A 279,637-nucleotide genomic window follows, 5' to 3' on the forward strand; every position below is an offset into this window, starting at 1 on the left:
TTAACCAAAAAGCAAATAAAAAAAAAAAAAAAACCTCACGAATGGAGACCTTGTGCTGCCCACAACTGCTGTTCGTTCTGCTTAAGACTCAGTACTCAGTTTTGTCTTCTAAGGGTTACATTTTCATGTATGCTGAAGGCTGTCTTGTTCTATCTTTACATATTACTTTGAAAAAAAAAATGGTCATTGTTCCTGAAATGCTTCCATTTTACAAGGGCCGGTCGTACCTGCTGTATTTTTCTTCCAGTTGACTCCCTGGACCCTGAGAAGCTATTACAGTGCCCCTATGATAAAAACCACCAGATCAGGGCCTGCAGATTCCCTTACCACCTTATCAAGTGCAGAAAGGTAAGTGTTGTCTTCATAAACTTGCCCTCTAGTGCCCTTCTGACTACATTTCAAAAGCCACATTTTATAAATATCAAATGATTTCAGCATAAACATTTTCATAGAATGTCAGAATTGTTTTGGGAATCTACTTCTGTGTTACATACCAAAATTTGTAGAAAAGAGTTTGTTTATTCCTTGAGGTACATTTTTTTGTTGTTTTGGTTTTCTTTCTCCTGGCTAGCGACATCCTTTTAAACACATCTCTGGCATCTTCTCAGCCTTTATAAAGCAGAGGAAACAGAAATTATTGTTAGCAGTGGGAGATCCTTCTTATCTTATAAAATTGATGTGTTCATTACCGCAGTAAGGATTGAATTCTGCAGTACAGTTGTTTCTGATTTGTTTGTTGTTGCTGTTGAGACATTTTAGAGAAGTTGAACAGGTAAGGAATAGCTCAAGAAAGAGTATTCCTCAAAAGATTAAATTCTCAGGGTTTAAATAATAAGCATCTTTTTAAAACAAAGATCTGTTTTTCTTTATGGTCACTCTATTATGATCCTGGCTGGTACAAATTAATGTTTCATTAACTGAGGCACTTTGAAGGCTTGTCAGGATGTCTTCGTCAGGTACAGAGGCCAAAATTCTACCAGGATTCACACTTTTAAAAAGTTTTGGTGTTTAATCCAAGCTATATAAAGTTAGATTTCTAACAGCCTTTGAAAAGCATTTCTCTTTCAATCCTGGAAATAGAATATACTTTTGCTATTTTTCTAGCTCTTTAATCTCTAGAATAAGAATCTTTGAAGGATCTCTGGACAGTGTAGATAATCAGATGCCACTATCACTTCCTCCTCTAAGCCCTCAAACATTTTCCAAGGACAGTAATTGGGAAAGGGAGCCAAGTGATTAAAAAAAAAAAAGAAGAAGAAGCCTTTATAGCCCTCTCTTGTAATAGTCTTAAACTGTGACCACGAAATTCTTTGCACCAAATACCTGATACCCCTCATGAAAATGCTGTGGATTTATGCCCAACAAGTTTCTCAGCCCTATAGTTTTTCGCTTTCTCCTCACTTCATATGATTTTTTGAGTTTCGTTTGTGACATCTTTTTCTTTTCCTAACAAACAAATGTCTTAATTGTAATATATTTATCATGGTATGTAGGTGATATTAAGCCCTTTGTTTTAAAATAAGGAACTTGGGTCAACAAAGTAGCCGCTCTCATTTGAGCTTTTTCTGAATGAAAAAGCTGAAATGAGAGTGTTTGAAGCCTCATTTCTAGCATCATTGCTTTGAATGTCCTGTGTTAATTGGACAGATCATTGATTCACCTCTTCTGCAGCTCCTTTCCTTTAGCTATTTTCCATCCCTGTTGTATCACAGTTGCAGGAGCACTACTGCAATGCAGACTCCAATTGTGTTTTAGCGTTACTGTTCACCCTATCAGCTTTCAGGGTTGTCCAAAGAGCTCCACCTTTACAGGCTAGCTCTCCTAAATTGTATGACCTTGAGAAATAGAGAAGGTGTGGTTTAAATACCCAATGCATTGTTTACCTCTTTATAAGCCATTTAAGACTCCAGGATCCATTGTCAGTCTGTATTAATAACAAAAAGGCTTACGTTTTTGAAGTAATGTCTGATGGTCTAAATGAATGATAAGTAATTCAGTTTTAATTTCCTACTATGAGTTTTCCGACCATAGCTAAGCCATAAATTTACTGCAGCATTGCCGGGGAGCCATTTATGGAATAAGACTGAGTCATTCCCATTAGGCTTTAAGAGATCCAAAGAACTGACAGATTTCTTCATTTTGGTTCTACAGAATCATCCTGATGTTGCAAATAAATTGGCTACTTGTCCCTTCAATGCTCGCCACCAGGTCCCTCGGGCTGAAATCAGTCATCATATCTCAAGCTGTGATGATAAGAGTTGTATTGAGCAGGATGTTGGTAAGATTGACTAGCTAAAATATTTCAATTCTAGAGGGCAGGCCTTTCAAATTTGTATTATGCTGCATTATCAGCATGAATTTTGGCTTTCATTTCAGAACAGTGCTTTTCTGCCCTTGAAATTTTTATCTCATAGCAGCAATAAGGTGTCAGTTAATATGTGTGTCAGAATGCTTTCTCATCTGAACATCCTGATTCCCTTTGCTTGATAAATCATCTAAAAATAAAATCCTTTTATTACCATCAGTATGGTAAACATTGTTTCTTTCTCTTCTGTCAGCAAAGATATAAGATCCCTGTGTTTAACTTTTGTATTACTTGTTTCTGTTTTTGTTTATAACAGAGCCCCATTCAGCTACCCTGCAGTCTTTTAAGTTACTAATCCCTTACTTCAAGGGATTGCAATAATTTGGGAATATTCCCTTTCATGTCAAACTCTTGTCTTGCAGTCAACCAAACCAGGAACCTTGGACAGGAGACTCTGACCGAGAACACATGGCAGTGCCCTCCTTGTGATGAAGATTGGGATAAAGGTGAAGGGCCTTCACAGCCTTTTCTTGTCTAAATCTTATCTCCTTAAGACAGAAGGAAGAGTTTCCTTTTTTATGAGCATACCATGTTGTTTGGAAGCATCTTATTATTTTTATTGGGCCCCAAAATGAACACATTTGTGTCTCTGTGCAGACTCATGGAACAGTCTATCCCCCTTGATTGGAAAAAGCACTTCCTTACATCTGTTATGTTCTATAAATTGTGTTGGACCATCTGTGTGTGATTGTTACTGGGCACGTTTATTATTATTTATGTCGCTTGTGTTTATATCCTTCAATTCAATTCCTGCTACTGTGTCATTTAGGCAGGGTATTTGATTAATTTTTACTTGCTTCTCCAAAGTTAACTGTGTCATTTTCCATCTTATAAATTCAACTAGCATGAGCTCGTGTCTTATCTTACTTTCTAGTAGTATCACAAACTATATTTTGTTTCCTTTGGCAGATTTGTGGGAACAAACCAGCACCCCATTTGTCTGGGGAACAGCCAACTTCTGTGGCAACAACAGGTAATTAATCTCATTCCCAGTCCTGCCTCCCAAACTAGAGTGCTCTGTTACCATAAAAAGCCACCAAAGCGTGACTTAACCTTGGCCTTTATGATGTTCCCTAGTGATAACTTAAATATTATGTTGGTACCTTTTTTCCTTATTTATTCCTTGATTTATTGAAAAGTCACATGGCTTTGTGCTAATCAATGAAGATACAGAAATGTTACAACGTAGTTTTAACACAAGAAACAGTAGTGCCAGACATTCTTTTGTTTTAATTGGATGTTTTGCTAAGTTTACATTAATAGTTTGAAAGAGTTTATTCAGGTGTACCACTTGGATCACTTTCACTGTAAGAAACTAGTATCCAAGAAGAAATCCAGAGTGTTTGTTGGGTAGAAAAAGCATGTTTTCTTCCCACCAATTTTGTGCCTAACTTAAAACTTAAAAAAAAAAAAAAATCAGGATTTATTTGTTTGAAAGGCAGAATTACAAAGAGGCGAGACAGAGAGAGAGAGGGCCTCCATGTACTCATTCCCCAAATGGCCACAATGGCCAGAGCCAGACTGATATGAAGCTAGGAGCCTCTTCCAGGTTTCCCATGTGGGTACAGGGACCCAAACACTTGGGCCCTCCTCCACTACCTTCCCAGGCCACTAGCAGAAAGCTGGATCAGAAGTGGAAGAGCCAGGACTCAAATGGGCTACCATAAGGATGCTGACACCACAGCATACGGAGGCTCAGCCCACCACACCATGGCACCAGCCTCATAAAATTTCTCATTACCACTAATATTCAAACATTAGAAAATGAAGTTTCAAACTGAAATATTTTTGGATTTTGGGCTAAGTGAAATATTTATCAATTTATTAAGTACTGACATCAGTTCTTTTAACTATGCTATATTATAAACACTAAAGGTTACAATTTTAATTTTACCTCAAATTTATGATATTTTCTGCCTTTGATTTGGTTGCCTTAGCATTTTATTTTTTTATATATTAACGTTTATCGAGTGACTTGATGAGACTGTCATACAACGAACAGTAGATGGCATTGCTGTTTATCTCAATTCCTGGAAAAAAGAAAATGGCTAGACCCGACTTAATGGCAGGAAAGAACAGGGAGTTTTCCAGAGACGTGGTAATCATTCTAATTGCAGGAGTATCTTGATGGAAATGTGTTTACATTTCAGATGAATGTAGGTTGTTGTTTTCCCCAAAATTACCAAAAAAAAACAAAAAGTGCACACTTTTGTTTCATGCCTGCCTGCCTGACAGGCTAACAGAGTCAAATTCATCTTTGTTTTTACAGCCCTGCAAGCAACATAGTTATGGAACACAAGAGTAACCTGGCTTCAGGCATGCGAGTTCCCAAGTCTCTGCCTTATGTTCTGCCATGGAAAAACAGTGAGTAAACCAGGGGCAAAGTGCTTCTCCTCTTATCCTGTGCCAGACACATGTGGTCTTGATTATTCAGACATCTTTAGTCCGAATACCTTGCATTTGCACAGTGCTGAAAGTGAGTGCCTCTTCAGATTTTGTCCTGAGCGCCTCACCGACTTCACCTCAGTTCCAGCCCTAGTTTGGAATAGGAAAGTATAAACATGAAAGTGTAAGATGTCAGACAGGAGACTGTCTCCAAGGTGGGTGACCACTAACAGCAAACACCATGACCACATTTGGGGATCGATAAGGAACTATCAATTTCAGCTAGAAAGAAATTATCCCTGATTTTTAGGACTATCACTAGGCAATTGGAGTTAAAAATTGGATTGCCAACTTCATGCAAAATACAAGATCATAGATGCATAAATGTATTTATCTAGAGGAACTGTATAATGGAGGCTAGCATACCAAGAAGTGAAGACACAATGCAGTATGCATCTCTACTCCTGAATAAAGGACGGACTGTCAATGAAATTGTAGGATGCTGGACTTTCTGTTGTCTATACCTACAGTGTCATGATAGACTTAAATAGCAGAATGATGGACTCGTGACGGTTGTTGAAGAATTATACTGTTGTAATAATATAGGGGAAAACAGTGCAGAGAGGGGAATGGAAGGGTGGAAGGGGAAATCTCTAAGCCTATAGTACTGTGTGATGAAAAATAAACAAATAAGGCACTAATCCCAACAACCTAAAAAAAAAAAATTGGATTGCCAGAGCTTTCTAGAGAGAAGCAGCTAGAGAGAGAAAAGGAAGGCAAGATGTCCTCAGAACTGCATGAAGAGTGGTGTGTGCAGATGTCTTCTGTACCCGTTAGAGGTCCTACTGAGGAAACAGGCATCAGATTCACATGGTGCCACCCTAATAAGGAAATTCCCACATGTGGAACACCCAAGATTTTTTTCTTTCTAAATACAAACTGCCTTCTCTAACATTGCTTCCACATTCACATTCCCCTGATTTCAGTCTTTGCTGCCTTGTACCAGAGCCTATGTGTGGGTGGCCAGATGATTCCCTTCAAAACATTTCTCTTTGGTAACTTGGAATTGCCAAAACAACAAGATCACCAAATTACATACCAAAAAGCGTAATAGGCAAAGGACCCTTGCCCTTGGTCTTGAATGAAATCCAGTCACTAATTTTAAATTCTTCTAACTCAAGAATAGGAACAAGCCATTTGTGTTCAATAAGACTAGGAGATGGGATGGATTTCATTTGACATGGTGTATTTATTTTGAAATATTTCTACTCATAGATGGAAATGCACAGTAACTGAATATCCGTCTCACCAAGTAAGTGAGTTTCATTTCACTGTCTTTTAGATGGTAGCAAGATTTAACTGGACATAAAGCAATTTGAGTCCAATTTTCTTTCAGATTATGGTACCAAATTAAAGTTTTGTGTGTGAGTGTGTTTTTTAAGTATATAGCCTCAGTTATGGCTTTACACACTAATGAGTAGGCATTTACTCGTTAAATTAGAATTCTGTGACTATGCCAAGTGTTTTCCCAACATCAGTACACATTGCCTTTTCTGTTTTGTTTTATCAGAGTTGCCTTTCTACATCTATTGTGTTTCCTTTAATGGCCTGAGATTAATCAAGCAGCTGTGCTTCACTGCGCTGCAATTCTTTCCTGTGCAGCATAGTTTAACACTCATCAAAAAATTCATACTCTTTTTAATGGGCACTTAAAAGTTTTGAGTCTTTGAGAGTTTTGCACAGTTGAGCTTGCCTGGGCATTTGGGTTAGTAGTACTTCACAAAATCCAGAAATGGTTTTTGTGAAGAAACCAAAATGAAGAAACCAAAAACTCCTTTCCACAGATGAGGCCTTTCTTTGGTTACCCCAGGTACCTGTGGCAGAGCCAGGTTTGGCACTTTAACTGCAGTATTGGTCAAGCTTGCCCAGCCACATTTGTCTTGGGCTAGGGAATATTATAAAGGCCAGGGATGGGAATACATCCCAGCTCTCTAGTCACTGAAAGAATAAATAATGGGCCTGTTGCCTTCTAGGTCAGTCACTCTCCCTGGACAGTGAAGCTGATTAATCTGTATGAATGTTACTTTTGTACCAAAAATATTGTTTGCTCTAGTGAGTAGCAGAAAGAAGATCCTGAGGTAGCCAGCAGTGTGGCACCACAGGTTAAACTACCACTACTGCACTGGCATCCGATTATGGGTGCCAGTTCAAGTTCCGGCTGCTCCAAATCCAGCCAGTTCCCTGCCAGTGGACCTGGGAAAAGGGCAGAGGATGGCCCAAGTTCTTGTGCTGCTGCACCCATGTGGAAACTCCTAGCTTCAATCTGGCCAAACCCCGGGCGTTGTCAGCATTTGGGAATGAACTAGATGGTGTTTCTTTCTCTCTCTCCACCTCTTCTTTTTCCTCTGCCTCTCCCCCTGTCGCTGTAACTCTTCCTTTCAGATAAATAAGTAAATAAATCTTAAAAAAAAAAAAAGATGCTGAAAGTAAACACCCCTTAGCTACTGATAATAGTATTTATTGCTTCTTGCCACCAACCATTTCTCCCAATAGATTTGGTGTCAGATTATCTGGCAGCTAGAAAGCTTGACTTAACCCAGAAGGGGAAGAGACACAACAGCACTGGAGTGTGTCAGGAAGACATACCATGGACCCTACCTGCATGAACAGCGCACTTTGCGTTCCCGCTTGTGTACTGCACAAGGTGTCTGATGAGCACACAGCGTGGGCAGCTGTCTAGTAAAACTGGCCACTCTTGAGATGGAAACCTGGGGGAGCTTCCTCGTGTGTAACTTGAGACCAAATGTGTGTCTCTTGGACCGTAACTCTCTGCTGTTAAGCATACACACTGAAAATTTATTTTTCTGTGTAACCCCTGAGGAACAAAAGAAAACTATCCTGGGTTAGGTAGAAATCCTTGGGAAGCCACAAACCTCCTTATTCTCTTAGTGAGATGAAGTTTCTTCTTTTGGTTGGTTGGTTGGGGTTTTTGTTTTTGTTTTCTGTTGTATGCCTGTTATTACAGAATTTTTCTAGCTGCTTTGGAAGGACTCAATTAAAAGATGTGAATTATTCCTATAGGGAACTTCAGTTGGGAGAGATTTTGTTGTGGTGGTAGTGGTGGTGATTGTAGTTTTATTTTTTCATTTGAAAGGACAGAGTTAAGAGACAGTGGATGAGATAGAGGGAACTTCCCATCTGCTGATTTTCTCCCCAAATGGCAGCAACCCAGCTGAAGCTGGGCAGCAGGCGTTTCATCTGGGTGTCAGCTGTGGCTGCAGGGACCCAAGTGCTTCTGCTACTTTCCTGGATGTGTTAGCTGGGTTGAAAGTGGAACAGCTGGAATTCAAACCAGTGCCCATATGGGACGGTGGCACTGCAGGTTGCTGTAGAAGTTTTTGAATGTGATACATGAGCAAGGTTTGTTGACTAAGTATTTAAGGTATACTTCATCCCATTTGTGGTTTGTGGTTGCATTTTGTTTGAAAAATTGCTTGAAAGACAGAGTGATAGATCTCATACCTACGGGTTCAATACCCAAATGACTATATATAGCCAGACTGAAGCCAGGGGCCAGGAACTGCCCAGGTCTCCTGCTACTTTCCCAGGCGTGTTAGCTAAGAGCTGGATCATAAATGGAGCATGGAGCTTAAGTGGGACTAAACCAGCAATCCAGTGTGGGTGGGATTCTGGTGCTGCAAGCAGTGGGTTAACCAGCTGCACCAGAACACCAGCCCCTTGTTTGTGTTTTACCAGCTCCACTTGTTACTAGAGAAGTGACTCAAAAGCTGGTAACACTAAACTAATTTTGTGCCCAAATATACATTGTAACAGCTTACAGCTTACTGTATTGTTTAATGAATGGAAAAGTGATGCATGTGAGAAGGAAACGGTCAGCCACTGACGTTAATACTGAACTGTCTGAAGGAGTTAGTTGCCTAAAGAGTCAGTGTTTTTATTTTGATAACAAGTTTGTGTGCTTAGTGGCACTCTAGACCTGAGTAATGGTCGGAAGGCACTTGGTGTTGCGCCATCAGCGGTAGCAGAGTCCTTCAGCAGACGTAGAGGGTTTAGCTGAGCTACAGTTGTGCAGCCTGTTGTCGAGTGTAGTTGGTGCTTTTGTGCTTGAAGGGAACTAACAACTCTCCTTCTGTTGTTGTTTCCTTGCAGATGCCAGACACTAGAAGACTCATTATTCCTGCTACCCATGAGTTCTTCATTTTTTTTCTTCCTAATCTGATTATACAATGATAAATGGTGACTTTCAAACTGACAAGTACCTTTTATTTCAGCCTCCTTTCACTAAAACCTCACTCACACCAGGTGAAAACACCCACACTCAGAAGAACCTCTGTGTGCACCATCCATATAGATAGTTTGATAGTTTGGTTAAGTACCTATAGCGGCCAGGGCAACAATCACATGCCATTCTTCATGAATGAAACTGAAAGTCCTCTTAAAGTAAGCGAGAAACCTGGGTTGATAATGGTCATTGTGTATAAGTGTTTGCCAGCTCACTTGGGCCAAATTCTTGGAAGGATGGATGGGATGGGCTTTTTTCTGATTCGTGCATCTGTTTACCCAGGCATCTCCATTGCAGAACTCGCCATTCTTTGTTCAGAATCCTTAGGACATCTTACTGCCCACATATTTTCCACTCAGGAGAGGTGGAAAATATTATCTCTCCACAATTCCAGCTAGAAACTGTACCAGCTGTCAGACTAGATGTGGATTCTGTAAGAACGGAATGTGGAATGGCAGGGAGAATCCAGTGTACCTATGGAGAAAAGACATGCTTTCCACATGTGGGTGCAATTTGCTGAAGCATCAGAGCTGACACGTGTGAGAGACTGGTGTGTGCCTGGGATGTGCATGTAACAGACTTTGGAAACCCTCGAGGCCGTGGCTGCCTAGCGTCTTGTGGACCCAGTCTTCCCCAGGGCAGCTTTGTTTGTTCAGCTGTTTACAGGTTTGGTTTAGATTGGTTTTAAACTGTCTAGCCTGGAGAGGAACTTGGGACCTGGTATAGATAGGCACTTGAGTGAAGCTAAGAGACAAATATTTCTAAAATGTTCTCTCCAGCATTGTTTGCAGATGACAGATAAGGGGTGGGCACCTGTGGAATGCCTCCTTCCAAGAATTTTACACAAAATAGGATTGTCCTAATGAAGTAGGGCTCCATTTATTTACTTCCAAGTTCTAAAAACAATCTCAGTGCAGTGCTATTTCTTTTCCTAGCTATGTGCTCTGAAGTAGTTAACCAGGCTGTTTCTTCAGGAGAGGAAGAAGGGAGAGACCCCCTGACGCCCCCAGTCCTGGTCCCTGTGTGTGTGCATCAGGCAGCACCTCCCAGCCTGACTTTAAAGTAGCCCTGGGACTGGAACAGACCAAGCCCTTTGGATTTGTTTGCTTTGGTGTTGACAGATCGAAACTGTATATTACACTGGTATCAGGGAACTGCTAGTTTAGGAAAAGCAAGTAGAGAAAGAGTGGTAGCAAATCATTAACTACTAAAATACAGCTCAGCCAGAAAGTTATGTAGAAAGCAGTTGCTTTGCTTTTTTTTTTAAGATTTTATTATTATTAGAAAGCTGGATATACAGAGAGGAGGAGAGACAGAGAGGAAGATCTTCCGTCCGATGTTTCACTCCCCAAGTGAGCCACAACAGGCCGGTGCATGCCGATCCGATGCCGGGAACCAGGAACCTCTTCCAGGTCTTCCACGCGGGTGCAGGGTCCCAAAGCTTTGGGCCGTCCTCAACTGCTTTCCCAGGCCACAAGCAGAGAGCTAGATGGGAAGTGGAGCTGCCGGGATTAGAACCAGCGCCCATATGGGATCCCGGGGCTTTCAAGGCGAGGACTTTAGCCGCTAGGCCACACCGCAGGGCCCAGTTGCTTTGTTTTTAAAGTGACAAGATGAGCTAGCAGCTCTCATTCATGAAAAGCTCCAGTAGCTTCAGAAGGACACGTGTCTGCTTAAGACCTCTGATCATCCGAGAACATCGGACCTTTTGGAGGGTGAACAGACCACTGTGTAAGAATGTCTGCCCGCGTGCATTTTGTTAGCTCACACAAGGCAACCAATCCTGTTTTTTTCCTTAGTAAATGAACTATTGCAGTCGCCGATTTGTCTGGTTCATAAGTTTTAAGAGACTGCTTGGTGCTTTTATTGGACCTAGGACTGGCTAATCTGGACTTTGTGTGCTGGAAATGTGGGGAGGATTCCCAAACACTGGTATACAGAAGTGCTCTTTATCTCAGCCACTTCTGTCACCAACTTGGGAGGTAGCAAGCTTATCTTTGAACCCCGCCTTTTCAGAGGATTCCCTTCCGTGGAAATGTGAGTAGTGGAAGGTAAACAGTAGAATATTCTGCTGCAGTTTCAGCTAAAGATTAAAAGCAGAAGGTACTTCAGAGCCTTAGCCGAGAGAGGTAGGCTTTGAGTCCTGCATTTTAGTCTTATCCAGGGCTTCCATACTCCACCCTAAGGAGAGGATTGGCTGGCTGGAAGATTGCTTTTCTCTGTCGGGGTTCTGGAAGTGCCATTGTGATTTGCAAATGTTCTCTCCAGGAGTCAACAAATGTGGATGATAAGTGATGCTTAGCTCTCCAGGTAGCTGTACCTGAACTAAACAGAAAAGGGTTTGGAGTGAATTCCACATGCTGCTCTGCAGCACTGTACCCTTTCAGTTGGTGAGGCAGAAGAGTAGCTACTATGTTAGTCTTTAAGACAAAATATCTTTAGAATATGTTGGCATTCTTGGAGTGCCTTAGCTGTGTTTTGCAGAGTTCATTAGTCAACTTTAAAATAAGCAAAAACTGAGGAAATAGCATCCTTATTTCTCCTGTTTGTGAAAGGGCAGGTGATGGAACATGGGCGTGACTTGTTTACTGTAGACTGTATTACACATGAGCGCAGTTGCATCGGCCCTAGGAGGAAGAGACCTGTGAGAGTCACACTTCCCTGTGCCGGTACGATGTGTAAAGTAGAAAGACTAAGTTCCATGAGAAAACCCTGCAGCGAGTGACTGCTGTTGGATCACTGTCTTCCAGAGGCTCTTAAGCTTCTAAACTCCCTGCCTTACAGCCTTGGCCTCCTTAGAGTCCACTGCCTTCCGCCATTGTCAGCCAGTCCTAGCCGCCAGTGGCCTCCGCTGCTAAGCTGGCTGAGCGCGGTTCTGGGATGAACCAGGCTCACACAGCATTTACCACTCTGTCCTCTTAGAAACTTGGTATCTGGTGAGAAGTAGGAAATCAGATTGCTAGTTAAAACAGCATCCTAGACCAGACAGCAACCCTACGGAAGGATTTGGCCAATGGATTTGCATTTGTAGTTGCCTCACCAAAAGACTGGTTTATATGAAACTAAAATAGTGTAAGAGATTTCGAGAAAACATGAAGACAGGTGTAGTTTTTGTATTAGCTATAAAATAAATCCCAAGTTGTATGAAAAACTGCCTATCACCCTAACCATGTCTCTTAATTCTTATTAAAATGCTTGTCACAGAAATAAAGTCTGCTTTCCAAGATCATCTGGTTTCGGTTCAATTTCCTTGGGTTTGGGCTTGAGATTTTCAGTGGACGTCCGAAGCTGCCCTTTGCTCAGCTCTTTGTGTTGGTTTTCACTAGAGCTTTAGAGCAGAGGTGCAGATTGAAGTGATGGAAGGCTTGATGTTGAGATTAGAAGCGCTGTTGAGATACCCTTTTGTTGAATTGGAGATTTCCACAAAAGGTTGTTTTAGCTTTATCCTTGAAAAATAAGCACCAGCATGGTTCATCTTATATTTGAAAAAGCAGGCCCCAAACAAAAGTGAAGCAACATTTTTTAGAAGGAATGAGAATGATAAACACAAAGTTGAACTCTATTTAGAGAAGAGGCCAGGGTGTCCAGACCAGAAGTTTGCTTGCAAAGCAGGATGGTATGTTTCTTGATGTTTACGGTTTAATATGTATGTATCAAGTGCTATGTCATTTTTTAAGTGCTTAAGAATAATTGTTGGGGCCCAACATTATCTGCTTAAGCTATTTGAAATGTCCAGCATCCCATATGAGTGCTGGCTAGTTTCAGGCCCAGCTGTTCTGCTTCCAGCGTAGCTTCCTGCTAATGTGCCTGGGATGGCAGTAGATGACCCAAATGCCTGGGCTTCCACGTAGGAGACCTGGAGTTCCATCCTGTTCCTGGCCTAGTCCCAGCTCTTCCAGCCATTTAGGGGATTCAACCACTGCATGTGAGATTCTCTCTTAACTCTGCTTTTAAATCTTGTTTTTTTTTTTAATTGGACTCAGCATGGTAGCCTAGCGACTGAAGTCCTAGTCTTGCATGAGCCAGGATCCCTTATGGATGCCAGTTCTAATCCCAGCAGCCCCACTTCCCATCCAGCTCCCTGCTTGTGGCCTGGGAAAGCAGTCAAGGACGGCCCAAAGCCTTGGGACCCTGCACCAGTGTGGGAGACCCAGAAGAGGCTCCTAGCTTCGGATTGGCTCAGCTCCAGCCGCTGCAGCTACTTGGGAAATGGATCAACAGATGGAAGATCTTCCACTCTTTCTCTCCTCTCTGTATATCTGACTTTCCAATAAAAATAAATCTAGCAGATGAGGAGAGACAGAAAGATCTTCCATCCGATGATTCACCCCCCAAGTGACCGCAACAGCCAGTACTGCAGCAATCCGAAGCTGGGAGCCAGGAGCTCTTCCAGGTCTCCCACGCTGGTGCAGGGTTCCAAGATCTTGGGCTGTCCCCGACTGCTTTCCCAGGCCACAAGCAGGGAGCTGGATGGGAATTGGGGCTGCTGGGATTAGAACTGGCGCCCATATGGGATCCCGGCGTGTGCAAGGCGAGGACTTAAACCACTACGCTATCACGCCGGGCCCAAAAAATCTTAAAAGAAATCACTAAAATACAAGACTGGCATGGTAGCCCAGTGGCTAAAGTCCTCACCTTGAACACACCGGGATCCCATATGGGCGCCAGTTCTAATCCCAGCAGCCCCAATTCCCATCCAGCTCCCTGCCTGTGGCCTGGGAAAGCAGTCGAGGATGGCCCAAAGCTTTAGGACTCAGTACCTGCATGAGGCACCAGGAAGAAGCTCCTGGCTTAGGATGGGCTCTGCTTTGACCATTGCAGCCACTTGGGGAGTGAACCAGCAGATGGAAGATCCATCTCCTTCACTCTGAAAATCAGCCTTTCAAAAAAAAAAAAAAAAGGCTAAGGCTGCAGTTTTCTGAAGGCCTGACTGGGGCAGGAGGCCCTGCTTCTAAGCTGGCTCACTTCTATAACAGCAAGTCAGTACCAACAGTTGGCAGACGCCTCCACTCCTCGTGTGGGACTTCCCATAGCCTTCACATCCTCACACGTCAGCCAAGAGTAGGCAATTTAACATCAAAGTTGACACCAACACAGTGACATAACAAGCTAATCCTCCACCTGCAAGCACCAACATCCCATATGGGCACCAGTTCATATCCCCATTAACAGGGGGCTGCTGCACTTCCAATCCAGCCCCCTGTTAATGACCAGGGAAAGCATCAGAGGATGGCTCAATTCTTAGACCCATGCATGCACATGGGAGACCCAGAAAAATCCCATTGCTCCTGGCTTCAGATCAGCTCAGCTCTGGCCACTCCAACCTTTTAGAGAGTGAACCAGCAGATGGAACACCTCTCTCCTTTTCTCTCTGTTTAAAAACAAAAAAACAAAAACGCAAAGTAGAAGCTCTAAGTTATGTTATGACTTAATCATACAAGATTATTTCCCCAATGTGCTTCTGGCAACATTGGGGACTTCAGAGGAACATGAACACCAAGAGGTAAGAATCATTAGGGACCATATTAAAGGCAGGCTGCCACAGCACTCCTCTGCCAGTATTCCCTCAGTTCCCTTAACCTCAACTCTCAGCACTAACAAGCTAGTTACAGTGATGCTTTGTAAAATGAAAATTCATTCCATTCTCCCACATTGGTCACAGCTTGGTTGCAAAGAAGAGTGTCCATTCTAGCTAATCTCAGCAGTGGGAGACTTCTTAATGAGGCACTAAATGGATTACAGAATTGGTAGGAAAACTGAAAGGGAAAAAAATATCCTGGACTGGCACCCCTGAAGACTTGAGATGTCTGCTGTCATTGCAAGTGACAGTGCTGGAAGCACACCACAGGAACAGCGCTGTGGCATAACAAGTTAATCTTCTACCCGTGGTATTGGCATCCCATGTGGGTTTGAGTCCTGACTACTCCACTTCCATTCCCTCTCCCTGCTAACGCACCTGATAAAGCAATGGAAGATGACCCAAATGCTTGAGCCCCTGACAGTCATGTAGGAGACCCAGAAGAACTTACAGGCTCCTGGCTTGAGACCAGACCAACCCTGGCCATTGTGGCCATTTGGGGAGTGAACCAGCAGTTGGAAGATCTAACACACAGCATACCTTGTCTTCTGAAATGCCCTTGTTTCCTACCTACCCAGCACAATGCTACTTAGCATATTCCTATTGCACTTGCAGGCTCCAAATCAAATCTCACCTTTTTGGATAGGACAGCCTTTCCAAGCTCCTAGTCTATGCTCTTACTCCTCTGTTTATACTTATTTCAAAAGTCGTTATTGAGTTCCATTGTAATTATCTCCTCAAATGCCTGTTTCCATGAGAGTTTAAAGGAAACAGAAACCATTCTTGATGTTTTAAACAGAAAGGAAATTGAATGCAGAGAATTAGGTGCCTACAAAATCATTTGAATAGCTCGAGTAGCCGGCCGCAGGCAGGGAGCCTCTCGCACTGCCTAACTGGGGTCCCTCGGCTACTGGCGGTCTCTGGGACACAAAGCAAGACGACAGCCCCTTAGCCACAACTTGGGGATGCGGGAGCTGCACACAGACCCGCAGCATACATAGCATCGGACTTTTGACAGCTGAGCTTCAGAGGGCACAGTCAGTCAGCAGGAGACAAAAGGGAAACTGGATAATCAGTACCTGGGGCGCTGCGAGTTTGTTCTAGGGTGTGTTAGGATTTCCAGTGTTTGCTTTCATAACATTGAGGTCAGTGTGTGTGTGTGTGTGTGTGTGTGTGTACTAAAATGAGTTCAAAGTTCAAAGGCATAGGTACTTTATGCCAACTTTTCCACATACAGCCCCTTGAGGATGAAAAGCTGGGGCTGGGATTGTGGAGCAGTGAATTAAGCCACCACCTGCAATGCTGGCGCCCAATAGGGGCACTGGTTCCTACCCCAGCTCCCTAATTAAGGCCTAGGGAAGCAGCAGAGGATGGCCCAAGTCCTTGGATGTCCCCCTCCACACACACACACACCCCCATATGATAGATCTAGAAGAAGCTCCTGGCTCCTGGCTTCAGACCATCTCATTCCAGTTGTTTTGGCCAAGTTTGGGGGAAGATAACCAGCAGATGGAAAAGTCTCTTTGTCTTCTGTCTCTCCCTCTCTCAACTGAATAAGTCTTTAAAAATAAAGTCAGGAGCTGGCACGTGGCGTAATAGGCTAATTCTCTACCTTACGGGTACTGGTATCCCATATGGACACCAGTTCTAGTCCCACCTGCTGTACTTCTTATCCAGCTCCCTGCTTATAGCCTGGGAAGGCAGCAGAGAATGGCTCAAGTCCTTGGGCACCCATGTGAGAGACCCATAAGACACTTTTTTTTTTGAAAGATTTATTTATCTTTATCACAAAGTCAGATATACAGAGAGGAGAGACAGAGAGGAAGATCTTCCGTCCAATGATTCACTCCCCAAGTGAGCCGCAACAGCCGGCGCTACGCCGAACCGATGCCGGGAACCAGGAACCTCCTCCGGGCCTCCCACGCAGGTGTAGGGTTCCAAAGCATTGGGGCATCCTCGACTGCTTTCCCAGGCCACAAACAGGGAGCTGGATGGGAAGTGGAGCCGCCAGGACCAGAACCGGCGCCCATATGGGATCCCGGGGCGCTCAATGCGAGGACCCCAGCTGCTAGGCCACACCGCCGGCCCCATAAGACACTCTTGGCTCCTGGCTTTGGATCGGCTCAGCTTCAACCATTGTGGCCATTTGGGGAGTGAACCAGCAGTTGAACTAGCAGATGGGGAATGCCTCTCTCCCTGTCACATTCTCTCTGTAAATCTGCCTTTCAAATAAAAAAATAAATAAATGAGGGCCCGGCGGCGTGGCATAGCGGCTAAAGTCCTCGCCTTGAAAGCCCCGGGATCCCATATGGGCGCCAGTTCTAATCCCGGCAGCTCCACTTCCCATCCAGCTCCCTGCTTGTGGCCTGGGAAAGCAGTTGAGGACAGCCCAATGCATTGGGACCCTGCACCCGTGTGGGAGACCTGGAAGAGGTTCCAGGTTCCTGGCTTCGGATCGGCGCACATCGGCCCGTTGCGGCTCACTTGGGGAGTGAATCATCGGACAGAAGATCTTCCTCTCTGTCTCTCCTCCTCTCTGTATATCTGGCTGTAATAAAATAAATAAATCTTTTAAAAATAAATAAGTAGGGCTCGGCAGCGTGGCCTAGTGGCTAAGGTCCTCGCCTTGATCCCATATGGCCGCTGGTTCTAATCCCGGCAGCTCCACTTCCTCTCTATCTCTCCTCCTCTCAGTATATCTGACTTTGTAATAAAAATAAAATAAATCTTAAAAAAAAAAATTTAAAAAATAAATAAGTAAATAAATAAATGAGTCTTTAAAAAAAGAGAGAGAGAATCAAAAGCTTTGTTTCTGCCATACTTGAATGCTACACACACAGGCAAAAGTTCCCAGAGAAAGCAGTTACGAAAGTAACAGTGACCCAGGGTCAGCACAGGCCTATCATGAGTAGAAGAATAGGTTTGTGACCTTGAAAATGGCACTGAAACTTCTCTAAGGGGAAAGGATTAAACCAGATCACTTCAGGGTTCATTCCAACCTGAAACTTTAGCATTGCTGCTGCTGCTGCTGTTGTTGCTGCTCTTTTTCCGTTGGAAAAGAGAGGAGGAAGATAATGCAGCTATTTCCAGGGCTGGCTTCACTTGTGGTCATCCTGGATAATTTTCCTTTCCACCTGAAAACACTCCCAGAACAGGTGAGAGAAGCAGCAGGGGGGAGCGGTTTTTTGTTTTGAGTCTCCCCAGCCTTTTTTTAAACACACAGGCAAGCAGCCTTTTTTTAAACACACAGAACGCTGATTTCCCATTTCGGGGATTTGGTTAATCTATCCCCAGGAGTTAAGAGGAAAAAAAATCCTTGAAAGACCCATCACTGATTGCTGGAGCTGGCAGGCCTTATCACAATCTCGAAAACCTTGTCAGAAAAAAGGACAGTGAGGCCTCCTCCAGCCTGTGTGAGGCGAGAGCACACAGAGCTGGCCGCTCCGGCTGTGCAAGCCGCGGGCTGTGGCTTTTGGCCTAATTTCATTTTTTCTTTGCCTTCAATTCTTGTGGGTTGTTGCCTAGCCTCTCTGATATAAACTGCTTTTGCAAACGAACCCCATTTACACAGTCCTGCTGAGGGTCTGTCTTGCCAGTGCCGGGTTTTGTCATCATTGTTGCTGTGGCGGTTTCCTTGCAACGAGTGATGCTGTCCTCAGAGAATGCAGCCCCCAGCGTGAGCAACTCACTGGCCCTTCCTTTCCCACTGCTAATGTACTTTCTCATTTTACCTCCAAGCTTTTTTGCCATCTCCCTGGCCTCCTCTCATCACCCTACCCCTGCATGGTGTGTTTCAAAAGGCAGAGACGAACAGCCAGGGCCGTGTCACGTGTGGGTCACATGGCAAACCTTCACCAGACCTCTGCACACAGGCGCTCCAGCTTCATCAAAAATGAAGAGACGATGGATAGAACATGGCCCCTTTTCTGATGGTTTCCAACAGACAGGTGAAGGGCTGTTTCACTTCACCACAGGAATCAGATGAGAGGGGCCAACACTGTGCCCTGAAGCCATCACTTACCACACCGGCATCTCATAGCAGAGCGCTGGTTTGAGTCCCAGAGTGCTGGTTTGATTGGAAGCTCTACTTCCAATCCAGCTCCCTGCTAGTGCACCTAGGGAAAACAACAGAGGATGGCCAAAGTGCTTGGACCCCTTCTTGTACATGTAGGAGACCCAGAGAGAATTCCAGACTTCTGGCTTTGCCCTGGCCCAGTCCTAGCCTCCTCTTGGGGGAGTGAACGAACAGATCTATCTCTCTTTCTCTCTTTCTCTCTCTCTCTCTCTACCTTTCAAATACATACACAAATAAAAAAAAAAGCAAAACAAAAAAAGGAAAAATTAATGAGAGGAAAGAGCAGGGTTACGAACCCCAGTGTTTAGGTCTTATTGCCACTTGAAGCCAAGTTACAAAGAACCAAAACAAGGTTTGTTTTAGTTACAGACCTACCTTCAGGCCCTGTATAGCCAGAGGCACTGTTCCTCAGAATTCAACTATCGCATACATCACAGTCCACTTGCATGCTTACTGTGAAACTCAGCTTCCTTAGATTGCCTTGTACCTAGGTAATTACGCACTCAGGAAGAAAACCAGCTGGTATTTTGGGCTGGTTAATCCCAAGTGTGTGTTAACTATGCTAGTGTGCCAGTATAGTTGCCTTTTTTTGTTGTTGTTGTTAAGATTAGTGAGGAAGGCAGGGAATGGGAACTCCAGGCCAGGACACGCCACCCCAGCCCCCAGATTGGGAGGAGGGTTGCAGATGGCATGGAGTAGGGGTTTGGGGGACATATTGGAGTGGGAGTAGAACATGTTCAACAGGGAAGGAGTGACTTCTAGGTATTCCATACACCAGACCACTGCACTTGCAGGAAAGCAAAGGAGCTGAGATGGAGTGGTTTAGGGAGGGGAAATCAGAGGGCATGTCCGAGTCAGGTCAAGGCTCCTGCCCACATGGGAGACTTGGGCTGGCCTAAATATCCTCACCCATCACTCACTAGAGCATGAAAAGCTGGGCTGGGAGTCATGCCGGGCTGGATAGGCCATAATGCCCGCCCACAGGTGTCAGAGCAGGGGTAGGTTATGTCAGGCTGGGCCTTAGCACCCACCAGAATCCAATAAAACTGGATCTGGGAGCAGATTCTGTAGGCAAATTGTGGGTTTACCTTTGTAGGACCACAGCACCTGCTGGTTTATGCAGAGTACTGGGGCTAGTGATGGTTCGAGCCAGGCTGGGCCACAGAATTCACCTGACAGCACCTGACAGGCACAGGGGCCAGAGCTAAGAGAAGGCCGAGTGGGGCCAGGCTGCAGCACCAGCCAGAACAGGCAAAAGCCAGGACTGGGACGGATCATGCCGCACAGGGTTGTGACAACCATCAGCACACATGAGATGTGGAGCTAGAAACAGGCCTGGTATGGAAACTTATGGAACTCCCTTGCTGTGCTGCAGCTCCCACTGGGGAACACAAAAACAAGAGCTGCGGGCAGGCTGGGTTGGGCCAGGCCACAGCACTGCTGGCATGCACAAGAACCAGGACAGGGTGTGGGCTGCGCCCAGCTGAGCTAGGCTGCAACACCCACCAGCGAGAGCTGAGACTGTGGGTGGGCCATTCCAGGCTGGTTGAAGCATCCACCAACGTGTGCAAGACCCAGCACCAAGAACAGGCCTTGTAGGGGAACAGAGAACTCTGGAACCTTCCCTGCTGGGCTGTAAGTCCCACTAAGATAGACTCTTGTCAACCAGTAGACCTTGGAAACCAACAACTTCTCAAAACTATCAAAACCATTCAAGCAACTCCTTCCAAACACTCTTCCCAATATTGGAGTCTCTAAGGTGGCATCAACGACTGTCCCAGGCCTGGCATAATAGCTCAATGGCTAAATCCTCACTTTGCAAGCACCAGGATCCTATAGGGGTGCCAGATCACATTCTAGCTGTTCCATTTCCCATCCAGTTCCTTGCTTGTGGCCTGAGAAAGCAGTCAAGGGTGGCCCAAAGTCTTGGGATCCTGCAACCATGTAGGAGACCTGGAAGAGGCTCCTGGCTCCTGGTTTCAGGTCGGTCCAGCTCTGGCTATTGAAGCCATTTGGGGAGTGAACCTGTGGATGAAAGATCTTTCTCTGTGTAAATATTATCTGCCTTTCCACTAGAAATAAATAATTTTTAAAAGAAATGTATTTTATTTATAATGATGTTTATATACGTGAGAAAAATGCATGCCCACAGGGGCCACTGATCAGGGTTGGAAGGGTCAAAGAATGGGGGAAAGTGGATGAGGCAATTGTTTCCAATTTTGATTTCCTTCTGCATCTAGAGAAAGGGGGAGAGAATGGGAAAGGGCCACTCTTAATAGCCCAACTGCATCAGTACCTGGCGACGGGGGACAGCCACTCGATGTCATCCTAGGGTCCCCAATATGGAGCATGTTCCAAGAGTATTGTTTAACTGGTTTTGATAGTTCTGAGATGCTGCCAATTTTGTTGCTCTAAAGTCGAGGAAATCCTTCCAAGGTCCATTGGCTGACATGGTCCACCTTAGAGTCTCCATTTGCCCAGATACTGTCAAAGTTTGGCCAGGACAGTTGTCCAATTCGCCCTGTCTTCCATCCTCTGCCATAGTACTAGACATCCTCTGCATGCCTCAATGCACTGTCATGTCCCCCATGTGCATCTGTGCATGCCACCTATGGCACAGGCTTCAGCAAGTGAGGAGAACCATTCTGACACATGCATTCCATGGTCAGACCACAGAGCCTAGGATTTTCTTCATAGCTGGAATTTTGAGTCCAGTGGTCAGTTGATGGGGCCCCTAAAGAAACCTCACCTGAGGTGACATAACACCTATGTGTACCAGCCAGTGCAGGATCTGGTTCAGTCCATCGCCTACATCAGCCTACACACACTGGCAATTACACTTGCCCAGTCAGTTCTGGCCCCAACCCCATCTCATATACAAACCAACACAGCCGACCAGTCTAAGCCTGCCTACCACACACTTGGCCCTTACACTCACACACCAGTGGGAGTTGCAGCCCCAGTTCCTGCACATTCCAGTATGTGCAGCAGACTGGTCCAGTCCATCCCACCAACATCCATTAATCACCAGTGGGTGCTGCAACCTAGTTCAGCCCGACCAACCCCACTATATCCAGCTCATACTGTCCAGCCAGTCCCACCCCAAGCCCTAGTTCTCATGCTCACCAGGGGCAGCTGTAGCCCATCAGAGGGATGCCCATAGTTTCCCTTTAGGCCCACTCCCAGCCCCGGATCTTGTACTTTCCAGGTGGTACTGTGGTCTAGCCTGACAAAACTTGTTCCCTGTCCTGGCACTTGCCAGCTGATGCTGCAGAAAAGCCCAACCCTTATACTTACTCTGACTCATGCGTGCACTGCGGATGTGGCCGATTAGAACAGCCTGTCTCTCCCCAAACCCAGTTCACAAGCAGGCTGATGGGTTTTGTAGTCCTGCCCACCTTGGTCCACACCACCACACCAAGACCCAGTTCTCATGCTCACCAGCAGGAGATCCATCACAGCCCCCCTACTGGGCTCACCACCCCACCACCACCCAGGGTCTTGCATGTACTGGCAAGTGCTATGGCCCAGTCTGGCATGGCCCGGCTCACCTTGGCTTTTGTCAGCAAGTACTGCAACCTGGCTCTGTATGGCCTGTCCCCATTTCTAGCTCATGCTGGCAGGTGCTGGAGCCTACCATAGCCATCCCCCAGTCCCAGCCCTAATGTGAACTGGCTGATGTTGTGACCTAACCTGGCCTGTCCCACATGCTGTCCTGGTTCTCATATCTGCCAGTGGATGCTATGGACCGGCTCAGCCCAGGCTGCCCCCTGACCTGATCCACATGTATGCCAGCAGGTACCATAACCTGGCCTGGTCTGGGATGTTCCAGCCTTGGTTCTTGCGCTCACTATCAGGGACTGCCTCCTGACAGAATTCCCCAAGCTCCTCTATTGGACCATCTCCCAAGCACAGATCTCTTGTACACTGATGGGTTATTGGCCTAGCATGACTTGGCCCGCCTCCTGTCCCGGCATTAACCAAAGGTACAGCAGTCTTACCTGACTAGCCCACACTCATTCCGGCTCTTACTATTGAATGCTATAGCCCAGCCCTGCCCAGCTCACCCCACACCCAGCTCTCATGTGGTTCAGAGGGTGCCAAGACCCAGCCCAACCTGTCCTTCACACACTCTGGCTCTTATGAGCACCAGCAGGTGCTGGAGCATAGCCCAGTGTGATGCACCGAGATCCAGTCCACACCCATGCCGAGGGATGCTGCAGCCATGTCCAGCCCAGTTCGTTGCCCCCATTCTGGCTTTTGCACTCACCAGTGGGAACTGCAACTCAGCAGGTGTTCCCCTTAGCTCCCAGCCACAGATCTTGTGCATGCCAGTGGTTGCTTCGACCCAGTTCAGTATCTCTCATCTCAGCTTTTGCCATCGGATACTGCAATCTGTCTTGGCCTGGCCAGTCCCAAGTCCCAACTCTCACTGGTGAGTGCTTGCAACCTAGCCCTGCCCAGCCTGCCCCCATCGCTGATTTTCATGCAAACTGGTAGGTATAATAGCCTAGCCTGGCATGACCTGCACCCCAACCTGGCTCCTGTGCTTGCCAGTATGCTAAGGTTTGGCCCAGTCCTGCCCGATTCACTGCCAATCCATACAACCTGCCAACAAGTGGAGCAGCCTTGCCTGGCCTGACCAATGTGCTCACCAGTAGGAACAACAGCCTACCAAGGGAGTTTCCCAAGTTCCCCTACCAGGCCCACTCCCAGACTCAGATCTCACAAGTGTCAGTGAGTGCTAGAGCCTTATGCAACATAGTCCACCTCGCAGCCTCAGCCCTTGTGTGTTTATGGATATTGTGGCCTGGCCCATCCTACCCCAATTCTTGGGTGCACCTGTGGATGCTGCAGCATGGACCAGCCCAGCCTGTTCCCAACTTCAATTCCCACAAGTATTGATGAGTTCTGTGGTCGTGCCTAATTTGGCCCATCACCAGCCCCAGCTCTTGAGCAAACAAAGGGTATTGCAGCCCTGCAGAAGTGAGCTTACATATGCCCTACAGAATCTGCCCACCGACCCAGTTCTCTCACGAGCTTGTTAGTGCCATGGCCCAGCTTAACATGACCCATCCCCTTCCAACACTCACTGGTGGGTACTGTGGTTGAGCCTTGCCAGGCAGGACCCACAGCCCTAGATTTGTGTGCACTGGTGACCAGTGGCCAACACTTACTTACCCAGCTCAGGTCTCCATGTGGCCGAAAGGTCCTCCAGTTTGCCTCCTCCAATCCACCCAGTCCCAGCCCCCTTGTTTACCTCAAGCGCAGTAGCCTGCTTGGTGGAAGTACTCTAGAAGTCATTTCTCACCTGTGCCATTCTCCCTCTGCGGTCCTCCCTCCTACATTTCCCAATACCCCCTTTCCTGAGCAGCCCACAGTCCCCTCACCCACAAGTGCGCAGGTCGCCAAGCCCGGTCCTCCAGCACTGTGGTGTACCAGCCTGGAGCCCTATCTGCTATCGGCTGCTTTTCTCTCTGTAGCACAGCTTGCCTAGATACAAGGCAACCTAGGTCTTTGCCTACTACTGGGGATTAAATACATCTTTTTTAAAAAAGAAAAAGGGGCCCGGCAGCGTGGCATAGCGGCTGAAGTCCTCGCCTTCAACGCCCCGGGATCCCATATGGGTGCCGGTTCTAATCCTGGCAGCTCCACTTCCCATCCAGCTCCCTGCTTGTGGCCTGGGAAAGCAGTCGAGGATGGCCCAATGCTTTGGGACCCTGCACCCGCGTGGGAGACCCGGAAGAGGCTCCTGGTTCCCGGCTTCAGATTGGTGCGCACCGGCCCGTTGCGGCTCACTTGGGGAGTGAATCATTGGATGGAAGATCTTCCTCTCTGTCTCTCCTCCTCTGTGTATATCTGGCTGTAATAAAATGAGTAAATCTTTTAAAAATAAATAAGTAAAAAATTTTTAAAAAGTAAAAGAAAATGGGGCCTGGTGCGGTAGCCTAGTGGCAAGAGTCCTCACCTTGCATGCACCAGGATCCCAAATGGGTGCCGATTCAAATCCTGGCTGTTCCACTTCCCTTCCAGCTTCCTGCTCGTGGCCTGGGAAAGCAGTAGAGGATGGCCAAAAGCCTTGGGACCCTGCACCTGTGTGGGAGACCCGGAAGAAGCTCCTGGCTTTAGGTCAGCTCAGCTCTGGCCATTGTGGCGACTTGGGGAGTGAACCAGTGGATGAAAGATCTTTCTGTCTTTCCTTCACTCTGTCAACCTGCCCCCATCCAGGGTGCTAATGTAGTTTGATAGCAAGGAAAAGATTCCTCCCCCTTATCCCCTACGGACACAAGAGAAAAAAAATCCTGAAACATATGCCCCACCCACCTTCCTCCATACCTGACCCTCCCCACCCTAATCAGAGGCCCACATGGGTGTGTGTCCCTCTCAATATTAAAAAGAAAATTAAAAACTTCAAAAGTGGAAAATTAATAAATATTTTTAATATAGAAAGGACAAGAAAGAAATTCAGCTTCCTGAGCCGCAGTCCAACTTTCCTGCAGAATAATAACACACATAAGAATTTATTTTTCATAACATGCCTCATTTGAATATGTATGTGCGTGACAAAGCCTCTGAAATCACGCATGCCTTAAGCAAAGGCTTTTACGAAATTTATAAGAAAGAAAATTACAGTATTTGAGTTTTTGAGATCCAAGAGCTCAAAAAGAAAAAAATCCACACGTTAATTCAAAACTGAGGCATCCGCTGCAGTAGTGGTTAGGGACCAAAAGATAATACAGAGATGCGCCTGGGTCAGAAGATGGTTTAAAAGCGTAAATGAAGGAAACGCACTACAGCTTTAAGTGCGTCAACAGCGAACATTCAGTGACACTGTAGCTGTGATTCTTACACGGAAGACACAGACATGACATCCAGCGCCTACAGCCCAAGGCTGACCCCAGTGTGACCCTCTGGTTTTTGAATTTATACCAAGGAAGCCAAGTTTTAAGAGCCCGATTATACTTCCCACCTCCCCTCCTGACCCCTCCCTTCTCCTTCGTTTCTTGCTTTCAATTTTAGCAATGACTTCCATTCAATTTATTTCCCAAAAGGATCTAAAGTTCTTCTCTTAAAAATGTTTCCTGATTCATTCTGATGAACCAGGACTGGATCAGGCTGAAGCCAGGAGCCAGGAATTCAATTTGGATCTCCCACGTGGAAATCCTGCTGCCTCCCAAAGCACACGTTAGCAGGAAGCAGCGGCCACACTCACACCCACACACTCCAGTGTGGGACACACGCATCCACTCAGGCAGATTCAACTGCTAGGCCAAGGGGGCCAGCGCAGCGGCATAGCAAGCTTATCCTCCTGGTGTAGCACGGCTATTTCCTATGAGCGACAGTTCCAGTCCCAGCGGCTCTACTGCCCATCCAGCTCTCTATTAGTGGCCTGGGAAAGCATCAGAGGATGGACCAAAGCCTTGGGACCCTACACTCATGTGGGAGATCCAGGGGAGGCTCCTGGCTCCCAGTTTTGGACCAGCCCAGCTCCAGCCATTGTGGACATTTGGGGAGTGAATCAGCAGTTGGAAGAGCTCTGTCTCTCGCTCCTTCTTTCTCTCTCTAACTCTGACTTTCAAGTAAAAATAAACAAATCCTAAGGGGAAAGAAGAAGGAGAAGAAGGAGGAGAAGAGGAAACAAAAAAATAACACTAGGCCAAATGCCCACTTCAGAAAACAGACTTCTGGACATGGTATAAATCATGTTCTGGCCCTGTTATCTCCATGGATTGTCCAACCTGATCAATGTGCAGAAGTGTATGTTGATGTTGTCCCCTTTTACCAGTAAAGATCTCATTGGAGAGCTGTGACTACTTGCAAATGACCTCACTTCGGAAGACACATTTCCCCAGTCACCTGCAGGAACCAGGTGACTGCTCACGGCTTCCAGCAGGACTGTCTTTGCTAATGGTCATGGGACCAGGTGACCATTAGTAGAGGTGGATAGCAAAGGACACTCGCAGGCTCCCGCCTCCCAGGGAAGCAGGGGTCAGAGAGCCAGGGCGAGGTAATTCTTGCCTTGGCATTCCTTGTCCCTGTCCTAAGGCAAACAGGGATGCTGTTATCTTACTCCTACACTTCCTTGCTGCGTGCCGTTGGTGGGCACAGAAAGGCAGGAGAGTTTAACCACCCCACATCTAGAGCAACTGAAGCAAGGAAATGAAGATCTTCGTCCACCATCTGAGTTTTTGTGGGATTTTTTTTTTTTTTTTTTTTGGAGGGGAGGGAGTTGACAGGGAAAGGACACCCAGACCTTTCTAGCACGCACCATCCCTGAGAAGGCAGCCAAATCTGCTCAGTGGGGCTTCGTTAGACACGAGAAGGAAGGACTCAGCCCCCGGATGGACTTAACACACAGTCTCTGATGGTTACCAAGTGGGGACGAGACTGTGGATCCCCGTAGCGTCCAGCAGGTGGAGTTCTGCCCCCAAGGCTGCCTGCCACTGCAGTGGAAATGACTGGGCAGCTAGCGGGTAGCCTCCGCCACCAGAGCCCCCCAGAGACTGTGCCAACTGGAGCAGGGGGTGCACCTTCCAGCCCTTTCTCCCAGCCCACACGCTGCCTCTGGCTCTCCTCTTCCCTTTCTTGGAAACCTCGGCTGAGGCTGGGTGCATACCATGGTGAGCTGTCTGCCTCTGGCGTCAGGCGAGGGACAGATGACTCGAGGCACGCTCAGTCTGGTAATAGAGAACAGTGAGCAAGAGAGGTGTCACAGAGGAGGCGGCGGATGTTTTCTGAAGTCCGGCTCCTGTGCTAGCAGATCCTAGGCTGGCAATCCTCTTTCCTGCCAATTTGCAAACACCAGCCTCTCAAACCCACGTGGGTACTGCCCTCCTGGAGCTCCCATACATACACACACCTAAGAGTGACACACACCAGGGGTAGTATACCAGGCTGGGCATGGGCTAGGTAGCCAGTTAGTGGCCTGGCAATAGAGGCATCATGTGATTGCCTGGGCAGAGGCATCTTGTTGCCATCTGGCCACAGGTCACGTCCGCCATCGGGCCACCTGCAGCCTGCCAAGGTGTAAGACCCCCTGTGGCAGTGTGCCTGCCAGCTTTCCTGCCACAAACAGCAGAGCCCGGAACTTCCCCAGGCATGGCAAAGTAGAAAGCTCCCCCCCTTGCAAGCAGTGAAAGGGAAAGAAAGGGGATGGAAACAGCAGCAAGGGCTCATCTGCCTGACCCTGCAAAAGAAAGATCTGGAAACAGAGACCTTTCTCAACCCATAACCAGAAGCTGACACTCAGTAGGACTGGGGAAGATGGAGAACAGCTTCCTTTTCCTATATCTGTTCCATCTTGTGACTTTTCATTTTGAAGATAGAATCAAAGTTCCTATTTAGCTGTGGGCATCCCAGGACTGCCCCAGACACCACCCCTGCCATTCACTTGTCTTTCTCTTGTTGAGGGTGAACAGTCTGGCACCCACAGAAACCCAAGCATGGGCACATCTGGGTGGAAGAGCAATGTGCCAGAGGACTAGGGGAAATGCAAGCTCCGAGTGGCTGTCTTCCCACCCCTTGGCAGGTACCCTGGGGACATGCAGACTGGAGGCTGGAATAAGCCTTGTAACTTACAGACTTGTAGCTTACAGAGGGACCAGCATGGTGGTGCACAGGTAAACTGCTTGCAACACCACATCCCATATGGAAGCAGCTGTTTGAGGCTTCCTATCCACCTCCCTGTTTATACCCCTGGGAAGGCAGCAGAAGACAGTCCAAGTGCTTGGGCCCTGCCACCCAAGTAAGAAATGAGGATGGAGTTCCAGCCTCCTGGCCATGGTGGCCATTTAGGAAATGAACCAATCTATACAATACCTTTCTTTTCCTTTCACTCTACCTGTCATGGAAATTTTTAAAAAGTAGATCTTAGGGCCCAGCATATTAGCCTAGTGGCTAAGGTCCTTGCCTTGAACGCACCAGGATGCCATATGTGCACCAGTTCATGTCCTGGCTGTTCCGCTTCCCATCCAACTTCCTGCTTGTGGCCTGAGAAAGTAGTCAGACAGCCCAAACCCTTGGGACCCTACACCCACGTGGGAGACCCAGAAGAAGCTCCTGGCTTCGAATAAGCTCAGCTGCAACCATTGCAGCCACCTGGGGCGTGAACCAGCAAATGGAAGATCATTGTGTCTCTCCTTCTCTCTGTATGTCTGCCTTTCAAATAAAAATAAATAAATCTCTTTTTTTTAATAGATCTTAAAACTCCCAGGTGAATGCACACACACATACACACACACAGGGTTGGTGTTGTGACCTAGCAGATTGAGCCTCTGTTGAGATGTCTACATCCCACAACAGAGCAGAGCTTTGAGTCCTGGATGCGCCCTGCTCAGGCACCTAGGAAAGCAGCAACAGATGGCCCAGGCACATGGGTCCCTGCCACCCACATGAGAGAGCTTGATAGAGTTCTTTCCTGGTTTCAGCCTGGCCCTAGCTGCTGCAGTCATCTGGGGAGTGAACAAACAGATATGATACTTCTCTCTCACTCTCTCTCTCTCTCTCTGACATTCTGCCTTTCCAATAAATAAAATTTTAAAGAGAGAGAGAGGAGCTGGTGCAATGGCTCAGCTGACTAATCCTTAACCTGCAAGCACCAGCATCCCATATGGGCACCGGTTCATATCCCAGTTGCTCCACTTCCCATCCAGGTCCCTGTTAATGGCCTGGGAAAGCAGTAAAGAATGCCCCAAGCCTTGGGATTCTGCACCCATGTGGGAGACCCAGAAGAAGCTCCTGGCTCCTGGTTTTAGATCAGCTCAGTTCTGGCTGTTACAGATATTTGGAGAGTGAACCAGTAGATAGAAGATCTGTCTCTCTGTCTCTTTTTCTCTCTGTGTATCTGCCTTTCCATTAAAAATAAATAAATCTTCAAAGAGAGAGAAAGAAAAGAATGGAAGGAAAATAGGAAGGGAGGTAATGAAGAAGGTCATCTGGGTAAGACCAGCTAATTTAACACAAACTGCATTTGGACCAAGCAAGTCTGTCCACCTCAGCTCCAAGACTCCCACCCCTCCTGCAACTGTACTTCCTGCCTTTCACAGTCAGGTGGGCTGCCTCTGGCGGTCCTGACTGCCTGCATGGTGCTCAGCTGGCCCTGGGGCTGCACCTCTTCCTAAATGCACAGAGAATGACAGAGGCAGGCCCTTACACTCCACAGGCAGGCGGGGTTTCCCATCCTTGGCTGGGGGTGGGGGGCAGTGCTTCCACAGGGAATCAGAAATTTCTCACCTCCAGGAACTTCCCCAGTCACCCAGACTCGTAAACTTCTCCCACTTAATTATTGAGAGCAGAGCTTTTGAGAGACTCCAGTGTGACAAGTCATAATACTCCTCTGCCTCTTGAGCACCCCTTGTCGTCACCACCCTGGGAACTCTCAAGTGCCTTAGGGAAGAAAGAATGTTCAGCCTGATTAATACCTTTCTCTTATCCAACTGCTTCCTGCTGAATATCAAAGGACTGTCACTTCACCTTTCATGTGCCACTGGGTATTTTAACACATGCTGATCTCCCAATCTGAAGGTGTAAGGTACGCAGGTAGTAAGAACTTGAAGGAAAATAAATCTAGGCCACAAGCCCCACTTTCAAGGAATTGGTAGTCTATATTGTTGGCTGATGCACAATAAGTTAGCCCAAAAATGTGCCTACGAGACTGGATGGCTTTAGGATGCGTACATCTCATCTCAGAGTTCTGGCTCTGTTACCAACTCCAGCTTCCTGCTCATGCATACACAGTGGCTGGCAATAGGGGTGGCTCAACTACCCCTGCTTCCCTGTCACCTCTGTGGGAGACCCGGGCTGGGTTCCAGAGGCTTGGCTTAAGTTTTATCTAGCCCAGGTGGGAGAGTGAGCCAATCAGTAAATGAAAAAAATGTTCTCTGTGTGTCCTTCTGCGTTCAAATAAAATTAACACAAATTAATTTTTAAACATTGACTTTATTTTTATTCAAAAGGCAGCGTTAAAGAGAGATGAGAGACAAAGATCTTCCATCCCCTGGTTCACTCTTCAGATGGCCACACCGGTCAGAACTGCATGAAGCCAGGAGCTTCCCCAGGTCTCCCACACAGTTGCAGACACCCAAACCCTTAGGCCATTCTCTGCTGCTTCCCCAGGTGGTAAGCAAATGAGCTGGATCAGAAGTGGACTACCCACTTGTAAGTGGAGGATTAGCTTGCTATGCCACCATGCCAAGTCCCTCCCGCAAGTTAGTTTTTTTTAAATGTGATTGTTTAGGGTCAGCCCTGTAGTATAATGGATAAAGATGCCACCTGCAGTGCCAGTTCCCATATGGGCATCAATTCAAGTCCTAGCTGTTTCACTTCCAAAGCAGCTTTCTGCTAATGTGTCTGGGAAAAACAGTGGAAGATAGTCCAAATACGTGGGCCTCTACCTCTAGGAAGCAGAGACCGATGGCGTTCCTGGTTCCTGGCTTCGTCTCAGCTCAGCCACAGCTGTTGTAGCTATTTGGGGAGTGAACCAGTGGATGAAAAATATCTCTCTCCCATTCTCTCTCTCTCTGTAAATGCCTTTCAGATAAATAAATCTTTATGGGAACTTAAAAGAGAGAGAGAACAAGGTGGAGTGTTTAAGTCCTTTAATGATTTAGTCATGCCACTTTCACAGTTTGGTTTGGTCACACAAGCCCACAGCGTCCAGTCTAGGCAGGAACCCAGACAGTGCGTGATTCCACGAGATGAGGGTCCCTAGGGTCACCTTGGAGGCTGAGAGACTACACAACCCACTGGGATTTCCAAGTTTACACAGATGCTAAGTAAGGCTGACCAGAGGGCTAGCAGCTTTATAACCCTGCAGGCCCTTTGTATAGGCTCGTAATAAAACCAATGTCTGCTTTTCACAGAATACCGTGAACTCCACTAGACAGCAGCAGGCTCCGTATCCACTGAAGCACAATCTTGAATTCCTGGAAAACACGGAGCAGGCAGGGGATGTTCCAGGCATCACGTGATGATCTTAATCTATATCCAACGAACATGGGCCATGCCACTGTGACAGATACCCACCGGGGCAGCGGGCTTTGCCCTTTAGCTAGAGTGTAGCACACGAGGTATGAGGCAGAGCTCTGAGTAGTGCAGAAAGTTTTCATCTCTGCAGCCCAGGTGGCTGCCTGGTGGTCCCCGTGTCACGACGAGCACAAGCAAAAGAGGAAGCAAGTGTTACAGCCTTTCCTGTTAAAGGACGTGACCCAGAAACTTCCACTCATTGCTTTACTCAAGTTCCCACTGACCAGGGCTTGGTTTCTGAGCCACCAACTGCTGCAGGACAGGCCACACGCAGGGTGGCAGCCAGCTGGCAGCCATGACCACTGGATGCTGGAGACAAGGCAGAGCGGTCATATTACTAAAAGGAGGACAAGAAGACAGGGTGCTGGCAGACCCAGCAGTCTACAGCGCTTGTAAAGCATGCTTTTGTGGGAGCCAGGGTGACCGGGGTTAACCAGTGATTGCATCATATCTCTGGATCCATATCAAGAACTGAACTCACGTTACAAGCATGACAGTGGGGCTGGCATCATGGCCCAGCGGGTCAGGCTGTCCCCTAGGACACTCATAAACCACACAGGGGCTCTTTCAAGTCCCATATGCTTTGTTTCTGACCAGCTCCCTGCTAAGGTTCCTGGGAAAGCAGCAGCAGATCACCCAAGTGCTTGAACGCTGCCACTCACCTAGCAGAGACCCGGATGAAATGCTAAGCTCCTGGCATCAGCATAGTCCAGCCCCAGTCACTGCAGCCATTTTGGAGAATGAACCAGCGAATGAAAGATCTCTATCCCTCTTTCTCTTTCATTCACATTTCTTTCTCTCTCATCACTTTGTCTTTCAAATCAATAAAAACAAATCTCTAAAAACAAAAGTGGGTACAGCATTGTAGTACAGTATCGTAATACCAGCATGCCCTATAGGTGCTTACTTAGGTCCTGGCTGTTTCACTCCCAATCCAGCTCTCTGCTAATGAGTCTGGGAAAGCAGCAGAAGATGATGGCCCAAGTACTTGGCACCCTTGTAGGAGACCCGGATGAAGCTCCTGCTTTCTGCCGTCAGCCCAGCCCAAACATGGCTATTACAGCCATTTGGGGAGTGAACCAGCACATGAAGATTTCTGCCTCTCTTTTTCTCTCTGTAACTCCTGCAACTCTGCCTTTCAAAATCTAAATAAATCTTAAGAAGGAAAAAAGAAAATAAAAGGCATGCTACTGAGAAACTCTCTTGCTAGAAGATTGCATTATTAAAAAAATTCTGTGGGCCTGGCACGATAGCCTAACAGCTAAAGTCCTCACCTTGAGTGTGCGGGGATCCCATATGGGCGCCGGTTCTAATCCTGGCAGCCCTGCTTCCCATCCAGCTCCCTGCTTGTGGCCTGGGAAAGCAGTCAAGGACGGCCCAAAGTCTTGGGAACCTGCACTCGCATGGGCAACCCGGAAGAAGCTTGTGGCTTCGGATCAACTCAGCTCTGGCCGTTGCGGCCACTTGGGAAGTGAATCATCAGACAGAAGATCTTCCTCTCTGTCTCTCCTCCTCTCTGTATATCTGACTTTGCAATAAAAAGATACACTAAAAAGAAAAAACTGATATATGTGTGCTTCAAACAATTTGTAATGTCACTCTATGACGCTTACCATTGTTTTTCGCTTTTTGTTTTTTTATTAAAGGTCAGTTTATTAAAATAATATTTACAGATTCAGGCAATATGTTAGGCAATGGACAAACAGAAGTAAACAAAATCCTCACTTCCCTAGGCTGAGTCTGGTAGGAGGGACAAGCATGAGGGTAAGTGTTAGGACCAGTGGAATCATGGATCATGAATGGAGAATCAAGGAAGACTTCCTGGAGGAGGGAGGTCTGTACTGGGAACCACAAAATAAACTATGTTCCATTCATGGGACACATTAGCTTTGAAGGCACTTCACATCCATCAGCTGGATCACAGGAGGCCTTAACATCAACAGGCAACCACAGCCATCGTACACACAGTACGTCGGTCTAATTCCCCACAGTTCTATAAGCAAAGGTGTCCTCCCACATTATAGATGTGACTACTGAGGCCTGGGGAGATAAGGTAACTTGCCAAGGTCACTTATCCATCAAATGGGGAAGGCAGCATCCAACCCAACTCTTCCCTCCTACGCAAAACTAAAGCACATAAACAAAAAACAAGTGCTCACGGCAGGGCCGGCATTGTGGCCCACAGGCTAAGCTGCCACCTCTAATACAGGCACCCCGTATCCAAGCATCAGCTTGAATGCCAGCTGCTCTGCTTCTGATCCAGCTCCCTGCTAATGCTGCTAACACATTTGGCAAGTTGCAGAAGATGGCCCAAGTACTTGGGTTCCTATCCCTCCCCCAGTTGGTGCTTTGGCTCAGCTGGCTAATCCTCCACCTCCAAGCACAGGCATCCTATATGATCACTAGTTTGTGTCTTGGCTGCTCCACTTCCCATTCAGATCCCTCCTTGTGCCCTGGGAAAGCAGTAGAGAGTGGCCCAAAGCCTCAGAACCCTGCATTTATGTGGGAGACCCAGAAGAAACCCCTGGCCCCTAGTTTCACATTGGCTTAGCTCTAGCCATTGCAGCCATTTGGGGAATGAACCAGCAGCTAGAAGATCTTTCTGTAAATCTGTCTTTCCAATAAAAATTAATAAATATTTTTTAAAATAAAATATTTTTTTTTGCTGTATATCCAGACATATTCATTATTTGCCTTGCGCAGGGGGCTTCATTGGCACTCCGGTTCAACCACCGATCTGTGTGGTTCTGCCTAAGAGCAGGACTTCCTGGAAGGTGACGATGCCGAGAGAACGAGCTGGGCAAAGCTTCCACAGGCCTGGATGAATGACACAGAGCACACAACATCCCAGATCTGGAATCACAGGTGCAGGACTGCAGTCAGACCCCGAGACCCCGAGACCTAAATGCCTGGGTGTAGGGACTATTGGAGACCAGCTTTCCAGCTGTCCCAGCTACACAGCAGGCAGAAGGGAGAGAGACCGAGGCCTCAGAGTCGGTTTGCCCCCATTCAGGTGATTCTGACTTTTCTAAGAAAAAGAAATGTGTGTGTATATATTTATATGTATATATATAGAATATATATAATACATACATATATAGTATACATTATATATTCTAGCATTTCCAAGGTCTCCACCTCTTCAGTATAATCATATTCCTACTTTATATATCAGAAGCATATGGGCCCGGCGGCGTGGCCTAGTGGCTAAAGTCCTCACCTTGAATGCACCAGGATCGCATATGGGCGCCGGTTCTAATCCCATCTGCTCCACTTCCCATCCAGCTCCCTGCTTATGGCCTGGGAAAGCAGTCAAGGACAGCCCAAAGTCTTGGGACCCTGCACCCATGTGGGAGACCTGGAAGAGGCTCCTGGCTCCTGGCTCCAGATCGGCACAGCACCGGCCGTTGCGCTCACTTGGGAAGTGAATCATCGGATGGAAGATCTTCCTCTCTGTCTCTCCTCCTCTCTGTATATCTGACTTTGTAATAAAAATAAATAAATCTTTTTTTAAAAAAAGAAGCATATATTAGGGGGCTGGTATTTAGTGTAGCAGTGTAAGTCACTGCTTACCATATCTACATCTGTGTTCAAGTACCTGGTTGGAGTCTTGGCTGCCCTACTTCGGCTCCAGCTCCTTGGGAATGCATAGCCTGGGCCGCAGCAGAAGAAGGCTCAGGTACTTAGGTCCCTGCCTCCCAGTGGGAGAACTACATGGAGTTTCAGACACTTAGCTTTAGCCTGGCCTAGCTCTGGATGTCATGGGCATTTGCAGAGTGAACCAGTAAACAGAAGCACTCTCTCAGGTTCGCTCATTCTCTCTGCTCTTCAAATAAAAATGAACACACGTTTTCACAATATTTATTTATTTGTATTGGAAAGGCATTTATAGAACCATCTACTGACTCACTCCCCAAATGGCCACAATGACCAGAACTGAGCCGATCCAGGCCAGGAGCCAAGGGTCCTTCCTGTTCAAGCCCTTACCTAGATTCCAAGTCCAGCTTCCTGCTACTGCAGCCCTTAGGAGGCAGTAGGTCATGAGTCACGCACTTGGAGCCCTGCCACTCCCATGGGAGACCTGCACTGAGCTCCTGGTTCTTCCTGATGTAGGCCTGGCTCAGACATTAGGGGGATAAGCAAGCAAATGGAAGATCTCTCTGATTTGTGCTCTCTCTCTCTCTCTCACAAATGACCAAATTCAACAAATATTTTTTTTAATTTATTTATTTTTATTGGAATGGGAGATGTATAGAGAGGAAGATCTTCCATCCACTGATTCACTCCCCAAGTGGCCACAATGGCTGGAGCTGAGCCAATCCGAAGCCAGGAGCCAGAAGCTTCTTCCAAGTCTCCCACGTGGGTGCAGGGTGCCAAAGCTTTGGGCCAATCTCTGATGCTTTCCCAGGCCATGAGCAGGGAACTGAATGGGAAGTGAAGCCGCTGGGACATGAACCAGCATACATATGGGATCCCTGCACATGCAAGGCGAGGATGCTAGACACTAGGCTACAGTTCCAGGCCCTCAATAAATCTTTTAGGGCCCGGCGCCGTGGCCTGGCGGCCAGGATCCCATGTGGGTGCTGGTTCTGGTCCTGGAGGTCCTGCTTCCTATCCAACTCCCTGCTTGTGGCCTGGGAAAGCAGTCAAGGACAGCCCAAAGCTCTGGGAACCTGCACCCATGTGGGAGACCAGGAAGAAGTTCCTGGTTCTTCACTTCGGCTCGGTTCAGCACCAGCCGTTGCAGTCACTTGGGGAGTGAGTCATCGGGCAGAAGATCTTCCTCTCTCTCTCTTCTCCTCTCTGTGTATCTGCCTTTCCAATAAAAATAAATAAATCTTTAAAAAAAATAGAGTTGGGATGGTGATGGGCTGAGCTAAGTGTGACCAAGGAACCTGCCATCACTCACGGGTAAAGGAATCAACAATAATCTGGGCAGGTCAAGGCAGCAGCACCCAAGTGTGCATCCTAAAACAGGGTTAGCAGCGGGTCAGGCCGCAACATCCTCCAACTCATACAAAGGCCAAGATGGAAGGGTAGACTATGCCGGGCACAGGCCTAACACCCACTGACATGTATGAGATCTGGGTCTGGGAATAGGCAAGTGGGGGAACTTGGGAAACTCCCCTAGTGGGTCATAACTCTCGCTGATGATCACATGGTCCAGGCCTGGGGGTTGGGCAAGCTGGGCAAAGTAGCTCCAATGTCTGGCTAATGTGTGGGTTAGTTATGGAAGGGGGTGTACCAGGCACATCTTGCTCACCAGCAAGAACATAGATCAGGCTGGAGCACAGGTCATGCCAAGCTAGACTCTTACACTTATTGGTCTGCATGAGCCAGGGATGCTAGGCCCAACATCTAAGGCCAAGGCCAAGACAAGTGAGGGGCTATACCAAGCTGGGTCAGAGCAACCACTGGCACATGTGCAGTCTATGGCTGGGAACAGGCCTGGTTCGGGAGCTAAGAGAACACCCTGGCTGGGTTGGGGTTCCCAACTGAGGAGTGCGGGGGCCAGAGCGGGGTCTGCGTTCTGGTCTGGATATGGCTGCGGTGTCCCTTGGCACAAGTGTGGCCTGGGGCTGGGCGCACAGAGCCAGGCTAGACTCCAGCACCATCTGATGCTCTGGAGGACCAGGGTAGATGTAGGACGGACTAGGCTAAGTCTCTCCCTACTGAGCCATGAGTGAGCTGTGTCTAGGTATGGACAAGCCTTGGCTGGGATGAAACATCCAACAGTAAGAACCAGAATGAGTTGAAGGCCAGTCAGGAAAGGCTACTGTTCCTGCCAGGTCAGGAGGTGGACTAAGTAGGGCTGGTCCATGGACCCACAGGTATGTACAAGATCTGGCATTGGGAGAGGTTCTGATGGAGGAGTTTGGGAAACTCCTCTGGCAGGACACAGTCCCTGCAGGTCAGTGCAAGAACCACAATAGGAAGCAGCCCAGACCAGGATATCCAGAGAAGGATACCCACCGGCATACATTTGGCATAGGTCAGGGGCAGACCAGGCTGAACCATTTCACATCACCCACTGGCGAATCTGAGCACCAGAACAAAGTGTAGGTTGGACCAGGTTCAGTCGCAACACATACCAGTACACATGAGGGCTGGGACTGGTGGTTGGCTGGGCTAGGCTAGGCTCTAACCCCCACCAGCGTCAGCTGGAATTGGGGTGAACTGGGCAGGGCCAGGCTACAGCACCTACTGGCAAATGCCAAGGCAAGGAGGGCCATGACAGACTGGGCCACAGCACCCAACCAGCACACATGAAAAAACAGGTTGGGGAAGAGACAAAGCTGGTAGGGGAAATGTGGAGGACTCCCCTGCTGGACAGCCACTCCCACTGGAGAGTGTAAGTTGGGATGGGGGCAGACCAGACCAAGCAGGGCTACAACACCTGTGGGTCTCATGTGAGCCAGATCAGGGAAGAGTCAGGCTTGGTTGACTGTTCCTACTGGTACATGCATAAATCAGAGTGAGTAAGGGTTGGTTGAACTTTGCTGCAGCATCAGCTGGCAAATGCTGACACCAGGGGCTAATTCTGTCAAGTTAAACTGCAGAACCACCTGGAGAGTGCATGATCTGGGAGTGAGAGTGGCCCAATAGGGAAATAGTGGATACATCCCTCTTGGGTTATCACTCCCGCTGGAGAACATGAAAACCAGGACTGGGGCAGGGGTGGCTAGACAGAACAGCACCCACCAGCATGTGAGTAGGCTGGATAGTGGGGCTGATTAGGTTGAACTAGGCTTCAATGCCCATTGACATGTATGAGAGCCGAATGTGATGTGGGACAGACTGAACAAGTCTGTGGTACATACTGGCAAGTATGGGAACCAGGGCAGGGGGCAGGCCTGGTGTGGGTTATTGTGGGTCGCTCTGATTAGGCTGCAGCTACCACTGGTTTGTGTGAGGGCCGAGTGTGTGGTGGACAGAATCAGGCTGGACTGCAACACCCATTTATGCTTGTGGAAGACAGGGCTGGAAAGAGAACTGACCCAACAATTGCAACCACCAACATATACATAAGCTGATTGGGGCGACAGACTGTGCCAGAACCTATCCTGGCATGCACACACAAGGACCAGGTCTAGGATCACCTCAGATGAAGTTTTTTGGGGATCCCTCCAGCTGAACTGCCAGACTCAGAACCCCAACCATGAAGAGAAGTGCAGGTTCCATGGTCTGACCGTGGAGTGCATGTGTCAAAGCTGGGCCTCCTCAGAGGCTCAGACAGAGCAGTGGACAGCATATCCAGGTGCCCACAGAGGATATGGCAGTCCATCGGAACCTGCAGATGACACCTGGTACCACAACAGAGGATGGAGGACAGAACAGATCAATCAACTCCCCCCGCCATGTGCTGGCAGTAAAAATCTGGGCAAACAGAGCCTCTATGGTGAACTATGTCAGCCAGTGGACTCTGGAGAGATTTCATCGTGCTTGGAATGGTGAGACTGGCAGCAATTCACAACTGTTGAACTATCAAAACCACTTGAGAAAGACCCTCGGAGCATGCTCCACATCAGGAACCCTGGGATGGGTGGGAGGCTGGTGGGGCTTCTCCCTTTATCTCCCCCCTTACTCCAAATACAGGAAAAAAGTTAATAATAATACTGTGGAAACAATGGTCTTACCCATTTGCCTGTAGCCCTTGACCCTTTGTGCCCTAATCAACTATGTAAAGATGATCAAAATAAAATAATTACAAAAAAAATTTTTAAAGAGCAAGTTGGCAGGCTTTTTCTTCTTCTTCTTCTTCTTTTTTTTTTTTTTAATTGCAAAGTCAGATATACAGAGAGGAGAAGAGACAGAGAGCAAGATCTTCCATCCGATGATTCACTCCCCAAGTGACCACAACTGCTGGTGCTGTGCCAATCCAAAGCTAGGAACCAGGAACTTCCTCTGGGTCTCCCACGCGGGTGCAGGGTCCCAAGGCTTTGGGCTGTCCTTAACTGTTTTCCCAGGCCACGAGCAGGGCGCTGGATGGGAAGTAGAGCAGATGGGATTAGAACCGGCGCCCACATGGGATCCTGACACGTTCAAGGCGAGGACTTTAGCTGCTAGGCCATCGCACCAGACCCAGCAGGTCTCTATTGATGGGTTTGAAGCAAGCAACTTTTAAATAATACATACTAATGGGCTGTGGGGTAGTGAGCAAGTCTTATCTGACACCAGAGGCCTCCCTCCTGAGGAGTGCTCTGCCTACATGACCTGTCAGGTGTCACGTAGACTGTCAGTCCTGAAGTTCACACAGCCTCCCAGCCAAGCAAGCAAGACAGAACCCACAAAAGCAGAAAACACTGAGGTTCCTCACAAGCACTTGAGCCATTGTCCGCTGCTTTCCTTGGTGCGTGAACAGGCAGCTGGATTGGAAGCAACGCAGTAGGACTTTAACCCAAGCCCAAGACTAGCATCGCAGGCTGCAGCTTGAGCCACTTGGCCACAGCATCAGCCCTTGATTGAGGCTGCTGACGCCCTCAAACCCCAGTGGCCAACCCAGAGCAGCCCTCCAAATGAACCCTGGCTTTCCCTCCACTGAAATGAGGGGGAAGTTGGTCAAAGGGAGAGCTAGCAGGCACTGTTACGGTCAGACCAGACCCAGTAGCCTGGACGCAGGCCAGCGGAAGAGGCCATTGTCTGGGCTGCTCCCTGGACTTCCTGCTCTCCAACACCTGCCCCGCCCAACCGGCACGTTCAGTAGAGGACAATAGACCACAGAACGTCTGGAAGGGCAAAAGGGGTAACACAACACAGGCTTTGCTCACTAAGATAGGGTGCCTCGGGGTCCTGATGAAGACCCAGAAGCTTCTTTCTCTCCAAATGCCACTCAGTCCTTCCAACGCTCTGCTCCCACAGAAGCTCAGGGTCTTTGGCAGAAGTGAGCCCTAGGTTGGCCTGGGGTGAAGTGTCTCAGTGTGTGTGCCAGTAGGTGTCTCAGCTGCAGGCACGGCCCTGCAGCTCTCTGTGGTAGCCAGCCTCAGACCGGGTGTGGCTGTGGGCGTTGCAGCCGAGTTGAGTAATCCTTAGCCGCCTTTTGGGGACATCTCTGGGCTCCCTGCCCCAAAGCCCATTCAGTGACCCTGCAGAGCCCCGATTCCCACTCGATTCCCACCCGCAGCTGCCTCCCATTCCCATTCTCCCGGCTTCCAGCTCTCGGGCCCCACCCCGTCCGCACCCCGGCTCCGCTGGCAGAGGAGCTGGGCTCTTGGCTGGGAACTAAACTCCGAAGCGGAAATGGGCAGCAGGGGAAACGTGATTTATATCTCTGACCTCAGCCCAGGCTGGAGCCCAAACACCAGTACTCCCCCCACCCCCCAAAGTGCCCTTTTGGCAAAATTCCCTCCTGTCTTTCCCCCTCAAGCCCCGCACCCTGGAGGTCCCCTCTCAAGCCTCAGGATCAGAGAACCCCATGCTCACTGCCAAGGCCACATTACACCTGCACTTTCTGTCCATTACAAGGGGATGGGGCGAGGGGGAGGGGAGAATGACTCCACTTTGCAGTCACCCCGGAGACCCGCCCCCCGCAGTAGGCCAGCGGTTCCTGTAACCCTCAAACATGGGAAGTCCCCCTATTTTTCTCATTTGCGGCTCTCCTGCTGTTGGGTCAGCAATTGGCAGACAGGAAGCAGACCACAGAGCCCTGGCATCTCCAAACTTCAGTTGACTCCCCAGCCCTAAGGCTGATTTTCAGAAAGATCTCCAGGGGTGCCATCTCACCCCCACCCTAAACAGACCTCTATCTCCCCTTCACTGACAGGGAGAAAGCAGGCCCCCTCCCCGCCCCAAGCCCAGGATGGCAGAGACCCCTGACCCCTTCAATCCCCCTCCCCACTGTATAGGCAAGTCCTACTGGAAATCTCTCTTCATCTTCTCAAGGATTCCCTATCTGCCAAAACATGTTGGTAACTTCAGAGGGTCATGGGGGTGTGGAAAGCAACTTCAAAACCATAAAATGCTGCCTCTCAGGATTACTTTGAGGGGTTGCAGAGTGTGAGAGAGATGGACCCAAATGTAGGATGGTAGGAGGAGTCTATACTGTCCAAGCTTGGTGAGCTACACTCCAGAAGCTACTGCCCGAGCTGCCAAAGTCAGGAATTTTTAAGCTCTCATCCTCCAATCAGATTGAAAGCCTCGCAGTACAAACCAAGCTTGAGGCAGGGAGTTTACCAGAGCCCAAAATTGTCCTGTAGTTACCCTACTCTAGTACACTAGGAGGCAGGAGGGTCCAGGTGCACAGAGCCTTGGGAGTAATTTGCACAGTGTCAGTTGTTCTTACTGTGGAAGGATTGGGGGAGGGCTTGCTGTTGCTGGTGGGGGGAGTGGGGAGGTGATTTTCGCACCTTGAATTAACCTGAATGGCACAAGGGGAACTAGAAAGGGTGGGATGCGGAAACTCTGTTTCTGTGCCCTGTCCACTGTCAATTAACTTGACAAGCAGGTGTGTGTTGTCAATAACCGTGCCCCATTACAGTCACATACTGGCATTTGGTAATTGTCAGCTGATTACCTAAAAAAATCTCAGTGGTGGTAGTGGCTGCAGCAGATTATGTTGCCTGCAACACCAACACCTCAAATTCCGGCCGCTCCTCTTCTGATCCAACCCCCTGCTAATGCACTTGGAAGAACAGCAAGCCAAAGTTAGTTCCAGTGCCTGGGCCCCTGCCATTCACACGGGAGACCCTGATGGAACTCCTGGCTCCTGACAGGCCATCACGACCATTTGGAGAGCGAACCAACAGACACAAGACCTCTGTCTCTGACTCACTCTGTTAACTCTGCCTTTCAAGAAAATAAAATCTTTTTTTAAATCATGGGAGGATCTCTCTCCACAGCCTCCTCGGGCAGGACACTCAGCTACCTGAGGGGTTAGTTTCCAGGGCACAGGGTTGGAGGAGTTGAGTGAGCCAAGGAGGCCACCTCTGTCCCTTCTCTGGAGTCTGGTCTGGCCTGGCTTCCTTCCCACCACCCCCAGCTGAGCTTTCCCCCAAAGCCCTGAGATCATCCTGGTTACCACTTATTTGTTTATTCCTCCCTGCCCCTCCCCCCACGGGCTCCAACCCCTCATCTGTGTTCCCCAGAGTTCCTATATTAGAATCGGAGTAAAATGGGACCTCCAGGCCATCTGGAAAGGCAAAATTGAGAGCCAAAGAAGGGCTAGGAACTTCCAAGTACCTGGATCCCTCCCAGAGGACCCTTGTCTGTGTCGAAGGCTCGAGAATTCTCACTCCTCCCTTTTCTCTCAGTGGTAGAATAAATCACTATTTTAACTGTCGGAGTTGTCAGCACAGGCTGGGAAAGGGCTGCTGGAAGTCTGCACACACAAACCTGGGTTTCTCCTAGGTTTCCCTGACCTTTCTCGCCTCCTCTCACCCTTTCAGACGCCCTTCTGTGGCTTCCATGCCAACCTGCATATCCTGTACCTGTCACTCAACAATGCCTTTGTTTTTGTTTTATTGGAAAGGCAGATACACAGAGAAGGAAAGACAGCTCTTCCATCTGCTGATTCATTTCCCAAATGTCCGCAATGGCTGGAGCTGAGCTGATCTGAAGCCAGGAGCCTGGAGTCTTTTCTGGGTCTCCCACATGGGTACAGGTTCCCAAGGATTTGGGCCGTCCTTGACTGCTTTCCCAGGCCACAAGCAGGGAGCTGGATGGGAAGTAGAGCAGACGGGATGCAAACCGGTGACCATATGGGATCCCGGCAGATGTAAGACGAGGATTTACTCACTAGGCATTGCACCAGGCCCTGTCATTGGTTTTGTAAAGACTTTTTAAATCGAGGAACAGACTTTTGCAGTCATGGAGATACTGCTTGGGATGTTCGCATTCCGAAATGGAGTCTCCAGGTTCGAGTCCTGGCTCTGTTTCTAGTTCCAACCTGCTGCTAACACACACCCCGGGGCCCAGCGAGGACGGCTCAGGTAGCTGCAGCCCCACCACCCACAAGGATTGAGCACCAGGCTCCTGGCTTCGGCCAGGGCCAGCTTTGACTGTGGACTGCTGCAGGTGTATGGAGGTGGGGGGAGTGTCTGTCATTTTCTCCCTTTCTCCCTCTCTTCTTCCTCCCTCCCCCATATCCCACTCTATCCTACCCCCCTCCCCAGCCATTCAAATATAATGAAAATAAATACATACAATTTAAAAAATAAAACAAAATGAGTCAATGGTTCTCTTTGAGTGTTTAGTCTACACCCACAGCTTCAGAGTGGGGCACACTTGACCGACTTGTGCGGACATTCCCACCCCACAGCCCCAGAAGGACACTCCTTATGCCTCCCGTGGAGGGGCTGGCATTCCAACTGCAGGGAGTGGGACAGTCTCTCAAGGGAAGCCAGTTGTTTCCCTTACCTTCTGCAAGTTATTTAACCCCTGTGCTCCTCAATTTCCTTATCTTATAGTTGCTCCCTCCCAGAGGGGCGTGCCTGCTAAGAAAATTAAGATATGCCAAACCCTTAGCACACACACCACCAGGCCGTTAAGTGGGAGCCACTGTGCCTCCACTCCACCCCCACAGGGTACCTGGGCCATGTGGCCCTATTTCCCTATCTTCCTGGGATCTCATTAATTACCCTTCTCCAAACCTGTCCATCTGGCCTCCCCACACCTCTCCCCTCCCCCTGGGGCCCAAGCCTGGGTGTGCGGGAGAGCAAGGAAGAAAGGGAGGGAAAAATGTGGCCATTTTAGGGCAGAGGAGCTGGTGGAGGGGAGAGGAGGTGGGGGCAGCAGGGAGTGGACCCAGAGTGGGGAAGCTCCTTATTGGGAAAGGCCCCTGTCTGATTCTAGGAGACAGAGGCCAGGCCTGGGCACTCAGCCAAGTCCAAAGAGCGGGCCCCAGGCCCTAGCGCTGGCCCCAAAGCCAGCACCGGTGAGGGGAAGAGATGCTCTGTGGCGCTAGACCCTTCTGCAGGCAGCTGCAGTGCGCCAGCCCAGGCTCCAAACCCACCCCTGCAGGCAGACTCAGAAAGCACTAAAACAGGAGAGCAGAGGAGCAAGAGGGGGGCATTCTATCACTGTTCCAAACGTGGCTGCCCCTGGGACACTGCCCACCCCACTCCACCCCCATCCACGTCCAACGGCAGGCCTGGCTCCTCTTCCAGGAATTCAGCCAGTTCTGGGGAGACTGCCGGTGGAGGAGGGTGGGGAGGCCCAAGGGTGAGTAACGGTTCCCGTGGGGATCGGGGTGCCCATGACTAATCAATGAGAGAGTGAGAGAGGAAACTTGCATTCCTGGACTTGTAGGGCAGTGGATGGAGGTGGGAGGTGGGGGGGGGCAGACTGAAACAAGACAGCCAAGTAGGGACACAGAGAGAAGGAAGTGAGGTTGGGGTAGGGGTGAGGTGGGGTGGTCTTCCCAGCCTGGGTCATATCCCCAGGCTGAAGGAGAGGGAGGGCCCAGGTAACCACACACCTGGGGTCCCCGCCTCACGTTCTCTGGCCCCTGTTGTTGACAGGCTGAGGGAAGTGCCCTAAGAGCATCTCACATGCATTTTGTAAGCCAGCACTCCCCCACACTGTCCCTCCCCCATGCATGCTCATGGAGGGGTCCCCAGGCCCAGAAGGCCCAGCTTGGACCAACTCCATCTTGCAAGGCTCAGAGCTGTGCTAAGGGCCCCCCGGGAGGAAATGAGCTGGGCGCCGAGGTGCAGAGGGGAGGAAGGAAACCCAGTCCGCAGCCACAAAAGAGTCAGGAAAGAGAGGGAGCAAACAGCCCAGGGCTTCCTGCACGCCCCACACTGGCCTCCCCCACCACCTCCTCCAGTGTGTCCACACATCTCAGGGCCTGGGCACAGGGAGCATGTGGGTGCAGAGGCCTACACTGGACCCGCCTATAAAGCTTCCAGCTCCACAGCCTTCAGGGAGCCCAGGGCTAGATGACCACTGCACCTCAGCCAGTCCCCGAAGCCCTCTGCCTCCACCTCCTCTTTCCGCTCCAGAGCTGCCTTCCTCTGCAGCTCCAACTCCTGGGGGCGGGGGGAGCAGAAAAAGAAAAGTCAGGAGTTAGTAGGGGGAAAGGGGGGCTGGGAGGCACAGGTAAAGCAGCCCTCATCTCCACACTTAGCTGACATCCCAATGTGTTACGAAGACAGCGGGGGTGGTCATAACCTCCCTCCCACATCCACATACCTCTGAATTCTGCCCTAACGGCCATTCAGGGTGCAGGTTCCCCTACATCCCCAAGCCACACACATTCACATCAGCATGCTCAGGTGTGCAACACACACACACACACAGGTCTTCATGCACTTCCATCCCACAAGAGCTTTGCCCAGCCCAGCCAGTACAAAGGGTGATAGTCCAAGCCTGGTCTGACTCCAGCCCTTCTCCAAGCTGGCTCCTCCTTCCAAGCCCCTGCCCTGGGCAGAAGACAGCAGAAGGTAGCGAGGATGCACCTTAGGGTGCTTCAGCCCATAGTCTGCAGCAGTGAGACACAGCTGGCTGAGTCTGGGTTTCTAGAAGCCAGCCCCTCCCGGAGGTGAGTGCATGGAAAGCATCCAGCTGTGGTTGCTGGATGAGCTCAGCCCGGCTGAGTGGGGCTGGGGGTCTGGGCTCAGCAGCGTCAGACTTTCCACCTCGGACCTGGATCCTCCTCCCACCCCCAAGCACCACCCCAGGGATTCAAAGCAGGAAAGAGGCCAAAGGGGACTTGGGATGCAGACAGCTCAGCCCTCCACTGGCTCGCAGTGGGAAGGGGATATATCGCGTGGGGTGCAACTTTGTCCACAGAAGCCTAGGGTATGGTAGTTGGAGGAGTGGGAAGGGCAGATAACCTGAAGACCTCAAAATGACCCTAAAGATACAGAGAGCTGGCCCTCAAGTGGGAACCGTGTGTGTGTGTGTGTGTGTGTGTGTGTGTGTGTGTAGGAGCAAGCCAGGTGTCCCGTTTCCTACTGGACCCAAGCTGCTGCTCCTTGGGCAGTGGGACAGAGTTCCTGACCCAAGAGCAGGCGGGAGGAAAGGATTAGTCCTCCTCTCCACAGCTCTGCCCTCCCACTCTCTTCCACCCACTTGCTCTGCCCCGCCGCCCCACCCGCCCTTTCTTTCCCTTTCCCCTTTCTCTCAGCCAGGGCCACTATCCTCCCAGGCCCCTGCATCTCCCCTCTCACCCAGCATCCCTCCTGGCCCTTCTCATGAGGCCTCTACATCTGCCCTCTCAACCCACTGCTTTGCCAGGTTCCCCCGCTTCTCCCTCCTGTTCCCCACCCCTCACCCCCGGCATTGCCTGCAGAGCTCGGTGGGCAGTAAACACTCAAGAATGTATGGTGAATTAGATCTCAAGGGCACTTTCTGTGTCCCTCGAGTAGTTCCAGGCACTTTAAGTTGACTGATGAGATCTTTATTAGTTGGAAGAGCCATGGGGGCAAGCATTTAACCTATCAGCTAAGATGCCCATGAAGGAGCAGCCTGAGGACAGCATTGCAGTGTAGTGGGGGAAAGCTATCTCCTGCAATGCTGACATTCCATTCAGGTGCTGGTTAATGTCCCACCGGCTTCACTTCTGATCCCGCTCCCTGCTAATACACCTGAGAAAGCAGTGCAGGATGGCCCCAGCCTCGCTTCGGCCTCAATTAGCCCTGGCCATTACTGTTATTTGGGGACTGAATCAACAGATGGAAGATTTCCCAATCTCCGTCTCACTTTCACGCTTTCAAATAAATAATTTTATAAAGGGGTGGTGGAGACACAGGGATTGTGTCATGGTTAGGACATAACACCTGTGTCCCATATCAGAGTGCCTGATATCCAATCCCAGCGCAGCTTTCACTTCCAGCTTCCTCCCAGTGCGCACCTTGGGAGGCAATGGCAACTGGCTCCCAGCTTCAGCCTGGCCTAATCCCAGGTGCTGCAGGTATGTGAGAAATGAAGCTGTGAATGGGAACTATCTCTGTCTCTCTGCCTTTCATGTATGTAATGAAAATTACAAATGAAATACAAAGGTAGAACCCCAGCCAGTTCTGGGTCGGGACGCACATCTTCAGAGTCTTGGTCTAGGCAAATGAATTTGCCGGCAGTGAGTGGGGGGCATTGCAGGGGACACGAGACCCTCTCTACCTCCATCCATTCTATTCAGCTGTTTCCATCTTGCCACCTTCCTCCCCTTTGTCACAGACTTTCCCACCTGACCATAACTTACTCGCCCTTCCAGAAATTGCCCGTACTTCCTTCTCTTTTCCTTCCCTGCACCGCCCTCTTCTGCTCTTCCTCCTCCCCACAGCCCCATTTCCTACAACATCTGTAAGCAATCGGCTTTGGGGGGAGTGGAGGTTGAGATCTTCCAGCCAGCTGTGGGGGTGTGGCCAGCCAGGCAGGCTGGATGGAAGGGCGTGGCCTAGAGGGAGGGTGAAAGTCTCCCACTCTATCCCACCTTTCCCTTCCCCTGCCACCTACTCTCTACCCAAACCCCAAACTTCCCCCTTTCCTTTGAGGTCACACCCTTGCTCTGTCTTTGAGACCTGGAGGCCATGGCCTTACCACACCAGCACCACAATTCTATCATCTGGAATCTTCTGGCCCAATGTGGTGCCCAGCCTGAGAGGCTCAAGAAAGCTGCGGAAAAGGTTCCGAAGAGCTGGTGTTGTGGTACAGCGAATGAAGCCATCACCTGCAACGCCACTGACATCACATACGAATGCTTGTTCCAGTCCCAGCTGCCTAGCTTCCAATATGACAACGTGTCTGGGAAAGCAGCGAAAGATGGCCCAAGTACTTGGGTCCCCGCCACCCATGTGGGAAACCCAGATGGAGTTCTTGGCTCCTGTCTTCAGCTTGGCCCAGCCCTGGTTACTGAGGAATGAACCAGTAAATAGAAGATTTCTCTCTCTCTCTCCACTTTTCAAATTAATCAATAAAAAACTCAAATAGAATTGAAAAAAGGATCCAGGTTCCAGGGTCAGGGAGGAGCCTCTTGGCTTAATTCCCCCGAGCCCTTGAAGTCCAATCCAGAGGCCACTGGCAAGGAGGGTGGGTGCTGCACATAACCTGTTCAACCTTCCCTGCAGGTAAGACAAGAAGTCCAGTTTGTTTCTGTGCATTAGACCTGGAAATAAATTGTTTATAAGTTTGTAAATTGTTTACAACCCTACTTTTCTATGGGGATATTTCAAGTTTGTGGAACATGGAATTAAAAGCTAACTTTATTTTGGTGCGAAAACATGTGGGATCCATGCCTATGAGGAATCTTCAAAAAGTTTACAAAAATGCATCTTTTGAAAAAAAAGTATGCATGGATTTCAAGATCTTTTTTAGCACCCAAATAAACTTGTTTTTTTAATTCCATTTTAAATGAACTTTTACGTTCATTATCTTGACTTCGTGAGCCACTCCCTTGGGGCCCAAGGTTGTCTTCTTTTTCTTTCTTTCTTTTTTTTTAAGATTTGTCTTATTTTTATTGGAAAGGCAGATTTACAGAAAGAGAAACAGAGGGAAAGATCTTCCACTCACTCCCCAAATGGCTGCAATAGCCAGAGCTCAGCCAATCTGAAGCCTGGAGCCTCTTCCAGGTCTCCCACAGGGGTACAGGGTCCCAAGGCATGGGCTATCCTCCACTGCGTTCCTAGGCAAAGAGCTGGATGGGCCCTTCACCATCTTTCCTCTTTCAGGGGAGCCACTGTCTTGAAAGTTGAACTCTGTAGTTTCAGTGGGTACAAGATCTACCTCGGACACAGGAGGTACTACACCAGGATCGACGGGAAGGTTTTCCAGTTTCTTAACACAAAATGCAAGTCTGCATTTCCTTCCAAGAGGAATCCTCGACAGATAAACTGGACTGTCCTCTCTACTGAAGGAAACACAAAAAGGGGCAGTCGGAAGAAATTCAAAAGAAAAGAATTCGTTATGCAGTCAAATTCCAGAGGGTCATCACTGCTGTATCTCTTGATGATATAATGGCCAAGAGACATCAGAAACTTGAAGTTAGGGAGGCTCAATGAAAACAAGTTATCAGGGCTGCCAAGTTGCCAAAAAGGCTAAGCAGACGTCTAAAAAGACAGGAATGGCTGCTGCTAAGGTTCCTACAAACACAGCACCAAAGCAAAAGATTGTAAAGCCTGTGAAGGTTTCAGCTCCCTGAGTTGGTGGAAAATGCTAAACTGGCACATCAGATTTTTAACTAAAGATTGGAATATATATATATGTGTGTGTGTGTGTGTGTATATATATATATATGTATATATGTATATAAAAAGAACTGGATGAAAGTGGAGCAGCTGGGACACAAACTGGTGCCCATAAGGATGCTGGTGCTGCAAGGTAGAGGATTAGCTAGTTGGGTCATCCTGTTGGCACTGCAGGGTGTTTTCAGAATCTTCTAGGATCCTACTATATGATCCAGTAATCCCACTCACTACTGGGTATCTACCCAAGGAAATGAAATCAGTTTGCCATAGAAATTTTATGCTCTTTCTCTTAAGAGTCTTTGTTTTTTTTTTTTTTTTTTTTTTTTTTTGAAAGATAGATATACAGAGAGAAGGAGACATAAAGAAAAATCTTCCATCCGCTGGTTCACTCCCCAAGTGGCCACAATGGCCAGAGATGAGCTGAGCTGAAGCCAGGAGCTTCTTCCAGGTTTCCCATGCAGTTGCAGAGTCCCAAAGCTGTGGGCCATCTTCTACTGCTTTCGCAGGCTACAGGCAGGGAGCTACATGGGAAGTCAAGCAGCCAGGATCCCAGCAGATGTAAGGCAAGGATTTAGCCACTAAGCTATCAAGCTGGACCTAAGATTTTATTTTATTTTTTTGTTTGTTTTTCCTTGTTTGTTTTGTTTTATTACTTTTTTGTTATTGAGATTTTAATACTCTTATGTTTATCAAAGCACTATTCCCATGAGCTTAGATAGGGACCAAGCCCAAATGTCCATAGATGTATGTAGTCTACATCTACAACAGAATACCATATGGTCATAATAAAGAATGAAAACTGTCATTCACAGCAACATGGACAAACCCGGAGGATACTGGACCAAGTAAAAGAAGCATTAAGAGATAAATATTATATGATCACATTTCTATGTGGAATAATAATAATAATAAAAGTTGGTTTCAGGACCCGGCATGGTAGCCTTGTGGCTTGAGTCCTTTGCCTTGCACGCGCCGGGATCCCGTGTGGACACCAGTTCATGTCCAAGTGGCCCCACTTCCCTTCCAGTTCCCTGCTTGTAGCCTGGGAAAGCAGTCGAAGATGGCCTAAACCCTTGGCACCCTGCACTCACCTGGGAGACCCAGAAGAAGCTCCTGGCTCCTGGCTTTGGATCAGCTCAGCTCTGGAGCTGGAGCCACTTGGAGAGTGAATCAGTTGTAGCCACTTGGAGAGTGAATCAGTAGACAGAAGATCTTCTTTTCTGTCTCTCCTCCTCTCTGGAAATCTGCCTTTACAATAAAAATAAGTAAATCTTTAAAATAAAATAGAAGACAGTAGGGGTGGTGGTCCCCAAAGGCCAGGAGGGCTAAGGGACACTGTGAGAGAGAAATTGGTCAAAAGACACACAACAATGCGATAGGAAGAATAAATGTGCAGAGGATTATGATAGAGCAAAATGACCACGTCAGTCATCGCCATGTGATGTGTTAAAGAGCGCATGCTCTTGGGCCCGGCAGCGTGGCCTAGCAGCTAAAGTCCTCGCCTTGAATGCCCCGGGATCCCATATGGGCGCCAGTTCTAAACCCGGTGGCTCCACTTCCCATCCAGCTCCCTGCTTGTGGTCTGGGAAGGCAGTCAAGGATGGCCCAAGGACTTGGGATCCTGCACCTGTGTGGGAGACCTGGAAGAGGTTCCTGGTTCCCAGCTTCGGATCAGCGCGCACCAGCCATTGCAGCTCACTTGAGGAGTGAATCATTGGACGGAAGATCTTCCTCTCTGTCTCTCCTCCTCTCTGTATATCTGACTGTAATAAAGTTAATAAATCTTTTAAAAAAAAAAGAGTGCATGCTCTTGGCACAAGGATAGCCCCTGTGGGAGCTGCTGCACCTATTACCCAGCACAGGCAAACACCCCACAACACACACATGCTTCGACATGTGTGGGCTGTGAAAGAAAGGCACAGTGCTGTCAGTTCACTAATGTTAATCAAAAGCAAAAAGAATCTTGTAAAGTGTAGGTTTGGGTCAAGCCACAACTCTGGAAGACAGGGTGGGTGCTCTGCTCCCCAGGGCTGCTGCATGCCAATGGGCTCAGGGACCTCAACCTGAAACCCTCTCACCCTATGGCAGCTGCGAACACCTGGAACCCAGGATTGCTATAACCCCTTGTTCAACTTCCCCCTACTTCAGCACCCCTATAAGGTAGATCCCCCTGGAGGGAATGGCAAGGAGATGATTCTATTCTTTCCTTATTGATATTTTTATTTATTTGAAAGAAAAACAAGGATAGAGAAAAAAAGAGAAAGACAGAAACAGAAGAGCTTATTCCTATGTGCTAATTGGATTCCCAAATGCCTGCAGGAAGCAAGGGACTTAATCCTGGCCTCCCACGCCAATGACAGGGATACAACCACAGGAGCCACCACTGGGCCTTGAACCCATGCATGCTGATGTGAGATGCAGGTTTTGTTTTTTTTGTTTGTTTTGTTTTTTTTGTTTTTTTTTTTTTTAAAGATTTATTCATTTTATTACAGCCAGATATACAAAGACGAGGAGAGACAGAGAGGAAGATCTTCCGTCCGATGACTCACTCCCCAAGTGAGCCGCAACGGGCCGATGCGCGCCGATCCGAAGCCGGGAACCAGGAACCTCCTCCGAGTCTCCCACGTGGGTGCAGTGTCCCAAGGCATTGGGCCGTCCTCGACTGCTTTCCCAGGCCACAAGCAGGGAGCTGGATGGGAAGTGGAGCTGCCGGGATTAGAACCGGCGCCCATATGGGATCCCGGGGCTTTCAAGGCGAGGACTTTAGCCTCTAGGCCACGCCGCCGGGCCCGAGATGCAGGTTTTGCAAGCAGCATCCCAGCACTGGCCCTGAGTGCCCACGCTGAATGGATCTGCTCTCAGGCCTGTACAATGCAATGCTTTGCCAAACGCTCACGCATCTGCTGTGATATGATGATGGACAATGCAGGGTGTGCAACTAGCAAGAAAGGCATGAGCTTGTCTGTTTGGGGGTGGAGAGGTGAGCAGTGCCAGAGATCCAGAGAAGTCACCAGCAGGACTTGGAAAAAAGCAAGGAGGAGGACTTGCTTGGCTCCAACTCCAACTTCACACCATGCTAGTGTTAAGAAACTAGCACGAGAGCCTTGCATGCACTAGGATCCCATATGGGTGGCCAGTTTGTATCCTGGCTGCTCCACTTCCCTTCCAGCTCCCTGCTTGTGGCCTGGAAAGGCAGTGGAGGATGGCCCACAGCCTTGGGACCCTGAAACCTGCATGGGAGACGCAGAGCAAGCTCCTGGCTCCTGGCTTCAGCTCAGATCTGACCATTGTGGCCACTTGGGTAGTGAAGCAGCAGATGGAAGATCTTTCTCTCTGTCTTTCCTTCTTTTTGCTTATCTGCCTTTCCAATAAAACTAAATAAGTATTTAAAAAAAAAAAAAAAAAAAACAGGGCCTGTCACAATGGCCTAGCAGCTAAAATCCTCATTTTGAACACACTGGATTCCATATGGGCTCTGGTTCTAATCCCAACAGCCCTGCTTCCCATCCAGCTCCCTGCTTGTGGTCTGGGAAGGCAGTCCAGGACGGCCCAAAGCCTTGGAATCGGGCACCCATGTGGGAGACCTGGAAGAAGTTTCTGATTCCTGGCTTCGGATCGGCGCAGCATCGGCTGTTGCGGTCACTTGGGGAGTGAATCATCAGACGGAAGATCTTCCTCTCTGTATATCTGATTTTGCAATAAAATGAATAAATCTTTTAAAAAAAAAAAAGCATCCGATGTTCTACACATACATACCCTCATTCCTACCTGATCAGCGATGCTGTGAGCGCCACAAAGCCACAGAGTTGAAGCCAGTGAAATGGACATCACAATGTAGGTGCCATCCTGGTCTCTTTCAGTGCCCTGACTTCCTGTCTAGGATGGATAATGCTTCCCAAGCAAGGACTAAAAACAGCCGGCCGACTTGCGGGGGTGGGAGCGAGCGCCTGGCTCATCCTCGCCCCTTGCAGCCCTGTCAGATGTGCGCTGGGAGCCCAAGTGCGCAGCCAGGTCTCTTCCTGATGGTCTCCAGATGTGCTTACATCTGGGAAGGCCATCCCAGGAAGCTGACGCTCCTGCCCACAGCTCTCACCCTGATGGACAGGGCTCTTCTCCAGCTCCAGGTCCTTGGAGCTTCGGGCAGCCCTTTTGGGGCCAGAGGTAGGTGCAAAGCAGCGAGAAACAATGGGAGTCGGTGGGGAGGGAGCCCAGAAAATGAGGTCAGTGTTGAGGACGCCCCAGAGGATCTTTTAGTTGCTCTTTAACTTCCTATCCAGGGCTGTTAGAGTTTGATGTAGAATTCCGGCGCCTCCAAAACTGCCAAAAAGAAAAATGAAAAGGAACAGGACAGAATGTCTGCGAGAGAAGACGTGAGCTGGGTGAGGGACAGGCGGCCTCTGGGATGCGGACCCCTCTCTCCCCTCCCTCCTCCACCCCCGTGTCCTTTTGCCCTTCCGCTAGCCCCTGTTCCTCTGCCCCTGTCCAGTGAAATGCAGTCCAGGGAAAACTCCCAGTCTGGTCCCCATACATGTACACTGTCAGTGTCTCCATCACCAGGCACAGAATTCCACGGAACCGAAACCCATCCCAGAACTGCTCTTGTCTCTGTCACCCCACACTCGGAACAAAGTCAGGGAGGAAAGGGGAAAGGAAGTCTGCTTACAGAGAGGCAGCCGCTGCCAGGTCAGACAGGGGGTGGGAGTGGTGGGTGGTGACTCACAGATGATAGAGCCATCAGTTGTCCCAGGCTGAGACCTGAGTCAGAGCTGGAGTTACAGAGCCCCCGGCTCAGCCGGGGCTGCTCCTACAGTTTCGGTTGCCAGGACAGCTCCCCAACTTCAGCAGACTCTAGACCTAGACTTGCACAATCACCTACCTCCTGTTCTGCTCCTGGCAATCCATCCCAGGCCCCTGCAGTTCCTAAGCTTCCTTCCCTAGCTGAGGCCCAACGCCTACTCATGGCCTCACTGCAGCAACATGCCAGCAAGCTCTTCTGGGACTTGGTTCTTCCGGGACCATGACCCACACAGAACATTATCTGGGAAATCTCCCAGAGTAAGCAGGAGGCAGCCACTTAGGGTCTATGGCCATCCCCAATGTCCCCAGAGGAGGGATGGTATCTGTCTCAGCACTGGGTCTGGTATGATGGCTCAAATGATTAATCCTGCCCTTGCAAGCACCAAGATCCCATATGGTTGGTGGGTTGTGTTCTGACTGCTCCACCTCCCATCCTGTTCCCTGCTTGTGGCATGGGAAAGCAGTAAAGGATGGCTCAAAACCTTGGGACTCTGCTTCTACATGGGAGACCCAGAATGAAGCTCCTGGCTCCTCGTTTCTGATCGGTTCAGCACCAGCCAATGAGACCATTTGAGGAGTTAACCAGTGGTTAGAGGATCTTTCTTTCTCTCGTCCTCTCAGTAAATCTGCTCTTCCAATAAGAAAGACAAGAAAAAAAAAGAACCTGTCTCAACACACATATAACTCACCAGTGTCTGTCTCAAGTGGTAGTGTTGCTGGGTGCGAGCAAGATCACGCCAGAAAAGTCTAAGATTTATTAAGGAGTCTTTATGAACCAAGCTTGGTAATAACAGGGCCCACTAGAAATAGCAAAACACAAGTCCATAGGGCAATCCAGTCAATCGAAACCCCAAGAGGAACAAATAGTCATTACCCTGAAGTCCATCCACTAAGCTGAAAACCTACATCCCAGCTTCCCCAGCAATATAAGCTATCCAAAGAGACATACAGTGAACAACCTGGGCACACTTACAAAGCTACAGACATTTGCCTTTTCTTGGCTTCACTGCTCACATTCCATTACTACCAGGCCTCACCTCTCCGGGAACTCCTGATAGCACACAAATTAGAAATACAAGGCATGTTAACATTAACATCTTTATTGTCCTGCCCAAGCAAGAGAGTGAGGAATACAGACGTACAGGGGCCATGCTCAGGGGATACCTGTCTTCAGTCTGTCCTTGGGAAGCCAGAGAGCAAGTAGGTGCTGGGGAGGCCAACAGTCAGGAGTGGAGAGCCATGGAGGCACGAGACCCTCATGAGCCTTTATGGGGGCTTGTGAGGGGAGTGGTTACACAACAATGCAATACCGCCCCCTCTGAGGTTCTAGCTGATGACAAGTGAGCGTCACAGGTGGGCAGGAGGGGACAACTAGGTGGTGGGCAGGGAGTGACTTCCAAGCTTGTGACCCTGAACTAACTGCATACCTCACTACAGCAGGAGCCTAGATAGAGGTCTGGCCTCCTGGCTTCGGTCTGGGCCAGCACCATGCATTGCAGCCATTTGGGAATTGAACCAGCAGATTAGCTCTCTCTTCTTTAACTATTTTGCTGTCAGAATTCCTACACTTTTGAGAATCTAACAGCCACTGAGTCTCAGGGCTAAGAAATTGCCTGCAGGCATGCAAACACTCCCTCCCAGTCTCAAAGGATTAGTGAAGCTACAGAACAATGGGCACAGATGAAGATCTCTGCCCTAGAGTCTCCCTCCTTGTAGAAACCCAGATATGTGAGCAAACCACGCAACAGGAAAAGCAAAGATTTGGGAATCCTCTGTGGCAAGGTTTCCACTCCACCTGGACCCCCATTCTTTCTGTTCATCTTGGTTCAGTCACTTGCCCACCTGTAAGCCTTAGTTTCCTGGAGACATACAATGAAAATCACTGATACTTTCAGAGCCAGATAGCTGGGAAGATTAAATGGGAAGGCAGGTTAAAGGTCAATCTCAGAGCCAAGCCTAAAGCGTGTGCTAAATAAGTCATTGATAGCACTCCCCACCCAAAACTGTAGAAGCACCTGTATCTTGACTTCCTCTAAAGAACTTCACTCTTCTGGTTCTGAAACTCCAGGCCTGAGGGAGAGCAGGCAAGACAGCAGGAACTCACTGAGTGTCCTGGCCTTGCCCTTCACCCCCCGCTTCCCTGGGCAGATCACTTTAATAACAGTCAATCATCTCAGCAAATAATTTCTGCTGAGTGATGAAGGGACCCAGGGTGGTAGACAGGTCAGAGCTGAGAAAGAAAGCAGAGGTATCCAGGCTAGGACAGAGACAAGTGGAGACATTCAACAAGACAGAAGAGGCTGAGACAGACTGTCATGGGGTGTAAGCTGAAAGAAGAGGGCATTGGGCTTGGAATGAACACTAAGGTACAGGGCTCACCACTGACAGGGTAACCATAGGTCCTTAGCTGAATCCGTTCCTCTCTCTACACACATTCCTCTACTAAACAAGACTGGGTGGGTACCTGTTTGGCACCCTGGTCTAGCTGACCTTTCTTTCTTTTTAAAGATGTACTTATTTGAAAGGAAGAGTGACAGAGGCAGTGATAGAGAGACCAAAAAAGATCTTCTATCTGCCAGGTTACTCCCCAAACGGTCACAACATCCAGGGCTTGGCCCAAGCTGAGTTAGATGAAAATCAGGAGCCAGGAACTCCATCTGGGTTTCCCACACAGGCTTCAGGGCCCCAAGCACTTGGACCATCATCCACTGTCTTCCCGGGGCACACTAGCAGAGAGCTGGATGGGAAGCTGAGTAGCCAGGACTCAAGCAGCCCCTTGATATGGAATGTCAGTGTCCCAAGTAGTGGCTTAACTCACTAGACCACAATGCCAGGCCCCTTGCTGGTCCCAGGCCTGGAGGGTTGTACTGAAGGGAGCACCCCAAGATCAGGTCCAGCCCAAAGCAAAGGAAGGGAGTGCCAGAGCAAGGCAAACACGGTGAATGGGAAGGCAGGAGGTGTTGGGGCCACTGGGCGAGGACTTATAAGGGCAGAGAGAGCCAAGAGAGGAGTGTTATTGGGGAGAATAAGAAAGCTAGCCAGGGAATGACTAAGGGGCTCCCGGTATAAACAGAAGCAGGGGATGGACAGGGAGGGCATCTGTTTGAGTTGGCCAAACTGGGGGGTGGCGGGGGTGGAGAAGGGCAGGAGAACTGTGGCAGGACACTATGTCTCCGCTCCCCCTCCAAGGCTCTTGGGAGGAGCTGAGTCACACCTCCCTCCCTGCCCCCACCCGGAGTTTGCAAATCCTGGGAAAATCTCAAGAGCGTGCCTGGATTGGGAAAAGGGAGAAAGAGTTTGATTCACACAACAATGAGACCTCCTCCCAAAAGGGGGTTCCCAGCCTAGAGCTTTGAGCAAGTCACCTCTTGGAAGCTCTCCTTGGAGGATTCTTTGGGTTCCTCATCTAAGAAAGGGTCTGGGGCCAGCATCACCCTTCCACCGAGCAGCCCATCTCTCCCTAGGGAGACAGATCGAGGTGGCTAAGGACTTTTAATCAAACCACTGGCTGACTGGGACAGGAAGTAGAGTAGCAGAGTGAGAGGAAGGGGCGTGGCGCACGTTTATTCTCAGCCCTCCCCACCTCAGAGCGGGACACAAAATAACATTTAGGCCTGGCCTCTGGGACTGGAGGCTTGGTGGAGGAAAAAAGTAGGAAGGGGTCTGGGGGGAAGAAGAGGAGGTGAGCTGAGACTCTGGGCCCTTGGTCCCCCTCCCCCAAGACCGCGATAAAGAGTAGAATCCTGAAAGGTGATCTCATCCTGCCTAGCCACATCTGAGGGAAGGGGTGGGCAGGGGGTCGTTGCTTCTCCTGGCCGGAGTCCCTTCCTCCACCTCCCCCTTCCACCAGCATACTCCTTTTTCCATCCCGTGTCCCACAGGCTCCCCGAGCTCGTGCCCTTGGATGCTGAAGGCTCGTCCCCCCCATATCCCCCTGCACCCCAGCACTCCCCAGGGCTCTGCAAGGAAACAGACCCTGAGGTTGAGGAACATACTGAAGAGGCTACCACTCCTAGGCTCTCTCCGTCAGCTGCCAGATGCGAGGCAGTTTCCACACCCCACTAAGGAGGAGCCCGAGAGCTGGGGCAGAATTGTCCAAACCGCGGGGGTTTCGGTCCTGGTGTGTTCTCTGGGTGTTGAAGGGCAGATGCGGCGGGGGCGGGGAGGGGTAAACAGCCGGAACCGAGGATCCCGTGCAAGTTCCCCCTGATCGGGGCTGGCTGGGAGTGCGCCTCAACTCCTAAGTCCCCAATCCAACTGGCCTGCACCCAGGCCCCCCGGTGGTGGCCCCGGAAGGCCAGGGGAATCCCAGCTGGCCGGCCGCCAGCCGCTGTCTCCCGGCTCCCTGGATCCTGAGCGAGCGCGGAAGACCCCCATACACCATCCCCAGGCTCCCGCCCTCTGGAGGTGATTTCTTTCCTCATTAGGAAATTCTCCGCTCCCTTTTTCCGACTCCTTTTCCGAGCGTTTACGTTGTACATCTGGAAAGGAGGGCGGGGGAGGGGGAGCCGAGGAGGGGAAGGGCCCGAGCCCGCCCAGCCGGACCCAGTGGGGACGCCCGGCGTCCAGCTCTGGACCTGGGCGAGGGCTGGCTGGAGGTTGCTAGTGACCCTCGCAGCCCCTTGGGGGCCGCGAGCAGGGACGGGGTGCAGGGAGCGGGTTCGGCGTCCCCGGGAACCCAGAAATGCCCCCCCGCCAGCCCCCTCTGCAGGCGGGGGGAGGGCCCAGCCGGGAGTTTGGCAAACTCCTCCCCGCGTTGAGTCATTCGCCTCTGGGAGGTTTAGGAAGCGGCTCCGGGTCGGTGGCCCCAGGACAGGGAAGAGCGGGCGCTATGGGGAGCCGGGCGCCAGGGTCCCGTCTCCACGCCGCGCCGCTGCGCTGGGGCCCCCGGCGCCGGCCCCCGCTGCCGCCGCCGCCGTCGCTGCTGCTGCTGCTGCTGCTGCTGCCGCCGCCCCGGGTCGGGGGCTTCAACTTAGACGCGGAGGCCCCGGCGGTGCTCTCTGGGCCCCTGGGCTCCTTCTTCGGCTTCTCGGTGGAGTTTTACCGGCCGGGGACGGAGGGGTGAGTGAGGAGGGGGTCGTGGCGGGGAAGAGTGAGGTGGGGGCGGCTCGGAGAGTTGGGGGGCGCGGCTGGGGTCTGCAGGGGGGGGGATCGGAGTTGGAGGGCGGAGCTTGGAGAGGACCGGGCTGGAGCTGGGGGCCCGCGCTCGTGGACCGAGGCGGTGGCGGGGGGAGCCGTGGCCGGCGTGGAGGGGCTGGCGAGGGATCGGAAGGCAGAGCTGGCTGTGTCTGGAGGCGTCGCAAAGCTGGGAGCTGGGGAAGTCTCAATCGGGGGTCCTAGGGCCAAGGGAGGGGAGAGCGCGGGGACCAGGAGATGAGGGTCTTCGGTTGGGGGTGCAGAGGCCTTGGAAGAGTTCGGGGGGGGGGCACTAGAAGATCTCAAGACCCATGGGGCCATTGTGCGGAGAGGGAGGGGAGTTGGAGCTTTAGGGGACGGGTAAAGTGGGAGGGGATTCAGAGACCGAGGGGGTCAGAAGGTTAAGTGGGGGCCAGCCTTGGTCTCCCCTCCCCCCTCAACTCAGACTGGGCAAGACCCGTGAAGGGGACGGCGACTGCCTCTCCTTTCTCTTAGGTTGCCCCCCAGGCCTTTTCCCCTTCATCCTCCACCCCCTGCGCCCCGATGCGGGGATCTGAGAACTTGGAGGGAGAGCCAGGGGACCCTGGCCATGGGGGCTGCTGGGGCTGGGGGCGGGCTCGGCCCTGGGCGGGTGCGCGGCCGTGTCGGGAGGGGCGTGTGAGCGCGTGGAGCGGGTGGGCGGGTTCCCTCTTCCTCCAGCTCTTGGGAGGAAGAGAAAAGCTGATTTCCTGTAGCTTGTCGGCCGGCCGGAGCTGAACTGAGTCCGGGAGAGCTAGCGCTTCAGTTAGAAACTTGGAAACCCGCGACTCTTCCCAGGTCTCTGGCCAGGCGTCAGAACCAGGGATCCAGGACCTCCAAAAGCCTCCAAGGAGAATCCGGTTCCCTACTCAGCCAGCTGATGAACAGACTCGGACCCTGGGTGCCAGGAAAACGGGTGCCCACAGGCTTGGGTGCAAGTAGGAGTTAGAGGCAACTTTAGAACAAGGCGGGAGATTGGGAAGTCTGCAGGGAAGGGGTCAGGGACCCCAGATGGCATTGTCCTGATGGTGCCCCCTTCTCTGGAGTAATGCCCCACCCCCCAGGGTCTCCGCGTGGACACAGCCCCTGTTTGCACATGTGATCCACTCAACTGCTGGACCTCCAGTCCTTGTCCTTCATTCTGGAGGGCTTCATCTAACTAATTGGGGGGGGGGGGGTAGTGGAGGCAGGTTGCACCTTTGTATGTAGGATTTAGGGTTGGAGGGGGGAAGAAAGAAGGGTGTTTAGTCCCCAGCTGTTGGTGCTGGGCTTTTCAACGTCCCCACCCCACCCCCCTGGCCTTCTGCCCAAACCCCATTGCGTCACCCTATCCTGGAGCCCCTGTCAGGCCTGGCCACCCCCAGGTCCGCTCAGACTCCTTACCACAACTCTAATGGAGGAGGGGGGAGGGCAGGCAGGGCCTGGAGATGAGGGTGCCTAGTGTGTGGCTTTTCACCTTCCCCTCTGCCCTCCACCACTCCACCAAGGAGTGGCCCTCTTTCAAACACTCTTCTGAGACATCTGCACTTTGTCAAGCTCCTGGCTCCCTAGGTGTCTGTCTGGCTCTTGGCCCGATGCTGCAGTCCCTAAACCCTCTTCTTAAAAAAGATCCCTCCCCACACCCCAGGGATCCCAGGAGTCCAGCCTGCACTAGTTCTTGGCAACGCTGCCTTCCAGTGTGGCCCAGAACCTTCCACCTCCCCAGGGACCTCCCTCCCACCACTGCTGGACCTGTCTCCACAGGAGGCTGACAGAGCCCCTTGGCCAGGGCCATTGCCAGAGAGGGAGGACCTTTGCCCTTGGCCTCTCCCGCATCACCTGTCACACCTGACACTACAGCAACAGGACAGGACAGACCAGGACAGGACAGGGCAAGCATTATAGAGGCCCCCCTGGCCAGACCTCAGGCAGTGCTATGAGCACTGACCCATTCTTTCATAGCTTTATTTTGTATTTATTCGAAAGGCAGAGTTACAGAGAGAGAGGGATAGACAGAGGGAGATGTCTTTCATCTGATGGTGGACTCCCCAAGTGGCCACAATGGCTGGGAAAGCCAGGAGCTAGGAACTTCTTCCAGGTCTCCTTCATGGGTGGAAGGGGCCCAGGGACTTGGGCCATCCACCCTGCTGGATTAGAAGTAGAATGGCTGGACGGACTCATACCACCACCCATATGGGGTGCAGGTGTCACCAACTGTGGCTTTATCCATCTCACCACTGACTCCTTGCTGTGACCAGAGCCAAGTTACTTGAATTCCTGGATCCTGATTTCCTCTTGAAAATCAGACACCTGACTTAGAGCGGCTGTTCTGCTGACCGAATGGGACACTATGTGGACCCTCCCTGGTCCACACAGGGGCATCAGGTCTGGCAGAGTTTTCATGGGGTGGCTGCCTTCTGGTTTCTGGTTTTCTTCTCCCTGGCTACCACCTAGTTCTTTGTTTAGGTTCTCCCTCCGCCCCTTCACCCGATCCTACTGGCTTTAGTACTTGCTTATGACAGTGATGATAGAACCATCCTTCACATTCTCCTAGCACTTTCCCATCGATGGCTGCATTGCTTGTTACAGAAATCCCGTGTTAACCAGCCCAAGTTGAACTACTCATCAGCCATCTGCAAAAATCTGAGCCTTCAAGTCAAAGAAACTGAGAACTAGAACTCATTGACATGGAATTCCTCCAGCGGCTGTTTCAGGACACCCCATCGTTTTATGAATGGAGAACTCAGGGCTTGAAGGAAGAAGAGGTGGGCTGCGTAGCCAGAGGCAGGCCTGGCACATCCTTGTCTGTGAATGCATGCAGGATCTGGTACCAGTGCTCTTCTTTGAGCCTGGCCAGTGCTGCTGTCAGTCCCACAAGAGCGGGACCCATGGCCATCCCCTGCCCCCCAACCTTGTCAGGCCAACCAAGTCAAACAGTAACCGAGTATTGAACAGGGGTTTGGTTAATCAGCAGCCTGGCTGGAGAGATACAGGAGAGAAGGCAATAGATTGGCAATGGCCGGCCTAGGAACCAGAATTCCTGGCTGGCGGTGGGTGGTGGGTATTGTGAGTGATGCTGGGCAGTGCATTAACTTCCCTGGAATTTTCCCTGTTTGTAAAATGAGGGCTGATGAATTCCTTTTATCATTTCCTATGAACCGAAACACATCCATCGCCAGAGTTTGTACTCAGCACGATGGCCAGTGTCTCTGTGTGAGTCTCTGTCTGATGCCAGCCAAAAAGCAGATACACTTGACATTTTAATTAGCCCAGGCCACTTGACCCAAGCAGATACACGATTTCCATCGGGCTTTCTGAAATGAGGAGAAAGAGCACCAAGACTCTGCTTTGTCACCTTCCTGGGCCTCTAAGAGGGGTGACCTGCTGGGTTACAGGGGCCAAAAATGGACATGTATGAGGATGAGCCAGCTTCCAAGGCATCCTGCTTGGGTGGAAGGACCGTGGACTGTACACACTGGAGTTGTGGGGATGAGAGACTGTGATGTCCAGGCATAGTCATAACCCAAGAGCAGGTGAAGTCAAAGCTTGAGAGAAGAAGAGGGGCCCTTGGCCTCAGCCCTGGACTGTAGGACACCTGGTTGGAATCCAGAAGGAAGTGGAAAGGGTGCTGCCACCAATACTCTGAGTTGGGGTGGAGCCAGAACCCCAGATCCCCCACTCCCACCCCCAGACCATGTCCTGCCTCCTGGAACACAACTGCTGTGGCCCCACTTCAGGTCAGCAGCCTTCTCCGCCAGGTTCTGTGGGTTGGTTTCCCCAGCTCTGGACAAAGCAGCCTCACCCTCTGGATTTGGTCATTGTGCCTCTGGCACGGCCTGCTCCCCCCTCCCGCCCCAAGCTAAAGCATGAGGGAGAGGGGTGGGGCTCAGTGGGTGGGAGACAAACGGAGAAGTGAGAGGTTGGCAACAGACAGGAAGCCACAGGCTGTAAACATTTCCTGTCCCCAGGATAACAGAGGCTGGCACCTCCCCTCCCCACCCCCTATAACTTCAGGAACTCTCTCCCCCTGCCTTTCCCCATCCTGTTCCCCTGCACCTGGCTTCTCTTCTCCCCCAGTTCCATAGGCTTCTCTGCTCACACCCCTTGCATTTGCTCTCTCAGCTGTTTCCATCCCCTAAGCCCCTCTTGGTGTACCTGCTCCTCTTGGAAGAGCCCCTCCCATCCCTGCCAGCTTTTGTAGGGTCTTTCATAGTCCCTATATGGGAACTGTTGGAGCCACCCCCACATCAGGGACCATGGGTATTGGGGTTCTGAAAGCTGAGAGGGGACAGAAAAAGCCACAGGGATGGTTCTGACAGCAAGAGGGAAGTTAGGGACCCCTAAACCAAAGCCAAGGGAGCGAGCAGTTATAGTAGCTCAGGGCAGTGGCACTCATGGAGTTGAGCCAAGACCTTGGCTGCCCGCAGAGACACCCATCAGCTCAGCAGCCAGGTTGAGTGACCCAGCCTACCAGATGCAATGGTCACCGCCGCTGGAGAGCCTGGGGGAGCCGGCCCCAAGCGCCAAGAGCTGTGTGTAGGTCATGGAGGCAGACGACCTGGGCAAGGGGGTGGGGGCAGAGAAAAGATTCTCAGTACCTTTGCTGTAACCACCCGGAGACCTGGGAAGCCCCCTTGGAAGCAAACACGTGCTGGTCTGGGGAGAATGGTGGTGCCATGCCCCTACCCTGCCATGGAGCACATCCTGAATGCAATCTCAGGGGTTGAGACAGAGCCCCACACGGGGCCCTGGGACGAGGGTAGGCCTGGACCCTGGGGAGCAGTCCGCTTTGTCCGAGCTCCAGCTTCTCTCTCCATGCCTGCCGCTGCCTGATTTCCAAGACTCACATTTTCCTGCCACACGCCCCAAGGCTGGGCAGCTCTAGCAGCAGGACGCCTGGGGCTTGGCTCAGGGAAGGGTGTGGGCTTGGGACAAAAGGGTCCAGGCTGAGTGAGAGGAGGAGAGCCCTGCACATCTCATCTTGGGGGGGGTGAGGGACCGTGGCTGGGAGTGGGGGTGACAGGCAAAGGTGGGAGAGGACAGACTGTGGTGGGAGGAGGAGGGGGAGGTTGTGTTAGTGACAGCGGCACATGGGGACCGCCTGGCTCCAGCCTGTGTCTCTGGCATCCGTGGCATCTTCTGAGTTATAAATACAACCCAAGGGGCATCTCTTTCCCCCAGCACCCCCCAGCCAGCCCAGGGCCCAGAGAGGGCTGAGGTCCTGCCCTGATCCAACCTGCTCCTATTCCCGCACAGGGTGAGTGTGCTGGTGGGAGCGCCCAAAGCCAACACCAGCCAGCCGGGAGTGCTGCAGGGTGGTGCTGTCTACATGTGTCCCTGGGCTGCCAGCCCCACGCCGCCGTGCACACCCATCGAATTTGACAGCAAAGGTAGGCGGGGCGAGCCCGGGGAGGGCCTGGGGGCGGGGTTGACGCGGGAGGGGCGGGACCCGAGTGGGGCCCGCCCAGGTACCCCCACCCCACCCCCGCCGCCGCCACGTGCTCGCTCTCCCAGCACCAGCTCCCGCAAGCTCCGGCTCATTGCAATGCCTTTTCTTTTTTTTTTTTTTTCCCCTCGTGGCACTTACTCCACGTTCCCAGTCCGGCCCAGCCCCAAGAGGGCGGGCATGATTCAGAAACATGTGGCTCTCATTTCCCCTGAATCACCCACAGCCAGGGGAGGCCAGAGCGGGAACACAAAGAACGGGGTAGACTTCAGCTAGCAACCCTGCAGGCCCGGGGGCCGGGGCAGCCGGAATGACTCAGCCACTGCCCTCGAGGAACTCGGTCTGCACGGGCAGCCACGGGCTGGCAGGCAAAGGGAAACTGACACTATCAGCTAGCACTTGAAGGGCCCTTGCATCAGTTAGGCGTGCTTGGGGAGCTCTTTGCATCCATGAACTCACTTAATCCTTTCAACAGCTGTTTTATGTGTAAGGAAGCAAGGTCACCCAGCTACCAGCAGTGGGGCCAGAAGGTGAACTGGAGTAGGCCGAGATAGAGCCCAGAGTCAGGGGACAGCAAAAATAAATAGATAAGTGAAAAGCCAGGGAGTGTAGATGAAGGAGGTGAGGAACGAAAATCCAGAAAATTATCTTTCAAAGGCTTAGGGGGAGGGGCCAGTGCAATGGCATTGCACACCAAGCTTCTGCCTGCAGTGCTGTCACATTTTTAAAGGTTTATTTTTGTATGTTTATTAGAAAGCCATATATACAGAGAAGAGGAGAGATAGAAGATAGAAAGGAAGATCTTCCATCCAATGATTCACTCCCCAAGAGACCGCAACAGCTGGAGCTGAGCTGAGCCGATCCAAAGCCAGGAGCCTGGAACTTCTTCCAGGTCTCCCACGCGGGTGCAGGGTCCCAAAGCTTTGGCCCGTCCTCAACTGCTTTCCCAGGCCACGAGCAGGGAGCTGGTTGGGAAGCAGGGCTGCCGGGATACGAACTGGCACCCATATGGGATTCCAGCGTGTACAAGGGGAGGACTTTAGCTGCTAGGCTACTGCACTAGGCCCAGTGCTGGCATTTCTTATGGACAATGATTTCAGTCCCAGCTGCTCCACTTCCCATCCAGCTTGGGCGCCTGTACCCACACAGGAAATCCAGAGGAGGTTCCTGGCTCCTGACTTAGGACCAGCCCACCTCAGGCCGTGTGCCTGTTGGGCAGTGAACCAATGAAGATCTCTCTCCTTCTCTTTGTTCTGTAGCTCTGCCTTTTCAATAAAAATGAGTGGATCTTTATTTTAAAAAGAAAAAAAACCTTCCCACCCCCCACCTCTCCTCTTGTTGTAGCAATGTGGGCTAAGCCTCTGTTTGCCATGCCAGCATTCCAAGCAGAGTCACCAGTTCAATTCCCGGCTTCTCCACTTCCCAACCAGCTCCCTGCTAATGTGCCTGGGGAGGCATCAAAGAACAGCCCGGTTGTGGGGCCCCTGCACCCACTCATGTGGGAGACTTAGATGGGGTTCCTGGTTCTTAGCTTCCACCTAGCCCAGTTCTCGACCATTGGAGACAGAATTGGATGAGTGTCACAGGAATGAGAAAGGCTGATCTAGTGAGGGATTATAATAGAATGGCCTTGAAGAGAGGAAAAAAAATCAAGAAGAGGCAGGTGGTGGCATTGCGGTGCAGGGCACCTGCACACAGTTTCAGGGCGTGTACTCAGGAAGTCCCAGCTGCAGGACGCATCCCCCACTACACGCCCTGGCTTCAGTCGCTGTGTCCCTGCCACCTACAGGGGAGAGCAGGGTGGTGCTCTAGCCACCTGACCTCAGCCTGGCCTGGCTCTGGCTGTGGTGGGGAGTGAGCCAGTGGATGGATAATCTCTCTGTTCTCTCTCTTTCTCTGACTTTCAAATACAACGAAAGTAAATGATGTTTTAAAAAGAGATGGAAAACGTTCCTGCCGGTGTAGCCAATCAGGGAACCGTGGCAGTGAGAGCAAGCATTCGTGCGCATTGCATACTTCCCTGGGCGACCATGCAGTGTGGGTGTGGGCTCATCAGCTGTAACCAATGTGGTGTGGTAACTGGAGCCTTAATGACAGGGGACACTGGGTGTGTGTGCGAAGGGGAGAGCCTGTGGGAATCCTCTGAACTTGCCCACCCCTCCTCCATTCTGCTGTAAACCAAAAACTGCACTTTAAATAAAAAGTCCCATTAAATATATATATATTTTAGCAGTTGGGTGTGCACTTAGCCCAGTACTGAAGATGCTGGTTAGGAACCGTGCATCCTGCATCGCATTACGTGAGCCGGAGACCCGGCTGTAGCTCCTGTCTCCAGATTCAGGCTAACACACACCCTGGGAGACAGGCATGAGGGATGGAGGAGCAGGGTCCCCACACATCCATACCTTCGCTACTCATCAAGCACATACACACACACGCACACATGCACACACGAGATCTAGATTGAGCTGACACCCATGTGCAGCTTCAGCCTACCCAGTTCCAGCAACAAAGGCATTTGAAAGAGACCTGGCACATGGGAGCCCCTGCTCTCCCTCTCTATCTCTCAACGCTTGAGAAGTACAGCAGAGGGGCTACTCTTGGGCATCAGCCATTGCCCCCCACCAAGGGGACAGCTGGATGAGGAGGCAGAGGGAGCAGGGGGAGACGGCTCCTGAAGCCCAGGATGGGGATGCCCTGGTGCACAGCAGCCTGCAGCTCTGTGCCCATGCCCCTGCCCAGTGAGTGATGAGGGCTCTGCTCAGTCCCCTTCTCACTTTCCCAAGGCCCCCGCCTCCTGGATCCCTCCGTCTCTGGAGCTGAGAAAGAGGAAGCTGTAGAGTACAAGTCCTGGCAGTGGTTCGGAGCGACGGTTCGAGCCCATGGCTCCTCCATCTTGGTAAGAGGGCCGGCTGGCTGGGGAGGATGTGTGTGATGGGGGTGTTGGGGTGTTGGGGTGTTGGAAGGAGGGAGAAGGGACCTTCCCTGACCGGCCCTGAAGCGCTCCCTGCTGGGCTCTCCCAGGCTTGCGCTCCAATGTACAGCTGGCGCACAGAGAAGGAGCCGCACAGCGACCCCGTGGGCACCTGCTACCTCTCCACAGAGAACTTCACCCGGATCCTGGAGTATGCACCTTGCCGCTCAGGTAGGCGTGTCTGCTTTCTCTGGGAGCCGCATCTCCTTGTGCCCTGGCAGATGCTCTTCCCCCCAAACTCCCCAGGCAGTGTGAGCCCTCTGTCCACTGTCCGCTGCCCCTTTTCTGCCAGCTCCCTGCCCACGGCCTCTTTTCTCACCACCATCTTCCTCACAGATTTCAGCTGGGCGGCAGGACAGGGGTACTGCCAGGGGGGTTTCAGTGCCGAGTTCACCAAGGTAAGGGGGTGAGCTGAGAGGGAAGGGGGTTGTGGATGATGGGGGGATCCCTGGGGAGGTCAGGGACCCAGCTCCTTTCTACCCGCAGACCGGCCGTGTTGTCATAGGAGGACCTGGGAGCTACTTCTGGCAAGGTAAATTATTCCCTGCCATCCTGGAGTGCCTGGCATGGGGCCTCCTCGCCACATTGCAGTGGGAGTCACTTTTCCTCCCCGTCCTGGTCCCCCTCTGCCTCTCCTCAGCCTCACACGTCCATCCTGCCACTCTGCACACTCCTGTTGAACCAGACTGCTCATCTCCTGCGCAGCTGGGGCCCCCTGCACCCCGCATCCCTGCCACCTGCCACCTGCCCTTCCAGCCACACCCTCCCCATCCCTTCCCCAGGCCAGATCCTGTCTGCCACTCAGGAACAGATTGCAGAGTCCTACTACCCCGAGTACCTCATCAACTTGGTGCAGGGCCAGCTGCAGACGCGCCAGGCCGACTCCATGTATGACGACAGCTACCTGGGTGAGCCAGCGCGGAGGGGAGGGCTCAGGTGCTATGCCCACTCCCCTTCTCCCACTCTGCCAGCCTTTGAGCCCTCCATGCCACCTGTTGGGTGACTGTCAAGGGTTTGAGGAAGGGAGTCTGAGCTGGGCCACAGCAGAAGTGCTAACATCCCCTGCCCTGTCCCCCTAGGATACTCCGTGGCCGTGGGTGAATTCAGCAGGGATGACACCGAAGGTGAGTGTGTCGCCAGGCTGGGCTAAGGGAGGTGGCAAGGGGAGGAAGACGCGGGCACGGAGACAGTCACCCACCGCCTCTCTTCTCTCTGCAGACTTTGCTGCTGGCGTGCCGAAAGGGAACTTCACCTATGGCTACGTAAGTTCCGACCTCCCACCGGCCCCTGACCTGGGACTGGGACCACACAGCGGGTTGTGAGAGGTTCGGGCTGACCCGGGTTCGAGTTCTGGCACTTGCTATGGAGGGGACATTCTGTTCTTTCTTTGTAGCCTGCTTCCTGTTTCGCCTCTGGGAGCCTTGTCTTCTCTGTAGAATGGGGTAATAATAGTTCTGAGCTCACACAGCCTCATGGGGATGGAATGAGATAAGCACCAGGGTGAAGGGCTCAGCCGCGCGCAGCTGGTCTTGTTATTATTAGAACCTGACAAGCGCTTTAAAAAGCATACAGATAAGAGTGCCCTAAGAGTGTGTCACATTTGCAACCTTACGAAGGCCAGGTGAGAGATAAGGAGACCAGGACCTCACACACCGTGTCATGAGGCACCGCTAGCACAGATGCACCTGATCCTAATTGAAGGAGGAGTCCCCTCCAGTGCAACGGGCACTGTCCTTTATGGCTTCTACGATCTGCCTTTTTTTTTTTCTTAAAGATTTATTGATTGTTATTGTAAAGTCAGACTTATAAAGAGGAGACACAGAGAGAAAGATCTTCCATCTGCTGGTTCACTCTCCAAGTGGCCACAATGGCTGAGCGTGGCCATGCTGAAGCCAGGAGCCAGGAGCTTCTTGCGGGTCTCCCACGTGGGTGCAGGGTCCCAAGGTTTTGGGCCATGCTCGACTATTTTCCCAGGCCACAAGCAGGGAGCTGGAAGGGAAGTGGAGCAGCCAGGATACGAACCAGCACCCATATGGGATCCTGGCAGGCACGCAAAACAAGGATTCTAGCCACTAGGCTACTGTGTCGGCCTTTTTTTTTTTTTTTTAAGATTTATTTATTTTATTACAAAGTCAGATATACAGAGAGGAGGAGAGACAGAGAGGAAGATCTTCCATCCGATGATTCACTCCCCAAGTGAGCCGCAACGGGCCGGTGCGCGCCAATCCGAAGCCAGGAACCAGAAACCTCTTCCGGGTCTCCCACGCAGGCTCAGGGTCCCAAAGCCTTGGGCTGTTCTCCACTGCTTTCCCAGGCCACAAGCAGGGAGCTGGATGGGAAGTGGAGCTGCCGGGATTAGAACCAGCGCCCATATGGGATCCCGGGGCGTTGAAGGCGAGGACTTTAGCCGCTAGGCCACGCCACCAGGCCCCCTTTTTTCTTTTTTTAAGATTTATTTCTTTTCATTTGAAAGACAGTTACAAAGAGAGACAGAGTGGTATCCCAGGCTCAAGCACTCGGGCCATCCTCCACAGCTTTCCCAAGTACAGAAGTAGGGAGCTGGAGGGGAGGTGGAGCAGCCAGAGCTCATAAGGAGATACCAACACCACTGGCTGCAGCTTAACACACTGCACCATAAACACTGACCCCATGGGTAAATATTTAGAACTAGGTCTGTCTTGTTCCAAAATCAGTATTCTTTCTGCTCTGATAATTTCTGGAATAATTGTGACTGTGAAACAGCAGAGTCAGGAAAGGAAAATTTCCTTTCTAAAGAGGGGCTAGGTGGGAGAAGGTTCTGTGACGGGTGGGCAGAGATGAAGCCAATCTTGGACCAAGCTTGCAGGCTCCTGGGGGGACCAGGGCTAAGAGCAAAAGACTGAGCAGAGACCAAAAGGGCAGGGCTAGCCTGGGCGGAGTCTGAGGCTCCGAGCAGTGGGCTCCAGGCCAGACACAGCTGTCCTCAGTCCATGGAGGGCAGTCTGGCCACGGGGTGGGCAAAGGGACGCAGACGAAAGCGAAAGCTGTCCCATGTCCTGGGAGAGACCTCCCAGCAGTCACCGCAGGAACTAGGACTGCTGGGGCTAAGGGGGGAGGGTAATGGGTGCTTTGTGTTTTGTTGATTTGGTTTGGGGAATTTTAATTTATTTATTTGAAAAGCAAACTTAGAGAGAAGGAAGGAGAAACAGATCTAGAGAGATCTGTCCACCTGCTCGCTTGTTCGCTCCCCTCGATGGCTGCAATAGCCAGGGCTGGACCAGATCAAAGCCAGGGAACACAAGCTTCTTCCTGGTTCCCCACATGGGTGGTGGGCACCCAAGCCCCTGGGTCATCCTCCACTGTTCCCCCAGGCACATTAGCAAGGAGCTGGATGGGAAGTGGAGTACTTGGGGTTTCAGCTGATGCCCATATGGAATGTTGGCAATGTAGGCAGCAGCTTTACCTGTCACACAATGCTGGCCCCAAAGATTTATTTATTTTTATTGGAAAGGCAGATCAGATTTACAGGGAAAAGAAACAGAAAGATCTTTACTCCCCAAATGGCCACAGCGGGCGAAGCTGAGCCAATCCAAAGTCAGGAGTTTCTTCCAGGTCTCCCACATGGGTACAGTGTCCCAAGGTTTTGGGCCGTCCTCCACTGCTTTCCCAGGCCATAAGCAAAGAAGCTGGATGGGAAGCAGAGCAGCCAGGACATGAACTGTGTCCATATTGGACATTGGCACTGCAGGCAGCAGCTTCACCTGTTATGCCACAATGCTGGCTCCAAAGATTCATTTTTTATTTGAAAGAGAGTAACAGAGACCTCCCATGTGCTGGTTCAATCCGTGCTGCACCAGGTACCGGTAATGGCAAGAGCTTGTTCTGGGTTTTGTATGTGGGTGCAGGAACCAAACAGCTGGGCCATCTTTTGTTTTCCCAGACACATTAGCAGGGAGCTAGATCAGAAGTGGAGCAGCCAGGAACCAACACTCATATGAGATTCCAGCGTTGCAGGCAGGGGCACTATCCGCTGTGCCACAGGTTGTATGTGAGGCCCCAGTGTGCCTCTGGGTGCTGCTACTGGTGTCTTACTGCTCCCAGAGCACTCCTTGAGGTGCCAGGGAGAGAGCAAAGATTATTTGTTAATCTTCTATTCTTGTGGCTGGAGATGGGCAGGAGAGAGAAAAATCTGCTGGTAGCAGGTGAGAGATGGACAGGAGGCCCAGAAGGCAGACATGGGATGGACCCACCCGGCCCGGAGATTGGAACCGGGGACCCACCCCAGAGGTCCCAGGGAGATGGGAACCCTGGGACTGTCCCACAACCCAAGACCAATGTGCCTGTCCCCTCGGTCCCTAGGTCACCATCCTTAACGGCTCGGACATCCAGTCCCTCTACAACTTTTCAGGGGAACAGGTGAGGATACTCCCCCCAACACTCCCAGCTTCCCAGCCTGGCCCTCGGAAAGCTGAACCTCAGCCCTGACCCGACACTGCCACCCTGTCCTCCCCCCAGATGGCCTCCTACTTTGGCTACGCAGTGGCTGCCACAGACATCAATGGAGATGGGTGAGGAGATGGAAGAGGCAGGAGGGGACTGGGATGAGGGGCCAGGAGGGTTTTCCTCCCAGGATTTTGCTCTGTGGCCTTGCTGGTTCTCTCAGTCCGCTTGCTGGGGACTCAGGACCACAGACCTCTCCGCTCCTGGGACTTGGGTGGGAAGGAGCAGAGACCTGGGATGCACTTCCGGCACTAGGGTTGGGAGCAACTGTGAATGCCCAGGTCTGCCTCCTCTCCCTGCCCCAGGCTAGATGATCTGTTGGTGGGCGCACCCCTGCTCATGGAGCGGACAGCGGACGGGCGGTCTCAAGAGGTGGGCAGGGTCTACCTCTACCTGCAGAACCCAGCTGGCATGGAGACCACGCCCACCCTGACTCTCACCGGCCACCATGAGTTTGGCCGCTTTGGCAGCTGCTTGAGCCCCCTGGGGGACCTGGACCAGGATGGCTACAATGGTGAGCACTGGGGAAGTGCAGGAGCCTGAAGCAGAAGTGGGAGGGGCAGGCAAGCTAGGCAGGTAGGCACTTGAATATACCAATGCTTGGGTCTTGATGATAGGGGGACTGACGAGCAGTGCGGTGGGCAGGGGCAGTTCTGTGGTCTGGTGGGAGAGGTTGGGACCCCTGACCTCCTGGTGTGCTGACTGGTTTGCCTTGTGTGTCTTCCAGATGTGGCCATTGGGGCTCCCTTTGGTGGGGAGGCCCGGCAGGGAATAGTTTATGTCTTCCCTGGGGGCCCAGAGGGGCTGGGCACTAAGCCTTCTCAGGTTCTGCAGCCCCTGTGGGCAGCTGGCCACACGCCGGACTTCTTTGGCTCTGCCCTTCGAGGAGGCCGGGACCTGGATGGCAACGGCTACCCTGGTGAGCAGCCCCTCCCTGATGGTGGACAACCTTATATGCCTGTGTTCCTGGGTGCAGTTCTAGGACAACGCCACAAGAGGGTGCTGTCCCCCTGACCTCAGTTTCATTAAGACAAGAAACCAGAATGGGGTTAGAAAGAAAGGCTCCTGATTTGGGGGTCTCTTGGCTTCCTGCAGATCTGATTGTGGGGTCCTTTGGCGTGGACAAGGCCGTGGTATACAGGTATGAGTTGGGGGGTTGTGGGGAGGTATGGAGCAGCCACCTTCTGGCGCTGAGGCCTCAGATCCTGTCCACCCCACACCTGCTGTTGCCTGGCAGGGGCCGCCCCATCGTGTCTGCCAGCGCTTCCCTCACGATCTTCCCCGCCATGTTCAACCCCGAGGAGCGCAGCTGCAGCTTGGAGGGGAACCCAGTGTCTTGGTGAGTGCAGGAGCTGGGTGGGAGGGACGACCGAGGTTGCCCTGGGTCGTGGACAGCCAAGTCTGCCGGAAGGCAGAGGGGTGGATATGGAAGCGGGACACCTGCCCCAGCTGGAGTCTTCATGTTTCCCCTCGATGTTCCTGCAGCATCAACCTCAGCTTCTGCCTCAACGCTTCTGGAAAGCACGTCCCCAACACCATCGGTGAGGGAGACCTCGGGTGCAGGAGGGGAGGAGGGGCTGGGGACCTGGTGCCGCCGCTGTGTCGGGGGAGACACCCCCTCCAGGGCCAAGTGGAATCCCCTTGCGTGTCCCCCCGGCTACAGGCTTCGCAGTGGAGCTCCAGTTGGACTGGCAGAAGCAGAAGGGAGGAATCCGGCGAGCACTGTTCCTGGCCTCCAAGCAGGTCACCCTGACCCAGACCCTGCTCATCCAGAATGGGGCTCGGGAGGAGTGCCGGGAGATGAAGATCTACCTCAGGGTACGGCTCCAATGGCACCTGCCGCGCTGGGTGGGAACCTCTCCCAAAGCCACCAGGGAGGTGGGGTTATTTTCTTTATTTGAAACAGGATGACAGAGAGAGAGAGAACTTCCCAAAGGCCTCGATGGCCAAGGCTAGTCCAGGCCAAAGCCAGGAGCCTGGAGTTCCATACGGGTCTTCCACATGGGTGCGGGGGGTCCAAGCACTTGAGCCATATTCTGTTGCTTCCCTAGATGCTTTAGCAGGGAGCTGAGTTGGAGTGGAGCAGCCAGGACCCAAACCTGTGCTCTGATGTGGGATGCTGGTGTGACAAGCTGCAGTTTAACATGCTGAGCCCCAGTGTCAGCCCTTGGGAGACTACTCGAAGGGCCAGGGTCTCCTCTGGCTGAGGAAGGGGGCCCATTTTGAGTATGAGCAGAACTGTGCCCCAACAGGAACCAAGCAGGTGTACGTGAGAGGGAGACAGAGCAGCCAGGGTCCCAGGCCTGCAGAGCCCGCTGACCCTGGGAACTTTTTCCACTGGCCCCAGAACGAGTCGGAGTTCCGAGACAAACTCTCCCCAATTCACATCGCGCTCAACTTCTCCCTGGACCCTCAAGCCCCCGCGGACAGCCATGGCCTCCAGCCGGTCCTCCATTACCAAAGCAAGAGCCGGATAGAGGACAAGGTGAGGCTGGTGGGAAGAGGGCAGGGCTCTGGGCTGAGGGGGTGCCCACGGCCCAGCAACCATGGGGGACCCTCAGGATCTGAAAAATGCCCTACCCACCCCGGCCACCCCCACCAGGTTCAGATCTTGCTGGACTGTGGAGAGGACAACGTGTGTGTGCCTGACCTGCAGCTGGAGGTGTTTGGGTGAGCTGGGAGACCCCCGCAGGGCTAGGACTGCAAGTTGGCCAGCATTTGCTGAACCCTCCAAGTCCCGAGCATGGGCGGTCGGCAGCAGCCGCCATCAGCTGCAGAGCTGAACTCGGCTAAAACAGCCACTCCCTGGCCCCAATTTGGGGACTCACCCCCTGATGTCCCTGCCCCATGTGCCCCTCCAGCGAGCAGAAACACGTGTACCTGGGCGACAAGAACGCGCTCAACCTGACTTTCCACGCCCAGAACGTGGGTGAAGGCGGTGCCTATGAGGCAGAGCTCTGGGTCACCGCCCCTCCGGAGGCGGAGTACTCAGGACTGGTCAGACACCCAGGGGTGAGAGAGGATTCCTGGGCAGGGAGAGGATGGGGTATGATATCCCTTGTCGAGAGTGGATATGGTGGAGACCACCGAGCCTGACCCACACCCATGCCTCCTGCAGAACTTCTCCAGCCTGAGCTGTGACTACTTCGCAGTGAACCAGAGCCGCCGGCTGGTGTGTGACTTGGGCAACCCCATGAAGGCAGGAGCCAACGTAAGCAGGAGGACAGGAGGGCAGGGGCTGGTGGGACAGGGGACCCTGGGCTGGGGCTGGGAATGGGGTTCAATGCCCACCCTGTCCTGCAGCTCTGGGGCGGCCTGCGGTTCACGGTCCCTCATCTCCGGGACACGAAGAAAACCATCCAGTTTGACTTCCAGATCCTCAGGTAGTGAGCGGGGGGCAGGGCCTAGGCAGGTGGATTTCTCCCCATCTACGATCCCTGCCTTCTCAATCTACCCCTCCCACAGCAAGAACCTCAACAACTCCCAGAGCGACATGGTCTCCTTCCGGCTGTCTGTGGAGGCTCAGGCACAGGTCTCCCTCAACGGGTCAGTTCTCCCAACCACAGGGCATTTTTGGGGAGAGGGAGTGGGAAAGGAGGGTACACTGGGGTCACCTATGCCCTCATCTAAACCACCTCCTTCCTTAGTGTCTCCAAGCCTGAGGCGGTTCTGTTTCCAGTAAGCGACTGGCACCCCCGAGACCAACCCCAGGAGGAAGGGGACGTGGGCCCGGCTGTGCACCATGTCTATGAGGTGAGGAGGAGGTGGGGCCGGCATGAGTGACAGCCGGCTTCAGTGATAAGCCAAAGCTTGCCAGGGTGGGAAGAATGTACTGCCTAGAGGGGATCTGGCCCTGCTGCAGGGTACTGGGGTGGGCGGGCTGCGAGCCCTTCCTTCTCACACCACTCTTCCCCACTCCTGCCCCACAGCTCATCAACCTGGGCCCCAGCTCCATTAGCCGGGCCATGCTGGAGCTGAGCTGTCCCCAGGCTCTGGAAGGTCAGCCACTCCTCTACATGACCAAAGTGATCGGCCTCAGCAACTGCACCAGCAACTACCCCCTCAACACACAGGGCCTGCAGGTGAGGGGCCCGGGTGATGGTGTGGAGATGGATGGGGGCCCAGGCCAGGACCAGCGGAGGTAGTGCCCACAAGCAGGGAACACCCACAGGCACCTTGGAGTCCAGGGGAGGGCAGGCACCTCTGCTGTCCGCACCTCCACCTCCTCCTTAAACGCCTTCCTCATTCCCACCCCTCACTCGGTTCTCTGCAACATGTTCTTCAGGCCCAGCCCAGTGTCCACTCCTCCACGAAGCCTACCTTAGACCTCTCCCCTGAGGCCCCAGGGCGGGTTTTATCATCTCTGCTCATTCACAACATTGCAATCCAGGTGCACCACACAGCACTGACCACATGGGCATGGGCATGATCACCTGCCTTGTGTGCCAGCGCAGGGTGGCAGATGGAAAAAATCAAGGAAGGAGAGCGCTTGACAAATGGGAAAGTGACCTGCATGCCAAGCTCCTACACTGTGGGAAGTGAGAGACCCAACTTCAGCTGGCCTGTTGGGAAAAATCTCTCAGAAACCAGGGCCCAGCTGGGTGTCCTAGCTGTGAAGACCCTCGGCAAAGCCGTGCAAAGATCGGGGGTGAGGGGGCAACAGCAGGGCCCTCAACATTCATTTACACACCTGCTCCCATGGAAGTGCCAAGACCCAGCTCAGCCTTGCACGTGAGAGGTGTCAGTCAAATAGTAGGAAGCCTGGGAGCAGGCTGGCCTAACCGGGGCGCTTGCCTCTTCCAGCTGAACTCCGAGGATGCCCCCCACCACCTGAAAAGACGGGAAGCTCCCACAAAGAGCCACGCCTCCTTGGGGCCTCAGATCTTGGTGAGTTCCCCCCTGGGGAGGAGGCCTGGGCCCGTGCCCTGGGTTCCTGGGTGAGCTCTTGGAGCTGCGGGAGGGCAGAATGGCAGGCTCTAGCCTCTTCTTTCCAGAAATGCCCAGATACCGAGTGCTTCCGGCTGCGCTGCGAACTGGGGACCCTGCACCGTCAGGAGAGCCAGAGCCTGCAGCTGCATTTCCGAGTCTGGGCCAAGACCTTCCTGCAGGTGAGGGAACCTTTCCTCTCCCCTTCCTCCTCCCCCACAGTCTTCACCCCTCTGCTTTGGAGAGAGGGGCACCCAGGCCTGCGCTGTCTCCCGCTGTCTCCCTCGCTAGGGTTTAGACCAGCCTGCGTGTCGTCTGGTGCCACCTAGCGGCTGCATTGGGAGCCACCGCTTCCCTTTCCCAGCCCATTCTAACGGGGAACCTGCCAGATGTGGGGAGTGATGAGGGTGCATCCGCCGTGCACAGGCAAGCAGACATAAGTGTTGTAAAGGCCAGTCAGTTGCCAAGCCCACACGATAGGCCAGTGGTTGTCCTGGCTGTCAACCCACATTCATGATTCAGAAGCAGGGTTGTTTTTGTTTTGTTTTGTTTTGTTGGTGGAACATACAGCCATCTGATTATACATAGCTTAGTTACAATTATTCAAGTCCACACTTACTTTCCCGAAGAACCTTAAGACACATTCAGGAAAGGAGTCCAACCTGAGCCACACTGCAGGGAGCTGCTACCCCCCCCAGATCACAATGGGGGATCCCTGACCCCCTACTCTCCCTTCCCCCTGTTCCCCCCGACCAGAAGAAGCACCAGCCGTTCAGCCTGCAGTGTGAAGCGGTGTACCAAGCCCTGAGGATGCCCTACCGGATCCTGCCTCAGCAGCTGCCCCGGAAGGAGCTTCAGGTGGGTCTGGGGTCAGAGCTGCAGACTCACAGCCCTGCCCCTACACCTGGGGCGGGCCTTGTCACCACTACGTGTCGAGCATCCGCTCTGTGGCCAGGGATGTGGTGGTGAGCAGGGTCTGCAGGCAGGCTGTGGCAGGATAGCACTGTCCGCAAAAACCCGTCCTGAGGGCGCCTGGACCCAGTCTTGCAGGATCTGGAGGACTTCCTGGAAGAAGTAACATTCAAGCCAAGACCTGAAGGAACCAGTGAGGCTAACCATTCAGTGACAGAATATTCTGGGGAAGAGGTAGTGGTGTGAAGGGCCAGAAGAGACAATATAGCATATTTTGGGAACGTGCTTGTTTTGTTGTTTTGTTGTTGTTGTTTTTCTGTTTCAAGGTTTATTTATTTTTATTCAAAAGGCAGATATACAGAGAGGAGGAGAGACAGAGAGGAAGATCTTCCGTCCACTGGTTCGTCCCAAGCGGCCAAAACGGCTGGAAGCTGAGCCAGTCCAAAGCCAGGAGCCAGGAACTTCTTACGGGTCTCCCACACGGGTGCAGGGTCCCAAGGCTTTGGGCCATTCTCAACTGTTTTCCCAGGCCACAAGCAGGATGGGAAGTGGAGCCACCAGGATTAGACCCGGCACCCATATGGGATCTGGGTGTGTTCAAGGCGAGGACTTTAATCACTACGCTATCGCATCGGGCCCGGAACTTGCTTGTTTTTAAAGACATTGTTATTTGAAGAACAGAGGGATATTCCATCCATAATGGCTGCAGGGGCCAGGACTGGATCAGCCCTAAGTCAGGAACCAAGAGCTGCTTCTGCTCTCCCACAGGGGTGGCAGACACCCGAGCACTGCTGCTTTTATAAGCATGTTAGCAGGGAGCCAGATCAAAACCAAAGCAGTCAGAACTCAAACCAGCAGCACCCATAGAGGATGCCCACTGTGCCACCATGCCAACCCCTTATTATAAAAGACTTCACTGATTTCAAAGCAGAGTGAGAGATAGAGATCTTCCATCCACTGGTTCCCTCTCCTAACGGTCTCAATAATGGGAGAGCTGGGCCAGACTGAAGTCAGGAGCCTGGAAGTCCATCTAGGTCTCCTACATGGGTGGTACCAGGGATCTAAACCCTTGGGCCACCATCCACTGCTTTTCCAGGTACACAATTTTTCAGCTCAGAATGCTGTTACATCTGCTCCACATGAAAGGTGGGCGGTGGGTCTAGATCCAACGGCGAGTGTAGAGAAGCAAGAATTGCTGAGTTCTCGGTGACCTACCCCACCCCCTCCAGGTGGCCACCGCCGTGCAGTGGACCAAGGCGGAAGGCAACCAGGGCGTCCCCCTGTGGATCATCATCCTCGCCATCCTCTTCGGCCTCCTCCTGCTGGGTCTGCTCATCTATGTCCTCTACAAGGTCAGCCTCCCCTGGTCCTCAGTGCCCCGGGTGCCTGGGCTGCTTGCACCCATCCTCACCCCTCTGAGCCACAGTCCCCACTTTAGAGAGTTCCCTGGATCCAGAGTGGTGCCTGGCCTCTGTATGCAAAGAAACCATAACCAGCCCTGGCTAGCGCAGGGCACTCGTGGCTGTCACTTCGCTTGCAGTCCCCAAGTCTTCAAAACGCAGGGCCACGGCTGCTGTGTTGGGCGCTCAGACCCCACCCTGGAGCGTGACCCCGCCTCCCAGTCCCAGCTCAGCTAGGGCCTTTTTTTTTTTTTAAGATTATTTATTTTTATTTGAAAGGCAGATACCAAGATAGAAAGAAAGAATGAGGTCTTCAATCCTACGGTTCACTCCTTAAGTGGCCATAACAGCCAGAGCTGGTCCAGACTGAAGCTGGGAGCCAGGAGCTTCTTCCTGGTCTCCCATGTGGGTGCAGGGGTGCAAGGATCTGTGTGCCATATTCCACTGCTTTCCCAGGAACATTAAGAGAGGGAGCTGGATAGGAAGTGGAGCAGCTAGGATTCAAATAGATATCTGTGTGGGCTTCTGGAGTTGTAGGCTTATCTTGCTACACCACAACAGCACTTCAACAAGATGGGGAGACTGGGGCACTAGGATCCTCGGCAGACCCTCTTGGTGTGAGGGCCGGGTCCCGGGGTCTCTGAAGGCTCTTCCTTCTCCTTCAGCTTGGATTCTTCAAGCGCTCGCTCCCATACGGCACCGCCATGGAGAAAGCTCAGCTCAAGCCTCCAGCCACCTCTGACGCCTGAGACCGCCTGATCCCAGACTCCAACCCTGAAGACCCGGTCCCCCACCTGCAGGCCACTGCCAGGAAGGGAGCTGGGCACTCCTGAAGGTGCTGAGGGCCAGGGAGAAGCTCATCTCCCGCGCCCAGAGACATACTTGAAGGGCCGGAGCCGGGGCAGGGGGTACACAGCGGGGACCCTGCCCCCTGCACTGTGAAGGACCCGCGTTTACACGCGCCCTCCCTGTGGACCCACGCCCCGGCCTCCTTGCCACCTTTATGTCCTGGAGAGAGTCCAGAAAACGGCTCAGAACCATGGCTGGGGATCTGATCGGAATCCGTGGGCCAGAGTGGTCCCCCCAGGACTTCCCATCCAGTCTGGCCTGCACACAGCTGTCCCAGGGCCTTGCCAGAGACCCAAAAGGAGACCCCCCCCCCCCGCAGCCAGGACCCTTGGGGCTGGGGGATAACAGTCGGCAGCTCTGGACTTCCCCACCCTGGTGGGTTGCCAAGGAACACTAACGGTTGGATGGTGCCCCAGGACCAGCCCAGGACAGATGAGGAGCAATGCCATCCCGCAAGCCAACTAGGCAGCGGGAGGAAACAGGGGAACCAGAACTCAAGCGGGTCTGGTGTATTCAGCCCCTTCCTGGAGTCCGGGGTTGATCTGGTCCTTGATAGCCTATGCCAGGCAGACCCAGGACTACATGGGAGCCGGCTGCAGGCATGGGCCCCGGGGCCCAGCTCTCTATCCTGGACTCTGCAAAGGGCTGTGATGGCAACCCCCATCTGGAACCTCAGCCGGGCCCGCCACAGGCCCTCCCGGTTCCCCCACCAAGAAAGGGGGGCTGTGGGCCTGCAGGGTGTGGGTTCTGCCCGCCAGCTGCACTGACGCTGCCCTTCCTTACCCTACCCTCCTCCCACACCCTCCATCCCTCACCCCTGGACTTATTTAAACTCTGTTGCAAGTGCAATAAACCCTTTCCCATGCCCCACTGACCGAAGAAACCAGAATGCTAGCCTCCTTGCAAACAGCCCTGCACCTGCTGTCTCGGTGGGGAGACCAAACATGGCTGTCTCTCCTGCCACCTTAGCATCAGGAGCTGCAGGGAACCCTGAACGTCTTAACCCTCACTGTGTCCATCCACCCCAACCCTGTTCCCCAGCACCCCATGGGAGGAGAGCTGAGATTAGGGAAACAGGCAGGGGCTCCAAGTTGAGGGTGAGAGAGATGCCTCAGGGGACCCCCTGAGCATCCCTAATTCAGAGTAGCAAGATGGGGAAAAAAAAAAAAACATGATTCTGAGCTGGAAGGAAAAGCCAGTTTGGACTTTGTTGCTTAATTGTTGATTAATTTTCATCTGCTTGAGAACAACACAGATCTGCCATCCTGGTCCACTTCCCAAATTCTCATGACAGCCAGGACTGGACTAGACCAAAGCCAGGACTCCTACTTGGATAGCAGGAGCCCCAAGCACTTGGGCTATCATCTTTTGCTTCCTGGCAGGAGGTTAGATCAGAAGGAGAGGCGTCAGGACTCAATATTCCATTTGGCATATAGGCAGCTTAACCCACTCTTCACCCTCCCCCCGCCTGGTGTTTTCTTTTGAAAGCTCTTGTACTGGGCAAGGAACATATCACATAGCTTACACACCCACTGGTTCACTCCCCAGATGCGTACAACAGCCCAGCTGAAGCCAGGAGCTGGAACCTTGGGCTGGATCTCCCACCTGGGTGGCTGGCATGGAATCAAAGTACCTATGCCATCACCTGCTGTCACCCAGGGTGTGCGTCGGCCAGAAGCTCGTGTCAGATCCAGACACTGAAGGGGAATGAGGGCATCCCAGCAGCAGCTCAGCTGCTGCAGCAAAGGCCTTCCCCCAAACCGGTACCACGAATTCTGTACACAAGGACACCCAGAGAGGTTATGTAACTTGCCCGGGAGCACACAGCAACTGGATCCTGTGAAAGCGCTCCTTCTCAATGAGAATACCCCAGGGTTTGGGTCTTTGAAAAGCAATCAGGCAAAATCAGCAAGTCCTCTAGGGTTCTCTTGCCTCCCAAAAGACTGCAGCAAAGGAAAGGGGGGGGGGGGGGGGAGGAGGTAAGACACCCAGGGCCGGCTGGGCTGGAATTTAGCCACCAGAGGGCAGCATAGGCACAAGTTAGTGGGAATTTGGGAAAGGGAAGATGTGAGGTCTTCTATGCATCATCCTGGCTGTTGACTGACTCGGGGCCTAGCGGTGCCTGCATCACCTCAATATAGCTCTCCTGTGAGACCAAGCTTGGACAGGACTCCAGGATGTGACTTCTTCACATTTCATACCTCTGGACTGACCTTCCAGAATCCATAAAAGAGGGCCAGCGGGAGAGGGAGGGACCTGATGAGGCCAAGAAGCACTGGGTATTTCCAAGGGTGGCGTGGCCGCAGCGTTACCTAGGGAAGCTCGAGAGGTCGAGAGTTCCCCAGCCAGAATGAGGCTGGCAGCCAGCAGAGGCCAAGGGTCAGATGTGAACCCCCTCGCCCTGGCTGGGGGGAGAAAATGAGGAAGGGAAGAGAGCCGTGAAGATGGGGCTCAGCCAGGCGCGTGTCTGCATCCGTCAGTCATCTTTGAGAGAGGAGAGGAGGGCTGGGCCACGAGTGCACAGAACAAGGAAGGAATTCCTTGAGCTCAGAAACGCCTGGAGTGATTGAATGCCCTGAGCTGCGATCCTTAGCTATGTGTGTCTCTAAGTTCTTATTTGCACGTTTCCCAAGCTACCAGAACACAGAACAAGGGTGGGTCCCACCGTGAGACCAGAACGATGGAGAGGAACATGGTGGGGAAGGAGTGTGTGGCAGGGGCAAGTGACCAGTAGTCCTGAGGCCTATCATGGGCTGTGTTGGTGGACGCGGCCAGGAGGAGGAAAGGAGGAAGTTCATAGAGCAGCTGGGGTGGAGGGAGGTTGCAGGGAGGGGGAGGGGTGTGGGGAGAGGCAGCTGGCAGGCGGCTAGCTGATCTGGGGGTCTCAAGTTTCTTGACATCAATTAGAGCAGCCGGTTTAGGCTCATTAGTAGCCCGGGGTGCAGGACTCATCAATAATGAAGCTGCCTCCCCCTCACCCCCCAGCTGCCTCCAAGGTCACCCCGCCCTCCAGCCAGCTGCCTCCCCTTCTTGGCAAGCTAAGGAACCCCTCTTCTTTGGCCACATCCCTAATGGGCAGTGCCCAGCAGCAGTGTAAGAAAGCGGGCAGAGGTCTCTCTCTCTTGGCACCCAGGTCCGACCCTGAGAAAGGGGAAGAGGCAGAGGCCCCGTCCCCCACCCCGAGGCCAGGCCGGGCAGCAAGGGTGGTCTTCTGAGAGCTCTGGGCCTTGGGATCAAGGCCTTGGTACACCAGTGTTCTCTAGCCCTTGAGCTGGAGTGTCCCAGCAGGTGCAGGGACAGATGTTTTGTGCAAACCACATCAAGGGGTTAGGGCAAGAGACAGTGAGGGCCTGGAAGTCAGAACTCCAAGGACTCCCCACTGCCCTATAAAACCAGGCGAGGCCAGGCTCCCCTCCACGTTGTTCCATGACTCCAGGCCCACCACTCTCCCGCTCTCCTATTCCTCCTCTCGGCTGCCACCCTCCCTCCACCCCGCCGTGACTGGCTCCAAGTCACACACCTCCTTTCCCTCTGGCTGGAGTTGGCCTGACGCTGGCTGCTTGGCATTGTGGGAGAGCCGCCTGCCACCAGCCCTGCCTGCCTTTCTCCCTCCCTCCCGCTGAGGCAGGTACAGACAGGTTCGGGCTGTAGCAGCTGCGCCTTCTCCAGATGCAGCCGCAGACTGCCAGACTCCAGCCTGTGCTGGGGGCCCTAAGAATTCATCCGAGTGTCCTGGAGTCCCCTTTGCTCAGACATTGTCCCCATGTCCTCCCCCCCTCACCTTGGTAGGGAAAGCCTTGGATTTAAGGCCCTGGGTGGGACGGTTGCTCTCCCCTCCCACCCCAGCTCCGGTGCAAGTCATCTACCCGGTTGTGCCTCTCTCAGATCTGGATCTTCCAGTTGCCCTGATGGTGTCTGTTGCAAGCGTCTCTTTCCACTGCCACGAGTCCTGGAAGGCAGCCTGCTCGCTCAGACCTTCCCTAAGGACCTGGCCAGAGGTCAACCTGGGACCCAGCTTCAATGCTGCGGCTCCCCTCAGAGACCAGCGCCCCACCCCCACCCCCTTGGGGAGGGGGACATCCTTCTCTGAAGTCCAAACAAGACAAACTAGAACCCAAGACAGTCTCACGGTCCCGACCTTCCGTGACCTCTCCTTGCGCGGCCCATACCAGCCTAGTACGTGGGTTCCCGCCCTCACATCCAGCCCTTCCTTCCCGGGAACCCAGGCGTCAGCCTCCAGCTGCTGCCCTGCTCGCCTCCCTCCGGCCTCGCAGACGCCCCGTGGCAGTGCCGGCCGCAGGGACGCCGCGTACCCCGGAGGCGAGGGGCAGCCCGCGGGGAGCCGGGTGCCCTCCTCCCCGCTTCACCTGCTGCGGGCCCCGCCCCCGCTCCGCCTCGGCCGGCCTCCCTGCTCCTCCCCGGCTCCGCCCCCCGTACCCCCAGCCCAGCCAGAGCGGCCCCCGGGACAGAGCGACGCGGAACCCCGGGCGCCCGGGTCCCCAGCATGATCCTCGGTGAGTGCGCGCTGCGGCTCCGGGCTCCTGGCTCCCGGACCCCCTCGCCATGGGTCACCCCCGCCCCCCCAACCTCCGGGCACCGCGGTGACTGCAGCCGCCCGCCCGTCAGCGGCTGGGCCCCCTCCCCCTTCAGCTGGCTCCACATCTGGGGTCCCCTCTTGGCCTCCTTTTTCCGAGCTGCTGTTTCTGCCTGCAGCCCAGCGAGCGAACGGCCGAGGGGGAGGCAGGGCCGAGCGAGACCCCCGCCCCATAATGAGGACATTGCGTATTCATGAGGCTCATGAATATTACAGGACCCGTCTACAAGCGATGGGGGAGGGGGCGCTCCCCGCCTGCTGTAGTTGGGGGTAGGCGCCCAGCGGGCCCCCCAACCCTCCCCAGCTCCTGCCTTCAGCCTTTGCTTAGCCCGAAACACTCGGACATCCTCCTGGGCCCAGAATAAGAGGGGAAGGAGGAAGTGGGGGACGGGGGAGGGAGGGCGGTGGGGGGCGAGCTTCGAGGTGAGTGCGGTGGGAGGTGGGAACCTGAGGGCTGGCGAGGGCTGGAGAGGAGGGGGCAGGCAGGTGTCCATCCCGCAGGCGCCCCTGCGGCCCAGATCCGTGTCTCCGCAGCCATCCTGCCCCAACACGCCGGGACCTGCCCCGGTCTCCCTCTCACTGCCTGGGCCCTTCGTTCTTGCCTTTCCTCTTCTTCCCCCTGCTTCCGTACCCTGGGCTGGGGGCGCCAGGAGAGGGAGGGGCTCCTGGAGCGGGGAGGCTGGGGGAGGGGAACTCCCACTGGGCTCTGACAGCCGCCAGCCACAGCCACCCCATCCTCATGACCTACATCGGGAAGGGAGCCCCGGGGATGGGGGAGGAGAGGGCCTAGCTGGGCTCCATCCTCCTCCGCATCAGCCCTGGCTCCAGCCCCCTGCCCTCCCTGGCCTCCACAATGGTCCCCAGCAACCCCGCGGAGCTCTGACCTCTGCCCCCAGCCCTGGCGGGGCAGCCTCCTGGGCCATGCTGCTCCTGGGAGCCCCCTTAGCAGACCCAGACACCTGTGGTCTCCCTGCCCCTCACCGGGGACACCTGGCTCCATGCTGATGCCCCAGGGCTTGGCCGCCTCTCTCCCCCACCCCTCCCGGAGCTGTCTTTTCTGACTTCCCACTGCCTGTCTTCTTGCCCTTCTGTCATCACCTCCTCATCCTCTCTCAGCACCTAGGACCCTGTTCCCTCCACCTAGCCCTGCATCCAGTCGATGAATGGAAGCAGGCATGAAGAACTGCTCACCTGTACTCTTCCCAAGGAGGAGTTCCAGCAAGGGCAGAGATCCTGCCCACACCCCTCCATTGCCCCCACCCCATCTCCACTCCCTGGCCCCCACCAGCACCAGTTCCCCAGAACACAGGCTGCACATTGCTCCCACTTGCACGAGGGCCTGCCCTCTGGCTCCAGCCTGGGCCCTGGGCCCAGAAGCAGCCTCATGCTTGCCCACAAGGGGATGGGGTAAGGGGAAGGTGGTTGAGTCAGACCGGCCCTGCTTGGGAGAAGCTGAACTAGATGTCCTGAACATCCTTGAAGGAAGAAATCCAGGCTGGGTCCAAAGACCCTGAGATTGGTTACCAATCTCCCTCCCACCTGGGGAGTTGGGACGACTATTGGGGGAAGGTGTCAGGATCAGTACTCAGGCTGAGGTCCCCTGAGTCCGCGTGCGGGGTGGCCTACCTGTGGGCTCAAACCTACAGTCTAGGCCTACCTTAAGGTGGCAGCTCGCGGCTCACCTGCCCTTCCCAAAGTGCCCCACTCAGAGAGGGCTGGGGCTGTCCAAGGAGGAAGCCCTTTCAGGTTGGGAAAGATTTCCCAGAGGTCTCCCTGCTTCCTCCCTTCCCTGGGCCCCTCCTCCCTTTGTGCCCGGCCCTTCCCCTCCCCCCACCTCCCCCTGGGGTTATTAGGGAAGATGTTTTGAGTAGTTCATAATCAGCCCCTTGTCTCTTTCATCTGTGACTTCAAAGGCTGCAGACCTGAGCCTGCCTCCGCTGGGATGGAGGAATTGAGGCACAAGGGGACTGATCTCCAAGGGTTGGAGGCCTTCCCTGAGCTACCCAGACATTTTGGGGGAAGGAGAAGTGAGGAAACCCAAAGGTAAAAACATGCACAGGAAGGCCAGGAGATCAGATCTTAAGTCCCACCCTAGCTTCAGAGCCTAATTCCCATTTTTAGACTGAGTGGGGAACCTGGACTTTCTGCCACCTTGGACCCCTTGCTATCTGCACACCTTCGCCATCTGATCCAGTCCCATCCTGGCTCTGTCTCTACCACATAGCCTTTCCCTGACACTCTGCCTGGCTCCCATTGCTCCCTCAGAGCGACCGCTCCCTGGGCCAGCTCACCAGACACTCCCATCCCATCTCACCAAGGGTTGGACGCCCCAGCCCTGCCTTGAGACAGCCAAGAGGTCTGGGTCTCCTCCAGACCAGCCAGACTTTCTGGGGCAAGAGAGAAAGAGAAAAGAGCAGAAGCCAGTTCCACGGAGGGAAGGTGCCGCGTGTGGCTCAGTCTGGGCAGGGTCAGTAGCACACGGAAGCGGACAGACATCCAGCCAAGGGTCTGCCGGCCCAGCCCCTCCGCAGCGTGTTGGGAGCTGCCTTGGGTAAAGCAAGTAGCAATTCCCTCATGGAGCTGGGTGCGGCCCTAGCTGCTACAGGTAATTACTCTAATGAGCTTTCCTCTGGAATGGCCTGGCCCAGCCATGCCCCAGAGCCGCCATACCCTGCCCAACCTAGGAGCCACACCCACACACATACACACCGCAACTTGCCATCTATCTCTTACTACTACCATGCCAGACACACTAGCCCACCCAGATGTCAGAAGCCCTGCGTTTCCTATTTGAGTGCCTGCTTCCCTAGTCCTTGCTGTAGCCTCATCTTTTTCTCTCCCTCCCGTCTAACTGGAAAGGTATAGCGTTTGAAAGCCGTGTCTCTGCAGCCAGACACACAGGTTGAGACCCCTCAGCAGCTTGTGCGGCCTTGTGGCCAGGTGACTCCCCATCTCAGACACAGCGTGCCTAATCGGGAGGGTGAGGGCCCATTGGCTCTGCAGCCTTTCATCGAGCTCTCTCCTATCCTCTCACCAGCTCTTATATGGCAGGTGCGTTTGCTAGCTGACCGACTGAGAGAGTCCCAGGAACTCACAGCTCACCTAGCTGCTGCAAGCTGGTGTACCGCCACACATGCCTAACATATAGTTAGCCCTCAAATCATCGCAATAGTTGCGACCCCCAGGAGAAGAGGGGAGGAGCCTGGGGCCTGTCCAGCTCTGTCCCTCCGCCCCCTCCCGGCTCTCAGGAGCCAGTGAGGATCCAGTTAATGGCCCTCCTTTGCTTCCCTCCCTCCCTCCGCCTTCTTGTCACCTCTGTCTCCTGCTTCTGCTACCCACTCTTCCCCTCCCTGCCACACACACACACACACCATGACACTCAGTGGAAAAGGTGAGTTGCTGGCCATGGGAAACTCAGCGGCTCCGAGCTGGGGAGGACAGTGTATGAGGATGTCAAGGCCAGAAAGTGCATGGAACAGGCTCCCCTACTTCCTCCCTTGAGCTTGAGTTAAATTCGAGCCCTTTGGGAGCAGTGTAGCAGAGAAAGCATTTGCCATGGAGTGCAACGGGTCCTGATTGGAATCTCAGCCCAGTGCTTAGAAACTGTGTGACAGCAGCCAAGTTCATTCACCTCTCTCAGTCTCTATTTCCTTGGTGCTGATGGTGGAAGAAGGGGAAGAAAAAAAAATCCTACAAGCCACTTCCCAGGATCATGGCCACCTCCCCACTGAGCTACTGCCAGGTTAGAGGTAACCGGATGTGGAGTTCACAAGGTGCCACGGGGAGGCACCTCTGGGTGTTCTTGGCAACCCAGCTCTCCCCTTTAGGCCGGGTGTGAGGGGTGGGCACCTGGAATTAGCCCGCAGCTGAGAAAGGGACCAGAAAGCCCAGCTGCAGCTCCGGACAGGGCAAGTGCCAGCCCAGAGCCAGCTGCTGGGGGTGGGTGCTGGGTGCTGGGGACGCTGGGAGCGCTCAGGTTTCTCTCACCATTCCTGATGCCGCCTGGGGCTCGTTAAGGCTGCCCTGGCCCTGTGTGCCAGGCAGGCCCGGGTGGGAGGTGGGGCTCAGAGGGGAACAGCCGTGGGGAGACATTGCAGGGAGCGAAATGACCCTCCATCAGCCCTCCTCTCCTCTCCTCCACTCCCTGTGCCGCTGTCCTGGCCCATCCTAGCTCCAGGCTCAGCTTGCCAGAAGGGGCACAGCTCACCGTGCTGCCCCACCTGTCCCCTCTCTAGGTCTTTCTTTACTCAGTGACCCTTTCTGCCTCGGCTCTGCCACCTTCTTTCTTGCTCACTTTGCCATGTGCCCTGTGTGTGCGTGTATGTTGTCTCATTTTCCTCACACCTCATTCCAACCCTGAAGGTCACACATGAGAGGGAAGGTCACACACAGGCTCCCAGACACCCCCCTCCCCAAGTGCTCCAAGGCCAAAGTCAAGCATCCTACCCTGACCTGAAGCTCCTGCTCCCTGCAGCCCTGGGACCCCTCTCTGCCTCAGGCATCCCAGCCATCCCAGCCTTGGCATTGGGTGGCACACACAGACCCCTGCAGACCGTTCTGGACCAGCTCCCTGCCCCCAGCTGTGCCTGGGCCCTCCCCACCCCCTCCCTCTCGCCTCAGATTCCCCTAATCCCTGATCCCCCGCCCTCCCCTCTGCCCCACTTTTCCAGGACTCTGATTGGTTGATTCTACTGACTGGGCTGGGGGGGGCTGGCAAGGGAGGGGGCAGAGGGCAGAACCGCGGGAAGGGGACACTGTCAGGCCCAGGCCCCTGGGGGGCCAGGGCCAGGCCACTGCCTGGGGGCAGCAGGCTCCAGAAACCAAAGGTAGGAAAAAAGGATAAGAAAAGGAGAGGACAAGAAAAGAACTCTGGGAGCATAGGGGGGTTAGAGACCTGGGCTCTAGTGAGGTCAGGGGAGGTTGGGGCTGGGCATGCAACCTCCTGGGATCGCCTTTGTTCCTGGGCACCCCGGTTGCTGGCAAGGGCTTGCTGGAGCAGCCCAGGGCAGCCTGTGCTTCCCAACTGCCGGACAGCAGGCCAGGGCCAGTGGCAGGCCAGAAGGGTCCCAAGCACCTTTGGTGGGCTGCCCCTCTCAGAGGCTAGTGGAGATTCTCCCAGAAGCCTGCAGCAGAGGCGAAGTGGGGGGCAGGGAGGAGAAATAGGTTCGGAGGAGACTGGCCCTGATTCTCATTTCCCCTTGGGGTCAGAGCCAGGCATTCCCCTCCCAGAGCCTGACTGATGCTTCCTCCTGCAGAGCCGGAGCTGAGCACTGTGGGTGAGACCCAGGGCCGTGGGGAGGTGGAGGAAGCTGGCAAGGGGCTCTTGGGAACAGCCCAGGGTGTGGGGGGCACAGAGGGGAACCTGCCAAAGTCACTGTCATCTACTGATGGGGACAAGATCCTAACCACAAGCAGTGGCACTGGCGGGGTGTCAGCAGCCCCCTTCCTGGTAGGCAGCGGCCTGGAACACTCACCCACTGGACTGTGCTTCTCCCCCAGGGGATAGCTAACCAGCACAGAGGAGAGGCCACAGGCTCAGGTCTGGGCTTGCTGGCCCAGCGGGCAGTCCACAGAGGTCTCAGCCCTTCCTGGGTGTGTAAAGCGCCTGAAGGTGGAGGGGGAGGGAGGCACGAGGAGGGGGAAGTGAAAACCAGCTAGAAGGAAGGCCAGTGCTGCACCCTGCGCCCTCCCAGAGCCAGCCACGGACATGTACATGTACGTGTGCGTGTGTGTGTGTGTGTGCACGAGTGCCCATGCACGCACAGGGGGGCCACACTTCTGAGTGGGGAGACTCCATCTAGCGAGTGGGATGAACGGGCTTGGTGTGGTGGGGGTGGGTCGCCATGCTGCAATCTCCCCACCCTACAGAAGGTTTTCTTTGCCCTCCAGGTAGCCTGAGCCGGGCAGGACCCCTCCCTCTGCTCCGGCAGCCCCCCATCATGCAGCCCCCGCTGGACCTCAAGCAGATCCTACCCTTCCCGTTGGAGCCCGCCCCTGCCTTGGGCCTGTTCAGCAACTACAGCACCGTGAGTAGCACAGCAACCCTCCTTCCTGGGAGCATACCCTACACCCACTCCTCCTGATCCCAATTCCTCACCCCCTCTTTCAACCTCATCTTCCTCACTTCCGGTAGTGGTATATAGCTACCTGCTATATACCGTGACCAGTGAGAGCAGTGCTTACTGTGGGTGCTGAGTATCTTATGTGAGTTATTTCTGCTAGTCCTCCAGCAGATCGCCCCGCCAGCTAGAGAGGCAATGACAGGGCAGTGGATGGCTGGGGGCTGTAGGGAGATGGCAGAGGGGCGGGAAGGAGCAAGCAATTCGGCCTGATGGTAAATTTCAACTCCACCACGCCCACTCTGGAGTGAGCAGGCTAACTACCTGGGCTAGATTTAACATGGTTAGAAATAGGGAGCGTCTGCCTGTTCTTGAGCAAGAGAGGGACTGGGTAAGAACGGTGATCAGGTGTGGAGCTTGGCCCGGCTGAGGCCAGCAGAGGGTGGCCAGCTGGGAGAGTGTTGCCACCCTGTGAAGGCGCAGGGCAAGCTGGGCTGGTGTGAGGCTGAGAGGAACACAGCGCAGGATTGGGAAGGCATCTCAGGGACACGTGAGGACAGGCCGTAGTGACCAGCTGGCGTTGCGGGGTGAGACAGAAAGGAGAGGATGTGGCAAGGATGACTCGGAGAAGGCTCAGGCCTCTGGGACTAGGAAGAAGTCACCACTGACAGAGGCAGAGGTTGGAGGAGGTTGGTCTGGGTGGAGGTGCTGAGGTTACTTAGAGCATGTGTGTTGGTATACCAGTAAGCCAAGGAGCCCAACCTGTCCTGCAGACTGATGGCCCGGGAGGTCTGGGAAGTACACTGCCATTAAAGGGGTGTGTGTGGCGGGGGATGGGAAGAGCCCCTTATTCAAATAAGTCCCCACCAGATCATTGCCACCCCCAGCACGTACTGAGACACATCTCTGTGCAGCTGCCAGTCCAGCGAGACAGACAGGTGCAGTGTTGCTGGACCAAAGCAGGACGGTGGCTCCGAGGACGGTGGTCCTCCACGTCCCTTGACTGAGCAGGTGCCTGAGGTGCATAAGGACCCACGCAAAGACCCTAGACTGTGTTGTGTTGACAACACAGCTGCTCCCCCAGTAAGCCAAGCCTACATTTGCATCAGCCTCAGAAGCCTCCAAGGTGTTTTACATATCTTTTATGGCAAGCCTGGGGGGGTTGTCATTATTACCCTCATTTCACAGAGAAGGAAAGTGAGCCCCTCCAGTAAGCAAGGCACCATTCTAGTTACCAGGAGCCACAGTTTAAACATGAGACCATCCTATCCTGAAGGACCTGAAGTTCAATAGAGAAGGATGGATGTGTGGACAGCAAAATGGAGGCCAGTAACAGTATCGTGGAAGAGACACGAAGATTCAGTTTAACCAAATGTATATAATTTTTTTTTTTTTGAGCATCAACTTTTTGCTGGGCAGTGGGCCTGGCGTCAGTGCTCTGAGAGAGCTCACGGTTGGTGGGAAAGATAACGAGTTAGCAGTTAGCCTATAAAGTGAGATGAGCTGTGTCACCACAGGCAGCTGGCAAGAGAGCCCACAGGGAGCATCAGGAAAGAGTTGCGAGATGTGGCAGTGCCAGCAAGAACCACCAGAAGAAAGAGAACAGAGAAAGAAGGCAGCTGTGACATAGGAGTTGGGTTTCAAGGAATTTTTTGTGCAGGCAGGTATTAGGGCACAGCGGGTTAAGCCTCCACTTGGGATGCCCGCTTCCTGTGCATGAGTGTCGAGATTGAATCCCACCTCAGCTCCCTACTAATGCACCTGGCAGGCAGCCGATGTTGGCTCCAAGCTCTTCATTTCCTGCCACCCAGGGTAGCAGACCCCAATGGCTGTGGTCTGGCCCCACTCTGGATATTGCAGCCATCTGTAGGAGTAAATCAGAGAATGGAGGCTCTCTCTCTTCCCCCTGCCTCCCATCACTCTGGCTGTCAAACAAATAAATGAGGACCCAACGCCGTGGCCTAGCAGCTAAAGTCCTCATCTTTTTTTTTTTTTTTTTTTTTTAAGATTTATTTATTTTTATTACAAAGTCAGATATACAGAGAGGAGAAGTGACAGAGAGGAAGATCTTCCGTCCGATGATTCACTCCCCAAGTGAGCCACAACGGCCGGTGCTGCGTCGATCCGAAGCCGGGAACCAGGATCCTCTTCCAGGTCTCCCACGTGGGTGCAGGGTCCCAAAGCTTTAGGCCATCCTCGACTGCTTTCCCAGGCCACAAGCAGGGAGCTGGATGGGAAGTAGAGCTGCCGGGATTAGAACTGGCGCCCATATGGGATCCTGGAGCATTCAAGGCGAGCACTTTAGCCACTAGGCCATGCCTCCAGGCCCTAAAGTCCTCATCTTGATTGTGTCCCGGGATCCCATATGGGCACCAGTTCTAATCCTGGCTGCTCCACTTCCCATCCAACTCCCTGCCTGTGGCCTGGGAAAGCAGTTGAGGACAGCCCAAAGCCTTGGGACCCTACACCCACATGGGAGACCTGAAGGAAATTCCTGGATCCCGGCTTCAGATCAGTGCAGCACCCGCCGTTGCGGTCACTTGGGGAGTGAATCATTGGATGGAAGATCTTCCTCTCTGTCTCTTCTCCTCTCTGTATATCTGACTTTGCAATAAAAATAAATTTTAAAATAAATGAATAAATTATTTTTATTTATTTAAAAGATTTATTTATTTTTATTGGAAAGGTAGATTTACAGAAAAAAGGGGAGACAGAAAGATCTTCCATCGCTGATTCTTTTACCAAGCGGCCACAACAGCCAGAGCTGAGCCAATCTAAAGCCGGGAGCCAGGAACTTCTTCCGGGTCTCTCACGCAGGTGCAGGGTCCCAAGGCTTTGAGCCGTCCTTGACTGCTTTCCCAGGCCACAGGCAGGGAGTTGGATGGGAAGTGGAGCAACTGGGTCATAAACCAGTGCCCATATGGGATCCTGGCACGTTTAAGGTGAGGATTTAGCCATTGAGCCATTGCACAGGACCCAGTAGAATTCTTTAAAATATATTTATTTGGGGCTGTTATGGTGACGCAATGAGTTCAACCATGCCGTAATTCCAGCAGTATCCCATCAGAGCGCTGTTTCTAGTCCCAGCTTCTTCCACCTGGCCCAATCCTGATCTTGCAGGCATTTAGGAAGCGAACCAACACATGGAAGTTCTCTCTCTCTCCCTCTCTCTCTAACTCTGCCTTTCAAGTAATCTTTAAAAGAAAAAAAGTTTATTTGATGGGACCGGTGTGGTGACACGGGTGATTAATCTGCCACTGGCAATGTTGACACCCAGAGTCACAGTACCAGTTCAAGTCCCATGTGCTCCACTTTTTAAAAAATTAATTGACTTGAAAGGCAGAGTTACAGAAAGTGAGGGAGAAAGAAATTGATCTTTCATCTGCTGGTTCATTCACCAAATGATCACAGTAGTCAGGGCTGGGCCAGGCAAAAGCCAGAAGCCAGGAGTCTCATCTGGGTCTCCGATATGGGTGCAGGGCCCACTCAGGCAACCTGCTGTCTTCTCAGACACATTGGCAGGGAGCTTTGCTTCTGTTGGTTCCGCTCCCTGCTAACATGCCTAGCAAGACGGCAGAAATCGGCCCACACTCACGGGCCCCTGCTACTCACAGAGACCCAGCTGGAGTTCTAGGCTCCTGCCTTCCTCTGGCTCAGCCCCAACTGTGTGGCCATCTGGGGAGTGAACCAGTAACTGAAAGATCTCTCCTTCTCTCTCTCCCTGACACTTTGCTTTTCAAATTATTAAAAATAATAATAATAGGGCCCGGCAGCGTGGCCTAGAAGCTAAAGTCCTCGCCTTGAATGCACCAGGATCCCATATGAGCACCAGTTCTAATCCTGGCAGCCCCAATTCCCATCCAGCTCCCTGCTTGTGGCCTGGGAAAGCAGTCAAGAATAGCCCAAATCCTTGGGTTTCTGCACCCACATGGGAGACCTGGAAGAAGTTCCTGGCTCCTGGCTTCAGATCGGCACAGCACCGGCCGTTGTGGCCACTTGGGGAGTAAACCATCAGACGGAAGATCTTCCTCTCTGTCTCTCCTCCTCTCTGTATATCTGACTTTGCGACAAAAATAAATAAATCTTTAAATAATAATAATAATAAAGATTTATTTTGGGCACAGTGCCCTAGTGGCTAAATCCTTGCCTTGCAACCGCTGGATCCCATATGGGCACTGGTTCGTGTCCCAGCTGCTCCTCTTCCCATTCAGTTCCCTGTTTGTGGCCTGGGAAAGCAGCAGAGGCCCAAGTCCTTGAGACTCTGTACCTGCATGGGAGACCCGGAAGAAGCTCCTGGCTTCAGATCCACTCAGCTCTGGCCGTTGTGACCAGTTGGGGAGTGGGCCAGCAGATGAAAGATCTTTCTCTTTCTGTCTCCTTTTTAAAGTAGATCTGCCTTTTCCAATAAAAATAAATCTTTAAAAATATATGTTTATTTTATTTTTCTTGGAAAGGCAGATTTACAGAGAGAAGGAAATACAAAGAGAAATATCTTCCGGCTGCTGATTCACTCCCCAAATGGCCGCAAGGGCCAGAACTGAACTGATCTGAAGCCAGGAGCCTGGAGCCTCTTCTGGGTCTCTCACGCATGTGAAGGAGCCCAAGGCTTTGGGCCATCCTTAATTGCTTTCCCAGGCCACAAGCAGGGAGCTGGAAGGGAAATAGAGCAGCCAGGACACAAACAGACACCCATATGGGATCCCGGTGAATGCAAGGTGAGGATGTAGCCACTGAGCCATAGCACCGGGCCCAATTATTTTTTAAACATTTTAAGTTTTTTTGAGAGACACACAGAGCTGTTAGTCACTGTTTCATTCCTCATAATGCCTACAGTGACCAATACTGGGTGGGGACTCAAGCCAGGAGCTGAGAATTCAATCTAGGTCTCCCTGTGGGTGGCAGGGAGCTACTTACTTGAGTCATAATAATCACCGCGCCCCCCGCCCCAGGGTTCGCATTAGCAGGAAGCTGGGATCAGGAACAGGAGGCAAGCATCAAACCCAAGAACTTAATGTGGGTTTATACTTAACCAGCACTTTAATCACTAGGCTAAATACCCAGCCCTGGTGGGATTGTGAAAGAGGTCTTAGAGAACATACCAGACCGAAGCAAATAGTGTGAATACGGGCTAGAAAGGAGCCTTTGAGAGTGTGCAATTGATTGGGGGTGCCTGGAATAGAAAAAGCAGGGAGAACCTGCAGCCATCCACTTCAACACCTGACTTAGGTTTCGCCTAGTTCTCAGCTGTTCCATCACTATGCATCAATTGTTCCATGCATTTTGTGGATGTGGAAGCAGATCCAGAGGTTAAGGGACATGCCCGCGGTCACAACTGCATAGCTGGTGCAAGTGAACAACCCGGGGCTTCTGATGGCGGAAGGTCTCAATGGCTGCACCGCCTCTAGCAGAGCTATTTATAAAGCCCTGAGCCTGGATCAGCATCAGCGGGTGCAGCACCAGCCCGGGCTTTGAGAGTCCGAAGTACTGGCTGTGTGACCTTAGATAGGCCCTACAGTGCTGCCCCTGGACTTCACTAGATGTAAAGTGGGTTAGCCAGGAACAGAAACCCACGCGCAAGATGGAGGGGACCGCAGGATATCACGGCCAAGTCCAGCAGAAAGCAAACACTCGGTGTTTGCTCGGATGATTATACCACGGCCGCAATGTAAGGAAAGATCAGAGTGAGAAAGGTGGCATGGCGCAGACCTTGGGCTTGGAGAGGAAGCAGGACCCAGCACTGGGAATAGGAGAGGGCTCCGATGACAGCGGAAATGGAGGAGCCCCTGGAGGGAGCGGGGAGCCGGCTGCCGCGGGCTCCTGTGGGGTTGGAGCGCGTGTGGCAGGCTGCGTGGAGTGTCAGATTCTGCAGGGGAGTCAGCACTGCAGGGGAGCTGCAGGCAGGACCCGGGAAGAAGCGTGCAAGTCACTAAGCACATGGCTTTGGAGCAGAGTTGCCCGGGGTTTAAAATCAAATCCCTCACTTACTGGCTTATGACCTTGGGCAAATGATTTAACCCTTCTAAACCTCGGGTCCCTCCTCGATGAAATAACGATCATAATGGCACTTACTTGAGGCAGCGGTTTGATGATTAAATTAGATAATCCGTGCCAAGGGCTCAGGACGGAAGCTGGCACGTTCCAAGGGCTCCATCAGTACCAGGCGGCTGATGGCAGTCCCAGCATGTGGCTGTCCCTACCTGCGGTTGGGGGGGTGGGCGGACAGGGAAGGGACATGCACCGGTGCCTACAGCAGGCTCTCCTCCTGGGGCAGCTGCTACCCTCTTGGACTCTGCGCCACCTTTCTGGCTCCCCTCGCTCTCCTGTCACCCCACTACTTTATCCTCCGACGCCCCCAATCCAACCACTCTCTAGACCCCAGGCCTCGGGATGCAAGTGAAGAAGGGATGAGGTGAAGGGAGAAGAGTGAGGGTCGTTCGTCCCCCATGCCTCTCCCCCAGGCGACCGCCAGAGGGCAGCAAGTGCACGGAGCCGGGGCTCTTCGGGACCTCGGCTCTCCGGCAGGTGGCGGGCGAGGGAGGCAGGTGGGAGGGGGCTAGGGACGACGACTCCCGGCTAAGGTCGTTTTTTTGGTTTTATTTATTTATTTATTTATTTATTTTTGGCTGGCGACACCTCCTCCCCGCCCGGCTCCACCTTTCGGGGAGGTGGCTGAGAAAGCACTTTGGGAACCAATCGCAGGGCCAGAGGTGACTTGTAAGGGACGGTGCACGGGGAGCTGCTGGGGAAGGGTCTCCCGGGCAGGACTCGGTGACTTGGCCGTCAGCGCACGAGCGAGCGGAAGGGGTGAAAGCAAACAGAAATACCCAAGCGGGGACAAGCAGGGTGGTCCGTGGAGGACATCGGGACCCAGGGTAGGGGCGGCCCAGGTCATCCGCTCACTGGCCCTGCCGCTGAGCCGAGCGGCCCCTTGGCCAGGATAAAGTCTTTCTGGAAGGGCCGTCTGGACGTCGGCGCCTCTCTTTTCTCTTTTTCTCGCCGGGGCCCCCTGCATGCCTCTCCGGCCTCCTGTCCCCGCCCCTGCCCGCGGCCCCGCCTCCGGGGCGGGCTCCGGACCCGGCCGGCGCCGCCTCCCCTTCTCCCGGCCGGCCGGGCCGCACAGCCCCGAGCCGCCCGGGCCACCAGCGCCGCGTCCCCGGCCGCCCGGCCCAGCCCGGCCTGGCACCCCGCAGCCCGGGCCGGCCGCCCCGGGCCATGGAGCCGCGGCCCCCAGGGTCCCGCAGGGTAAGCCCCCCGCCCCGGCCCCGGCTGCCGCAGCGCCCCCCGCCCCCACACACCCCCCATCGCCGGCCGCCCCGGCGGGGCCACTGCCTCCCCCTCAGCCCATCCCCCAGGCAGCGCAGCTCGAACCAAAAATCTCCCGAACCCCAGCGGGCGCCCCCTTCCTCAGGCTGCTGCCGGGGTGCTGGGTACCCCGGCCTCTGCTTTCCAGGTCCTTGGAGTGCCCCCTCCAACCCCAAACCTTCAGACTTCCCATCAGGTCCTACACCTGCCCTCACACCCCCACGCTGCTCCAGCCCAGGCCCCTGCTCAGCATCCCTCCCCTGCCAGCTTCCACCTGCTCCTCGGTCACCCCTCTCTTCCTCTGGTCCTTCCCACCCTTGAGATCCTCGCCTGTATTTGGGGGGTTGGGGACGCAGGGAGGCAGCCGGTTCTATCAGATAAAGGGCAGTGGAAGGAAACACAGTCATGGCCAGCGCCCCCTCCTGCTCCTGATCTGGTTTCCCCCCTCCTCCCCTCCTTGCCCTTCCTGATTCCTTTTGCCCCAGCTCTAGGAAGCAATTCCCCTTCAGGTCTGCCGTTGGGGGGTGTCAGGTGGGAGGGCGCTGCAGGCCAACCTTTCCTGGCAGTGTCTAGGCCAGCGTCCCAGGGCAGGGAGCTCTGGAGTGAGGGGGGCTCTGGGAGACGCTGGCCTCCACCCCTCCCCAGGGAGCCCTCATCTAGGTCACCAGGGCCTCCTGACCTTGGCCTGGAGCTACACTTGCGTGGCTCACATTCCACCTGCGCAGGGATTGGGCCCAGGAGCCTCTTCACCCGGTCAGCTCCATTCTGGAGGTGGTGGTCAGGAGCCACCTGCGGTGGCCACCGCGACTTCCTCTAGGAGGGTCTGTGAACTTCAGTCTAGGCTTCAGGTTGTGCAAGAGGTCTTCAGCGTCCAGGTGGGGCTGGGACCCCTTCTCAAGGGGAGGGATGCTGGGTGGCCAGTCCACTGATCATCTTGGGGGGATCCCCAGGTCCCCTCTTGGAGCAGCCTGGGGCACAGACAGCACCAGGGGGAGTCTGATCTCCCCCCTTTCCATTTCTGCTCCTGTCTCCCTATTCTTCATCGGCTTAGGTTTCCTGGCTGCGATTGGGTTTCTGTTTGGGTTGAATTCCTATTCCGCACCTAGCTTTGGAGGAAACTCAAGGGTGAGGAGAACCCAGGGCTGGGAGTGGGAGGGGGCACAGGCTTGCAGAGGAGGGGTCTCTAAACCAGGAAGACTGAGGCCCGGAGACTGGGCCTCAAGAACAGCTGTTCGTCTCCCCTTTCTGATGGAAGCCTGTGTCTAGTGTGGTCTGTCTTTCCTTCTGCCAGCAACAGCAGATATTCACACATAAACACACAGCTGAAGATTCTGGCAGCCTGGCCTGACCCCTGGGGGTGGCGGCAAAGCCCCCAGTGCCGAAATGTGGATGCACAAATGCTGTACACACCATGACACTCATTCACACTCCGCCCAGGCATGGAATGAGCACAGCCTGCCTGTCCCCCCCACACACACACTCTTCTCTCCTGTTTGACTCTTCCTGGTGTGTGACTGGAGCTTCTAGAAAGCTGGCAAGGAGGGAAACAGGAGTAGCTTCCAGCCCAGGATGGGTGGGAGTCGGGAGATGGACATGTGTCCATCACACCCCCACATCCCAACTGAGGCACAAAAGAGGAAGCTGGGTCAGTGCCCGGGTTTCCCAGAGAAACCAATGCTTTTTTCACAACATGAACCCCTACCAGCCAGAGAGAGTCTTGGAGGACAGTCAAGGTGTGCAGGCTTCCCACGCTCTACCACCTTTCCCTGCTTGGTGTTCCAGCTCCCACCACACTCTCCTTGGAACTGCTGGGAGGGGGGAACCCAGCAGCAGTAGCCTCCTGCTTGGACCCCTCCACCTGGAAACTGGGGTTCCAGCCTTGAGTCAGTCCTACTCTGGGGAGAGGTCTCTGCTGTCACCCTGGCCTCCTCCCTGGCCTCAGCCGCATTCTGGGCTGGCCCCTCCTCGGCCTGCCCAGGACCCTGAAGGGAGGAGGCCGGGAAGCTGCTCTCCAGGCCCTGGCTGTCTACCCGATAGCAAGCAGCCTCGGAGACACTCCCGTCCCCTTCCCGCCTCATGTGAACTCTTGGCAGGAGGCTGCCAGGACATCTGCTGACTGACCCGGGGTGGGGGCAGAGGCGGCTCTCAGTCCCGCCCAGCCCCACAGCCTTGCCTTCCCCAGTGCCGCTGATCCACGAACAGAGTACAGAAGATCCCTGGACCCCCAGGATTAGCTGGTGGGGCCCCCCACTCTGTGCCCAAGGCCTGCTTCCTCCCTCCCTCCCTCCTTCCTGGGTCCAGCAAATGTGTAGGGGTGACTTGGCGCTGAGATGGGAAGTTGGGAATGTTTATCTGCTGGCACCAGAGGGTGGGCGAGGCTGGAGTCTTATCTCAAAATGGGGGAGGTGGGGAGAAGGGTCCGCAGGCTTGAGCTGAGGGCCCTAGGATGTGGGGTACTTTGGCGGATCCACCTAGCCATGGAAGAGCGGTCAAAGTGATCATGGTAGATCCTCGTGGTGTGCTGCACCAAGGCAAGAGTCCAGGTTAAGGTCTTTTTTTTTTTTTTTTTAAGATTTATTTATTTTGGGGCCTGGCATGGTAGCCTAGTGTCTAAAGTCCTCGCCTTGCATGTGCCAGGATCTTATATGGGCGCTGGTTCGTATCCTGGATGCTCCATTTCCCATCCAGCTCCCTGCTTATGGCCTGGGAAAGCAGTCAAGGATGGCTCAAAGCCTTGGAACCCTACAGCTGCGTAGGAGACCTGGAAGAGGCTCCTGACTCCTGGCTTTAGATCAGCTCAGCTCTGGCTATTGTGGCTATCTGGGGAGTGAACCAGCGGACGGAAGATCTTTCTGTTTGTATCTCCTCCTCTCTGTAAATCTGACTTTCCAATAAAAATAAATAAATCATTCCAGGTCTCCCATGTGGGTTCAGGATCCCAAAGCTTTGGGCTGTCCTCTGCTGCTTTCCCAGGCCACAAGCAGGGAGCTGGATGGAAAGTGGAGCATCCAGGACATGAACCAGTGTCCATAAGAGATCCTAGCACCTGCAAGACAAGGATGTAGCCCCTGAGCCATGGTGGCAGGCCCATGAGAGGAGGTTCTAAGACATTTGGTGTAACAGCACCTGCCAGGGCAGGGGGCGGAGGGAGGCAGTGAAAGACATGAGCTCTTGTCAGGGCTTCCAGCTCACCCCAGTTTCCCTCCACAGATGGACCCTGTGCAGAAGGCTGTGCTGTCCCACACTTTTGGGGGACCCTTGCTCAAGACTAAGCGGCCCGTCATCTCCTGTAACGTCTGTCAAATTCGCTTCAACTCCCAGGTAAGAAGCCCAGCTATTGGGCGGGGCCCTTGTAGCAAAGGGGCAGAGGCTGGGAGCTGTGGAGGGGGGAAGCAGGCCACGGGGAGACCACTAGAAAGGGAGAAGCGGTCACTGTAGGTTGTAACACAAGGAAAGGCCTCCCCCTCCTTCATCCGGGGCTGGGGCATCCCTCCAGCCCACCGGTCCTCCCATGGGGTGTAAGGCTGGGTTAGGTCTTTGACTCAGCTCCTCCCCAAGCCCCCCACTTCCCTCTATATCCCTGAATTTCTCCCCTGGTCATGAGAGCTCTACACTGCGCCCCACACCTGCAGATCACACACAAGTTCTGACCCCCATACCATCGCCAGGGGCAGAAACTGCCCAGAGCCCAGGTCAGCCAGCCTCCCAGATCGCCTCCCTCCGAGGCTTTAATGGGACTTCCGTGTGGGTCTAGAAGGGATCTTGTGGGATGCAGGCTGTGAAAGATTTTGGACAAAAACAGCAGAACCTCATTCTGCTGAGTTGAGCAAACTGGAAGCATGTTCTGTTTCTCTACTCAGCATGAGCCACACACACACATACACACACGCAAAAGACACACACCACGTAGCTGCACTCTGCATACCACTGCTTAGCCCTGGGCTCTCGGTCTTCCTGCCTGTATGGGTGACCTTGGGCCTCTGCTAGGATGTACATTCTTGGCAGGGGGTGCCCATAGGAGGGGAGTAGGCCTTCGTTTTCTCTATAAGCTCCCACCACAGGCATCCTCTCGCCCAGCCCTGGGTCCACTTCCTGGGGCACAGTGAGCCAATAGCAGACACCTCTCTCTCTTTTCTCCTCCCTCTCCCTCCCCCAGGGAGTTGCTCTGTTTTGACAGCTGTCTGTGCGGCTGTCTCTGTCTCCAGAGCTGGGCTTGGGTCCAGGGTCCTCCAGGCAAAATGAGACCCAGCAGGGGAGTCGCCAGGGTAGAGGCCAGGCGTCAGAGCTCCTGGGACTGGATCCTAGGGCGGGGAGAAGGCCTCGGGTCTCAGAGGGCACCGGCTGCCTGGCTCCCTGGGGCTGGGCTTCTCCCACAGGCAGTGGAGGACTTTTACCATGGGTTGGGAGTCCCCTGGGACAGGCCTGGGTGGGGGATCTGTGTTCCCCAAGCTTGTGATACTGCTGTGAGCATCGCTACCCACCTCTGGAGCAAGCAGGGCTGCACATCTCCCTGGGGGAAGGAGAACACCCAGAACCCCAGGAGAGCCCTCAGATCAAAGGGCATCTCTGCCACCATGTTTCCTCCATCCCGGTTAAGAGCCAGGCTGAGGCGCACTACAAGGGTAATCGCCATGCCCGTCGAGTCAAAGGCATCGAGGCAGCCAAGACCAGAGGGAGGGAGCCCAGTGCCCGGGAACCTGGAGACCCGGCCCCACCAGGCAGCAGCCCTCCCAATGGGGACGGCACAGCAGCCCCCCGTCCAGGTATGGCTAACTCCCTCCCCAACCTGATCCCAGCCTGCCTCTTCCCCATCCCAGAATGCTCCTCTGCTCCCACCTCTGTCTCAGTCCCTAGCGCCGCCCCCCGCCCCAGGTAAGGCCTGAGCCAAGCACAGTGATTACACATTTTCCATTGTGTCACCCAGTCCCCAGTTCCTCTCAACAGAGTCCCCACTGTCTGTCCTCCCCACCGCCCCGTGACTCAGACCAGGGCGAGGCTGAGGCCACCTGGCAAACCTTCCCAAGGAAGAAAAAAAAAACCACTCCATCCACGGCATGCCCTTCACCTTCCAAGCAAGGGAGGGAATTGGGAGGTGTGAGGGCCAGAGAACACCCAGGCCGCTGCTTGGAAGTGGAGGGAGGGTGAGGGGCTCAGGTCTTGGAGGTTTCCACCAGGCTTCCAGATTCTCTGTCCCTCAAGGCCAATGGAGCTCTTCAGCCAAACTTCCAGGCTAGAGGTGGGGAAGACAGCGAGTCCCCAGAGAGGACTTAGCCGTCATTCTGGGATTAGCACATCACATATCAGTCACAGCCAAGTCCAGAGAGGCGTGCCTCTCTGTCTTCCTCCTAATCCTTGGGTATCCTTCCTGTCCCACCCTAACGAGCAAGCATGTTCAGTGCCAGCCTGGGAGCCAGGTCTTGCTCTCTCTCTCTCTCACACACACACATGCAATCACTCTCTCAGGGATGTACACAGAGAGCCAGCGGGTACATGAGCTAAGTTCCAGTTGTGCCTTGGCTGCTTTTTGGCCTGGCCACTTTGCGTTAGGAGAGGATGGTGACAATGAGAGCTGACTTCTCTCCAACAGCACTGCTCTACCTTCTTTGGGGCCTGCAGCCTGTGCCTCTCTCTCTTCTCTGAGGACACAAGGCTGGCTAACGGTGCCTCCCTTGCTTTCAGAGACCATGAAATCCCATCCAGACTGGGGTGTGGGCGTGTACACTGAGATGCAGCTGGATGATGCCAGAGTAGTTAGAGCAAGAAAGAGGAGGGTTTTAGGATGGACCACCAAAGGGACACCTGCAGGGCCAGGCGCTCCCCTCCCACCAGCTCCCTGCCTGCCCCACGGCCTCCCTCTGACCCGGAAACTGGATCGGCTGCTGGAGCGAGAATGGGATCACTAGTGTTTCCCCTGCTCAGAGGCCCGAGCCAGCACCGAGGCCTGGGGCCTGTGCATCTTTAATCAAGCCATGAATTATAGAGCAGCCCCTTCCCTGTTCCCCCTCTGCTTCTGCTGTCTCCGTTTCCCCTTCGCCAGGTCTGCCCGTGTATCTCCTGCCTCTCCTTCCTCCTGCCCTGCCTTGGCTGTGCCTCCCTGGTCCCTGAGCAGGACTCTGGCTTGCTCTCCCACTGGCCGGGCAGTTGCCAGTTTCATCCCAGGTGGGGCTGGACCCCTTGGCCATTCCCAGCTTATGAAGGGTGAGCCAGGCCTTGCAGTCTCACACCCAGCCTGCAGCAGCTGGATCACATCTGGCTCGGGCCCAGGGCATGAGAACATGCATGTTCTCACAGGGTGGGGACCCCGAGCTCTTGCCCTCAAGGAAATCAGGATGAATTTCCTGTATGTGAAAAATTTAAGCCCGGAGAGGCATCTGGGGTGACACCATGTTTCTCCCCACCCCCCATCCTCACTCTAGCAGCAGTTTCCATGGAGAATGGACTGGGTCCAGCCCCAGGATCCCCAGAGAAGCAGCCCGGTTCCCCATCCCCTCCTAGCGTCCCGGAGAGCAGCCGGGGTGTAGCCAAGGGTGAAGGGGGCACTCCGGCCGCAGCTTCGGTGCCCGGGGGTAGCAAAGAGGAGGAGGAGAAAGCCAAGCGGCTGCTCTACTGTGCTCTGTGCAAGGTGGCTGTCAACTCCCTGTCTCAGCTTGAGGCGCATAACAAAGGTATGGAGTCACCTGCTTCACCCAGCCCACCACCCCAGATCCCTGAGTCCCCTAAGACCACCCCCCAATTTCCTTCTCTCATTACCACCCCTCCCTGCCATGGCTCCCCCCTCCATCTTGCTCCTTGCAACCTCTGACTCTGTCCTGACTCACTTGTGTTTGGAGCGGGTCCCAGGGGCCTGGAACTGGGCATGGGGGGGGTCACTGAGACTTTGTCCTCCACCCCCTGCCTCCTGCCCTCTGTGGACCGCAGGTACTAAACACAAGACCATTCTGGAAGCCCGGAGCGGGCTGGGGCCCATCAAGGCTTACCCTCGCCTGGGGCCTCCTACCCCCGGGGAGCCGGAAGCCCCTACCCAGGACAGAACCTTCCACTGTGAGATCTGCAATGTCAAGGTCAATTCCGAGGTCCAACTGAAGCAGGTGGGTGAAGGCTAGGGAGGGAGCCCCAGGAGGGGGCAGGACCTGCGCTCACCTTCTTGCCACCCCCTGCAGCACATCTCCAGCCGGCGGCACCGAGACGGCGTGGCCGGGAAGCCCAACCCACTACTGAGCCGGCACAAGAAGCCTCGAGGCGCCGGGGAGCTGGCGGTGAGGCCTTGGGGAGGGGAGGGCGCGGGCTGGGAGGCGCGCAGAGGGCGGCGGCCGGCCCCGGGATGACTTCTCAGGCTCTCCCCGCCTCTCCCCTCGCCTCAGGGTACGCTGACTTTCTCCAAGGAGCTGCCCAAGTCCCTGGCCGGCGGCCTGCTGCCCAGCCCCCTGGCGGTAGCCGCCGTCATGGCCGCGGCTGCGGGCTCCCCGCTGTCCTTGCGCCCGGCTCCCGCCGCTCCTCTTCTGCAGGGACCGCCCATCACCCACCCCCTGCTGCACCCCGCCCCCGGCCCCATCCGGACCGCGCACGGCCCCATCCTCTTCTCCCCGTACTGACCTCAACCCCAAACCCCTTCCACTCACCCCCCCACCTCCAGCCGGGACCCAGGCCTCCCCCCGGCACTCCCTGAACAGTCTCTCCTTCCCTCCTCCCACACCCCGAGGTACGGGGTTCCAGGAAAGGGAAGGGGTCGCGGGGGAGGGGGGCTTCAGAAGGGGGGGAACACCCCAGATCTCAGGGAACCCCGCCCCCTGCCCTTCCCTCTCCCCTAGAACAGGAGGGGGCCGTCTCATCCCCCCGAGTCCCCTTGGAGACACCCCCTCTCCCAAAAGCCATGTCCATCCAGCCCTTCCCCCCCAAACCTTAGCACAAAACGGGGTTCACAAGCCATGGTCAGGGTCCAGGGGGCAGAAGTGGATTTTCTTGGCAATAAGCGGACTCTGGGACTCCGGCCTCCTACCCCAAACTGAAGCGCTTCCGTGAACACCCCCGTCCTCCGCAGGGGGAGGGGGCAGGCGGACCCCGGGTCCCTCAGAAGAAGCACTTTGCTTTTACCGCCTGCGACCTCACTGTGCCCGCCCCGCACCACGCCCCAGCCCCAGGTCCGGCGGGACCCGACGCCGGGGGCAGCACTCAGGGGCATCTCCGGCACTTGGGTGGGACCAAGGAGATGCCCCCCACGGACCCTTCCCCGCCCCCCGCGCCTCTTCCTCCCCAGTCTGGGTTCCATTCTTTTCACCAGCACCCATCGCCCAAGGGGTTACCGAGGGGGGCCGGGGGGGTCCAGTCCAAGCCCACCCCCGCCCCCCTCCGCCTCGCCTTCCGCAAAACTGTGAGCAAAAAGCAATAGAAGCCTCGCCCCCGCCCCGCCCCGGACCGCAGAATTCGCACCCCCACCCACCCCGTCCTAGTCCTTAGACCTCGTGGCCGGCCCTGCTCCCACACACCTCCACTGCACAAGTCAGGCGGGGGCGTGACACAGCCCACCCCCCACCCTCCGTGGTTCCGTCTCGTCCGCTCAGCCGGGAGCGGGGCTTGGCCGCCGGGCCGACCCCCTCCCCATCAACACTTTCTGCTTGACAATGTAGCAACCCCGCCCGGCCCCTCAGCCTCTAGCCCTTTGCCTCTCGCCCATAATAAAGTCTGGATTCGTTCTGTCCTTCGCCCCCTCCCCAGACTCAGACTCTGTCGTTGCTGGCTGTGGGGGGTGGGGGGCAGGTGGGTCCGTAGATGGATGGTGACGAGTCCCGGCGCGCATGAAAGGGGACGGGGAAGAAACGGGGTCGTTGGGGGAGGATGGGGTCGGAAGCAAGCAGCAGGGCTTGTGCGAAGTGAGCACAGCCTCTCCTTCCTCCCGGCTGGGGTAAACCTGGCCGGAACAACGAGAGGTGTTGAGGGAAGGAGATCTTTTCGAGAAGGGTTGGGAGACCGGCTGCGGCAGTTGAAGATTCGTTGGAAGTCCACCAGGCGGCGCCAAATACACGGAAAACTAACGTTTCGGCGCCAGGCGCTCCTGCAGCATGATTTCGATCCGGATTTCAAGCAGGGCGGGGGAGATGTCTAGACCGCGACCCAATAAAGCAAAAACTCCAGGCTTCTGCGCCACAGATACGGGAAGTCGCGAGGGCCGGAACTCGTGGTGGGTACGAGGGGGAGTCTGACGTTTAGGATCAACCGCACAGAAATGGAGTCAGTTCTTGCCCTCCCTGAAACTCAAGGGTCCCCACCTGCAAAATGAATGCATTTAAGTCTAAGATTTACTTGTTTAAAAGTACAGAAGCTATTCTATCCACCAATTAACCCCCTGAATGGCTGCAACCACCAGGGCTGCAGCTAGACCACACTGAATGCAGGAGCCAGGAACTGCATCCAGTTTTCCCGTGTGGGTGGCAGGGAGGGGTCCAAGGGCTTGGACCTTCCTCTGTTGCTTTTTCCCAGGTACATCAGTAGGGAACTGTATCTGAAGCAGAGCAGCCAGGATTCAAACTAGGACGTGGATGTGGGATGCCACGAAGCCAGCCGCAAGGCTGAGCCTTAGACATAGTATTTCCAAGAGGGAATAACTGGGCCTGGGCTGCAGGAAGTTTTTGTTTTTTGCCTTTTTAAGAATTATTTATTTTCACTGCAAAGGCAGATATACAGAGAGAAGGAGATAAGAAAGATCTTCCGTCCACTGGTTCACTCCCCAGGTGGCCGCAACTGCCAGAACTGAGCCTACCCGAAGCCAGGAGCCTCTTCCAGGTCTCCCACGTGGGTGCAGGGGCCCAAGGTCCTCACCTGCTTTGCAGGGAGTCTCTTGTGAAGCTGACATCCCCTGGAGGGGGGGTTCTGGTTCCAGTTCCTGCTGCCCTACTGCCTGCCCATCCTCCCTCTGATACACCTGGGAAGCCCGCAGGCGACAGCCCAGGTGCCTGATTCAACCCCGCCACCCATGTGCGAGACTCAAACCGAGTTCTGGGCTCTTCGCTTAGGCCTGGTGGGTGGTAGCGGCAACTGGCTGTTGGGGCTGTCTGCAGAGTAAACAACAGATGCAAGATCACTCCCTCTGTCATTCAAACACACATTTTTTTTTTTTTAATAAAAGGAACTAGGGTTGTGCTGTTTATAAATACAATTAAAATACTTGTGCCTTCTGATCCGAGTCCCCACAGGTCTGTGGGACTGGGGGGGCCCCCCTCTGCCTTCCCCTATGAGGTGTGGGGAAAGAGGCTGTCCGCACACCTTATCCCCCAGTATTCTGTTCAACTGTGTATCACCACCCCAGGAACAGAGGATGGCCCTTGCCCTGTAGCCCTACTGGGTGGCAAGAAGGTAAAGTCGAAAATCCCGAGGCGCCCAGCCTGTGTGTGGTCCTCCTGCCTTCATTTTTACTTCTGTCCACTTGCCAGTCTCGCAGACAGGAGGAACCGTGGGACGGTCCCTGCTAAAGGGGAAGATGATGTGAAGAGGGGCCCCCAAGGCTGAGCTGTGAAGTTGGTGGAGCGAGCGTCACCCACCGTCACCGTGGCTCCGAAGTGAAAGCCTAGTGGCTTTAGGGGTGTTGGTGCTTTTCCAGGTCAACTTGGAAAGAACAAAGACAGAAGAAAAGTGCAGATGCGGGAGGCTGAGGGCTGGGCAGAAGAGTGGGTGGAGGAAAGCCGGGGTCAGGTCTGGTGGGCAGAGGGTAGGGGAAGGGGCTGGTGACGCCGGTGCTAGCACACACCACATGGCTCCGACCTGCCGTTCAGGATGCACTGTGGGACACGAGCCTGCTGCCCCCTCACCTTCCGAGCCTCAATGACGAGGAGGGCCCCCATCCGTCTGCCAAATGGAGCTCCATCCTTGTTCCTCTCTGCTCCTCACCCTTCTTCCAGTGAGTCCCCTAACAGTCCTATTTGACCTCTAAACAACCTATGGGTCCTGCTCCTTGTTCTCCATTCCCACAACCCACCATCTTAACCAGGGCGAGCTACACAGTTGGTGGGGCCCAGGGCAGAATGAGAAAGAAAAAAAAAAAAAAGCAGGGCTCTTGCTGGGGCGAGAGTGAAGTGCTAAGAATCTGGGGCCAATGTTGCGGCACTGGGGGTTACACTGCCACTTGGTTGTCAATATCCCATGTCAGAGCTCAAGGTCTGGGTACTCTACTGCTGAACCAGCTTCCTGCTAATGCACCGAGAGGTAGCAAATGACAGGTCAAGTACTTGCTGCCACGCCTGGAGACCTGGATGCAACGCCTGGCTCCTGGCCCAACTCTGCCTGTTGTAGGCATTCGGGGGTGAGCTAGTAAATGGAAAACTCTTGTTTGTTTCTGTGCATCTCCTTCTCTGTCACATGGCTTTTCAATAATAAATAAGTATTCTTATTTAAAAAAAATAAAATTTTTAGGGCCTGGTGAGATAGCCTAGTGGCTAAAGTCCTTGCCTTGCACACGCTAGGATCCCATATGGGTGCCAGTTCTTGTCCTGGCAGCCCTGTTTCCCATCCAGCTCCCTGCTTGTGGCCTGGGAAGCAGTCGAGGATGGCCCAAAGCTTTGGGACCCTGCACCTGCGTGGGAGACCCGGAAGAGACTCCTGGCTCCTGTCTTCAGATTGGCTCAGCACCAGCCATTGCGGTCACTTGGGGAGTGAATCATCAGACAGAAGATCTTCCTCTCTGTCTCTCCTCCTCTCTGTATATCTGACTTTCCAATAAAAATAAATAGATACTAAAAAAAAATAGGATTGTGGAGTCAGCCTTGTGACACAGCAGGTGAAGCCGCCACTTGCAACTTGGCATCCCAAATCAAAGCATTGGTTGCGGTCCTGGCTGTTCTGCTTCCATCCCAGCTTCCTGCCAGTGTGCCTGGGAACGCAGATGACCCCTGTCTCACTTAGAAGACCCAGGCAGAGTTCCTGATTCCTGATCTTGGCCTGGCCCAACCCCAGCCATGGTGGGTCTGTGAGGTATAGCCAGCAGATGGACGAGCTCTGTCTCTCCCTCTTTCTCTCATTGCTTTGTCTTTCAAATAAGGAAAAAATTTAAAAGATTTACTTATTTTTATTAAAAAGGCAGATTTACAGAGAGGAGGAGAGACAGAGAAGAAGATCTTCAATCCATTGGTTCACTCCCCAAGTTGCTGGCAATGGTCAAAGCTGAGCCTATCTGAAGCCAAGAGCCTGGAGCCTCTTCTGGGTCTCCCACATGAGTGCAGGGTCCCAAAGCTTTGGACTATACTCCATTGCTTACCCAGGCCACAAGCAGGGAGCTGAATGTGAAGTGGAGCAGCTAAGACATAAACCAATGCCCAAATGGGATCCCAGCATGTCCAAGGCAAGGAAGAAATTAACCACTGTGCTAGGCCCCAAATGAAGAAATCTTAAAAGGAAGTAAGACTGTCCAGGCAGCGACTGAAGAGCATGAGAGCAAGCAGCAGGTCCTGTGCGTCTGGGGCCCTGCATGGCAGGCACGTGGCCTGGACGTCCCCCGCAGGCCCAAGCCATGGCCCCTTCTCCTAGGCTCTCCCTCTGGCTCGCAGCCCGTGCTGCTCACTCACAGCTGTCTCCATACAAATCTGCATGCAGCCCAGCTCCTAGCGCCCTCATGGGTCCTGCCCATGGCCCTGCTATGTCCTGCAGCTCTCTCCTGCACACCCTCATTGACTTCTGCCAGAACCCCGAGGACACTGTTGGCTGTCTGGAGTACCCTTCGACCAATCTCCCTCCAAAACTACTGTGCACCATTTTTTGTTTGTTTGTTTTGTTTTGTTTAAGTTTTGTTTTTTTTTTTGTTTGTTTGTTTGTTTTTTTTTCAAAGTCAGAGAGGAGGAGAGACAGAGAGCAAGATCTTTCGTCTGATGGTTCACTCCCCAAGTGACTGCAATGGCCAGTGCTATGCCGATCTGAAGCCAGGAGCCAGGAATTTCCTCCGGGTCTCCCGGCGTGCTCAAAGCGAGGACTTTAGCCGCTATGCTATCACGCTGAGTCCCTGTGCACCATTTAAAGTATGTCCATCTGCTTCTCCATGAACTCCTTCCTCCTTGGCAGCTCATGCCCCTGCTGGACATGACAGACTTCAGTGAAACTTTTCTTAACAGGCTTAGTAGTAGGAAAATTTTTCAGCTGAGCTGTCCCAGAGGCAAAGGTGAGGATTTTAGGTAGATCCTATGTGGCCATTTACAATTGAACCTTTTGGGGACAGGCGCTGTGGCACAGCAGGTTAAGCTGCTGCCACTTGGGACACCTGTATCCCATATCACAGTGGCAGCTTGTCCATTTCCCCATCTGGCTTTCTCCTCAAGCATCTCAGCAGCTGGTAGATGATGGCTGCAGTACTTAGGCCCCTGACACCCACAGGGAAGACCTGGAGTTCCCAGCTCCTGACGTTAGCCTGGCCCAGTTGTAGGCATTTGGGGAGTGAACAAGTAGATGATGGAAAACCTTTCTCCACCTCTCTCCCGCCCCTTCTCTTTGTCTTTCAAATAAATAAAAACAGGGCCTGGTGGGATGGCCTAGCCGCTAAAATCCTCACCTTGAACATGCTGGGATCTCAAATGGGCACCGGTTCTAATCCCGGCAGCCTCACTTCCCATCCTGCTCCCTGCCTGTGACCTAGGAAAGCAGTCGAAGACCGCCCAAAGCCTTGGGACTCAGTACCCATGTGGGAGACCCGCAAGAAGCTCCTGGCTTTGGATTGGCTCAGCTCCAGCTGTTATGGTGGGGAATGAATCATCAGATGGAAGATCTTCCTCTCTGTCTCTCCTCCTCTCTGTATATCAGACTTTCGAATAAACATAAATAAATCTTTAAAAAAATATAAATAGAAGGCAGGGGCTGGCATTTAGCACAGCAGTAGCCCAGATGAGCATCGGTTTGAGTTCCAGCTGCTCCACTTCCAACTCAGCTCCCTGCTAATGCACCTAGAGAAACAGCTGAAGATGGCCTAAATGTTTGGCTGGAGTTTAGGCTCCTGGCTTCAGCCTGGCCCAGTACTAGCCGTTGTAGCCATTTAAGGAGTGAACCAGCAGATGAAAGATCTCTTTCTCTCCATCTCTCTCTCGCGCGCTCTGTCACTCTACCTTTCAAATAAGCAAAATAAAAGCTTTTTAAAAAACAGAAACCAGGGGCTGACCTTGTGGCACAGCACATTAAGCCTCTGCCATGTGCAGCACTGGCATCCCATATGGTGCCAATTTGTGTCCAGCTGCTCTGCTTTTGTTCCAACTCCTCTTCAATGGCCTGGAAAATGCAGTTAAAGATGGCCCAAGTGATTGGACCCCTGAACTCATGTGGGACACCTGGAAGAAGCTCCTGGCTCCTGGCTTTGGGTCAGCTCAGCTCCAGCCATTGCAGCTATTTGAGCCTGTGGATGGAAGATCTTTCTGTCTTTTCTTCTCTCTGTAATTCTGATCTTCAGATAAATAAACAAATACAGAAATGTTTACTTACTTTTGTTTATTTTTATTGCAAAGTTAGATATACAGAGAGGAGGAGAGACAGAGAAGATCTTTTCCACCTACTGATTCATACGCCAAAAAGCAGCAACTGCTGGAGCTGAGCCAATCTGAAGCCAGGAGCCAGGAGCCAGAGACTTGCTCCAGAGGCCCGGCGGCGTGGCCTAGTGGCTAAAATCCTCGCCTTGAATGCACCGGGATCTAATCCCGGCAGCTCCACTTCCCATCCAGCTCCCTGATTTTGGCCTGGGAAAGCAGTCGAGGACGGCCCAACGCTTTGGGACCCTGCACCCACGTGGGAGACCCGGAGGAAGTTCCTGGATCCTGGCACCGACCATTGCGGTCACTTGGGGAGTGAATCATCGGACGGAAGATCTTCCTCTCTGTTTCTCCTCCTCTGTGTATATCTCATTTTGTCATGAAAATAAATAAATCTTTAGAAAGAAAGAAAGAAATCAATTTCCTCCAGGTCTCCCAAGTGGGTACAGGGCCTCAAGACTTTGGGCCATCCTCAACTGCTTTCCCAGGCCACAAGCAGGGAGCTGGATGGAAAACAGGGCTGCCAGGATTAGAACCGACACCCATATGGGATCCCAGCGCATTCAAGGTGAGGACTTTAACTGCCAGGTCATCATGCTGGGCCCATAAATAAATATTAAAAAAAATTAAAACTAGAGGACAAGCTACATTTGACCATAGGTCAAAGTTTACCAACTGCTGGTTTTAAGAGCCAGTTAAACTTTTATAGACTTGTATATCTATGTCTCCTACCAAATGATACCCAAAACCATGCATCAGAGTTTCTTGTGTCCCTAGTCAGTCAGGTGCAAAGTGGACACTCAATACAAATGTGCAGTGACTGGACAAGTAGATGGATGGATGACTGGATGGATAGATGGAACAGGCCTGAACCTCTGTGCACCATAAAGCCAAATTCCAGGATGATGCTTCTTCCCCCCACCATCTTCATCTGATTCCTTTTCTCAGATGTGCTGGACTCTCTCAAGGGCCACTCTGACTTAAACCACCTCCAAGTCCCAGACAGAAGAAAGGCCAGTGCTGGGCCCAGTGTGATGATCAATGATTAAATCTTCACCTTGCAGGTACCAGGAACCCATATGTGTGGGTGCCACAGTTCAAGTCCTGGATGCTCCACTTCCCATCCAGTTTTCTGCTTATGCCCTGGGAAAGCAGTGGAGGGCAGCCCAAAGCCTTAGGACCCTGCACCCATGTGGGAGACCTGGAAGAAGCTCCTGGCTCCTGGCTTTGGATCAGCTCAGCTCTGGCCATTGCTCCCATCTGGGCAGTGAACCATCGGATGAAAGGTCTTCCTCTCTGTCTCTCCTTCTCTCTGTAAATCTGCCTTTCCAATAAAAGTAAGTATAAATACAGGAAGAAAGAAGGAAAGAGAGAAAGGAAGATGTTCCACCCCCAAAAGCAGCCTGTTCTTGGGGCCCTGTCTGATCTCCCGTCTCTTTGAGAAGGGACCCCGGAAGGTCTGGTGCTGTGTTCATGCCCAGGAAATCCTCAGCGATGACTTTGTAGGTTTCTTGACATGCCAAGTGGGGAAAGAAAGAGAGAGAGAGAGAGAGAGAGAATGAAAGAGAGTTTGGATGTGAGGAACAGAACTCTGGGGTAAGTCGTGGGGAATTTCACCAGAGAAGTGAGACAAGTGGGACCGGAGGTAGCAAGGGAAGTGGCTGAGGTTGGGTAACTGGGGAGTTTCTTGCTGTTTCAGTCTAGTGCTGTGAGGAGACAGGAGAGCAGGGAGCCCCAGCAGCCAAGCCTGACCGCTCGCTGGAAAGGACCACTCCTGGTGTGACTCTGATTCCTTCCCTGCAGAGAGAACCAGAGGCTGGGATACTCGAGTGAGTACTTGCTCATGGGTGTATTTTTCCTTGGTCTTTTCTGTTAGTTTTCTAGTGGCAACTAACAGAAAAACGGACACCTGAGTGTGTGTGTGTGTGTGTGTGTGTGTGTGTGTGTAGCAGAGTGAACTGCAGTAGCATCTTGAATAGAGAGAAGGGATCTCCTGGGGTTAGCATGGTTGCTGGCCAAGCTGTCATTTGCAATGCCAGTCAGCATCCTGTACTGGAGGATCGATTCAAGTCCAGGCTACTCCATTTCTGACACAACTGCCTGCTAATGTACCTGGAAAAGCAGCAGAAGAAGGTTCAAATAATTGGGTCCCTGCCACCCATGTGGGAGGTCTGGATGGAGTTTTTGGTTCCTGGCTTTGGCCTGGGCCCAGCCCCAACCTTTGGAGTCATTTGGGGAGTGAGTGAACCGGCAGATGTAAAATGTGTCTCTCTCTGCCCCTCCCTTTCCCTCTACTCATATCACTATGCCTTTAAAATAACTAAAATAATTCTTTTTAAGATTTTTTTTATTTGGGCCCAGCAGCTAAAGTCCTCGCCTTGAATGCCAGGATCCCATATAGGTGCGGGTTTGTGTCCCGGAGGCTCCGCTTCCCATCCAGCTCCCTGCTTGTGGCCTGGGAAAGCAGCAGAGGATGGTCCAAACCTTTGGGACCCTGCACCCGCGTGGGAGAACCAGAGGAGGCTCCGGGCTCTTGGCTTCGGATCGGCAAAGCTCCCCATTGCGGCTGCTTGGGGAGTGAATCAATGGTTGGAAGATCTTCCTCTCTGTCTCACAGTGGGGTGCTATCTCCTCATCGCACACCCCTTTACACATATTTATTTTTATTTGAAAGAGAGAGAGACAGAGAGAGGAAAGACAGAGAGATAGGTCTTCCATCTGCTGATTCATTCCCCCAAATGGCTGCCATGGCCGGAGCTGAGCTGGTCCAAAACCAGGAGCCTGGAGCCTCTTCTAGTTCTCCTACATGGATGCAAGGGTCTAAGCACGTAAACCATCCTCCACTGCTTTCCCAAGTCATAGACACAGAGCCAAACCAGAAGTGGAGCATCTGGGATTCGACCTGGCGCCTATACGTGGTGCCTGCACTGCAGGCAGAGGATTAGCCTGACACTCCACGGAGCCAACCCCCAAATAAACAATTTAAACTTTTTTTTTTTAAATAAACGTTAGAGGGCATTGGATTACTGACAGCAATTGGAGAGACCTAGGGTTGGGGGAAGGGACAAACAGAAATCCAGAGACATTTAGAGGAGAATTCGAAGAAATGCTTGAGATGGGAAAGGATCATCACGCCAGGAGAGAGTTGGGGTGGCTGTGGATGGCTCTGCAGGACAGGAATCGAGGCAAGCAGTTCAGGTGTCCAGGGGCCCCGAGCTCCTCAAGGGAGCCAAGCTGAAGACCAGCTTCTAATCCCTCTTCCTTGCCCACCTGTCGCCTTTCCAGCCTCCGCCATGTGGAACACCTCAGATGCCAGCTTCTCCTGCTACCATGAGTCTGTGCTAGGCTACCGTTACGTGGCAGTCAGCTGGGGTGTGGTGGTGGCTGTGACGGGCACTGTGGGCAACGTGCTCACCCTGCTGGCTCTGGCCATCCAGCCCAAGCTCCGAACCCGTTTCAACCTGCTCATTGCCAACCTGACGCTGGCCGACCTCCTCTACTGCGCCCTCCTGCAGCCCTTCTCCGTGGATACCTACCTCCACCTGCGTTGGCGCACTGGCGCCACCTTCTGCAGGGTCTTTGGGCTCCTGCTTTTCACCTCCAATTCTGTCTCCATCCTCACCCTCTGCCTCATCGCAGTGGGGCGCTATCTCCTCATCGCACACCCCAGGCTCTTTCCCCGAGTTTTCAGTGCCAAGGGATTAGTGCTGGCCCTGGTGGGCACCTGGGTGGTGGGGGTGGCTAGCTTCGCCCCACTCTGGTCTGTCTATATCTTGGTACCTGTGGTCTGCACCTGCAGCTTCGACCGCATCCGAGGCCGTCCTTACACCACCATCCTCATGGGCATCTATTTTGTGCTGGGGCTCAGCAGTGTGGGCATCTTTTACTGCCTCATCCACCGTCAGGTGAAACGGACAGCACAGGCGCTCGACCAGTACAAGCTGCGACAGGCCAGCGTGTGCTCCAACCACGTGGCTGGCACCGACAACGCCATACCTGGTCGTTTCCAAGAGCTGGACAGCGGGGTGGCCTCTGGAAGGCCCAGTGAAGGGACTTCATCTGAGCCAGAAAGCACTGCCACCACCCAGACCCAGGAAGGAGACTCAACAGAAGCAGGAGCACCGAGCCACAACAAGGTAGCCAAACAGACAGCACCAAAAAGCCACTTCCACCCACAGACACCTGCCAAGGCCCGGCCAGCCACAGGTGCACAAAGAGCTCACGACTCCCAATCCGAGTTCGGAAAAGTGACCCGGATGTGTTTTGCTGTGTTCCTCTGCTTCACTCTCAGCTACATTCCCTTCTTACTGCTCAACATCTTGGACGCCAAGGTCCGGGCTCCGCGGGTGGCCCACATGCTTGCTGCCAACCTCACCTGGCTCAACAGTTGCATCAACCCCGTGCTCTTTGCCGCCATGAACCGCCAGTTCCGCCGAGCCTACGGCTCCCTCCTAAAACGTGGGCCCCAGAGTTTCCAGAGGCTGCGTTAGCAGCACTGTGTCCCTGCTCCTGCAGAGCCAAAGTGCCCAGTGGAGGCTAGGACAGGTCAGAGCCACACCTGGACACGCATACTCACGGCCACCTCTCTTCCCCCTGCCTGGAGCAGTGTTCCGGCCCTGGGCTGCCCAACAGCATTCTTCCTTACTAATAAAGGAGTTTGGTGCGTTCAGGGCCAGTCTCTGGTTGGTTTGAGTTTTGGAAGGGGTCCCGTGTCAGGGCAGGGACAGGAAGCAGCTTGTCTGTTCTTCAGCTGAAGGGAGTCTAAGGCTCCAAGGATTAGCAACTGTTAAGCTGCCCGCCGGAGGGCCTGACACAATGGCTCAATTGGCTAATTCTCCCCCTTCAAATACCAGGATCCCATATGGGTGCCAGTTTGTGTCCCAGCTGCTCCACTTCCCATCAACTCCTTGCCCGTGGCCTGGGAAAGCTGCTCTGCTATGAGATTCTGGCGCAACAGACAGCAGTTTACTCACAATGCAACAATGAGTGTCCCCCAGGAAATATGTCTTTTTAGCAAGAGGTTTTTCCTGCCTTCTATTTTCAGTTGAATTTCCTGGGAATCATCCCGGATTTGTACCTCCTGTTGCTAGGATCTGCCACTGTTGCAGATTGATCCAGTTTGAGTTGTATGTAGGGGCTGGCACAACAGCTCGACTGGATAATTTTCTGCCTACAAGTGCCAGCATCCCATATGGGTACTGGTTCTAGACCCGGCTGATCCATTTCTGATCCAGCTCCCTGTTTGTGGCCTTCCAAAGCTATAGAGTCCAAGTCCTTGGGACCCTGCACCCATGTGGGAGACCCTGAAGAAGCTCCTGGCTCCTGCTTTAGAGCTACTCAGCTCCAGCTGTGGCAGCTATTTGGGGAAGTGAACCAATGGATGGAAGATCTTTTTCTGTCTCTCCTTCTCTCTGTAAATCTGCCTTTCCAGTAAAAATAAATAAATCTTAAAAGCGAGCTCACTTAGGACAGAGACAAGTGAGGATTCCAGGTGCATTAGCAGGGTCTCTATTCCTCTGGGGTAACTCATCCGGATGCCAACCCTCACTCCCCCGTCTCTTGTCTTCCTGGCGCACAGGAGCAGAACAGAGACCCCCACTCAGCCCCGGGGCTAGGCGGGCGGCAGACCCCATAGTTCGTTCCGGACACAGCCTTGGTGCACCTGCGACCACCAGGTGGCGCTGGTTCCCCGCGTTTCCAGGCTGCTTCCGGTCTGAGGGCAGAAGGGGCCGGCAGCAGTGGGAGTCCAGGGACCCCTCGACCAGGGGAATGCAGACACTAAGCTTGGAAAGAGCGAAGAATGAGACATTTTGGTCTACTTGGTGGTGGTGGGGATGGTGGTGGCGAGGGAAGGAGCAGGGCGGATCCGGTTGCGGCGCTGGGGATGAAATTTGAGTCACTGCTTTGACCTACCCCCCCCACACACACACACACCCCATCTCCTTCTTGGGCGGCTTGCCTGCTATCCCCTTCACCCCCCAAGTCCACGGTCTCGGGAGCACAAAGTGAGACTTATTGAGGGGGGACAGACGGACCTGCTCACGGTCTGTGTCCAGGGATGGTGCTGGGGAACCCGTGACTCTGGGTGTTGTTCTTCCACGAGGGAACCCCAGTAGCCTAAACGGGGCTACTGAGGCAGCCACCCAGACAGGCAAACTGCAGGAGCGAACAGCAGCCTGGGAGCTCAGAGCCTAGGTGTTCTGACGAGCAATTCACAAATGGCACACACTTTCACCCTGGACCCAGGGCAGTTCCACTTCATGGAATTCTCACACAACTGCCCTGAGGTGTCTGTCTCTACCTCTTTGTCACAAATTAGTAAGATCAAGGCTTGGGGACAGAGTCTGCTGTCAGGACCAGCTCAAGTTTATAACCATTACAGAACAGCTGCCTAGCTAACATGAGGATCAGGTGTCAGGCTGGTGGCTCCAAGTTTTTTCTCTTCCCAGCTTTCTACGAGTCTAAAAGCTGGACAACTGTCCAAAGGGTTGTAAAAGAGATCATGTTTCCCATTCCTTGAAGGTACTTCAAAAGCTTCTTCAAGACAGAAAAGTGCAGCAATAAGGACCGAAGTTAGACTGCAGGAAGGACTTCCTCAGCGATGAGTCGATGAGGAAAAAAAAAAAAACTCCAGGCCTCTGGAAAAGATGAGTCAGAGGACACAGCTGAAACACTGGCGTCTGAGATTACAAGACAGATCTCCCTAAGACGGTGTTCCCCCTCCTTTGTCCCCACACTCACTGGGGTCCCTAAAGAACAGGAAGGGCAAACGAGGAGGAAGGGAACAGGAGGGAAGCGGTGCGCGCGGCGCGTCGCCCGGGGCTGTGTGCGCCTGGGGGCCGTGCCGGTGTCAGTGTGTGTCCCTCTTTGTCCCTGTCAGTCTCCCGCCCGAGCTCCGTGACTTCTTTGTCTCTCCCCATCTGTCCGTCTCTCCTGTCGGCCGTCTCCATCTCCCGTCCCCAGGTTCGCGCCTCTCCCCCGCCGCGCGCCCGCGCCCCCCGCCCAGCGGCCCTCGCTCACCCGCACTCTCTCTCTCTCCCCGGCTGTCTCTTACAGGCAGATTTATGGTCAGCCCAGGGCCTTTCATTGGCCAAGCGCTGACAGGACTTGATTTAACGCTGTTTCTCATTGGCTGATCTTGACAAGCCGATTTACGAGTCACTCTCCCATTGGCCAGGCCGCCGTGGCTGTGATTTATGGCTTTGGAGGGCTGCGGGGAGGATGTTGGGAGGGGGCGCAGCTGAGGAGGAGGCTGCCCCTCCCCCTCCCCGGCCTGGGCTCCCCTTCCACCCGCTGGGGAAGGGGGAAATGGGGACCCGGTGGTGGGAACCCAAGCGGAGGACCGGGACTGAGGGGTGCCGGGCCGGGGAGAGGAGGCTGGAGCGCGAAGTGGGGCCAGAGGGCGACAGAGAAGCCAGAGGCAGCGCGGGTTGAGGCGAGGAGGGGTCACCTTGCCGAGGGCAGGCGGGGAGCTGCTGAGGAGAAAGGGCGCGCGTGGCCTGAGGGGCGAAGGGGCTTTGGGGTGAAGGGGCTTTTCAACTCGCCGCCCCTGGAGGAAGGGAAAGGGGATTTTGCGACTCAGACAATGGCTGCTCCAGGGGGAAACGCTTGGCAAAGGAGAGGGAAGGTGGGAAAGGCAGCCTTGCAGTTGGAAGGTTACAAGCCAACAGGGGCGAACTTGGGGAGCAGAGGGGCTAGTGAGGACAGCAACGCCCACTCCTCACCTCAGGGTTCCCCCTGCAAGCACGCAGCTAGCAGGCGCTTGCCCCCCACCACGCGTCAGGATCGAGCCCTAGAGGCTGCAGCGGGCTCCCCAGTCCCGGAGACCCCACTCCTCCGCTTGCTCACCTCCCGGGTGAAATTTATGAGCTCAGGGTTGGCCTTCAGGAATTAGGAATATTTATGCTTCTTGGAGGGTGAGGTTTGGAAGGTGATAAATAAGGGAGCACGGGAGCGGAGGGGTGTGGGGGGTGCTGGTGGCACGCAGCTGGGGGGTGCTGTTTTGACAGGGCCCTTTTCCCAAGGCCCCCCACCTGTCCGCCCACTCAGCACTGTGGAAGCTGAGAAAGGGGGTTCAGGTAGCAGAAAGGGGAGTGGGCCAACCCACGAGGGTCCCTGGCAGGCTTGCAGATCCTTAGCAGTAGAAAGGCGGCTAGGGGAGGAACTTTCTGGCATGGGTACAGTTCCTGGCGCGAGGGGCCCAGCGAGTCTGCAAAAGGGCAGCCGGTTTCCTGTGTGTGCAGTGGCTGAGACTTGGGGAAGAAGAGTCAGGCTCCTCTGGCCCATCACCTCCCTCAGGCTCTGGACCGGAGGATCTGAAATCTCTACACCACCACCACCCCTGCACCCCCAGAGATTCCTGGAATATGAGGCCAGGCATGTGGGGCTTAGGGACTCCTGCCCACCCCACTGCTCTAGCTCGCTGGGAATTAGAAACAGCGCGTGGTGCTTGACACCCCCTTGCCCTGGAGCCGCCAGGAAATGAGGGAGGGAATCTGCTGCCCTTCTCCAGCCCTGGGAGCTGTGGAGCCCTGGATCTGTGACCCCCAGCCCCCTGAGAGGGATTTGCTCTGGACCTGAGGAAGTAGTCTGCCAAGATGGAAGACAGGTCTGAGGGGGCCCAGAGCCCGCTGGGGAAGAGCCCCAAAAACCATGCTCTCCCTGCACCATGGCCATAGCTGGGAATGACTACCGTGCACATGCGCGTGCCTGCACACACGCATCACGCTGTGACCTGGAGGGGGAGGAGGGAAGAGAAGGGTCTAGACTGGCCCTTTAAGAGCCACTTAGGGTCAGAAAGCCTGGGCTACAGAGAGGGGAAGGAGCTGATGTCAGAAGACGGATGGGTAGCAAGATGGGGATTGATGCTAATGGGGGAGTTAAAGCTAAGTACCCAGACACTCAGAGGGCAGAACTGCAGATCTGTCTTCCTTGTGCTCACCCCCTCCCCAAACCAAGGCTGTAAATCTGCCTCCTCAATTGGGGGAAGGGGAGTAAGGAAAAAAGAGGCTCTCTTCTGCCTTTTCCTGTCCCTCCCTTCCCTTCCCCTACCCCCCTCCTTTTGTCCTCCCCCAACCTTCCCTCTCCAGCTGTGACCCCCCCACACACACACACTAAGATATCTAACTTTATTTTTCCATCAGAGATGGGGGAATTGTTTTAGTTTGCAGAAGCGAGTCCACAAACCCTGGGTAGAAAGGTTGGGGAACTGTGGTGAGACAGGTAGATTACCTAAGTTTCTACTTTCTCTCCCATCTTCTCTTTCTCCCAGGACAATAGAATGAGAGTGGAGAGTGGGATGTTGGCTGCCAGGGGCTGGAAGTGGTGTGAGTGCTGTCCAGTTGGGTCTGCCAAGGCCAAGAGCCCCTGAGGTGCTGGAGGGGTTGGTGAGGAGCCTCCCAGGGCAGCTGGAGAGGCTGCGGGGGCTGCCCGCAGAAAGATCTACTGGCTGGTTTCTCGGAAGCTCCTGGATCATCGCATTCCCTCTCAAGCACACACACCCTGCACGCTGAGTGGAGACAATTTCAGGCCAACAGTCTGCAATTTACTGTCAGGGCAGGGTCCGGCTGTTCTGATTGCCTCCTAGGAGAGAGTTGGGGAGCTGAGGGAGAAGGGCCTCCCTCAGAAGGGCTACAGCAGTCACCCTGGGCCATTCCTATCCTGTCTTCACTTTCAGGTGAGCCTGCAACTCCTGTCTTTCAACACCCCAGCTCTTCTGGTTCATGCCCCACTGGCCATCAGGGCATGCTCCTGAGTCCTCTCTGTTAGAGTCGAATCTCTCGAGATCCTGTCTGGTATTGCAGCGTTCAACCTGAACTTCCTAATTCAGCAACTGTGGCCTGTTGGCTTCTGCTTCCCTAGTCCTCTCAAGTTTTTCCTTCAGCTGCCTAAAATCACCTCAGTCTCTTGGCTCTCTGTGTCCTCAGAGACAAGGGAGAGAGCCCACGCCTGGAGTGGGAAAAGTTGGGGGTTGTGAGCAGGAGCCCTGGGCCTAGTGCTCCCTCCCACCCCAGAGAGGTCAGCCGTTGCCCTCAGCTTCAGTCTCTGGGTGCTTCTTCTATGCTAGCGATAAATCCTGTCTTTGTCTCCCCTCTGACCCCCAGCCCCAGGCAGGATGGGGGTCAGAGGCTGGGGGAGGGGTGGGTGTGGAGGAGGGGCTGATACAAGGAGAATGGGAGGGGAAAATGGACAGGAGCAGCTGGTGGGCAGGCAGAAGGAGGGGAGAGGGTGGGCAGAGGGGATGGGGCCTCTTGAGTCGACAGATCCTGGACATTCCAGCAGGTCTGCATTCCAAGCCAGAAAGCCAGGATTCCAGAGATATGGAAATACCTACAGAAGGGCCCCCTCTGCACATGGAGTCTGAAATGCCGGGAGACAGGGTGGCTGGTTGATGTGGGTTGCCTTAAGAAGCTACTGAGAGAAATGAGAAAAAATTGTAAGAATCATCTATTCCCTACACATATGTGTGCCATGCATGTGCACCACACACACACACACACGCCCGTGGATTTATGGCCTGTCAGCATCAGCATGAGGGAGCCCAGGAGCCAGACTGCCCCTGGCCAGGCCCCTCCTCAGCAGCTTCTCTGCTTGTGGCTTGTCTGTCTCCATCTCCTTTCTCTCAGTTCCCAGCCTCACTTTCTTTCTTTGTGTCTGTTTTATTCTCCCAGGTTTGGATTCTCTAGCTCAGCCTCTGTCTCCATCACTTTAAACCGTCTGTTGCTCTGTCCATCTCTTTGTCCCCTCCTCTGCTTTCTGGATCTCTCTCCATCTGCCCTGTCCTTGTCACACTGCAGCCCAGCCACACCCTACCTCATTCTGCAACTCCCCCAGGGACATTGTTCTGGCCCAGGGTGGATCTTTGGAAACAAGGGTGTAAGGAGAGGGATGGGAAAGAAAAAAGTTTTTAAGGAGTCCTTGCTTTGGTGGGAGCAAGGAGACTCACGCTGGATTGTGATACAGTATGAAGAGGAGGTTAGGGGGTGTCCAGGAAAAAGGAGATTGATAGCAGAAGATACAGAAGAGCAAACAATGAAGGAGAAGAGTAAAGATTTGGGGTGCCTTCTAAGGGTGTGTCTAAAGGACAGGAACTGAGGGGACATCTACTAAGTCATAAGAGACTTGGAGACAAAAGATGTGATGGACCCCTTGCAGTCACAGCTCCAGACCCTTCTGCCTGCCTGGCAAGTTCTCTGAGCCATCATCTTTCTCCCACTGCTGCAGATCATCTTGGAGCACTATTCCTTCCCATGAACCTTGCGTCCCCTCCTTCCCTCCCCCAGTGAGAATGACATCAGCTCTGGCGGCCACCGTCCCCAGCGCTGCTGCTGATGTATCTCCCGTGGGTGAAGCACAGGCCAGCTGCCCTCACCCCGCCCGTTCCTTCTCTAGTCTGAGGGTCTGGGCTCCCAAGCCCAGAATCCCAGAGTGGGGGTGGGAGGAGGCTAGACCAGAGAGGTGGCTGCCAGACAGACATGGCCATGATGGTAGAAGAGGGGGCCTGGGCACCAGGGGGAAGGTGCTTGAGGAAAAGGCTGCATCAGTAAATCACCCTGTGGGGGGCTCCTTCTGCCCCAGCTCAGTGGGGTGGGGAAAGGATAGACATTTCGGATGGGGGGGTGAGAGTGAGGGATCGCCACATCTGGCAAGCAGGTGTCTGGCACAGTTCAGGCTGCAGTCACTTTCCCAGCCAAAGCAGAGGAAGGGAGGGAAGGAGAGGAGGGGCTTCCCAGGTCCCCAGGCAGAAGAGAGAAAGGCAGAGAGGCCCACAGGTCAGAAGACTCAGGGAGGGAGATGGGGAGATAATCAGAGCTTGTTCGGCAGCCTCTGCTTCATTCAGTGCTGAGTATGGCTTGACTCAGTCCCAAAAGAAAATTCCCGGCCAGAGGATGGGCTAGGTCAGGGCATCTGTTTCATTCCCAGTGAGAAGCAGAAGGCAGGAAAAGTTCAAACCAAGAAGGCTAGGAACCTGGAAGCTCTGGATTCCAAACTTGAGATCTAGATAGAACTGTACTGGTCCACGTCATCACTGGCCGCCACCTTCCAACTATGGAAGTAATTCTGCTGCACCCCAGGGTGGTGCTGGGAGTTGAGTAGGAAGATGAGGAGCAGGCCGGAAGATGGTGATACCTAAGCTTACATCCATAACCCTGGACCCCAACTTTCAGTGTGGGGCCACAGTCAGTCCTGACACACCCAGGCATGTTCCTAGCTTCTGAGGAGTCCTGGGCACAGGCGCCTCACAGTCTCTTCAGGTTTCCATAGACAAGCAGGCGAGACTGGAGGATGCTGTTTCCCGCTGCACTTCTGTCACCTTGCCCTGGAGCTTTTCTATCAGAGGAGCTAATTTGGCATCTAGCTTAACCCTGCAACTGCAGGCCTGTTCTATGTGCTGTAGAGGTGACTGCGAAGGAGACCCTTCAAACCGCAGCAGAGAGGAGGGCCCCCCACACTCCCTTCACCCCCCCTTAAAATCCTGCAGAGGAAGGGGCAAAGAAAACCAAAGCATTCTCCTGTCGCCGCGGCAACCATAAAACCCCAGCTAAATCCATCTTGTGAGCTCACCGCCCCATTAAGATGCAGGGCCAGGCTCTGCGCCAGCCCAGCCACATTCATTTGTGCGAATAAAGGTGGAGGAGGGGGAAAGGAGCAGGCTCTGGAGGGACGGGGAAATGGCGAGAAGAGGTTATTTACACCACCGTCCTGACCTTCTGGAGCAGTGCTGGCTCCGATAAATAACCCGCTCAGCGCCGTTGTGGAGCAGGAGTGGGAGGCGCAGGAAGGGAGCAGGGCCTAGAGGAGAGCCCCCACGCAGGTGCGCGTCTCCCGGTTACTAATGGCTGAGGCGGGAGCAGGCAGCTGGCTTTGGGGGAGTTGGTGGGGGGAGAACTTGGTTCCCTGAGACTCCCACTGAGAAAATACCAGCCCCACCCTACCCCTGGCGCCAATTTCCAGGCAAGGGGACTGGGAGATGCCAAGCAAGCAAACAGTCCCGTAAATTAGGGATTGGGGGTGGAAGGATGGGATGGGGGAGACGTGCAGAAACAGGAGATTGCTGGGGAGTCTCTGAGGCAGGAGGGAAGAAATATTATAAGATAGGGAATGAGGGGGTGCTGGGGAGATCGGAGGCCTGCCAAAAAAAGAGGAATGAAGCATCATACAAAGGCAGTTTGGAAAAAGAAACTGGGTTTATTCCTCTTTGCATGGAACGGGACACGAAGGTGGCTGGCTAGCTTCTGGACTCCAGACACTTTGACACAAAGATGCCCAGTTATCTGCCTCACTGCCACGTTGCAGTTAACAGCATGTTGCAGTTGGCAGTTAGTAGATGGGGCAGAACATTGAAGTCTCAGGAAGGTTTGTAAAGACTGGGTATAGAAACTCTGGGTCACGGGGAAGGATAAGATTAGAGTTCTACCCTTGCCTCCCTGGGGAAACCCAATCCCAAAGGAAAGGCCCCTCTCTCTAGGGGAAGTGAGGCGGGTAGCCCAGACCTACAGCTCAGATCCAAGGCCAAGGCAGGGCAGCAGAAACAGAACCCAGGCTGAGCAGCAAATGCCTATGGAAAACTCAGGGGCTGACAGAGCCTAGAGGCCTAAGTCTGGTGTTCTGTTTCGTGCAGTTCTGCACATTTCTTCTCCCCTAGACTACAGTGGAATTTGAGTTCCTGCACCTGGTTTTGCTGCAATGCACAGAGGGACAAGTCGGACAGACACCATGGGCAGTAGTGGTGGAGCCTTAAAGATGCCTGGGGGATGGGAAAACACTCCCACGAACACCACTACGATGGGTCACAGGCAGCTTTGAGGCTTGTATGCCAGGTCTGCTGTCAAGAATGAATTTTACAAGCCCTCTCCAGTAAAATCTCCTGTCACTATTTCTTGCACTCTGTCCCCTCCCAACCTCTTGACGAGGGCAGAAGGTTGAGCAGCAAGCACGAAGGGGAGAAAACAAGTGGAAGGCTATGTGTAGGAGGGAGCTCTTCTTCCCCGCCCCGACAGTCTATCCAGGTGGTGGAGACGAGAGCTGGGTGACGGCCAAGGGAGGAAAGCACGCAGCACATTCCTTCTCCAGCTTTGATCTGAGCAGCATGTACAGCAAAGGATGCAGGGAGTTGAGCAGAACACGCCGGGAATGGGGGGGAAGGTCAGGACAGCGCGGGAGCATTCTTTCCAGAAAGGTGACAGGCGTGTCCCCTGCCTGGCCTCCAGGCCTGCTGGCGGGATTTTAGAAGGAGAAGGAACGGGATGTGCACAGGAGGGTTGGAGGAGTAGGAGCCAGCCACAGAGAAGGTGGAGACTGAAGGATCCCTTGTGATCCCTGAGGTGACCCTGACAGCATCGCTCGGGGACTGGAGAAGTCACAGCAGCCATGTGGAGTTTCTGAGGGGTGAGGAGCCAGGGACGGTGGGGTCTTCACCGGAGGAGCGACCACTTGATCTGCTCTTTGGCCGACTGCAGCACCTGCAGAGGCAAGGAGAGCACTGAGGGCAGGTTGCTGAGGGGCAGGGGTGGGGAGCAGGAAGGGATCTCCTTCCCTGTCCTTAGAAACATTGGGGGCTGGTGGAGCGGGGAATAGAAAATCCCCAAGGAGAGAGGAATGGGAGGAAACTCTTTAAGGCCCTAGAGAGTTGTCAGTTTGGGAGATTCGAAAAAATTTTAAATCCACTGTGGAGATGAAGAGAGAAGAGGTATATACCTAGGATCAGAGAGAACAAACTGGGGGTTACTGGGCATGTGTTAAAGAGGGTATGTCTCACATCCATATGGACTTCTTGGGGAGAATTCCCAGAGAGCAGAAAACAGACTCCCCGCCCCAGCCCGTCAGGTACACCAGCTATCTGCAGTCACGGTAGCAGGATGATCTGCAGAACCCACACATTCTGGGATAGGCAGTTCCAGCGTAGGCCTCATTTGCATAATAAGAGAGAGAGAGTGTGTGTGCACACACACAGACCATCTGCTTAAGGCAAGCCTCTGCTGGGGAATAAATCATAGAAAGTGGCATCAGGCAGCAAGGGTTTGAAGGGTACCGAGCAAGCCTGACAGCCACCACTCACAAGGAAACTGGGAGAAGATTCAGGAGTCAGGTAGGGAGCATTTGGCTATAGGGTCTCAACTCTGGGGTGAGAGGAAGCCAAGGATGATGTGCCTTCCATCTGACACTCAGCCAGACTTGGTGGGTGGGCTGGGAGGCAGGCCTCTTTAGGGACCCCATCCTTCCAGAGAGAGAAGGGACCAAGTCATACCTGAGACACAGTCTGCTCCGTCAGGGGGACATCTTCACCCTGTGACCCAGAGAGAAGCATTTAGTGTGGCAGAAAGCTGGGGGATGACCTGACGGGAGGCTGGGAGTGGGGACCCACGAGGTACTCCTTCCAATGGAAGCGAAGGGCAAATGCCCTAAACCTCAAGTCCCTCCCAGGGACGAGTACAGCCATGGTTTTACTTGGCCACAGGGACCAGGGACACAGAAGTGTCATTCCATCCATCCTCTGCTTCAAGGCAGGAAGTCGTCTTAAAAAGATTTATTCCACCCCAAGTCATCAGCACGTTATGTGATCCTCAACTCCCTCAACCTGGGGGTGGGGAACTTGATTCCCTGGTCTGAGAAGACCTTCCCTGAATATCAATATCGTCAGGCAAAGGATGAGGGGGAGCCAGGGGCAGTTTAATGGATCCCGCAAGGCCTGATGGGTAACGACAGCATGTTAATTTGAAGAAATCAACTGCTGCAGCAGCAGCCTGAGCAGGAGAAGGGGGGCGTGGGGGGCCCCTCTCTCTTGCCACTCAGAGACATATGTTGGAGGAGAAGATTAAACTATGCAAATGGAGCCCACGGCAGTTAAGGGAGAAGATTTCCCATTACCCGGCACTGTCAGCTTTCACTCTGTGGAGGTCAGACCCGGGACATCTTGTGAACATGGAGATGTGCCCTGCTCATCCATCTCTAGCCCCGCAGCATGCTGCTGGTGGGCTCCCTCTGAACCCACTAGTATCTCCCCAGAAAATCCACAACCTCCTGGGGTTAACTCAGAGGCCCCTTCCTGGCATCCCTAGTGCCCAAGTGAGACAAGGTTCTGGCAAGCGGGTACCATCCTGATGCAGAAGGTTTAGCCTTAGTTATGCAAGTCTTTGACAAAGTAGACACTCCTCTGCCTCCAATGATGGGGCCGTCCCCACAGAAGGAGGAAGCTAAACTTCCATCCTTTATAGCCTCAGAAGCAAGACTATCAATTTCTCTTATTTCATTGCTCGTTCAGTAAGTCTGTATTAACTGTCAACTGCACAAAGACTCTATGGGCTGCTAGGTTCCAGGGGAGAAGCAAGCTGCTCCCGCAACCTTCCTATGGGATAGTGAGGAAAGGGAAGAAGGTTGCACGGATTCGATGAGATGAATCCTGGGACAGATTCAGCAGCTCTGGTCCGGGGGGGGGGGGCATCTATGAGTGGATGGGGGTTGGGAGGGGATACAGGGAAACACACTCTTGCTTACCCTTAATGCCACCCGGTGTACCACCTGCTGAGGATCGCTCTCTAGGATCACCCTGCAGAGACAAAGGCAGGTGATGGTTTGCTCTTTCCTGCTGCATCAGCTTTAGGGTGCTCAGGGTACAGGACATTACACACCCTCTCACCCCAGAGCACTTACCCTCCATCTACAATTTCATCCACGGCCAAGAAGAGCCCCTCCATGTTCTCTAGCAGAGCTCGCTTTTCCACATTTTTCCTGAGTCCCCAAGAGAAGAAACAGCCCATGTGTGATTGTACTCCCAGGATACTGTCTGAATTCAAGATCCCAGACAAGTGAATATCTGCAAGAACTCCATGGACACAATGTAAGGTGAAGAACTTTCTAGCTACTCTATTCCAAAATCCTACCTTTTTCCTTTTTTTAGATTTATGTTTATTAGTAAGATTTACAAAGAGGAGGAGAGACAGAATATTTGCATTCACTGGTTCACTCCCCAAGTGGCCACAATAGCCACAGATGAGCTGAACCAAAGCCAGGAGCTTCTTCCAGGTTTCCCATGAGGGTGCAGGGTCCCAAGGCTTTGGGGAGACCACAAGCATGGAGCTGGATGGAAGTGGAGCAGTTGGGACACAAACCAGTGCTCACATGGCATGCTGGCAATTGCAGCATGCCAGCTGCCCCCTCTTCCTACTCTTATTTGCTAAGGATTAGGAATGTCAGGGGGAGATTCTATTCAGAGCTTTCTTTTCTTTCCTACCTACTATGATGCTAGTCATGACATTGCTCATAAACACTGACATTCGTAAGTGGAAAAAAGTAAACGGAGCTAAAACTCAATCTGGAGGAGGCAGGAGCAGGGCTTGCACTCAAGGTCTGACAAACCTGTTAAAGCCCTCTCTGCTCTCCCTCCCTGCAGTGCACCAGTTCTGCTCAGGCCCTGAAAAGCGATCCAAAGGGGGGTGGGGAGTAGGGGAGGGTGGAGGGGGATGGTGAGTAGGGGAGGGTCAGGGAGTTGGGAACTGCCAGGGTCCATGTCCAGCAGTCTCGGATCCGGTGGTTAGTGCATGTGACTTGTCACATCGTCAGATTGACTCTTTCCCTAGATTACCCAAAATGAAGTCTATTCATTCACCTGGCTAAGAAATAAATCATCCCCTTCCTGAGGAAATCTGAGCCATCCGCCCTGCTGGTTCTGCGGGGCTGAGGGCGCCTGCTGTTCCACTCTGGATGACTGTCTGGACTTGGTCACTTGGGAGCTGCAGGGGAATGAGATGCAGGGCCTTCAGGTTTGCAGGCAAGGACTCCATCTCTCCCACTGCCCTCTCCACACGGAGAACAGAGCAGGCTGTGGGGGTGGGTTGGGAGGCGCAGGTAACAGGTACATTCTTCCTGTTCTCCAGAGGGGGAAAAACTCAGGCTTACAAGTGAAAACACGGAGGAGTGTTGCTTCCAATCTGGGTACTGATGTTGCATCGGGGGTACCTCCTTGTGCTTGCCCTTTCCCTATTTCTGAGGTCAAGAATGGAACCCCAGAAAGCATCTCTAGGTGCTCTGTTCTCGGGCAGAGCCACTGGGAATGACAAGAGCAGACAGGCGAGTATGTAAGATTCTGCTCCCTCCCCACCTCCTTCCTTAGGGGGGGAATCACTGCACAGGAGGGAGGGATGCGCTTCATCCAGTCTTCCCCATCTGTCTGAACCATCCTGAGGCAATCTGCCTCGCTTCAAAAACTAAATCAAGTCCCTGAACCCTCTCCTGACCCCCTAGAAATCCTTGGGCCTCAGAACCAGCTACTTGCTCTCTCAAACTGTTGCCAACTGAGCCCTGCTCACCTCAGCATCTGGCTCAACGAATCGAAGAGGCAATTCAGGACAGCCATGAGCATCAGCTGTTGGGAAACAGAGGAGGCAGGGAGATAAAGTTTAGGGTCCTGAACAAGTGGCTACACAGAAACAAAACCTTCTGCCTGGAGCATCCAGTCACATGCACTCAACAGACTCAAAACTGATAGCAAAGCAGGAACAGAACTTGTGGTTTCGCACAAAATAAATTCTGCCCACAGTCCCACAATTCACAGCCTCTTTCAGCTAGAAGTTTCCCGTAACTGTCTTCAACATGTCTTCGCCAATTTGTGTTACCTGATGTCTGAGGCAGAGGATTTGTTAACCAGGCAATAATGCAGGTCAAAGGAAGGCCTTGTCAAAACAAAGCAAAAAGTAACTTCAACCCAAGGAAGCCCTGCAAATTCTAAACATTGTACCTTACTTTTACAGCCAATATAAATCAGCAAAGAGGCAGTCCTCTCAAATTTTCACTTTTGCCTCAAATTTCCCAGGGGGCTTATTTTTGCAAATTTACTCTCCTACAAGTCCCCTCCTCTGCAGCAAATAACTTTCTGGGTGCAGGTAGCAGCTGAGGACTACACCAGTGGACTTTTCAGGTGACTCCCTCAGAATGGATGTGTTCCACACAACCCCGGTGCTGCTGAACTCAGGTAGGAACTCTTTATAAGCAGCCCAAATATCACCACTCTGTCATCTCAACCACACCTCAGAAGTGCAGCCTGAAAACATTACCCAGGGAAGGGTATTCAAGCAACCACAGAGTCTTGTACATGGCGAAAAACTTTCTTTCTGTGCTGATTCACTTGCTGCTGAGTCATTGTAAGGCTGTCCCCGGATGACTTCATTAACCCAGTCCAAATCCAGGGGGAGCCGGCTCACCCAAGCCCCAAGCCAGCAGCCATGTCCCACCTGTGGTTTAGGACTTGAGTTGAGTGACAGCAAAGAGAGCTTGGGGATTCTCACCTCATTTTCATAGGAGCTGCCGATCACATAGAAATAGAGGTCGATACTGCTTTTGTACACCACGGTTAGGCCTTCTAAGAGAGCAATCTCACCTGGTGAGGGGAAAAAGGTGACCTGAGCAGAGAAAGAACATGCGCCTGGTGCGCAGCCATTTTAGGCTGAGGCCAGGCAGGTTAGCATGACCTCCAAAGACTGGAGTTGATTTGTTCTTTTTATTTATTTATTTATTTATTTATTTATTTATTTATTTATTTATTTATTCATTGGGGGGAGCGGTACGGAGGAAGCAGAAGAGAAGTACCAAGTGGAGGAGTCTAGATGTATCTTCTCCTGTAGCCACCTCCTCCCCCTTCTGCCCACTACACTTGTATATGAGACAGGATACTAGTCACTCCTTCGGAGGTGAAAACGCAGAGCGGTCACCTTTACAGACTTCCATTTACCTGCCCTAATGGATGCGGTACAATAAGCAGCGCTGCAGTTAAATTTGTCAAGTGAGGCTCATAAATCCAGGGACTAGACAGGTAGCTAACAGCCAACCTTCCAGCACGGTATTCCCGCGTGAGGTACACTCACCTCCCCATTACATTTCTGAAGAGTTTATTATATGAGGGGAGGAGGGGAAAAAAAGAGAAAGGAAGCAGAGTCATTTCACCCTTTCTCCGCAGTCTTGCTGCCACACCTTCCCACCACGTCCCCCCCAACATGGGGAGCAGTGGAAGGAAAATGACCTACTGTCAGTCCGGTGGGTCTTGTTGAAAATGTTCTTCTCAAAGGCCTTTTGCTCCTTCACACTGGGGTAAGTGTCGTCATAGTACTGGTCAGAGAGAAGAGACACACAGGGTTGGGTCAGCAGAGCTAGGAGTCAAGAATGATCAGTGCACTTGGCCCTGGGATTTGCCTTTCCCTCCTGCAAGGCCTGGAGCAAGGGAGAAATACTGATCTATGGAAGACTGCAGAATCTGGGAGTGGGCAAGTGTTAAGTGTAAAGGAGCTGCTAGCGCAAGCAACCTCACCTACTGTTTAAGGCTCTGCTCCCATCTGTATTCTGGGAGGATTGTCCCAACAGCACTTCCATCAAGCCCTCCCTAGGAGCAGTGCCAGAACACAGAAAATGCTGCAAGCACAGGCCGCTTCCTTCAGATCCTTACCTACTATACACAGTTCAAGAAAAGGGGGGAGGGGGTGACTGGCTGTGAAACGCTCCTCACAGGAAGGCAATTCTGCTTTCTTTGCTTCAAATGGAGAGGAGCCAGGGCGATCTAGCTTGTCGCTGAGCCCACTCCCAAGCTCTCCCTGGCAAGGGGCGGAGGTGCAGGCTGCTAAATCGTGCTGCTCTTCAGGGGCTAATCCGTCGCAGTCAGCTGAAGACCTATGCCAGGTCTGGCATTTTGTAACTGGATAACTGTTTCAAAAGGTGTCCTGCATAGTTACATCCAATTACAGGGAGGAACAGCTGGTGAATTCTAAACTAATCTCTACCTGCTGATTGATTTATGCTGTGCTCGCCCGGAGCTAATACACCAGGGACAGAAGAAATTTCTACATGAGAGGGAGAACACGGAGGCAGAGAGGGGTGTCATCTTTCCTGCTTTTCAATGGACCTGAAGTTGGAACCAGAAGGCTGGGGAAGCAAGAAAGGCAAACAACACACTTGCTGATGACTGTAGACATACACAGGGCTAGACTACTGAAACTGCAGAATTCTCTGGAAAAGCTCCAGCAAGGTGCAAGGGCAGAAGGGGAGAGGTCAGGGTGATGGACATGGGCAGGCTGTTTCTAACAACCAGACACTGCTCAACTCAGGAACTCAGGTTCCAAAGCTGTTCCCTGCCATGAAGCTGGTGATGAAGGAGGTTACATTCTACGAAGAAAAGGAGGAGAAGCAGCATGAGGAACAGCTAAAATGTGCGGCCGACCTCGAGTGCTCAAGATAAGATGGAAGAAGTCTCATGGAGGATCGTGAATGAATAGGGCCAGTCCCAATATTTCAATCTCAGCAGAAGTCTTTGCCCTGTTCACAAAGTAATTTGAAAGAGAGTCTCACCTTGGCAAAAAGTCGATCTCCATCGTTGTCCAGAATCAGGATGGCTTTGACAGTATACAGGGAGGGTTCCTGAAGAGACAGGAACACACCTTCAGACCCATGACTCCAACACCACCAGCAAACCTGCTCCCCTTTGGGCTGCCTCTCTGTCCCCCTTTCTCAGCATGACTCCATTTTTCACTTTCCCCACTGAAAATGACCACTGGTGAATGCACTTGGGTGAGGGAAGGGAGCATTTCAACAGGGGCCTCCCAGCAGCCACAGACACGCATTTTCTCACACTCACACAGGGCTTCATCAAGGTGGGTCAAGCTATTATCTCCCAATGTTACCGTACAGTTATTTTCAAAATTACCCTCCTTCCCTGATCTCCCATGCACAGGTGGCCATGGAATGGGATCAGATTAATTAATAGGCACTGCACGAGGCCATTCGGAAAGAGTAAATTGCCCTAGCACACTTGAAAGTTTCTGCAGTCCCAATGCAGTGGCAATGCAGAGGCATAAAACAAGCCTTCCCCAACTCACCCACGCACAGCGTAGAGAGAAATGAGCATTTGTGTGCGCTGGCACACACAGGCACACCAGCTCTGAATGCAACCCAGCCACAAAGCCATTTTCCAAAAACTCTCCCCCGCTACCCGACTCCCCCAAGAGCCACCGCCACTAACAAACTCACAAAACCCAAACTACACCTAGGGGAGTTAAGAAGTGGGGAGGGGGAGATCTTAAACGCACTCTGGAGACTGGAGACAGAGAGCAGTAGAAGGTTTTCTTTCACCATCAAGAACTAAGCTTAGGATACCAGCTCTCAGACAGATCTATAGCCTTGGCCTTCATGGTTACATTAAAACAAAAAACAGAAAACACCATCCCAGTCCCCAGGGCAAGCTTCTCATTCCACCAGGGCTGGTTTGACCAGGGGCTCGCTCTCCGCCCTACCCCTGCAGCGGCAAGGGTGAACTACTTTAGGGAAAACGGGGAGGGGACGTGGCGGCTGTGGGAGGAAGGTGAAGGCAGTCTGCATTCCATCACTTCACAAGCCACTGATATATATCCCTGTGCCATGAGAGGAGGCTACTGCTCCGCTACCTCTTTCCTGGCCTTAGGAAAACCACAGCCCACACAAAGACCAAACATTTCTTTGAGCACGTGTTTAACAAAGACCCAAGAATGAGGAGGAAAAAAAATACAAAATCATTGCCAAGAACCCAAAAACTGTGGCCTCTATACAGGTGAACTGTCCTATGAGGCTTCAAGAGGTGTATGGTTCCACAGAAAAGAACCCAGCTTGAACAGGGGAAGATGGGAGGATTACAAACACAAGTACAGGGCCCGGCACGGTAGACTAGCAGCTAGAGTTCTCGCACACAGGATCCCAAAAGGATGTCAGTTCCTGCTTCCCAACTAGCTCCCTGCTTGTGGCCTGGGAAAGTAGTGGAGGATGGCCCAAAGCCTTGGAACCCTGCACCCACGTGGGAGACCCAGAGCAGGCTCCAGGTCAGCTCAGCTCTGGCCTTTGTGGCCACTTGGGGAGTGAATCAACAAACGGAAGATCCTCTCTGTCTCTCCTCATCTCTACATATAACTTTCCAATAAAAATAAATCTTACAAAAAAAAACCAAAGCCAAACACAAATACAGGAAACCCAGTCTTTTGACAACAAAGGGACAGAAAATGTAAGATTTCCCCATTTGATTTCTTGAGGACAACTATTTTTGTGTTTTGTTCATTGATTTAGCCTAGGACAATGTGTGACATGTACTAAACACTCAGTATTTGGTGAGTAATTAAGAGATAAAGGAAGTTTGAGAATAAAAATTTGATATAGTAAAATTAAACTCTCACATATAAGCATATTTTCTGGTGTGGCTGTTTTTGGGGCTATTACTACCAACTTTATCTTTCCTTTGATAAATATTCCTTGTAAGATGCCCACTCTATATATTTTTTCTGATTTATTTATCTTAAAAGCAGCATGACCAATGGAGAGAGATCTCCCATTGGCTGGTTTACTCCCCAAATGCCTGGCTAAACCAGGCTGAATCCAGGAGCCGGGCACTCTATGGAGTCTCCAGTGTGTGTGTGTGTGGGGGGGGGGGCAGAAACCCAAGGACTTTGGCCAGAATCTGCTGCTTTTCCAAGTATGTTAGCAGGAAACAGAGCAGTCAGGACTAGAACTCAGATATGGGATGTTGGCGTTCCAAGCACACTGTGCCACAAGGTCTATGTTATACTCTGGAATAAACAAAAACAAGAGGAACTCCTTTCAAAACTCTGCTGCTTAACAGAGGGAACGCGAGTCTGGACAAAAACAGCCACAAATAGGGCCCTGAGGCGTGGCCTCGCAGCTAACGTCCTTGGCTTGAATGCCCCGGGATCCCATATGGGTGCAGGTTCCAATCCCGGCAGCTACACTTCCCATCCAGCTCCCTGCCTGTGGCCTGGGAAAGCAGCTGAGGATGGCCCAAAGATTTGGGACCCTGCACCGGCATGGGAGACCTGGAAGAGGTTCCTGGTTCCCGGCTTCAGATCGGCATGGCCCTTGCGGTCACTTGGGGATTGAATCACCAGACGGAAGATCTTCCTCTCTGTCTCTCCTCCTCTATGTATATCTGACTTTGTAATAAAAATAAATAAATCTTAAAAAAAAAAAAAGCCGGGCCCGGCAGCATGGCCTAGCGGCTAAAGTCCTCGCCTTGAAAGCCCCGGGATCCCATATGGGCGCCGGTTCTAATCCCGGCTGCTCCACTTCCCATCCAGCTCCCTGCTTGTGGCCTGGGAAGGCAGTTGAGGACGGCCCAAGGCTTTGGGACCCTGCACCCATGTGGGAGACCCGGAAGAGTTTCCTGGTTCCCGGCTTCGGATCGGCGCACCGACTCATTGCGGCTCACTTGGGGAGTGAATCATCGGATGGAAGATCTCCCTCTCTGTCTCTCCTCCTCCTCTCTGTATGTCGGCTTTCCAATAATAATAAAAAATCTAAAGAAAAAAAGAAAAAAAAAAGAAAAGCCACAAAAAAAAAAGAAAAGCCACAAATAAAAAGCAGCTCTCCTAACTCCTCACAGATATTCCCATAAAGCAGGCTCAGTTCTACATCAACCTGGATCCTCAATTTGCCAAAAGGGATACACAATAGTTTCCTTAATGGGAGGGTAATTGGGGTGGGTGTAATGGATCCAGTCCCAGCTACTCTGCTTCTGATCTAGTTCCCTGTTAATATTCCTGACAGAGCATCAGATGATAGCCCAAGTGATTAGGCCCCTGTCATCAATGTGGGTGACCCAGATAGAATTTCTGGCTCCTGGCTTCCACCTGGCTCTGTCCTGACGGTTGCAACCATTTGGGAGAATGAACCAGGGACAGAAGATCTCTCTCTCTCTCTCATCTTTCTGTCATTTTGTTTTCCAAATAAATAAATCCTACAACAACGAGAAGCAAATAACTTTTCCTAAAGCTTTTTCCCCTGGAAATCTTTGGCTTTCTTAGTCTACTTACATTCACAGCAACCTTAGAAAGCGGTCTGTTGGCTTAAACTGATCTGGCATAGGTAACTGGTTCTCGCAACCACAGTCTGCCATACCTGGAAGGAACAAAAACCCAAAGAAAAGCCAAGCCCTAATGGTCACTAGCCAGCTGAGAGAGGGAGAGTCATGCTCTGTGGCCGACAGGTTGCCAGTCCCCAAGCAGCCATGCCAGCCAAAGAGGAAACACATCCCTGGTGCTGTTCCCACTCCTGCCTCCTTCCCTTGGCTTCCTGGAAGGTACCGTCACGGAAAACAGAAGCCCTGGATTTTCCTGGGAAAGATCAAAGGCAAGCTAAGGAAGGTGAGGCAGAAGACCAATTTTGACTGAAAGAGGAAAGAAGGCACCACCGAAAAAACTGCTCATTGCCAACTTCCAAAGGAACAAAGCTGCGAAGTTGGGCCAAGAGCTGAAAGGCTGCCTTGCTCCTCTGCCCTGCTACAGCTGCAGCCCACAACTTCTCCTTTACTTCTCCTGCCACCTCCTGTCTGCAGCTGGTTCCACTTCAGCCTGGGGCCCTTACCACTCAGGAGAGGCGCAGGGCAGAAGTTTCCCTGGTGCTATAAAACCAGCCAGTTTAAAGGCCCCAGAAGCCATTACTGGTAATGAAATTGCATTTTAAGTTTTTTGCAAAGGGCAGGTTTATAAATAACTCTCAGCTACTAAGAAGTGGGTTTCCTGGACAATAGACCAGGTGTGACCTTGTAACATATTAAAGGCTGATTGCTGAGAAAGACTCTACAAGCTCTGGGCCATTTTTTTTTTTAAATGCCTATTCTTCCCTCCCACTCCCAAAATGGGCAGCTGCTAGAAAGCTTTCGAGACAAAGTTCTGTGATGCACTGACTTTCGGAGAGCCACAGCCTGAGTGTAAAACAGAACTTCACCTCAAATGCTAATGGCGCCTAGGAATGATGTATAGGCAGGCTGCTTGGTGGGAGGCTCGGTGGCTGGGACCGAGTTTCATGTATGTTTTGATTATCAAGAACAATAGAATGCACTCCTCAGGACAGCTGAAACATTATCAAACAAGCAACCAGGCGGCTGCCAACGAGCCTTTGATCTCAACCAGGGGCTTCTGAAGCCTGGTGAAAGACATCAGCATCTTCCAGAAAGAACCCTTTCTCCAATATAAAGAGGATGAGGGAAGGAGTCGCTCCTAGTGCTGCCCCCTGTGGGCCCTCGCGATGACCTGCAGCTTCCTGGGGAATTTTCATCCGCAGAAGTATTTAAAAGGCAGCTTCAGGTGAAAAGCTTGTCTTGAAAGTCAAACAGGTAGAAAGGGACTCTGAAAGAAAGAGTCCACTCATAATGCATGCAGTAAGAGAACACTACTGGGTAAGATCTTGCTGTGTCACCAAAAACCTGGGGGAATAGTGTTCGAAGCACATAGACAAGATATTTGGGAAATGTGCTTATTTCTGTCAGTGGGAACAAAACCAAGAAGCCTTTATGGAGCTAGAAGACCTGATCCACAACTGAAAGCATAAGAAAGAATCTGGTTGAGATTTCTGAAAGTTCTTCCTTCCCAACTTAAAAAGAAACCCCAAGGGCCCCCTCCAAGAGAGGGTACCTGCAGCAACTGCATCAAGAAGCACTTATCTCACTCCTATTTATAAAGTCAAAGCAAGACAGTAAAAACTAGAAGGATGAATTTTCAGATTTCACACGGCTAAGCAGGCGTTTTGCTCCCTGACTCGGTGCCAACATTTTAAAAATGAAAAGCTGCTGTGGCGTTAAGAGCTCCAGTTTGCCAGCAGTAAGCTCATGGACTTCAGAAGGGGTGGGGGTGATTAACTAAAGGCTGTGACAAGGAGGAGCTGCTTTCACCGGCCAGATTCGATCCAAGCACAGTTCAGGGAAGATGAGGAACCACTGGCAGCACAGAACATTACCCAGCTGACACAAGACCAAATATTGATTATGAGGAGGAAATAACATGTGTCTTAGGAAGAAATGATGGCAGGAGACAGCCAGGATCTTCTGATGCTGTATAAATACAAAATATGAAAAGCACACCAGCCGAGAACCCTGACATTATCGAAAATGCCTCGAAACTCCTGGGTTAGCCATTAACGCCCGCTCTCCCTTTCTCTTAGATTCAGTTCCTCATCAGAGAAATGAGAGGCTTGACCTAGATCAGTTAAGGTTAATACCTTTTTTGAGTTACAGCAGACTCTGCTGATAAGCTTCTGAGATCTATGGGCCTTGGACCCTGCAAAATACACATTCTCAAATTTTTATGATTTTATGAGTTCAGAGACTCTACTTCAGAATTAAACAAGTTTCTTTCTTTAAGATAAAAAAGACGGGGTGGGAAGGGGGTGAGGAGACAGCGGCAATGAGTGATACCTTTGTAAATCAGCCCCCTTCCTCTGCCTTGCATCCAGTAACGACTTCAGTAAGTGTGTGGCCTTCATAAATTAATAAATATAATTGAGAAAACCTACACAGCCAGCAGGGGGAGTAGAGGCCAGCAGCATACTTCTCCCACTTGCAGCCACTAGATTTGGTGACAAGAATGGGCAGGACACTGGTAACCAAGCCCCACACTTTTCAAGGAAAGCAAAGGCTCAGGCCCTTTCTTAAAATGTAGAATGCCCACCTGCTATGGAATTTTTTACCCAGAGGTCAAAGCTCCAAATTCATCAACTATCCTGGCAGTTAGAGTCCCAGAAATGAGGCGCCAAGCAACACCGCTGGGATGACGAACTGGACAAGCAGAAACCAGACCATCTTTCAAAGCTGAGACAACAGAGGCACTTTCCGCCTGGGCCACTGTGGTAGCACTTATCTTTCAGCAAAACAAAACAAAACAAAAACAAAAAAACAACAACAGCAGCAACAGAAACCCAAACAGAAAGAAATTCGTTTCTGGGCCCACTGCTTCCCCATATCTGCTCCTGAAATGAAAGGCCTCTGGGAGTGTGAACTGACAGCTTCTGTGTCCACCTGTGAGTCTCTGCTCCAAATCACACCCTGAGGCAGAAGGCCCTCCTTTCCTCTGGTCCCGGGTTCAAGCTCAAAACTATAGCCTAGTGGCTAAATCCTGGCCTTGCATCCACCATGATCCCCTCTGGGCACTGGTTCGTGTCCCAGCTGCTCCATTTCCCTTCCCATCCCATCCAGCTCCCTGCTTACGGTCTGGGAAAGCAGTGGAGGATGGCCCAAGATCTTGGGACCCTGCACCTATGTGGGAGACCCAGAAGAAGCTCCTGGTTCCTGGCTTCGAATCGGCTCATCTTTGGCCATTGTGGCCACTTGGGAAGTGAATCATCAGATGGATGTATCTCCTCTCTGTAAATCTGACTTTCCAAAAATATCAGGGACAGCCCAAAGCCTTGGGACCCTGCACCCGTGTGGAGACCCAGAAGAAGTTCCTGGTTCCTGGCTTCAGATCAGCTCATCTCCAGCCATTGCAACCACTTGAGTAGTGAACTAGTGGATGGAAGATCTTTCTCTCTGTACCTCCTTCTGTTTATCTGCCTTTCCAATTAAAAAACAACAACAATAAAACAAAAACCAAAAACAAAACCACACCACTCGCTAGACAAGAACTGGGAGATGAGTGGTTCACAGCACTAGCCAGACCAACTGGCTGTGGATGAGGATGCCAGCCCAGCCAGGGAGAAAGTGGAGAAGCCAGATAAGGAGGCGGGCTTCAAGTGCAGCTTCAGCTTCAATGGCTGATGTCACACAATAGAGGGAAGCTCTTGAAGACATGGGTGTGCTCAAACACCAGAAGAGGTGCACAGGCTGTGGAATTTAATAGCAGGTGAGATCCCTCTGGGCACGTGGTATAGGAGACAACCTACCCTGCCCCAAAGGGGGCGGAAGGGTGGCAGAATGTGGCAGGGTCCCTCCAGCAGAGCATCCGCTAATAGTGTTTGGGGATGCAGGCTCTCAAGCCACCCATCGGCTGGCTACCTTGTGGCATGTGCCTTCCCTCTTTCCAATTCTTCCACCACAAGTAGTGAGGTAGAGATCTGACTGTTTATGTACCTATTCTGGTTCCCTTTTCCACAACTGGTTTTCTTGCTGACACCCAACTCTGCCCAAGTCATGCCAGTAAACAAACAGTAGCAAGTATGGAGATGAAAATGACCCTCAAACTGCCACCGGGTGCCCTCCAATATCTGGATAATTGCATCCATCCCTCACCTCCAGGGAAGACCCAGCTCCTCCAGGGTCTGGTTTTCCTCATGCGGAAGGCCCCCTCCTTCTCTTCTGACCATGTGACAGCTCCCCTAGACCCTTGATGTAATTTATACCTTGCCAGGGACCAACTCTTTCCCACCACAGTGAAGGAGAGGGGAAAAAATATATATAAATACGTCGGAAATCTATAACGAGGTCTTCTTGGAGGGCAAGGCATGGGGAGAGTTAGAAGCAGCATCAATTGCTCTTTGGGGGTTTTAGTTCAAGCTAAGGTCTGCTTCCAGCAATCAACCATTAAAACAAGCCGGCCAGAGTAACAGCACAGTTTATTCTGATCATTTAATTTGAAGTGTCAATAAATTAAACTTCAATCAATTAAACTAGGTGTGCAATAACCCAGATGGACACCCCGACACCAACATAATCACAATAAAAATTTTTATGGCTGCCGGGGACCTTACCGGGGGCAGTGCTGGCAAGGCGCGCCCTAGCTGAGAAATATATCTCCACAGTGCAGGAATGAGGAGATTGCTTCTCCTAACGAAATGGAGGGGCCAGGCACCAGCAAGGGCGCAGCTGGGAGAGGAGCACAGGGGACTGCCAGGCACGAGATGGGAGTGCTTTGGGGGCTTAATGTAATTGATACCTTTGCCCAGAGCAGAGGGAGGGGGCATTTAGGCCAAGTACTTCTACTGTTAGTGCCAAAGGAATTTAACAAAAGCCCCCATTAAGATGATTCAGGAAGCAAAGGCCATTGAGCAGGATCAACCTTTAGGAGTCATCAATGTATTCTGCCCAGCTTCCTCCCCTGTTTATACCAGTACTTTAGGCACTTTGGATGGCCTGACTTTTGAATGTGGTTTAGAATTTCAGGATCTTGTCATTGTTTTAGGATGAAATATTAAGGAGTGAGAAAGGGTAGAATTCTAAGTCTAGTCTGCGAAGCACTGGAAAAGTACTCAGAAGGCAAATCCAGAGAGGATTAGCAAAAATGAAACCTACGTACAAAGATTTAAGGATCCAAACTGCTGGAATAATTAAGCTTTGAGGGAGGAAAAAAAAAGTAAAGGGGGAAGGGTGGAAAGGGCTAAGTCATTACCCTGAAGATTATGAATGGAGAGGGGTGACCCGCAGACATCTCTTCACATGCACAATTGAAAAGGGGAAAACGGGCCTGGGAAAGCAGTGGAGGACGGCCCAAGGCTTTGGGACCCTACACCCACGTGGGAGACCTGGAAGAGGTTCCTGGTTCCTGGCTTCGGATCGGCGCAGCACCGGCCGTTGCGGCTCACTTGGGGAGTGAATCATCGGATGGAAGAGCTTCCTCTCTGTCTCTCCTCCTGTCTGTATACTGACTTTGTAATAAAATATATAAATCTTTAAAAAAAAAAAAAATAAAGAAAAGGGGAAAACAGGCAGGCATGGCAGGTGAGAGAAAGCTGTGTCCAGCAGGCAGACAGCCACTTAGGCAGCCTTGAGGACTGAAGGACAGAGGGTCTTCTCCCTCAGAGATGACAAGACTTGAAAGCCTGCCTGGAAGCTAAGTGGGGATGGATCACGTCATCCAAGAAGGAAATAAGGTGCAGGGAGGGAAGCATAAGTGGAGGACACAGTTAAGACATCGCTTGGGATCCCTGTGTCCCATAGCAGAGCACCTGGGCTTCAGTCTCAGCTCCACTTCGACTCCAGCTTCCTTGTTAATGCCCATCCTCAGAGGCAGCACACAGCTGGAGTACTGGGGTTCTTGCCAACTGTATGGGAGACGCTGAGGGAGTTCTGGGCTCCTAATGTCAGCCTGGCCCAACCCTGCTACTACAGGCATTTGAGGAGTGAACCAGCAAATGAAAGATGTCTCTCTCTCTCTCTTTTTCAAGACTTATTTATTTTTACTGGAAAGGCAGACACACAGAAAGAAGGAGACACAGATAGAAAGATCTTCCATAGCTGGTTCACTTCCCCAACTGGCTGTAACAGCTGGAACAGAGCCAATCCGAAGCTAGGGGCCGGGAACTTCCTCCAGGTCTCCACACAGGTACAGGATTCCAAGGCTTTGGGCTGTCCTCGACTGCTTTTCCAGGCCACAAGCAGGGAGCTGGATGGGAACCAGCTGAGACGGAACCAGAACCCATATGGGATCCTAGCAGATACAAGGCAAGAACTTTACCTGCTAGGCTATTGCACTGGGCCCTGTCTCTCTTTCATCAGCTGTCTCTGCCTTTCAAATAAACATACACAGTTTTTAAAATGTGATCCATTGTAAAGTAGCTAAATGAAGAAAACCTATGGTTGTTCGTTAAGTTTTCAAAATTAGAACGAATTCTTTGGAACCCCTCTTACTTACCCTGCCCTTCTCAAGATCCTACAGCTGGGCCCGGCGGCGTGGCCTAGCGGCTGAAGTCCTCGCCTTGAACGCCCCGGAATCCCAGATGGGCGCTGGTTCTAATCCCGATGGCTCCACTTCCCATCCAGCTCCCTGCCTGTGGCCTGGGAAAGCAGTGGAGGACGGCCCAAGGCTTTTGGACCCTGCACCCGTGTGGGAGACCCGGAAGAGGTTCCTGGTTCCCGGCTTCGGATCGGCGCGCACCGGCCGTTGTGGCTCACTTGGGGAGTGAATCATCGGACGGAAGATCTTCCTCTCTGTCTCTCCTCCTCTGTGTATATCTGACTTTGTGATCAAATAAATAAATCTTTAAAAAAAAAAAAAGATCCTACAGCTGTATACCACGTAGAGGTAAGGACAGAAGAACATGCTTTGACCACATTTTCCCAGAGATAAAAATGTGAAAGGAGGAAGCCTGCAGGAGCCTGTTCTGCCTCAGTAACAGCTCGTTACATCCTACCTGGGCACAGTAAGCTCTGGTTCACCGAAGGCTGCAAGTAAGATTCAGGTATTCCTCACATTCTCATAACAGACATCAGAAAATGCCACTGACCAGATGAAGGAGGGAATGAGATACAAAACAAGTAGTGGGGAAAGTAGAATGTAGAATAAAAAACGGAATAAAATCTTGCAGGTTCATTTTGAGGGTTATAAGAAGAATTAGGAAAAATCACCTGATTCTCAAGGTTTCTCACCTGAACCACTGAATACAGAAATTATGTAATTGTTGTTCTCTCACTTCTCCCAAAGAAGGTTGAATTCTAATTGTAAATACAAAAGGATGATTTTTTTTTCAAAAAGATTTATTTATTTGACAGGGTTACAGAGAGAAGTGGATAGAAGCAGTGGAGGGTGGGGAGAAAGACAATCTTATTTGCTGGTTCACTGCCCAGATGGCTTCAACAGCCTGGGCTGGGCTAGGAACCAGGAGCTGTGTTCTGGTCTCCCACATGGGTGGCAGGGCCCCAAACACTTAGGTCATCTTCAGGGAGGTCATCTAGCAGGGAGCTGGGTCGGAGGTGCAGCAGCTGGGACCCGAACCGTATGGGAAGTCAACGAAATTGTAAAGAGAAAAAAAAAAATGTTGAAAAGAGCTCACACAGATGAAGAAAAATGTTAAATACCCAAGAATTTGAGAGACTAGCATAGCACTGACACCTGTTGCCCCCAAGAAAAACGTTTTCTATAACTGAAAGTGTTAGTTGTTGAAGTGACAATTCTGTATGTTGCAGAGGTTAAAAAAAAAGCGAGCGAGCGAGAGAGGGCCCAGCATGATAGCGTAGTGGTTAAAGTCCTCGCCTTGCATGCGCCAGGATCCCATATGGTTGCCGGTTCTAACCCCGGGAGCCCCATTTCCCATCCAGCTCCCTGCTTGTGGCCTGGGAAAGGAGTTGAAGACGGCCCAAATCCTTGGGACCCTGCACCCACACGGGAGACCGGGAAGAGCTCCTGGCTCCCTGGCTTTGGATTGGCTCAGCTTCAGCCGATGCGCTCAGGTGAAAGATCTTCCTCTCTGTCTCTTCTCCTCTCTGTATATCCGCCTCTCCAATAAATAAATAAATAATCTTAAAAAAAAAAAAAAGAGAGTATCCACAGTAACACCAGATAGACTTGGTCTGGAAGGATGAGGAAATCAAAACTTAATCTTGATAAATAATTCGTTGCTCCTTTTTTAAGATTTATTTTATCTATTTGAAAGGCAGAGTGACAGAGCTAGAGATCCATCTTTCATACACTGGCTCACTCTTCAAATAGCTGCAATGGCCAGGGTTGGGCCAGACAGAAACCAGGAATTGCATCTGGGCTATCATCCACTGCCTTCCCAGACACATCAGCAGGGAGCTGGATTGAAGGCAGTGTAGGCTGGGACTGGAACCCACACTCCACTACAGGATGCCAGCATCTCAGGTGGCAGCTTAACCTGATAACCCACAAGACCTGCCCCAGTCAAGTCCAGGGCATCTGGTCAAATTAGCAGCCTGTGAAAGCGGCATCTTAAGCACAGGTTAAAGTGGAGGACTAGGGCTCAGCGCAGTAGCCTAGCGGCTAAAGTCCTCGCCTTACATGCACGGGGATCCCACATGGGCACGGTTCACATCCTGGGTCTCTCTTATGGGTACTGGGTCCCAAGGCTTTGGGCCATCCTCCACTGCTTTCCCAGACCACAAGCAGGGAGCTGGGTGGGATGTAGAACTGCCTGGTGTACATATGGCATCTGATCCCAGTGGTTGCAATGCGAGGATTTAGCCACTGAGCTGTTTAGCCAGGCCCAGAAGACTTCCTTCTAAACGTACGTATGGAGCAGTCTAAACACTTCCAAAGAATCCAATTCTCTAGACCCTATCCTAGGCTACTACCTGGCTAAGAAAACTCAAAGCCCACCTGCTACAGAAAACACTCCAAACTTCAAGCTTTTGAGCTTAAGAACCCATACCATGAGAATAAATTTTATCGTGGCTATTTTAAAAGGTGAATTAAAGCCTATGACTCTCTTTTACCTGGTGAGGACCAGAATAGAAGAGAAAGCTTCTTAGAAGAGAGAGAGACTGTACAGGGCTGGTCACTAAATTCCTAGACCTGTACACACAGACACACACAAACCTTCCAATTTAAGACAGACGACTTTTCAAATAGATGCTTTGGTCCAGTTCCAAAGAAAAGGTAACAGATATTTTGTTGGAGCACACGAAAAGTAGCCTCTAGATAAGAGTGCTAACACAGGGCCCGGCGGCGCAGTGGCCTAGCAGCTAAAGTCCTCGCCTTGAAAGCCCCGGGATCCCATATGGGCGCCGGTTCTAATCCCGGCAGCTCCAATTCCCATCCAGCTCCCTGCTTGTAGCCTGGGAAAGCAGGCGAGGACGGCCCAATGCATTGGGACCCTGCACCCGCGTGGGAGACCCGGAAGAGGTTCCGGGTTCCTGGCTTCGGATCTGCGCGCACCGACCCGTTGCGGCTCACTTGGGGAGTGAATCATCGGACAGAAGATCTTCCTCTCTGTATATCTGGCCGTAATAAAATGAATAAATCTTAAAAAAAAAAAAAAAAAAAAAAAAAAAGAGTGCTAACACACTTCTTGAAACACCACAATGTTCCTATAACCAGAGGGGGAGAAACAGCACGAGAACCCTACCTGAGAATCCCTCAAGTCCAAACGGGGTTGGGAAAAGGAGAACAGAATAAAGAAACCAGGCTATCCCTATGAGGAATTTCAGAACTTGGATGGAATACTGATTCTTCATCCTGACAGATATCACAGGGGATATGAGGAGACGAAAGTAAAAACAGTTTCTTGGAAAGGACTAAAACGGGGATTTATCAATGGGAAGTCAAACTTTAAGAACCATCGGGGGCTATCTGTGATTAAGAAAACAAAATATGTATTCTAGCCTTATAATTTGGAGGCGAATGTGGAGGTTTCGGCAGAAATTAGGACGTCACTCACGAGGCTGAGAAGTCAAAGGGCAGCCGAAGCAAACCTAACCAGCACGCCTGCGACCCTAAGTGTGCTGGGAGCCGTGTATTCCCCTCAATTTCGCACAGACTCGGAGCCCTCTCCCCTACTCCGCTTCCTCCGGCACTAGGCCACACGCTTATTCCAGGGCCGGCACATCCCTCGGCTCCCGAGGATCATCCAGACGCTGCTGTCTTCCCCTCCCAGCTCGGCCTGAACCCTGACTCCCGCCCCTCCGGCCACGGTAGCAGCTCCGCAGCCCCTCCGGCTCCTACCAAAATCAGCGCCTCCATCTTGCCTCGCAGCTGATGCCGACGTGGAGTCGCAAAAGCAACGACGTCGCTGATTGGACATACGTCTTACTCAAACCCCGCCCCTTGTGAGGATCGTTGGATAGGAACAAACTAGCCATTGCCACCTTGACCAATCAGTGTCTTCTCATGCTTAGCGGAAGCAAGCCATCCAGCCAGAGGGCGCAGGTATTTGATTGTCAGCTTGAACATTCAATAAAACGGCAAAGTCTCACGACTTACTGGGAAGGAGGTCAGTGGGGCGGGATTGTTTCCATGGGGAACAGAGGAAGCGATTGCTAACTTCCGATTGGTGGAACTAAGGACACGTGATACCATGACCTCATTAGTGCGCACTCCCTTTAGAGGGCGCTGTGCCTCCTTGGTCTTTGCCTGCGCAAATCCTACGTCAAGGTCGGTCCCCGGTGCCGCCGTCGTTACGTCTTCCTTGTCCCCGGTTGCTGTGGCAGAGTTCACTCGTCTTCAGCATCCACACTGAAAGTCTCCCCACCGGTAGAGTTAGAGTTTCGACAGATGCCGAAAGATAACTAGATAAACGAAGGTCACCCGGAGCGCAGAACCACAAGGTCCCGCAGGTGAAGTGCTGGCTTTGGCAGGCCCCACGGATGAATAAGAAACAAACAAACAAAAAAAAACCTCCCAAAACAGATTTCCTTTGGTTCAACGTCGAAGTCGCATGTTGGAGCTGTGGAGACCAGAGAGAATAGAAAGGACTGAAGAATAAAAATAGCAGAACAAGTTGGGGTACAGGGAATAGGGTCTGCGGTTTTCCAGTAGGGACAAGCATTGCAAAATGAGAAAAGAGAAGTTTGCCGAATGCAGGGATTTCACAATAGGGAAGAGTTTTTAATGAAGTTTATCTTTTCCTTACCCCTGCGCCTTGGTTCAATGCCTCCCTTAGGCCACAGAATCTATTGTTTTATTAATCCCAAATGGATCCTCCCCCTCCCCATCTCATTTACAAATTTTCCTGTTCTCCAAGAAGAGAGTCTAAACTTCACTGTGAGGGTTTTTTTTTTTCTAATACTTTCAGCGTAAAGTCAGAAAAAAAGAATAAAGCAATACAGAACCACTGAGCTATTATGTACCATTAAGGAAAATAAATGATGGAGTTCCAAAGCTCCATGTTTAAGCTGGCCCCCCTTCACCTGCTTATTGTGGCATCTGGGTGAGCAAATCAGAGAATGGAAGATCTCTCCCTCCCTGTCTCACCCCCTTTCTCTCTCTCGCTCTGTATTTCAATTAAATAAATAAATATCTTTTTAAAATATTAAAAAATGTGTTCAACCGTGGGTTTGGGGCAAAAGCAGCTCCCTGCAGTGTGGCAGCTGTGGGAGGTGCCCCAGCCAGGCCGAACCCAATGCTGGGGACTCAGGCCAAAGTCACTGTCGACAGGTGGTGACCAAGTCCTAGGTTTTCTGCTGCCAGCGCACCAAGTGGTGCCAGGCTCTGCCTGTTGGCCCCCGGTGGCGAGCTCTGGGATTGTTAGGATATGTAATTGCTGCCTAGGAACATCCATGGATAAGGCCAGTGTGAGTGTAGGTGAGGGATGAATTCTCTGTGATTCCCAGCAACCGGGTCACAGAACTTGCTGGCAAGAATTAGGAATGAGACCTGGTGGTTTGGAGGGGAGAGGCCACAAGATCTATTTGGGCCAGACTGATTCACCGGCCCAAATGGGAATCCTGAGATGGGCTGTTAGTGTAGAGCATCACTGACTGCCACACACCAGTCCACATGAAAACTATGGCTGGGGGCCTGTCTGGCAGGGCTAGGTGCCAGTACCTGACTGAGTGGTAGAACAATGGACAGGTCACACTTGGCAGAGTCAAGACACTAACCAGCACGTGAGAGAACCAGGTCCGGGGGTCAATTCTATGGGGGAAGTGTGGTCCAAACGCTGTGGAAATACAAGTCCCACTGGTTAGCTTGCAAGCTGGGGTGATGATGGGCTGAGCTGGGGTGACCACGGAACCTGCCATCACTTACAGGTAAAAGAACCGATAACAGTAGTCTGGGAAGTTCAAGGCAGCAGCACCCAAATGTGCATCCTAAAATAGGATGTGGAGTGGGCCGAGCTACAACTGGAAGGGGGCAGAGCAGGCAGAGCCGAGCAAACCTCAACTCACAAGGAAGAACAGAAATCAGGATGGAGCACATGTCATGCCGAAGTAGGCTCTTACACCTACTACTGGTCTGCATGAGACGGGGATACTAGGCCACAGCATCAAAGGCAAAAGCCAAGACAGGTTAGGGGCTAAGCCAAGTGGGTCAGAGCAACCACTGGCACGTGTGCTGGGAACAGGCTCGGTTGGGGAGCTGTGAGAGTACACCCTTGCTGGGTTGGGGTTCCCATGAGAGAGTGCAGGGGCCAGAATGGAGGCTGCATTCTGGTCTGGATATGGCTGCAATCTCCCTTGGCACAAGTGTGAACTGGGGCTGGGTACACCTAGCCGGGCTAGACACCAGCACCATCTGATGTTCTGGGGAACCTGGGTACATGTAGGATGGACTAGGCTAGGTCTCTGCCCCTACTGAGCCATGTGTGAACAGTGTCTGGGTATGGACGAGCCTTGGTTGGGCTGAAGCATCCAACAGTAAGAACCGGAATGGATTGAAGGCTAGCAAAGAGGGCTGGCCCACGGACCCACCAGTATGCACAAGATCTGGCATAGGGAGAGGTTCTGATGGAGGAGCTTGGGAAACTCATCTGTTGGGACATAGTCCCTACAGATGAGCATAAAGACCATGATAGCGAGCAACCCAGATCAGGCCAGAGAAAGATACCCACCGGCATACATTTGGCATAGGTAGGGGACAGACAAGGCTGAATCAGTTCACATCACCCACTGGTGAATCCAAGCACCAGAACAGAGTGTGGGCCGAGCCAGGTTCGGTTGTGACACAAACCAGTGCACATTATAGAAGGCCAAGGTTAGGTGAACTTTACCAGCTGTGGCCGCAGCACCCAATCAGCACACGTGAGAACCAGGGAGCGGGCAAAGCCGGCAGGGGGAATGTGGCCTCCCCTGCTGGACAAACACTCCCACTGGAGAGCGTGAGTTAGGATGGGGGCAGACCAGACCAGGCAGGGCTACATGGGGGCCTCATGTGAGCTAGATCAGGGAAAAGCCAGGTTGGGCTGACTGTTCCAACTGGTGCAACCAAAGATTAGAGTGGGTGAGGGTTGGTTGGGCTTTTCCGCAGCATCAGCTGGCAGATGCTGGCACTAGGGGCTAATTCTGTCAAGTTAAACTGCAGAACCACCTGGAGAGTGCATAATTTGAGAGTGGGAGTGGCCCAGAAGGGAAATAGTGGGCACCTCCTTCTTGGGTTACCACTCCCCCTGGACAGCATGAAAACCAGGACAGGGGCAGGGGTGGCTAGACAAGAAAGGCACCTGCCAGTAGGTGTGTAGCATGGATAGTAGGGTTGGTTGGGTTGAACTAGGTTTCAACGCCCATTGACATGTAGGAGAGCTGAATGTGATGTGGGACAGACTGAACAAGTCTGTGGTACATACTGGCAAGCATGGGAACCAGGGTAGGGGGCAGGCCTGGTACGGGTTATGGGGAGTCGCCCCAACTAGGCTGCGGCTCCCACTGGTATGCCTGAGAGCCAAGTATGAAGTTGACAGGATTGGGCTGGACTGCAACAACCATTGGTTGGCGTGGAAGACAGGGCTGGAAACAGAACTGACCAGCAAATGCAATGACCAGCATGTGCATAAGCTGATTGGGGTGATGGACAGTGCCAGACCCCCCTATACTGGCAGGCATACACAAAAATCAGGTCTGGGATCACCTCAAACGAAGTTTCTTTGGAGATCACTCCAACTGAACTGCTGATCTCAGAACCCCAACCAAGAAGAGACTATGTCAGCCAGTGGATTCTGAATAAATTTTTCATGCTTGGAACGGCGAGACTGGCAGCAATTCAGAACTATTGAACTATCAAAACTGCTTGAGCAGGACCCTTGGAGCGTGTCTCACATTGGGGACCTGGGATGGGTGGGAGGCTGGGTGGGGTTTCTCCTTTTGTTTCTCCCTTAACCCCAGATACAGGGGAAAAAATGATGATATTAGTGTGGAAACAATGGTCTTACCCACTTTCCTGTTGCCCTTGACAATTTTTATCCTAATCAACTATGTAAGATTATAATAAATAAATAAATAAATAAATAAATAAAATTTAAAAAAATTTTTTGAAAGGCAGAAGAGAGGGAGCGGCAAAGACAGAGAGATCTTTCATTCACTGGTGCACTCCCCAAATGGCCCAAACTGCCAGGGCCGGGCCAGACTGATGGCAGAAGCTTCATCTGGGACTCTCACATGGTTGCAGGGGTCCAAGCACTTGGGCCATCTTCTGCTGCTTTCCCAGGAGGAAAGTCTGGAGTAGTCTGGACTTGAACCAGCACCCATATAAACTAGCATTGCAGGGTTAACCCACTATACCACTATGGCAGCTCCATAAATTAGTTTTAAAATTGGAACCAAATGGTACTTTTACAATTCACTCCTCTGGTTTGTGGTGTGGAACAGCCTGTCTTGGGTCCCAGTTCTATGTGAAGGACCCTGCTCCAGTTCTGCAGGCACCCTTAGGAGGGAAAAATGTGAGCGGTTTGCTTCCAGCGTGTGGTTGACTCTTTCCTCTTTGGGAAGTAACTGATTTGAACACTCTTTGTTCCAAACCATGCAGATCTTAGCTCTCCAGCCTGTTGTGTGATTGTGCTATAAAGGAATGACTGCTGACTGGATCTGAGACTTTCAATCATTTTGTTTTATTTGTTTGAAAGGTAGAGTGACAGAAGAGGGTGCAGGAAGAGAGAGAGATCGTCTATCTGCTGGTTCATATCCCCCAGTGCTCACATGGACCAGGCTAAGGCTAGATGCCAGCAGTTCAATCCAGGTCTCCCACATGGGCAGCAGGAATCCAATGATGTTAGCCATCACTGAAGATTTCCAGGGTCTGCATTAGAGGAAGCTGGAGCCAGTAAACTGAACCTAACATTCATGTGGAATACAGGCACTGTAACTACTATTGTAATGTTTACTCTCTAAGCTATATAAATGCTTTTAAAAATTATTTATAGGCCCAGTGCAGTGGCCTAGTGGCTGAAGTTCTTGCCTTTGATGCACTGGCATCCCATATGGACTCCGGTTCTAATCCTGGCAGCCCTGCTTCCCATCCAGCTCCCTGCTTGTGGCCTGGAAAGCAGTCAAGGATGACCCAAAGCCTTGGGACCCTGCAGCCACATGAGAGACCTGGAGGAAGTTCCTGGCTCCTGGCTATGGATTGGTACAGTACTGGCCATTGTGCTCACTTGGGGAGTGAATCATCAGATGAAAGGTCTTCCTCTCTGTCTCTCCTCCTCTCTGTATATCTGATTTTCCAATAAAAATAAATAAATCTTAAAAAAGAATTATTTATTTGGGACCCAGTGCAATGGCTCAATAGCTAAATCCTTACTTTTCAAGCACTCTGGGCACTGGTTCATGTCCCGGATGCTCTACTTCCCTTCCAACTTCCTGCTTATGACCTGGGAAAGCAGTGGAGGATGCTCCAAAGCTTTGGGACCCTGTTCCTGCATGGGAGACCTGGAAGAAGCTCCTGGCTCATGGTTTCAGATTGGCTCAGCTCTTGCCATTGCACCCATTTTGGGAGTGAACCAGTAGACAGAAGACTTTTCATTCTGCCTTAATTGGCAAGGCATAGTTAAAAGAGAGAGAGAGAGATCTTCCTTTCATTGATTCACTGCCTAAATGGTTGCCACAGAACAAAGCAGGACTGAAGCCAGGAGCTTCATCTAGGTCTGTCACATAGGTACAAGGATCCAAGAACTTGAACCATCTCCACTGCTTTCCCAGCCATATTACAGGGAATTGGATTGGAAGTGGAACCACTGGGACTTGTGTCAGGGCCCTTCAGGGGTGCTGGAGTTGCAGGTGGCATTTTTTTTTTTTTTAAGATTTTTTATTATTATTGGAAAGCCGGATATACACAGAGGAGGAGAGACAGAGAGGAAGATCTTCCATCCGATGATTCACTCCCCAAGTGAGCCGCAACGGGCCGATGCGATGCCGGGAACCAGGAACCTCTTCCGGGTCTCCCACGCGGGTGCAGTGTCCCAAAGCTTTGGGCCGTCCTCAACTGCTTTCCCAAGCCACAAGCAGGGAGCTGGATGGGAAGTGGAGCTGCCGGGATTAGAACCAGCGCCCATATGGGATCCCGGGGCTTTCAAGGCGAGGACTTTAGCCGCTAGGCCACTCCGCCGGGCCCGCAGGTGGCATTTTAAACCCTCTATAACACAGCACCTGCCCCTTGGAATTATTTGTTGAATAACAAAGCCAAGGCCTGCCAAACCTTCCCTGTTGTCCACCAGCGGAAGTGAACACTTGCTGCTTGCTGCCATCACTGGCTCAGATCGCAGCCGGAGTGTGCACAGTGTAACTGATCAGTCTAAATGGAGAATGCACTTCATCCCAGGAGCTCATGTCTTTAGCACCTAGCACTCAGTGTTTACTGAGTGGAGTAAATGTTTGTGAAAATGTCAGGAACAAAGACTAATGTGCAGTGTCAAAGGGTGATGTAGGTTTAAATGCTACTGAAGGGACAAAAGTACCAGGGAGTGCCTGGGTACTGGGGTAGGGTGGAGGAATGCAGAGGGAATGTGAAGTCTGGCCTTGATTCGTTCACGCTTTGATGAAGCCACAGGTTTAGTGTGAATATAACCATGAAGGCTGAAATATGTAAGTTTTTCTTTATTTTTTAAAGATTTATTTATTTTTATTGGAAAATCAGATACATAGAGAGGAAGATCCTCCGTCCACTGATTCACTCTCCAAGTGACTGCAACGGTCAGTGCTGCGCCAATCCGAAGCCAGGACTCTGGAACGAACCTCTTCCGGGTCTCCCACATGGCTGCAGGGTCCCAAGGATTTGGGCTGTCCTTGACTGCTTTCTTAGGCCACAGGCAGGGAGCTGGATGGGAAGTGGAGCAGCTGGGATTAGAACCTGCGCCCAGGGCCCAGCGGCGTGGCCTAGCGGCTAAAGTCCTCGCCTTGAACGCACCGGGATCCCATATGGGCGCCGGTTCTAATCCCGGCAGCTCCATTTCCCATCCAGCTCCCTGCTTGTGGCCTGAGAAAGCAGTGGAGGACGGCCCAATGCTTTGGGACCCTGCACCCGAGTTGGAGACCCGGAAGAGTTTCCTGGTTCCTGGCATCGGATCGGCGCGCACCGGCCGTTGCGGCTCACTTGGGGAGTGAATCATCAGACGGAAGATCTTCCTCTCTGTCTCTCCTCTTCTCTGTATATCTAACTTTGTAATAAAAATAAATAAATCTTAGAAAAAAAAAAAAAAAGAACCTGCACCCACATGGGATCCTGGCGCGTTCAAGGCGAGGACTTTAGCCACTAGGCCATGCCGCCGGGCCCGGGCCCTTATATATTTTTTTTTTTTAAAGATTTGTTTTTATTTGAAAGTCAGATATACAAGAGAGGGGAAGAGACAGAGGGAAAGATCTTCCGTTTGCTGATTCACTCCCCAAGTGGGTATAGTGGCCGAAGCTGAGCCTATCCAAAGTCAGGGGCCAGGAGATTCTTCTGGGTCTTCCATTTGGTGCAGGATCCCAAGACTTTGGGCCATCCTCAACCACTTTACCAGGTCACAAGCAGAGAACTGGATGGGAACTGAGGTTGCCGAAATTAGAGCCGGCACCCATATGGGATCCTGGCACATGCAAGGCAAGGATTTAACCACCAGGCTATCATGCCAGGCGCTTTTTTTCTTATTTAAAACAAGAAAAAGTTTATTTATTTGAAAATCAGAGTACTGAGAGAAAAATGCTGGAAGATAAAGAATCTTCCAATTGCTGGTTTAGTCACCAAATGGCTTAAACTGCCCATGTAGGACCAGGCCAAAGCCAGGCAAGCCATCTGGGTTGCCCATGTGGGTGGCAGGACCCGAGTCCTTGGGTCATCATCCCCTGCCTTCCCAGGGGCATTGGCTGGAAAGAGGATGGAAAGCAGAGTATCCAGAACTGGAACAGACACTATGATATGGGTGTAGGGTTACCAAGTAGCCACCTCATTGGCTGTGCCTAAAACACCTGCCCCCTGAGTGAACTCTTCAGAGTGCTATTTTAACATCTTCTGGATTACTTTATCACCCTTCTGCGAAATTGTGTCACATATCGGCAGCTGTGTAGGGTGTACAATTGTTGAGGGCAGGATTTGAATACTGTCCATGCACTCTGCCCATTGTCCAGTGCAATCCAGTTTGTTCTAACCCTTTCCAGGGCATAGAGTGACCAGCCTCAGGTAGGCACAGGGGCAGCGCCTTCTCCTTTTGTTCTTCTTTATTTGTTTATTTGAAAGGCAGAGTTACAGAGTGAAAGATAGATCTGTCTGCCCACTGGTTCACTTCCCAAATGGCTGCAATGCCCAGGGCTGGGTCAGGCTTAAGCCAGGAAGCTGGAGCTTCATCGGGGTCTCCTGTGTGCATACAGGGGCCCAAGCACTTCAGCCATCCTCCACTGTTTTCTCACGTGCACATTAACAGGGAGCTGGATCAGAAGTGAAGCAGCTGGGAGTCAGCACCATGGCTCAATGGGCTAATCCTCCACTTTCAAGCACCACCATCCAATATGGGTATCAGTTTGTGCCCTGATTGCCCCACTTCCAATCCAGTTCCCTGCTGATAGTTGGGGAAAACAGTGGAGGATGGCCCAAGTCGTTTGGCCCCTGTATCCATGTGGGGGCCCTGGAGGAAGTTCTTGTTTCCTGCTTTTGGATCAGCACAGTTCAAGCTATTGCAGCCATTTGAGGGGTTAACCAGTGGATGTAAGATCTTCCTCTCTGAAAAAGGAGGAGAAGGAGAGAAGCAGCTGGGACTACAACTGACACCCAAAAGAGATGCCATCAGTGCAGGTGTCAACACTTTTCACCACCACACTAGCCCCTGTTCCTTCTTAATGAGGAAGAAGTAAAAGCATACGGAAATAGCTGCAAGTCAGCTGCCAGGTGTGGTATTGGAACAATAAAGCAGTCTCAATTAAATACATCCAGGTTAGCCGTGAAACCTGAGGCAGGATCATCTGCTGAGGAGGAATTTCGGGAAAGAGAAGCTATGAAAGTCACTGCAAAGAACAGAAAATAGAAAACATCAGGGAAGTGTTGTATATGGAAATGTTAGAGTTGTAGGGGATAAATTTAAAGTGAGATGCATCAGCAAGATCCTGAGATCTTTTTTTTCTTCATCAATATTTAGCTTCTCTGATTCAAATGCAAGAAACCGAATTGTTGGCTTTAATGAGATTGGGGTGGGAGGAGGCTTTGCAGAAAGTTCAATGGAGAGGAAATGGGTTGCCAAAGTTAGCAGTGTTTATATAGTTCTAGGTATGAAACAAAATGGATGAGTTATTTTTTTCAAAGGAAAGGAAAAGATGGTATCATTGGCTTGGAGTCTACTGGGCAGGGGCAGAGGTGTTAAGGCGAGAAGAAGGATAGCGGAGTATGAGAGGGAAATACAAAATGAAGTAAGTGGTGAGATATATGATCATTTCAGAGAACTTTTTAACTAACGGAATTGTTAGTTTCTTGTCCAATCCTTGGTATTTTCTGACTTCTTCCCACCTCTCTTTGCACCAGAGGGGAAGATGTAATGACACCTGCTTTTCTATTTTTTATATATATATAGTAAATTTTCTTTTATTGGAAACCACTTACTTAAAGAACTTAAGTGTCCCTGAGCCCTGGTCACCATGACTCACCCTGAGGTCCCAGTCTAGTTACGGAGGCAGATTCCTACTGGAGAAGCATGTATAAACACGTACTCTAGATGCAGCACAAAGCACTGACAAATAGTAAACTTATTCCAGAATACATTTTATTTGAAAGGCAGAGCAACAGAGAGAAGAAAGAAATCTTCTATCTGCTGGCTCACTTTCCAAATGGCTGTAATGGCCAGGCTGGGTCAGGCCAAAGCCAAAAGGCTACTGCTTTGTCCAGTGTCCCAAGTTGCTGCAGGGGCACAAGCATTTGGGCCGGTTTTCACTGCCTTTCCTGGGGTATTAGCAGGGAGCAGGAACAGAAGTGAATAACCAGGACTTGAACCGGCATTCACATGGGATGCCAGTGTTGCAGGAGGCAGCTTAACCCACTGCACCATTCCATCAACTGCTAAGAACCTTGAAAAGCACCTACGTTCCTACCAAGGAGGTGTCCCTGAGGCTTGGTCACCATGACTCACCCTGCAGTCCCAGGAACTTGCTTCTACACCCAATTCTGCCTCTACCATCCTGCGGCTGATAAAACATTTCCAGACTTTTCTCCCCACAGTAGCACATTTGCATAGATCTTTTCTTCTACCTGGAATATTATTTTTGTTTGCTTGGGTTTTTTTTTTCCCCCTAGGAAATCAGACTCCTCCACTCACTCTTCAAGACTTGCTGAAAGACTACCTCTTGCCTTTCCTTTGTTCTCAGAAAAAGTGATTTGTGTATTGGCACATCACTAGTAGCCACATCCATTTATGTGTTTGTATGTGTGTCTGCTCCTTTGCGAATGCCCAAAGGCAAGGGTTACACCTTCATTATCTTGGTATGCCTTCAATTTAGCAATTAGTATATTCTCTATAAACATTTGTGGAATGCATAACTGCACATTAAAGTTTAAACTAGACACCCTGAGGTATGTATTAACAGACAAGACATAAACCATCATCCCTCTTAATAAAGTTAATAAGTTGGGCTGGCATAGTAGGTTAAACTGGCATGCTCTGTATCCCATATGGGCATAGGTTTGAGTCCTGGCTATTTTATTTCTACAACTCCCTGTTAATACACCTGGGAAAGCAGCAGTAGATGATCCAAGTGTTTGGATTTCCTGCCGTCCACGTGGGAGACCAAGATAAAGCTCCTGTTTCCTGGCTCTGCCCTGACTCAGTACAGCCATTTTGGCCATCTGGGGAGTGAACCAGCAGATGAAAGATTCTCTCCCTCACTCTGTACTTGTACCTATGACTTTCAAATATATAAAATTTTTTTTTAATTGCAAAGTCAGATATATAGAGAGAAGAGGAAAGACAGAGAGGAACATCTTCCATCCGTTGATTCACTCCCCAAGTGACTGCAAGAGCCGGAGCCGAGCTGATTTGAAGCCAGGAATCAGGAGCGCTTCTGGGTCTCCTATGCAGGTGCAGGGTCCCAAGGCTTTGTGTCGTCCTTGACTGCCTTCCCATGCCACAAGCAGGGAGCTGGATGGGAAGCGGCGTACTAGAATTAGAACCAGTGCCCATATGGGATCCCAGCGCGTTCAAGGCAAGGATTTTAGCCTAGGACACTGCACTGGGCCCAAAATACACAAATCTTTTTAAAGCTGATATATATATATATATATATATATATATAAAAGATTTATTATTATTGGAAAGCCGGATATACACAGAGGAGAGACAGAGAGGAAGATCTTCCATCCGATGTTGCACTCCCCAAGTGAGCCGCAACGGCCGGTGCACGCCGATCCGATGCCGGGAACCAGGAACCTCTTCCAGGTCTCCCACACGGGTACAGGGTCCCAAAGCTTTGGACCGTCCTCAACTGCTTTCCCAGGCCACAAGCAGGGAGCTGGATGGGAAATGGAGCTGCTGGGATTAGAACCGGCGCCCACATGGGATCCCGGGGCCTTCAAGGCGAGGACTTTAGCCGCTAGGCCACGCCGCCGGGCCCAACAAATAAATCTTAAAAATATACCAGCTTTGGGCCCGGCGGCGTGGCCTCGCGGCTAAAGTCCTCGCCTTGAAGGCCCCGGGATCCCATATGGGCGCCGGTTCTAATCCCGGAAGCTCCACTTCCCATCCAGCTCCCTGCTTGTGGCCTGGGAAAGCAGGAGAGGACGGCCCAATGCATTGGGACACTGCACCCGCGTGGGAAACCCGGAAGAGGTTCCAGGTTCCTGGCTTCGGATTGGCGCGCACCGGCCCGTTGCGGCTCACTTGGGGAGTGAATCGTCGGACGAAAGATCTTCCTCCCTGTCTCTCCTCTGTATATATCTGGCTGTAATAAAATGAATAAATCTTAAAAAAAAAAAAAAAAAAAAAAAAAAAAAGATTTATTTGTTCATCCAAAGGCAGAGTTACAGAGAAATGAAGAGAGAACAGAGTGTGATATCTTCTATCACCTACTGTCTTTCAAGACACAATATAGAGGGCTGGCTCTGGAGTAGGGTAGCAGAATCTTGATCCTACACCCATATGGGATGCCAACGTCACAGGTGGTAGCTATATATGTATTAAAGATTTATTTATTTTTATTGGAAAGTCATATTTACAGAGATCGGGAGAGACCAAGAGGAAGATCTTCAATGTGTTGGTTCATTCACCAACTGGCTGTAATGGCCAGAGCTGAGTTAATCTGAAGTCAGAAGCCAGGAGCTTCTTCCAGCTCTCTCACGGGGGTGCCCAAGGCTTTGGGTCATCCTCGACTGCTTTCCCAAGCCAAAAGCAGGGAGCTGCAGGCCACAGGCAGGGAGTTGGAAGGGAAGTGGGGCTGCCGGGATATGAACCGGTACCCTCATGGGATCCCGGCATATGCAAGGTGTGGACTTTAACAACTATTCTAACTATTCTAACATGCTGGGCCCAAGCACTTGGATCATCTTTTGCTGCTTTTTCCTAGGGGCATTGGCAGGAAGCTAGATCAGAAGTGAAGCATCTGGGACTCAAAGTGGTGCTTGGATAGGATGCCAGCCTCAATGCCAGCCCTTTTATCAAGGCAAAGTTGAGGGATGCCTAAGCAAGTTAAATGATTTGCTCAAGTCCACACTCCTATGCATTGAGCTGACATTGAAAGTCAGATTTGTCTTCCACTCTGCACAGCCTCTGAGAAGCAGACAGGGACAAGGTGGGCATTCCAGGTGGTTACGAACAAAAAGAAACAAGGCTGCCAGGAACAGATACCCATGGGCAGGGACATAGGGACAGGCAGCCAGCTGTCCATTCTCTAAGAAGTAGAGGATGATGGGGAGGGTCCTGGGCAATGGCTCAGTGGCTATATCCTCGCCTTGCAAGGGCCAGGATCCCATATGGGCGCTAGTTTGTGTCCTGGCTGCTCCACTTCCCATCCAGCTCCCTGCTTGTGGCCTGGGAAAGCAGTCGAGGACAGCTCAAACCCTTGGGACCCTGTACCCACATGCGAGATTCAGAAGAGGTTTCTACTCCTAGCTTACATATGGGCTCAGCTCCAGCCCTTGTGGCCAGCTGGGGGGTGAAACAACAAATGGAAGATCTTTCTGTCTCTCCTTCTTTCTGTAAATCTGCCTTTCCAATAAAATAAATCTTTTTTTTTTTTTTTTCAGTTTTAAAGTAAGACTTATTAGAAAAGCTGAGAAAGGAGACTCCCGTCCTAGTGATGGGAGGGGGCTCTGAGATAGAAAAGACCCTAGCCCTCTGCCATAGTGGCAGGAGGAAAAGCAAAAAGAGAGACCCTAGTCCCCTGCCATAGTGGCAGGAGGAAAAGCAAGAGAGAAAAACCCGTATTAATGGTGGGGAACCATGGAAACCAGGAATTTTTTTGTTGATGGAGAAACATCTTTGAGGGGACCCTTTAAAAGATGCTTTCCCCAAAAAAAAAAAATCTTAAAGACAGAAAAAAAAAAAAAGCAGAGGATGGAACTTCCTGCTCAGCTCCACCCACTGCAGATTACAACAGTAGGGGGTGGGGGTTCTGGGGTCCGTGGAAGGTGACTGAGGTCTGCCACACTGACACTGTGCCTTTTCTGTGTGTAGATGCCCCACCCAACACTGCTGGGAGGGGAAAAGGTACAGAGGATTGGATCCTGGATGGCTCTCCCTGATGTTGCTGCATCTTAATTGTGGTCCTCTTCCAGAATCCAGCTGTTCACCAGCCTCAGCTCTGTCCCCAGCCCTCCCTACCAGATAAGACCCTCTGACATCCTCAAGCGCCTGAGCACGTTGGCTTCCAGGCATCTTAGCATTCATCTCCTCATGGGGACAGATTCATCTACAATGATTCCGTTTTACCTTCCAAACAGCTCCATGTTAACATCACTATCTCTATTTCTCAGGGGAAAAACTGAAATTAAATTCAGAAAGCTTGGGTTGTCCAAGATCACATAGTAAATGGGGTTCAGTCTCCCCTTACCTCTAAGAATTCTTATCTGGGACTAATGTTGTGGCACATGAGGTTAAGCTGTCCCCCTGTAACATCGGCATCTCATATCCTAATCCAAGTTCAAATCCTGGCTGCTCCACTTCCAATCTAGTTCATGTGGGAGACCCAGATGAAATTCTGGGATCCTGGCTTCAGCTTGGACCCACCACGACCACCGTGGGGAATAGACTAGTAGATAGACGATCTTTCTCCTTTTCTGTCTCTGTCCGTATCTCTCCCTTTCTGTCTACCACTCTGCCTTTCAGATAAATATATCTTAGAAAATAAAAAGTAATAGGATTTCTTATTTGACAGAAAGAACCTCTTCAAAAGCCTTTCCAAAAACTCCAATCCTTAAGGCACTGTTGTGCCACAGCAGTTAGGACATGGCTTGGGACTCCCGTGTCCCGTATCCAGTGTCTTTTTTTTTTTTAAGATTTATTTATTTTTTATTGGAAAGTCAGATCCACAAAAAGGAGGAGAGACAGAGAGGAAGATCTTCTGTCCAATGATTTATTCCCCAGGTGGCCGCAATAGCTAGAGCTGAGCTGATCTGAAGCCAGGAGCCAGGAACTTTCTCCAGGTCTCCCACGCGGGTGCAGGGTCCCAAGGCTTTCGGCCGTCCTCGACTGCTTTCCCAGGCCACAAGCAGGGAGCACAATGGGAAGTGGGGGCACCAGGATATGAACTGTTGCCCATATGGGATCCCGGAGTATGCAAGGCAAGGACTTTGGCCACTAGGCCACTGCGCTGGGCCTTCAAGTGTCTAGTTTTGAGAATCTGGTATAGCTTCCTGCTAATGGGCACCCTGCGGGATAGCAGGTGATGCTTCAAGTATTTGAACCCTGCCACCTGTGTGGAGACCCTGATGGAGTGTCAGACTCAGCCCTGGCTGTTGCAGGTCTTCAGCGATGAACTAGCAGATAGGAGATTTCTCTGTGTGTGTCTGTCATTCTGCTTTTCAAAATAAAGATGAAAAGAAAAAAAATTCTATCCTTGGGGTAGGTCTTCGCCCTAGTGGTTAGGGTGCCCATGTCCTACACTGGAGTGTATGTGTTCCTGTTCCAGTTCCAGCTTCTGACTCCACCTTCTGCTAATGTAAACCTTGGGAGACAGCAGTTATAGCTCAAGTAATAAGATTCCTGCTGCACATGTAGGGGACCTTGATTGAATTTCTGGGTCACATCTTCACTGTACCTCACCCCAAACTCTGCTCTTCTACCTAATGGGAGCCATGCTTCTCTCTCTCTCTCTCTTTCTCAAAGAAATGAATACTAAAAGGAACATAGGAGACCATAATCATAGCATAACAGCTAAACCTGTGACAGTGGCTCCCATATGAGCAGCGGTTGAGTCCTGGCTGCTCCACTTCTGATCCAGCTCCCTGCTGATGCCCCTGGGAAAGTAATAGAAGATGGCTCAAGTGCTTGGTCCCTGGCACCCATGTGGGAAACTCAAATGAAGCTTCTGGATCTTGGTTTTTGGCCTGGCCCTTATGGCATTTGGGGGAATAAACCAGTAGACGGAGTATCTGTTTCTCTCTATAACTCCACCTTTCACATAAAGCCTTAAAAAAAGTTATTTAAACAAAAATCCTATCTGGGCCTCAGTTTATGCCACCCCCTCCTTAAAGGGAACCTCACTATTCCCTTGTCCCTTTACATTCTCCACCCCCACCCAACCCCCAGCCATCGGGGTAACTGCCTGGCTCTGCTGCCTAGGATAACGCCCAGCCCTCCCCTTGCCCCCTGTGGCTGACTCCCCTTTCCGTCTGTTGAGAGAGGAAGCCAGTGGAAGGCGGGTGCAACCCTGCAGGGCACTGATAAAGAGCCAGCCCTGCCCCCGCCCTCTGGGGCCACTGTGGTCAGACCAACAGGCAGGCAGGCAGGCAGGCAGACAGGCAGGCAGGCAAGGCAGCCAGCTCCCTGTGGGACTCAGGGCCCTCCCCTGGTTCTACCTCTGCCCACCCCGCCCTTCTAGGGAAGCTGGTTGCATAACCCAGAGAGGCGTTTGGCAACATTGCTTGTGGCTTGACCTGACACCGATGCTGGTGTCCACATGCATCGTGTGGGTGAGGAGGGGTGGGGTCGCCAGGGGAGACACAGCAAGTCAACCTCAAAGGGGGGAAAGGACCTGATCAGATGGAGAGGAACGAGACAGGGAAAGCTATGGGGCCACACCTTTCTCACCTGTCCCATCTCTGCTACCTGGTATGAGAGAATCCCAAGGAAGGAAAACCCAATCCCGTTGGCTGACATGTACCCAATGCGCTGCAAACTAACTGGAAAGGAGACTTGGGTAGAAGGGGTTGACCCCGGACTTGAAGAACCTGAGAAGATGGGGAGAAAGAAGCCCTTGAGGGCTGTTCGCAGGATTGTGGAGGTAGAACACAGCCTGGGAACCAGTGGAGGTCTCTTCCTGCAGGGGTCAGGTGGGAGACACTTGCACAGGGCCAGAGCCTGGGTGATAGCTGTATGTTCATTTAGCTCTCTGTGTGCACCCCATTACCTCCCAAATAAACAGCAAAAGACTTCAAACACTTCTGTGGATCCTTGTTCCTAGCTTGGCTTCCACGGCCCTTCACGATCTCAGGTAAACTTACCTCTTACCGCCCCTCACCTTCTATCCTGCCCTAGTAAAACCACAGGCTTACTCTGTTCTGTCCTCTTTGCCTTCATGCTTTTGCTGGCCTGGGAAATCTCGCAGATTCCTAGCAACCCAGCACACTTTCTCCAAGAAGTCTGCTGATTTTCACTAGGCAGGATGTATTTCTTCTACTGCTCCTAGGACGCTTCATTGAGATCTTTCTTCAGGTCATTTCCCAGCTACACTGTGAGAGAGGACCACAGCCAGGCTTTATGCATCTTTCTCAATGCCAGCAGGAAGTAGATACTCATAAATGTGTTGAATGCGTGAAGGGTGAAGCTCAAGTCACCCAACAGTAGCAATGCCACAAATGGGGTCCTGAACTGCTGGTTTTCATATGCGTATCCCAGGGGACCAAGGCGCTGCACGCCTGATTGGATGACCTCGCGTGTTACAACTGAGTGCAGAATCTGTTATTGACCTGGACATAAGGTTCATTCCACATTCAATGGTGTTGTATTCAGATGGTGCTTGCATCCTTATTCAGGCCCCCTTAGAATAAGGGGTAGTGACCGTCACTCTTATGGCTGATTACACCATGACATCAGGTTAGAGAGGAGTCGATATGACACTTACTGGAATTCAGTGCTTTTCACTGTGGTTTGCCCGTGCATGGCCATCAGTGCCAACCCATGCCAGCTGCATGATAGGCTTCTTGTGGTTGCCAACACCATGTTGAATGTGTGTATGTGGGGGGGTGTGTGTGTGTTGACTTCTTAGGGTAAAACTGGAGTAGCTGTGGTAGGACTAGCAACATTTGGAGCACACACAGCGTCTGTTCTTTATCAGTGAAGAGAGAACATTTACCATTATTTGAACAGGGAACGCAATCCTATCAGGGCCTTACTGATTGAGTGTCAGTTCTGCCTGAGGGTGCTACCTGCCTACTTCCCCAATCTGTTCATGTTTCCAAAGATCTCGAACCCCAGGAGAAGGGAGAAATACACAGTGCCAGCTGCAGACAAAAGGAATTGCAGCTAGATGTGCAAAGGAGCTTTCTTAAAGCCGAAAGTCATCGAAAGCCAAGAAGAGGGAAAATTCCTTTCTCCCAAGCCTCCAGGAGCTGATCAGTTTTGACCTGTGGTTTACATTTTGGGGCTTGGAGGCCAAAGGGGGGAATCATGCAGCTTCAGGAGTATGTATTGGTGTGATCCAGAACTGCTGTGGGGGCTTGGGGATACACCTGACATTCTATACATATATGTTGACTGTCCAGGTCTAAGGTGCCTAGGCTGCAAAAAGGGTGGCAGAGGGTACCCAGGGGTCCCCTTTAAGGGAGATGAATAATCTGCCTGCTGGGCAGCCCCCACACAAGGAAAGGAAAGCACTGGGCCAAGAAAGAGGTCTTTGTCCTAGGCTAGCTGAGGCTGAGGGGGAGGGGATAGGCTGTAGGTGAAAGGACACATCAAAGCAACCAGTCGCACCCTCTCTAGTCCCAGAGCCTAAGAAGGCCTTAACCCCAATGCTCACCTGCTGACAGTTGAGAAGTGAAACATCTGGTCTATCAGCAGTCCTCTACCTTGCCATGACTCAGTTTCCCCGACCCAGAAAGAGAGCTGCGGGGCCAGAGGAAAGAGGCTGCAACCTGTATACAGTGTAGAGGTCATTTGGGAGTGGACTGTGGAGTTGGACACAGACCTGGCCAGACCTGGCGGGGTTCCTGGGCCGAAAGACAGGCTTGGGAGAGGCTGGAAGAGGCTGGGAGCCCTGTGCGCCCCCGCTGGCTGGGAGCAAGGTGGGGGCGGGGTGCGGGCAGAAACCGCACCAGGCTCAAGTTTCCTCTCTTGGCCAGAAGGGGCAGGAGGAGAGGAGGGCCTGGGGAAAGGGGAGGGTTGGTTGGAGGAAGGACCGAAGACCTCGAAGGCCAAGAGCTTCAGAGAGAAAGCTGGTGTGCCCGCCTCTGGCTTCCCTGCGCCCAGCTCAGCCCGGAGCCTCCCAGCTCAGCACCGGGCGATGGCCCGGGGGCGGGGCGCGGCCCTCTCGGGTGCTCAGGGATAACAGGGATCCTGGCCCCAGAGGTGTCAGCTTAGACCCAGCTTGCTCAGAGACAGCACCTGGAGCCTCAACTCTCTCCTCGCCCGCCTGCCTGCCCGGACTCAGCCACAGGTGCCTGAAAGGCAGGGTAGGAGAGGGATTACTGTGAGGTGGAGGGAATGGCTGGGAAGAGGGTAGCAATGGAGGGAGGGAGACAGCAAGCAACTTTCTTAGGGGACTTTGGAACTCTCCACACTTACAGGGGTTAGGAATTTGCATCTCTGGGAATTCCTCTGGGAAAAGACCTGCAGCTACTGTTCTGGGATGCTTCTGGGTGGGAAGGAGTGGATGGGGACCGGTGGTCTCCAAAGGGCTGTGCTGGGTGGGGCAACAGACTTCCAGGTACCATCCTTCCCCACGGTCCATTGCACTTTTCTGCCCTGTCCAGCCAGCTGGAGAGGTTTGGGGACTGGAGAAGCTAAGGGCTTGGTCGTCTGGACTTAGGAGCAGCATTGTTGAGTGGCTTCTGGCCATTGCTTCTCTGGGAAGTGGAGGTCAGCTAGAACTGGGCAGGAGAGGGAGCATCCCAACCCCAGTGTAGGTTCTTCCCCCTGGTGCTCCTGGTTGCCTGGGAGACAAGGACCTGAGGAGCAGAGGGTGAGAAAAGGGGAGGCGTGCTGGAATTCTCCAGGCATAGTCCCAAAGGCCTGGAGTGTGGGGTCAAGGGATTGGGGTGACAGGATGGCAGGAACTGGGTTCCTATCCCTCATTCTCTCTCTCTCTCTCTCTCTCTCTCTCTCTCTCTCTCTCTATCTCTCACAGACACAGATGGGGTGGAGGGACTCGAACCCCCTCTGATCAAACTCCTTCTTTTCCTTGTATCTGCTTGCCTCTTGCTCCCTCATCTTGGTGTGCCTTTCCTTTAAATGTTCTCCCGACAGCTCCTTTTCCCATCCTCTCACTGACACCTTACTGTCAGCTGAAGAGGTGGATTGGTCTCAGAGACCTTGGAGAGACCCTCAAGTCAGATCCTTCTCTTGTCAACCAGTGTAAACCAAAAGTCTCCCCCAGACTCCTCTCCAGATGATCCTCACTCAGTGCCCCTAAATATAAGGATCTGAAATTCCTTAATTCTGAAATTCCTTAAGCCTTGTGAGAAAAATCTCTCAGGGGAGGGACAATCGGGAGGAGAGCAAGGAGGATAGATTTTAGCTCCTGTAGATGGCTCCAGTTCTACCTGGTCCACAACATTGGGAAAGAAGGAAAATAACAGCTAAGCCATGTGAGTGGGGTTTGGGGATGGTGACCCCAGTATGCAGACTCGTCTCCAAGATGGGAGATGTTTATTGCAAATGGGCAAACCCTTTCTTCTTTCCCAGTATGGCTGAGCCAGTTCTCACCATGCTCCCTCCAGGATCTAGCCTTCCAACTGCCAGCTACCTTGTCCTCGCAGAGGCAGGTCCCCAATACTCCGCGGTGGTCTCTCCCTGATAGATAGACCGCTCCCACACCTGAATGGGGAGTGGAAGCATCCCATTCCCTGTCCCCCAGACTGGTGCAAACTTTCTCCAGCTAGTTTGAAGCTGGAAGGTACCTAAAGACCACCTTCTGTCTTCTTGGTGGTTCTGTGTGTGGCAGCTCTCACTGTGAACTTGGCCGTTGCAATCAGAATCTCCAGGCATTAGGTTACCCACACCTGGGAATCCCATTTAGTAGGTCTGAGGTGTCTCTATAGAATCCATGCCTTTCCATGGAACACGGGTTCATGTGGTACATGATTAAGTATGAGACTTCTTGAGATAGATGCAGCCTTATGGCGGTAAGGTTCTTACATCCTATATCTGTCTGATGGAGGAGAATGAACTTAAAGTGCTTGCTTTGGCCAAGGCCATGGAGAAACAGAGAACCTGGTTTTCTGCCTCCTGGAGCAGAGTCTGTTGGACAGCATCTTGGTGTCAGATCCAGGAAGACAGAAGGCAAGGGGGAAAAAAAAAGGTGTGTGTGGAGGGAGGGTGTGTAGGGACTATGAGGCAAGAGTGACTGTCTCTGCCCCCCTCACCCCTGTCTCTGCCCCCCTCACCCCTTCTCCATTCACTTTGGCTTTGGGCAATTTCCGCCACAACCTGGGTGGGGGAGGGCGGGGTTCCGGTGTTGAAATGGCGTCCTGGAAACACATAAACACCCCACCCACTGTGCTTCCACCACCTCCCAGATCTGTGGACAGAAACATATCAAGGGGTCAGAGGCATGGGGTTGAGAGGCCCTCTTCCAAAAAGATCATTTAAAAAAAAAAGATTTATTTATCTATTTTTTATTGGAAAGGCAGATTTACAGAGAGGAAAGACAGAAAGGTCTTCCATCCACTGATTCACTCTCCAAGTGGCTGCAATGGCCAGAGCTGAGCCAATCAAAAACAAGGAGTCAGGAGCTTCTTCTGGGTCTCCCACTTGGATGCAGGGTCCCAAGGTTTTGGACCATTCTCTGCTATTTTCCCAGGCCACAAGCAGGTAGCTAGATGGGAAGTGGTACATCTGGAACATGAACCGGCATCCATATGGAATCCAGGCACTTATAAGGTGAGGATTTAGCCACTGAGCCATTCCACCAGGCCAAGCTCCTCTGATTTTGTGGTCAAGCCAAAGAATAGGCTCCATAGCCGACAGCTGTGGCGAGCCATCCTTGGGGCAGGCCACAGTTCCTGCAATTTGAGGTCTGCCATTCTGCAGGTTTTGTTCACCTTTGGCCTGCTTTGCATCCTCACATGGTGGTGTATGCGTATGTACGTGTGCAGTGTCTGGCCCTAAGTGATCAGGAGGTCCCAGACCAAACCATCTCTAGACTCGTGTTCTACATGCTGAAGACAAGAACACATGCAGTAAGTGACAGGTGGCAGGGAATTAGGAGGTAGAATGAGAAGAGGGACTGACAGAGAAGAGATAAGCGCAGGAGTGAACTCTACCTCTGTCCTGGCAGGAAGAGAGCTCCGTGTTCAAGTTTGGTCTGACTTTTGGTCTTACAAAGAGGAAACAGGCCCAGAAATGACACGGCTTACCCAACATCCCATTGCTGGGCAGAGTGGCAGCTTGAGCCCAGATAGGAAGTGGCAGGGCTCATGGGGAGTACCTATTATAGGGGCAAAAGAGACATTGTCCAGAGGAGGAACGGTATCTTCCTGAAAGGTCATAGAAAGAAGTGCCACGGGGTTGGCATGGTGGCTCAATTAGCTAATCCTCCACCTGCAGCACCAAAATCTCATATGGTCATTGGTTTGCATCTCAGCTGCTCCACTTCCCATCCAGCTCCCTGCTTGTGGCCTGGCAAAGCAGTCGAGGACGTCCCAAAGCCTTGGGACCCTGTACCTACGTGGGAGACCCAGAAGCAGCTCCTGGCTCCTGGCTTACAGATGGGCTCAGCTCCAGCCCTTGTGGCCAGCTGGAGGGTAAACCAGCAAGTGGAAAATCTTTCTCTCTGTCTCTCCTTCTTTCTATAAATCTGCCTTTCCAATAAAAATAGATAAATAAATCTTTAAAAAAAAATCAGAGGGGTTGATATCATCAATGTCCATAGGAGCTTAGAGCATGGAGATCCAGGAGTAGGCCTGAAAGGCACCTAGAAAAGCAAGGCAAGTTTCTGACCTCATGCCGCTGCTCAGAGCTGGTGCGCATCTGTGATGGGCTGGATGGCATCTCTGGGAGAGCCAGGCTCCTAAACTAGCTCTCCCAGAGCCCCTGGTGCTAAACACTCTGTCATCCCTGTTCCCAACTGTTACATTAACTTTGCAAGAGGAAAGCATCCTGGCTGTAAGGGTTGGTTGGAGTGGGGATAGAGTGGCCAAGATGACCGTGTGGGGACTCGAAGCAGAGGTCCAGTGTCTCCTAAGTCCATTCCTCCTCTGCCCCTTGCTGCCTGCAGCTCATGATAAGCTCCTTATCTGGCCCAGGCAGGAGAGGGCAGGACTGCTATCAACACCCAGGCCTGGGCCACGTTTTAGAGAAAGCTGTCTGCTTGCCTCTTCCCACAACATACGCCTTTGGGATTCCCGCAAGCAACTCACTCTCCTCTTGGGAGAGAAGAGACTGAGATCTTACCACTGAAGACAGATGAGGAAAGCAGGGCTGACCCCCCTGATATTGGCCCCAGAAAACCAAGCTAAACCAGAAAATTCCCAGAAGAGCTGATTTTGCCCTGGTTAGAAATCCAGTTTGGGGGAGTAAGAAGGAAAGGCAAGAGAGAAGGCATTCTACCTGCCAAAAAAAAAAAAAAAAAAAAGGTAAAATCTTATGGGTAAAAATTCCCATGGGAACTGACTGCAGCCTCCGTGGGGCAGGCAAGGTGGAGGTCTTGCCACTGAAAAAGACTGCAGCCTTAGGTGGTTGAGTCCAGCTTGGATAAGGTTCTCTCTGCTTCCAAGAGGGACATGGGGGGAAGGACAAACCTGCTGAGCCCAGCAGGGGTGCCTCTAACAACTTTCTTCCCTTGACACAGGTTGCTGGGGCCATTTGGGCTTCAGGGGAGTTTGAACCAAACCCTGGCCCAGTAGGATGCCGTGTCCCCCCCTGCAAAGCAGGAACAGGTTGCCACAGCTGCCCACTCCAGAGTTGGGCGAGATGGAACTGACTTGGCAAGAGATCATGTCCATCACTGAACTGCAGGTGAGCAGGGGCGAGGGGACAGAGCTGAATACAGTGGGGAGTCTGGCCTGAGCTAAGGCAGGACCCAGGCTTGGAACTGTTCCAAGTTTCTATGGGAGATTTGGATGGAATGGAGTGTGCACCCCAAGTGTGTGCAACCAGGCTGCTCACATCTCTACACTCCCTCCTTCTCTGCCCTCCCTTGCTGGCTTGCTCTCACCTTCTTCCCTTCTGCCCCACCCCCTCCAATCCTGCCTATCTTCTACCCTCATGGCCTCCCCCTGCTCTTAGCAATGGAGCCTTTCTCCCAGGTAGCAGGGCAGTAGTTCAGGGGCCTCAGGAAGGGGAGTCTGGCTATGCTGGGGTCCTCTCCCCCTGTTAGTTGGACAAAAGCGTGTCTGTTGGCTTAACAATGATGCCTTTGTCCCCAGCTGGATAGGAGCAGGGTGGCTCCCTGATGTGGGCTGGGGGCCTTGTCTCTAACATGTTCTCCCCTCCTCGCTGCACCTGGCAGGGACAGAGGGACCGAAGAGGAGAGGGCAGACCTTGTACCAGTTCCCCAAGGTGCTTCTCAGCCCCGGAATCCCAGCTCTGCCCCCGCCCTCTTTTCCTATCCCTGCCACTGGGTCCGCAGTCCTCAGGATTTGCCCTAGGCCCTCTCCCAGGCTGCAGCTCCCTCTGCTGGGCACCCAGGGCGTGGCTGGGGTCTGCACTTGACCCTTTGACTCCAGATAACTGCCTTGGGGCAAGGGTCAATTAGGATAACAACACTTCTTCCCACCTCCTGGTTGCCCCCCCCCAGCTGAAAGAAACAAAGGCATCTGGGCTATTTCAGCCTCTAAGAACTGTTCCAGCGTCAGGTAGACCTTTCTGAAGTCTGACCCCCTTGTGACTTGCCTTCTTGCCTAAGCCATTTCTTTTTTTTTTTTTTTTTAAAGATTTATTTTATTTTTATTACAAAGTCAGATACACTGAGAGGAGGAGAGATAGAGAGGAAGTGGAGCTGCTGGGATTAGAACCAGCGGCCATATGGGATCAAGGTGAGGACCTTAGCCACTAGGCCACACTGCCGAGCCCCACCTAAGCCATTTCTACTCCTGTGTGGCTGTAACATAACTTTGCAGGAAGCGTCCACTGATTTTTGACACCCATTCCCTTGTTACTGGCTCTTTTGGAAGTGCAGTTTTGTCTGAAGAGCAGTTTGACATCCTTAGCCTACCTTGACTTCCTCTTTACATCTTCCTTTGCAGGGTCTAAATGCTCCTAGTGAGCCATCGTTTGAGCCCCAAGCCCCAGCCCCATTCCCTGGACCCCTGCCTCCTCCATCTTACTGCCCCTGCACCATCCACCAGGATGCTGGCTTCTCCCTTCCTCCACCACCTTACGAGCTCCCAGCATCTACATCCCATGTCCCGCAGCCCTACTCCTATGGCAACATGGCTGGTCCAGTCTCCAAGCCTCTGACCCTCTCAGGCATGCTCAATGAGCCACTGTCAGACCCCTTAGCCCTCCTGGACGTTGGGTTGCCAGTGGGCCCCCCCAAGCCCCTAGAAGATCCAGAATCCGACTCGGGATTATCCCTCAACTACAGCGATGCCGAATCTCTTGAGCTGGAGGGGACAGAGGCTGGCCGTCGGCGCAGCGAGTATGTGGAAATGTACCCGGTGGAGTACCCCTACTCACTCATGCCCAATTCCTTGGCGCATCCCAGCTACACCTTGCCACCCAATGAGGCCCCTTTGGCCCTAGAGCCCTCCTCGGGTCCTGTGCGGGCAAAGCCAACTGCACGCGGGGAGGCCGGGAGCCGGGATGAGCGCCGGGCTCTGGCTATGAAGATCCCCTTCCCTACGGACAAGATTGTCAACTTGCCAGTAGATGACTTTAATGAGCTGTTGGCGCGCTATCCGCTAACGGAGAGCCAGCTGGCATTGGTCCGGGATATACGCCGAAGGGGCAAGAATAAGGTGGCCGCCCAGAACTGTCGCAAGAGAAAGCTGGAGACCATTGTGCAGTTGGAGAGGGAGCTGCAGAGGCTGGGCAGCGAAAGAGAGCGGCTTCTTAGGGCCAGAGGGGAGGCCGACCGGACCCTGGAGCTCATGCGCCAACAGCTGGCTGAGCTATACCAGGACATTTTCCAGCACCTGCGGGATGAGTCAGGCAACAGCTACTCCCCTGAAGAGTATGTACTGCAGCATGATGCCGACGGAGCAGTCTTCCTGATGCCCCGGGGGACTAAGGCCGAGGCCACAGACTGAGGTGGCCCAGGGTGATTTCCTTTGTGGTTTTCTGATAAAGGTGCTCCCTGACTCTGGGACCCAGAGTAGACTTCTCTAGGTCCAATGAGGACAACCACGGGAGCCCCACTGGTGCTCCAGAGTGTGTTCACTGAGGCTTGCCTTGTGGAAGGGTTGGGATGGGGACTCTTTCCCTCATTTGCCTTCCCAAGCCACCACCTCCTGTTTAAACTTTGGTCTATAAAGCTCTCTGCACAAACAGCCTCCCACTGTGTCTGCCTTTCCCAGGATGACCGCCAAAGCTGAATACTCCTCAGAACACTGCTGGGTTGGGGTTCTGGGGGTAGGATCCTGCAAGTTCATTCTTTCCCTTCAGTGCTCTCATGAAATGCAGAGATATGACCTTGAGTAGGATGGTGATCTACCCACTCATACCCTTTACAGAGTAAAGGGTTCAGGAGACCCTTCATGTCGGTAGCTGGGAGAGCCACCGACATGCCTCTATGTAAAATCTCCTTGCAACAGACATGCAAAGTGCCTGTAAGGGTCTACAGACCTTCATTTCATTCTGGTCCTGCTTACTTCTCAGCCTGGAGCTTGGGGTGTCAGGGCTTTCAGGAAACCAAGCAAACTGTTTTCCACCAGAATGAGAATGAGGTCAGACGCCAAAGCTTACGAGCATGCCACACCACAGGTTTGGTAAAACATATCCCACAGTGGAATAACATACACATATTTTGTGAAACTCTGGTTCTATTAGCCAGGCCCTCCTTTTCCACCTTGACAGGTGTGCCTTTTCATCTGCCCATCTCCCCAGCAACGCAATGCATGACAAGTTTGAGGTTCTTCAGGCATACCAACTGAAGTCCAATCACACCTTGCTCTACAGAATCCCCTTGTCAAGGTTTCCTATCTTCCCGGGTTGGTACAGTACTTAACACAGCTTCCCTCTTGAAATTCTTTACCTCTATCTACCCTTGTAGCACCATCACACAGGAATTCTTACTCCCAAGTCCACACAAACATAAATGCTAAGGCCTAAGAAACTGGGAGCCAGCACCACGGCTCAGCAGGTGAATTCTCCACCTTCTTGTGTTGCATCCCATGTGGGTACCAGCTTGTGTCTCAGCTGTTCTACTTCCCAACCAGCTCCCTTCTTGTGGCCTGAGATGAATGGAGGGATGGCCCAAAGACTTGGGATGCTGTACACACGTGGGAGACCATGAATAAGGGCCCTGGCTCCTAGCTTAAGCTCAGCTCTGACCATTGTGGCCATGAACCAGCAGACTAAAAATCTTGTTTTTCTGTCCGTAAATTAGCCTAGCAATTTTAAGACATGACAGTAATGATACACTAAGACAAGGAATTCACATGCATATTCTGAAAATTGCATTCTGTAGTTAAAGATTTATTCATTTTATTACAGCCAGATAGAGAGGAGACAGAGGAAGATCTTCCATCCGATGATTCACTTCCCAAGTGAGCCACAACGGGCCAATGCGCACCTATCTGATGCTGGGAACCTGGAACCTCTTCTGGGTCTCCCACGCGGGTGCAGGGTCCCAATGCTTGGGGCTGTCCTCTCCTGCTTTCCCAGGCCACAAGCAGGGAGCTGGATGGGAAGTGGAGCTGCCAGGATTAGAACCGGCGCCCATATGGGATCCCGGGGCGTTCAAGGGGAGGACTTTAGCCACTAGGCCACTATAGTTTACTTTCATTCTAGAAAGTTTAAGGTCATCTTTGTCTCAAGGGATCACAAATGTTCCCACACTGCAGGATGTAAAGTGCAGGGGCAAGGAGCAGGTGCTGTAGTGTCAGTCAAGGTACCACTTGGCAGTGTTAGCATCCAATAGGCACCCAATTCATGTCCTGATGCAGCTCTCCAACCCTTAGTTTACGGCCAATGAAACAATCCATGCAGGACCTCACCCTCACTCCACATCAAGAGCCAGGTACTTGTTCTGAGGAACAGTTTTTGAGAATTTTGTAATTCACCCAAATGCAATCCAAAAATTCACCTCCTATCCTCAACTTGGGAAAATAGAAATACCCACTGCCTCCAAAGTTCAGATCTGCAGGTAGTATACATTTGGACAAGCTGGTAATCGATAAGGCAATAAACCAAGCACATGAAACCCAAGCTACTTAATAACCCCTTCTGGTCCTTAGTACTGGGGCCTACTATACAGTGCATCTGTTTTTTAAGCCATGACCCCAACCATGGAGCAAGAATGTGGCACAACACAATGCAACCACACTTATGACTACCCATTCCCTCCTGGCAGAGTCAACATCTGATTTTGCTGAAACCATGTCACACTGACATAATGGTAGGTTAAGGTTCTGACAACCAAGAAAAGAATGAACAGGAAGCAGATAAAGTAAATAAGTTTATTTATTAAGTCCATTCACAAAATGGAACACCTGATCAGCTGTACAACAGCTACTATCAACTGCAAAGCAGTGAGAATATATGTAGTGGCTGAGAAAAAGGTTGTCCTCACAAGGATATTCCTGCAAAAGGAAAAAGAGGTGGTGAAGCAGACCCAGCAAGATCCTCCTCCCATCAGCTACTTGCCACCACTGGAAGCCTGCTGCTCTAACTTTGTTGGCCATATCAAAGTGGACCAAACACACTTGCCAATGTCTGATCTCCTGAATTCCTGGTGTCAATTCTTTGGAAACACTCTTGGTTGAAACTTACCTTTCTAGCCATGGACAGGAGTTTCTGTGTTTTGTTTTTATTTTAAATAAGAGGTGATAAGCATGTAGCAGATTCTTCCCTAGAAAAGTAAACAACCTTTAGAACTAGCCCTTTAGAGACCAAGTCCCACCTCAAACTAGACCACCCACCACCCTCTAGTGGTCCATCCACCCACCTCCCCCTCCCATTTTGGGAAAATTCCAATAAATTAAGTTGAGCCATTATTTCAAAGAAATGTGTACAAGGACAGTAAAATTAAAGGGCAAGGATAATCATAGTTAAGAATTAATTGCTTGCTTCAATTGGGAGCCACCCATAGGATCTGAATTAAAAATGGCTTTTTATAATTAATCTCCAGAAAAACCAGATTCAGCTTAACTGGACTAGTTTTGGCTCAATATATTAAAGAAAATTTAACAATACTAGATTTTAGGTTAACTTTATGGATGTAAGTAAAATCTGTTCTTACCTACCAGCATAGCAAAAAAACCTTTCCTTCTGGTTCTGCCTGCTAGTCCTAAGAGTCAGGTGTGCCTTACTCTCGTCTGCCTCCTTCCTGGCGATGGTCACTCAAACTCCACTTCCTCCTAGCTGTCAAGGAAGGTGCCGTGGCCTGTCCCTGGCTGATCTGTACTCCACATACCACAAGTGTCTACTCTCAGCTGCAGAGTCTGAGCTTGGAGCCATTCGCGCTATGCTTGCTAGCAGTTCCTAGTAGCTGAACATCTCTCTTGGGTCTTTAAAGGCATTGTCAGGAATCCTGAGGTATCTGCAAACTCCCTCAACAGTTAAAGGTTCCACCTGCCATTGCAAACTCAGCCAGTATCATGGAACTATGGTCCATGCTCTCCCAACCACCACCACCCCTCCCTCCCACCGCCTCCCACTCCACCTCCTCCCCCAAATTCCAACACACCCCCATTGGATGGCATATACAGTCCTACAGTTCAACAAACATCTATGCTACTAGATACAATGGCACTGAAATTAAGAGGGTACCAAACACAAAGGCTTGAAAGAACCTATGTACAAATAACAATTATTGGGTAAATATTAAAGGTTTAGAAATCATTTTCTATACAATTAACACTTTTCAGGTGGTTGTGTGATCTTGCACCAGATTTAAAGGAAAACTGCAGTTGACACAAATTCATAGAAAACACATGGCTTGTCACCCCTATGGTTTAATATTATAAACTCCCACCAGTTACTATGTTCAACATAAATACACATACAATACACCCATCACCCATGACCCAACACTGCAGTTTTCCTTTAACATGAACCTGTTATTGTGTTCTTACTGGCATTGGTCATTTTAAGCAATGTCTGCAACACTTCTGGTCTGTGGACTTAGTGGGGTGGGATTGGCCAGCATTTGGCTTCTATTCTCTGGCAGAGTTTTGAACTTGCATTGGGGGTAGAAGCATTCAACATTAACAGGGGTAGTGGGTGGGGGAAAAGTCCAAATCTCTGCCAGTCCCAAATCCATACAGTTGTCATTGCACTCAAGAGTTAAATCGTTTATTGATTACACATGATAATGGATGATACACAGCTTCATTCCCATCTGTACTTTTATCTGGTACCATTATTCAATTTAGATATATTGCAAAGGATGTGCCAACAATCACTTTTATAACCAAATAATCCCGAGACTCTGCTTGGGTGGCTCTTAATGGTTAGCTTCAGGAGGTCACAACAGAAAACTATCAGGATGAGGACAACGGCTTTTCCACCCAAGCAATGTGTAAAGGTTCCAATCGGAACCTGGCATCACCCTGATAAATTCTGACTTTACACTTTTGGGGAAAGTTACCAAGATGGCTTCAGAGTAGACTAACTTTACACAGCACATTTAAAAAAAAGACACATTTATTCAGCGTCATGATCAGACTATTACATTTAGCAATCAACAGCATGGGTGCAAAAAAAGAAAAGAAAAACTACATTTAAAACCCTTTGTTGGAATGCTTTACACTTTCCACAGAACAGAAACTAAAATAACCTGTTATACAATTAGTCACAAATACAGTCCTCGAGTTTTTTTGCCCATACACATGAGTATTGTCTAAAACATGTCTTCTTTGTAGCAGCTAGGCCCTGCCACCACTGTGCTTGGCTGAGTTCACAAATCTGTTGTAACCTGTAGCTTCCCTGTCACTTCTCTGGCTCTCCTCTCCTGCTAAGCTTTGTTTCCTGTTGAACAATATGGAATAAAGTTGTTAATCTAAACATATTAACACTCAAGGCTACAATCCAATATTTAAATTTTTTTCCCACAAATTTTGCTCAACTGAATTACCAAATCATCTGAGCTTAATACCCATAATTTTACTGTAAGATTATAATGTTAACTATGCCACACTGCTCAGCTATATTAGGGTTACAGGGTTTGAGCAAATCACAAAATCAAATTACAAAAAAAAAGGTGTGTACTTACCTGGCAGTCAATTAAAATCTTCTGCCACTGCCATAGCTACTGCTGCTGCTGGAACCGCCATAGCCACCTAGAAACAAGAGTGGGTTATTTTAAAACCTTCCTGACAGCGTCACGTCAAGTAATGCTGTGGTATTTAAGGTACGACAGTTCGAGTGAGCCCCTGGAAGACTCCCATGTTTACTTGCACATCATACCTTGGTTTCGTGGTTTGGCAAAATATTGGCCACCACCACCATAGGGGCCAGAGCTTCTGCCCCCAAAGTTTCCTCCCTTCATGGGTCCAAAATTTGAAGACTGATTGTTGTAATTGCCAAAGTCATTGTAGCTTCCACCGCCTCCAAAGTTGCTTCCTAAGGAACAGAAAGATGGCCTTTGTGTGTTACTGGAGAAGATGACCGAGAGAACCCAACTCTGCTCAGTGCTCTGCATGAAGGATTATGTTATCTGCCTGCTCCCTCCCACTCTAGTGGCTCCACATCTGCCACTTCATTTTCTGGACAAGGCATTCAGTTGAATAATCCAGTAATTTTTAGAATTAGAAAGCAACCCAGCTTACTGCAACTTCAGTTAAGTACCTAGTGGCATACGCTCCAGCCTCGAGGGCCTTTTATGCCCCCAGAGCCACTGCAGTGTTTGGATGTATCAACTAAGTGCCTAAGGTCCCGAAGGAGTGCCCGGACTAAGTCCTGCCAAGATGCTCCACTAACTAAGATCACAGACACCACTACCCACTTTTCTACTTATTCTGGAGTGAGGCGGCCCCAGCTTAAAGCTAGGAGGAGGTAGCACAGCAAGCTCATTTGTTTTTAACGTACCATGCAGTGTACCACACAATGCTTTAAGAGCTCCAAATTGCAACATGGGCATTAGAAAGCTAAAAGGCTAATCTAGCTATCATACCAAATACTTGGATCACTCGATACCTACCACTACCACCGCCAAAGCCGCCTCCGCCGTTGTTATAGCTGTCATAGCTGCCACTCCCGCCATAGCCACTGCCCTGGTTTCCATAACCCTGTCCACCACTTCCATAGCCTCTGCTTCCTCCAGAGTAACCAGGGCCGCCTCCTCCATAACCACCTATAAGAATACAATTCTTCTCAATAAGACAACAGTATTGAACAACAAAAATCTGCAAGTGTAACGGCTAAGGGCCTGCACAAAGCATGCTTATTATGGGTTGAATTGAGCTGGTCATGCACTAGAGTTACAGTTTCTACCATCCTATTCTATGAACACAGGTGGCTAGGAACATTTATTTACATACTCATTAAGAGACTTACCATCGTTACCAAATCCATTGTAACCATCCCCACTGCCACCATAACCACCACCACCTCGGCTGCCACCAAAGCCACCTGGAAGACAGCAAATTTGAGCTATGTTGAAACTATCTGGATTATATGTTACACTCTGCACTGTAAATAATCTGCTTACCAAAATGGTTTTTGCTTAGTTACATGCCAGAGTGAAGCATTAAATAAGTTTAAAAGTAAATTTGATAAACCCAGCTATTTTTTTTTTACAGCTACTGAAGAAACGGGTAAAACATCTAGGGCCATAAAATTGCATTTTTGCTAGAGTCAATTAAACTTAGTTCATCATACATACCACGACCACTGAAGTTTCCTCCTCGGCCAAAGTTGTCATTGCCACCAAAGCCACCTCCGCGGCCACCACCAAAGTTTCCAGAACCGCTCCGACCTTGAGACACAAGTGTTAAATCATACAGATTGGAGTAACTATAGCACCTCAAAGTTACAACTAAACAACAAACCTACCTCTTGGGGTAGAAGAAGCGCTGGCCATCTCCTGCTTGGACAAGGCCTTCCTGACTTCACAATTGTGACCATTCACAGTATGGTATTTCTGAACTGTAAATTTGAAAACACAGCATGGTCTCAAATGACTTCCCACCATTCGCCTTTTGGAATCCCTACTAAATCCCAGGGTTGTGACACTTACTGACAATCTTGTCCACAGAATCATGGTCATCAAAGGTCACAAAAGCGAAGCCCCTCTTCTTGCCACTTCCTCGATCAGTCATGATCTCAATCACTTCGATTTTCCCATACTGCTCAAAGTAATCTCGGAGGTGGTGCTCTTCAGTGTCTTCTTTAATTCCCCCCACAAAGATTTTCTTCACAGTGAGATGGGCACCGGGTCTTTGAGAATCCTGAAGTGGAAAACCACAAGTTATCCCGAATAACACAACTTTGTGCGGGCACCCAGATCCAGCACGTGAGAAACCGGAGTGTTCCCAAATCAAATCTGAAGTCCTTCAGCAGCCCGACAAAACGGAAAGCCGGGAAACCACTTACTTCTCTGGAGACAGCCCTCTTTGGTTCCACCACTCTGCCATCCACCTTGTGTGGCCTTGCGTTCATGGCCGCATCCACCTCCTCCACGGTGGCGTAGGTGACAAACCCAAAGCCCCTGGAGCGCTTGGTGTTCGGGTCTCTCATCACCTGAGAACATTAAACAGTACCGTCCCCAGTGTTTTTCTCTCATCTTCCCATCGGCTGATTTCAAACCTCACAAATGTTTAAGCATCCAAAAGTCGAGCGGCGAGGGAGGCCGCGGGTCTTGGCGCCTTTTGTCCCTCCCCCATCTTACCACACAATCCGTGAGCGTTCCCCATTGCTCAAAATGGCTCCGCAGGCTCTCGTCGGTCGTTTCGAAGCTCAGGCCTCCGATGAAGAGCTTCCGCAGCTGTTCGGGTTCCTTGGGAGACTAGAGGACAGGGGCAAAGTTTCTTTACTTTTTCGAGGCAAAAAAAATCGTTTGGGAACTCTCATCTCCGCGCTTTGTTCGTTCGCTCCCCGGGGCCGCGTGGGGCGCCGGCTCCGAGGCCCGTTGGGGGCAGGGAGGTGCCCGCGCATGCGCCGTGCGGCTCCCGCGGACGCACGCGCAACAAAGGCCTGCGCGGGAGGCGGCTGCGGTCCGGGAACGGGCGGCCGCCCCTGCCACAGCCCGCTCCCCGGGGCCCAGCGAGCGGCCGGCGCCGTGCGGACGACCCTTCCGCCACACCAGCCCGCCGGGCAGCCCAGCTCGTGCCAGGCGGCTGGCAGCCTCATGGCGCCCGAGACAAGATGGCGCCCGGGCGTCCGGGGAGGAGTAGGCCTCGGCCGCCGACGAGCCCAGCCCGCGCCCGAGCGGCTGCTGCGGGACTCGGGAACCTTCCCTGCCCTGCCCGGGTACCCAAGGAAGCCGTCCGCGCCCGTCCGCGGGAGCGCCCGACTCACCTCCGACTTGGACATGACGGCGGTGCGAGCAGACGAGCGGGCGCGATGCTGCCTCGGCGGCGTCCACGAGCGGAAAGGAGCAAGCCAGGCAACGGATCCGCCTGCCTACCTCCGGCCTCGCTTTTTTATCCCGCCTCCGGCCTTCGACATTGGCAGGCCCCGCCTCCGCCCGCCTCCGATTGGACCGTTGAAATAGCTCCCACTTCCTATTGGTGAATGCTGCCGCCTTCCCTGTGTACGTCACCGTCTGGGCGGTCTGCGCTGGCCCCACCCCTCAGAGGCCATTGGCTCCCGGATAATTTTATTCTCAACCATGCTGATTGGGTAGCTTACCAATCAGTCAGATTTGAACGTACTTGGGGGTGCTTGAAAGTTTTTTTAATTTTTTCTCGCCAAAATATGATACCACACTTCCTTGGTGAGGCATTAAGACAGAAAAAGCATTGTATCTGACAATTTTTTTCGCAACGACCCCTGTTGAGCCCATGGGTAGTAAAATGGCGAGCTTGCGCCTGCGCATTGCAAAGTTCCGCCTGCAGCTCGTAACACGTGAAATGGCGGGCGGGAGAAAGGCGGTTAACCTACGGCGCCTGCGTGGTGGCGGGAGTCGTGCGCTGTTTTGCGCAGGCGTCGTGGGCGGAGAAAGGGTCCAGTCCCAGGATTGGTTGCGCAGGCGCAGGGAAGGATCCGTTTTGGCGGGCGGTTGGCGTTGCGCAGAAGGCAGCGGCAGCAGTGGATTGTGCTGCGGCCTCACCACAAGAGGAAAGGGGCAGACGTGTGTGTGAGCCCTCTCGATCCCGGGTAAGTGGCAGAGAGTCTTGTCTACCTGTCTAAAGTCTCGAACCGGCTCCAGTTGGGCCCGTTATTGTGTGAAATGAATGGACCGCGGGGTGGGGGGGGACAGTCCAGGGGCCGCGGTGGGTTGGGCCAACCAATAGAAGAGGAGGGGCGGGATGTCGTGGTCTCCGAAGGCTCTTTGGGGCCGGGCCGCTCCAGAGTTTGAGTGGCGGGCGTCTGGGCCAATTGGGTCCGCCCGGAGCCGCCGACTGATCGGCCCTTGGGCCTTCGGCGTGTAGGAGGCGGGTTTCGCCGTGCTGAGCAGCGTCTCGCCGAGCCAATGAGCGTTGAGCGCGCGGGAGGTTGGGCCTCTCCTCGGGCCAAGGTGCAACTCCGGCGGGGAAGGCGGGAGTTGAGGCGGTTTAGCGGCCAGAGCAAACCTGGCGCCAGTCGCGGACAGCCCCGGGGACTCGCTCCCTCAGCCGGGCGTTCTGCGATCTGAGCGGTGCTGACGGGGAGAAGAGAAGGGGACTCTGAGTCCGTGAGGACGTGCGGGCGGTGCATCTCGACCCACAGTGCCTCTCACCCCGCACGCCTGCTTGCTCGGTGGCCGAAGCGTAAATGTCCCCCCTACTCTGCCTCCAGTGTGCTTTCCATCCCTCCCCACCACCTCGGTGCTTCCCGCCATCCACACTGGGTTTGCCGAGTTTTTTGGTTTTGATTTTTTTTTCTTCGAACTCGCTGCGACTAGGTATTAAGAATGTAAGTTAGTGTATACTGTTAAAGAGGCGCCTGCGAAACACCGACATCACGCTGCCCCTTTTCTGCTTTCGGAAAGGTATTTGTAGGTCCCTAGCAAAGTTTGGGCAACCTGCCGATTCCAGCGTGATAACTTGTGCGGACATTCTTGGGAACGAGGCAGATTCGTGTTCACATCATTATACGGCTGAGCATTTGTAATGAAAATTCAATTTAAAAAAATGAAGGCAGCGGTCTGGCGGGTGTGTTTCTGTTGGTAACCTTAGACTTCTCACTGGCCTAGCTTTCTCGTCACAACGCTCGTGTCAGATCTTTTCTCCCATATGTGCCTTTCTTTACAGCATTACAAGTTGACTCTTCCTTTGTGCTGTGCCCTCCAGGATGTCCCACTTAGGATTAAAAAAAAAAAGCTGCGGAAGGAGGTGATATCTTAGGGTGTTGCAGACAAGACACAATCCATCACCTGGAGTACTCATTGCCTTTTGATTAGATTTCCCTCCGAGTGTGTTTGGCCTGCAATCTGTCTCCTGTTGGTAAAAGTTTTCATTACATATTAACTACATCATATTATAGGTTTATTGGTCACTGATTTATTGAAGAAGTGTTTAGATTTGTAAAATCAACCACATATGAAGTACACTTGTGCTTGGAGGGTTTTAATACAAAGACTGGTAATCTTAATGAAGCTCCTAATGAACAGGGAGTAATTTCCTTGTTCTGTGTTACTTGCTAAAGGACAAATCTACAGTTTGCTCCTGTTTGTGGAAGTGGTGAAAGTGCAGTTGCTGAGCTAAGAAATAAAGTGGTATGGGCTAAGGGTATCCTGGATTTATTTAGGCTTCAGAGGGATACAATCATAATGTAAAGCAGAATTTCTCAGCCTCAGCACTATGGGCATTTTGAGCCAAAGAATTCTGTTCTGGAGGGGGTGGAGGCTGCCCCAGGCCTCTACCTACTAGGTGCCGGCACTTCACCTCTCCCATACCTGCTGTTGCCACCTGGTCCAGCGGCACCAGGATCTCAGGTGAAGGCCTGATCTGAAATGACGGAGGCTGCAGCTGACCTTTTCCAAGTCTTCTGTGTTACCCATTGGAAGTTAGTGAAGGTGTGTGAAGTGTTTGGGGACTGCACTTTGGTGAATGGATTATTAAATACTGTCACTTAGCTCTTCAGACACAATTGAATCATTGTTCTTTCTGAAAAACATTGTTTCATTAGAATTCTTAGTATTTCTTGCAGTTTAATAAGTGATTGCATCTTATATTTGGCTCCCTAAACTAATGACAAATGTGTTTTTTTAAGGAGGTAAATTGTCTTCAGTGCCTGCTAACAATTTTCAAATAGTTCAACCTCTTTCCTTGCGTTCTTTCAAGTGAATGCGTCCAACCCGTTAGCCATGATCCTCATGAAGAAATACATTTTACACTGACTTTGAACATGCATAGTTTCACTAAACAGAGGTGCCAGGCACCCCCCTCGTCTTGTGATATATAATGTCCTATTGCATTGTTTCAAGTCAGTTGCCACCGAAAAGATTTCACAGCTGCTTACAGACTGGTTGCCTAGGTACCTGGGTAGGGAAGGGGTGTGAAGCAATTGATCGAAAGGAAACCCAGAGCAACTCCCTGCGACTTCCTCTGGAGGGGTTTCCTCCTGGCTCCAGCCCCAGCCGCCTGGGTTCCTAAACGGATTGATGATGACCCTTTATTAGGTGCTGGACTGATGGGCTTTTACTTGAAAAGACTTATGGACCTAAACCAAAACTTAGAGTTGGAAATTTTTTATTGTGAGGTCTATTCCATTGTGAGAGACACTCCCTCTTCTGGTGTCACTTTAGTGGATTTTTTTTTTTCCGTTGAAATTCTGAGACTGTCCCATGGAAAACATTAAAACTTTGAGTTTTAAGTTTTGCCTGTGGAGAATCTGTTTTGGTCTACATATAGAGCAGCTGTCAGAAAGTGAAGGCCCTTGTGCTCCACGTTGGAGCAGTGCTACGGTGACTAAAGCAAAACATGGTGGTCACAGACGGGGCAATGTCACATCTTCACTGGTCTTCCTGGAAACTGGTGACTAGCTAGCTGTGATTAAATGCTGGGTGAGCAGGGTGATAACTGGGGAGAGAAGAAAAGCTTACACCAGAAATGACTGGCTCTTTCTATGTCTAGGGGGCCTCAGAGCCCTTGAGAATACTCTGAAAAAGAAAAAGTTTCGGCAGCCAGGGTGCAGAGGTCCCTGAGGCACGCTAGGGAGTCTGCTCTGTGTTGGTGGAGGTATCAAATAACTCCCCCTGACTTGTTCTTTTACCTGGTGTTTTTATTTCCATTCACTTTGCATGAGATTGGGCCTAAAGCTGTGCTATAAATAATTGATGTTAAAAGCAATAAATTAGCGGGAAATACCTTTTGACTTAGTATGGTTACTTACACACATCATTATTCATGAACTTGGATTCTGGGCATTCATCTGTTTTCTCTGACAGAAACTTTGCTTTTTTTGCCTTGCTTACTGAGGATAACTTTAACTAATCATGGTGCAAATAGGAAGGATTTCAGGTCGCCCTGAGAAGCTTGGCTTGCGCAGAGTCCAAGATGCAGCTTTGTTAGATTTTTGTAGACCACTTGAAGCCACATATTCATTTCTGATGACAACTTTACACTTGTGCTGGCAGAACACCCACAGTGACAACTGCTGCCTATGTTTAGTCTGTCCATGAGCTCCACCAGCTAGAGTGTTTGTGAAAAAACCTACACTGCTCTTGGGAGCAACTATGTAAATATTAGACCTTTCTGGGTTTGTCTTCTCAGGTCTGCCAATTTATATTTGGGTAAATTATAATGTCCTGTGGTTGGCTCAGTTTACCCTTTGAAATGATACATGAAGTCGCAGGTATTTCATGGGGTTACTTCAAGAGTGGTTTTTTGTTTTTTGTTTTTTTTTGTTTTTTTGACCAGGAAGTGGTTTTATGTTTGTTCAGTTTGTGTTACTTATTTTTTGAGACAATCACTGCTTGCAGGGGCCAACAGGACTTTAGAAGTCACAGGTCTCCTTGGTGGGCGACAGGGACTTGGGCCTTGACTGCGGCCGCATGGGATCACGTTGGGAAGCTGGAGGAAGGAGCTGGTGTCCAGGTGTCCCACTCAGGCCCTCCAGCGAGGGAAATGGGTATCCTGACTATCGGGGAAAACACCTACTCCCTAGGAGTTTTAGATTGTATTTCCTGTGGCTGCTGTAGCAAAGTAGCACAAACAGTAGTCTGCAGTGGGAGTGGGAAGGGGTCCAGGGCTCCTCTGCAGCCCTTGGAGACCTGGTGGTGCTCAGTTTTCCTTAGCTCGTGACCTCATGGCTCTGTTGTTTTCACCTTTCTGTGTTTGTTTTAGAGCTCGCTCTGCCTGGCTCCTGAAAGCACGCGTGCTCTCCCTTAGGGTCGGCTTGGATGGCCCAGGATTGAGCTCTCCTGTGTATCTTGTCTCGGCCAGCGTGTTTTGCTGTTTCTAGTCTAAGGTAATGCTCATCGGTTTCAGGGGTTTGATGCACGTCTGATTTAGGGGCCGCTGTTCAGGTTACTTACGCCCTGAACTCCAAACTTCAGATTAACTGGAATTACTCCAGATAAATTCAGGTTCTTTTTTGAAAGATTTATTTATTTATTTAAAAGCAAAGGTATGGAGGGGAAGAAATAGATCTGGAACTCCATCTGGGTCTCCCATATGAGTAAAAGGACTCAAGTACACGGTGCATGAAGCATTAGCAGGAAGGGAGCTGGATCAAAAGGGGAACAGCTAGGAATCCAACTGGGATGCAGCTGGCAAGTCAACCCGCTAGAGCACACAGCACTGGCCCCTTACGTTTTTGTTAAGACTTTTTTTTTTAGAAGTAAATGAAAAATAAGACTCAGAAAGCTGAGCTGTAGTCATGCTTCTGCCGTAAACCAAAGGGATACAACCTTGTTTGGGCTGCAGCTGCTTCATCTTAAGTGAAAGGAGTTAGGGAAGTACTGGTGTAAGGCACCCCAAAAGGGAAAACCTTACCTTCTGTCTCGAGAGAGTGTGTTTCCCCCAGTGACCACCGAAGATGAGGCTTGATGCAAAAGCAAGAGGTTTTATTTGATCACCAGTGCGCTGAGGCCGGGGCCAGTTCCTCACGCAGGAGACTGAGCACACCAACCTCGAGTCATCTTAACTGCATTCTTTTAAAGGCTAAAGTCACAAGCAGGGAGGGGGGAGTCACACAATTAGAGGCTTTCCGCTCCCAGGCCATAATTCTTGAGATGCCCATTCTAAGATCTTTCTCATATTTGTCTTGAGACCCTTCCCATGACTTCATTAGGATGTAGCTGCAAGAGCTCCTTATCTCTCAGGTTCCTAGGCTATATTTCCTGAGACCCTTCTCATGACTGTCCTGAGACCCTTCCCATGACTTAATCAGGATGCAGCTGCAGGAGCCCCTTGTCTCTCAGGCTCGCAGGCCATGCTTAGATTTCCTTACTTCCCTCCCTAATCATAAAATGCTTGTTCAGTTATTCTCTACCGCAAGCAGAAGACAGAAGGTAAAGAAAAACATATTAAGCAGAATATAGAAAGCAAAAGCAACTTAAATCCTCTGGCCTTTTAATTCTGAATATTTCTTTTCACTGGCACACAGCTTTCTAAGACCTAAAGCTTTTAGGAAGTGACTTTTACATCACCTTGAATCTTTGAAGCCCATGGTTTAAAATGTGGTGGGAAAAAAAAAATGTATTCTCATATTTTGGGCAAACCTCGTGGTGGTCGTAAAAACTTCAAGGCCCAAAGACTCAGGTGTAGGCTGAGTGTCAACTGTTGAGGATCCTGGATACTGACATGGAAATAGGAACCAGTCCTTACTAATTATGCTTAAACCTTTTGAAGAAAAGATTTTCTACGCAGCAGGTAGTGGACTCCCCAAGTTGTTTGCCTTCCCTTCCTAGTGAGGCTGAGGATTGTATAGTCTAGATTTCCTCTTCGGTAATAAGAGTTCATCCAAATTAAACAGATTTTTTTTTTCTTCCTGAAACTGGGTCATGGATGGAGTAAAAATTTTCACATGCGATTTTAATCTCCAGACTTACTTGATGCCTGTTCCATTGTGTTTCCTTGCAAGGGAGGACGCTAGAAAGCAGGAGATTGAGATAATGTACTTGAAAGAACTGCTTCAAGATCAAGTTTTATAACATCTTCATTATTTATTTCTTCCGTGAAGAGGAGGAACCAAATTGAATTCAAGTATTTCTCTGATTGTAATCTGTGTTTCTCAAAATAAGGCAAGTTTGTGTCTGAGCCAGCAGGCATAATTATGTCGGAATAAAATGCCCCGTGCTAAAAAAGGTCAGTTAACAGGCTGGGAGCTGTAAGTTTGCTTTCTGAGGCAAATCCTTGAACTCCGTGTCCCTTGTTTCTCATCCCTAAATCAGACTCACCTCACAGGGAGTTGTGGAGGTTAATATACTGCTAATTTGTTCAGTATTTCACAACAATGAATTATGTCTAAAGATCTGATAAAACATAGGCAAGTCTCATTTATATGAGTATTTGGAGACAGGCATAGATAAAACTTGCAGATAATTCAGGAAATCCATTAAAGTTGTTTTTTAACTTCCTCTGCTATTAAATATTTTACCTTCTGTTTCCTATGTGTTTTTCAAAGTGTTTTCTTGCTCTTTTTCCATAACAGACTTAAGAAATCACGGGGCTAGTTAACATCCAGAGGTTAATAAAGGAATCATTTCATCCACTGGATCTAACAATCCTAAATATTTACATAGCTAAAAGATCTAAGTGCAATAATAGATGTTTGTGATTATATTTGAAAATTTCAGTACCTCTCCCAGTAATTGATAAACAAGGCATAAAATCAATAAGGAAGTGGAAGACCTCACCAACACCATCATCTAACCTGATAATGACATTTATAGAACAGTTCACACCATCAGCAGAATGGCTTTTCAAGTGCATGTGGGACATTCACCCACGTCTTCTGGGTCATAAAATAAGTCTCAAATTCAAAAGGATTCGATCGTGTGAGATATGTTTTCTGGCTGTAGTGCAACTAAATTAGAAATCAATATGGTAAGGCATCTAGACAGCCCACATATATTTGGAAACTATGAACTATACTTCTAAGTAACTTGGACCAAAGAGGAAATCACAAAATTAGAAAGCATTTTGAACCAGATGAAAATGAGAACATGATGTAACACTTGCGAGGGAAGCAGTTAAGGCAGTACTTGGAGGGAAACTGATAGTATTTAGTATAAAAGCAGATACAAAATCAGTGATTTATGGTCCTGTTTTTAAGGACCTTTTAAAAGAAAGAGTAAATGAAATCCAAAATAAGTAGAAGGGAGGAAATAACAAATATCCAAACAGTAACTAATGAAATATAAAATGAAAATAAGACAAAATCAGTGATACCGTAAGTTGGCTTAAAATTTTTCTTGGGGCTCAGTACAGTAGCCTAGTGGCTAAAGTCCTCGCCTTTAATTGCGCCAGGATCCCATAGGGGCACTGGTTTGTGTCCTAGCGGCCGCTTCCCATCCAACTTCCTGCTTGTGGCCTGGGAGGGCAGCAGAGGATGGCCTAAAGCTTTGGGATCCTACACCCGTGTGGGAGACCCAGAAGAGGCTCCGGGCTCCTAGCTTTGGGTCAGCTCAGCTAATGGTCGTTGCGGCCACTTGGGGGTTGAATCAGCGAATGGGTGATCTTCCACTCTATCTCTCCTCCTCTGTGTGTATCTGCCTTTCCAATAAAAATGAATAATTTTTTTTTAAAGAAATAAACTCTTTTTTTCTTTCCTTGGGCCTGGCATGATGACTTAGTTGCCTCATCGTCTGCTTGCAAGTGCCAGTATCTCATGCCAGGTCCCTGCTTATGTGCTGGGGAAACATCAGAATGGCCCGCAGCCATTCTCTGCACCCACATGGAAGACTCAGAAGAAGCTCCTGGCAGCTCAGCTCTAGCCATTGTGGCTGCTTGGATAGTGAATCAGTAGATGGAGGGTCTCTTTCTGCTTGTCTCTTTGTATTAGGTTTTCCAATATAAATAATTCTTGAAATTTCCCCCCCTAAAGAGGCAGAGATGATTTTCCATCTGCTGGTTCATGTCCCAAATGCTGGCGATAGGCTGGGCCAGGCCAAAGCCAGGAGCTAGGGACTCCATGTGGGTCTCCCACTTGTGTGTCTGTGGTACACTTTGCCAAAATACATCAGCCGGGAGCTTGATTGCGAGTAGCTCTACCTGGTGCTCCACAACATTGGCCCCTTACAACTTTTTTAAAGCTATTTTAATTTGACTTGAAGGTCAGAGATCTACTTGTAGGTTTATTCCCCAAATGGCTGCAGCAGCCAGGCCTCCATCGGTGTCTCCATGTGATGGCAGGTGCCCAAGGAGTGAGCCATCACCTGCTAGCTCCTGTGGTGTACATTAGGAAACTGGGCCAGAAGCAGAGGACTCGGGACTCGAACCAGAGACCCCAGTGTGGCATGCAGGCGTCCTAAGCAGCAGTTCTGCTATATCAAACACCTGACAGCTGATCCCAGAAATTGATAAATTGGGAGAAATAGTTACAAATGACTGTTAAAGAAATAAGGGTTGCTGATCTACAGACATTGTAAAGATCATAAAGAAATACTATGAAAAATTATGCCACATGTCTTGAAATCTTACTTAAATATGGAACCCCATTAATTTTATATAAAGGAAGTGAAATTTGGTTAAAAACTATCCCACAAAGAAAACAACAGTCCCAGGGCCCAGTGGCGTGACCTAGTGGCTAAAGTCCTCCCCTTGAACGCACCGGGATCCCATATGGACGCCGGTTCTAATCCTGGCAGCTCCACTTCCCATCCACTCCCTGCTTGTGGCCTGGGAAGGCAGTCGAGGACGGCCCAAAGCATTGGGACCCTGCACCCGCGTGGGAGACCTGGAAGAGGTTCCTGGTTCCCGGCATCTGATCAGCGCGCACCGGCCCGTTGTGGCTCACTTGGGGAGTGAAACATCGGATGGAAGATCTTCCTCTCTGTCTCTCCTCCTCTGTGTATATTGACTTTGTAATAAAAATAAATTTTTTTTTTGATTGTACTACTTTTTTTATTATTATTAATTATTTTGCATTATGTGACAGTTTCATAGGCTCTGGGAATCCCCCCACCCCTCCCCACGCCCTTCCCCCCTGGTGGATTCCTCCACCTTGATGTAGTATTACAGTCCAAATTCAATCAAGATTCTTTCCTTGCAAACGTATACCAAGCATAGAGTCCAGCTACTTATTGTCCAGATGGGTTGAACAGTTTTTTGGGGAGACCATTTCTGGTCCAAAGTTAGAGCTGGTAGAATATCATCCCAGTCATCCCAATATAACATCAACAGCAATTTGCAACATTATGGAATTGACATGGTTTTGAGTAACCAGTATGTTAAAAAAAAAAAAAAAAGGCAAGTCCTAACCACAACCTATGATTAGCTCACTGACATTTCAATTTTAGTTTATATACAGGACCGGCTGCTGTATACCTTAAAATGGCTATAAGGTACCATTCAGCTGTCTCGTGTCTATTTCATTTTAGTATTTAGCCATTTGTTGTGTTGAAGTATAATTTTGCTGATCTTGGCAGATTTTAGGATAATCTAGACTGGTTTGTAACTCTAACAAGACATTTGTCGACAATTAAGGTGCAGAACATTTTTTGGGGGGGGAGTGTGCAGGAAAATCCTCAACACCATGGTGAGGAGTGACTAATCTTTGTGTCCCACCCAGTGAGGCATGAGCCAATTCACGCCAGCTCTTTCCTGTCAGATTCCAAGCTCTACTTTTTGTTGTTTGTCTATTTATTTTAGGTTTTTTTAGTTTGTATGTTTTTTTTTTTTAAGGATTTATTTATTTTATTGCAAAGTCAGATATACAGAGAGGAGGAGAGACAGAAAGGAAGATCTTCCGTCCGATGATTCACTCCCCAAGTGAGCTGCAATGGGCCGGTGCGCGCCGATCCGAAGCTGGGAACCAGGAACCTCCTCCGGGTCGCCGCCGGGCCCGAATTTTAGCAAATCCTTAAGGAAGAAATCCTGAACATTCCTATACAGACTTCCAGAAAAATTGGAAACACCTAAGTATTCGTTGTTTTTCATTTGATCCAATATCAAACATTAAACATTTAATTTCTTTTCTTTTTTTAAGATTTATTTTTATTGGAAAGGAAGAAATACAGAGAGGAGGAGAGACAGAAAGATCTTTCATCCGATGGTTCTGCGCTAAGCCAGTACGAAGTCAGGAGCTTCTTACTTACAGGTCTCCCATGCTGGTGCAGGGTCCCAAGGCTTTGGGCCGTCCTCGACTGCTTTCCTAGGCTACAAGCAGGGAGTCGGATGGGAAGTGGGGCTGCCGGGATTAGAACTGGCGCCCATATGAGATCCTGGTGTATTCAAATCGAGGACTTTAACTGCTACACTATTGCGGCAGGCCCAACATTTCATTTTTCAAAGTGATTTCTAGTTCTTTCTCCCTAGTAGATTTGAGATAAGTGGAGCAGATAAGGCCATGAAAGTTATATGAACTGTAAGGTTTAACTTTTTGGTGATCTAATTTTGGTAGGAATACATCTGTTTACTCTTAGTCCTGAACTACCCAAATGTTTTCACAAGTTGGCATTGTTGTAGCTTTTCTGTAACAGTCTTCAGAGACAGTCAAACTAGTGCTGACTTAACCAAGAAGGAACTTAATGTCCTTAGCCCTCCAGTTGACACTAGAATAGACTCAGTGCCAGTACAGTGCTTAATGCTATTAAATATCCCATAGCCAACCACACAATTTTAGAGCAAGGATCAGAGTTACTATATGAATCATTCTTTTGGCATAGGATTTGAATTGGAAATGTAGTTGAAAACTAGACAAAAAGAAGATAGAAAAATCCTCCTTTTCTTAAGTAACACATCAAAACATTGAGTTGAAGAACTGGGTGGTCTGAGATTGGCCAACCTTGGAGCCATTTATCTGATGGTGGCCTTTCTTTGCATTTCAGTATCAATATATCTGAAGTATAGAGTACACTTTTATGATATTGTGGCATAGTAACTCACAGTTAAATGTCAATAGAGACACACTTGCAAAGATCTGCAAGGTTCAATAACTTCTGGTGTGGGTTTGTTTCTCCTGTCATCAACCATTATGTATTTTTTTTACAGCTTTTAAATTGCTATAGAGAGAAATTGGTCAGGATCATAATAGATAGCCCAGGAGCTGCCAAGGATACCCTCGTATAGGTTGGGTTGGGAAAAATTCAATACTGGCTTGATTTTATTTATCTAAAGGCTGTGCCTTCAACATAATTCATGTTGCAAATATACCAGGTGATAGTGAAGCACAAAATTATGCCATTTGTTGAAGAAATATTCTTTTACTCCCTGAAGTTTTATAGCCTGAGATATTTCTTACTCCAGTTATATAAAAATTCCTTTTCAGACAGCATGTATTAATCAGTTTTTAGTATATTGATTTAAATTCTAGTATCTTCTCCACAGTTAAATTATCAGTGCTTTAGAGATTCCAGTTTACAGCCGTGCAGATTTTCATGTGTCTTCAGTGTTCACTAAACTGAGACTGGGAGTACCTAGATTGGCAGGTTTCGTGTATGTGCTCCTGGTTAAAATAGATGATCTGCTGAAATGACCTGGAGAGGGTTTTGAAACCCGCAAGCTGCTGGTGTCCAAAATTTGTGCAGACTGGGTAATGCAAGCGAAAGGACTGATATGGTTGATTTATTTTTTTGAGCAAACAGAGGGAGTTCTAAGGATTGGTTCACTCCTCAGATGCTTCAGGTAAGTGGCCAGGACTAGGCCAGGCCAAAGCCTGAAATTCAGTCTACCTCTCCCACCTGTGTGGCAGAGTCCCAGCCACTGAGATACCTGCTGCCTCCCGGGGTATACATCAGCAGGAAGCCAGAATCAGATGTGAGACCAGGACTATAAGAGGCACCAGGGGTTGGGAGGTAACCGGTGTTCCACACAGCATCTCTGCCACTAGGCCAAGCATCTGCCACATGATGAGTTTGGAAAACACATGGCTATAACTTTATTTGGTAGTGATATTTCAGTTCTGCTCACTCTTTCATGTTTTGGAAGCATGATCTGCCAAAGCAGTGTATAAATCTAAGATTCATGGCAGTCCACTAAGGATTGCTATTACCCATTTGTCTTAAAATTTATGATGAACTCGTCAGGTTCTTTGAGATTGGTGACAGTCTGCAGGTTCATGCTTCATCATGTTTGATTAAGGGAGGGGTGAGTATGAGATTAACACTCACCTGAGCATGTGGGGCCTTGATAGGAGTCAGTGCATTCTACAGGTAGAGTTGTTGGAAACCACCATCTAGAAGACATTTCCGGTGATGGTGCCAAGTTCTGCTTTCTCATAAATTTTGGAACAGTTGGATATCCAACCTCTTGACCAGGAAGATTGGGTTTAGAAGTGGCCTAAAGAAATTTAAGGAAGACTGAAAGTTGATTCAGTAGATTTGAGTTGGGGGATGGGGGATTTTTAAACTGGGAGTGAAGGGAACAATGCTACATCAAATCATTGTGAGATATTAAGAATTTATAAGTTAAATAGACCGGCTTAGGGGTGGACATTGGACACGAGGGCTGGTTAAGATGCCATTTGGGGCTGCATTCCATATTGAAGTGCCTGTGTTCAAGTCCTGACTCTTTCCGATTCCAACTTAAGGCAAGTGTACACACTGGGGAGGCAGCAGGCAGTGGCTTGAGTATTTGGGCCTTTGTCACCCACCTGGAAGATCTGAATTGAATATTGGACTGCTGGCTTTTGGGCTGGTCATGGCTATTCAGGCATTTAGGGTGTGAGCTAGTGGGTCTAAGATGCTTCTCTGGTTTTATCTTTTCTGCTTTTCAAATAAGTAAAAGTAATTAAAAATTCACAATCAGAATTGTAGTGAGTTAAGCAGCTGCTAGCATCCCATACAGGAATGTTGGCTCAAGTCTAGTGTATTCACTTCTGGTCCAGCTCCCTGCTGATGCACTTAGAAAGGCAGCCAGTAATGCCCCAAGTATTTGGGCCCCTCCTATCCACCTGGGAGACCCACGTGGAGTTCCAGGCTCCTTGCTTTGACCTGTACCAATCCTCACCACTGCAGCTATTTGGGGAGTAAACCAGCAGATCAACCCCCTCCTCCTCTGTCACTCTGTCAAATAAGTCTTTAAAGTTATATGTATTTACACTATACGTAATCAGTTTATCAGGCAGAACTTTGAGCAGAATTGAGGCCCTCAGTCACCTATGTGATATGGTCTTTGGGGCTGTACAACTAAATGGAATTTATAAAGGAGCCTTTGTCTCCATTTATAATGTTTGTGTTTTAAGGTAAAAGAATAAGAATTCTTACCCAACGAAGCAGGATACCTGGATAATTGACAAACGTTTACTTGGCCACAGAAGGGTTCTGTGGCTGGTTGAAGCAGAGCCTTCGCCTCATGTCTGAAGGATTATGAAGTGGAGCTGTGCTGGCCAGAGAGCGTTTCCTCTCTCCGCACTCCTGTCTATTAATAAAGTTTGTGTTGTCTCTATGTGGCTTGTTAATGATAGGGGTGTTAACGACCACAGTTAATCTTCCTCCTCAACTCTCTCTTAATCCAGTCTCTTAAATAGACATTTAAAAAGCTTTTAACTCCTTTTGAATTGGGTGCTCATGGACTTTTTGCTGGAGGTGGAATGATAGGCATCAGCCCATTTAACAAAACCTGAGACAGCTGGGACAGCTATAATGTGCATCTCTGTGCTGTGTTTTTGTTAAAATGCCTCATAACTGATACTTTGGAAATCATAAATCCAGCACAAGGAAGCATCTTTATAGAGGGTATTTTGGTTTTATGCTGTGTGTGTTACATTCCTAAGACCATTGCAACTTCCAGGTCCATAAAGAGCAAAGGACTTGGAGCAGATGAAAACGGTTGATTTCTGTAAATTTGGGTTATTTTCATCAGTGTTATTTTGCTGAATAAGGCTTTACAGAGAAAGCTTTGAAGATTGCTCTGCCTGACAATGTAATGTTTCCCTAAGCCAGCCTTCCCCCATTGACCTGAAGGATATCAGTGGGAACAGTGGGAATTTCTCAGGCATGGAGCAACTGATGCCCCTGCTCCTTAGCCCTTGGCTTTCCTTTCTGGAAGATTCTGCCTGCTCCAGATAATTTAGTGGGTAGTTTGGTGAGATAGTATACAGCAATAAAAATAAAGCTTAGTGAAAAATCTAGAGTTATATCTGCTTTTATGCAAAAGTGGTGTTGCAAAGAAAAATATGCTTCACCAAGAACTAAGAAGAGTCACCAGGGCAGCTGGCTTTGAAAAGTAATGACTAGGGCTCGGCGGCGTGGCCTAGTGGCTAAGGTCCTCGCCTTGATCCCATATGGCCGCTGGTCCTGGTCCCAGCAGCTCCACTTCCTCTCTATCTCTCCTCCTCTCAGTATATCTGACTTTGTAATAAAAATAAAATAAATCTTTGAAAAATAAAAGTAATGACTAGAGCAGAACCCTAGCAGATGATGCCAGGGGGCCTCCGTGGGTGGTTCTGCGACTCCAACATTGATTGATGCCAAAGGGCGGGTCCTTACATCTTTGTTCTTTCGATCACCCCAGCTTTCTTGTAATTGTTCTTTGAAAATGGGACCTACATTTTTAATTTTTTTTTCCCCTTATAATTTGTGAAATCCTTTTTCCTCTTTATGCTTCACTTCTTCCCTCTTTTTTTTTTTTTTTTTTCCTCCAAGATTCATTGGTGAGAAGAACCTCCTATCAGCAGTTTGGAATGTGGGTTCTGACCATACCCGACCACCAAGTTCTTTGATGTTTTCTCAAAGCTTTCTTACTGCATCCCTAGTTTAAGTGTTTTTTCCCCCAACATTCAGAGTCCCCGAGGTGAATCTGCCTAGCTTTGCTGATAAGGATGGGGGAGCTGCTCTTCTCCATGTTCTCCTGGGCTTCAGTGGCTACAATGCGTCCGTACTGGCTGATACTTTTACCAAAGTGCACATGTGGAGACAGCTAGCTGTTCTGCTTGGAAGACCCTGGAAACTGGAGTCGCTAAGCTCCCTTTTCCATGGAGCTTTCCACAAGGATAAGGTTGCATGCTTGCAGAGGCTCATCCTCTCTTCCTGTCACAGTATCAGGATTTCACCTTAATCATTCCATCATCTTGCCATCCCTGTCTCATTTCTCATATGGAAAAACTCTTCCACACTCACTCCCTGCCTCCTCCAGAATGCAGCATGAGCCACCAGTCTCTCCATGTGTTATCTGGTTCCTCCTGGCTCTAGCCCTTAAATTGTCCCGTCTGGCTTTGTGTTTCATTTGACCCTAATACACTGGGTCGCACTGTCTAAAAGAGAATTATGTCCCCTCCAGTGTCTGAGTGCATTTCTCATTTCTTACTGCTGCTCCTGAACAGATCTGTAACTTCAAGGTTAAGATAAGACACATTCCATCAGAACTATGTCGTCATCCTTGCCAGTTCCTGATCTGTGACTGTCCGGGAGATTTACAAGACAATTGCATGCCATTCTTTAAAGGATATTATGGTTGGACTCTTGACTCCTGGCATCAGGCCCAATTCGATTTGTCAGCTGCTGCAAAACCCATTTCCCGAAGAGCTAGGGAGCTCAGCTTGTGTGTCCTTTTCAGCAGTTCTTAAGGGTGGGAAGGAGGGAATGCATTGGAATCTTTATTTTTTGCCTGGGCGAGCAGTAGGCAACAGAATGTCTTTGGCCCCTTCCTTGTTGCTTTTTGCTTTTCTTTTTCTGAAAGGTTTTGCCAAAATATTAGTGATTGATGTCATTTTTCCTGTCCCTTATCCCTTCACGGAGTTAGCACTAAGCTTTTCATTCTGCCATTTCCAGAGTTTTCGAAGTTTGAAAGAATGAGAATATTTGACCCTTGGGAGAGAGCATACCTACCCGATACTAGAATGTATCTAGTTAACAAAGACATGCTTCGGCTTACTGTTGTGTGTGGGAGGTACTACCCGTGTTAGGGGGTTGCTGGCTTTGGAATTTGGGAGGTCACGTCCTTCCTGCTGTTGTCTTCACTCTAATATATTTTTACAAGAAGTTCTCTTTCAGGGGCCATACTTTGCGTGGAACACAGGTAGTGAGCTTCATTTGTTCTGTTTTAATCTAGGATTAGATCTAAAATGTTTTCCCAAGATGACCATGGCAAGTGAATCAGTCCGGCCGCTGTGTAAATTTTTTGGTTAACTGGTAATGTTGAGGTTAAAAAGCAGGGTTTCTCCCCCCCCACCCAGATTTCCTTCCTGATGGCTCCGTTCAGGTTTAAGCAAGGCCCCTGTAATTAAAAAACAAAAAAACTTTGTTCTCACACCCTATGGCTTCTTGTTTGATGGCCAAAATGGTCACCATTCCCTATTTTTGTTAGGTTTTTTTTTTTGTCTTAGATTGTCCTTTTTCCTTACTAGCCATGGTAGCAGCCTGTGGCTCTAGAAACTTTCGTGTCTGTTCAAGAGTCAGGATTTAGAGTGAAAGGTTTGTTAGGCTGGGAGGAAAAAATATAGGACCTTTGTCTCCAAGTATGCCTGCCTTGTACCAGTCTTACTCTCAAGAATTAGGGATATATGAGTTAGTTGTATATGAACGGTGTATCTAGTAGGTAGTACTCATTAATTTTTTTGTAGGTAGTAATTATTAAGAAATCTGATTGATAGCAGAACACAGAGCATTACAAAAACAAAGAACAAGAACTGCTTTCAGTTCAGTGGGAACGGTTCTGGTCGGACTATTTCTCTTCTGTAACTACTACATTTAGGGATTTTTTTTTTCCACCACCTATTATATTGATAGAAAGGTTTTTTGGGGGGTAGTGCCTCTAAGTGGATAGTCTATCCCGTAATCCTTCCAAAGAAGGAAGGTTGTATCTTTAAAATACTTCCCCTCCCCCTTTCCTGTTATTTCTCCCCCCCCCCAAGCAATTTTAATTATCTGTTCAGTGACAGATGGTGGAAAGGCCTTGTTCAAAGTGCTTTGGGTGGGCTGCATTAGGGAGTGGGTGATTTGTACTGATATTGTATAAAGACCCAGCCTTTCTCCTTTCTTCCTGCTAGTTGGGTTGTAATCTTGTTAAATGATCTTCAAATGCTATTGATTAATTTACAGTACTCTAAGAATAAGCGCAGGTTTTGGATTTAAAACTTAAGAACCAATTCCCTGGAGTTCTGAACGCCTTAGCCTTGAGACCAAAGAAGCTCCCCTCCAACTTCTTCACCCAGTCTTCATTGAAAAGGAAAGTTAAGCCTTTTAACTTTTCCATTTGCCTCTCCCCCTTAGTCTAGTACGGCTGCCAGTTGCCATGGCAACGGACTGGGACAGCTGCGCAGTGGCGCCCAGGCAGCTGGGAGGGGGCGGGGGAGCTGCCAGCCCGCCAAGCCCCAGACCTGGGAGGGGAGGCCCCTCCTGTTAGCCCAGAGGGAAAGAAAGAACTGGGGCGATCCGGTAGGTAAAGGAGGGAACCCCCCCATTCATCTACCTTTGGGGCTCCTCTTCTGCATGAAGGTACAAAAGGAAATTTCACCCTTTCCTCCTTCAAACTGAAGAACACATATGTAAATCTTAGTGGGTTTTTTTTTTTGCTGGTGAGGCAGGGGAGGCCATAGCCACAATGCTTAACTGCATGCATCTAACATGGGGCTGGCTTTAACCCCAGCGCTCTGACCTCAACTGCTCAGCTCCCGGAAATTCCAAGGTGAGTGGGGGTGGGGGTAGGGTACTCTCCCTGGAATATGACATTTCCTGTCTCTAGTGAGGACGAAGGCTGTTTGTGTGTTAAATAAACCAACTCAGATATATTTTCTTGCAGCTTAGGACCGCCTGAGCTAAATTCAGAAAAATCCCTGCCTACATTCTCCCACTACTCCCTCGTCCAAATCAAGTATTTTAGTGAAAACTTATTTTATTATAGGGCAATAATAGATACAAGTAAATATTTAGGTGGGCATTCCTAATGTTAGGAAGTTTGAGATTGGTTTCCAACTATATGTTCTTTATAATAATTTCTTAAGTTTTGTTAATTTGAATTGACCGATGCAATTTTATGCTCCTTGAACATGATTCTGAGGTTAGTGGTGACCCTCCCTGTTCCCGGGAGTGGTCAAGATGGAAGGATTTCACAGTGCTGAGTAACAGCTTTCCAGAGGAAAAACAAAATGAAAATGGAGTTCAGCTAAGAAAACAATTCCTGCTCCTCCTCATGCAGACTGGAGGCACCATTTAGCACGGCTAAGGAAGAATTGGTGAAAATGATGAGAGTGACAACAGGGTGGAAATTTTGAAAACTGGCTTCTCTGTTGAGCACCCCCTGCCGTGCATATTTCTGAGCTTAACTCAGTTTCCATTTGTGTTGCCTCCCTGGGCTTTCCTGGGGCCTCTGAATGGTTCTTCTGTGTTTCCAGGAGACTTCATGTTGATGTGCAGTCTGGGGCCAGAGGCCCTCTTCTCCCCTTCCTTTGGCCCAGAGTCAACTTAAGGAGAGCTGCCTCCTTCACTGTTTGCCTTAGTTGAGCTTCGGGGAATTCTGGAACCATTTTGGCAATTTTGAATTTGGGGGCTGTTTTTTTTCCCCTTCCTGCCTGCCTTTCGCGGCCACATGAACTGGCTAGAGAGGAGACTTAGTGTGTTAGAGATGTCAGCCTTGCTGTTGGACACTGATGGATGCTGCAAAGGGACAAGCTCAGCTTGTTCAAGGGAAATGTACTGAGTCACGGGAAATGTGGTGAGAGCTGCTTGGGCAGGTTGTGTTTGTGCTGCGCTGAGACGGTCAAGATGCTCTGAACAGAGAATAGTTACATTTCGGTGGCTTTTCTTTTCTTTCTTTTTTAATAAAGACGCTTATTCACCGCAGAGGGAAAGATTGTCATTCCATCTTGGTTTAGTTAGCTGAAGGGTTTCCACATTTCTTGAGTTCTGGTCTACCGCAGTCCTGCTTGTCTTTCTGAAGTTAGAAGAATCCCACTACCTAATAATTTTGATCTCTTGAGCTGAGGAGAAAGTTGTACCTGGGGAGGTGAAAATGAGCCCGTTTTTAAATCAAATTCCTAGGGTTGCTTAATAGAGTGATTCAAGACTCAGAAAACTGCATGGCAACATTGTGCTGGGGTACTGCCCCCCCAATCCAAGGGGCCAAGACTCCCACAGCCCTGCGCATGGGTTCCTAACCATCTGTCCTCCCCTTTGCAGAAACCCCGTGACCTTAGTCCTTCAGGGCAACAGCGTGCAACATGGGAAAGAAAACCAAGAGGACAGCGGACAGTTCTTCTTCAGAGGATGAGGAGGAGTACGTGGTGGAGAAGGTTCTAGACAGGCGTGTGGTTAAGGGGCAGGTGGAGTATCTGCTGAAGTGGAAAGGCTTTTCTGAGTAAGTACCTCTGTTGGGATGGAGGACCCTGCAGGCATGAGTGCCTTGATTGGCTTTCCCACAAGCCACCACCAGCCATGTCTTCTCTCTCTCTTACCTGCACACCTTTCTTAACAGGCAGAAAACCCGGCAAAGACTGAACAAATGTTTCCCCATTTAGGACAGGCAGTGTAAGGCCTTGCTTCAGGGTACAAACCAACAAGCCAGCTTTCCCTGGTCCAGATTTTTGCTCTACCACTTATAAGGTGAACTGGATGATAGTAGCTAATTTCCTTAATTTTTTTTCGTACTTCTTAGCAAAGAAATAGTACTTAACGGGCCTAGCGTGATGGCCTATTAGCTAAATACTCACATTGTAGGCTCCGGGATCCCATATAAGTGCAGATTCATGTCCTGGCCCCGCTTCCCATCCAGCTCCCTGCTTGTGGCCTGGAAAAGCAGTCAAGGACAGCCAAAGCCTTGGGACCCTGCATACGTGTGGGAGATCCTAGCTTTGGATCGGCTCAAGTCTGGCCATTCTGGCCACTTGGGGAGTGTAATCAGCACATAGAAGATCTTTTCTTTCTCTCTGTGTATCTGATTTTCCAATACAAATAAATCTTTAAATCTTTCAAAAAAAAAAAATAGTACTTACCATGGAGTTTTTGGGTGGATTTGAATGCCTCACAAAAGCTCAGTGTCATTGTGAACTGCTGTTCTTTTGGGTGTAACTAATCTGAAATCTGTATACTTAACTAAAGGGCTGAAAAGTCTGTTTCATAGCCCATGCTTATCCCAAGCTGCATCTCTCTCTCTAACTCTCTCTTTTTTTCTTTACATTTATTTTAATTGAAAGGCAGAGTTACACCGAGGAGAGACAGAAAATTCCTCCGTTCCTGGTTTACTCCCCAAATAGCCACAATGGCCAGAACTGAACTGATGGGAAGCCAGGAACTCTTTTGGGCATCCCTTGCAGGTCTAAGGTCCCAGGTCTTTGGACCATCCTCCACGATTTTCCCAGGCAGTAAGCAGGGAGCTGGATGAGAAGTGGAGTAGCAAGGTCAGCTCTTACAGGCGGGGGATTAACTAGTTGAGCCGTTGCTCCACCCCCCCAGGCTGGATCTTGGAAGTGTCCCAGGTTGAAACCACTTTATCTTAATGTAAGATTTAAACCTAAAGCCAACGATTTTTGAAAAAAGACTTCAGACATGGAGATGCAGTAAAAGGAATTGGAGTAAACATTCAAAGGAAAACCATCTAGTTTTTTTTTGTTTGTTTGTTTGTTTGTTTGTTTTTTTTTTTTTTTAAGATTTATTTATTTTTGGGTCCGGCACAGTGACCTAGCGGTTAAAGGCCTTGCCTTGAATGTGCAGGGGTCCCATATAGGCACTGGTTCTAATCCTGGTGGCCCCACTAAACCATTCAGTTCCCTGCTTGTGGCTTGGGAAAGCAGTCAAGGACGGCCCAAAGCCTTGGGACCCTGCACCTGCATGGGAGACCTGAAAGAAGCTCCTGGCTCCTGGCTTTGGATCAGCGCAGCATCAGCCATTGTGATCACTTGGGGAGTGAATCCTTGGACATCGGATGGAAGATCTTCTGTCTCTTCCTCTCTGTAAACCTGACTTTATAATAAAAATAATAAATAAATCTCTTTTTTTTTTTAGGATTTCTTTATTTAAAAGATTTATTTTTATTGGAAAGGCAGATTTATAGAGAGACAGAAAGATCTTTCATTCGCTGGTTTACTCCCCAAGTGGCCACAACAGAGCTGAGTTGATCCGAAGCCAGGAGCCAGGAACTTCTTCCAGGTCTGCCATGTGGGTATAGGATCCCAAGATTTTGGGCCATCCTCTACTGCTTTCTCAGGCCATAAGAAGGGGGCTGGATGGGAAGTGGAACAGCTAGGACACAAACTGGTACCCATATGGGATCTCAGCACATGCAAGGCAATAACTTTAGTCACTAGGCCACCGTGCTGGATGCTACCTACCTTCTATGATTAATATTTTATTTACTTCAAAGGCAGGGAGCTAGAGAAAGCGATCTTCCATCCCTTGATTCCCTCCCAAGACACCTACAGCAGGCAAAGCTGGAACATGCTGCTAAGGCTAAAGCCAGCAGCCAGCACGTCAGTCTAGGTTGCCCGTGTGGGTGGAAGGAACCCAACCTCTTAGGCAGTCACCTACTGCCTCCCACAGTGTGCACTAGTAGGAAGTTAAAATTGAGATCAAAGCCTGATTAAATACCAGCATTCCAATATGGGATTCAGGCCTCTCAGGTGACATCCAAACCACCATGCAAAATGTCCACCTTTGTAGTTAACATTTTTAACTAATCTGTTCCTTTAAGTAAATTAATACATTTTTTTTTAAAGATTTATTTACTTTATTACAAAGTCAGGTACACAGAGAGGAGGAGGAGAGACAGAGAGAAAGATCTTCCATCTGATGATTCACTCCCGAAATGAGCCGCAACGGGCCGGTGCGTGCTGATCCGAAGCCAGGAACCAGGAACCTCTTCCGGGTCTCCCATGTGGGTGCAGGGTCCCAATGCATTGGGCCGTCCTCGACTGTTTTTCTCAGGCCACAAGCGGGGAGCTGGATGGGAAGTGGAGCTGCCGGGATTAGAACCGGCGCCCATATGGGATCCCGGGGCTTTCAAGGCGAGAATTTTAGCCGCTAGGCCACGCCGCTGGACCCTAAGTTAATACATTTTAAGATTGATACTGAGGGGCCTGGCACAGTAGCCTAGTGGTTTAAGTCCGCGGCTTACATGCATTGGGATCCCATGTATTTGCCAGTTCATGTCCCAGCTGCTCCATTTCCCATCTGCCCCCCTGCTTGTGGCCTGAGAAAGCAACAGAGGAGGGCCCATATCCTTGGGACCCTGCGTTGGGTGGGAGACCCGGGAGAAGCTCCTGGTTCCTGGCTTCAGGTTGGCTTTCTCTCTGTCTCTTCTTTCTGTAAATCTGACTTTCCGGGCCCGGCGGCGTGGCCTAGCGGCTAAAGTCCTTGCTTGAAAGCCCCGGGATCCCATATGGGCGCCGGTTCTAATCCCGGCAGCTCCACTTCCCATCCAGCTCCCTGCTTGTGGCCTGGGAAAGCAGTCGAGGACGGCCCAATGCATTGGGACCCTGCACCCGCGTGGGAGACCCGGAAGAGGTTCCAGGTTCCCGGCTTGGGATCGGCGCGTATCGGCCCGTTGCGGCTCACTTGGGGAGTGAATCATCAGACGGAAGATCTTCCTCTCTGTCTCTCCTCCTCTCTGTATATCTGGCTGTAATAAAATGAATAAATCTTTTTAAAAAAAAGTCTGACTTTCCAATAAAAATAAGTCAATCTAAATAAATAAATAAAAGGATCGATACTGAGGTTGCTGATTAGAATTTGTTAGACAGTAACTGGCTTTGTGCTGAAATGTTAGATTATTCTTTCCTTTGAAATAAATAGAACAGAGCTCATTTTAAAGCATAGAGAAATAGTTTAAAGGTGAAATAGGTAAGGCTCCATTAGATCAGAAGTAGAGCAGCCAGGACGCAAGCTGGCACTCTTATGGGATGCTGGAATTGCTGATGAAGGTTTTACCCATTGTGTCACGATGCTCACCCCCTGCCTCAATGTCTGATACCTTCCCAGGATGTCTAATAACAAAGAATATCCCACAGGCCCACTGTGGTAGCCTAGCGGCTAAAGTTCTCACTTTGCATGCACCAGGATCCATTATGGGCGCCGGTTCATATCCCAGCGGCCCTGCTTCCCATCCAGCTTCTTGCTTGTGTCCTGGGAAAGCAGTCGAGAATGGCCCAAAGCCTTGGGACCCTGTACCCGTGAGGGAGACCCAGAAGAGGCTCCTGGCTCCTGCCTTCAAATGAGCTCATCTTCGGCCATTCTGGCCACTTGGGAGTGAATCATCAGATAGCTGTATCTCCTCCCCTCTGTAAATCTGACTTTCCAATAAAATACATAAATCTTAAAAAAAAAAAAAAAAAGATATCCCACCACTGCTGTAATTGATTTTTTGGGGGCTGTTGCATTGACTCTCTGGTTAATCCTCCAGGTGCCAGCTTCTCATTTGGGTGCTGGTTCAGTTTCCCATTGTTGCACTTTCCATCCAGCACCCTGTTTAATGACCTGGTAAAGCAGCAGAGGAGAGCCCAAAGCCTTGGCACTCTGCACCTGGCTTTGGATCGGCTCAGCTCTGGCCATTGTTAGGAGTGAACCAGCAGATAGAAGATCTTCCTCTCTGAAAATCTGACTTTCCAATAAGAATAAAATAAATTTTTTAAAGATTTATTTATTTTTATAACAAAGTCAGATTATGCAGAGAGGAGGAGAGACAGAGAGGAAGATCTTACGTCCGATGATTCACTCCCCAAGTGACCGAAATGGCCGGTGCTATGCCAATCCGAAGCCAGGGAACCAGGAACTTTCTCCAGGTCTCCCACGCAGGTGCAGGGTCCCAAAGCTTCGGGCCGTCCTTGACTGTCTTTCCAGGCCACAAGTAGGAAGCTGGATGGGAAGTGGAGCTGCCAGAGCTAGAACCGGCGCCCATATGGGATCCCGGTGTGTTCAAGGCGAGGACTTAGGCCACTAGGCCACGCCGCCGGACCATAAAATAAATCTTTGAAAATAGATTTGGAGCTGGTGGCTGATTGAGTTGCTGCCTGTGATAATGGCATCCATGTAGGGCTCCAGTAGAAATCCCAGTTTTTCCCTTTCCAGTCCACTCCCTGCTAATGCCCTTGGAGAAGCAGCGGAAGATGGCCCGAGAGCTTGGGCCCCTGCACCCATGTGGAGGCCCTGAGTGAAAGTCCTGGCTCCTGGCCCACCCTGGCTATTGCAGGAATTTAGAATGAAGCAGCAGATGGAAGTTTTCTCTCTATGTCTTGCCCTCTCTAATTCTGCTTGTCAAGTAAATAAATAAAAATCTGTAAATACTGTTCTTTTTCTTTTCCCCACCAATCACAAGTAAACTAATAAGAATTGGTTTAGAGTCTTTAGAGCAATGCTCTCCAAGAACAATATAAAGCCAATTTTGAAATTTCTAGTGGTCACATTAAATGTCAGTATTATTTATTTTAATGATTGATTGATTTGGAAGGCAGAGTTAACAGAGAAAGATCTTGCATTTGCATGTTAACTGCCCAAATGGCCACAACAGCCAGGGCTGGATCGTGTTGAAGCAAGGCATGGAACTCCATCCGGGTCCCCCATGCAAGTGGGAGGAACCCAAGCGTTGGGACCATCTCATCTGCTTTACCAGGAGCTTTAGGAGTGAGCTGGATCAGAAACCAGAGCATCTGGAACTTAATCCGGTGCTTGATGTGGGATGCCGACCTTGCAGGTAGCAGTTTAATCCCTGTGCCATTGTCATCCCCTGAAATTAATTTTTTTTAAAGATTCATTTGGTTTTATATTATTTGAATTACAGAGAGAGAGAGATACCTTTCTTTGACTAGTTTATTCTCCTAATGGCTGCAACCCCCAGAGTTGAGCCAATATAGAGCCCGGAGCTTCCTCTGGGCCTCCCATGGGGGTGCAGGGGTCCAAGGGCTTGAGCCATCCTTCTCTGCCTCCCCAGTTCATAAGCAGGATGCTAGATCAGAAGTAGAGCAGCCTGGACTAGAACCAGCACCCGTATGGGGTGCAGGCATTGCAATTCAGAAGATTAGCTTGTTGGGCGACTGCTCTGGCTCCTCCCTGAAATTATTATTATTTTTTTAATTTACTTATTTTTATTACAAAGTCAGATATACAGACAGGAGGAGAGACGGAGAGGAAGATCTTCCGTCCGATGATTCACTCCCCAAGTGACTGAAATGGCCGGTGCTGTGCCAGTCCGAAGCCAGGAGCCAAGAACTTCCTCCAGGTCTCCCACGCAGGTGCAGGGTCTCAAGGCTTTGGGCCATCCTCGACTGCTTTCCCAGGCCACGAGCAGGGAGCTGGATGGAAAGCAGAGCCACCGGGATTAGAACTGGTGCCCATATGAGATCCCGGGATGTTCAAGGCGAGGACTTTAGCTGTAAGGCCACCACGCCGGGCCCTGAAATTACTTCTAATAATAAATTTTATTTGCTCTAAAATGTCAGAAATACTATCGGCATTAATATACAAATGTATTTGCTATTACTCTTGGGTTATTCTTTAAAATCTAGGGTACAGTGTAAAGTTTATGAACTAAATATACTACAAGTCAGTGTTCTGCTGATACTTTGGCTAAAGATGTGAATCAGGAGCCTTTGGAATACACTGAAGGTTATTTCATTGCACAAATTAAGATTTCTTGGGGCCCAGTGCAAATGCTCAATTAGTTAATCTTGCCCTGCTGCAAATACCGGGGTCCCTTATGGGCACCAGCTCATGTCCCAGCTGCTCCACTGCTCTACTTCCCATCCAGCTCCGTGCTTGTGGTCTGGGAAAGCATCAGAGGACGGCCCAAAGCCTTGTGATCCTGCACCCATGTGGCCGACCTGGAAGAAGCTCTTTAAGAAAATGTTTTGAAATTTCTCATCTGGAGCCCTATGGAACTTTTAGGTGGGACAGTGTATGCATTGTAGAATTCTGAGCATTGCTGTTAACACTAGTTGTTGCACTCAGATGACAAAGCCATTAGAATCCGCCCTTGGTATTTCCGAGGTGGAATACCTGAGAAGGGAGCCATTGAGTTTGAGAGAGCAAGAAGACTGGGAGATAGGCCCTCAGACAAGGTTGGGGAGGCTACCAGATGCATTAGGCTGTTGTCAGATTGTCCCCTCTGCAGAGGAAGAAATGAACCGAGTTACTTATTGAAAGCAAGGTAGCGTGCTGGTGGTGGAGCAGGTATCCATTATCTCATGTCTTTGGCCCTAAAACTTAAACTCTCATAATTATATCATGCTGTTTTGGGGGTGGAAATTAGCTGAAGTAGAAACAGTGGCGTCCAAATGGTAGGAAAGGAGGTAATCGCTGCGTGTGGGACTGCTTTCTCGGATCAGCAGAGACTCGCTGCTGCTGCCACCACCAAGCTACTGCCTGGGTTCCAGTGTGGCCGCATCTTGGTTCGATGCATTAATTTCCCCTGGAATAGTGAACTGTACTGTTTGGGAACTCGGAGGAAGGGTTGTTGTGTGAGAACTGTTTTGCTGAGAGGTAATATAAAGGAAATGCTCTCCCGATAGTAGCTTAAATGATGTAGGAATAAATGTTGTCTCAATCTTAGACTCCTTTGATAGGAAGTTATTTTTAAGTCTAAATATTGGAGATTTTCTCATCATTCTGCTTCCTTTTTGAGTCACGTTATTTGGCTAGTGTGCGTTAAGAACCATTCCTGTCCAAAGACGCCTAGTGTAGAGGCTGTTAGAGTGTTGGGCACACTGGCATTCCGTGTGAGCACTGTTGGCTTTCAGCTACTTGACTCCCTATCCTTCCCCGTGCTGCTGTCCCTGGGAAAGCAGCAGAGCCACATGGAGCCGAAGCACTTGACCCAGCCCTGGTCAGTGAGGCAGTTCAGAAAGTGAAGCAGCAGATGTAGAGTTCTTTCTCTAACTGTACCTTTAAAATAATAATAGTAATTTTTAAAAGGATGCTTAACTTAAAAGATAAAAATAATGAGGCAGTTATAAGAAAAGCATAAATTTAAAGAGTTGTCTGTAAATCAGTGAGGGATTTACAAACACTAGGATAAATTTATAGATACCTTTTTTTTGGGAAGATTTATTTATTTTTATTGCAAAGTTGATTATACAGAGAGGAGAAGAGACAGAGAGGAAGATCTTTCATCCGATGATTCACTCCCCAAGTGACCGAAATGGCCGGTGCTGCGCCAATCCGAAGCCAGGGAGCCAGGAACTTTCTCCAGGTCTCCCACGCAGGTGCAGGGTCTCAAAGCTTCGGGCCGACGACTGCTTTCCCAGGCCACAAGCAGGGAGCTGGATGGGAAGTGGAGCTGCCAGGATTAGAACCAGCGCCCATATGGGATCCCAGCGCGTTCAAGGCGAGGACTTTAGCCGCTAGTCCACGCCGCCGGGCCTGACTCTTAAGTTCTTCATGTGGTTAGTTCTGGCTTCTTAAAATTTGTGCCAAGAATATAAGATAGAAGTTGGAGGACAACCATTTATTCTCGTAGCAGCACTCTTTTAATCCAAATTTAGCTAGAGTGGCTTATTTTTATTTGTTGATAGAAAGGTATGTTTTGATTCCCAGCCAATTATAGACTTGAGCCCAGAGCACTTGGATTAATGCACTCCACATGCTCCTTCCTGGTGTCTTCTGCTTTGCCTTTATTGCAGTGATTGAAAACCATCCTTCCTTCTTCTCAGTAACTATTTACAATCCTCTAATACTCTTTGGCAGTTTGTCAAAATATGAGTAACACTGAAGACAGGGACTAGTGAGGGTGCCTGACTTATCAGGCTGTTCTCTCTTCAGTAGCCACACGGGCGATTACAAGTCTGAAATCACCCTGTGAGTCCAAGTTGGGGTTTTTAGTGCTTTATTGAGGCATAACATGCATATACCATAAAATGTGTCCATTGGAATTGTGCAGTTCCTTGATGGTTTGCGTCTCAGGGCTGTGCAGCAGTCAGCACGCTCCGTGTGCAGAATGCTGCCTTACCACCAGTTCTCCTGAGGCCATGTGGAGTCTTTTTCCCAGCCCCAAGGCAGCCACCACTTTGCTTTCTCTCTCCATATTTGTGTTTCCTAGGCCTTTCATAAGTTAATAGTCTTTTGTGCCTGTTTTTTTTTTTTTTTTCACTTAGTGTAATATTTTTAAGGTCTTGCAAGTTGTGGCATATATTCTTTGTATTTTGGGTTTTTGTTGTTGTTGCTAAATAGTATTTCATTATGTGGATAACACCACATTTTGTATAACCTTCACCAGTTGGTAGACTGGTGAATTTTTTTCTGTTTTTTGTTTTCTGTGAATTGTTTTCTGGTTTTGATTACTAAAATACTTGCTATAAACAATTGTGTACATAATTTTTTCGTTTCTCTTGTGTATAAATTAGGATCAAGTTTGTTTCTCCTTCAAAGCCTAGGGTTTCTGTTCCTTCCCTTACATGTCCTTTTCTAAGGCATTGGATTTTTTTACCCCGTTGTTTTCCTTTTGTGTCCATCCTTCTTGCCCAGGGAGCACAATACTTGGGAACCTGAGAAAAACTTGGATTGCCCTGAGCTAATTTCTGAGTTTATGAAAAAGTATAAGAAGATGAAAGAGGGTGAAAACAACAAACCCAGGGAGAAGTCAGAAAGCAACAAGAGGAAATCCAGTTTCTCAAACAGTGCTGACGATATCAAATCAAAAAAAAAGAGAGAGGTAAGCTTCGTTTTTCTTCATAAGCTATTCTTTCATTCCAAGAGAGAGGGAAGGAGAGAGAAAGAAAAAGAAAACTGCCTCATATGTGTCTTGATGTATATAACCTGTACGGGGTAGATTGTTGAACAAAAGAGCTTTTAGGAGGTGTGTTGGTTGGCCACAGTGCCCCCTCCTGGGTGAGTGAGAAATAATTTGTGACAACTGAGTAGTACTAATGTGGGAAAATCACTTCTATAAAACTTATACCACTCTCCACCTTCTCCTGAAACAGAAGTCTAGTTATCTTCGAAGGGTCTTTGGTGGATTTTTGAGCAACGGAAAAGAGCCTTGAAATGTCTGCCACTTTTTCTTTTGTTTCGAAGTTGGCAGTTACTTTGAACCCTTTCTTAATTGAGATGAAATATGCTGTTTGAAACTCTACAGTTCAGCAGCACTTACATTCCTGCCTGATCCTTTTATTTCTACATAATATGAATAGAAATTAATTTGGGGGGTCCCACTGTTAGTGCGATGCTGGCATCTGTGTGGGTGCTCGTTCAAGTCCTGGCTCCTTCATTTCCAATCCAGCTGCTGCTAGTTCGCCAGGTGTCGCTGTCCTGCAGGGATGGACTTGGTGCATGGAGCCAGTAATGGCACGTGTGGACTCTGACTGATGGTCAAAAGCCGACGTTTATTAGTGGCATCAGACCTTCATAGACCAAGGGTCACTTAGGATAAGGGAGGAGGTATTGAGCTTATCTACGGAACCCATCAATTGTTTCTATACTCTTGTTTGGAGCTCTTGTTTTGTATATCCCACCAAGTGTTCTCATTCACATGCTGTCCACTCAGCTGTTCTCATACAAATGATACCCAATCAGTCACACAGATGGCATCCATCCAGTTCTCATACAAATGTTATCCTGTCAGTTGTAATCCTGTGCTCGCTGAGCTTCTAGGGTCACAATGTCCTTCTACAGCCAGGGAAAGCAGCAGAAGATGACCAAAGTCTTATCACCCTTGCACCCTTGTGGGAGACCTGGATGGAGTTCCAGACTCCTACCTTCAGCCTGTCCCAGCTCTGACCGTGGTGGCCATTTGGGGGAATGAACCAGCAGATGGAAAATTCTGTCTTGCCCCTCACTCTGTCTCTCACTCCCACTTTGGCTTTCAAAGAAATATATTAAATATTTTTTGAAACTTTTTTTTCTCTTACTACAATATTTTTGTTTCCATTAGGAAGTATATTTGTGAAATTTGATTTGCTTGCTTTGCTCTCTGTTGTTCAGTTCTCAGCTAACAAGTACAGGCATTGTTACTGTCTTCTTTTCTCTCCTTCTTTAAGCTTTAAAAACATATGTTGTTTATTTGAATGTCAGAGATCCTCCATCTGCTAATTCATTCCCTGTATGCTCTCAGTGTCTGGGGCGAGGCCTGAGTGAGGCCTCAGTCTGGGCCTTTCACCTGTGGGGCAGTGGGTGTTAGTTATTTAAAAAAGATTGTAGAGTTCTAGTTCATAGGATATTACGATATTATCCCGCGCAGCTAATTCCCACAACCTGGTTCTTTACCGTGAGCTGAAACACACCAGACGCAACGAGGTATCTTAGGAGGTTTATTCCAACGGGGCAGGAACAGGGTAGAGGTGGTGAAGATGAGGAAAGAGGGAGAGGAAAGAGAGAGGGAGGGATAAGAGAGACCAGAGAAGGAGGGATGAGAGAGCGAACTGCACCTGGGGTTTCTTTTTCTGCCAGGTGAAGGGGGTGCGGATTGGGAGGGATTGAGGGCAGGCCCCAGGGGATTAGTGCCTGGGGATGATTGGTGAGTGGGTGGGATTAGGGGAGGGGCTGGAAGATGGGGGTGGGATTCAGGTGGAATGCCAGGTTACATCTGAGTGGTGGATAGCTTGGCCGGCAGGAATTTTGTGAGCTGTGAGGAAGAAGGAATGGTGCCGGGTCCAGGGAAGGATATTGGAATAACTCCTTACAGTGGGGACCTGGTAATTCCCAGGTGAGTTAGCAAGGAGCTCGATTGCCAGGGAAACAGCCAGGACTTGAATGAGTACCCATATGGGGTATCAGCATCACACATTGCAGCTAATCCGCTGTGCTGTGACACTGACTCGCGGATTACACATCAGCAGAGAGCTGGAATCGGGAGTAGAACCGACTCTTGAACCTAGGTACTCTGATATGGGATGTGGGGCGGGGGGCAGGACAACTCAACAGCTGTAACAGATACCTATCCTATCTATTTTTCTTTCTTATCTCTTTCCCAAGTGTGAATGGCCATGCCAACCAACATAAACTGAACCACTCCCAACTTTCACTCCTTTCATTTCAAGGTTATAAAGCCTTTTGTGGTGGAGATCTATCACACAATTCAAGTTAGAAAAAATAAAAGCATGTGGCTACATTTGAGTCTTCTAGCATCCCTGCAACAGGGACCCCTGTTTATCTTGATTCTACTTGGGTGTCCATCTTCCCAGGACATGAGATGTCACCATCCTTCCCCACTGCACGTTAGAATCCTCTTTGGCGGTGATAGGAGGGTTGCTAGAAAAATAATCTCCACTGCCCAAGATACACCCCAAGATGAATTACGTTCAAATTTCTGTGGGTTGGAACCAGGCATTGGTGTTTGATAAAGGCTATGCAGACAGTTCCTGGATTCCAGACGAGAGAAAATGGAAAAGCAGCTTTTCAAGAGGAATTGAAATGATGAGCGATTGGAGGCTTGTGAGTGGAAGGGGACTCTCTGTGTTTGCCTCCCTATTTGTTTTACTAGTTCCATTTTATTTATTTATTAATTTATTAATTTATTATCATTTTATGATACAGTTCCATAGGGTCCTGGGGCTAATTTCATTTTTTTTTTTTAAGATTTTTTTTTATTATTATTGGAAAGCCGGATATACAGAGGAGGAGAGACAGAGAGGAAGATCTTCCGTCTGATGATTCACTCCCCAAGTGAGCCGCAACGGGCCGGTGCGCGCTGATCCGAAGCCAGGAACCAGGAACCTCTTCCGGGCCTCCCACGCGGGTGCAGGGTCCCAAAGCCTTGGGCCGTCCTCTCCTGCCTTCCCAGGCCACAAGCAGGGAGCTGGATGGGAAGTGGAGCTGCCGGGATTAGAACCGGCGCCCATATGGGATCCCAGGGTGTTCAAGGCGAGGACTTCAGCCGCTAGTCCACGCCGCTGAGCCCTACAGCTTGTTTTTAAACTGCTCTGTTGTGGTGAGGTCTGTACATGATTATGATTTATTGTGCTGATAAAGGATTGCACAAGGTGTTCTCCAAGGAGCTGAAACTTGATTTTTTTTCCATTTCTCTCTTTTTTTATTATTCCTTTGTATTCTGGCTCTTCGATTCATTTGCTAGCTAAGTGAATAGAGTAAAAACAGGACAGCATAAGACTTTGAAGGAGCCGTTGATGACTAGCAACATGTGTTTCCTCAGCCTGTGTTTTTGTCCTCTTAAAAAGGGGCAGCCCTGTCGCGGCTAGCTGAGCCAGTATAGTAGGCACGGCGAATGTCCGAGCGAAAAGCACCGACACACGGAGACCATGATGGTGGTAGAAGTGGTGGGAACTGTCTGCTCCTAAGCCTCTTTATTACCATATTATATCCTCCTTTCCCCCAAGCCCATTAACAGGACAATAGGACGCCAATGAGTCTGCAAAGGCCAGGTGCTACTGCTGTAGGCTCAGTACCCGAGTGCTCAACTAAAGGAATGTAAATCAAGTCCTCAGCCCACAACACAGCCCAAACGTTCTGACTTGAGGCCTCTGGCCAGTGCAGTCTTGTTTCCAAGCCAGGTTCTGAAGCTGCTGACCTTGAAAACCACCACCTCCACCCCCGAGGTGGTGATGTTTGTCTGATGGCATTGTTGATAGTGCTGGGACTAGCAGGTAGGCAGCTAGATAGCTGATGGGATGTTTGAAGGTGCGGGAGAGGATTGTGTTTCTGAGACCACTGCAGGAGAAATTTGTTAGTCGGCATTATGCCTGACTTAAGCTTACTGCCTGGGTGATGATTTTAGCATTTTCCTCGCCTCGGCTCCTTCTAAGCAGCTTGAGCATTTTTCTTCCACACTGCCCCCCTTTCCCTCCCCATGTGGCAAACTGTTTTCAGCCGCCAGCTATGATTTACTACCCAGTCCGTACGCCAGCATTCCAGCTGTGAGCAGCTGTGTGCGCATCTGGGAACCTCTTCCCCTTAAGCACCCCCAAAAGAAGCTATGTTTTTAAAAGCTGGTATTTCCCCCTTGATGCATGCTTGGAATTTCCTTCCTATTGTGGGTTCTGGTATCTTTGGGGACCACCTGGACCTGAATGCTTTGTATCTCACAAGAGGAAAGTGAGATGAATATCAGGGTAGAGATATTTCATTATGAAAATCAGACATTGGAGAGTCAGTTCATTTGGGCAGTCTTTCTAAATCTCTTTTTGGTATTACTGCTAGATAAGCTTGCATACTCTTTTTATAATAGCTTTTTTTTAAAATCACTTGTCCTAAAAAGAAAAATTATCTATTCTATGTAACATTTTACTTTTTTGCTGTCACTAGTGCCATTTCTTAATCTGTTATTTTATGTTTTTAAGGAAAGTCCAAATACTTATTGTTACCAGAAATGCCCAGTGGGTCTTTCCTCAGCTTAGTATAGAAATAAAAAGCCGGGAATCTGTTGCAGGGAAGGAAGAGGAAGGGGAAAGCACCTCCGAAGAACCGGGAGGTGGGGTGCCTCTCGAAAGAGGAGGGAGAGAGAGACACCAAAGGTTTGAGGAAGGGTCTTGGGATTTTATGCCTTCCCTGACCCCCTCCTTGTTGGGCGGGGAACCTACAGGTAAGATGTTCCCCATTGGTGGTCTAATTAGAAAATGGGTGGGCAATGCTGGTGCCGCCCATCTGAAGGTGTGGCCAAGACCTCAGAAGACCTGGATGGTCTCAGTCCCCCCTCTTGAAATCCCACCTCCTACTTGTGTAGGGGTAAGGGGCGAAGATGTCCTCTGGCTACTTCCTGCTGAATCAGGTCGTCGTTTGGGTAAGGGGCCCCTAGAGGTGTGGGATCCAGAGAGATGGTCTGGGTCATCCAAGTTGCCACGGCAGAAGTTGGTCTGGTTGCCATACAAGTTTGCATGTTTCAAGGCCACCTGGATTCTGAAGACCCCTAATCAGGAAACAAACATTAGACAATTGAGCAGCCAGTTGTGTGCTCCATGTGAGCAGGAGTAGCACAGGTGAAAAGAGGGCCCACAGGCTAATTCTTGCCATTCAAAAGCTCAAAGCAGGCAGGCAGGCTGTGGTGTAGTAAATTTTGTTCAGTCTCCCATTTCCTGCGCCATGCTAGTTCTGGGACTCCTGCCATTTCAAGTATATCCTAGTTTTGCACTTGGACACACTCGTCAGAATAGCATGTGCTGGGAGTACTGAAATGATACCTATGGAATCTCCATCAGAACAGCTTGTGTCCAGGAGTGAAAAATCCGCTCCTGTTCCCTGCACTGTTAGACCTAAGCTTTTGTCTGGTAACCAAGTTGACAAGCCTGCTCAATAATGGCCTGATTCTATAAGCCCGCAAGATAATGTTCTTAGTTAGGGCCCATCCTGCTAGCTGCAATGATGGTATCAGTGACAAGATGTGGGGAGCACATAGAAAGCACTTGAAAAGCAGCTTTAAATTCTCTAGTGCTTCCCAGGTTGGTTCTGTAGAATCTGGTTGATGGGGGTGCTGACCTTACACCATAGAGTCAATATCTACCCCAGGAGGGAAAACAGCCTTGTACATCAGGGGCCAAGACTAAGCCTACAAGGACCTTCATCAATATATCTCATCCCCAATAAAGGCGTCGGTTTCTCTGGAATAACAAGGATGGAGTGCCAGAAGTGGAGATATCCCCAAGTACAAGCCCGTGGCCAGAGATGTCTCAGTCACTTTAAATGGATCTCGGCCCAGGAAGAGAAGGGCAAGGCAGAAGATCGAGCACCTGTGTCCAGCAAGAAATTGACCTTTTGAGAGCTCACCATCAGGGAGACCCGAAGCTCCTCAGTATGAACCCAGGTGGTGGAAGCCTAGATAGGAGTCCCTGGGACCCGTCACTGGGGGTCCTGGTCAGCAGACCCCTGCTCCCTCCAGAGCTGGGGGCAGCCCATTTTCCAGTGATCCCCTTTGCAGATGGGACATGGACCCAGGGGAAGCTCCTGGCCTGTGATTCGAGGGCACTCCCTCCAAAAATGGCCTGGCTTCCCACAGTTGTAGCAACACCTTGAGGTCCTTTTCCCTGAGGTGGATGCACTCATAGCGGCCAGCATTTCACTGTGGCGCCTGTCCTTCCGCCTTTCCTTCTCTAAGTCTCGATTATAGTAAACAGCATTGGCTGCCTGGATCAACTGGTCCAAGGAGGACTTATCAGGGTCTGCCATAAGCTTTTGAAGCTTTCTCCTGATATCTGGGGCAGACTGCACAAGGAACTTGTCCTTGAGGATCGCTCCACCCTCCGCTGTATCTGGGTCTAAATTAGTGAACCTCACAACTGCCTCCTTTGAGGCGTTCTACTAGAAAGGTCATTGGTGGTTCATTGTCCCCCTGATGAACAGTGGTGAGTTGGCTATAGTTTAGAGGCTTAACTTTTGCTCTTCTTAGTCCTTCTAAAATACAATAAATGAAGTGATTTCGTTCCCACTCGTGTCTTTCATCCTGTGGGTCCCAATTGGGATTCTTTTTTTTTTTTTTTAAAGATTTATTCATTTTATTACAGCCAGATATACAGAGTGGAGGAGAGACAGAGAGGAAGATTTTCCGTCCGATGATTCACTCCCCAAGTGAGCCGCAACGGGCCGGTGCGCGCCGATCCCATGCCGGGAACCTGGAACCTCTTCCGGGTCTCCCACACGGGTGCAGGGTCCAAATGCATTGGGCCGTCCTTGACTGCTTTCCCAGGCCACAAGCAGGGAGCTGGATGGGAAGTGGAGCTGCCGGGATTAGAACCGGCGCCCATATGGGATCCCGGGGCTTTTAAGGTGAGGACTTTAGCCGCTAGGCCATGCCGCCGGGCCCCCAATTGGGATTCTTTATGGGGATTGCCTCTGCTCCAATGGGGATGTTTGCCTTGTCTCTGATGCTTTTCCCCTGAGCTGCATAATAACCATTTGCAGCCTCAAGAGCCTTTTCCAGTACCCTCTAAGGAGGTCAGGGTGTTGTCTAACAGTAACATTACATCCTTCCAAGCTAAGTCATATACTGACTGGAGTCGTTCAAAAGTTTGTACATACTGATCAGGGTTGTCGGTGTAACTGCCCAAATCACTTTTTATTTCCTTGAGTTCTCCAAGCGAGAAAGGCTTATAACCAATCTGTATCCCAAATTCTCCTACCCCCACAGCTTGAAAAGGAAGCATGGCTTCTCCCTTCACTCTAGGATAAGGCCTAGGAGCCTTTTCCTTTGATGCCTGCGGATAAGGGGGACAGGGCTCCTCAGGATGAGATAAGCAGAGACTAGGTCCCTGTGGAGGAGGGGCTGAGGGAATCCCTCCAGGTGATTCCTTCAATAAGGGAGGAGACTCTTTATTCACTTGCAAATTACCTTCCTTTGAATCTGAAATGGCCAGCTCCCCAGTTGTCTGACTTAGGATTTTTCCTATTCTGCCATTCTTAAGGTGATCCTGGAGGTGGAGAAACATTCGAATATAGGAGATTTCTACCCACCTTCCCCAACGTCTACAATAATTGTCCAATTCTGAAATAGTATGGTAATTAAGACTCCCTGTGGGAGGCCAAGTTTCACCATTAGCAAGGGAATATTTGGGCCAAGCCTTCATGCAGAAAAAGATCAAATCCTTCTTGCTCACAATCCGCGAGCCAAATATGTCCCAATTTTTAAGGATACAACCAAGACGTGTCCGGGAGTCCACTCGCGAATTTTGAGATCCCATCTGAACAACAAAGAGACAATGAACAGACTACAGAGGGAGACTTGCCCCCCTTCTCCCTTGTCTAGCCTATGCCCAAAGTATATGTCAGAGCTGGGGGCAAGTCCAGTCTGACCCCGTGCGCAGTCATTACAGGAGTGGTCCTGCTGTCTGCCGGGACAGGATCCATGAGCTTGGGGACTACTATTACCCCTGCCTCGCCCCACCTGCCCATGACTATCTCATCTTCCGTGGCGGCTCCGTAACCTTTGGTAACCATTTCTCCACCGTGATCCTTTTCCTGAAAATCTAAAGTGGCCCCTGGAGTTGAGGGACATGACTGCTAATGTATATTGCTTGATCTTTCTTCTCGGCCTGATCAAAATAAAAGCCCACAGAAATGTGCGCGATCTCAATGTGGCTGAAAGTTGGCAAAACATGGAGCCTGCCTTAAAATAGGCTTACCCCAAAACAAACTGGGAAGTGGCAAGTTTCTCAAATTACCTTGAACTAGCTCTAGCTGATTTCGGAAATTTTCCCCATCTCAGAAGGAGGCAGATAAGAATCACAATAGAAATGCAAACAACTTTGGTCCTAAATTCCTCAACAGCATTCTCCAAGCCTGCCCCTCCCTTTTCTATGGCTGGTTCTGGCTTCAAAGGTGATAAGATTACTACCTGGCTCAGGTTCCCTGGATTCCTGAAAGACTCCCTGTGGCTATAGGAGCTTCTAAGGGAAGAATCTCCTAACAGCGCGGCTTCAAATGCGCTCTCCCATTCTAAGGCTGTTTGGGTTTCAGAGGTGAGAAGCTGCTTGGGTGATAGAATGGAGATGGGGGACAGAACAAAGGGACTGGCCTTTTCTCAACTCATCTGGGGGAGTATAGAGGGGGTCGTCCAAAGCTCCGCACGCGTCACTTTAAGGGATCAGCCCAAGTCGCACACTCGTGGGGGTGGCCAGGAGTCTCACCCCTCCTCCACCGAGGAGAGACCAGCCCGAAACATGGCTGGGAGCTCGGCACTAGGGTACCTATTCGGGCGGTCGGCGTTCAGAATCCACCTGGGGAGTTTCTAGTCAGGCAGAAGTGTCGCCTCTGCCAGAGACTGTCAGTCCCTCCTCCAGGTTTCCTCCGAACACACGCACCCACAGCCTTGCTCCCGAAAGGAAATGGAAGGTGATAGGAAAGGGCAAAGAGGTGGTTAGGGTTTAGAGCCTCTGAAGGCCTAAACAGCCGCCCTTCCTTACACCACCCCCCGAATAATACAATCCCTCTGAAGGTTCGACCGTAGCTAGGCCGTGGCCGGGGGTCCTTCGTGTTCGTGCAGAGCCATGGGGTGCCAAGGGTCACTTCCACGGGTGCAGTCCCACTTGAGGGAAGGCATACAGACCTTATGAAGTCTTCTCTCGGTTGAGTTGGGCCATGTGGCTCCCGTCTAAGTCTCTTTTTTTCACGCCCCACATTGGGCGCCAGGAAAAATATGTTACCAGAAATGCCCAGTGAGTTCTTTCCTCAGCTTAGTATAGAAATAAAAACCCGGGAATCTGTTGCAAACAGATAAGTTTATTTGTGAAGGGACCAGATGAGCAGGGAAGGAAGAGGAAGGGGAAAGCACCTCCGAAGAGCCGGGAGGTGGGGTGCCTCTCGAAAGAGGAGGTGGGGGGAGAGAGAGACACCAAAGGTTTGAGGAAGGGTCTTGGGATTTTATGCCTTCCCTGACCCCTCCTTGTTGGGCGGGGAACCTACAGGTAAGATGTTCCCCATTGGTGGTCTAATTAGAAAATGGGTGGGCAATGCTGGTGCCGCCCATCTGAAGGTGTGGCCAAGACCTCAGAAGACCTGGATGGTCTCACTTATGTTACCCCACCACCACTACTGACAGGCACAGAGTGTGTATCTGTCTTCACATGGACCTGACCGCCTGCTAAAGTAGCCATATTTGTTTCTGTGTATACATTTTCTCAAATATTTTCTCTTTCAACTATAAAATTTGAACTGCCAAGAGCATATACAAAGATGAATGAGAATTTCTTGTTATTGTTGCAGTACAAACACTGCAAGTGTCACCTCCAGCGCCGCCACACCTGGATGCAGCCCGGTTGCCTCGCCTGGGTGGCAGGGGATTAGTGTAGACCAGGCACTCTTCTCCAACCAGTGTATGGGTTTGAAATCTTTAAGATTTGCTACCTTGTAGTATTATGGGTCTTGCATTGTTCTCTTCCATAAGTGTGCATTTCACTGTGAGAGGAAGCATTCAAATGCATTTGCTGGTGTTGGGATGATCTTAAATTTTAAAAATGCTAGTGAATATTGTGGAGTGGTGCATTTGAAGTTCCTAAAACTGAGGTGGTTTTAGGGTGACTTGGGCTTGGTTTTAATCTCAAGTGCTATAGCTTCGATGTAGTCAGCTTGACAGTGTGAAGGAATGAGTAGGATTAGAAGAGTTCCCACTTCAATTCCAGAATACCTCCCAGGGTGTTAGGGTTTAGGAGGTTACTCATCCTGATCTTTTGACGAAATGGAAAGCATAACCAGGTATCGTTGCATCTCTTGACATCCTCCCTGAAATTGTGTTTCTCAAATTCTAAAATGTTTCTGAATTGCCGACTGAAGTGGTAGCAAGTTATATTTAACTTAGGTCGTGCTTTGTCAACCTGGGAAACAGGGTCTGTTTATAAACTATAACTTTTCTTCATCTTCTGTTTATAGCAGAGCAATGATATCGCTCGGGGCTTTGAGAGAGGACTGGAACCAGAAAAGATCATTGGAGCAACAGATTCCTGTGGTGATTTAATGTTCCTAATGAAATGGTGAGAGATGGGCCTCACTTTGTAGTTGTGGTTATTCACAACTTCAATTTGCATGGACGATAGGGTGGCTGGACTGAAATTTTCCAAGCTAATATATTTTTGTAATGATTTATTTTTATTGGAAAGGCAGGTCATTTTGGGGATCTTTAACTAGCATGAACTGTGGACATAAAATGGGTGTTAGGATTTAGAACAGACTTAAGACATATTTACACCAGGGTATTCAGCCGGTTATTTATTACAGTAGCCCACATTTTGGAAAGTGGTAAATGTGAGGTAGGAAGCTTGCTGACATGACCTAACCATGGTTTACACGGTTCTGGGTCATTTGCTGTTAAGACTGTGGACCTGTGACCGTGGGGTAGGAGTTGAATAAGGCCTTGTGCTGTCACAGAGAGCCAAGGCCACTGAATGAAGTCCAACAGGGAAAAGACTTGTCAGCAAAGAGCATTAGGCCAGTACTGGCCCAAGGACAAGTGACTTCATCATGTTGAAAGAGTAACTTGTAGAGGAAAATAAAATGTTTCCCTTTTGTTTTATTTCTTTTCATTTGAGAGACAGAGTTGGAGAGAGGAGAGACAGAGATCCTCCATCTGCTGGTTCATTCCCCAAATAGCTGGGCTGGTTGGAAGCCAAGAGCCAGGAACCTCTTCCAGTTCTCTTACATGGGTGCAGAGGTCCAGATACTTGGGCCATCCTCTTCTACTTTCATAAGCACATTAGCAGGGCAGGAAACTGGATTGGAATTGGAGCAGCTGGGACTCCAACTGGTGCCCATATGAGTGTCTGTGCTGTAAACAGAAGTTTAGAATGCTATGCGATGGAGCCAGTTCTTTAGCTTGTTTCGTAAAGGCAAGGAGATTGATGGTGTGGAACTCACTGTCTCTCAGTTTATGGCAGTCCTCGGCTTGTGGTGTATGGAGGCTACAGTGCCACTAAGGAATCTGATGACCCTATACATTGTATCATCAGAGGTTTAATGTTTTGTTAGAGTGCCACTGGGGGCAAAAAAGAATGCTAGTGGTCCTTTACCCAGGAGCCTGCAGATGTAGAGTTGCTGTGTTCTGTCAAAAGTATGGACTGGGTTTTTTCCTGCTCAGCCGTATGTATTACTTAGTATTTATGTACACTTAGCTTTCTCTCTCCACTGTAATCCAAATTTAAGTCCCTAGCTCTATACATATATATATATGTATAAATGTGCATGTTTTCCTTTTCCTCATCCGTAACACATAAACTCTGTGAGTGACCTAAAATTGTCTCAGGAAAATTTTAATTAGAACTTTTCTCCCTTGACAGGATCATAGTCAAGGAACTATGATTTGGGAGGGGTCACTTGATAAAAGAGGTTAGAAAATTGGATGTTATAGCCAAAACCTTTGGGGGTTTTGTTTGTTTGTTTGTTCGTTTGTTTTTAAGATTTATTTATTTGATGGAGGAACCAGCAGATGGAAGATCTTTCTCTCTGTCTCTCCTTTTCTCTGTATATCTGCCTTTCCAATAAAAATAAGCAAATTTTGGTGACTAGTAGGGAGATGGATTAGAAGCAGCGCAACCAGGACCTAAAGTGACTTGCTGATAGAGGGTGCCATTGTTGCTGGCAGCAGTATGACAATGTTAACTGCACAGCCAAACTTCATTTTTTTGCTGTGCCAATCCACAATTTTGACCAAAGTGGTAATAAGTGTTTAAAGAACCAGAAAGGGTTAGACTCCTTCACTGGGATGATCCAGAACTGGACTGATGAACTTATACAGAATCAAGTTAGGTTTGATTATTTTTATTCACATGCCCTTACACAAAAATTATAGAAGCAACATTAGTATAATTTGTTACTCAACCTTTTTTTATTTTGAAGAACTATTTATTTTTATTGGAAAGACGGATATACAGAGAGGAGGAGAGACAGAGAGGAAGATCCTCTGTCTAATGGTTCACTCCCAAAGTGACCGCAACGGCCGGTGCTGCACCTATCTGAAGCCAGGATCCAGGAACTTCCTTCAGGTCTCCCACACGGGTGCAGGGTCCCAGGGCTCTGGGCCGTCCTCGACTGCTTTCCCAGGCCACAGGCAGGGAGCTGGATGGGAAGCAGGGCCGCTGGGATTAGAACCGGTGCCCATATGGGATCCCAGCGCGTGTAAAGGAGAGGATTTTAACTACTACGCTATCGTGCTGGGCCCAAAAGGCAGAAATTTTAAGAGAGAAGAGACGTAAAGATCTTCTATTGCCTGGTGGCCGCAGTGACTCTAGTTGAGCCCATCTAAAGCCAGAGACTTATACTCTCCCATACAGATGCGGGATCCCCAGGCTTCAGGCCGTCCACTGCCCTTTTCACCTTGAAATCAGTATGAATTCATATGATGAATTGACGTGTGTTTAGACAGGTTCCCTCCTTTTTAAGTCTCCTATTCTTTCTCTCCAGGAAAGACACAGATGAAGCTGACCTGGTCCTTGCAAAAGAAGCCAATGTGAAATGTCCACAAATTGTGATAGCATTTTATGAAGAGAGACTGACGTGGCATGCGTATCCTGAGGATGCGGAAAACAAAGAGAAAGAAACAGCAAAGAGCTAAAGGAGGGGGGTGGTCTCTGTCATTTCTCTTTGTACATAATACATTCACCTCCCTGCCTCCTCTTCCTCTGCCCGCCCCTTTCTCTCCTAAACACATCCATAAACAATGTGCTTATCACTGTGCTCCACAGGGGAAATGTTGGTATTGGTCTGAGTCATGCTGAGTGTGTCTCTGTGAAGACCAGGCATTTGCATACTGTAACTCCCTCCGTTTGTTTCCTTTGCCCTGATTTCTTCCTCCTGCTCCCCTGTGACCTCAAGATAAGTCTTACCTTTCCAGTCTACCTTAGAGTCCTGATCTTTCCAGGGATGGTCACTTTGTAGATTGGGGGATTTTCGTGGTGATGATGGTTCATCTTGTTGTCCTGCTTTGGTTCTTAGAACATACAGATGATCAGCTGGCCTTTGTTCTGACACGTTAGGATGGAAAGAATGTTACCCATCTTTCAAAAAGCCGGTGCAGCTGTCACCTGTGGGGGTTTCGCAGCCTAGTTTAGCTCCACCCAGGAGAATACAGGGTTCTTTACTGTGGCCTCAAGGGCCAGCCTCTGTTCGTCCTCACCCTTCCTCTGAGAACAACTCCATCCCTGGGAGAACCTGATGTTCTGTGTTGAAACTTTGTTGAGGCACTCCTTTTAGTCTTGAGACCTTCAGCCTTGTTCTTTAGCAATCCCTGATTCTTCAAGGTGGTGTCTTAAAATGGCCAGGTTGTTCACTGTGCAGGCTGTTAGCTGTGTAGCCCAAGGGGATGAGGGGGTGGGAGGCAGATGAGATTGTCTTCTTAACCATGTTTGTATGTTTGTGTGCTTTCCTTCCATCCCTCCTATTTAGGTGATGTATTTATGTAGGTGTGAATGATTGCCTGGTGCTTGCTTGTGCCAAGGTGCTAGGCACCCTCCAACCCTGCCAACTTCTGTGGCCTCCCAAAGCATTCCTGTTACCAAAGAGGCTTCAACCTGAGTCGCTTCTCAGCGGACCCAAGCTCCCCTCCCTCCCACTCCATGCCTCTGTTTTCCATGGAGCATTCTTGGAGGGGACCCACTGGCCACAATGTCAGCTTTCAGTGTTCATCGTGGTTAGCAAGTTCCTGCTTTCTTGACTCCTAGACTGCCACCAAGATCCCCCAAAGTGTTAACTGTTCTTCCTGCTCCCACTTTCCCCCAAGTTTTGGTTCTGTCTTGTTTTTAGCGTGTGTTTGCCATGGAAGACTTGTCACCTCAGAAAACAATAGTTTCACTCCCCCCCCCCCGCATTAGCGTGTTGACACAACCTTCTCTTCCTGTTCAGCACAATTTTTCCCTTGTATTTTGTTGTTGTTGTTTTTCCCTTTTCTTGCTTTGTTCTTATGTTGAGAGGGCGGTGTTTTTTGTTTTGTTTTTTTTTCCTGGTCATATTCTGCATTTGTGCCCCTAGAATTACCCTCCTTCTCTCCTTACTTTCCTTTGTGTAGTCAAGGGAGGCTGGAGAGTCAGAGCTGAAAGTAAGGAAGTAGCAGGGTTTTGTGCATCTTTGTCCCAGCCCCAAAGCTGAGGAAATAAGAATAAATGCTTGAAATAGCCTTAATTCTAGAGTTTAACAGCCACTGAGGCTGTTTTTGTTGTTGCTTTTTTTTTTTTAACGTATGGCTGTCTGGCCAGGAGCATTCAGCCATTTCTAGATTATTCATAATGAGGGGGATGGATGGATTGCTTCAGTCTACAGATGAGCCAAATAATATGCAAATCATATACCCATTCATAGCATTTGTTAACACTGCTTCCCCGCTCAGCTGCTGATTGAATTCTGTGTGCTTGTATAAATTATGTCAAAAATTAGACTGCACAGTTGAGGAAACAGCTGTTGCTGCAGTGACGTGACAGCCTGGAACAATACAGCTCTTGGTTGAAGCCGGCTGAGAAAATCCTCCTGCATGATAACATGAGGGGGCGAGCACTCGTAACACATACTGCAGGAGGGTGGGAGTTGTTGTCTCCATACTTTTTGGCTCTCTGAAGGAAGTAGAGGCCTAGGTCAAGTGCTGGGTAATGGACAGTTGTCAGTACTTAACCTGATGGGCGTCTAGAAGTAAGGAAAGGTCGTCAGAAAATGGACTTGTCACAGGAGTAACCCAAGACAGCAATTAGGAGGGTAGGCAGGACCAGGACACAGACAGGCTGGAGCTCGTGTGTCTGGCGTTCTTCATTTGCAGCTGGAGGAAATGATAGCCTTCCCAAGTCAACAGTTGGGCATACAAGCTACAGAGAAGTGAGTTTTCAAACCAGAAATCGTAGCACATAGTCAGAGGACATGACAGGGTGTCTGTGGCTATAGGTGCTGCCTAAGACATTTGTCACAGTCTGGCTATGTTTACCAAGGTCACCCCAGGCCCTTCACTACTCTTCATTCCTTTTTTCTGCCCTCAGTGTATTAAATGATGTGCCACCAAAACAACACTTATTGTCTCCCGCCTACGCCCAGCTGATGCTACAGGGATATAGGGAGCCAGAGGCTAATACTAAATTCAGCCTTCAGCACCCCAGGAACCCAGCTGTCTTCCTAACGCTCTGTTAGTGTAGGGGAGCGGTCCTCGCCCCTGAAAAGCTGCAGCCTCAAGCTGAAAGCTATTTCCAAGAGCAGTTTCCCTTCCAGACGGCTGGTAGCCATTGATGGAGCCCTCTTGCAATGCCTAGGGTCCCTCAGAGGTATTTTCCGTGTGGTTAGCTAGTCCTCTTTGTTCCCGGAACTCAGCATTAGTGATTTAGTTCCAGGAGAGCGTACCAGGGACAGCTTAGCTTTTCTCATCTTTCCAGTCCCTGGGCTGGACACATGGCCTGTATGGAGATGAGCTGTTGGGAAAGTCAGCTGGCACAACAGCGCCCATGCTGAAGCTGGGGACACCCATGTTGTTTCCTTTGTCAAACTGCAGTCCAGGTTCTGGCAGCTCCAAGGAGCATTTGGGCTTGTCCTGCTCCTGACACTCAGCAGTCTTGGGTGGCCTTGGCTGTCCCCCAGCCATGCCTGCACACTGCTGTCTGGTGATTGAGGGTGGTGCCTGCATTCATCTAGCCACCACGCAGACCATTTTTCTTACTCAGACCAGGTGACAGGAAGGTTTGGGAGTTCTCATCTTAAGGTTTGGCTGGATCTCTGAGTCTAACTCACCTCAGGGATGGTGAGAGCTCAAAGGGATCTGCATTCCACCCTAGGAACAGCTGTCTGTGCCCTCAGGGTTCAAAATTTGGAAGGTTTCTGATAGCATTTTGCAATGACACAAATGTCCAGTTAGATTTGAAATGAGGAAACTTACAAATCAGGTCAAAGGGAAAGCTCATTTGAGATCTGTGACATTATCCATCGTTTTGACTTAGATTTTTAGAGTGAAAATTGGTCTTGAGGTCTGTACGTTCATAAGCAGACCCAGCAAGCGTTCCTGTGGCAGGGCAGAGAGGGAGGGTCTGGACTCAGTAGACTGCATTTTCGTGTTGACTTCACTCACTGATCAGAAAAATTGCTTTTATTTTTTTCTAAAGTCATTTGCAAAAATAAGAGCTGTAAAAGTAGATGGTCTGAATTGGGTTCCCTTTCTGCCCACTTTGCAAAGAGACTCAAATTCTAGCCCCATTCACACATATCTACATTGGTGTTATTTGGCAAATATTGGGGCTGAGGATACAAAGTTCAGCAAGAGACCTTGCCTGCCCTCAAAGAATGTGCTAATGTGGGGTAAACTGACCAACTGAATGATTGGTGTGGAAACAAGAGCCTCATTTGGGGGGCACCACTGGCTGGTGTTTATGTGGTTTCTGGCCCCCGAGGGACATGAATTGGTTCCTATGTGAAAAATACCATAGGACCATGGGTGGAAGCCAAATGTCTACAAACATAGCAAGGCTGGTTTGATTCCAGAAAAAAAAGTATGACTGAGGGTTGATTAGAAATGCCGTTGTTACTAGGAAAGACAATAAATGAGAGGGGATTAAAAGCCCGAAGTTTGATCCCTGGTGTATGCTCTTGCCTAAGTGTTTAGTGGTCTCATGGCCTGTGGAAAATAGTGGTGAACAGTTGAAGATCCAGTGGTGTGTGTGAGATACCGGACATTGTATCAGAATTGCTCACACCTTTTGAGTTTGTCATTCCTTTGGAAGCAGTGCAGACGAGGCTAAGCCTGAGTCAGGGATGCACCTTGCCATGACCAGCGAACAGCCAGAAAAGGTCGGGGCATGTGTGCTGCTGCCTGAGCATCCTCCATGGCTAGTGTAGCAACAGTGTAGTTTCTGAGCAGGGATTTGGGTTGGTTAGTTGAGAACTGCCCCCAGAAGTGTGTGTGCTCCCCTGGGATCTCTGCCAGTCTGGGGAGAAGCCTCAGGTGGCAGGAAGGTCTCCAGCTGCCACCCTGGTGACCCACAGCACAAGGTAGTGGAACGCCACCTGAGCGATTGAGAGTATTCAGAGTACCTGTTCTGGAAAGTTGCTAAAGCAGAGTTCTTTGGATAACGTCATAAAAAGCAATTCTAGTTTCTTTCTGCTTGCGCTAAATTCCTTGAATTTTAATCTACCTCATCTTGTCTTTTCAGTCACTTCGGCTTGTTGCTGCCTTGGCAGCGTGTTTGACTTGCATTTGCTAAGATGGAATTGTTGCTATTCACTGCTAGCTCATTTTCTCGCCTTTTCATCTGAGTCCTCATTTTGCCTAACATCATCTCATATTGCTCCTCTGTCAGAAAAAAGGGCTTAAAGTAGTTGAAGGAAATCTTTCTTTACGGGATGAAAGTGACCATCCAGTGCTCTTTGTCTCTGAGGTCAGTACGAGAAGGAGTTAAAGCAAGATGGTAGGGGAGGGGAAGGACCCTGCACTGGAGGCAAAAACTGACAAGGAAAGAGCCATTAATTAAGACAATTTCAAAGTCAACCGATTGTGATCGTTAATGTCACAATAGATCAAAACCTAATTATCACAGCCTAGGTAAGCGCCATCAGTATTAATCGGAAAATCTAATAGGAAACTATTATCAGGAAATTAGGCCAAATGGAATGCAGTGAACTTTTTATCCTGTCATTCTGTGTTTTTTGTGATGTCCCCTGACATTGGCAGGTGTGACCCTTAGCACTTGGCTCTGAGCCCGAGTGGCCAGTTTGCTACACTTTTTAAGGAATTATTTTTCTTTAGGAATTCCTAACATAACCTGAACCTAAACTGCCATTGCTGAAGTATCAGTCTTGAACTTCACCATCCCCAAGACTTGGCCTAGCATGAGGAGCAATCAGTGAGAAAAAGTTGCTGTTTAGGTCTTGGAATGACTGCTGCCACTCGGAGTGTGCCCAGTGAGTGTGACGCCGCAGAGGGCGATCAGTCATTCTCCGAGAGGGAGGGAGAGAAATGGAAGGACTGTCTGCTTGGAAATTCTCCGCGGATGCCTGAAAAGAACACGTGTAACTGTGTGACATCCCTTAGGCTCCAGTCATTGTGGCCCAGATTCTAGTGGCTTTGAGTTTGGATTATAGACCAGAATCAGCCGTTGGTCTGCCCCCTGCTCCCCACTTTGCCCAACTCTGTGTCCCTGGTCCGAGTAAAAGGGACAGAATCCCAAAGTAAATCAGGTTTTGTTTATTTTTACCCTTCTTGTGTTTAAAAACAGGTTCTACTTCTGGCAGGAGGAAAGACTCAGAAATTTTCAGAGTCTGTAATGGGTTCCAGATGAACACTTCATCCGCTCTGCCCGAAGGGCTAAGTGGGGCTCACCAGTTTCCTTAATTTTGAACTGGGCGCTGAAGCAGATGGAGGGCAGGGAGTGCTAGGCAAGGCTGGGGGGCCTGCACTGTCAGCCCTGCAGCTCTGTGAGAGCTCTGCTGCAGACGTGGCCCGGCTCTCCTGCCTCGGTGTGTTCTTTCTGCTTTCCGGATTTGGTGAACTGGAGTTAGTCACACAATGTAAGACTTTGAGAAATCAGTGTCTTGCAGTCCTTTACCTCTGAGGATGAAGTGAATGTCTTTTTTTTTTTCCTATAAAAGCCTACGTGCTCTTAATGTTGAAGATTTTGTTTCTAAAACTTTCATCTCCACCTGACTTTGAGAAGCAGTCTGTCTCCCCAAGGTTCCTCCCGTGACACTAGCAAGCCCTAGGCCCTCAGTTAATCCTCATGCATGTCATTGACTTTCTGCAGTCTGCTGAATGAATGAGGTCTGTCTTCTTACTGGCTTCCTTTTGCTTGCAAATGCACTCTGGGAAGTGAGATGCTCCAGGACCCGGAACGGGAAATGCAGTGGATGCTGACTGGACCATTGTGTGCCAACCTCCTCAACTGATCCTAATGGCTGACCTTGGGCAAGTCACTCCTTTCAATGCCTCAATCCCCCATCTGTCAAATGGGGGTAATAATACAGACCTACCTCACAGGGGTGTTGTGAGGCATTGTAAACCAGAAGTGGTAGTATAGTCGCGGGTCCTCTGTCCAGGATGCCCTGAGCTGAGCCGCCGAGGCCAAAGCCTTGGGCTCTCCATCCTCAGCAAGGTTGGAAGTGCCCGGCGACCTCCATGAGCTCTCTGCCCCCCACCCCACATCAAAGTTGCTGCTAGTTCAAGATGTTTGACAGTGTTTCAGGAATGTTGGCAGTTCAGACATGCTTAGGAGGTTTCAGGGGGAAGGCACTGAGTATTTTCTATGTCTTGCATTCACAAAGAGACTGTTTTGGACCTGCGAGCGTTGGATTTGGGACTGGGACGGGGGCAGGGGTGCTCTGCTCCTCCGTCTTCAGGTTCCTAACTCAGGCTCCACCTAGCCCAGATGGTCTTCAGGAGCAAAGGTTGCCATCGTTGCTTGTCACTCTGCCTGCGCTGGTCCCACACAACGGCTGTCGCCACACCCGCTTGTGGTGTTTGCACACGAGCCTCTGCTGCCTCATGGAAACTAGCTGGTCCAGTAGATGAAACCACCTCATCCCCCACTATGGAAAAGGCAACATTGCAGTTCTTTTTTTAAGTAATACATTTAACACTCAGAATTGGACGTTGATTTTCAAAGCTTCCTCTAGTACACTGAGCTCAGCCTCTGTCATCTCTTTTAAGTGTCCACAGTCCATGCCTGACCTTTGACTCTCCTTCACCACCCCTGTTTAAGGAAACTTTGGACAGTGTTTCTATTTGCCCCCAGTGTGGGCCCCGGAACCACCTTCTTTCCATCGCATTTGAGGGGCACAGCCAACTCTTCCCACAGGGCTCCTCTCTCCTGTCCTTCTCCTTGGCCCTAGATTTGTAACCATGTAGAAGCACAAAGTCCTGGCCCTGGCAGTCACTGCATTTCTGTTTTGTGGGCTTCCCACCCTGAGTCAACCTGGCACTTGGCAGTTCCAGATGGTTCCATGGAGCCCTGGAGGTCAGAGAGAGCACAGTCTGATGTCTGCCAGGTGGCCAGGAGTGACTCAACCCACCGACTGGCCCCGGGCCGCCCCCCATGCTCTGCCACCCCGAGTAACAGGGTCTCCCTCTCACCAGGTGTCTGAATGGAAATGGGAAACTAGGGACTTGGGGTTTGGGGGTGGTTGCAGTTGTGTTTTTTGCTTTTATTTCAGCCAAACCAATCTGCTTTTGTTTTCTCTTTAAAAAATAAGTGATCTATGTATATGTTCACCTTTTAAATGTAAATGTTTAAAAGTAGGCATTTATGTGTTTCCAGAACTGACTTCTGATGAGCAGACCTCATTCTCCCCCTCTCCCACCCTCCTCTTCCCTCTTTTCATACTCTTGTATTGGTTCTAATAAATGGTTGCTTTTCAAATACGCATCCTGAGTGGTGGTTTGAAGGTCTGGGTCTTAACACTCCTGGAGTTTAAGTCCTGGGGTTGTAGCAGTAGTTGCACATCCCAGTTTCTGGGAAAGGAGATTGATTTTTACGAGGGGTTTTAGTTGTTGCTTTCTGGCTTTCCACGAATATCCACAAGGTGGCGCAAGCAGGAGGACCTAAGAGAAGGTGTCGGGTTCAGTTGGCCTTCCTGCTCTGCCTGCCTTTCTGAGCTCTGACGACTCAGAAAACAGGCGTTAGCCTGCTGCAGCCCCGGGCTCCCTGTGGTTATTAGAATGTATGGGACGCCACGCCAAGCAGGCTAAATCAGGTTTGAAGAATCCCAATTTATGTGAATTTTACAATTTCTGATTTGCTCCATAAATAAAGTAACTGTCTTGTCGAGTCCTGAAGGCATGTGAGTCAGGAACACGGGGAGGGGGGATGATGGGAGGGACAGTGAATCAGCTGGTACAAACCAGTGCAGAGCTGGATGGAGACGGGCAGCGAGGCCGAGGGAGGGCCCCCAAAGCCAGGCGTGACGCTGCCAGGGCCGAGGCTGTCCTGCTCTGTGCCATCTTGCTCTGCAATTCTCCCTCTTGTTTTCCTTTCTTGCTGCTGAATTATGGGGTCTCCCCAGTCTAATCTCATAAAGTCTTATGAAGACATCTGTAGGTTAGCTGGCTTAATGGTCCATGACCCCATAAACATGGGACAGGAGGGCCATTTGGTCCACTTCAGAGCCAGGCCCTTCTGGACGTTATTTATTAACTGCCTCTGAAGCCTGGGACTGTGCACCCCTTGCACTCTCCATCTCTTTCTAGCTCTCGCCCCTTCATGTGCCACCTTGCCCCTGCGGCAAGCACTCTCATCCTCGGGGGGAGGGGGCTTCACATCCACGCTCCTGCACCTGAACCACCGTGCCTTGGTTTCTGTTGCCCTCTGGCGAGGGCTGAGTCCACTTTGGCACTCACTCAGGTGAGCTCATCCCAGCTTAATCACTCCTCATAGGCATCTCACCCCCTGGGCCTGCTGGAGCCTCCAGAACCCCAGGTTTTTTGTTTTTTTTTTCTCTGCCTCTGGTCTCCCTGGGAGGGCTGCTGCGCTGGCAGCTCTGGGGAAATGGAGGTTTATCTTGTAAGTGTGGGCTCTGCTGGCTCCTGGAGTGCCCAGCTAACAGGCTTTTCCTTGGTAGGGTGGATGTGGGTGTGCCCCAGAAAGGCGCAGCGGGGCCTTTTGGGAAGCAGACATCCAGTGTGGGAGAATGCGTGAGCTCAGCTCACCTGCTTCAAGTCACAGCCCAGAGTCCTGGGCTCCAAGGCCCCATGCCCCCTGTACCTCCTCTGCTCTCCTGCCTCGTAGCCCCTCTGCAGCTGTGACATCTTGCTTTCCAGGTGCTGCCTGCCTCTCGGCTTCTTTGCTTATTTGTACAGCTGTATTGCTTATGGTTTCTCACCTTTGTGTACTCTGGAGCATGCATTTTTCTTCTCTCCCCATTTATGCTCTCTCCACCGCATGGTCTCTCCATCCCCTTTGAAATGCCTTAAGCAACCTCAGTTTGAACATTTAATTTCAGCCCCCATCGAATGATTACCTTTCTTGGAGCAATCTGAGACTCTTTATGAGCTCTTTCTACCCCACACCACCTCTGGAAACAGGTGCGTCTGGTACTGCTTCCAATGCAAAGAAGCCTCCTCCTGGGCTAAGAGAGGCCATGCGGGCCCCACAGCGCCCTCAGGCTCCCCTCAGCAAAGCCTGGTTTGGTTGTGAGTCAGGGAGGATAAGAGGAGACATGGAGAATTGAGTTTGCTGATAAATTTACATATGGGGCTGCCGAGATGAAAAGGTTTGCGGTAATTACTGCACCCTTTCCTTCCCTTTTGCTTTCCTCCTGCTGTTGCCTCTGTCTTGGAGGAAGCGGGAAGGAGGCCCAGGCATTGCCAACTCCTGCTGCTGGGGCTTACAGCATGAATATCCGGGGGTGGTTAACAAGGGAAGCGGTACCCAGGCCTGCTTGGACCACGTCCAGTGCCACACAGCACCCCCCTTACAGCCTGCCCCCCCTTATTCCAGCTCCCGTCCTTTGTGCTTTGCTGCCTTGGGAGCCAGGGAGGCAGGATAGTCCCGCTCCTACCAGTGTCCCCGGCCTGGCGGCTCCTTTGTCCCCTATCACATCCTCTCTTGCTCTGATTCCTACTCCTGTCAAGTCTAAATATGGAGCCAGGGAGGTGGAGCTGCCATGACTGTGTTCTGGGGCGAGTAGGCCAGGGTACCCTGTCTCCCCTCCTCCCAGGCAGGCTTCTGGGGTGCCTCTTCCCCATACTGTCCCTCCAGTGCTCTGGCCTCACCTGTTATCTTCTTTCTTCATTATCCTTTCCCGTGTGTGTGTGTGTGTGTGTGTGTGTGTGTGTATGTGTGTGTGGTTTTTAATCATCGTCACTGGTTCGTATCTCCTTTTTTCCCCTCTCTCTGTGTTTTATTGTTATTTTCCTTTAATTAAAAAAAAATCTATTTTTGTTGGAAAGGCAGATTTGCAGAGAGAAGGCGATACAAAGAGAAAGATCTTCCATTCACTGGTTCACTCCCCAAAGTGGCTGCAACAGCCAGAGCTGAGCCAATCTGAAGCCAAGAGCTTCTTCCAGGTCTCCCATGTAGAAGCAGAGTCCCAAGGTTTTGGGCCGTCCTCTACTGCTTTCCCAGACCACAAGCAGGGAGCTGGATGGGAAGTGGAGCAACCTCGACACAAACCAGTGCTCATACGGGATCCTGACACTTGCAAGGGTAGGATTTGAGCCATTGTGCCAGACCTATTATTTTTCATGTTTCTGTGAACAGAAAGCTGATAAGGGGAGTTTAGGAGAGGGAAAGGAAATTCTAGCTTGTTTCTCCTCTTTCCCATTGGAGCGCAGGGCCGAGGGATGTGGCCAGGTTCTTGCCCCTGTCCTTGGAGTGTTTTTCCAAGCCAGCCCTCCCAATCTCAACAATGATTTGAAAGCAGGGACATTAACATTTGTTTTGTCTTTTGGGGGTACTTTTTTTTTTTTTTAAAGGCAGGTATACAGAGAGGAGGAGAGACAGAGAGGAAGATTTTCCCCCAAGCGGCCCCAACGGCTAGAGCTGAGCCAGTCCGAAGCCAGGAGCCAGGAACTTCTCCCAGGTCTCCTACACGGGTGCAGGATCCCAAAGCTTTGGGCTGTCCTCGACTGCTTTCCGAGGCCACAAGCAGGGAGCTGGATGGAAAGTGCAGCCTCCGGGATTAGAACCAGCCACCATATGGGATCCCAGTGTGTTCAAAGCAAAGACTTTAACCGCTACGCTATCATGCCGAGCCCTTTTTGGGGGGCTTTTAACCTTGAAAGCATCACTTTGGTGTTTCCTGAGCTCTTTGGAAGAGACCCTTGCCACCACCCTTGTCACAAGGTCATTTCTCTGCCTGACAGGTGAGATTCCCAGAGCCATCCTGTGAATAGAAATCACTGTCCTGTAGTGTACAGAGAATTCCTTAATTTTGCCTGAGGTTTTTGCTCCTTTATACTATAGGGGACGGTATGGTAACACAATTTCATTTTATGGAAATCTCCCATTGCCCAACCAACTAGAAAAGATTAGGCAATCATTGGCAGGTGGAAACGTTTTTTCTTGTTGCCCAGCCCGCCGGTAGAGGGAGCTGAAGAGCAGCGTCTGGGTCCCAAGGTGGGCTCCCTGATCCCCCATCTTCCTTTTTTCTCTTTTGGCTTTGACTCGGAGAAGAGGGATTTGGGTTTGGATCAGGCAGCTGGGCCGGCTTGACTAGACTGGGGGGAGGGGAGAGAGAGAGAGGGAGGCATAGAATTGCCCATGTGCAAAACCAGGAAATTGCAATGAGATGGGGAGGGAGGAAAGATGAGAGACTGGGAGAAATAGATGATGTGCGGGGCACATGTTTGTGCCGGGTCGCAGATGGGAGCAATGTGGGGAGCTCGGGGAAGGGGCAGCCAGGCGCCCCCTCGGTCTCCAAGAACGGGTGTCTTCCTCCACCAGACCAATCCAGCTGGCTGGAACTGAAGGCCTCACTTCTGAAGGGCTCTGGGCAATAAGTCAACTCTACACTCCACGCCACGTGTTCCCACTTGGAACAGCTTTGCTCTGTGTCGGATGAGCTCTTTGCAACTGTGGAGGATGTTTGGGTCTCTTCAGAGGCCCTTCTGCATCCTGCATAACAGTTTCTACCCTTGTGTGGGGTTTTTTTTCCGCTCAATTCACCTGCTTCAGCCGGTCCCAGGAAGGGAATCTGAGGGGGCGTGGCTGCAGGTGAGTATGAGCCAGTTCCCCCTCAGAAATCTCAGAGCTGGGCCACTGGTCACCTTCCAAGAAGAAATGAGAGGTCTCTGTGTGCTGTGTGTGAATTGGACAGACGGGTCCGTCTGAACATAATTCTGAGAACATGCTCATTCAAGTACACGAAATTGTACTGAATCCAAGTTGAGTCTTTTTTCAATTAAATTTATTTAAAAACATTATTTCAAAGGCAGAACAATAGAGAGAGATTTTAAATCCACTGATTTACTTATCAAATGGCCTCCAAAATAGGTCTGGGCCAGGCCAAAGCTGGGAGACAGAAATTCCATCTGCATCTCCTTATGTGGAATCAAGTATTCAAGTCATCTTCCAGTGCCTTCCCAAGCATGTTAGCAAGGACCGAGTCAGAAACAGTAGAGCCAAGATCCAAACCAGCACCTGGATAGCAGACCCGACATCGCAGATGTGGCTTAACCACTGTGCCAAACACCAGCACCCAGGTTGAATCACTAATGAGCAAGAAGCAATGGGCCGATCACTCAAGGCAGTCAACAATCCCCAAACCACCTATGAATATGATGGGAAGGTGCCAGAGGGGCTTCCAGAAGGCGCCTGGACCGAGAGGAAGGTGTCGCTAACAGATGCTCTTGGGTGTCACCAGCACAGTCGTCCAGCTCTGTGCCAGGTGGAGTGTCTGGTCAGGTGGAAGGGCAGGAGGTCAGTGAGCTCGAGGGACCGAGAGATGGGATAGAGTGTGGCTGGAGAGAGGGCAGAAAGCACACTTACCTTGCTCAGAATTCAAGTCTGAGGAAGTGTGGCCTAGCGAGCAAAGCCATCAGCTGCGACGCCAGCAGCCTATAGGCACACTTGAAACCTTGGCTGCTCCACCTCCCATCCAGTCCCCTGCCTGTGGCCTGGGAAAGAGGTAGAGGCTAGCCCAAAGCCTTGGGACCCTGCACCTGTGTGGGAGACCCCAGAAGAAGCTCTGGCCATTGTGGCCGCTTGGGGAGTGGATGGAGGAGCTTTCTGTCTCTCCTTCTCTCTGTGAATCTGCCTTTCCTCCAATAATAAATACATAAATCTTTAAATATTTGTCTGTTTTTATTGATTTGAGAGATAGAGAGAGCTCCCATCTGTTTGTTCGCTCCCGAACACCCACATGGTCATCATTGGGCCAGGTTGAAGCTAGAAGCCAGGAAGTCAGTCCACATCTCCTGCACGGGTGGTAGGAACCCAGTCACTTACACCATGACTGCACCCATTGTCCATCCTCCCTCCATCCCAGGAAGGTACTGGCTCTCATGTTCCAAGGCTGGAGTCCCTTGTGATCCTGACCCCCAAGACCCCTGGCATTTTCTCACCTCTCTTAGTGTCGTGCCTTGGAGACAGCGGTGACTCTTGGGGCAGCTGTTGCAGTACAATGGGCTAAGCTGCTGCTTGGGAATGCCCCTTCCCATCTCTCAGTGCCAGATGTAATGCTGGCTCCTCCAGTTTGAATCCAGCTTCTGGCTGATGCACTTCCCGGGAGGCAGCAGGTGATGGCTCCAGAATTCACATCCCTGCTACCCACGTGGGAGACTTGGGTGTAGTTCCTAGCTTTGGCCTGACCCAGCCCTGGCTTTTGTGGGAATTTAGGGAGTGATTTAGTGGATGGAAAATCTCTCTCTGAATTAAAAAAATAAGTAGTGGTGGGCCTGGCACAGTAGCCTAGTGGCTAAAGTCCTCACCTTGAATGCACTGGGGTCCCATATAGGTGCTGGTTCTAATCCTGGCAGCTCCACTTCCCATCCAGCTCCCTGCTTGTGGTCTAAGAAAGCAGACAAGGATGGCCCAAAGCTTTGGGATACTGCACCCGCGTGGGAGACCCAGAAGAAGCTCCTACCTTCAGATCAGTTCAGTTCTAGCCATTGCAGCCACTTGGGGAGTGAATCAACGGACAGAAGATTTTCCTCTCTGTCTCTCCTCCTCTCTGTATATCTGACTTTCCAATAAAAATAAGTAAATCTTTAAAATAAAATAAGTAGAGATACTTGTGGTGTTTGCTCTTGTCCTGGTCCCATTTGGACTCCTTCCCCCAGATGAACTCATATATGCTCGTCCTTTCAGTGATGGCTTAGGGGCTCATGATGGGCAGGCCTGTGCCTGCCCTGGCAGCTGCCTGCACAGACCCAGGTGGCCCCTGAGACTCTCACCTTCCTCCACAGTCTGACCCCCTCCCCACCTCCGTGCGTCCAGAACTGGGCATGGCTCTAAGCTGGTGGGGAAAGCAAGCACACTGGAGGGCGTGGCGGGCACTGTAGCACAGAGGAGGAACGCTGCCTGCCTTGGGGGGATCACTGGCTCGGTGCAGAGGCCTGTGGACCAGGACCGTTCCCTGGGGAAGGCCCAGAAGGGTCCTGCCTCTAGCCCTGATAGGCAGTCCGAGGTGATTTGGGAGTTGTGCTGCCCCCTGGTAGCCATCGTGGAAACAGCATCCAAAATCATACCAAGGATAAGCAGGTGGGACCCCATCTACCTGGCTGGCATGCCCCCTCCCTCCTGCACCATGCTGTAACTCATCTGCTGTTAAATTGCAAAACTTCCCCGGGGCCGTGACAGGTAGGCTAAGCCTCTGCCTATGGTGCCACATTCCATATGGGCATCGGTTGGAGTCTCGGCAGCTCCACTTTCCCAGCCAGTTCCTTGCTGAGATGCCTGATCACGGCCCAATGTGGGAGACCCAGAGGAAGCTCCTGGCTGTGGACTGACCCAGTTCCAGCTGTTGGGGAATAAACCAACAGATGGAAGATCTTTGTTTCTTTCTTTTTTTTTTTTTTTTTAGATTTATTTATTTTTTCATTGGAAAGATACACAGAGAGGAGCAGTGACAGGGAGGAAGATCTTCTGTCCGATGATTCACTCTCCAAGTGACTGCAAACTGTGCTGATCAGAAACCAGGAGCCTGGGCCCCGCGGTGTGGCCTAGCGGCTGAAGTCCTCGCCTTAAAAGCCCCGGGATCCCATATGGGCGCCGGTTCTAATCCCAGCAGCTCCACTTCCCATCCAGCTCCCTGCTTGTGGCCTGGGAAAGCAGTCGAGGACGGCCCAAAGCTTTAGGACCCTGCACCTGCGTGGGAGACCTGGAAGAGGTTCCTGGTTCCTGGCATCGGATTGGTGCGTATCGGCCTGTTGTGGCTCACTTGGGGAGTGAAACATCGGATGGAAGATCTCCCTCTCTGTCTCTCCTCCTCTCTGTATATCCGGCTTTCCAATAATAATAAAAAATCTTAAAAAAAAAAAAAAAAAAAAAGAAATCAGGAGCCTGGAGCCTCCTCTGGGTCTCATACATGGGTATAGGGTCCCAAGGTTTTGGCCCATCCTCCACTGCTTTCTTAGGCCACAGGCAGGGAGTTGGATGGGAAGTGGAGCAGCCAGGATATGAACTGTTGGTGCCCATATGGGATCCCGGTGCATACAAGGTGAGGACTTTAGCCACTAGGCTAAAACGCTGAACCCAAGATATTTCTGTCTTTCTCCTCCTCTCTGTATATCTGCCTTTCCAATTAAAATAAATATTTATATATTTAAAGAAAATGACTTCAAAGGAATGATGCTAATGTCAGGTTTGAAGCTAGGTCTCTTGTCTTGAAGTAGAGTGCTCTTTCTCCTCAGCAGCTGACAATATCAGGGTGCACAGAGAGGTGGCGGACAGGCAAGGAGGCAACCTGTGTTCACAGATGTCACATAAGGGCTGTGTGGGACCAGCACAGCCTTGTGTGGCTTCCCTGAATCGTTCACTCCATCCATGGACGTGAGGGTTTTCTGGGCTCCATGCTCCTGGCCCAGGTGCAGACAGAGCCACTGCTGAGCACGGCCCCGTCTTTCCAAGTGTGCAAGGAGTATGTGCTCAGAGATGGCAGGACTGGCAGCTGGAGGGGACGGGAATGAGTGAGGTGGGGCCTGCAGGAGAAAGTGAAGGGTGTTGTAGCTATCTAGCAACAGGGAGGCAGAGGGCGGCACAGGTGGCCACAGGGCGTGGGTGGAGATTGGAAGGAAGTAGGGGACATTAGAGGATGTTGGGCAGTTTCGTGTAGCTGAGGCATGGGCTGTTGTGCCTGGCACTGGCAGCATGTGGGAACTTGGGTTACAGAAGTTGGCAGAACATAATGTGTGTTTGGGGAGAGCGTGAGCCTTCTTGCAGAACAGTAAACAGAGGCCGGCACTGTGGGGAGGCATGTGAAACCCCTGCTTGAAACCACCATTTCATACAGGCACCGGTTCAAATCCCGGCTGCTCCCCACTCCCCGCTAAGACATCTGGAAAAGCAGTGGAAGATGACCCGAGTCCTTGCGGGGCCCCCCCCCGCACCCATGTGGATGGAGTTCCTGGATCCTGGCTTGGATCTGGTCTGGGTCTGGCTGTTCGGCGCAAAGTACCCAAATAATGATAAATCTTTTTCTGCTATTTTGAATGAATCATTTTGTTTGTTGAACATGAACCATAGAAGCTTTCTCCTGCATGCCTGGGGAGTCCAGAGTTTTAAGCCTTTGGCCATGATCAGACCTGTTTTTAGCACGGTGACTGAGCAGTGGCGACCAGCACCTGGGAGCCCATGCCCCTGGCTAGAGCAGAAAGTCTCCTGGACGGCAGGGAAAAGTGAGCATGCCCAGGAGGCAATGGTGGAATCCCACAAGGGTCGGGGCGGCGGAACTGGGGTTTCAGGCTGGGTCCAGACAGTGAGAAGCAGAGCCCAGGAGGTGGCGCGAACGGCGAGGTGGGCAGCGCAGCTGCGCGCCCGCGGCTGCTCTAAGGGGAGCGTGAGATCCCGCCTGCGCCGGGGGACGCGAGCCGCCGCCGCCGCCTCCGGGGCGCGCAGACACCGAGCCGCTCGCCCGCCCGCTACGAATTTATGGCCCGAAACCGAATGCAGCTGTGCGCAGCTGGAGATGCAAATCTATGCAAATGAGCGCAGCGCGGGACTAGGACAGAACCCAAGGGTGGGGGAAGGGGCGCAGTATTCTTGCTACTGCCCTCCTTCTTCCGCCCCACCAAAGAGTTCAGGGGGTGGGGTACATCTGTCCGGCCCGGACAGCTTAACGGACAAGCGTGGGGTCCCCTCCCTGTTCCCCATGGCGTTCCTCCACCCCGCGCAAGGTGCAGGCAGACGCAGGGGTCCCTTCCCTGTTCCCCATGGCGTTCCTCCACCCCGTGCAAGGTGCAGGCAGACGCAGGGGTCCCCTCCCTGTTCCCCAGGGCGTTCCTCCACCCCGTGCAAGGTGCAGGCAGACGCAGGGGTCCCCTCCCTGTTCCCCATGGCGTTCCTCCACCCCGTGCAAGGTGCAGGCAGACGCAGGGGTCCCCTCCCTGTTCCCCAGGACGTTCCTCCACCCCGCGGCAGACGCAAGGTGCTGAGAACAGCTGAGCTCCCCTGTTTGTTGGGCAGGGAGCAGCCGGGGTACCTCACAACCACCCCAACCTCAAGGAACTCTCCTGCCTTCTTCCATTCCTTCATCACCATCCGGTCTCCTGTCTCTCTCATCGAAAGTCCTTCCCATAGTCTAACCACAAGTCACACTTGCTCCTACTCCCTTTCCATTGTGGTGCAGTGGGAAGACCCATTCGGAAGTATCAACCGTTGGGCTTTGAGGGTGCGGAAGGGGAAAGGTCGCTGGGCACTGTTGGCCGCCAAGGTCCTCACAGGGTGTCCATCTCCCGTCCAGGCGAGAGCCGGAAGGGCGTGGGGGATGCAGGCAGTCCCGCCGCAGGCTCCCGCCGGATTCCGATCTCCGCTCTGCCCGCAATGGCCACCAGGGGTCTGCCTTGCGCTAGGAATGAGAAATCTGGCGCGCCCCGCGGAGAGGCCCCGCGGGGAGGCTGGGGCCGGGGGCCGCATTATCCTCGCTGGGCCCTCAGGGGTCGACCCGCACAGCGTGGCCACCCTTCAGCTCGCTTCCTCCCAAGCTCCAGACCGGGCAATTGTGTTCCTGGGTACCCGCCTCCCCAACTCCTTCCTGTAAGCCTACGAGCTTGATGGAGGGCCGGGCACAGGGATGAAAGAGTAGCTGGTGGGGGGACACCCCAACTGGACTCTCGCTGAAGTCCCTCCGCCCCACAAGGCCTGGAAGGATGGGTGGATTCCAGACCCCCAAATTGGTTCAGCTTCCTCCTGGGGAAACTGAGTCCCAAGAACTTGGGTGTTGAGGCAAGCCCCGTCAGAACCGGTGTGCGAGCGTGGAAAGGGGGCTGGAGCTAGAGAAATCTGACAAGGTCAGGCCAGATACCCACTATCCCCCCCCCCCCCCGGAGGACAGACCTTGGTAGGTCTAGCTGAAGCTGCAGCAGGAGAGATGGTGGCCAGACATCAGGAGGGACTTCCCCCCTGGAGTCAGACTTTCCAAGTGGAAGCCCTTCAGGGGAAGAGGGGACAGCACAGACGCAATGCTGAGACCCAGTGGTTGTGAACTTGGGTGGCAGGGGCTGCCCTCCACCCACCACCGTGGAAGCCTGCGTGGTGGAGGGAAGGAGATTGAGGTGTGAGAGGAATCTTGCCAGGTGCTTTGAGCTCTGACCAAGGCCGCTTGGGTGGCCTGGTGAGCACCCTGGGCCCTGAAACCTGCAGAGAGGGACTCCCTCCACAGCAGAGGGGGGATGGTAGGGGGCAGCGAGTAGGCTGGGGCTTTTCGTTCCTGCCAGCCTCCCCGGGTGCGCTCCTGGAAAGCACACCTAAGGGGCAGCTAGACAGACCCCTTCTGGTTGCCTGGCCTGCTCTCACCAGCTGCCTGGGAGTGCCAGGGGTGGTGGTGGGGCTGCACCTTGAAGAGCCACACGTGGCTTTGGGATGGAGAAAGGCCGGGGTGTCAGGCTTGCATCAACTAGCCACGCAACCCTGGTTTGCAGCCCCTATTTCCACATCTGTGAAATGGGTGGGCACTCTTGTCTTGTTGGCAATTCAAGCCCTTTCAAAGGGCTGCCCAAAGCAATGGCAGGAAGAGCATTTAGATTTTTTTTGATACTTTTTTTTTTAAGTTTTTCAGATTTATTTTTTTTATTGGAAAATCACATACAGAGAGAACAAGATTTAGAAAGTTCTTCCATCTGCTGATTCACTCCCCAAATGGCTCCAATGGTCAGAGCTGAGCTGATTTGAAGCCAGGAGCCAGGAGCTTCCTCCGGGTTTGCCATGTGGGTGCAGGGTCCCAAGGCTTTTGGGCCGTCCTCCACTGCTTTCCCAGGCCACAAGCAGGGAGCTGGATGGGAAGTGGAGCAGCCAGGATACAAACCGACGCCCATATGGGATCCTGGTAGCTGCAAGGCAAGTATTTACCCACTAGGTTACCGCACCGGCCCTTTTTTCTACCTTTAAGCATTTATTTTTTTGCAAATATGAGCCACAGGAGTCTGAACCATGCAGACGCCAACACGTGTGTAAGTACAGCAAATGCCCCAGCGTTCATGTGCGTGGAAAGCTCTTGTCGGGGCGAGGTACACGTGCCTGCAAAAGAGAGCATCCAAGAACCGGCTGGCCTAGACCCAGGGCCCAAATTTCCTGGGATATTCTGGGTGCATCCCAGCAGCCCCGGGGTGGCGGGGTGGAGTTGGCCGAAGGTTTCCTGTCCGCAGCGCCAGGGCCTCGCCGGGGTGCAGCCCGCTTCCCGTGCGCCCTCTCCTGGACACAACGGGCACAGCCGCGCCGCCCCTCCTGGTGGGCACCGAATGGGCGGGTTTCTGCTCCACCTCCCCTCGGCTCAGGTCCTTCCTGCCACGCCTCCTTCTGCTGAAACCTCAAGGCCGACCCCCCAGCCAGGCCTGGCTCTAATCTCCCACCCCTTAGAAGTGTGAGTGGATCAAAGTACTGGCTTTCCTGCATGGCAATCCAGCAGCCTCCGGCTTTGGGTAGCTTGAAATCCAGCTGGCCTGCTCCCAGTGCCTGGCCACCGTCTGATCCCAGCCTGGCCGTGCTTCCGGCTCGCCCAGCCTGGGTGTATTTCAACCTTCTTTCTTCTTTTACTTTGTATTTCTTTTTCTTTGTCTTTCTTCTTTTTCTATGTGTTTTGTTTTGGAAAGGCAGAGAGAGCGAGAGAGAGAATCTTCTATCTGCTGTCTTCTTTCCAAATGCCATCTCCAGCTGAGATAGGGTCAGGGTGAAACCGGTAGCCAGGGGTACCACCAGGCTGGCAGAGACCTAAGTACTTGAGCCATCACCTGCTGCCCCCTGGGGTGTGTTCCAGCAGCGAGCTCCAGCTTGCTCTCTGATGTGGGGTGTAGGTGTTACAGGCAACGTCTTAGCTCCCTGCAAAATGCCTGTCCCCTAGGTGCCATAGTCATCTTTTAAAACACAAATTAGTGCAGGTCACTCTCTTTTGGCCTGCTGTAGCTCTCTGTTGCCTAGGAGAAAAAAGCCCATCTCCACACTGTAGGATTCAGTCAAGCTGTAGTCATCATTGCCTCCCTACAGTTCTCCAACTGCGCGCTGCTTTCTCAAGCTTTGATACACGGTTTTGATCTTTTGCAACACATTCTTTTTTAAAAAAAAGGTTTATTTATTTATTTATTTTCATTGGAAAGTCAGATATACAGAGAGGAGGAGAGACAGAAAGGAAGATCTCCCATCTGCTGGTTTGCTCCCCAAATAGCTACAATGCCTGGAGCTGAGCTGATCCAAAGCGAGGAGATAGGAGCTTCTTCTGAGGGTCTTCCGTGTGGGTGCAGGGTCCCAAAGCTTTGGGCCGTCCTCGACTGCTTTCCCAGGCCACAAGCAGGGAGCTGGATGGGAAGTGGAGCTGCCGGGATTAGAACTGGTGCTCATATGGGATCACGGAGTGCATGCAAGGTGAAGACTTTGGCCACTAGGCTATTGTGCCAGGCTCTGACACATTCTTATTCATTGCTCAAAACTCAGTTCAAATGTTCCATTTGGATTTTTTTTTCCCCTCCTCTGACCTCATCTTCCCCTAGGAAAGTGGGACTTCATAAACACTTTGGTTTTATTTATTTATTTATTTATTTAGGCTGTTATTTGAAAGGCTGAGTGATGTGGGGAGAGAGAAAAAGAACAAGAAAGAGAGAGGGCTCGGCGTGGTCGCCTAGCGGCCAAAGTCCTCGTCCTGAATGCGCTCTGGGATCCCATATGGGCGCCGGTTCTAATCCCGGAGGCCGTACTTCCCATCCAACTCCCTGCTTGTGGCCTGGGAAAGCAGGAGAGGATGGCCCAAAGCCTTGAGACCCTGCAACCACATGGAAGACTCTCAGAAGAAGCTCCTATCTCCTCGCTTTGGATCAGCTCAGCTCCAGGCATTGTAGCTATTTGGGGAGCAAACCAGCAGATGGGAGACCTTTCTCTCTGTCTTTCCTCCTCTCTGTATATCTGACTTTCCAAAAAAAGATGAATCTTAAAAAGAAAGAGAGAGCGAGAGAGAGACATTTCACCCACTGGTTCACTTCCCAAGTTCTGCGATAGTCTGGAGCTCCAGGTCTCCCACAGGGACAGCAGAGGCCCAGTGTTTGATTCATCTTTGGCTGCCTTCCAGGTGCATTATCAGGGAGCTGCATGTGAAGCAGAATAGGCAGGAACTCAAACCAGCTCCCTGCTATGGGATGCCAGTGTCGTGAGCAGCAGCTTAACCCACTGTGCCACAACACTGGTCCCCCTCACTTGTATTCCTAAAGTACTTACGCCACAGCATACTTTCTTACAAGTCTGTTCCCAAACTCCAAACCCTCTCCTTTCAACTAGAACTCATGCTTCCCTGGTGCCTTGTCATCCTGACATAGACTGGAAGCCAACATAGGTGCACTCACTCACATACCAACTCCCTGGGACTTTAGCTCCGGGCATGGGGAAGCAGGTCTTAGGGCTACCCCTGGGTCTAGAAGGTGGCAGGGATGCTGCTGTCCACCCACAGGCCAGCTGGGCAGCTGCTTCCCACCTGCTCAGCTCCACTTCTGCCATCTGCGCCCCCTGCCACCCATGGGTGGGTGGATGCTCCAGACCCTCTTGGTTCTGGGGCCCCAAATCCAAGATCAGTGTAGAGTTCAGTTCTCAGGAAGCAGGTGATGGTGCTAGGAGGAGGACTCCCCACCCATCCCCACACCAGGCCTACCCGCCCCCAGTCCTTGCTCCTTTAGCCTGGGGCTTTGGGACAAAACACCATAAATTTGAAAGACAAGAGGTGAGACAAAGATCATTTGTAGAAAATGGCCTCATTAGTCACTGGCCAGAGGAGACACATCCCAGAATCCCCCCAAACCCTTGCTCCCGGTGCTGTCAGTTCCAGCACACCCACTAGAAGTCCCTGGCTAGCTCCTGCTGGGCCTGACCTTGCCTCTGGCCACTCAGCCTGGTACCTTCCAGTGTGCGTCTTCAGCGAGTCCTCAGGGTCCTTCTGTTACTTGGGGATGGGGTTGAGGTGGGACTGGTTGCAGGAGCCCCCACTGCCTGCCCCATATTAATTGGTCACTTGTCTCAGAGATCCTGGGGAGAGGGAAGGGAGATTCCCAAACTTTTAGGTGCAGAGTTCTGGGCTGGGGATGAGCAGATAAATAATAGCTCTCCAGATTAATTAATTATTTTATTAGCCTGAGTAATTATTAACCAGGCCATTAATCACCCAGCTGTGCTCTATGAATAGTAATTATGTGGGGGGGGACAGTGGGGGAGAGGGTTTTCGCTAGGAGGCCTGGAAGTGTATGCCCTTTCTCCTCCTCTTAGGAAGATTCTGGAAGATTCGTGGGCCTCATGCTTAGAAGTTAGGACCAGCGTGCCATGTCAGCTTCCCTGCTCCTTCCCAACTTTGAGAACTCACAGGGGTGTGGAATGCAGAGTGGGAGGCGGGCATGTGGAGTCTGGGTGTGGCTGTGAACATGCAGGAGTCGGGGTGGGAGAGGGTGGGTCCAGGGGGCCAGCGCCCAGCTAGCTCCCAGCAGGTATGCAGGGTGCCGGGCACCACCACCCACCCCAACTTGAGCAGGCATTGGTATGTGAGCCATAGTGAGAGTTTAAAAAATTGCTACTATTTAATGTTTTTAATTTAACTACTATCCATTTGAAAAAACAGAGATAGCCAGATACAGGTCTCCCATTGGCTGGTTAAGGCCAAAGCAAGGAGCTGATGCCTGAATGTTTCCTGGGTGGCAGCAACACAACACGTAACTCATCACCTGCTGCCCTCTGGCTATGGATTTCCTTCCTTCCTTTTTCTTTCTTTCTCTCCTTTCAATGTTTTATATATATATAATTTATATAAAGCCAGGAACCAGGAGCTTCTTCTAGGTCTTCTACGTGGGTGCACTAGGGCCATCCCCTGCGGCTTTCCTAAGACATTAGCAGGGAGCTGGGTGTGGGGAAGTGGAGCAGCCCATAATTTAACTTCCACACCAAGACTGAGATTGACTCAAAAATTTGCCTTTGAACTTGATGCATTGGGGACAGTGAAGATATGAACAGTGAAGGTATGAACAGGAAAACTAGAACAGAGGAGGGGGCAGGGCGACGTGAGGCCGCGGAAGGGGGAGGCGCGAGAAAGGAGGGTGGTGGCAGGCTGATCCCTCCCCTGTGGGCTCGGAGCACTGCCGGGCTGGGTGGCCACGGGTGCCCGCCTGTGCCCTCTCGCCGTGCCGCCCAGCCTTCTTTCTCTTGCAGGATGTGCAATGGTCTTCAACTGCTAAAAGTTTCCCCTTGGGATATCCTGGGAGAGACTGTGGACTGGGGTGGGGGTGGGGGGAAGATGATGCAAGGATAAAAAGTTTGTGAAGTAGTGACACATTACACTTGTCCTTGACTCCTGCAAGTCATCTTGGAGTTTCACTGCCATCCCTCCTGCTGTTGGGAGAGCTCGTCCTGCGCCTCCCTCACCCTGCCCCGCCCCACCCCAGCTTTCCAGGGCTCTCTGGTGGAGGGGATCCTGCAAGCCTGGCATTCTCCATCCCAGGGCCCTGTGCTGTGTGCCTGCTCCCTGCTCTGTTTATGGGGAATATCACTCTTTATTTACAATGGGTCCTCCTTTGTTTATGACCTGCTTGGGGTCAGTTTCGCTTCTGTGTCTCCAGTTCCTCTCTCCCAGGCACTGTTTGTTTATTCCTCCCCCTCCCTTGGGGCATCCTCTGGGCAGGCCCCCCGGGTCTGAAGGCCTGGACCTTGTGTGTGTGTGTGTGTGGGGGGTTCCGGGGAGGTAGCTGAAGATGGGGCTGTAGCAGAGCAGCAGCAAGCTCCAGGGTGCAGGCAGGAATACCTGGGAAGGGGGATGAAGAGCAGGCCTCCACCTGTTGGCGGCCCCAGGCCCAGGAGGGCCTGTCCGCTGGGCAGCCCTGTTCAGTGTATCCTCACGGCAGAGCGCCTGGGGGAGAGGGCGGGGGTCAGCAACAGGGGCAGCTCTTGACAGGACGGGCCAGGCCTGAGATAAACACTAAACCCCAGGCCCGGAACCCAGTCTCCTGTTTGGAATTCTCAGCGGGGTGGGGAGGATGGTGGTTAGAGCAGAGCAGGCAGCAGCTGGTGGGAAAGGGTGTGTGTGTCAGGATGGAGGGAACAGCTAGGTACTGGGGGGGTCTGCGGGTGCATCGCCCGGTAGCCTGTGACATTGCACAAGGACTTGAGTCTGCTAGATGTGGAACAATGTCTAACAACTTGAGGTGGACTTGGGGTCTCTGGCCGCCGTCCCTGGTGCCTAAGGGTATGGCCCCTGCCACACCTCTGATCACCAGTCCGGACTCCGTCTCATGGCCAGTTCTACCGCTGATCCAACTTGCACCCACTTTGGGGGGCTGCTGGGACTGGGGAGGGAGGAAAGTGGGAGTGCTGGGTTCCAGGCCCCTCTCTCAGTCTCGCCAGGCCTTGAACCTTATCTAGAGGTGGCTCAGGGGACTCAGCTGGGCCTGGCTCTTTATCTTCCCTTAAGATTCAGTTATCTGTGCCGACCCCCTTCTCCACTGTGGATGTGTGTATTGGGTGGAGCAGCGGGGCATCATGCACCCATCCTGGAATCTTGGAGGGAGCCGTTTCTAGGGGCATCCTAGACATTGCACTGCTCCTCCTCCACTCCGTCCTTCTCGGCCTTGGATAGCCCTGGAGAGGGCGGCGGCCACTGTTTTCCCAGGCCCCCTTGCTGGGGCTGGGGGTGGGGTGGGTGAGTGTGGACCCTTGTAACTCAAGTTCTTTGCACACACACACCCCATTCCTCTCCCCTCCACTGCCCTCTGCCCTCCCTTGCCCCATGCTCAGACATTCTGGCCCCCTGACTCTCCCACTCGTGAACCTTCCCTGTTGCCCTTGGTTCTTGGCTGGATCCCACAGCGCGTTTCTCAGCCGCTTGGAGCTGGGGGAAGAGAACTGGCCATCTCGGCCCCGCAAGGCCTCGAGTTTCTACGCTACAGTAGTTCCGCCCGCGGCCAGCAGAGGGCGAGGCGCGGGGCGGCTGGGAATCGGGGTGCGGCCGCCTCGTGCGGAGAGGGGACACCGAGGAAGCCTTGGGGAACGCACCCCGTGTGGAGAGGGGACGCTTAGGGAAGCCTTGGGGAGCGCACCCCGTGTGGAGAAGGGGTGCTGAGGAAGTCTTGGGGAGCGCACCCCGTGTGGAGAGGGGGCGCCGAGGAAGCCTTAGGGAGCGCACCCCATGTGGAGAGGGGGCGCCGAGGAAGCCCTAGGGAGCGCACCCCGTGTGGAGAGGGGGCGCCTAGGGAAGCCTTGGGGAGCTCACCCCGTGTGGAGAGGGGGCGCGCATTAGGGCCGCCAAATGGGGCCGGGGGTGGGGGAACCTCTAGGGCTTCGTTCCGGCTCTCAAGAGCAGCTGATCATTTCAGCCACAGTTGCAAGTGGGCGCTTTTCCTGCCCTCATTCCGCAAGTTCTCAGCAATTCTTCTTGGAATTTCACGGAGGGACACGCTGAGGCTAAGGAAGGTGCCAATCATGTGGCCAAGGTCACGCGGCTGGCAACCGCCAGAGGTGGGATTCCGTGGAGCTTGTGTGAGGTCGCTCAGGCCTTGGGGGAGCTGGAGGGTCCGCCCGCCGCCTCCCACCCCCCATCTGCGCCACACCCCAGGAAGGGGTCTGGTGGCTGGTGGCGGGTGTCCCGGCGGCCTCCTTCCGGCGCCCAGCAGGGTTCAAAGGAGGGGCCCCGGCCCCTGCAAGCCTTGCTCAGCCCGGCCAGATGCCCTGGGGGCCGGAGAATGGGGCGGCCATAAACAGCGTCCGGGCTGGCTGCAGCCAGCCGACCCGGGGGCTGTAAAACCAGCCCGGCCCAGGCTGGAATGTGGACGGATCCTGGAAGGATTTTCCGGCGGGTCTGGCCTGATAGCATCTTTGGGGCCCGCGGGGTCAAAGGGGAACCCGCCAACCTTTCCTCCCTCTGCGCAGCCATCCTGTAGCTCTAGGCTGCCCCATCCCCACCCCATTCTCTCCTTCCAGAAACTTCCAGGGTCCCGTGTCTGTCGCCGGCCTCTCCTCTGCGACGCGCGCGCTGTGTGGCCTCCCCCTCACCCCCATTTGAGCCACCGTGGCCCACGTGGCGCCTCACTTCCCTCAGTTGTGCAATGAGGGTGGGATGGGGCCGACGTCGCTGAGGAGGAGAGGCATTGGGGGCAGTGGCGAGCTGTAAGGACTTTTACAGACAGTCTTTCGCACATTCTAGAAGCCAGCCGCCGGCGGGGCCGACGCTGAGAAGCCCCTCAAGTCCGGCGCGCAGGGCGGTGCCATCCCTCCTCCGGCCAGCAGGGGGCAGCAGACCCCCGGCCTGTGAGGCCTTGGAAGGGCGTGCCCGAGCTCACCTGCAGCCTACACTGGGGTTGGGGTGGGTGAGGTGGAGCCAGGGCCAGGAGAACTCGAGGGATGCTGGGCACAGCAAAGCTGGGTCCTTGTGTGAGTGAGGGGAGGTGGGAAGGAGTGTCCTGCTCTGACATTACCTTGTGGGTGTACAGGGGCCAACGGCTGTTTTAGAATGTGCCAGAATCGCCAGGTCAGCATCTTGGGGTTTCTGGAGGCTGTCCAGTGGTCCCCTTGTCTTCCCACGCGGGGGGCTGAGCTCCAGAGAGGGCAAGTTGCCAGTTCGGTTCTGCTGGTCAGACTCTCAGGCCCCAGAGCAGGTACCTGCTTGCCCTGTTCCCTGTCCCCAACCCCACTTCTGGAAGTGGTATTGCCCTTCCTTTCTCTGGCTCCGGGTCTGTGCCCACCCTCTCCTGGTCCAGCTGAGATTCTGGGTGAGGATTTTACTTTCCTACCATCAGATGTCTGGAAACGGGGCTCTTGTAATATGGGGCGGGTGGGGGCAGGTGTTCAAATCCCGTAACCCTTCAGCTGTTCTAGCTGCTGTCAGTCCACAGTCAAGGGCATCACCCGACCTCACATAGCCAGCAGCTGGGCATACTGTCCACACTGTGTACCAACACCAAGCACTGTGGGTCTCCCCTAGGGGTGCCGCCCTCCGCTCCAGGGAAACACCTGTGACGATTAGGGGAGGCTCACCAAAGGCTGGGCTCCGTGCCAAGCACGCCTGCCATGGTAGCCATAAGAAGGAGGCGGTGCCATCTGAACTCCGAGTAGCTCCATGTTAATCTATGCTCTCACCATGCTCTGGTGCAATGTGCTTGAGCTTAACAAACCATGCGGTTTATGAAAATGCCAGGTTCTGGTCCAGGAGGCTCTGGGCAGAGACTGTGAGCGCCATCTGGGGCTGGCACACGGGTTTGACAGTGAGCATCGGGATGTAGCTTCCCTTCCTGCACAGTGGGCTTTCCCTAGGCCTTGGTACCCTCCCAGCTAGAAGTCAAAGACAACCCCAGGAATCCACTCTACACACACAGACCCCACCCCCCTGTGCCTTAGACCATGGTTAGAAGATCTTGAAGACCTAATGGTCTCCCACTTAACAATAATTAAAAAAACAATAATTAATTATTCATTTGAAAGGCAGAGTGCAACGGAGGGGAAGGGATGAGCCAGAGAAGTTGCATTTGCTGGTTCGCTCCCCAAATGTGCCCAACAGCTGGGGCAGGACTAGGCTGAAGACCACCCCGACACAGCTGGTGCGCACAGCCAGAACCCTGCGGCTGGGGGAAGGTATCCTGATCCCAGCTCCCTGCAGGACCCGGACTGGAGAGAGTGGAGTTTATCCTTGCAGGGTCTCTCTTTCTGGAAATCCCTGCCAATTGGGCGGAGCCATTCCTGACACAGGCTTGCTGGGAGCGGTTCCCTCGTGTGTGGGTGGTGGGCAGGCCCAGGGGGCTAGGGCTCCACTGGGACTTAACAATGCAAAGAGGAGTGGTTGACCAGGGAGTGAGGGGGAGACCTCAGCAGAATCAGATGGAAGAGGCTAGGCTAGGAAGGCCCTAGCTGGGGCTGAGACGGCAACCCAGAGCTGGATGTCCCTCCTGCCAGCTGTCCTCAGGAAATGACTTAGAGTACCAGGAAGGGGTTCCCCCATCCCCTGCCAGCCTTTGGGGTGCAGGTGCTCACTGTGCTGGTCTCTGAAGGTGCCAGGTGGGCACTGAGTGGTGCTTGTGTAAGCCCAGGGTGGGCTGTTTCATCCTCCTGCTGGGCTCCAGGTTGGGGGAGCCTCACGCCAGGGCCCCCCTTCTCTGCTCTGGATGGACGAGGCACTTCCTGTACCTGTCTCCTGTCCCTTTCTCCTCCTGGGTCACTTCCTTCTCAGCCACCACCCCCGTTCCTGATCTCTTAGGAGAGGTGGTCACAGCCCTTCTTCCAGGAAGCGTTCCCCCGCCTCTGTCCCTGGGGGAAGCCCACGGCGAGAAGCGGCTGTGACCATCCCCCTCCCCGCTCCGTACCACCTGTTCTGCCTGCTACCAGCCTCCTTCCTCTGCAGGGTTTCAGAGTTTGGCTGGTTTCTAACAGAAATCTAGAGTAACCCCCAGGGAGCAATCCTCTCCAATTCTAAGCAGGAAGGATTAAGGTGTGACGCGCGTGATGCCTGGGAGAACCAGAGAGCAGGGTTTGGAAATGGGGTATGGGTGGAGAGGGCTCTCAGCTTGTCACCCTCTTCCCCTCCTGGGCCTCCTCTGGCACTGTCCTCTGGCCCCTTCCCCAGAGGGCATGGGCACCTGAGGGCTTTACTGATGCCCTCTCATCCCAGCCGGGTCCATAGTCCCTGCCCTCATCATCCACCCCAACAGGCCTGCATCTCTCCAACATAGGGTCCCAGCATGATCCCAGGGGAGCTGTGTACCTACGTAGGGAAAGCTGGGAGTGTGTAAGGGTGTGGCCACTTGGGTTCCCATGTGCACTGGGTTTTTGTTTTTATATAAAGGTTTATTTTATGTTTTATTGGAAAGGCAGATATACAGAGAGGAGGAGAGACAGAGAGGAAGATCTTCCGTCCTATGATTCACTCCCCAAGCAGCCGCAACAGCTGGAGCTGAGCCAATCTGAAGCCAGGAGCCAGGAGCTTCTTCCAGGTCTCCCAAGTGGGTGCAGGGTCCAAAGTCTTGGGCCGTCCTCGACTGCTTTCCCAGGCCACAGGCAGGGAGCTGGATGGGAAGTGGAGCTGCCGGGATTAGAACTGGTGCCCATATGGGATCCCAGCGCGTGCAAGGCGAAGACCTTAACCACTACGCTATCGCACCAGGCCCGCATTGGGGTTTTGCCTCTGCCCTTGCCCAGGGGACCTGAAAGTGAAGGCCCTTCTGACTTGTCTTCAGCCCCTCCCTCCTGTAGGGGTGGGGAGTCGGGGGTGTCTGTTGGTGATGAGCTTGTGCTTGCAGGAGTCTGAGCAGGTCACAGGTGTTCTGTGGTGCCCATGGGGACATCATAGGCCTCTCGTGCCCACCTTCTGACCCCCACCCTCAGAACAACTCTGCTATTGTTTTGTCACACTGGCCTTGGTTGCCCAGTTGCAACTTTCTGAAAATAGGCCCTGGAGGAAAGATGGGGTGCACTACTTCTAGCCTTCCTTCCCAGTACCGCCAGTTTCTCTCCCTTCCTCTCCCATGAAGTCTGAAGTGCTCACTTATTTTTATTTACTTACTTATTTTAAAAGGCAGATACAGAGAAGGATAGCTCCCGCCCACTGGTTCACTTCCCAGATGCTGACCATAGAGCCAGGAGCCTGGAATTCCGTTCCTTCGAGGTCTCCTACATGCGTGTCAGGGGCCCAAGTATTGGGCTGTCTTGGTTGCCTCCCAGGGCAAGCCCGAGTAGGGTCTGTGGAGCCAGGACTGAAAACCAAGCCCTCGAATGTGTGATATGGACCTTCCAAATAACGCAGGACTGGCTAGGGCAGACCCCTAGTGTGGGGAGGGCAAAGGACCACAGTCCTGATGCCCGCTTCGCCTGCACGAGTACGGAGGCGTCTTGGAAACCCATTCCAAGTTGCTCACCCAGATAGCTTTGGCATTGCGCGGACCACGGCCGCGGCTGCTGATGCATGGCAGGTGAGCAACCCGGTGGGGTGCGTCCGTCGTCCCTTTCAGTGCTCTCCCCGGAGCCGCCCTGGGGCTGGGCCTCGCAGTGCCGCTGGGCACCCGTGGGCACCTGTGCGCACCCCTGCACCAGCCCCGCGCCCCGGGTCCGTGGGGAGCCTAACAGCCTGTCCTGCCCCCGTGTGGCCACAAGGGGGCGCCTGAGCCAGGTGGCTTTTTTCCCCCCCTTCTCGTCCAGAGCTGGAAGAATTCCCAGTAATCCTAGCGCACTGAGCTTTTCTGGAAACGCTGGCCATCCTCCTTGCCAGCTGGGGAGGCCGCCCGAGGGGACGCAGGCTTTACACGTCATAATCCTGTTCCTCCTTCGGACCAGAAAGTTCTCCCGGTTGTCCGCCCTCCATTGCTACTGCTACTAGGAAGAAAGGATGAGACTGAGGAAGCCAGGAAGCCACCTTTCTGTTGGTTTTGCTTGTTTTGACATCACCACTTGTCCCCGCAAGGCCTGAAGTCCTCATTCCTTTCCCTGTCCTCTGATCGTTGGGGCCCAAACTTGGTTCTCCTTTCCCTGCAGGGCACTGGACAGGCAACCTCACAAGATGCAAGCTAGACCTCAGAAAGGACTTCCTGGCAGAGAGGAGCATGCACGACTGGATCTGGGGTGCCTGGTGATGGGGAAGCTTCCCGTTCCTCTGTAGGGTTCTCTGTGACCCAGGGTGCTTTGCTGGCTGGGCGGTGGCTGCAGTGGGGGTGCTGTGGGGGACGCATGCTGGGTGTGGTTGACATCCCACTGTACGTTTCTATGTCCTTGGGCTTCCGGGCTGTGGGGTCTTTCAGAGGAGCCAGAGGGAAGCCCTTGACCCATGCCCTGCACTGTGTGGTGACATTTTGGCACAGGCAAGAATGGGATGACGGGGCTGTAGCCTGGCAGGTCTTCGGATTCTTAAAGCATCATCAATCCAGAAGGCAAACACCACATAGATGCATGAGTGGCTCTTCAGGAGAGGGAGCGGCAGGCAGGACAGCTCTGCCCTGTCCAGGAGGTGGGCAAGACTGGCCCCTGCACCCCAGCTTTTCCTTCAGCCTTCCTTGTAGGAAGAGTCAGCCCTGGCCTGGATACCAGCACTGACCTCCGTGCCCACCTGCCTGCTGGGGCTGTATGAGCTCCTCGGTGCACCCCAGGTTCTCATGCCTGGAGGAGGGGAGATGCGCCCGTTTTCTGGACGGGAAAATAGAGCAGGCATTGGGCTAAGAGCCAAGATCAGGATCTCCACTGAACGTGTTCAAGACTGAAAAGTTGGGGTTTGGGGGCAGGTGCAGGCGCTTAGCCTGGTGGGTAAGACGCCCCAGCCCCACACTACAGTGTCTGTGATCTCAGGCTCAGCTTCTGTCTCTAGCTTCCTGCTAATGTGCACCTTAGGCAGTGTTCATGGCCCTGCAACCACATGGGAGACCCCCAGGGAGTTCCTGTCTCCTGGCTTGCGCTTGGCCGGCTCGGGCCACATAACGGCTATTTGGGAAGTGATCTACAGGAGAGCAATAACTATGTCTATAACACTGCTTTCAAATAAATAAATCTTTTTTTAAAAGACTTAGTTATTTTTATTGGAAAGACAGATTTACAGACAGAAGGAGAAACAGAACTTCCATATACTGGTTACTCCCCAAATACAGTTATTTGGCCAGGGCTGAGCCGATCTGAAGCCAGAAGCTTCTTCCAGATCTCCCACATGGGTGCAGGGACCCAAGGCATTGGGCCATCCTCAACTGCTTTCCCAGGCCACAAGCAGATAGCTGGATGGAAAATGGGGTGGCTGGGACATGAACCGGTGCCTATATGGGATGCTGGCACTAGCAGGTAGAGGATTAGTCAGTTGAGCCATTATGTGGGTTCAATCTTTTTAAACATTAAAATTAGGAAAGTTAAGGTTTCCTCCTTTTCCTTCGCCCTGTCTCCTCCCCTCCCCTTTCCTCATTGCCTTTCTCCCGTCTATCCCACTCCGTTCTTTTCTTCCTTCTCCCGTTCAACTCCGCTCCTCCTGCACCTGTTCCTCCACCTGCCTCTCTCACTCAGCCCCGAGTTGGAAGTGTACATCTTGGACACCTGGGGTCATCCTCCAGAGCTTCTCCTCTGCATCTCGGCCATTCCCACATCTGCCTCCACCCCAGTTCATGCTGCGGCTCTGCAGGCCTGGGAAAGGGTGGGCTATGCCTTCCTGTGGTGTTCTGGGGTAGCCGGTGATCCCCGCGCTGTGGGACATGTGGTTGGTGGAGAGGTTGGGCTGCCGGCAGCACATGACAAGGACCACCTCAGAGCCCTTGCTGGAGAGTGGAGGAAGACAGGGAAAACGTCACAGGGGAAGTGATGGTTTACAGGGCCTTGAAGAGGAAGCCGAAGCTTGCCAGGGTCCCTTGGGGGTGCAGAGGAAGGCAGTCCCCCCAGAGGGAGCAGTGTGGGCCAAGACACCCTGCTGAGAAGGGGCAAGGAGAATTTAGGAAACCAAAAACCAGGAGCTGTGTGTGGCTGCCGTGTGCCAGGGGCTGGTGGGAGTAACAACACCTTTGGGTCAGCTCCTAGCCGCATGGGAGGGACTTGGCGTGGCACAGGGCACTCATGCCTGCTCATTGGCACGCAGAGGGAGCCCGGAGCTGTCGGAAACCTACAGGACTGATCCATCCTCAGTTAACTCATCTAAAACTGGGGTTGATGATATTTCAGCTTTATGAATTTCTTTCCTTCTTTCTTTTGTTTTCTTTTATCTCTCTCTCTCTAAAAGACTTATTTTTTAATGGAAAGTCAGATTTACAGAGAGGAGGGGAGACAGAGAGAAAGATCTTCCATCTGCTGGTTCACTCCCGAAGCTGAACCAATCCAAAACCAGGAGCCAGGAGACTCCTCCAGGTCTCCAACATGTATGCAGGGGCCCAAGGCTTTGGGCTGTCCTTGACTGCTTTCTGAGGCCATAAGCAGGGAGCTGGATGGGAAGTGGAGCAGCTGGGATATGCACCAGCACCCATGTGGGATCCCAGGTGTGCAAGATGAGGACTTTAGCCACTAGGCTAACATGCTGGGCTCGTCTCTGTCTCTTTTTAAAAATATTTCTTCATATGTTTGAAAAGCAGAGTTGCTGCTTTCCCAGGCCATTATCTGGGAGCAGGATCTAAAATGGAGCAGCTGAGACTTGAACCAGTACCCCCTGGGATGCGACTATTGCAGGTAGTGGCTTTACCTGCTACGTCAATGTAACGTTGGGCACTCTGAAGAGAAGGCTTCACGGAAGAGGAGAGCTTCATGCCTATCGTTGAAGAATGGTTAAGCTCTTTTTTTGTTGTTTTATTTTTTTAAAAGATTTATTTATTTTTATTACAAAGTCATATATACAGAGAGGAGGAGAGACAGAGAGGAAGATCTTCCTTCTGATGATTCACTCCCCAGGTGAGCACAACGGCCGGTGCGCGCCGATCCGAAGCCGGGAACCAGGAACCTCTTCCGGCAGGTGCAGGGTCCCAAAGCCTTGGGCCGTCCTCGACTGCTTTCCCAGGCCACAAGCAGGGAGCTGGATGGGAAGTGGGGCTGCCAGGATTAGAACCGGTGCCCATGTGGGATTGCAGTGCATTCATGGTGAGGACTTTAGCTGCTAGGCCATGCTGCTGGGCCCGCGTTTGTTTCATCTTTAAAGGTTTATTTAGTTAGTTGAGAGATGAGGGAACAGTTTTTCCATCTCCTGGTTCATGTGGCAAATGTCCCTAAATAGGACTGGGCCAAACTGGAGCATCCATCCAGGTCTCCCACCTGGGTGGCTGGGGCCGGAGGACCTGAGCCATCACCGGCAGCCTCCCTGCACACTGGCAGGGATCTGGCTCAAAAATGGAATGGTCAGGACCATAGACATCCCTAATGGCGGCCTGGGATGTGTGTGCTTACTGCTGAGTTGAATGGAGAGGGACTGGCTGCTGGAGGTCAGGGTCAGGGCAGTGAGAGACATGTCTGGAGGCCACTGTGCCCGGCTGGCTCTGGAGGTCGAGAGGCCAACACCAGGCCCAAGAAGGGGTGCTCTTTGGCAGCGCAAGGGTGTGCCTTGTGCTGCCAGAAAGGGTGCCAGCAGAGCGCCCAGGGGCCAGACTGAACTGTAGAGAGAGCTTGGGATTAGAGGGATAGGGTCCCTGGGGATGCTTGGGAACCGGAAACATTCAAATGGATGCAAATTGCAAGTAAATCAGCCCCAGCTCTGGCCCCCACGTCACCCTCCCCTCCCCTCCTGCTGAGGTCTGTTTTGTCTGAGTGTGGCCCTCGGGGTGCAGAGGGTTCTGTACCCTATATAGCCCCTGCCAGGCTTCCTCCCACTCCACTGGCCAGATGTGGGGGCATGGTGTGTACTGCTTTAGGCCTTTCCCTGGGCAGAGTGCAGGGAGGATCAGGAGGGTGACCCAGACAGAGGGACGGAGGGACAGATGGGGGTCAGTTCCAGGGGAACAGACTTGCCCAGGAGTGGTGCAACTTTGGGGAGCAGAGAGTGCCCAGAGACAGTGAAAGTTGCAGCCAGTGGGAAATGAGTGTGACGCTTTTGTGGGCTTCCTGCCACCTGTCTGCTCATCCCTCCTCCTGCTCCCTTTCCTGCGTTCCTTTCTCCTCTGCTGTCTGAGTGTCCGCACCCCTCTGTCCCTGGGCTCTGTCTCCCCATCTATCCAGAGAGAGGGGAGACACCCCTCCACCAGGATCCTGGGATGCTGGGTTCCTGGCCACCTGGTGGCGAGCAGGTGCCTAGCTTGAGCATCCTCACCTGACATCCCCATCTCACTCTCCTTCCCCGGGCAGCCCCACCTCAGGAGTATGTTCAGAGACTGTGATTGTGACAGCTTAGGCATCATGACAAAAGGTTTAATGCTTCTGGGGTGTGTGTGTGTGTGTGTGTGTGTGTTGGAGGAGCATACTGCTATTCAACCTTCTCAGGACAAAGCAAGAATAAAATAATGACTGCAGCATGAGGGATAGTGGTTAGACCTCCAGAGGGACTTCCCAGGAGGGCAGCGTGGGAAGTGTCTAACTAGGACAACTGAGTCAGCCACCACCTTCACAATTTCTTGCAGAGGAGGGGTACAGGCAGGAGGACTGTCCTGGGTCCGAGAGAGTTTGCATTTGGGAAGCAGCAGGGACAAGCACGAGCCCTCCCCTCGACCAGGCTCCCCACCTGCGCAGTCTCTCAGGTGGCTGCACGGGGGCGAGGTGGAAGGGCACCTGTCTCCCCACCCCCACTGTGCTTCCCACGTCTTCTCGAGCCAGCCGAGGACCCCGCCCCGCCCCCCGCCAGCCCGTGAGAGATGGCTGCTGGGGACGGAGTGATGTATGTAACGCAGATAAAATGTCAGCAATTCTAAATGGGTCCGGAGATGCAGCCGGGGCGGGGGAGGAGGGCGGAGCACGGATGGGGGCGCGGAGGGGGTAGTGAGGAAGGGGAAAATGAGACGTGGGACGCCGCAGGGGCAGCGCCCCCTCCCCGCGGCCCAGGCCCGCCAAGGGGTGGGCCCGGGAGGCAGGATCCCAAATGAGATTTTGAAGAGGGAGCGGGGCTGGGGGCGGCGGCGGCGGCGGGGGCCGGAGCTGCTGATGTATAGCGGTTTCATAACTTCCTCGGTATTAAACGCAGGTTCACGGCGAGGGCAGCGCCATCCATCACTCGCCTGAATGGGGCTGGGATTTGCTGAGAGGCGCGCTTGCTGTCTGCTGCGCCTGCCCGGCGCGGGGAGGGAGGGCCGGGCAAGGGACACCCCTCCCCACGCAGGGTGGGTAGGGTGGGCAGGGCTAGAACCTAGGTTGCTTTCCTGGGTGAGGGGCAAGTGGGTGCTGCTCCCCGTGGGGTGGAATGGGACTGGAAGAAAGAGGAGGGCGAGGGTGGTTGGTTGCAGGCGCTGAGAGAAGAGGGGCAGGGACTGGGGCAGAGGCTGGTGGGGGGAACTCTGGGGGAGGAAAACTGGGGAGGAGGGTTGTGCATTTGAACATGAAATTGATCACATGTAAATATAATGCAAATGACATGCAAACGAGGCCAGGATTTGCTGGGTCCACAGCTCAGGCATTCGCTTTCCTGGACTGAGAATTGGGGCCAATTTGCATCCGGTTTCTATGCCTTGTGCCTTGGTAATATTTTCAGAAAGAGAGAGATATGTAACTCAAGGTTTCTCTTGTCCAGGGAATGGACAGGCCAAGGTGAGGCTGGTCCTGGGGCCTCTGTGAGAAAGGGTGAGGTCACCCCCAAGGATGAAGCAAATGGCCACACCCAGGTGAGAGGAAGGCCCTGTAGTGACTAGGGCTCCAGGATGAGGCAGACAGCTGGAGGGAGATAAGGCCTGAGACAGGTAAGGCGAAGATGTGTGTCTGGTGGGGTAGCGTGGTCACCCGCCCTTACGGGTGAAGATGGAAATGATGAGCCCAAGATTCACTGAGGAAATGACCTTCCTCAGGTCGCCCTGCCGGGGGATGCCTAACCACAACTCCTCCCACGCCTGACAATTCTTCAACAAACCCCCACGGCCCAAGAGCGCACAGTGATGTTCATGTTTTCCCCAGCTGTCTGTTGAACTGCACTGTGATTTTTAAAGTTTAACACAGTGACACAGAGAGAGAGGTAGGTAGACAGCAAGAGAATCTTCCAACCACAGGTTCACCCATCACTCTCCTCCCCACCCACTCCCAATGCCCATAACAACTGGGCCTGGGACAGGCCAAAGCCAAGAGCCAGACGCTCCATCTAGGGCCCTCATGGGGGTGGCAGGGGCCCAGCGAATCGGGCATCCTCTGCTGCTCTCCCAGGATGTGTGTCAGCGGGAAGCTCAATCAGAAATGCAGGCTGAGATCTGATTTGATCTCAATGGTGGTTGAACCCCCTGGCTGCAATGCCCACCGCTTCACACCTCATGGGCACAGGGTACCCGGCTGGCCGGTGTTCAGGGGAAAAAAGCACTGACCTGTCAGGACACAGGGGCTGGCAGGACCATGAGGCCTTTCAAGCACAAGGGACACAATGAGCGGGTGGTGACAAGGGTCACAGTACAGTAGTAGGAGGATTGGGGAATGCAAGCAAGGACGTGCACTGGACTGGGGTCTTGGGGAGTGGTTGGGCGTACTCATTGGCACAGATGGGGTGGGAAGAATGGTCCAGGCCAGGCTGAGGGACTTGAGGGCCGGATGTGGATATTACCCAGACGCCAGCTGGGAGCAGGCAATAGGAGAGATCATGTATTCATTCAATTATGGATTCCTTCAACATTAAAAAAAAGAAGAAGAAATATTTAATTCCATTTTATTTGAAGGCAGAAAGACAATGAGACACATCTTTCATCTGCTGGTTCACTCCCTGAGCGCTCATGACCACCAAGGCTGGACCAGGTTGAAGCAGCCTGGAACTCAGGGCCACTCTCCCCCTATGTGGCACAGATGCAAGGACTGGAGCCATCCCCTGCTGCCTCCCAGGGCATGCATAAACAGGGAGCTGGATTGGAGCGGAGTGGCCACCACTCCATCCCACACATCCCAATAAGTGAATTTACCGCTGTGCCCTATGTCTGCCCCAACAGGCATGGGTTTGTGCCCCAACTGTGTGCAAGTGCAGAGGTCTGGCGGGGGTGCACTCCTTGCCCTCCATGTATCATGGCAAAAAGGAAGGTGCATCCCTGGAGGTGTCATTGTACAGTCCCTGGGGGTGTCACTGCGCAGTCCACACAGTCTTCGGGGTGGTGTCTGGCATGGTGGGGGCTCTTGGTGGATGGAGGTCCAGCCCTGCTAGGATCATCCTTATCCCGGTTCCAAAAGGTGTGGTGTGCACAGAGGCCTGAAGAAGAGGGAGGAGAGAGGAGGCAGCAGGGGTGGAGAGAGGCAAAGCCAAGTTGGCATGGCCACGGAGAGTAATCTGGGGCATGGGGAGGGAAGGCGGTGCCTGGGTGCTGGGACTCTGGGGTGCCCTTTGCATTGGCTGAGTGGCAAGGCGCCCAGACTCCATCTCAACTCCTCTTCCTGGCTCCTTGACCCAGATCTCACGCCCATTACTGCTGCCACAGTCCCTGGGGCTGTGTGTCTGTCTGTCTGATGTCTGTGTGGTCCCCTCAGGATAATCGCTCTGGACAACCCTAACGCAGCTCAGACAGATGGTCTGTCCTCCTGGCCCCGACATCTCCCACCACTGCATCAAGCCAAATTACTCAGTCCCCCCAGCCCCCCACCAGCCCCAGGCACCAGCGGAATCCGATTAGCAAGGAGAGAGCTGCACTGGGCTGACAGCTCCTCCAATAATTGCTTCCCAAGTAAGCGATGCAGATCAGACCGTGCAGCCTCTTCCCCTCCAGGGGACCCAGGCATCCAGGCTGCAGGGGACAGGGGAGGCCACCTGAGTGGGGGACCCTGGGAAGCTCCCGCCTCCCTCCAGTTAAGGGAGCACTATACCTGGAAGATGAGCTGTGCTGCCTTGGGGCTGAAGGGGTGCAGGAGGATGCAGGGTGGTGAGGCTGAGCCAGGATCCCATTAGCTCTATGTGTCTGCTTCTAGGAGAGGGCGTCACTCTGTCTCCTCTTTATGTACCCATTTCCCAGTCAGGTAGATGAAGGCACAGATGTAGAAGACACAATGTAGAAGACTGGGATGTGGCTGAGCCTGACAAGAAACAAAGAGGCATGGGCAGGTGTTCTTTTTTAATACTGTTTACATAGTTGAAAGGGATGCACACCCATGCGGGGAGGGACAGGCATGGAGGAAGGTGGGTAGGACAACCATTTCAGTGTTTCATTTTATTTCTCCTGTATCCACGGGGGTGTGGCGGTGAGGTGGAGGAGGACAGTCCTTACTTTTTAACCACACCCGCACCTGGGCATGGCAGAGGTCATCTGGTTCATCTGATGACGCCTTAGAGACTCTGATGTGGGAACAGTATTCCAAGGCTGTGACTTGAGTGGTTTTGGTAGTTCTGAGAAGTTATTGGTTTTATCGCTGCAGAAAATCTTTTCAAGATCTATTATCTGGTCCAGCCAATCCACATCCCATCCAGCTCTCGTGTGCACCCATGGGTGATGTGGCTTAGTTCAGTCCAACCCACCCCAAGACTCTGCTCTTACACATACCAATAGGTGCCTCTGCCTTGTCTAGCCTGGCCCGTCCCCAGCCCTGGCTCTTTTGCTCACCAGCTGTCTAGTAGGGGAGTGCCCACAGTTCTTGTACAGGCATTTTCTTAGCTTTGGATCTTGTGCCCACCAGGGGTGCTGAGGTCCAGTCATGGGATGTGTGTGTGCAGTGCTTAAGATGCTGCTTGGGGGCCCGGTATGATAGCACAGCAGTTAAAGTTCTCGTCTTGAATGTGCCAGGATCCCATATAGGCGCTGGTTCTAATCCCAGCAGCATCATTTCCCAACCAGCTCTCTGCTTGTGGTCTGGGAAAGCAGTTGAAGATGACCCAAAGCCTTAGGACCCTGCACCCGTGCGGGAGACCTGGAGGAAGTTCCTGGCTCCTGGCTTCAGATTGGCACAGCACTGGTCGTTTCGGTCACCTGGGGAGTGAATCATCGGACGGAAGATCTTCCTCTCTGTCTCTCCTCCTCTCTGTATATCTGACTTTGCAATAAAAATAAATAAATGTTTAAAAATGATAATAATAGATAAAAAGAAACATGGTTCTTAAAAAAAAAAAGAAAGATTCTGCTTGGGAAGCCCATACCCAATGGCAGAGTGCTTGGGTTTGTGTCCCAGTTCTAGTTCTTCCCTTTTTTTCCTTTTTCTTTAAAAAATTAATTTCTTTTTATTTGAAAGGCTAATCTGACTGTTCACTCTCCAATGGTCACACCAGCTGGAGCTTGGGGAGGCCCGAATCCAGGAGCCAGGAGCCTCCTCCATGTCTTCCATGTGTGTGCAGGGTCCCAAAGACTTGAGCCATGTTCTACTGCTTTCCCCGAGCCCTAGGCAGGGAGCTGGCTGGGAAGCAGAGCAGCAAGGGCTCAAGCCCGAGCCCATATGGGATGCCTGCCCACTATACCACAGTGCAGCCCCCAGCCCCATTTCTGATTGCAGCTTCCGACTACTGTGCATACTGGGAGACAGCATGTGATGGCTCAAGTTGCTGGGTCCCTGATCACCATGTTGGAGACCTGATTTCCTGTTGGAGACCTGTTTTCCTGATTTCCTGGTTTGTAGCTTGTAGCTTCTGCCTGGCCCAGACCTAGCTTTTAGAGGCATTTTTCAGGGGAATGAACCAGCAGATTGGAAGATCTTTCTCTATCCCTGTTTGCTGTTCAAACAAAATGAAAATATATAAAGTATTTGAAAAGAAACCAGTGGATGAAGCCGCAGCCTAGTGGCCCTGGTTCTGTATATAGTCTGGGAGGCAGTTGGAAGCGGGGCCCAGCGGACGTGCGGAGAGCTCAAGGACCCCTCTCCCTGTCCCAGAGCAGGGCAGGCCTGTCAGCGCCCTTTTCGTAGTGCCATTTCCTCCCTTCCATCTCTCTTCCTCCCACTCTCTCATCCCGTCTCCTGCTGATCTTGGAGACCTGCAAAGGCTCTTCCAGGTCTCCCACGTGGGTGCAGGGACCCAAAGCTTTGGGCCGTCCTCGACTGCTTTCCCAGGCCACAAGCACAGAGCTGGATGGGAAGTGGAGCTGCCGGGATTAGAACCGGCGCCCATATGGGATCCCGGGGCTTTCAAGGCGAGGACTTTAGCCACTAGGCCATGCCGCCGGGCCCTACAATATTCTTTTAAAAGATGCATTTTAGGGGCTGACACTGTGGCTCAACAGGCAAATCCTCCTCCTTCAAGTGCTGGCACCCCATGTGGGTGCTAGTTTCTTGCTGCTCCATTTCTGATCCATCTCCCTGCTAAAGGCCTGGGAAACAGTCCAACGCAGTAGCCTGGCAGCTCAAGTCCTCGCCTTGAATGCGCCCAGATCCCATATGGGTGTTGGATCTAATCCAGGCAGCCCCTCTTCCCATCCAACTCCCTGCTTGTGGCCTGGGAAAGCAGGATGGCCCAAAGCCTTGGGACCCTGCACCTGTGTGGGAGGCCCGGAAGAAGCTCTGGGCTCCTGGCTTCGGATAAGCTCAGCTCTAGTCATTGCGGCTACTTGGGAAGTGAACCAGCGGATGGAAGATCTTCTTCTCTGCCTCTCCTCCTCTCTGTATATCTGACTTTGCGATAACAATAAATAAATTTTTAAAAAGAAAAGAGGCCTGGGTAAAGCAGAATGGCCCAAAGCCTTGGATGCTGCATCCACATGGGAGGCCCAGAAGAAGCTTCAGGCTCCTGGCTTCAGATCAATTCAGCTTCAGCTATTGTGGCCATTTGGGGAATGAACCAGTGCACAGAAAATCTTTCTCTCCTCTCTGTAACATACCTTTCCAATGAAACTAAATAAACCCTTAAGAATGCATTTTTACTTCTACATTTGAGATGCACAAGGACAGACAGCATCCACTTGCTTGTTCACTCCCCAAAGCCCACAGCAGCCAAGAACTCAGTCTAGGTCTCCTAGTGGGTGGCAGGCACCCAGCTGCTTCGACAATCACCTGGCTGCTATTGAAGGCTGCCCTGGCAAGAAGCTGGCGTCAGGAGGACCAGCCTGGGCTCAAACCCAGGGACTCTAATGTGGGAACCTGGCGGCTTTACCGCTGGGCCAAATACCTGTCCCTGCCTGTAGGAAGGATGCGAGCAGGTCTAGCGTAGCCAAGTTGGCTGAGCGGACTCCACTGAAAGTTAAACACCAGAATCCATTTGGGGTTCCTGAGGCGTGAGGGACCACAGGTGGTGGTGATCTGTTGCAGAGCAGAGGGACAATTGGTGGCAGGGAAGCAACCCCTCCGCTTTCTCCCACTCCCAGTCCGGTTTCTGCAGCTGGAGGTCCTGCAGCCAGGCAAACTTCCTACTCCAGAAGCCCAGAGGCCGGGAAGGGCCTGGAGGATCAACCCCGAAAGCCAAGCGAGCTGGAAGCCAGAGCTAGGCCCGCCAGATGCCCATAGATGGCGCTCAAGGCCCAACACAGCTCCAGCAGCCCACCCAACTGCAGGAAAGCAAGTGAGCAGCTTAACCCCCTCCTGCCTGGGCTCAGCTGCAGATGCAGGCTGCTGGGGAGCTGAAGACTCCTCCCCAGGCTGGGGGCACCCCAGTCTTTAGGTTTTTCTGCCCATCATTTCTGGAAGATCTCTTTAAGACCTCTGGAGAAGATTGGCTTACGGAGAAAGACAGTCGTCCAGTTCCACCAAAGAGTTGAATTTAGGGGGTAGGAACCCTGGGGGCCTGTCATTCCTTGGCATGGGCAGGGGCTTCCAAAGTAATCAACTCAGCAAGTGGCTGAGGCCTGGGTGGGCAAGAAGGTCGTTTGCGGGGTAGCCAAGGTCCTGAGAGAGCTTAGAGCAATGAGATGATGCTCTAGTGAGAGCCCCCCACCCCAGTTCAGGGGTGCATGTGGAGATGGGGGGGCCTGTTCTAGAAGCATCAATGCTCTCATTTCAATCATCCACAGAGAAATAAGCTGATACCACAGGGAAGACATTCACAGAGGGGGATGGACACACAGACACGGAGACCATGCCATATGGCAGACGAGAGGTGTGGAGAGAGCTGTGAGCACATGTGCACGCACATACACACACAGGGAAGACAAGGGGCTTCAAGGGGTGCGTGTGGAGGAATTCAGTGTCCCAAGTTGGGTTGGTTTCTCACCCTTGGTGTCTGAGGGTTTCTGCACCTGTGGGACCTGTCAGGTTTTGCATGTTGCTAGGAGATCAGAGGAAGCTTGACAAGGGGCAGCATCCTTGCTCTCTCCCTTCTTGCTGTGTTGGGTTCATTGGTCTGCTTCCTCATCGCCTGCAGGAAGACTTGGCTTGTTCCCTCAGGTAGGTGTGTGTGTGTGTGTGTGTGTGTGAGAGAGAGAGAGATGGTGGTGAAGGCTTAAGGTGGTTTTTAGTCAAAGTCTTAGAAACAGATCCAGAGAGAAAATCAGAAAAACCAGAACAGTTCTGGCCAATGGCCTGGGAGAGGGTGCTGAGGGGGAACAGATGGTGCGTAGCAATTTTAATCTTTGCTTGTTCAGGGAAGGCACCTGGGACAGAGAGATCTGACAGGACGGATGGTTAGTGTTACACAGCCACTGGAGCACCTCAGGGACGCCCCGATCGCCAGTGCGACGTCATTTCTGGGTGTTTCTGGAAGGATTTCTATATGAGTTGGTAGGCCCTTGAAAGGTCAACAGAATGAGCAGGTGGACGAAGGGCAAGTCTCTGAGAGCAGGGACAGCCATCTTTTCCTGCCCTTGGAAGACATTGGAGTCCGAAGTGCAGCTGTGGAAATGGGGGCTTGGGCAGAAAGTAGAGTGGAGGAAGAGTGGGTGGGAAGTGCCCAAGGTGTCTTCGTGAATGTTCTGCAGTATTAATGGCTCTCGGAGGGCTGCAAGGAGGGGTGGATCTCACACCTGGCACGGAAGGGCTAGAAGTGATCTTCAGCCATTGGTAATACCCTAAGAAGAGTGAACTGCGGATGGCTGAAGCCTTCTGATGAGAAAATCCTTTCGGATGAGCTTAGTAATTGAACCTGAAGACCAGGTAATGCACTTTAGTGCGAGAAGCCAGAGTCTACCCAGGGTACTGACAGGGTGTGATCCCTTTAAGATCTCTTGAGCTTGCCCAGCTGGAGAGGTAAAACTACAAATCCCAGCAAGCTTTAGGGCTGGTTTAGAACGCTATCCGGAACTTCGAGTCCTTCCGGCAGAAGTGGCCGCGGCTACGCCAATCTCTTTTCGTAAGGAAGGCCGACTACCATCCCCACAATCCTTTGCACCGGAAGTGGGGCGGGGAAAGGAGCCGGAAGCCGGAGGGAGCGCTGGAGCCGGTGAGGAAGTAGCAGGTGCCGGGGAAGTTGCGGTGTCGCGGCCGGGTTGGGGGTCTCGGGGCTCCGGGCCGAGCCTCGCGGAAACCTGGACTTCTTCGCTGAGCAGGCCTCGCTCCGCCTGGGGCTGCTCCGCGTGCAGGGAGGCCACGAAGCTGCCCGGGAGGCCTGTGCGACCGTAGCGCTCCCGTCGGGCGGAGCCCGCGGGCGCCGAGCGGGGTCGGGGCCTGGAGGGGAATGAGCGTGGTTGTTACTGTGGTGACTTCGTTGTCGCTGTTCCGCGGACAGGACAGTGGACTGCCTGTGTTCCCCCTCACGTCCCGCGTCCCTGCGTTGCACGGGGTGGGACTCGTGTGTTTTGCAAAGTGGCCACGTTTTCTAAGCCTTCCGCCCTTGGCAATTTTAGGAAGAGTTTCCAAGGTTCTTTTCGGTTCCTGTAGCGTTTTGTTCAGGACTTTTCTTTTTTAAATACTTATTTCTTTTTGTTGGAAAGGCAGATTTGCAGAGAGGAGGAGAGACAGAGAACTTGCATCTGCTGGTTGACTCCCCAAGTGATCGCAATGACCAGAGCTGAGCTGGAAGCCAGGAGCCTCCTCTGGGTCTCCCATGTAGGTACAGGGGTTCGAGGACTTGGGCCACCCTGCACTGCTTTCCTAGGTTGGATGGGAAGTGGAGCAGCCAGGACACGAATTGGCACCCAAATGGAATGTAGATGCTTGAAGGTGCAGGATTAGCCAGTTGAGCCATCGCACCTGCCTTTCACTCAGGATGTTACAGCTTTAGTCATGCCTAGTGTTCATGCTGTTTGATCACGGTAGTTGATGAGCTGGCTGAGCACTGGGCCTGCGTTTGACTCATTTTGGATTTCTTTCTCACCAAGAGGCTGGCCCCTTGCCTGTCCTGGAACAGCTAGTGGGAGGTTGAAGGAAGGTGTGATCTCCATGGAGGGGAGAGGGCTGTGACTGACTCAGGAGAACCTTCTAGAGGCGATACCAGGGCTAGAACTCAAGCCAGTGTCAGTCTGTGTTCCTTGTTATCAGTTGAGGATTTGGAAGTCTGGAACACTGAGCGTTTAAGACCTTGTCACCACCCTTGTGGACCTTACTGTGTCTAGCACAGAGGAAATATGGACCCAGCCTGCAGCTGGAGCAGTCCGTCCACTGATGTGGGTGCTGCGTGGGGCCATCTTGCTTGCTGCAGCCTGCATCGGAGCCCTTTGTGAGCTCCATGGGTCCTGGGTAGACCTGGAGGGACTTCCTGTAGTTTGCCTCTGTAACATTAATCTCCCACTTCCAGTGGATTAGCACCAGAGACTAGGTTGATGGATCACGTTGCTGTGGCAACCTTGGCAGAGCAGCCTTCCCTGGAGAAAGAGATCACTCTTGACCTGGGCTGGGGGTTGAGAAGGGAACCCTGGTGATAGGGGCACACCCAGAGCCTGGTAAGCCCTCAGTAGGAAAGAGTGTGCAAAGTGGGCAGCTGAGCTTTGAGTGGTTGCATGATATAGAAACAGTTTCTGCGGTTATGGAGGTGGGCTAAGTTTGTGTCAGTTGGACCTCCAGCCGACCCAGAAGAGGTGGTGTGGATCCCACGCTTCACTAGGGCAGCGGAGCCCTGGTGGGGCAATGACAACCTCAGGCTGGCATGTCCTCTCCTAATAAGGATCAGAGTGGCACCTGCTCTGGCTTCTGCGTCAGCAGGGGTGTAAAAACCTTCTGCATGCTTCTTTGTGCTCCTTTTCATCCCCTAGGTTCCCTGTTTTCTCTCTGCCTGTCTGTTGTGCAGAGAAAAGGCCTGAGAACGGACTACCCCCAAATAAAGACCTCTTTTCAACAGTCAGCCAAACCTGTTTTCTTTTTCTGGTGGTCGGCGAACCTGACAGAAATGCTGAGGAGACCATCAGGAATTTTTATTTTTTGGCATCTTTAAATTTTTATTGAAAAGGCATATTTGCCGAGAGGAGAGACAAAATTTGTTATCTGCTGGTTCACTCCCCAAATGACCACAATGGCAGAAGCTGAGCTGATCTGAAGCCAGGAGCTAGGGAGCTTTCTCTGCGTCTCCCACGTGGGTGCAGGGCCACAAAGCTTTGGGCCGTCTTCCACTGCTTTCCCAGGCCATGAGCAGGGAGCTGGATGGGAAGTGGAGCAGCTGGGACGTGAATCGGCACCCATATGGGATGCCAGTGCTGTAAAGCAGATAGTTAGCTGATTGAGCCTTAGCACCACCCCAGGAATGGTTTTAAAGTTTATTTGTTTGAAACAGTGACAAAGGGAGAGACAGCTCTTCCTTCTGCTTGTTTACCCCCCGTATGGCTGCAACAACTGAAACGGTCCAGGCTGAAGCCAGGCACCTGGAACTCCGTCTGGGACACAGGTAGCAGAGGCCCAAGCCCTTGGGTCATCTGCTGTCTTCCCAGGTACATTAGCAGGGAGCTGGATCGGAAATGGGATAGTCTGCACTCCAAACCAGCAATCCCAAGTAGGGTGGAGCCTTGCAAGTGGTGGCTTAACTTGATGTCCTATTTTGCCAGTCCCAAAAGTAGTTTCCAGGGAGATTGAAGAAGGCGGCATGGATAAAACTGGGTGTTTGCTGAGTACCAAGTGAGAAGCTTGTAGTTATGAAGGGAACCTGAACAGGTCTGGGCAGGGAAGGCATGAGTTCCGCAAGCAGTCACTCAGCGGGCAAATGTGATGGTTCTAGCCATCACCAGCCATCGTGGTGCCTGAGGAATGGTGTTTGACATGCAGGAGTCTAGGAGTGGGCCTTACCTGGGGTCCACCTTGGGCTACCTGGATCCGCTGCTCATCTCCGATTCCTGACTTCAACGACCGGTTGAGTCAGTCCCTGGGGGCAGTGGTCATGGTCTGAATCACTAGGCTCCTGCTACCCGGGTAAGAGCGGTAGCTGGTGCTCCTGTGTGGCCGTGCTCCACCCAGGTGACAGTGGTGGCTGGGGTTGCTGCTGCTGTGGCCGTGCTCCAGCCCCAGCTGTTGTGGGCATTTAGGGAGTGAACCAGCAGATGGGAGCTCTGTCTCTCGACCTCTCAAAGGAAAGCGTCTTCCCCCGGACCTCCTTGTGTGTGAGACGAAGACGGGAAACAGACAGGTGCTGCTGTGTTGTGAGAGGGGAGGTTTCATCAGATTATTCAAAATAAAAACCTGTGGGCCCGGCGGCGTGGTCTAGCGGCTAAAGTCCTTGCCTTGAGCATGCCAGGATCCCAAATGGACGCTGGTTCTAATCCCAGCAGCATCATTTCCCATCCAGCTCCCTGCTTGTGGCCTGGGAAAGCAGTCGAGGACGGCTCAAAGCTTTGGAACCCTGCACCCACGTGGGAGACCTGGAAAGAGGTTCCTGGTTCCCGGCTTCGGATCGGCAGTGGCCATTGCGGTCACTTAGGGCGTGAATCATTGGACAGAAGACCTTCCTCTCTGTCTCTCCTCCTCTCTGTATATCTGACTTTGTAATAAAAATAAATAAATCTTTTAAAAAAATTAAAAACCTGTGTGTGTGTTTAAAGAACGGTTATCTGTGTATGTTTTAAATATTTTTATTGGAAAGTCAGATTTATGGAGAGAAGTATAGAGAAAGATCTTCCTTCCACTGGTTCACTCCCCAAATGGCTACAATGGTCAGAGGTTAGCCGATTCAAAGCCAGAAACAAGGAGCTTCTTCTGTGTCTCCCACACAGGTGCAGGGTTCCGAGGCTTTGAGCCGTCTTCTGCTGCTTTCCCAGGTCGCATGCATGGAGCTGGATGGGAAGTGGAGCAGCTGGAACACAAGCCAGCACCCATATGGGATGCTGCGCTTGGAGGAGGAGGATTAGCCAATTGAGCTATTGCACCAGGCCCAACCCCTGTTTATTTTAATCCACTTGGAAGGCACAACCACAGAGAAAGTGTAAAACAGATCTCCCATCACCTGGCTCACTGCCCTAGTGCCCACAGCCAGCAGCCAGGGCTGGGCTGGACCAAAGCCAGACTCCATCCTGGTCTCCCATGTGGGCGGGTGGGCCCACACATGTGGGCCATGCCCCACTGCCTCCTAGGATGCAGAGCCGTAGGAAACAGAAGTGATGTAAGGCAGAGGAGACAGAGCTCCAACCGGCCTTCTATTATGGGATGCACATGTCCCAGTCAGCAGCTTAGCCTACTGCCCTCAGAAGGGTGGTTCAAGCAGCATCCTGAAGGCCTGAATTGGCTGCCTGGAGGGGTGGGGACTTGCCAGTTCTGGGTGGTTGCTTGTTGGGTGGTGCCTCGTGTCTGTTTCAGTGGGTTTGTAGAAATGGTCAGGAGCTTAGTTAAAAAAGGCCTCTTGGTGCATTTGTCAAATGGGCCCCTCAGAGCCCTGGGTTTTGTGGGAATTGAGAGAAGGAGTGGTTGGTGAAATTAACAGAGCCTGTGGTCAGGCTCCCTCGCGGCTCTCCCTCCCTCCCTGTACCTGCATTAACATTGTGTTTCATTTTTATATCAACATTATCAAGTGGATTTTTAAAAAAGATTTATTTATTTTTATTGGAAAGGCAGATACACAGAGAGGAAGATCTTCCGTCCGATGATTCACTCCCCAAGCAGCTGCAATGGCTGGAGGTGAGCCAATCAGAAGCCAGGAGCCCAGAGCCTCTTTCAGGTCTCCCATGTGGGTGCTTCGTGCCAATGCCTTGGGTCGTCTTCAACTGCTTTCCCAGGCCACAAGCAGGGAGCTGGATGGGAAGCGCGGCCTTTGGGATCATAACTGGCACCCGTATGAGATCCCAGCGTGTTCAAAAAGATGACTTCAACTGCTAGGTTATCACGCTGGGCCTGGATGTTACTATATTTTAAGATTTATTTTATTTGAAAGGCAGATTCACAGAGAAGAGACAGAAAGCTCTTGCTTCTGCTGGTTCACTCCCCAAATGGCCACAATGGCTGGAACTGAGCCGATCCAAAGCCAGAGCAAGGAGCTTCTTCTGGGTCTCCCATGCGAGTGCAGCGTCCCCAGGACTTCAGTCATCTACTGCTTCCTCAAGCAATAAGTGAGGAGCTGGCTGGGAGATGGATTAGCTGGGACACGAGCTAGTGCCCCTATGGGATATCAGCACATACAGGCAGAGGATTAGCCCGTTTAGCCACCATGCCAGCTCCAGATGTTATTCTTAGTATTTGCCCACCAAACCCTAATCCCTGGCCCTGTTGCACAGCTTGTAAGAGTAAATTCTGTGTCTTTCAGTTACCCTACTCTACTGTTTGAGTGGAGTGAAGAAGGCGGACTGGCTCATTCATGCATCCAAGGTGGGGTAGGGAATGGCTAGCCTGACGGCTGTGCAATGTCCCCCAGAATCATTTGGTCTTGCCTTGTCAAGGCATTCCCAGGCAGGACTTGAAATTTCACAAGTTTATGGCAGGCCAATATATTTTTTAATAAGTTTATCTGTTTGTTTGAAAGGCAGGGTTAGAGAGAGAAGAGACAAAGGTTCCACCTGCTAGTTCCCTCCCCAGATGGCTGGCAGTATTGTGAGGAGCCAGCAGCTTCCTCTGGGCTCCCACGTGGGTGTTGGGCCTGCACATTTGGACCATTTTCCGCCAGGAAGCTCATTCTTTTCTTATATATATATATTTTTATTATTGGAAAGCTGGATATACAGAGAGGAGGAGAGACAGAGAGGAAGATCTTCCATCTGATGATTCACTCCCCAAGTGAGCCGCAACGGCTGGTGTGCGCCGATCCGAAGCTGGGAACCAGGAACCTCTTCCAGGTCTCCCACGTGGGTGCAGGGTCCCAAAGTCTTGGGCCGTTCTCGATTGCTTTCCCAGGCCACAAGCAGGGAGCTGGATGGGAAGTGGAGCTGCCGGGATTAGAACCGGCGCCCATATGGGATCCCGGGGCGTTCAAGGCGAGGGCTTTAGCTGCTAGGCCACGCCGCCGGGCCCAGCAAGCTCATTTTTAAGTTGAGAATTGTGAATGGCCTGTGGATGATGTCATACATAGCCCAATGGTCCTTGGCAGAAAAAAACGCGTCCCTACCCCTCATCTAAGGTCAGATGGTGTGCATGGTTAAAAGCATAGCCTTGTGTCTGGGTTGAAATATCAGCTCTCTGCTTACTGTCTCTGTGGCCCCAGGCAGGTGGCTCACTCTTGTAGCCTCGGCCCCCCTCACCTGTACTGAGGGAGCAGTAATGCCCGCGTCCTGGGGTTGTTAGGCGGATCAATGAGCTGTACACGATGTAGAGCAATTGCTTGCCACCTGGAAGCGACAGTCATTAGCCCTTCCGGGTCTCTGGGCTGTGGCTGCACACCTGCGTCTCATTCGTCAGAGCGGTGGTTCCCAGGACACATCCCGGCTAGGTTGGTTTCATCAAGGATGGCATTAAAAGATGCCAAAAGAATGCTACTAGCAAATGTTTGTTGAAAGCTCACTGTGTTCCTGTGATGGCCCAGAAATCAGTGCCTCTGAGCTGTGCCCAACATGGAGGAGGGTAGATTTATTCCTACTGGGTCAAAGAGGAAGGAGACTGGGGGCAGGGAGGGGACAGGGCCTCCTGGAGATACTGACGTGTTCTCTTGGGCTGCACCTGAGCCTGGGGACTAGTGGCATGGGCGTGGCCAGCGCTGGGCTCTCCTCCTCTGAGGCTGAAGGTTAATGGGGCTTCTGTCCATCTTTGTTCCAGGTGACAGCAGCATGGCTGTGCCCCAGACTTGTCCAGCAGGCTCCCTCCACGATCCTGCAGGTGCCCTGCTGTCGCCCCAGCCCTGTCCTCAGAGCCTGGCAGAGGGCTTCCTGGAGGAAGAGCGTCGGCTCAATGCTGAGCTGCGTCAGCTGCAGTTCTCGGAGCCTGTGGGCTTGATCTACAATCCCGTGGAATACGCATGGGAGCCACACCGTAGCTATGTGACTCGCTACTGCCAGGGCCCCAAGGAAGTACTTTTCCTGGGCATGAACCCGGGGCCTTTCGGCATGGCCCAGACTGGGGTGAGGGACCTGCCTTCTGTGGTGCTGGGGTGGGAGGCTGCACAGTGGGCGCTTGTCTGGGTGTGCATGAACAGGAGTGGGCATGGTGGTGGTTGAGTGGGTGCTCCACCCCCATCCCCCAAACTGACTCTAGTGGTTTCAGATGCTCTCCCAGTCTCTCTGCCTGGACTTAACCAAGCACATTGATGAGAGTTCTGTTTCCCCTGAGTCAACCGCTAATTGCCTCTGAGAGCCTCCTTCCTTCCGCTAACCCCATCCTTCCCATACCTTGCCACATCTTCCCCTGTCCCGAGAGTGTAGCTGGAGCCAGAAGAGGGACTTGGACAACTGGGTGCACTGGGGGGCTGGCTGGTGGGGAGGCTGCAGGGGACGCAGTGTATTCTGGCTGCCTGGCTCCTGTGTTGCAGGCACAGGGGGCTCTGTGGCCTGTGTTCCCTGCCCAGATCAGGGGGAATGACTCTCCCTCAGGGTGTGCCTGGCAGGTGGGGGTGGGGAAGAGGCTTCAGAACAGGAGGCTCAATCGCTTTTATTGACCCCAACTGGGTGATGAAAGGTGATCAATGCTGATTGATGGAGATGACAGCCTGGAGCTCGGGGCTGGGAGGGCACGGGGAGAGCAGTGGTCAGCCCAGTCCTTGTGCCTCTTTTAATCCTGCCTGCCTTCCACTCTGGGGCCAGCTGTCCATCCCCAGCTCCCTGGAGCTAGGTCAAGAGGCCAGCTGGGGTGGACGCAAGCAAGTAGCTGCTTCTAGGCCAGAGTCCACAAAGGAAAAGTGGAGACAGGGCCTGGTGTGATGGCTCAACTGGTTAATCTTCCACCTCCAAGTGCAGCTTCCCATGAGTACAGGTTCGGGTACTAGCTACTCTATTTCCCATCGAGCTCCCGGCTTATGGTCTGGGGAAGCAGCAGAAGATGGCTCAGGCCTTGGGACCCTGCATGCATGTGGGAGACCTGGAGGAAGCTACCGGCTTCTGGCTTTAGATTGGTGCAGCTCTGGTTGCAGCTGTTTGGGGAGTGAACCAACAGACAAAGATCTTTCTGTCTCTTCTCTGTGAATGTACCTGTCCAATAAAAATAAAGATTAATCTGTTTCTTTTTAAAAATTTTAATTTTTATTGGAAAGTCGGATTTATAGAGAGAAGGAGAGAAAGATCCTCCGTCTGTTGATTCACTTCCCAAGTGGCCACTGTGGCCAGAGCTGAGCCGATCCAAAACCAGGAACTTCTTCCGGGTCTCCCACGCGGGTGCAGGGTCCCAAGGCTTTAGGCTGTCCTTGACTGCTTTCCCAGGCCACAAGCAGGGAGCTGGATGGGAAGTGGAGCATCCGGGACAGAAACCGGCACCCTTATCGGATCTTGGTACGTGCAAGGTGAAACTTTAGCCACTAGGCCACCGCACCAGGCCCATAAATAAATCTTTTAAAAAAAAAATAAGCGTGGGGAGACAGCTGGCCAGAAGCAGGGGCCAGGAATCTCCTCTGGGGCCCTTGGTGAAGGTGTGGGTATCAGGTGCTCTTGGAAGATGGAAGTAACTGCTTGGGCGCGACCATGCTTCTTGGCTTCAATTTGAAGCCCCTCACCTGTCTCTCCCTCCACAGGTACCCTTCGGGGAAGTGAGCATGGTCCGGGACTGGCTGGGCGTTGGGGGACCTGTGCTGACCCCGCCCCAAGAGCACCCTAAGCGACCAGTGCTGGGACTGGACTGCCCACAGTCTGAAGTAAGCGGTGCCCGATTCTGGGGCTTCTTCCGGAACCTCTGTGGACAGCCCGAGGTCTTCTTCCGTCACTGCTTCGTCCACAATCTCTGTCCTCTGCTCTTCCTGGCTCCCAGTGGGCGCAACCTCACCCCATCTGACCTGCCTGCCAAACAGCGAGAACAGCTCCTTGGCATCTGCGAGGGGGCCCTGTGCCGGCAGGTGCAGCTGCTGGGGGTGCGGCTGGTGGTGGGGGTGGGGCGGCTGGCGGAGCAGCGGGCACGGCGGGCTCTGTCAGGCCTCATGCCAGAGGTGCAGGTGGAGGGGCTCCTGCACCCCTCTCCCCGCAGCCCACAGGCCAACAAGGGCTGGGAGGCAGTGGCCAAGGAGAGACTGACGGAGCTGGGGGTGCTGCCGCTGCTGACAAGCTAAGTGCCCCTGTGCCCAGTGTGGGCAGTGTTGGAAGCCCACTGGTGGGTCTTTGCACCCGCAGAAGGCTGTGGTCCCGGACCAGGCAGCAGAGCCTTCCTGTCGCCCACATATGTGCTCCTTGCCTTCTGGACTGGCACCTGTGAGCCATGGAAATTCCTACACTACTCCAGCTGTGCTCCTGGTGCCTGCCTTGGGCGTCTGTCTCACGGCTGGGACTCTTGGTGGCACCTCAGGCTGCTCTACCTCATCATTCCTGTGGCACCCGCTGCCCACCAGAGACAGCGCTGGACGATGGCGTCTCAGGCCATATTTGCTGTTCAGAGGGAGTATCTTGCTGGGCTCCTTCCCCTCCTCCCAGAACACCGCCCCGCGGGCCCTCCTCACAGGGCAGGATGGCTGAGCGAGCCAAGAGCCAGCCTTCAGCGGGAGGCTGGGGTTGGGCCAGAGGGCCAAGTCCAAGGCTTCAAGTTTCCTCCCAACTCTCAGACTTGTGAACTTTATCACAGACAAATGGGTGATACCCTGAGGTGTGGGTGCCACGTGGGTTAATGGTGCCTGGCCTAGGCCAGCACACGGGGTGCTGCTTACACACTCTGCTCTCGGCTGCCTCGCCCCCTTGGGGGGGATTGGTGGTGGTGGAGGGGTCATCACTACTGTACACTACAAGAGAAGCGCCTGGCTGCTGCACTCGGACGACCTCGCCCTGGGTGAGGGCAGCTTCTAGCTTGGCCAGAGGTGGATTGATGAAAATCACAACTTGTGATTTTTTCTTTCAGGCAAAGCATTAAAAGCAGGATCCTAAACATTCTGGTCTTTGCTACTTCCCTCCCCTAACTCCACTCCCCTGTGGAGTTTCCTCCTTCTCACCCCTTCGCTGTTTGCAATGGATTCTCCTGTGGAACTGTGGGAGGATGCAGTAAGTCTCTGATTGCATCATTTCTGTTAGAGGCCTGGACTGTTGTAGGAACAGGTGATAGGGAGGTAGGAGACGGCTGTCTCATTTTCTGGTTTTTTTTTTTTTTTTTTTTTTAATACTGTCAAACTTACTGATCTCTTCTATCAAGCATGAATCTTTTTTTTTTTTTTTTTTTAAGATTGACTGGGCCTGGCGCTGTAGCCTAATGGCTATAGTCCTTGCTTTGCATGTGCCAGGATCCAGACCCTTATGGGCACTGGTTCCTGTCCTGGCTGCTCCACTTTCCATCCAGCTCCCTGCTTGTGGCCTGGGCAAGCAGTTGAGGACAGTCCAAAGCCTTGGGAACCTGCATCACATGGGAGACCCAGAAGAAGCTCCTAGCTCCTGGCTTCAGATCAACTCAGCTCCATCCATTGCAGCCATTTGAGGAGTGAACCATGAACCAGTGGATGGAAGATCTTTCTCCCTGTCTCTCCTCTCTGTACATTTTACTTTCCAATAAAAATAAAAATTAAAAAAAATTTTATTTA

At 51.5% G+C, this 279,637-nt stretch overlaps 9 protein-coding genes and 1 pseudogene across 20 annotated transcripts in view; 8 read left to right on the top strand and 2 right to left on the bottom strand.

Moving 5' to 3' along the window:
- GTSF1 (gametocyte specific factor 1) overlaps positions 1-9,029 on the top strand; it is a 16,444-nt gene extending 7,415 nt beyond the window's left edge. For all 3 annotated transcript variants that reach the window (XM_036492390.2, XM_058673489.1, XM_058673490.1), the window contains exons 3-9: positions 248-348; positions 2,152-2,278; positions 2,728-2,811; positions 3,275-3,338; positions 4,635-4,729; positions 6,026-6,062; positions 8,921-9,029. In XM_036492390.2, the coding sequence (XP_036348283.1) occupies positions 248-348; positions 2,152-2,278; positions 2,728-2,811; positions 3,275-3,338; positions 4,635-4,729; positions 6,026-6,042 (488 nt within the window). In that variant the 3' untranslated portion in view covers positions 6,043-6,062; positions 8,921-9,029. The remainder of the gene's footprint in view (positions 1-247; positions 349-2,151; positions 2,279-2,727; positions 2,812-3,274; positions 3,339-4,634; positions 4,730-6,025; positions 6,063-8,920) is intronic.
- A 37,087-nt stretch (positions 9,030-46,116) lies between these two features.
- Positions 46,117-49,817, top strand: LOC101519758 (large ribosomal subunit protein eL24-like; annotated as a pseudogene).
- Positions 49,818-59,213: 9,396 nt separating this feature from the next.
- On the top strand, positions 59,214-81,633 carry ITGA5 (integrin subunit alpha 5). The gene is made up of 30 exons (XM_004583143.2): positions 59,214-59,703; positions 65,032-65,165; positions 68,008-68,120; positions 68,246-68,366; positions 68,532-68,593; positions 68,682-68,727; positions 68,978-69,103; positions 69,275-69,319; positions 69,414-69,457; positions 72,534-72,590; positions 72,690-72,742; positions 72,980-73,188; positions 73,402-73,593; positions 73,770-73,815; positions 73,912-74,013; positions 74,160-74,215; positions 74,338-74,492; positions 75,022-75,159; positions 75,277-75,344; positions 75,536-75,686; positions 75,793-75,885; positions 75,978-76,057; positions 76,140-76,220; positions 76,322-76,427; positions 76,604-76,756; positions 77,478-77,561; positions 77,669-77,782; positions 78,357-78,458; positions 79,742-79,864; positions 80,578-81,633. The coding sequence occupies exons 1-30, from the start codon at positions 59,327-59,329 to the stop codon at positions 80,659-80,661; spliced, it is 3,315 nt and encodes a 1,104-aa protein (XP_004583200.2). The 5' UTR covers positions 59,214-59,326; the 3' UTR covers positions 80,662-81,633.
- Positions 81,634-85,218: 3,585 nt separating this feature from the next.
- ZNF385A (zinc finger protein 385A) lies at positions 85,219-107,412 on the top strand. 3 transcript variants are annotated; one of them, XM_058673485.1, is made up of 8 exons: positions 85,219-85,275; positions 91,245-91,381; positions 101,927-102,037; positions 103,314-103,479; positions 105,133-105,381; positions 105,635-105,804; positions 105,877-105,972; positions 106,078-107,412. In XM_058673485.1, the coding sequence occupies exons 1-8, from the start codon at positions 85,266-85,268 to the stop codon at positions 106,306-106,308; spliced, it is 1,170 nt and encodes a 389-aa protein (XP_058529468.1). In that variant the 5' UTR covers positions 85,219-85,265; the 3' UTR covers positions 106,309-107,412. The 3 variants fall into 3 exon arrangements, with proteins under 3 accessions (XP_058529468.1, XP_058529469.1, XP_058529470.1); XM_058673486.1 differs by having other exon boundaries at positions 105,136-105,381; XM_058673487.1 differs by lacking the exon at positions 85,219-85,275 and adding an exon at positions 90,095-90,181.
- Positions 107,413-116,490: 9,078 nt separating this feature from the next.
- GPR84 (G protein-coupled receptor 84) lies at positions 116,491-117,833 on the top strand. Its single transcript, XM_004583278.2, has one exon. It carries the CDS (start codon positions 116,493-116,495, stop codon positions 117,687-117,689), a length of 1,197 nt encoding a protein of 398 aa, XP_004583335.2. The 5' UTR covers positions 116,491-116,492; the 3' UTR covers positions 117,690-117,833.
- A 9,427-nt stretch (positions 117,834-127,260) lies between these two features.
- On the bottom strand, positions 127,261-148,502 carry COPZ1 (COPI coat complex subunit zeta 1). Its single transcript, XM_004583147.3, has 9 exons — positions 148,314-148,502; positions 134,527-134,595; positions 133,215-133,296; positions 132,480-132,571; positions 131,505-131,560; positions 129,850-129,927; positions 129,694-129,745; positions 128,447-128,485; positions 127,261-127,661 (listed from the first exon to the last, which is right to left on the bottom strand). The coding sequence occupies exons 1-9, from the start codon at positions 148,329-148,331 to the stop codon at positions 127,614-127,616; spliced, it is 534 nt and encodes a 177-aa protein (XP_004583204.1). The 5' UTR covers positions 148,332-148,502; the 3' UTR covers positions 127,261-127,613.
- An 18,508-nt stretch (positions 148,503-167,010) lies between these two features.
- Positions 167,011-174,266, top strand: NFE2 (nuclear factor, erythroid 2). Of its 2 annotated transcripts, none has more exons than XM_004583279.4 (3): positions 167,011-167,288; positions 171,626-171,792; positions 173,022-174,266. In XM_004583279.4, exons 2-3 carry the CDS (start codon positions 171,682-171,684, stop codon positions 174,024-174,026), a joined length of 1,116 nt encoding a protein of 371 aa, XP_004583336.4. In that variant the 5' UTR covers positions 167,011-167,288; positions 171,626-171,681; the 3' UTR covers positions 174,027-174,266. The 2 variants fall into 2 exon arrangements, with proteins under 2 accessions (XP_004583336.4, XP_058529382.1); XM_058673399.1 differs by having other exon boundaries at positions 167,011-167,272.
- Positions 174,267-178,217: 3,951 nt separating this feature from the next.
- On the bottom strand, positions 178,218-182,555 carry HNRNPA1 (heterogeneous nuclear ribonucleoprotein A1). 2 transcript variants are annotated; one of them, XM_058673783.1, is made up of 10 exons: positions 182,398-182,555; positions 181,769-181,885; positions 181,474-181,620; positions 181,118-181,328; positions 180,934-181,026; positions 180,764-180,856; positions 180,436-180,510; positions 180,080-180,232; positions 179,347-179,502; positions 178,218-179,219 (listed from the first exon to the last, which is right to left on the bottom strand). In XM_058673783.1, exons 1-10 carry the CDS (start codon positions 182,410-182,412, stop codon positions 179,164-179,166), a joined length of 1,116 nt encoding a protein of 371 aa, XP_058529766.1. In that variant the 5' UTR covers positions 182,413-182,555; the 3' UTR covers positions 178,218-179,163. The 2 variants fall into 2 exon arrangements, with proteins under 2 accessions (XP_058529766.1, XP_058529767.1); XM_058673784.1 differs by lacking the exon at positions 180,080-180,232.
- A 350-nt stretch (positions 182,556-182,905) lies between these two features.
- On the top strand, positions 182,906-225,029 carry CBX5 (chromobox 5). Of its 3 annotated transcripts, XM_012926347.3 has the most exons (6): positions 182,906-183,198; positions 187,311-187,434; positions 202,187-202,364; positions 211,451-211,637; positions 222,227-222,327; positions 224,750-225,029. In XM_012926347.3, the coding sequence occupies exons 3-6, from the start codon at positions 202,228-202,230 to the stop codon at positions 224,898-224,900; spliced, it is 576 nt and encodes a 191-aa protein (XP_012781801.1). In that variant the 5' UTR covers positions 182,906-183,198; positions 187,311-187,434; positions 202,187-202,227; the 3' UTR covers positions 224,901-225,029. The 3 variants fall into 3 exon arrangements, with proteins under 3 accessions (XP_012781801.1, XP_004583208.1, XP_012781802.1); XM_004583151.3 differs by lacking the exon at positions 187,311-187,434 and having other exon boundaries at positions 182,931-183,198; XM_012926348.3 differs by lacking the exons at positions 182,906-183,198; positions 187,311-187,434 and adding an exon at positions 200,563-200,696.
- Positions 225,030-268,931: 43,902 nt separating this feature from the next.
- SMUG1 (single-strand-selective monofunctional uracil-DNA glycosylase 1) lies at positions 268,932-279,184 on the top strand. 4 transcript variants are annotated; one of them, XM_058673591.1, is made up of 3 exons: positions 268,932-269,116; positions 275,764-276,065; positions 277,664-279,184. In XM_058673591.1, exons 2-3 carry the CDS (start codon positions 275,775-275,777, stop codon positions 278,189-278,191), a joined length of 819 nt encoding a protein of 272 aa, XP_058529574.1. In that variant the 5' UTR covers positions 268,932-269,116; positions 275,764-275,774; the 3' UTR covers positions 278,192-279,184. The 4 variants fall into 4 exon arrangements, with proteins under 4 accessions (XP_058529574.1, XP_058529573.1, XP_004583210.2 ...); XM_058673590.1 differs by having other exon boundaries at positions 269,087-269,131; positions 277,664-279,182; XM_004583153.3 differs by lacking the exon at positions 268,932-269,116 and adding an exon at positions 269,193-269,721 and having other exon boundaries at positions 277,664-279,182.
- The last annotated feature ends 453 nt before the right edge of the window (positions 279,185-279,637 follow it).

Source organism: Ochotona princeps, chromosome 15 (assembly GCF_030435755.1).
Source record: "Ochotona princeps isolate mOchPri1 chromosome 15, mOchPri1.hap1, whole genome shotgun sequence".
Taxonomy (NCBI): domain Eukaryota; kingdom Metazoa; phylum Chordata; class Mammalia; order Lagomorpha; family Ochotonidae; genus Ochotona; species Ochotona princeps.

Excerpts from the sequence above, each read along its gene's own strand:
- SMUG1 (XM_058673591.1), top strand. The coding sequence starts at position 275,775 with ATGGCTGTGCCCCAGACTTGTCCAGCAGGCTCCCTCCACGATCCTGCA. Across the intron at positions 276,066-277,663 it reads TCGGCATGGCCCAGACTGGG|GTACCCTTCGGGGAAGTGAG; the intron begins GTGAGGGACCTG and ends CTCCCTCCACAG.
- CBX5 (XM_012926347.3), top strand. The coding sequence starts at position 202,228 with ATGGGAAAGAAAACCAAGAGGACAGCGGACAGTTCTTCTTCAGAGGAT. Across the intron at positions 202,365-211,450 it reads AAGTGGAAAGGCTTTTCTGA|GGAGCACAATACTTGGGAAC; the intron begins GTAAGTACCTCT and ends CTTCTTGCCCAG. Across the intron at positions 222,328-224,749 it reads TTAATGTTCCTAATGAAATG|GAAAGACACAGATGAAGCTG; the intron begins GTGAGAGATGGG and ends CTTTCTCTCCAG.
- COPZ1 (XM_004583147.3), bottom strand. Across the intron at positions 133,297-134,526 it reads GAGATCGACTTTTTGCCAAG|TACTATGACGACACTTACCC; the intron begins GTGAGACTCTCT and ends CTCTCTGACCAG. Across the intron at positions 132,572-133,214 it reads CAAGACCCACCGGACTGACA|GTGAGATTGCTCTCTTAGAA; the intron begins GTAGGTCATTTT and ends TCCCCTCACCAG.
- ITGA5 (XM_004583143.2), top strand. The coding sequence starts at position 59,327 with ATGCCCCCCCGCCAGCCCCCTCTGCAGGCGGGGGGAGGGCCCAGCCGG. Across the intron at positions 69,458-72,533 it reads GGAACTTCACCTATGGCTAC|GTCACCATCCTTAACGGCTC; the intron begins GTAAGTTCCGAC and ends CTCGGTCCCTAG. Across the intron at positions 76,221-76,321 it reads GCACAGGTCTCCCTCAACGG|TGTCTCCAAGCCTGAGGCGG; the intron begins GTCAGTTCTCCC and ends CTCCTTCCTTAG.
- NFE2 (XM_004583279.4), top strand. The coding sequence starts at position 171,682 with ATGCCGTGTCCCCCCCTGCAAAGCAGGAACAGGTTGCCACAGCTGCCC. Across the intron at positions 171,793-173,021 it reads TGTCCATCACTGAACTGCAG|GGTCTAAATGCTCCTAGTGA; the intron begins GTGAGCAGGGGC and ends CTTCCTTTGCAG.
- ZNF385A (XM_058673485.1), top strand. Across the intron at positions 105,805-105,876 it reads CCGAGGTCCAACTGAAGCAG|CACATCTCCAGCCGGCGGCA; the intron begins GTGGGTGAAGGC and ends CACCCCCTGCAG. Across the intron at positions 105,973-106,077 it reads GAGGCGCCGGGGAGCTGGCG|GGTACGCTGACTTTCTCCAA; the intron begins GTGAGGCCTTGG and ends CCCTCGCCTCAG.
- GPR84 (XM_004583278.2), top strand. The coding sequence starts at position 116,493 with ATGTGGAACACCTCAGATGCCAGCTTCTCCTGCTACCATGAGTCTGTG.
- HNRNPA1 (XM_058673783.1), bottom strand. Across the intron at positions 180,511-180,763 it reads AGGAAACTTCAGTGGTCGTG|GTGGCTTTGGTGGCAGCCGA; the intron begins GTATGTATGATG and ends GCTGTCTTCCAG. Across the intron at positions 179,220-179,346 it reads TGCCAAACCACGAAACCAAG|GTGGCTATGGCGGTTCCAGC; the intron begins GTATGATGTGCA and ends TCTTGTTTCTAG.